Genomic DNA, 288,358 nt, shown 5'->3' with positions numbered 1-288,358 from the left:
GTTTCTTCTTTTCCTTCTTAGAGTAAAGTGCAATAACTGTTTCCTTATCTGAAATAAAACACACTGATGTATTTTTCACATCCTGCAAGGATCTTCACTTTTATGCTGTCTCCCATAATCGGTATGCCTGAGCCATAATCATGGGTGCACATTTTTCGAGCAGTACTGTTAACAATAATGTGCCTACCCATTCATCGGCAACCTCGAACCTAATGTTCTTTAACCGATTCATTGTGGGTACTATCTTGTTGACGTACTCGTCCACATTCTTGCAGTTATCCAGTCGAGTGGTTATAAGTTCATGTTGTATTCTGACTTTTCTTGTAAGGTCACTGTCTTCAAATATGCTCTGTAAGTTGTCCCAAACGTCTTTTGCCGTCACAGCTTTCGCTATGTGTACATAGTTCACTGAATCAACCAATAATATCAGCTCTGATATTGCCTTCTGGTCCTTATTTGCGTAATACTCCTCAGCGGGCTTCAATGTACCACTCACTACATCCCTATAAATCTTCCAAATGTAAATATGCTTCCACAGCAAATTTCCATGTAGCATAGTTCTCATGACCTACAAGTCTCTGTGTCTGCGGTATTTGTGCTGCACTCGTTTTCCAAAGTCCTTTTGCTGGTACTAATGACAGTATTAAACTGTGCCGCAATTGGCCATTGTGAACATCACATCAAAAACCCCCAGATGTTCATTGAGAAAAGCAAACACATTAGAGTTGGTTCAAGCAACATTTTAGTCAGCCTGGATGTGATACCACTGCTCACAAAAGTTCCTGTGGAGAACACTTTGGAAATGCTGGCGGATCTTTCTCCTCTTGAAACTATAAAGTTGTTCCCATATGTGATGATGACCATCTACTTCTTATGTAGTAGTAAATTTTATCAAATGATGGACGGTATGGCGATACACTCTCCGTTGTCTCCATCACGGCTAACTTTTTTATGGAGAATTTTGAGGAACGTGCATTAAATTCGGCTCCCCTTCCGTCAATCCTTATTTCATCGTTGTGTTGAAGTTACATTTATGGTCCAGCCACACGGCGCAGAAGCTCTCGAACAATTCTTGGAGCACGTGAACAGCATATATCCGAACATTCAGTTCACTGTCGATATGGAAAAGGAAGGAAGGTTGCCATTCTTAGACGTTTTAGTAGGACGACAGGCGGACGTGCTTTTCGGCCATGACGTGCACCGAAAGCCGACACGTACCGATTTATACCTTATTGCACAGTGTTTCCATCATCTTGTTCAGAAGAGAGCCGTTTTGAACATGTTGGTGTATAGAGAAAAAACTGTTTCTGACGAGGACCACTTGAAGTACGAAATTAACCATCTGAAGTACGTGTTCGAAAGAATGGCTATGATGCATGCGATACAAAACAGTGGTCTCCAAGGTTATTAAAAAGTCCAGAAGCATGGGCGTCATGTCTGAGATTAATACCTCTGATAACAAAATCAAAACAATCTGGAATATTGTACAAGGGAGACAGTGCAACCAAGAGTACAGGATGACAGCATTACCATCAAAGCGGATGGAAACTTGACAAACAACAAGCCGGAAGTCGAAAACATTTTGAATAATAATTTTTAAATGTTGTAGAGAAAATAGGATCGAAACGTTCATTAGAAGAAGCAAGGCAGTTAATGGAAGAGGCCTTACCCACACAATTTGATACAACTGAAATTCCACCCACCTCTGCTTCTGAATTTAGGAAGATAATAAACTCTCTCAAGAATAAAAGCCAGTGTGCGATTTGCAGGGGGGGGGGGGGAAGGGGGGAATTTCCCCCCTCTCCATCAGACCATCCCCTCCTCTGGTTTTAGTTTATGCATCCCAACCTGGGATGTTTATTTCCCACGCACTGTAGTAAAACTTTACATAATATTTAAATTTGTGGAGCCGAACACTGAACGTTTTTAATAACTCTTACTATTAATACTATTAATGTGTTTCAGTTTTCTATCATCAGAATAAGTACAGCTTTTCACAAATGTGCCTCTACTTTCTGAATTCCCCTTGTACACCTGTATGTAGATGATTTTGTAAATAAGCTTTACCTATAATGTACTTTTAAAGATATAACAAAGGATGGCTTTTCTGATAGTGCATACGCGTGAATAGTGAGTTTCGGCATTAACATCTATTTATAAATAGCTGTTTAACCATGTGTAACGCCACAGTCCAAGCTAGTAACATATATAATTCTACTAACCCTCTAAGACATCCCCCCCACTGGTAAAAGCACAAATCGCACCCTGATAAAAGCAGACATGCAATTGATGGCATTTCCAGTAGGATAATAAAAGCTTGTTCCCAAGAGATAAGTGGGATTCTTAGCTACATATGTAATAGCTTTCAGAAGCAGGGTATTTTCTCAGATAGAGTGAAGCATGCCACTGTTAAACCACTGCATAAAAAAGGGGAAGCGTCTGATGTCAACAACTACTGCCCAATCTCTCTTCTGACTGCCTTGGCCAAAATTCTTGAAAAAGTAATGTATCGTACAGTAGCTTCAGCCTTTGTAAAAATAAAGTTTTCACAAAATGTCAGTTTGGTTTCCAGAAAGGTTTTTCAACGCAAAATGCTGCATATACTTTCACTAATGAAATATTAAATGCTCTGAGTAACCGGAAGTCATCTGTTGGGATTTTTTGTGATCTCTCAAAGGATTTTGATTGTGTAAATCATGGAATACTTCTAGATAAGCTCAAGTTGTGTGGTATGAATAGCACAGTGCTCAAATGGTTTAAATCATATCTAACGGGAAGAGAGCAGAAAGTTGAAATAAGCAGTTCACATAATATGCAAAAAACTGGTGATTTCTCAAACTGGGGAGCAATCAAGAATGGGGTGCCACAAGGTTCGGTCTTGGGTCCTCTGCTGTTCTTAATATATATTAATGACTTGCCATTCTATATTCACGAAGATGCAAAGCTGGTACTTCTTGCCGATGATACAAGTATAGCTATCACACCCAACAGTTAGGAATTAACCAGTGAAATTGTAAATGATGTTTTTTAGAAATCATTAAGTGGTTCTCTGCAAATGGGCTCTCATTAAACTTTGACAAAACACAGTATATACAGTTCCACACAGTACATGGAATGACACCATTAATAAATATAGACTTCGATCAGAATTCGGTAGGTAAGGTAGAATATTCAAAATTTCTAGGTGTATACATTGATGAGGGGTTGAACTGGAAAAAACACACTGAAGATCTGCTGAAACGTTTGAGTTCAGCTACTTATGCTATTAGGGTCATTGCAAATTTTGGCGATATACATCTCAGTAAATTAGCTTACCATGCTTATTTTCATTCTCTGCTTTCATATGGCATCATATTCTGGGGTAAATCATCATTGAGTAAAAGAGTGTTCATTGCACAACAGAGCGTAATCAGAATAATTTCTGGAGCTCATCCAAGATCATCCTGCAGACACTTATTCAAAGAGCTAGGGATCTTCACTGTAGCCTCACAATATACAGGGTGGTTCATTGATGGGGACTGGGCCAAATATCTCACGAAATAAGCGTCAGACGAAAGAACTACAAAGAACGAAACTTGTCTAGCTTGAAGGGGGAAACCAGATGGTGCTGTGGTTGGCCCACTAGATGGCGCTGCCATAGGTCAAACGGATATCAATTGCGTTTTTTTTTAACTAGGAACCCCCATTTTTATTACATATTCGTGTAGTACATTAAGAAATATGAATGTTTTAGTTTAATCACTTTTTTCGCTTTGTGATAGATGTGATTTGCACAGGGAAAGGGGCTGAAGTCTTTATTTCAAGCAGTAGGGTCATCACTTGTTCTCCAACACAATCAGTACACATCTTCGAGACCGCAGCAACACCCGGTGCAGTCACCACCACGACCACGCTCCAACTGAATTAGTTCAAATCGTCGCCACCCCCTGGCCCCGCCGGCCAGCGTGCCTGCCGTTGCCGATGGCGGTCACTTGAGGTGGCTGCTCACACGCTGGACTGGGGCTGCGCTGGGGCTGGCCAGCCCTAACCGCTGGACCAGCGATCGCTCCCACGTCGTAAATATGTTTTCACTGGACCACACGTTGGAACTTGCCGATGTTGACGTCACAATGATCCGTTGTCTGTTCGCTACGTGTATTCGTAGCATCCGCATGTTTCCCGCCAAAATTGATTGCCTGGGAGCGGAATCACACAACGGTCGACCGTTCGGCTCAACACGCAGTCGGCAAAGAACGCCCTGCCACGCTTTTGGCGCCAAAGTTGTTTTCCTGGATACGTTCAAACCTGCCGATGCTGACCGTTCGCCATCCACCACGTGTCTTTGTGCAAGTGAGAACGCCGTGCTACACTTTTGGCGCCAAAGTTTGCTCAACAGTTGAATCCGCCATGACTGTACAAGAGCACGTTTGGTCACCACGAGACGCCTTGCCAAGTTAGTTGACCCTCTCTCGTGCGCGCGTTATAACTGGACACGCTCCGCAACTCCGCCCTGCGGACGTCCGACTGCTTATGTCACTCACTCTAAATCGCCCCCTCTATATACGTGACGGACATAGTCTTCTGTAAATATGCTAACACCCACATCACCCATCTAACCTATCAATTACCTAAGTACTTAATTCCATTTCAGTTTTAATCATATTAAATAATTCAATTTACAATTTCATATTCGCATGCAAAGGTGTTCAACTACCTACTTTCAACTACTTTTTGAGGATCAGACTGCCACCTCCTCCTAGGAACCCACGACGAGTTTGAATTCTGTCAGTAAAGAATGACCACTTGCGCTTTTGCTACCAATCTAAGAAAATTGCGCGCTAAGAAATGACACTTGTACTAACGTCTTCCACCCGACCACCACTTCCTCCTAGGATCAGATGCCAAGTGTGAAATCTGCCAGTAAACAAACCTCAGTTGCGTCTTTCTACCAACGTCAGAAAATTGCTGAAAATGAAGTGTGCCACCACCATCACTTCCTAGGGGGTGGTTGGTAAAAGGACTCAGCCGGCACTAGACTGATGGAAGGAGGAAGGAGTGTACTTTCTTTATTTGGGAGCAATTTATTTAGGGATGGAGTATATGTATCACAGAACACACGCTCTGACATGTCCCCACAGCATAAAGACCTGCAAACTACTCCTACATAACTCATGTATAAGGCTCTACACACACGCTTGCTAAATGTAAACCGTCAAAAAAGTCACTGCACAGCCTACAGACATGTGGAGCACACCTAAATAATTCAAAACATTCACGCCCATAGAAGCGAACAACTCTTAATTTCTCTAAATAATAATCCATCTAAAATACCCTGCTCGCTAATCATCAACTTTTCAAAATCATACACCTGTCTTTATTTAAACAACTAGAGATAGATAGCACCACCACCCTCTGTATTCGCCACTCGGTCCACGGTCCAGCTGACTTAGTACACAGAACCATCGACACAGGACATGCCCCCTGATATCAGATCATTACCCAAGCACAGTTATCCATGACGTCGGCAAACAGTGTGTTCTCCACTAGGTCTCAGTCCCACCACCACACTACTCTTTCATCCTTTTCTTGACGTAAACCAAGATCCTCTACTTTAAAATTGCGCAAAAATCACTCAGACTGCGCTGTGCTGCTCGGGGAAGTAAGGAGGACTGCATTCTATTTATTTCAAGCCCTTTTATTTAGGCATGCAGTATATTTGTCACAAAACACCAGCACAGATCTGCCTGTGGTCATGTGACACAGCCCACAAACACGTAAACAACTCCTAATTTCACCACACAATAGCAAACTGCTATTAAATAATGCAGTACACAACACCCGCAGCCGAGCTCTGTACTCTTAAACTCTCCAAATAACGCACAGCACAGTGGACAGACATGCTCGCAAAATAGTGCAACGGACGCGCCTAAACACCCTCACCCAATACCCTGCCCCCAGCTGCCAAACCGACCAAAAGTCTCTGCTCAGCCTCCCTCAAACATGACCTCCTCACAGTCGCATTCGCACCTAACACCGGAGAAGTTCATTTCACCTATGCGCCTTAGATTACGCTCCAAGGCAGGCCACGCGCGCGTGCGGTCGGCGGGAGGGGGTTCCAGAGTCGACAGCCAAGTTTAGCTTCCGCGCGCTCGTGACAGCCGACCAAAAAGGGCACCCTCCTCTGACACATGTGAAAGGTGCATTGTTCTTCTCATGTATACCGCCGGCATCTCAGGTCTGGACCTGCCTTCACACACGATTAACGCCGCTGCGAAAACAGTTACGACTCGCCTGCAACCGAGATGGTGACGGAAAACCAATCACTCTGATCTGCGCTGCAGGGCGTGTAATGATTGACAGCAAGCACTCTATTTATGTTTTCAGTGAACTTACTTAACCATACAGTATATCTATCACACTATCACAAAACACCCACCCAGATGTGCCCTGGGCCATGTTGTACAGCCCACAAACAAGCACCCAACTGATAATTTCAGCACCCACACAATAGCAATCTGCTACTAAATAATTCTTTACACTGATGTGTAGATATGCTCAGTACTCCTAAACTATCCAAATAACGCATAGCAGAGCCTGCAGATCCGCTCGCAAAATAACTCAGCAGACGTGAGCAGGTACCCCACTCCGCACCCTGTCCACAGGATCGTGAAGTCACGCATCCGTCTGATTTCAGACCGCGCACAGCTACTGCTCGGTTTCCGCAAGCGTGAGCTGGCGCGGTCGACGCGCTCGTCAGCTGTCAAAGCATACACAGACGTCCGTCCAGGACCGCGATCCGTCACAACCCTGAGCCGCGACCACCGAACGCGGGTGAAGGTCAACTTTATATCAACGTAGCATAATTCCAAAGCGCAGCCTCCATACGCTAGACACATCACAGCAGCACATGTCTTTACGTCCTATGACACAATAGCACACTGCGCATTGCTCCTGACACGAAATTACACGGCCATTTAACTAAACATAACTACACATACCTGCTCTCGCATCGTCGCGTGACCAGCCATCTAAAACCTTCTCAATATTATTCTTACTTTACAACATTTTTTTTTTAAAATAACATCTAATTTACTCCTCCAACCACACCTAACCTCACACCCATCCCACCATCAACATACACAAACGTCCTCAACCCTATCTTGACGCTCATATATCACCCCACAAACCATGTCCACTATCAATTTACCATTCTCATCCCCTCTTTTCGAATTACAAACGTAACCTCTATCTAAACACAATTCAGCTCATCTTTCTCGCACTTTCAACAGTAATATTAATTTTACACACACCCCGAAATACCAAACGCAATTAAAGAGTCAAACTTTTATACAGACCATCAAGCACATACCACACTCACACCAATATACAAAGCCTGATCCATGTTTACCACCTCCAACTTGAATTAAATATTATTACCATTGCCGCAACATTCTAACAGCGCTCGATTTGGACCTATTTTTCCGCTGTTAACTGTTGTCACTAGCGGTCGAATATCACTATCTAAAGTTTTCATAAATTTCCACATAAAAAAAATCTCGTCCAATTATCTATGTCCTCAAGCTGCACCCACTAACGATAGCATACAAACTCACCTTCTCTAGTCATTATACAACTTTTATCAGCGACACGCCTCCGTCACTATCCCCGATAATGAATACCTGACCAGCGTGCGTTAGGCCTTTGAAGACACCGCCGACGCGGGTTTGTGTACTGTATTCATCATCATATTTCATTGAACAACAAGGAAAGACGCGAATACGCTCTTCTTCGATGTCCTAATGTCTCACTCCTTCCATCATGCATTACACTTCATCCATACAGCATACACATTCATTCGCGCCGCCGTTTAGAGACTCCTATATCTGAACACATAGCATCATTCAAAAACTATCACTTGCTCTTATCTAAAAACTCATCCATCAGGTCTGGGGGCAAGGTCACCCCTTTCTTTCTTTTTTTCTTTCTTTCCTTCAGCAGCAGACAGCTATTTTTTTACAGTGGTAGCTAAATTGCGCCGTCAACTTAACATCACCAATCTTGAAACATATCTTCAAATACCTAAACACTCGTACTCAATTACACAGCGTTCCCACTGAGGACATTACCTTCAATATTAAAGTTCTTAATCCAATAACCACCAAAACAAGTACTAAATGCTTAAACTAAGCCCATTGCACTTTACAAAGCTAGCGCCCGAACGCCACTGGTGGCATGTCAAAGCCTCAAATCTGTCCATCTAAACAGCCGTCCACTCAGCCCCAGGACCAGCATGCTGAAGTGGGCTCTCCCTATACCTGCTCTCCAGCTATTGTCTAACGACATACAGTGCACAAATGGATTCCTGAATAGCGCAGATCTCTATTCTCCCCTGCATCTGCAACTGGACATGTAAACAGTGTCTCCCCCAGCAAGCGAACCCAACATCATTCACGCTTCGCTGACAATTTCCACTCACAAATCTTAAAGACTCGCATATATAAAAGCCTATTCACTCTTGCCAAAACTCACTTAATAATAAAAAAGCATTTTCCCTTTCTAAGCACAGAGGAGTATGCACATGGAACATATCGACAAACATAATTCGAAGCAGAAGTCATACATATGATTTTAAAAAAATCCCTCAATTTAGGTTATCCAACATTTATGTAGATGTCCAAATGATACAGTCATAGATGATTCGCGTCATCCACTCGCTCATTCCTTAACACACGCTTTCACAGAGCTTGTTCTACTTATTTGCCACCCACCCTGTTATAACAATTTTGTAGAAGCATTTACGCTCCCACACACAACCCAGCTCAATAGAACATAATAATTCCTTTTTCCACAGTTAGTGATATTCGGTGAACAATTCAACGTTCTAAATTACAAATACATGTAGTCAAATAAGCAAATACTTTTGCCGACACAAACACGCCTCTCATTGAGGATAGGGCATTTAATATTATATACTTTAACGCAGACCAATGATAACGCCTCTCATTGAGGATAGGGCATTTAATATTATATACTTACACACAGACCAATGATAACAACATTGTCCTTGTAGTAAAGATACAATTCATTTTCCTCTACGGTACAAAATGACCATTTTACATCAGAGCACCCTCAGCCTCGCGTGCATGTACACATACACAGACATACAGAAAACAGAGCAAGCGCTCTCTGAATGTGGAGGTGACTGGATACGCCTGCGTTACATTTACAGGCAATTTTAGAACACAGAACAATAGGTTATGTCGCGGTCGCATGGATGGATCTGACATAAAATCGAAAGAAATGGGAAAACTGATTAGGGCATAGGTATAAACTAATGTAATATACACCGAAATGCGGTGAAAATGAGGATGTACTTGCTTATCTTCTGGTTCGCACGGAGCAATTTGTACATGGAGTCAAGTATCCGGCAACAAGAGGAATGTAGGAAAGCGATGACATCGAAGCGAGCGGAATCAGGAAGGTAGTCAATTTTTTCTCGTTAAGTTCGTATTATAGTGTATGTCTACTGAGGTAGCAGTGATACACGCGAGTTGAATACTGTATTTGATGCCTTTCAGGAGGACAGAGAATCATTCACGTCTAAACTTAATCACTTCTGTGTTAAATGATAACAGAGAGTGTACGGGATGATCGACGGAGATAGAGCTGTAACTAGGTACGATTCAAACGTTGACTGATTTGTTCTAGAGAAGGACAAGTTGCTGAAGGTAATTTTTTTCCAGTGTTCTATCTGGATGCTTTAGTCACGTGATATAGCCTGCGTTCTAGTCGTATGCAGCTATGTGTTCCGTATGTGGTTTAAAGCACTGTGTAGTTGCGATCGTTAACGGTGAACCCGTCGGTCATCAGAGGACTTCCATCTCATGTGTGATGAAAGTTGACACATTCCTTTAAATGCACTTTGATTTACGCGATCCCCACCCTGTCGCATCCTTGGTGTAAAATCGAGACTTCTGCGTCCTATCTAAGTTAGCTGTGGGTACTTGTTAGGCACTGTAATCATTGTGTACACATTTACCCGACAGATGGGCTGTTTATTGAGTTGGTGACGGAATGACTTATAATTTTCACATGTTGGATGCTGCTGTTATGCGCAATTGTTTCCTTGTAGGATGTACCGCCCGCTACTATCATTTTTATTTAGACCTGACGGAGTAATAGTATAATTTCTGACTCGTGATCGGATGTGATCAGTCGGCACTGGACGTGTCCGCAGGGCTATATTGCGCTCGTATCATACAAAGGAAATATTTTACGATTGGGGGAAAGATAGCTCAGCCTAGGGGAACCGGGGAGAGGGATGTACGTCTGACAGGACGGAAAAGTAGGCGATCTAAGGTTATCGCCCGTTTTTAAGTGCTGAACGTTCTAGTCTTAGGAGTGCGTGTGTTTATGTTCTCTCTCTCTCTTACCAGAACCTTCAATGCACTGATCCTAGGCTCTAGAACAATACTTAACACGTGGTAGATTGGATACTTTACGTAAAAATGTGTCGAACTGCGTTGCGTATAAATATCACTCGGTTCTTGTTCTTCTTAACTGAATGCTATTAAATTAAGGCACTTTGAGATCTGTTACTATATATCGATATGGTGTGCTAAGCTCCAAGACTTGGTTACATCTCGAGAAATGTTGTGCACTTGGAGGGGTTAGGACTAGGAAAGCTCTATTCAGTCAAGGGAGGTGGAGTGTAGCTGTATTCGTCTGCTCGGTTGAGGATTAATTGGGTAGCGATGTTTCGGGGGAGATTGGTTAATGCCGAGGTGAGGATGGTCTTTTAATGTAAGAGTGCGAGATTGCTCTGTGACCGCCATAGGCAGAGAGATTGATCGAGTACTATGCGTGAGGTCTTAGAAATATGTATAGCGTTGCCTGGTATACTTTGATCGTTTTTATGTGTTCGAGAATTAAGTGTGAATGAACGTACTGAGCAGTCACCTATCAATGCTCACAATGATACTTGCAAAGTAGAGGAGGTATGGTTTAGCTATGATACTGAAATTAGGAAAACATGCAGTCACATGATTGGCCAGTGTTGGACTTACTGTAAAATTTTTCGCGATATCAGCTGTGATGGATAATATTACAGTAGATCGGTGGTGTCTTATCCATCCCATCCGTGCACTGGGTACCACATAATGGTTGAGTGACAATGCTTGTTTGAGTCGGGGAACAAATTTTGGTTGATGGACCGCAACTTCTGGGGTTCCTAGCACCGAAAACGGTGATCCCGTACTTGTGTGCAAAATGAACAATCACTAGAAATGGAACGCAGAGTTATCAACTATTTGGTCATTGCGACATATGAGATTAAATGTAGAGGCCGTCATTCACTTTCGGAGGGTAGTTTGGAAAGTCGCCACATCGCCACCAGGCTCTTCTAGTTTCCTTGTGTTGTGGCTGTCCTTTATTTAAAATTATTCAATGTTGTGCTATCGACTGTAAGTATACGATTTACAAGGTGCAAGGTGAGGCCTCCTGTGAGAGGCCATGCATCAGTCCGTGTTAATGTCTGTGCAGGGCAGGAATTCTAGTTAGTCAGAGGTCTATGGCACGCTAAAGTACTAGGACTGTGCTTAATACCGACGAGTACAAGGTGAATTTTATAATATTATATTAAAATTATTTTTGCTCTTCTAATACACTAGTTTGGAGATGTCTGTAGAAAAGGGAGGAGGCTCTGATCAGAAAGACTGACGTGTTTCCGCTAGTGGAAAAAGGCTCTCGAATTAGCTGAACTGTTCTGAGAGCGACTTGGGTCGACTGAGGATGCTCTGATGTAAAATGGTCATTTTGTACTGTATAGGAAAATGAATTGTATCTTTACTACAAGGACAAGGTGCACGTCGGAATGTTGTTATCATTGATCTGTGTGTAAGTATATAATATTAAATGCCCTATCCTCAGTAAGAGGGGTTTTTATGTCGGTAAAAGTATTTGCTTATTTGACTACATGTATGCATAATTTAGTACGTTTAATTGTTCACCGAATATGACTAACTGTGGAAAAAGGAATTATTATGTTCTATTGAGCTGGGTTGTGTATGGGGGCGTAAATGCTTCTACAAAATTATTATAACAGGGTGGGTGGCAAATAAGTAGAACAAGCTCTGTGAAAGCGTGTGTTAAGGAATGAGCGAGTGGATGACGCGAATCATCTATGACTGTATCATTTGGACATCTACATAAATGTTGGACAACCTAAATTGAGGGATTTTTTTTTAAGCATATGTATGACTTCTGCTTCGAATTATGTTTGTCGATATGTTCCATATGCATACTCATCTATGCTTAGGAAGGGAGAATGCTTTTTTATTATTAAATGAGTTTTGGCAAGAGTGAATAGGCTCTTATATATGCGAGTCTTTAAGATTTGTGAGTGGAAATTGTCAGCGAAGCGTGAATGACGTTGGGTTCGCTGGCTGGGGGAGACACTGTTTACATGTCCAGTTGGAGATGCAGGGGAGAATAGAGATCTGCGCTATTCAGGAATCCATTTGTGACTGTATGTCGTTAGACAATAGCTGGAGAGCAGGTATGGAGAGAGCCCACTTCAGCTTGCTGATCCTGGGGCTGAGTGTACGGCTGTTTAGATGAACAGATTTGAGGCTTTGACATGCCGCCGACGGCGCTCGGACGCTCGCTTTGTAAAGTGCAAGGGTTGAGGACTTTTGCGTATGTTGATGGTGGAACGGGTGTGAGGTTAGGTGTGGTGGGAGGAGTAAATTAGATGTTATTAAAAAAAATGATGTAAAGAAAGAATAATATTGAGAAGGTTTTAGATGGCTAGTCACGCGACGACGTGAGAGCAGGGATGTGTAGTTATGTTTAGTTAAAGGGCCGTGTAATGTCATGTCAGGAGCAATGCGCAGTGTGCTATTGTGCCAAAGGAGGTAAAGACATGTGCTGCTATGATGTGTCTACATCTACATCTACATCTACATCTACATGATTACTCTGCAATTCACATGTAAGTGCTTGGCAGAGGGTTCATCGAACCACAATCATACTATCTCTCTACCATTCCACTCCCGAACAGCGCGCGGGAAAAACGAACACCTAAACCTTTCTGTTCGAGCTCTGATTTCTCTTATTTTATTTTGATTATCATTCCTACCTATGTATGTTGGGATCAACAAAATATTTTCGCATTCGGAAGAGAAAGTTGGTGACTGATACGAAAATTGTCTTTGCTTTAATGACTTCCATACCAACTCCCGTATCATATCTGCCACACTCCCTCCCCTATTACGTGATAATGCAAAACGAGCTGCCATTTTTTGCACCCTTTCGATGTCCTCCGTCAACCCCACCTGGTAAGGATCCCACACCGCGCAGCAATATTCTAACAGAGGACGAACGAGTGTTGTGTAAGCTGTCTCTTTAGTGGACTTGTTGCATCTTCTAAGTGTCCTGCCAATGAAACGCAACCTTTGGCTCGCCTTCCCCACAATATTATCTATGTGGTCTTTCCAAATGAAGTTGTTCGTATTTTAACACCCAGGTACTTAGTTGAATTTACAGCCTTGAGAATTGTACTATTTATCGAGTAATCGAATTCCAAAGGATTTCTTTTGGAACTCATGTGGAACACCTCACACTTTTCGTTATTTAACGTCAACTGCCACCTGTCACACCATACAGCAATCTTTTCTAAATCGCTTTGCAACTGATACTGGTCTTCGGATGACCTTACTAGACGGTAAATTACAGCATCATCTGCGAACAACCTAAGAGAACTGCTCAGATTGTCACCCAGGTCATTTATATAGATCAGGAACAGCAGAGGTCCCAGGACGCTTCCCTGGGGAACACCTGATATCACTTCAGTTTTACTCTATGATTTGCCGTCTATTACTACGAACTGCGACCTTCCAGACAGGAAATCACGAATCCAGTCGCAGTACTGAGACGATACCCCATAGGCCCGCAGCTTGATTAGAAGTCACTTGTGAGGAACGGTGTCAAAAGCTTTTCGGAAATCTAGAAATACGGAATCAACTTGAGATCCCCTGTCGATAGCGGCCATTACTTCGTGCGAATAAAGAGCTAGCTGCGTTGCGCAAGAACAATGTTTTCTGAAACCATGCTGATTACGTATCAATAGATCCTTCCCTTCGAGGTGATTCATAATGTTTGAATACAGTATATGCTCCAAAACCCTACTGCAAACCGACGTCAATGATATAGGTCTGTAGTTCGATGGATTACTCCTACTACCCTTCTTAAACACTGGTGCGGCCTGCTCAATTTTCCAATCTGTAGGTACAGATCTATCGGTGAGCGAGCGGTTGTATATGATTGCTAAGTAGGGAGCTATTGTATCAGCGTAATCTGAAAGGAACCTAATCAGTATACAATCTGGACCTGAAGACTTGCCCGTATCAAGCGATTTGAGTTGCTTCGCAACCCCTAGCAGCTGTTCGTGTTTCAAATTCTGGAATACTCCATTCGTCTTCCCTGGTGAAGGAATTTCGGAAAACTGCGTTCAATAACTCCGCTTTAGGGAGTCGTCGGTAACAGTACCATCGGCACTGCGCAGCGAAGGTATTGACTGCGTCTTGCCGCTTGTGTACTTTACATACGACCAGAATTTCTTTGGATTTTCTACCAAATTTCGAGACGATGTTTCATTGTGGAACCTATTAAAGGCATCTCGCATTGAAGCCCGTGGCAAATTTCGCGCGTCTGTAAATTTTAGCCAATCTTCGGGATTTCGCGTTCTTCTGAATTTCGCATGCTTTTTCCGTTGCCTCTGCAACAGCGTTCGGACCTGTTTTGTGTACCATGGGGGATCAGTTCCATCTCTTACCAATTTTGAGGTATGAATCTCTCAATTGCTGTTGCTACAATATCTTTGAATTTGAGCCACATCTCGTCTACATTTGCATAGTCAGTTCGGAAGGAATGGAGATTGTCTCTTAGGAAGGCTTCTAGTGACACTTTATCCGATTTTTTAAATAAAATTATTTTGCGTTTGTATCAGTCATGACGCTCTCTATTAGCTCTGGATCTGGATTGTTTGTGGCTAAGAGGTCAAGTGTGTTTTCGCAACCATTTACAATTCGCGTGGGTTCGCGGACTAACTGCTCGAAATAATTTTCGGAGAAAGCATTTAGGACAATCTCGGAAGATGTTTTCTGCCTACCATCGGTTTTGAACAAGTATTTTTGCCAACATATCGAGGGAAGGTTGAAGTCCCCACCAACTACAACCGTATGAGTAGGGTATTTATTTGTTACGTGACTCAAGTTTCTCTGAACTGTTCAGCAACTATACCATCGGAGTCTGGGGGTCGGTAGAAGGAGCCAATTATTAACTTAGTTCGGCTGTTAAGTATAACCTCCACCCATACCAATTCGCTTGGAGTATCTACTTCGACTTCACTACAAGATAAACCACTACTGACGGACACAAACATTCCACCACCAATTCTGCCTAATCTATCTTTCCTGAACACCGTCTGAGACTTCGTAAAAATTTCTGCAGAACTTATTTCAGGCTTTAGCCAGCTTTCTGTACCTATAACGATTTCAGCTTCTGTGCTTTCTATTAGCGCTTGAAGCTCAGGGACTTTCCCAGCACAACTACAACAATTTACAACTACAATTACGACTGTTCCTTGATCCAAACACGTCCTGTATTTGCCATGCACCCTTTGAGATTGCAGCCCACCCCGTACTTTCCCGAGGCCTTCTAACCTAAAAAACCGCCCAGTCCACGCCACACAGCCTCCGCTACTCGTGTAGCCGACAGCTGAGTGTAGTGAACTCCTGACCTATTCAGCGGAACCCGAAACCCCACCGCCCTATGGCGCAAGTCAAGGAATCTGCAGCCAACACGGTCGCAAAACCGTCTGAGCCTCTGATTCAGACCCTCCACCCGGCTCTGCACCAAAGGTCCGCAGTCGGTTCTGTCAACGATGCTGCAGATGGTGAGCTCTGCCTTCATCTCGTAAGCAAGACCGGCAGCCTTCACCAAATCAGATAGCCGCTGGAATCCAGAGAGAATTTCCTCAGATCCAAAGCGACACACGTCATTAGTGCCAACTTGTGCCACCACATGCAGCTTGCTGCACCCTGTGCTCTTCATGGCATCCGGAAGGACCCTTTCCACATCAGGAATGACTCCACCCAGAATGCACACTGAGTGCACACTGGATTTCTGCCCCTCCTTAGCCGCCATATCCCTAAGGGGCCCCATTATGCGCCTAACATTGGAGCTCCCAACTACCAATAAGCCCACCCTCTGTGATTGCCCGGACCTTGAAGGCTCAGAGTCATCCTCTGAAACAGGGCAGGCAGCTGCATCTGGCTCAGCCAGAGACAGTACCTGAAACTTGTCTAGCGTATGGAGGCTGCGCTTTGGAATTATGCTACGTTGACTTTCACCCGCGTTCGGTGGTCGCGGCTCGGGGTTGTAATGGATCGCGGTCCTGGACGGACGTCTGCGTGTGCTTTGACAGCTGACGAGCGCGTCGACCGCACCAACTCACGCTTGCAGAAGCCGAGCAGGGGCTGTGCGCGGTCTGAAATCAGACGGATGCGTGACTTCACGATCCTGTGGACAGGGTGTGGTGGGGGGTATCTGCGCACGTCTGCTGAGTTATTTTGCGAGCGGATCTGCAAGCCCTTCTATGCGTTATTTGGATAGTTTAGGAGTACTGAGCGTATCTACACATCAGTGTAAAGAATTATTTAGTAGCAGATTGCTATTGTGTGGGTGCTGAAATTATCAGTTGGGTGCTTGTTTGTGGGCTGTACAACATGGCCCAGGGCACATCTGGGTGGGCGTTTTGTGATAGTGTGATAGATATACTGTATGGTTAAGTAAGTTCACTGAAAACATAAATAGAGTGCTTGCTGTCAATCATTACACGCCCTGCAGCGCAGATCAGAGTGATTGGTTTTCCGTCACCATCTCGGTTGCAGGCGAGTCGTAACTGTTTTCGCAGCGGCGTTAATCGTGTGTGAAGGCAGGTCCAGACCTGAGATGCCGGCGGTATACATGAGAAGAACAATGCACCTTTCACATGTGTCAGAGGAGGGTGCCCTTTTTGGTCGGCTGTCACGAGCGCGCGGAAGCTAAACTTGGCTGTCGACTCTGGAACCCCCTCCCGCCGACCGCACGCGCGCGTGGCCTGCCTTGGAGCGTAATCTAAGGCGCATAGGTGAAATGAACTTCTCCGGTGTTAGGTGCGAATGCGACTGTGAGGAGGTCATGTTTGAGGGAGGCTGAGCAGAGACTTTTGGTCGGTTTGGCAGCTGGGGGCAGGGTATTGGGTGAGGGTGTTTAGGCGCGTCCGTTGCACTATTTTGCGAGCATGTCTGTCCACTGTGCTGTGCGTTATTTGGAGAGTTTAAGAGTACAGAGCTCGGCTGCGGGTGTTGTGTACTGCATTATTTAATAGCAGTTTGCTATCGTGTGGTGAAATTAGGAGTTGTTTACGTGTTTGTGGGCTGTGTCACATGACCACAGGCAGATCTGTGCGAGTGTTTTGTGACAAATATACTCCATACTTAAATAAAAGGGCTTGAAATAAATAGAGTGCAGTCCTCCTTACTTCCCCGAGCAGCACAGCGCAGTCTGAATGGTTTTTGCGCAATTTTAAAGCAGAGGATTTTGGATTACGTCAGGAAAAGGATGAAAGAGTAGTGTGGTGGTGGGACTGAGATCTAGTGGAGAACACACTGCCGACATCATGGATAACTGTGCTTGGGTAATGATCTGATACCAGGGGGAATGTCCTGTGTCGATGGTTAGCAAGCATGTGTGTAGAGCCACATACATGAGTTATGTAGGAGTAGTTTGCAGGTCTGTTTGCTGTGGGGACATGTCAGAGCATGTGTTCTGTGATGTATATACTGCATCCCTAAATAAATTGTTCCCAAATAAATAAAGTACACTCCTTCCTCCTTCCATCAGCCTAGTGCAGGCTGAGTCCTTTTACCACCCACCCCCTAGGAAGTGATGGTGGTGGTATGGTTCGTTTTCAGCAATTTTCTTACGTTGGTAGAAAGACGCAAGTGAGATTTGTTTACAGGCAGATTTCACACTTGGTGCCTGATCCTAGGAGGAAGTGGTGGACGGGTGGATGAGGTTAGTACAAGTGTCATTTCTTAACGCGCAATTTTCTTAGGTTGGTAGCAAAAGCACAAGTGACGATTCAAACTCGTCGTGGGTTCCTAGGAGGAGGTGGCCGTCTGGTCCTCGAAAAGTAGTTGAAAGTAGGTAGTAGAAAACCTTTGCATACGAATATGAAATTGTAAATTGAATTATTTAATATGATTAAAACTCAAATGGAATTAAGTAATTAGGTAATTGATAGGTTGTATGGGTGATGTGGGTGTTAGCATATTTACAGAAGACTATGTCCGTCACGTGTATAGAGGGGGCGATTGAGGGTGTGGGACGTAAGCGGTCGGATGTCCCCGGGGCGGAGTTGTGGTGCGTGTCCGGTTATAACGCGCGCACGAAAGAGAATCAACTAACTTAGCAAGGGGTCTCGTGGCGACCAAATGTGCTCTTGTACAGCCATGGCGGATTCAACTTTTAAGAGGTCCCGGCAGATGTAATTTCGATGTATTGCTCATGCGCTGCCTGCGATATGTAGGGTATAAGAGAATCTCAGACCAGAGAGCAGTGTTGACTGCAGTAGGAACTGTGTAGCAGTAGGAGTAAGTTGTTGCTAGCGAGCAGTCTAGTCGTGTGTATGGAGTTGGCTGGGCCGGTCCTGGGGAGCGATGGCGGAGCCTGAGCGTTATAATGTAAGGTAAAAGCAGCCTCGCGCATATGTAGTATTGTTATATCAAGTCCCAAGTAAATGTTTAAAAAAAAATCTCTTAATAATAATCTTTTTCATAAAAAGTAATTTTTGACAATAATTCATTTCAATTTAAAGAATTTACCAATTTCTCCAATCCTTGGTCATCCCGATTATTGCAAAGAAAAACCAGTTGTTCCTTTTATACATGACAAATCTATCGGCCAGCATTGCACTCGGCTGTGCCACAAAAATTTATTGCAAGAGCAGATATATATATATATATATATATATATATATATATATATATATATATATATGCGTTATCCGGCGACCTTATTGAGGTAAGAATTTTTTATGTATTCAGAATGATCTTTCAGGGCCATGACGCAGCACTGCTGACGTCCAAAATTTACCAGGTTAAATTCACAGTCAATTATTGAAAAGTTGTAAGTGAGCGACAATTTAATTGAGAGGTTAGTTACATCGTATTATTACCAGGTTACCGAATTTATTTTTTGTTGGGACGTTATACTGAATGTGAACGACATAATTATAATTTTTTACTATTGAGAACTTTAGGAATAATATTTATATTATTATTTAGGATAATATTTATATTATTATTTTATTTTGTGGGAGGGTTACACTTGTCGACAACCGGCCAGGATCGTATTTTCTTTGCAAATTTCTGAGAGGTAGTCAGTTATATATCTGCTCTTATTTACTTAAATGTAGTTTGCATTTGGCGCAACGCATTTACTAATTTGTCACTCTTTCTTTCACAGATCATCGGCAATTTATTGCTCTTTGTTGTAATTGTATTTGTTCCATTTTTGCTTTGTCTTTGTTTCATTTTGTGCTTAACTTTGATTTGTGAAAATGCCGCGCAAATCTGCTAACAGTACATCGCGATGTGCAATGAGTGAAAAAGCTGACGCGAATAATTTGACCGATAATACTAGCGACAGACAGTGTAATAGTGATAATCATCTAATTACAGATAATCAGTGCGTGCCAATTACTATTAATGATTTTATTCCAGATGATGAACAAACACATTCAGTTGTGTCCACACCTAATTTAACGGCAATTGATGACGCGGCACGATCCGTTACAATGAACGCTGTCCAGTTTGACACACATGGTTGGCAAAATTAACACAGTGAACAGACAAATGTTTCTATCGAAGGTGAACAATGTACTCTTAATATGTCAGATTTATTTGATTCCGGTGTAGTGACGAACAGTGCACATCCAATTGGCAAACCTTTTCAAGAATCAGAGAATGACCAAATGGTTACACAAAACGTGACAAATGCAGATACATCATCACACAGCACAGAGAATAGAGTAGGTAATATTGGCATGGATCAACTTATGGCATTATTGCTACAACTTCATGAATCGAACAAACAACTTAACGAAAATCTCAAACAACAAATTATTGAAAATAATGAAAATCTCAAACTACAACTTAATGAAAAACTAGACAACAATTCCAAACAGTCGAATGAAAAACAAGACAACAATTAGAAACAACTTAATGAAAAAAACTAGACAACAATTCCAAACAGTCGAATGAAAAACAAGACAACAATTTCAAACAGCTTAGTGAACAGATTACAGCCATTGCCGTGCAATGTCATGATACTAAAGAACAATTACGTGAGGAAATTAAGGCTTGTGCTAGGGACAGTAGTGAAGAAATTAAAACTGTGGCACAAGAATTAAGTAATACACATGCAGCCACAACTAAATTAGTTAGAGATGAAATTGGTGCAGTCGCTAAACAATTTTCTGAAAACGCAACACAGTTACGCGACGAGTTTAAATTAATGTCATCAGAACTTTCACGCACACTGGATGCGAAAGTAGACACGAAATTTGACCAACAGAACAGACAAATTGACGAACGTTTTGATCACCACCTACAAAACAGTGAAACACGTTACCGTAGATTTATACAGGAACAGAACAAAGTGAAGAAACAAGTTATGGAAACAATTACTGCACAGAGACAGGACGATAAGTGTCAAATGTTTACCAAGGCAAAAACATACGTAGACAACAATATTGCTACAGTATCAGATGAACACCGAATTGCATGATGAAATCTCCGATCTTAAAACAAAAACAGACACACACACAGTATACTTTCAAACAGTGACCAACAGACTTGAACAATTAGAATTAATACAGGACCCCAATGCCATCAAAGCAGACGTTAAGAAATTAAACAAAACCACACGTAAAATCAAAAAACAAATCAATGCTTGTGACACTAAAAATGATAATCAGGTTAAGGCACTGACTGAAAAATTTGATGAATTGGCCAGTCGTATTGATGTTATCGAAAATAACAACGATACTAAATCACACGATACATCACCAATTTCGTTCAATCAAACACCCGAATTCCAAAACTTACAGCAGACAGTCAGTGAGATAGGTTCGTCCAACAATACATTGCGTAGAAAATTGTCATCTTTACAGCACGAATTGACGGAGATGAAAAATATTTTAGCCTTTAACACATCACAGCATACGCCACTTTCCGAACATTTGTCAGACTCACACAGCCAGTGTAACTTAGGTAATTTACAGAGAGTATGTGACTTAGATTCCGAACAGTCACAGACAAACAGATTATCATACAATCCTGAACCTGCTCAGACATACAGAGACGATAATTTTGATTATAAGCAGTTTCTATCCGTTAGGAAATTTAAGGTATTTAAAAATGACAGAACACAGATTCACACTTTGAACTGTGTACAACAATTTGCTTTTGAATTTTTACCAGCATTGCCTGTAATGCAGAAACTAAAATTTATTTCCACCGCGTAAGAGACCTCAGGGGATTCATTACACTTCGATGAGTATGTGCCGTAGCGTGCACAGGGCCCCGAGCCGTAGTAGTGCTATTTCATCTTTAGTTTTCTGCACTGCTGCCTTCTCTTTTACTATCCTTTATATCTTCAAAACAGCTCTTCAACTATCGATCTATGTGTAAAGAAAACCTGATATGACAAGTTTTACCGAAAGTGACAATTTTCATTAGACACTCAAGAACTACCAGCGTAATTTTAATAACAGACAAAATTTTACTTATCAGTATCGTCAAAATTATCAGCAACAGCATTTTGGTAACAACAGAGGCTTTTCCCTGCAACAGCAACAAAACCAGTCGGTTAGCATACCTAACCAACAATATAGTCTGCAAGGTCAACCAAGTCTTAATGTTTCACCACCTACACATATAGCGTCGGCTCCACCAAATAGTGACGCACAGCAACAAGGAAATTACTATGTACAGAAGACACATCATTTCAATTCCTAACGCAACGCGCCGTATAGCAATGACTATCATGACAGACGTAAAAGTAATGAGCACAATTTTCAGCGTACATTTAATAACTGCAGGTCCCATTAGCAGCAGAATCGTCCGCAACAACAGATTATTATGAATGAACCAGACAGTCGGTATCATGCCGAACGTAATACGTCAGGAAGAAATAACAGAGCAGTTCAAATAGTTGAAATGCCACAGCATCCTCCCGCAAATAACAGCACGTCAGAAAGAATTTGACTAGATACAGCACGGGTTGCATCTTCCAACAACGTAAGCAATACTTTTGACACACAGAGTCTTGTTCACGAAAATGTTATTACTTTTGACGACATCCGAGACACTCTTTTGCAGGAAAAACCAGTTATTCAAAAAGCCATTTCCCACCCTGTCATTGAAGTAAAGATTGGATCATCCACATTTTCAGCAGTAATCGATTCTGGATCACCTATGTGAGTTATAAATGAGGAAACTTTCAACGAATGTAACAAAGAGAATACCTATCCTACGGTACCATTAGGCAAAACTAAAGTAAAAGGAGCAGTATCTAATAAAGGAGTAGATGTAAAATTACAGACACACTTACCATTTTGTATTGCAGGTCATACGTTCCACTCAAATTTTTAGATTGTTCCGTTATTGACAACAGACATTATTTTAGGTACGAGTTTTTTGGTACAACACGACGCATTTATTGACTTCCTGTTTAATGTTAAAGGATGAGAATGTACAACTGGCTTTAGAATTTCAGCACTCTTTATCTGTAGAAGAACAAACATTTAATCGAACAGAGGTCATTTCTACATCGCGTTATATAGACTGTCATTCCACATTGTTCATAGATACGTACATACGCAACTACATTACACCAGACGAAGCCGACTATGACGTTGTACAAATGATTTCTGATAAAGTAAAACAAAGCAGTGCAAATACAGACGACGAACGTACTCAACTGTGCAATATTTTTTTACAGAGAGCTCCAGTTTTTGACAACATCCCTGGTACTATGTCCGGTTTTATGTATGTATTTCAAGTTAAACAGCACGACACGTTTAAAACTAAACATTATCCTATTCCGTATATCCGTACACAAAATATTGTAGCAGACGCATTGTCCCGTTCTCTCAGCAACAATCAGCAAGACATCGCAATCAACTTCTGCCAAGCAAATTTCAGCGTCATGTATATTCAACAAATTGCATTTGAAAATTTTATTTCATTGTCATTACGAGACATGGCACAAGTGCAGGAAAAGACAACGTGTGGAAAGAAATTAAACGCCTTTGGCAAGATAAGAATAATGTTACCATTAGAAACCATTATACTGTACGCAATAATATTGTTTCGCCGCTCTCACCCTGACAGCAACAACTGGTTATTATGTATTCCTGACGAGCTTGTTAACAAATTAATTTGGTATACTCATTTAAGTTACGCACATTATGGGGCCAGAAAATGTTTTCTTATACTGAGACAGAACTGTTATTTTGCGAACATGGAGAAACGTATTCGACGAGGTTTAGCGTCATGTAAAATCTGCCAGAAAGCTAAATCAGACACGACTTCACATATTCCTCCGTTACATCCTATTGTACCCGTTAAATTGAGACACATGGCCGCTGTAGACATTTTTGGTCCGATCCCCAGAACTAATAGAGGTTTTTGCTACATCTTTGTCACTGTTGAACTCACTTCGAAATTTGTTATCTTCACTCCGTTACGCAAAGCTACTGCTAAATCTATTTCGAACGCATTTGTAAAACATTTTTATTTCATGTAGGACATGTATTGAAAGTAATTTCTGACAATGGACCACGATTTCGATCTTCTTGTATGTTACGAGCTAGAAACATTTCTCCGATCTATATATCCAGGTATCACGCTTCTTCGAACCCTTGTGAACGACTGATGAAAGAAATTGGTAAACTATGTAGAATATACTGGCATAAAAGACATATTGATTGGGATACACACATACTCTCATTCCAGGATGCAATTAACTCCATACCAAATGAATCTACTATGCTATCTCCGACTGTTGTATTGAAAAATGTTGTACCACCTAACGAAATTAAAGAATTAGTATCCTTTCCTACATCTCGTCGACTACACCACCATGAAATAATTGACATTGCACTCAATAACATCAAACGTGCCATAGAGCGCCGGAGACGACAGCAGAAACAGGTTTGTACACGCCGTGACTTTCACATTGGACAGAAGATATTAGTACGTACACACTATTTATCCAACAAAGGAAAAGGTAGGTACAGTAAATTTGAGCTTCTATACGCAGGTCCATATCGAATTCGCAGCATTCCTCACCCCAATGTAGTACACGTCGAAACTTTGAGAACCAGAAAAAGCAAAGGCAATCACCATGTCTCCAATGTTAAACCCTTTATTGAATGAATATACTTTATGATTTATCACACTGTAATACCATTTCCTGAATTTTATATGACCACTTATGCAATTATATTTATATGAACACTTACTGATGATTATCATATTTTTTTCTGGCAAGTGCCCGGCAAGGTAAGGTTAGCAGGTCGCTTTTCTTGTCGTTACACATCAGACCGTGCACATTTTTCCAGATAAACTTACATATTTTATGACCACTTATGCAATTCTATCTATGTGACTACTTACTGTTGATTATCATATTTTTTTCTTGGCAAGTGCCCGTTAAGGTAAGGTTAGCAGGTCGCTTTTCTTGTCGTTATATATCAGACCGTGCACATTTTTCATTTTTTGTGTATGTATGATTGTTTTCCTATCGAAAGTAGAATTTTTGTCTGCATGCACTATGTAATCTTTAAGATATAACAAACACCAGTTGACTTTGACATTTTTTCTTATGATATCTCAATATCTTGACTATTCTACATTTTTTGCTACTGCATTATGATACTGTGTATACATTTTTTGCACTTGAAAACTGTCTATATTTTTGACATAATACGTTTCCTGTCATGCTATGCTGTATGCTTAGTTGTATCACTAGAAACAAGTTTTTATCTAATGGGTATATGATTTAAATGCAAGAAATTAATCCTTATTCATCATTTTCAGAAAGCAATAACGTGTGAAAGAAATAAATTATACAAACCACAGTGGATTACTATGAAATGGGAATTTCACCTTCGGAATGAACGAAAGAAAATGCAATATCTTGTCATGAAGAGTAAATGGATCAGAATTAACAAGCATTAACCATAATATACTATACACATCGTATGGTAGCAGTTTGACTAATTATTTTTCTTTCAGAATACGAGGTGATTCAGCAAGATGTCAGACAGAACTACACGTCTTAGTTTTAGTGATGAAATATGCTAGAAATAAGAAACTCTATAGTATGAATAGTCGTATAAAGTAAATGGAAAAATGAATAATGAATAATGAAGTGTCCTTTTTTGCAGATGATAATAAATGATGATGAATAGTTATATGAAGTTATGGTAGTATGAATAATGAAGTTTTTCTTTGCAGATGAGAATAATGATGAAGTTCATATATTTACTATTAGTTAAGAAATGCTATGTAGTTATTTAAGTATTTGTTGCAGTTCCTTTTGACAGTATGTCTTATGTCGCATGGTATAATGACTGAATGTTTTGGAAAAGACAGCTAGAGTACATACATATTGAGTACACGTTTCATTACTTGTTAATTCGAAGTTCACTACTTTTCAGCATAATATGCGTTTCTTCTTTCAGCTCAATAATCCATTTTGTATTTTTTTCAGGAGAAACTATAAGCAGTTAGTCATTAAACCTGTTCTAGTACTTGCATTTTTTTTTACCCATGTGTGTGTATCATTCATGAATGTGATCACATATACTCTACTTGTTTCATAACCTTGCTACAGCTGACTCATGAAGAATGACATTATTAATCCTTATTTCCAGCAATAAGTCAAAAGCATATATTTTCATGCCCCAGCAATTATTGATCCCAATGCAATGCATTGCTAACACAAAAAAATAATAAAAAAATTTATTAGTAGTCCCTACCATTACCAGTATACAACCAAATAATGCTACCAGTTTAGGATATATTTCTAGTCCTAAATATAATGCAAATTTCTCAGGTGTATTGAATCCATTATATCTATGTATTATTGGACCACAGACCTTGAGTAATAGTTACAGTGTGTTACATTTTAAATATGTCCTATGTCACTTGAATGATGAGTTCTGAGTAATACTGAATGATGTTTTGTAATAACGCATAAATGCTATGCCAATAATTTCTGTAAATAATATTTGTGTTATTCTCTATAAATGCTATGCCAATAATTAACTCTTGTTTTGAATAATGACTTCTGAATAATACTGAATAATGTTTTGTAAAACTATATGAATAGTTTGTAACTGGCCAATGAGTGCCAATAATTACCGCAATCAGATGAGCTATGAATAGTGTTTTGTAATATTCAATACTTGCTACATGTTTAGTAACTGGCCAATGAATGCCAATGATTACTATAATTAGATGAATTATGTATAAATTCTATGCCAATAATTAACTCATTTTGAATGATGACTTCTGAATAATGCATAAAACAATGCTTTGTAACTGGCCAATGAGTGCCAATAATTACTATATTGAGATGACTTATGAATAATTTTCTGTAATACTCCATACATACTACTTAAATGCTGTGTGAATAGCCAATGAATGCCAATAATTACTCAAATCGGTTGATAGACTAGTGTAATTCTCAATGATACTCCATACACACTACTTAAATGCTGTGTGAATAGTCAATGAATGCCAATTATTACTCAAATCGGTTGATAGACTAGTGTAATTCTCAACGATGACTAGCATAAGACTTAATGTCCTTCACCTTCTGACTTAATTACCAGAAATTACTGCAATATCCGTTTGTCCTGTCCATCCTCATGATCATGGAGCACTATATTTGATTTTTGCACTAATTCTACGTTGATGTGAGAGTATGGATCCTACAAGAATGTGGTGTTGACATATCAAGCTGTCCACCACCTTGAACGATGGAGATGTCATTATGGTCCTACTGTTTGGTGTACCTAATGTACTACCAAAATAATAACATAAATATTAATACAACATTTCAGTGTTTCGACTACACTGATACTTCAGGGAAGAGAACTTCAGATTGTCTCACTTGGTGTTGTGCTTTTGTAGAAAGATATGGACTTTCGGTGCAACTACGTGCAACCTACTGTGCTACAACCATGATGCAATCCTTCCCATTCCTTTCCTAGTTCCTAAATATGCTGAAGACTTTTACAGTGCATGTGCACTTCCTTTCAATTGTTAATATGATCAGTCGTTCTAAATATGCTAAAGAATTCTACAGTGTGTGTGCACTTTATGTCATTGGTTAATATATTTTGTACTCAGTGCGTGTGCACTTTATTTCACTCCATGATATGTTGTAAAAATGCTAAAGACTTCTACAGTGCATGTGCACTTTATGTAATTTGGTAATATATTTTGTATTCAGTGTGTGTGCACTTTATTTCACTTCATGATATGTTATTAAAAATGCTAAAGACTTATACAGTGCATGTGCACTTTGTCATTTGTTAATATCTTTTGTACTCATTGTATATACATTTTGTCATTTCTTGATATATTCTGTACTCAGTGCGTGTGCACTCTATTTCATTACTTAATATGTTCTGCATTTATCAATATGTGACTGTAGACTTAGTAACTAAATAGATTTTAGAAAAATTTGTTGCTCGTGGCAAGTCCAATTGGCTCACCATCGATGCCAAATTTTTGCCCCCCCCCCCCCCTCCCCCCAGTGGAGGATTATGTAAGAGGTCCGAGCAGATGTAATTTCGATGTATTGCTCATGCGCTGCCTGCAATATGTAAGGTATAAGAGAATCTCAGACCAGAGAGCAGTGTTGACTGCAGTAGGAACTGTGTAGCAGTAGGAGTAAGTTGTTGCTAGCGAGCAGTCTAGTCGTGTGTATGGAGTTGGCTGGGCCGGTCGTGGGGAGTGATGGCGGAGCCTGAGTGTTATAATGTAAGGTAAAAGCAGCCTCGCACATATGTAGTATTGTTATATCAAGTCCCAAGTAAATGTTAAAAAAATCTCTTAATAATAATCTTTTTCATAAAAAGTACTTTTTGACAATCATTCATTTCAATTTAAAGAATTTACTAATTTCTCCAATCCTTGGTCATCCCGATTATTGCAAAGAAAAACCAGTTGTTCCTTTTATACATGACAAATCTATCGGCCAGCATTGCACTCGGCTGTGCCACAAAAATTTATTGTGAGAGCAGATATATATATGCGTTATCCAGCGACCTTATTGAGGTAAGAAGTTTCTATGTATTCCGAATTATCTTTCAGAGCCATGACATAGCACTGCTGATGTCCAAAATTTACCAGGTTAAATTGACAGTGAATTATTCAAAGGTTGTAACTGAGGCACATTTATTATTGAGAGATTAGTCACATTGTATTATTGCAAGATTACGGAATTTATCTGAGGGAGGTTACGCTGAATGTGAATGAAATAAATAATTATATTGTTTACTACTGTTGGAAGGTTACTGAATTTATTTTTTGGGAGGATACATTAAATGAGAATATTATTCATATTATTTTATTTTGTGGGAAGGTTACAAACTGTTGAGCAAACTTTAGCGCCAAAAGTGTAGCACTGCAAACTCCGTTGCACAAAGACACGTGGTGGATGGCGAATGTTCAGCATCGGCATGTTTGAACGCGTCCAGGAAAACAACTTTTGCGCCACAAGTGTGGCAGGGTGTTCTTTGCTGACCGTGTGTTGAGCCGAACAGCCGACCGCTGTGTGATTCCACTCCCAGGCAATCAATTTTGGCGGGAAACATGTGGAGGCGACGAATACCTGTGATGAACGGACAACGGACAGTTGTGACGTCAATATCGGCAAGTTCCAGTGCGTCCAGTGAAAACATGGTTACGATGTGGGAGAGATCTCTGGTCCAGTGACTAGCGCGGGCCAGCCTCAGTGCACGAGCAGCCACCTCAAGTGACCGCCATCGGCAATGGCAGGCACGCTGGCCGGCGGGGCCAGGGGGTGGCGACGATTTGAACTAATTCAGTTGGAGCATGGTCGTCGTGGTGACTGCACCGGATGTTGCTGCGGTCTCGAAGATGTGTACTGACTGTGTTGGAGAACAAGTGATGACCCTACTGCTTGAAATAAAGACTTCAGCCCCTTTCCCTGTGCAAAATCAGAGGACGTGACTTACTATAAGTGCATTTTATTATTTGACGCGATTTTGATAGCTTAGCAGTGACAAAAAGATAAGGGAGCGCGAAAGTTCGTAGGATGTGGACTACCCTGTACGTGTGATCGATTATGTTGTTGGGGTTTGAACTTGTGATAGATTTTTGTTATGGATGTAACGCAAATGGCTTTCTCACCGCGAAAATCGGACATCTTGAATAAATAATAATAATAAATGATAATAAATAATAAAAAATAGAAATACTGTTTTCGAGACATTATCGTGTTGGAATTTGAATTTGAGGCCATTTTCTATTGGAGGTAGACCAATAATAATAATGAATGATGAATGATAATGATTAATAATCAATAATAATAATAATGAGAAGTATGGTTTTGCAGCCATTATTGTGCTGGAATTTGAATTTGGCACGAATTTTCTGGTGGAGGTAGGCCAATAATAATAAATAATAGTAAATGATAATGAATAATAATAATAAATGATAATGAATAATAATGAATAATAAAAAGGAAAATTAAGGATTTTCTGGCATTATCTTGTTGGAATTTGAATTTGGCGGCAATTTTTTCTCGATGGTTAGGTTAGTGGACGTTGCCCAATTGATCTATTTTCCCACCAAAATTCAAACTTCCTGCCATTTTTTCTGGAGGGTTAGGTTAGTGGACCTAGCACAATTCGCCTATTTTCCCGCCAATAGCCGCCATCTTGGATGACATCATGAGCTGTTGCCAAGTCTACTTAGCGCCATCTTGGATGACGTCAGCGTCGCCATCTTTAATAAATTTGGCAACAATGGAAAGTGGGGTGGTACATAGGTTGCCCCATTACTAGCATACATAGCACACTCCCGTTGGGCATTTTGATCAGAATAGCCATACGTTAACACGATATTGACCTTTTCTGCAATTGGTAAACAGTCCATTTTAACACGGGTAATGTATCACAAAGCAAATACTGTTCACACTGGCGGAATGTTACGTGATACCACATACTTATACGTTTGTGACCATTACAGCAAAAAACTATAAAGGGAAAAAAGGAGTCCAACTAAAACTTCCATATTTCTTTACGTACTACACGAATATGTAATAAAAAATTGGGATTCCTATTTTAAAAAACGCAGTTGATATCCTTTTGACCTATGTCAGCGCCATCTAGCGGCCCAACCATAGCACCACCTGGTTTCCCCCTTCAAGTTAGACGAGTTTCGTTCTTTGCAGTTTTTTTTGTTTGCTTATTTCGTGAGGTATGTGGCCCGGTCACTATCAATGGACCACCCTGTATATATTCACTTATGAAATTTGTTATCAACAATCTGAACGAATTCAAAAGTAATAGCAGTGTACATGGCTACAACACTAGGAGAAAGGGTGATCGTCACTACTCAAGGTTAAATCTAACTTTGGCTCAGAAGGGTGTAAGTTATGCTGCCGCAAAAGTCTTTGGTCAATTACCTAAAAGCGTCAAAAGTATGACAGATAGCCATATAGCATTTAAAAGGAAATTAAAAGAATTTCTGAATGGCAACTCCTTCTACTCATTAGATGAATCTTTGGATATAGCAAGTGGGTAATTTCCCCACCCTCCACGCAAAAAAAAAAAAAAAAAAAAAAAAAAAAAAAAAAAAAAATATTAAGTGTCTGTAATATTTTTTGTGATGTAATATCTTGGATAGACACCTTTTATTAACCTGTGACGTTCCACATCATTACGAAGTGTCGTATTCATGATCTATGAAACAAGTACTGATCTAATTTAATCAAGAAAAGGAAACAAAAATGCTGCACACTCACAGGGTGAACCACCCATTGCGGTTTTTCCTTTTTGTGGCGCATTTTCGAGTACAGTAGGAATAGTCCTGGGTAGATGATGAGCTCTGTTAAGGACAGTCTCGGCCTTCGGGTCCCCGGGATTTACAATATCCCCTGTGAGTGTGGAAGCAATTATATAGGTCAGAACATTCGTACCGTTTCCGACCGCTGTGCAGAACTCCAATGGCATATTAAAAATAGAGAACTAGAGAACTCAACTCTTAAGGAGCACAGCCTCACTAAAAAACATAAAATACTGCTTGATGAAACAAAAATTTAGTCCCATGCATCCACATACTGGGATTCTGTTGTTAAGGAGACTGTTGAAATAAGTGTGAGCGATACTAACTAAAACCGTGATAGCAGATATTATATGAGTGGGGCATGGAAACTAGCGCTCGTTGCATAGAAGCAGCAGAAACAATCCCTGCGGTGTTTACGTTCCCACGGAAGTGGTGGCCCCACCATCGCAGATATTGACACCGTCTGCGACAGCAGTACGTAGTTGCCTACCAGTCACAAGCCGACCAATCAGAAGCGGTCCACAAGCTATATAAGGCCACCACAGCAACAGTGAAGTCAGTCAGTTGCTCCTGACGAAAGCTTGAGATTTTATCCCGAATTGACGTGGCAAGTGGCAAGAAAATCGAGAATGTTTTACGTGAGGTAAGCTATATTTTAATATCCATTATATAGAAAATCGCGTCTACAGTCGGTAGTTAAGGTAACGCCACAGAGTATACAAGGCAGTCATAGAGGTCTAATGAAGAGTGGGATACAACCTTTTGGCTTTGATCAGTGATGTCAGACGTTACCAGAGATGATGTACTGCACAGATACAATAGCGAAGACAAATGTTGAGAAACAAAGGAATGCAAGACAGAGAAAACAGATGGTAGACATATATCAAATACATCCATATTTCAAACATAATGTTAAGTATATCGCTTCTTTGAGCCCTCATATCCCATTCTTCAGTTGACCTATATAACTCAACTGAAGAATGGGATATTAGTGCAAAAAAGAAATAAAAGAAAGGGTCAGAAGGAACTTTAGCATGGAATACCTCAATTAACGTATATGAGTTTTATCCCGAACTTCAGTTGACCTGTGTAGGTCAACTGCAGTATGGGATACAAATTTAACGTATGTCGACTCTTTCGCCTTTGCTAGCATTAGTATCCTATTCTTCACTTGACCTACGCAGGTCAGCTGAAGTATGGGATACAAATTTTGAAGGTGTTGCTTTAGTTCACCTTCGCTACTACTGTCACCTTGTTATTCAGTTGATACTTGTTCTGGTGAAGGCTAAAAGACCTATGTACGTAAAATTTGTATCCCATACCTCAGCTGACATATATAGGTCAAATGATGAATACGATCCTAACGTTAGATTATAGAGCCCTGAACAACCGGACAATACCCAATCGTTGTAATGTACCCTTGTTGCGTAATTACAATTATGCACTGAGTGGTTCAGTAGTGTTCAATGTGTTAGACTGTGCAAAGGCCTACGCACAGATACCTGTAGCCAAACGTGACATTCCAAAGACAGCCATCATCACTCCGTTTGGTTTATTCAAGAGCATGATCATGAATTTTGGATTGAGGAATGTCACACAGACATGGCAGCGCTTCATTGATTCTGTGCTACAGGGTTTACGTTTTGCGTTTGCATATCTGGACGACATTTTGGTTCTTTAGTTGTCGCCTGAGGAACTTCGCCACCATCTAACCGAAGTATTCAAGCGATTGAAACACTACAGAATCGTGGTCAATACCTCAAAATGTGTCTTTGGTCAATCTGAAGTAGACTTTCTCTGTCATAGAATTTCTGCAGCAGGATCGCTACCACTACCTGAGAAGATCGAAGCCATTTCGCGCATTCCGAGGTCCGCTACAGACAAGGAACTACGGCGTTTCCTCGGGATGTTAAATTTTTTCCGCCACCATTTGCCACACTCTGCTGAGCTACAGGAACCTTTAGTCGCAGCGTTAACTGGTCCGAAAGCCAAGGGTAACGCGCCCCTAACTTGGACTCACGAAATGACTGTCGTATTTGAAGAGGCCAAGAAAAGCATCGCCAACGCAGCCCTGCTGGGACATCCAGATCCTACCGCCACGTTAGCACTGTTAGTCGACACTTGCCAGACCGCAGTCATTGTTGCAGCAACAATGTAGCGACACGTGGCAGCCACTCGCATTTTCTTCACCCAAGTTGACATCCCCACAAAGATTTTGGAGCGCATACGACAGAGAAATTATGGCCATTTACGAATCTGTCAAGTACTTCAGACCGCAACTAGCAGCACGTGACCTTGTTATCTTTACAGATCACAAGCCACCAACATACATATTCTGTCAGAAGAACATGAACTGTTCCCCCAGACAACACAACCAGCTCTTGTTTATTTCTCAGTTTACCACTGATATACATCATGAGTCTGGGATCGACAATGTATTGGCTGATTGTTTGTCCAGAGTCAGCAGCATTGATGGCTGCCGCACAACGTACACACATACCGACACTCGTTACAAAACTGTGTCACCTACATAACGGACAGGCCAGCCTTCGTCCGCCGTCTGCCGTGAGGCTGGCGCATCGCGCACTGAAACACACTAAATCACAATTTCGCACCATATTTCCTAAAAATAGCCCCTTGTCCTCTACACTATATTGTGACATGTCCACACCGAAGCTGAGACCCTTCGTACCTCTGGAATTTCTGAAGGACGTTTTCCATTTGTTGCACAACTTACGTCACCCAGGCATACGAGCTACGACACACCTAGTACAACGCATTACGTGTGGCCTGGCATGCAAACAGACTGCCGCGAATGGGCGAGATGCTGCTTGAAATGCCAGCATAGCAAGATAAATTGCGCGTCCACCCACTGGTAGGAAGCTTCCCAATCACGACAGCATGATTCGTGATGTCCACCTTGACATTGTTGGCCCACTGTCATCATCCGATGGTCACCATTACGTACTTACAATGATTGATCGGTACACTCGATGTACGGAAGCTGCACCAGTGGACAATGTTACTGCAGAAACTATCGCTTTCACCTTCGTCACGCACTGGGTGTCACGTTTTGGTTGCCTGCTGCACATTACGACGGTCAGGGGACGTGATTTCGAGTCCGATTTGTTTCGAGAGATGACAAAATTTTGTGGCACACTTCACCACTGGACAATGAGCTATCACCCTGCCAGCAATTGTTAAATAGAGCGATGGTACCGTACCCTAAATGCTGCCCTAATGTGTCATGACACCGAATGGACCAAAGCACTTGCTGTGGTATTACTTGGACTCCGAAGCACATTCAAGCCAGACCTGGATGCTTCTTCAGCCAGATTGGTTTATGGCGAAGCATTAATACTGCCGGGAGAATTTATGGCAACCGACGCTCTGCCGAACCCTACGGGCGACCATCCAGAATTTCTCCGCCAACTGCGACAACATGTGGCTCGCCTTCGTCCGCAGCGACCTCACCAACGTGGGACTCCTGCCATATTTGTCCATCGTGACCTATCCTCCTGCACAAGCGTCATGTTATGAACGGCAGGTATTAAACCCTCGCTCCAACCACCATATTCCGGCCCACACTGTGTCGTAACTGTAGACATCTTGATCAATGGGGAACTGACTACAGTCTCCATTGACCGCGTGAAACCGGTGTACGTCTTTCCGGAAGCAACGACGCCTGTCCTACCACGACTTCCGCCTCATTCAGCAATCACTTCGTCAACGTCATCGCCGACACAGACGCAGCCGGGGGCCGCAGTTGACTCACCACCACGCATCTCAAGATAAGGGTGGCATGTCAATTTTCCAGCACGCTATTTGGAATGACGCTCCGCTTCCACCATGGGAGCTGATGTATACCTATATAGGTAAATTCCAGTCACCGATTCCAACCTTTCCATGATACATTTGTAAATTATTTTTGCAAGAGTTGTATGCACTGCAACATAATAGCATTCCTACGTTCGTAAATGCTCTCTAAAACTACTGCAGTGAAATAACAAAAATTGTAATCGATAACTATAACTGACCTTCTATAGAGGCCAACCAATTACAGTGTTAGTAACTTTTTTGCAGTTACTTACAAGTTCAGAAATCCTATTAGCCAACATTTTAGCGCACACATCCGTTGAAATGAACGATCTAATTAATAAACCATCGAACAGTTGGAATCATTAACTAGAACTGACATATATAAGAGGTCAATTCTAGTTACCGTTTGAAACTCTACGCTGCTTCATAATTTTGGACATTTTTTGCAGTAAATCTGCGGAATATGTTTCTGTAAGATGTCTAGATTTCTTATCGATCTCAGAACTACCGCGAAAAAGTACTAAATATTGCAGGGTAGAGCTTCCAAATTTTTCTCTTTTTCATAGTAGTGAAGAAAGTAACACCAATTGTAGAAATTTTGTAACACCCTAGTACACACACTTGTTAAAACGGTCTAAATATTGAACAGTCGACTGATTGGAATCGGTAACTAGAATTAACCTATACGGGTTCCAACGTTAGTCATTTTTCTGTAGAGGTTCAGAGAGCAATTACAAATGCAGAAACCCTATTAAGTTTCAGTGGATACAACTCCTGGAAAAGCGACCTAAATTATGTACCATGGAATGGTTGCAATCGGTAACTAGGATTGACCTATATAGCTTAATTCTAGTTACCGATTCCTGTATCATTCAGACCCTCCTTTTTGTGAATTTTCTTTACTTATATACTAGACTCCGTTCATCATAAGAATAAGCCTCGTGTAATCATTACATTAAGTATTCTTCCGCGTTTGCTGGAACCTCGTTGGATTTCGTATCACGTGGAGCAGAAGCTAAGGTATCTGGAATACAGTTAAGTACGATAATGAGAATACGTTTTATGCTTTGCGTTACGCGTGCATGGACTCAGCGATAATACGGGACAACGGCTTTACCGGCGCATCTTAATTCGGAAAGCACTGGTCGGCACCTGGTCCAACTAACCTGCACTGATGTGAACAGTTGCAGTAAGGACGCAAAAAGAGACGAGCAGAGGACAATGTAGCCTTGAATGTCATTTAATTTTTGAACAGAAGGAAATAATGGTAAAACTCAGGCGACACGCTTCTTAGGTGATCTGCTGGAAAACATAACATCATGCTGATTTTAGCTAACGTAGTACTGTAATTGAAAACGACAGTGATGAAAATTCCTGACTTTAACAAGGGCAATTTTTCTGCTTGAGCTGTGTGCGGCGTAAAAGCGCACTGCCGGGATTTCACCATATAGTTAAATATTGAAGCCACAATTATTCTCGTGATCAGCCAGCCACGATCATCTACTCTCTTGTTTCAATTGTTTCTACCTGTTTCTTGCGTCTCTCTGTGGTTTTTGTTGTCTTATTTTGTCCGATGTAGTGTTTGCTGCCCGTCTGTGTGTTTTCTTTTCTCCATGTTTAGTGAAGTAAGTCTTGTTTGTTTTATTCTTTCCCTCGTGCATTTATTTTGTAGGAACAAGGGACCAATGACCAAGCAGTTTGGTTTCCCCCCTCCCTTCCCCTTAAACCAACCAACCACTGTAGGTATTACAGCCAGTCCTCTAGTAACCCCCGAACTTCTTCCGTATCAGACTCCGAGAAATTTCAGTGCTGCTGCGTTGATAACGAGGCGATCTTTTTGGTGATTTTCATTGTCAGCTTCTCTGAGGGCTCTGTCTTTCACTACAGTTTTTACCCTCTACAGCTCCCTCAAGTACCAAATAAACTGTTCTCTGATATCTTAACACAAGTTCTACCATCCTGTCTTCTTCTTGTAAATGTTTTCTACATGTTCCTTCCTCTGCTGATTCCCCAGAGAACCTTATGATTAACCACCTCCACAACCTAATTATAAAAATGAGTTCCAAGATTTACTCAAAAGCTTTGACATACTACTACCTCTCCCTCCACTTTCTTTCTCCCTTTCCAAAAGCTTGGTTCAGTGTCCTCCTAAAATTTCCACCCTACATCATTTCCACAATTCTCTTCTTCAAATAATACTCTTCACCTGTCTTGTATCTGTAATACAGTCCAGAAAGTTATGTCCTTTGGTCGTATGGATGTTATAAATTTTCTATACCTTAAAATACAGTAATTATATATATAAGAACATGTCTAATAATTTAAAAATGTGTATCCTTAATATTTTTTAGGCAAACTATGCTTGTACATTATATGCATCCTCGCAACTGAGGAATAGCACTGTCAATCAAGGAAATTAAATCGGATTTTTATGGTCATGTGTTCCATAATAACACCTTTTACGTCAGCTAGTGGAATTTGTGTTCAATTTAGTCACTACTTTTCACTATATAGTAATTGGTCTATTCCAACTGAAAAATTATTTTACAGAAGTTTTTTCTCTTTTTTGAACAGGCTACTTGAAAATGGCTGAAATCCAAAACTATATATTTCACAGTTACAGTCAGCCTGGGGCAAAATTTTGGTGGTCGAAACACTGAATACGGGAGAATCAATAAATGCTTCCAAAGAGTAATAATGCAAAAGAAATAATATATCTATTTATAATGGACTTACTCAGACAATGTATGCTCTGCTTTTTTCCCTTTTTTCTATGCCTTTTTAGTAAATATGTCACGATTTAGAATTTGCAGCCACATCCGTATGTTGACACAGCCACATAGTCACCTTCACACATCTTCAATGTCAAATTTCTGTAGAGCCAAAGTACTTCTTTTTTAAGATTTCCATGTGTATTCAATCCATCCACATAAATTAGATTGTGGTAACCATTCATTGAAAATAAGAAAACTCTGGTGTCCAAATTCTTGTTGCATGTCTAAAATCAACTTCTTAAAGCTTAATTTTATGTGATACATGTTTCACTTATAGTTATTTTGCATACTTCAGGTGTAAAATGAATACTAAAATATCTGCAATGTGGAATGCACATTATTTTTTGTGCAGTACCTTGTACCTTTAACAGACTCCAATGCAAAATATCTGAGTGTCCGAATATTACGTACACTAAATGTATGTAAAGACATAACACCGGTAAAGTAGGCAGAAAACTAAGGAAGTAATTGCATACGGCTACTAAAAGAAACGAATCAGATAGATACTGTAATACATGTGGTGACACAATCAAATGATTTTATGCCAAATTTTCATATAAAATTACCCTGTCGCTCTCTGAAAATGAGTGACACACTGTCTTCAAATGTCTCTTCTTAGCTTGGTGCACTGAATGTTCCACTTATTCATTTATGAAATTGGGTTCAATTGGAACTACCTCTTCAAAACAGGCAAATTGCTACAGAAGAAAATTGTACACAGCTATTGAACCAGAGGGAAAATCACATATACACCAAACGCATTCCAGAACAGTAGCCTATCACAGGAACATAATTAACATGTTGTCTGCTGTGTTGCCCATCACAACAGGTGGCTCCTCTGTGCTGCCAGCAGCCTCATATGGCAGTAAATGTAAAACATTGGTGGCATAATCCACTATAGGATACCCGAGGAAACAACAATTGCTATGTGCCCAATATTTAAAATGAAACTACAGGTATTTCCAATAAAGCACTGTTTCTATCCTGTAAAAGAATTTCTGAATATGTAAATAATTTTACTTAAAAATTTAACTGTAAGAATAGTTATTAAATTTTTAATTTGTCCAGTATTTTGCTGATACTAGTTACTATGATAACTTTATTTTGGCTTGTCCTTATACAGTTAGTGATAAATTTAGGTTATGAGAATATGTACTTCTTATCTTCACTTCTTTTGCCGATATTAAATATAAGTGTACCTCACTTTTACCTGTCCAATAGCAATTGCACGATTTATGATATATGATGAAACTGGATCAACAAAAAATCAATCAATCAGTTAATCATTACCCGTATGTGCACTAGCAATCTGCAAAGGACTACTTGCTGATGCCTGACTGTCTTGACATATTCCCTGAATTGTCAAATGGTAAATTATACACATCTCATTTTGGCTGTCAAACTAATGCAGGGTGGTCCATTGATCATGACCGAGCCAAATATCTCACGAAATAAGCGTCAAACTAAAAAACAACAAAGAACGAAACTTGTCTAGCTTGAAGGTGGAAACCAGCTGACACTATGGTTGACCCACTAGACGGCGCTGCCATAGGTCGAACGGATATCAACTGCGTTTTTTAAAATAGGAATTCCCATTTTGTATTACATATTCGTGTAGTACGTAAAGAAATATGAATGTTTTAGTTGGGTCACTTTTTTCGCTTTGTGATGGATGGCGCTGTAATAGTCACAAACATATGTCTCGCAATTTTAGACGAACAGTTGGTAACAAGTAGGTTTTTTAAATTAAAATACAGAACATAGGTACGTTTCAACACCTTATTTCGACTGTTCCAATGTGATACATGTTCTTTTGTGAACTTATCATTTCTGAGAACTCATGCTGTTACAGCGTGATTACCTGTAAATACCACATTAATGCAATAAATGCTCAAAATGATGTCCGTCAACCTCAGTTCATTTGGCAATACGTGTAATGACATTCCTCTCAACAGCGAGTAGTTCCCCTTCCATAATGTTCGCACATCCACTGACAATGGGCTGACACATGTTGTCGGTGGATCACGATAGCAAATATCCTCCAACTTTCCCCACAGAAAGATATCCGGGGACGTCAGATCCGGTGAACCTGCAGGCCATGGTATGGTGCATCGACGACCAATCCACCTGCCATGAAATATGCTACTCAATACCGCTTCAACCGCACGCGAGCTAAGTGCCGGACATCCATCATGTTGGAAGTACATCGCCGTTCTGTCAAGCAGTGAAACATCTTGTAGTAACATCGGTAGAACATTACGGAGGAAATCAGCATACATTGCACCACTTAAATTGCTATCAATAAAATGGGGGCCAAAGATCCTTCCTCCCATAATGCCGCACCATACATTACCCTGCCAAGGTCGCTGATGTTCCACTTGTCGCAGCTATCGTGGATTTTCCGTTGCCCAATAGTGCATATTATGCCGGTTTTATGTTACCGCTGTTGGTGAATGACGCTTATTTGCTAAATAGAACCCGTGCAAAAAATCTGTCATCGTCCCGTATTTTTCTTGTGCCCAGTGGCAGAACTGTACACGACGTTCAAAGTCGTCGCCTGGTGCATAGAAATATGGTACGGGTGCAATCGATGTTGATGTAGCATTCTCAACACCGATGTTTTTCAGATTCCCGATTCTCGCGCAATTTGTCTGCTACTGATATGCGGATTAGCAGCGACAGCAGCTAAAACACCTACTTGGGCATCATCATTTGTTGCAGGTTGTGGTTGACGTTTCACATGTGGCTGAACACTTCCTGCCGGCCGATGTGGCCATGCGGTTCTAGGCGCTTCAGTCTGGAACCGCGTGACCGCTACGGTCGCAGGTTCGAATCCTGCCTCGGGCATGGATGTGTGTGATGTCCTTAGGTTAGTTAGGTTTAATCAGTTCTAAGTTCTAGGCGACTGATGACCTCAGAAGTTAAGTCGCATAGTGATCAGAGCCATTTGAACCATTTTTTTAACACTTCCTGTTTCCTTAAATAACGTAACTATCCTGCGAACGGTCTGGACACTTTGATGTCGTCCAGGATACTGAGCAGCATACATATCACACGCCCGTTGGGCATTTTGATCACAATAGCCATACATCAACACGATATCGGTCTTTTCCGCAATTGGGTAATGGTCCATTTTAACACGGTTAATGTGTCACGAAGCAAATATCGTCCGTACTGGCGGAATGTTACGTGATATCACATACTTATACGTTTGTGACTATTACAGCGCCATCTATCAAAAAGCGAAAAAAGTGTTCCAACTAAAACATTCATACTTCTTTACGCACTACACGAATATGTAATAAAAAATAGAGGTTCCTATTTTAAAAAATGCAGTTGATATCCGTTTGACCAATGGCAGCATCATCTAGCGGGCCAATCATAGCGCCATATGGTTTCCCCCTTCAAGCTAGACGAGTTTCATTCTTTGTAGTTTTTTCGTCTGATGCTTATTTCGTCAGATATTTGGCCCGATCACTATCAATGGACCACCCTGTATATCTGGAACAGATATCACATTATGCTTTATTTTCTGTGACATTCTGTTGAGAATCTCACATACTCCCCCATTCTGCTCCAGTCCGGAATCCCTGAACCATTACACCAACAACCTGACAACAGCTTTCGCATCCCGCAACTACCCTCCCGACCTGATACAGAAGCAAATAACCAGAGCCACTTCCTCATCCTCTCAAACCCAGAACCTCCCACAGAAGAACCACAAAAGTGCCCCACTTGTGACAGGATACTTTCCAGGACTGGATCAGACTCTGAATGTGGCTCTCCAGCAGGGATACGAGATACGACTTCCTCAAATCCTGCCCTGAAATGAGATCCATCCTTCATGAAATCCTCCCCACTCCACCAAGAGTGTCTTTCCGCCGTCCACCTAACCTTCGTAACCTCTTAGTTCATCCCTATGAAATCCCCAAACCACCTTCCCTACCCTCTGGCTCCTACCCTTGTAACCGCCCCCGGTGTAAAACCTGTCCCATGCATCCTCCCACCACCACCTACTCCAGTCCTGTAACCCGGAAGGTGTACACGATCAAAGGCAGAGCCACATGTGAAAGCACCCACGTGATTTACCAACTGACCTGCCTACACTGTGACGCATTCTATGTGGTAATGACCAGCAACAAACTGTCCATTCGCATGAATGGACACAGGCAGACAGTGTTTGTTGGTAATGAGGATCACCCTGTGGCTAAACATGCCTTGGTGCACGGCCAGCACATCTTGGCACAGTGTTACACCGTCCAGGTTATCTGGATACTTCCCACTAACACCAACCTATCCGAACTCCGGAGATGGGAACTTGCTCTTCAATATATCCTCTCTTCCCGTTATCCACCAGGCCTCAATCTCCGCTAATTTCAAGTTGCTGCCACTCATACCTCACCTGTCATACAACAACATCTTTGCCTCTGCACTTCCACCTCGACTGACATCTCTGCCCCAACTCTTTGCCTTTGAATATGTCTGCTTGTGTCTGTATATGTGTGGATGGATATGTGTGTGTGTGCGTGAGTGTATACCCATCCTTTTTTTCCCCCTAAGGTAAGTCTTTCCGCTCCCGGGATTGGAATGACTCCTTACCCTCTCCCTTAAAACCCACATCCTTTCATCTTTCCCTCTCCTTCCCTCTTTCCTGACGAAGCAACCGTTGGTTGCGAAAGCTAGAATTTTGTGTGTACGTTTGTGTTTGTTTGCGTGTCTATCGATGTGCCAGCGCTTTCGTTTAGTAAGTCACATCATCTTTGTTTTTAGATATATTTTTCCCACGTGGAATGTTTCCCTCTATTATATACTATTTGGAATGCGTCATTTCCTTCTAGTATACTAATTTTGTGCACAAACGGACCTCAATTATGTTGCACTTGCAAAATACAGAATATCTGGTTTCTATCTGCAGCTGACCCATGTGAAAGAGGTAAAATGTAATGTGTACAATAGGCAAATATGATGTGGGTAATATAGTATTTGGTGGCAGAAAACTGATACATAACTGCAACAAAAAACAGTGCATACAGTTTCGGATAAAGAACAGTACGATAGTAGCGAAATTTCATTGTCACAAAATGATCAAATAATCAGTTAAGTGAAATAATTGAAGTTCTTAGGACTGATAGACGAAAAGTACTGAAGTATCACATTCCAGATCTTGTGCAGAACTAAATTATGCTGTCTTAAGTATAAGAAAATCCTCACTGTCTCCAACGGTGAAAGGCAAGAGATTATTAACTTTTCATAGTGTCAGTCAGTATAACGAGTTGACAAAAATCATGGGATAGCAATATGGACATACATAGATGGCATTAGTATTGCATACACAAAGCACAACAGGGCAGTGTGTTGGCAGAGCTGTCATTTGTACTCAGCTGGTTCTTGTGAAAAGATTTCTGAAGTAATTACAGCTGCACATCAGGAATTAACAGACTTTGAATGCGGAATGGTACATGAAGCTAGACACACAGAATTTTCCATTTCGGAAATCATTAAGGAATTCAATATTCTGAGATCACAGTGTCAAGAGTGTGCCAATAATACCATATTTCAGGCATTACCTCTCACCACGGACAATGCAGTGGGTGACAGCCTTCACTTAACAATCGAGACTAGCAGAGTTTGCATAGCACTGTCAGTGCTAAGAGACGAGAAATGCTGCATACAATAACTGCAGAGATCAATGTGGGATGTACGACAAATGTATCCATTAAAACAGTGCGGCGAATTCTGATGACCACCAATAGTGTCTTTGCTAACTGCAGAACATTGTCTGCAATGCCTCTCCTGGGCTCGTGACCATATCGGTTGGATGATAGACAACTTGAAAACAGTAGCCTGGTCAGATGAGACATGATTTCGGTTGGTAAGAGCTGATGGCAGGATTCGAGTATGGCACAGACCCCACAAAGCTGTGGACCCCAGCTGTCGACGAGGCACTATGCAAGCTGGTTGTGGCTCCATAATGGAGTGGCCTGTGTTTACATAGTCTGGACTGGGTCTTCTGGTCTGTTCAACTACCCGGTGACCATTTGCAGCCATTCATGGGCTTCATGTTCCCAATTTGGAATTGGATTTTTACGGATGACAATGTGCCACAACTGTTCGCAACTGGTTTTAAGAAAATTTTGCACAGTTCAAGAGAATGATCTGGCCGCCCAGATCATCTGAAAAGAATCCCATCAAACATTTATGGGACATAATCGAGAGGTCAGTTAGTGCACAAAATCCTGCACCAGCAACACTTTCGCAATTATGGATGGTTACAGAAGTAGCATGGTTTAGTATTTCTGCAGGAGACTACCAACAACTTGTTGAGTCCATGCCGTGCTGAGTTGCTGTACTATGCTTGGCAAAAGGAAGTTCAACATAATATTACGAGAGATCCTATGACTTTTACCACCTAGGTGTAATATAATACAGTAGCTTATGCTGGGGCAGTTCTGTACATTCACAAAGAATTTTCCTACCCCAGAAAAATGTAATCAGGATGATCTGCAGTGTCTATGAATTGTGGTGCAAGCAACTGTTTAAGTGCCTCAAAATTTTAAATCTGCCATGCCTGTAATATATCCCCCCCCCAGATTTGTGGTTAATAATATAGAATTGTTTAAAAGGAACAATAACTAGAAAAAGATTTTCATTTGGATAATGCTTCTTAACCAAAGTACAGAAAGGTATTCACTACTCTGCAGGTTCCATTTCCAATGGGGATCCTGCATTAATGAAAATTGGCATACCTCAGTGTGGGTGGCGGACTGTGCCGAGGTCTCGAGCATCAAGGCGAAGGCTCCCAATCACTTTGTTAATAGATTCAGTGTGCTATCTGATGCTGGGGTGGGGGTGGGGGGCTGAGCTGGATTAGAATGCACCTTCTGCCAGGATAGTGGCCGCTCCTTCTGCATGGTCCGGATAGGCACGTGGAGATAGGGGATTGTTAGTTTTTGGGAGCTCCAATGTTAGGCAGGTCATGGAGTCCCTCAGGAGCATAGTGGCTAGGGCAGGGAAGAAGTCCAACATTCACTCGGTGTAGTTGCTGAGGGGCCTTGTCTGGGATGTGGAAGAGGCTCTTCCGGCTGCTATCGAGTGTGTGGGGTGCAGCCAGCTGCAGATTGTTGCACATGTCGGCACGAACGATGGCAGTTGTTGGGGTTCCGAGGAAATGCTTGGGTCCTTTCGACGGCTGGCTAAATTGGTGAAGGCGGCCTCCATCTCTTGAGGAGTAGAAGCCAAGCTGATGATCTGCAGCATCGTACCCAGGGTAGACCAGGGTCCTCTGGTTTGCAGTCGAGTGGAGAATCTAAACCAGAGGCTACGTCGACTCTGTGACGAAAATGGTTGTAGATTCCTCAACCTACGCTATGGGGTAGAAGGTTGTAGAATGCCCCTTGATAGATCAGGGGTGCATGACACACAGGAAGCAGCTACATGGGTAGCACAGTACTTGTGGTGTGCACATGAGTTTTTTTTTAGATTAGGTTCCTCCCCATGAGAAACAAACCATTGGCCTGAAAAATTACCAGTTCGTGACACTGATGTGGGTTTGCCAACTGTAAAAATTGTTAGTTCACCTAAACAGGTCATTCCAAAGGATTTGAATATGCTAAATCTCATGTTGGTAAATTGTCAAAGTGTCTGTAGCAAAATCCCCGAGTTACTCTCCAAAATAAACAGTAGTAATGCCAATATTGTATTAGGTACCAAAAGCTGGTTGAAACCAGACATAAATAGCAGTGAAATTTTGAACTCAGATTGGACAATGTTTAGGAAGGACACGACTGATGCTATGGGAGGTAGTGTGTTCATTGCAGTTAAAAGCTGTTTAAACACAGTTGAGATCGATACTGGGTGAGACTGTGAAATCGTCTGGATAAAGTTGTCAATCAGACAAGGAGTGACCATTGTATTAAGATGTTTTCATAGACAACCAGCATCTGCAACAAATGCCGCTGAACATTTCAGGGAAAGTCTTGAGTACATAGGAAATAAATATCCAAATTATCCATTAGTTATACATGGAGACTTTAATCTGGTGTCCATTGACTGGGAAAATTACACGTTTATCACAGGGGGCAGAAGCAAAGACTCGTCTGAAGTTATTCTAGGGGCACTCTCAACATACAACCTTGAGCAATTGGTTGGAAAACCAACTTGAGATGGGAACATTTTAGATATCTTGGGGACAAACAGACCTGATCTTTTTGAGGAAGTTAATCTAGAAGAAGGTATTAGCGACCATAATGTTGTTGTGGCTTCTATGACACTGGAAGTTGCAAAACAACCCAAAAAACAGCATAGAGTTTTCTTGTTTGGGAAGGCAAATAAAAGTGACATTAATGAATATCTTCATAGTCAGCTCCAAGCATTCACCACGGGACACAAAGATATTGAGCATCTTTGGTCGGGATTTAAAGGTGTTGTCAACCATGTGCTAGAGAAATATGTGCCTAGCAAAAATATAGGGGAGGGAAAGGACCCACTTTGGTTCAACAAACATATTAGGCAGTTGATAGCCACTGCCCCGCTGACAAACAGAAATTATGCGAAATGAAAGCAGCTGCCAAAAGGTCAATTTTGGTCGTACGTAAAATCTATGAAGGTCCAACTAATTCAATACCTTCTCTTGCTGACAGTATGGGTAATGTGATGGATGATGATAAACAGAAGGCCGAAATTCTAAACCTAGCTTTCCAAAACTCATTTATGGTAGAGGACTGCAGCACCATTCCCCCTTTCAATTATTGAACAAATGCAAGGATGGCTGACTTAGTGTTTTGTGTATGCCAGGAAGGCACCTGGCCCAGATGGTATCCCTGTTAAGATTTTATGCTGACTGTGCTACAAATATAGCACCATTCTTATCCATCATCTATCAGAGATCATTGGAACAGCAGAAAGTTCCGTGGGACTGGAAGAAGGCCCAGGTCATAGCAATCTATAGAAAGGGTAGAAAATCAGAACAACATAATTACCGGCCAATTTCACTGACATCGATTTGTTGTAGAATCATGGAACATATTTTGTGTTCAGACATAATGATGTTTCTAGACTCTGAGAAGCTCATTTGCAGAAACCAGCATGGTTTTAGGAAACAGCAATCATGTGAGAGACAGCTGGACCTATTTGTGCATGATATACACAGGCTCAAAGTACTGGTCCCCAGGTTGATGCCATATTCCTCGACTTTCAAAAGGTGTTTGACTCATGCGGTTGAATAGAAAGTTTTCTAACAGACAGAGAGCAGTTGTCATCCTGAATGGGGAGACTTCAACAGAAACAAGCATAACATCAGGTGTGCCCCGGGGCAGCGTAATAGGTCCGCTGCTTTTTACGATTTACATAAACAATCTGGTTGATGGTATAGACAGTGGCATTAGACTGTTTGCCGATGATGCTGCAGTCTACAGGAAAGTAGCATCACACGAGAGCTGTGAACAAATCAATGAGGATTTGCAGAAAATAAATGCGTGGTGTAATGACTGGCAGTTATCTCTCAATATTATTAAGTGTAATCTACTGTGTACAACAAAGTGAAAATTCCCATTAATGTACAAGTACAAAATAAATGCCCAGTCTTTGGAAGCAGTAACATCCATCAACTATCTGGGAGTGATTATTCGAAACGATCTCAAATGGAACAATCAGATTACACAAGTATTGGGTAAGGTGAAATCTAGATTGCAGTTTATTGGTAGAATCCTGAAGCGACGCTATCCTCCAACAAAGGAAATTGCTTACAATACTTTAGTTCATCCTGTCTTAGAGTATTGAGTCTGATTCAAGAGATAGAGAAGGTCCAAAGAAGAGCGACAAGATTCGTGACTGGTACATTTAGCCATCGCGAGAGTATTACAAATATCATAGAAAGTTTGAAGTGGGACACACTTGCAGATAGACAATGCACTAAACTGAAGGGGCTGCTCACTAAATTCCAAAATCCGATCTCTGCCAAGGATGTAGTGCTTATATTATTACCACCAACTTTCAAATCACACAATGGTCACCATTCAAATATAAGGGAAATTAGAGCTCTTACTGAGGCATTCAGATATGAAAGTTGGTGCTAATAATATATGCTCTACATCCTGAGCGAAGATAAAATTTTGGAATTTAGTGAGCAGCCCCTTCCGTTTAGCGCGTCGTCTATCTGCAAGTGTGTCCCACACACTGCTTGGTGGCTAGCGGAATATATATGTAGATGTAGAAAACTTATCAGCCATTTGAATTGTTAAGGTTTTATACACGTGTAAAACCTATCAAACGCTTGAAAGGTTAAAAACACATTTTTGAAAGATCTCTGATATACAGCAACAGGTACACTACATATTTTCGTATTACTAAATGCTGCATGTTTTAGTATCACGGAAGTATAAATTTGAATTTCACCAAAAACAGCACTTTTGTTTCCAAAGCATTGAAATCAAGATTGCGATGTGATTTTGTAAACCAATTATGGTTATGTCACATGATCTCGCCAGCCGATGACAGCATATATGCAGAGCATAAGGCATGTGATGTAGTCAGCCAATAACAACATCACTGTTAAGTTATGCGAACACACAAATAGAAAAAGTTAATGGTTTAAGGTAATATACATGGTGAAGCTACAAGAAAAGCTAAGCTTTCTCATGTAATATTCGTCTCAAAGATTAATAAGCTACAAGAAAAGGTAAGCTTTCACTTATAACATTGGTCTTTACTGTGCGTGTTACAGTTACATCACACAAATGTGTCAGTAAAATTTTAATAATGGCATAAATGTCTGGTTCTATGGGCTCTAAATTATTCTAAGTGGCTGGTCCCTAAAGTGTTACGATTTCAAAGAGAGTTAAACGCTCTGTGATTTAGGACATTCATCGCACATTCTTACATGTAACATAATTCACTTTGCGTAAAGGTAAATTTACTTTGAAAGTAACACTTTTCAAACCACCATTCGCAATATTTTCCTACTACCCGTTAGAAATAGGTTCATTTCAGCAGTTGCCAGAAAGCGCCAGAAAACAGGCGTTATTGCACGTGCGCAGCTACGATGATGTATGGAGCCTTTATGTTAGTACGTATAAAGTATTAAAAGCTATTACATTATGTCACAAAAGAAACAGGACATCAGAGGATACTCCAAGAGCATCAGAATTTCATAAACCATACTAAAATGCATAATTCTGCTTAAAGTGCACTTTTGTATGTCCAGATTCACAATGAAGTAGGCCCCAACCTGATTTAAGCTTTTCAGTCTGGTTTTTGTGATGCAGATTTTCTTGGAATACCACTACTGCATTACATCATGCTGCATTCTTCATTATTGCATAATGCCGTTATGTGCCAGCAGATTAAAACATGCTCTTGAATTTCGGCTGGCAGTTGAAACTAGCCGACAGTGTGGAATAGAACACTTCGTTTCAAATAAATTGACTGTGTCTGCGGGAAGGATTAATAAAAGCCAAATTTCTTTAGCAAGCTGACAAAAATAACTTGATTGTTCTGCGAGCCAATTAATACTTGACTGCCAAAAACACAGAAATACGAAAACTGAAACTCATAACATATTTTAGTCTTTCCTTATTATGTGAATGTATATTAATTCACTTGATAGGTCCCAGCATAATATAATGAAAAATATACAATAAATGTTTAGATATATGGAAATAATGAGATTAATTTTTCGGCACTTGGAGAAGCACAATTAAGCTGGGCTGTGCCTGTAAATGGGTTCATATTAGTTTTGCATGAACGAAATAGTCTTTCTCTTGTTGTAGATTTATGCTTACCAATTAATAATACTACGTCCGATTGCCGTATCTGCCTACAAAATCTTGACCATGTCCATAATTCCTTTTGGGATCGTATCTTCGTAGTAGCTTCGAAGTACACAGGTGGGCTTCTTGGATTTTTAGTACTACTTGGAATAATAACTCAATTTTTCAGTGATGAAATATGAATGTATTACTTCTACACACATCAAAAATACAGACTTTTTTACTTATATTCTTTCAACCCAAAATGGCTACCACTTGTGGCATCTTCTGTCATCGTCCAGTGCCGTGATTTGCGCGGGTGTTTGCAAGTACAGTGCCGCAAAACTTTCCCACTGGATGTCAGAGACACTATACACAAGTGACATTTGTTCTGTGATTTACTCTTTGTTTGTTGATTTCTGCTCCACGTCCTACTCCTTGACAAGAGGAGTGAATCCAAGTGTTGGATATGGAATAATTTACCATACTGAACTTTTCTCACATCTTTGCACGAGTTATTGATTGCAGTTTATTATTGTCTGTTCTAGTGGATGGTGAGTATGCAGAGCCGCTTCAAGGATTTCCAGCCCTGATGCGACCGTCCAGGGCACCTAAGGAGGTAATACATGATACTGTCCATTATATTGAGAGTACTGATGGACCCCCTACCTCTAGTCGGCTGCGACGTTTAGCCCCAGATCGCCTCAAAATAGCAAAGGCAGAATTTGACTGTATGTTGCGTGAAGGTGTAATCTGGCCTTCCAACAGCCCTTGATCCTCACCATTACATCTAGTGCCAAAGCAGGAAGGTGCACCGAGGCCGTGCGGCGATTATAGAGCCCTGAACACCCAGACAATACCCAATCGTTATCCCATACCTTTGTTGCATGATTACAATTATGCTCTGAGTGGTTCAGTAGTGTTCACTGTGTTAGACTGTGCAAAGGCCTACGCACAGATACCTGTAGCCGGACGTGACATTCCAAAGACAGCCATCATCACTCCTTTTGGTTTATTCGAGAGCATGTTCATGACTTTCAGAATGCCTCACAGACATGGCAGCACTTCATAGATTCCATGCTACAGGGTTTACCTTTTGTGTATGCATACCTGGACGACATTTTGATTTTTTTGTCGTCACCTGAGGAACATCGCTACCATCTAACCAAAGTATTGAAGCGATTGGAACACTACAGAATAGTGCTCAATACTTCAAAATGTGTATTTGGCCAGCCTGAAGTAGACTTTTTCGGACATAGAATTTCTGTGGCAGGATCGCTACCACTACCTGAGAAGGTGGTAGCCATTTCACGCATTCTGAGGCCCGCTACAACGTTTCCTCGGGATTTTAAACTTTTTCTGCTGCCATTTGCCACACACACTGCAGAGTTGCAGGAACCTTTAGTCGCAGCGCTACCTGGTCTAAAAGCCAAGGGTAATGTGCCCATAACTTGGACTCACGAAATGACTGTCCCATTTCAAGTGCCCAAGAAAAGCATCATCAACGTAGTCACAGAAATCCAGATCCTACCACCACATTAGCACTGGTAATCGATGCTAGCCAGACCACAATTGGCACTGTGTTGCAACAACGGTGTAGTGACATGTGGCAGCTACTTGCATTTTTTTCATGCAAGTTGACAACCTCACAAAGACTTTGGAGCACGCACGACAGAGTATTTTGGCCATTTACGAATCTATCAAGTACTTCAGACCGCAACTAGAAGCACATGACTTTGTTATCTTTATATATCACAAGCCACTAACATAGGCATTCTGTCAGAGAAGCATGAATTGTTCCCCCAGTCAACACAACCAGCTCGTTTATTTCTTAGTTTACCACTGATATACATTATGTGTCTGGGAGCGACAGTGTAGTGGCCAATTGTTTGTCCATAGTCAGCAGCATCGCCAATATGATCGATTACGCCAACCTCGCTGTAGCACAGCAAGCTGATGCAGAATTACAAGCGATTCTGTTAAATGATGAATCAGCGCTGGACCTGCGGCTTGTAGACATTCCTGGAAGAGACATAAAGCTATATTATGACATGTCCACATCGAAGCTGAGACTCTTCCTGCCTCTGCAATTTCTGAAGCACGTTTTCCATTTGCTGCACAACTCATGTCACCGAGGCATACGAGTTACGACACACCTAGTAATAATGCATTACGTATGGCCTGGGATGCAAATGGACTGCTGCGAATGGGCGAGATGCTGCTTGAAACGCCAGCATGGCATGATAAATTACCGCATGCACTCACCGGTAAGAAGCTTCCCAATCACGACAGCATGATACACACATGTCCACCTTGACATTGTTGGCCCACTGTCATCATCGGATGGTCACCATTACGTGCTTACAATGATTGATCGGTACACTCGATGGCCGGAAGCTGCACCAGTGGACAATGTTATGGCAGAAACTATCGCTTTCACCTTCGTCACACACTGGGTGTCACGTTTTGGTTGCCTGCTGCACATTATGATGGGCAGGGGACATCAATTCGAGTCTGATTTATTTCAAGAGTTGACAAAATTTTGTGGCACACTTCACCACTGGACAACGAGCTATCACTCCACCAGCAATGGTTTAATAGAGCGATGGAAGCATACCCTAAAAGCTACCCCAATGTGTCATGACACCGGAATAGACGAAAGCACTTACTTGGACTCCGAAGAACATTCAAGCCAGATCTGGATGCTTCTTCAGCCAAATTGGTTTACGGTGAAGCATTATGCTTGCTGGGAGAATTCGTGGCTACCGATGGTCTGCCGAATCCTACGGGCGACCAGCTCGAATTTCTCCGCCAACTGCGACAACATGTGGCTCGCCTCCATCTGCAGCAACCTCCCAACATGGGACTCCCGCCATGTTTGTCCATCGTGACCTATCCTCCTGCACACATCATGTTATAAAAGGAAGGTATTAAACCCTTGCTCCAATCACCATATTCCAGCCCACATCATGTCGTACCCCCCTATGAACCATGGACCTTGCCGTTGGTGGGGAGGCTTGCGTGCCTCAATGATACAGATAACCGTACCGTAGGTGCAACCACAACGGAGGGATATATGTTGAGAGGCCAGACAAACGTGTGGTTCCTGAAGAGGGGCAGCAGCCTTTTCAGTAGTTGCAGGGGCAACAGTCTGGATGATTGACTGATCTGGCCTTGTAACACTAATAAAAATGGCCTTGCTGTTCTGGTACTGTGAATGGCTGAAAGCAAGGGGAAACTACAGCCGTAATTTTTCCCGAGGGCATGCAGCTTTACTGTATGATTAAATGATGATGGCGTCCTCTTGGGTAAAATATTCCGGAGGTAAAATAGTCCCCCATTCGGATCTCCGGGCAGGGACTACTCAGGAGGATGTTGTTATCAGGAGAAAGAAAACTGGCGTTCTATGGATCGGAGCGTGGAATGTCAGATCCCTTAATCGGGTAGGTAGGTTAGAAAATTTAAAAAGGCAAATGGATAGGTTAAAGTTAGATATAATGGGAATTAGTGAAGTTCGGTGCCAGGGGGAACAAGACTTCTGGTCAAGTGGATACAGGGTTATAAATACAAAATCAAATAGGGGTAATGCAGGAGTAGGTTTAATAAAGAATAAAAAATAGGTGTATGGCTAAGCTACTATAAACATTATAGTGAACGCATTATTGTGGCCAAGATAGACACGAAGCCCACGCCTACTACAGTAGTACAAGTTTATATGCCAACTAGCTCTGCAGATGACGAAGAAATTGATGAAATGTATGATGAGATAAAAGAAATTATTCAGGTAATGAAGGGAGACGAAAATTTAATAGTCATGGGTGACTGGAATTCATCAGTAGGAAAAGGGAGAGAAGGAAAATAGTAGGTGAATATGGATTGGGACTAAGAAATGAAATAGGAAGCCGCCTGGTAGAATTTTGCGCAGAGCATAACTTAATCATAGCTAATACTTGGTTTAAGAATCATGAAAGAAGGTTGTATATGTGGAAGAACCCTGGAGATACTAAAAGGAATCAGACAGATTATATAATGGTAAGACAGAGATTTAGGAACCAGGTTGTAAACTGTAAGACATTTCCAGGGGCAGATGTGGACTCTGACCACAATCTATTGGTTATGAACTGTAGATTAAAACTGAAGAAACTGCAGAAAGGTGGGAATTTAAGGAGATGGGACCTAGATAAAGTGAAAGAACCAGAGATTGTACAGAGTTTCCGGGAGAGAATAAGGGAACAATTGACAGGAATGGGGGAAAGAAATAAGTAGAAGAAGAATGGGTAGCTTTGAGGGATGATATAGTGAAGGCAGCAGAGGATCAAATAGGTAAAAAGACGAGGGCTAGTAGAAATCCTTGGGTAACAGAAGAAATATTGACTTTAATTGATGAAAGGAGAAAATATAAAAATGCAGTAAATGAAGCAAGCAAAAAGGAATACAAACGTCTCAAAAATGATATCGACAGGAAGTGCAAAATGGCTAAGCAGGGATGGCTAGAGGACAAATGTAAGGATGTAGAGGCTTATCTCACTAGGGGTAAGATAGATACTGCCTACAGGAACATTAAAGAGACCTTTGGAGAAAGGAGAACAACTTGCATGAATATCAAGAGCTTTGATGGAAACCCAGTTCTAAGCAAAGAAGGGAAAGCAGAAAGGTGGAAGGAGTATATAGAGGGTCTATACAAGGGCAATGTACTTGAAGACAATATTATGGAAATGGAAGAGAATGTAGATGAACATGAAATGGGAGATATGATATTGCGTGAAGAGTTTGACAGAGCACTGAAAGGCCTGAGTCGAAACAAGGCCCCAGGAGTAGACAACATTCCATTAGAACTACTGACAACCTTGGGAGAGCCAGTCCTGACAAAACTCTACCATCTGGTGAGCAAGATGTATGAGACAGGCGAAATACCCTCAGACTTCAAGAAGAATATAATAATCCCAATCCCAAAGAAAGCAGGTGTTGACAGATGTGAAAATTACCGAACTATCAGTTTAATAAGTCACAGCTGCAAAATACTAACGCGAATTCTTTACAGACGAATGGAAAAACTGATAGAAGCCGACCTCGGGGAAGATCAGTTTGGATTCCGTAGAAATGTTGGAACATGTGAGGCAATATTGACCCTACGACTTATCTTAGAAGAAAGCTTAAGGAAAGGCAAACCTACGTTTCTAGCATTTGTAGACTTAGAGAAAGCTTTTGACAATGTTGAGTGGAATACTCTCTTTCAAATTCTTAAGGTGGCAGGGGTAAAATACAGAGAGCGAAAGGCTATTTACAAATTGTACAGAAACCAGATGGCAGTTATAAGAGTCGAGGAGTATGAAAGGGAAGCAGTGGCTGGGAACGGAGTGAGACAGGGTTGTAGCCTATCCCCGATGTTATTCAATCTGTATGTTGAGCAAGCAATAAAGGAAACAAAAGAAAAGTTCGGAGTAGGTATTAAAATCCACGGAGAAGAAATAAAAACTTTGAGGTTCGCCGATGACATTGTAATTCTGTCAGAGACAGCAAAGGACTTGGAAGAGCAGTTGAACGGAATGGACAGTGTCTTGAAAGGAGGGTATAAGATGAACATCAACAAAAGCAAAACGAGGATAATGGAATGTAGTCGAATTAAGTCGGGTGATGCTGAGGGAATTAGATTAGGAAATGAGACACTTAAAGTAGTAAAGGAGTTTAGCTATTTGGGGAGCAAAATAACTGATGATGGTCGAAGTAGAGAGGATATAAAATGTAGACTGGCAATGGGAAGGAAAGCATTTCTGAAGAAGAGAAATTTGTTAACATCGAGTATAGATTTAAATGTCAGGAAGTCGTTTCTGAAAGTATTTGTATGGAGTGTAGCCATGTATGAAAGTGAAACGTGGACGATAAATAGCTTAGACAAGAAGAGAAAAGAAGCTTTCGAAATGTGGTGCTACAGAAGAATGCTGAAGATTAGATGGGTTGATCACATAACTAATGAGGAGGTATTGAATAGAATTGGGGAGAAGAGGAGCTTGTGGCCCAACTTGACTAGAAGAAGGGATCGGTTGGTAGGACATTTTCTGAGACATCGAGGGCAGCGTGGAGGGTAAAAATTGTAGAGGGAGACCAAGAGATGAATACACTAAGCAGATTCAGAAGGTTGTAGGCTGCAGTAGGTACTGGGAGATGAAGAAGCTTGCACAGGATAGAGTAGCATGGAGAGCTGCATCAAACCAGTCTCAGGACTGAAGACCACAACAACAACAACACCATGTCGTAACCAGAGGAAGCAAAACTGTAGACATCTTGATCAATGGGAAACTGACTACAGTCTCCATTGACCACATGAAACTGGCATACGTCTTTCTGGAAGAAATGACGCCTGACTTACCATGACTTCTGTCTCACTCAGCAATCACTCCAATAACATCATCGCCAACACAGACACAGATACAGCCGGGAACCACAGTTGACCCACCACCACACACCTCAAGATATGGGCAACATGTCAATTTTCCAGCACGCTATTTGGAATGACGCTCCGCTTCCATCATGGGGGCTGATGTGGCGTCTTCTATCATCATCCAGTGCCTTGACATGCGCAGGTTGTCTGCAATTACAGTTCTGTGAAACTTTCCCGCTGGACGCCAGAGACGCTATACACAGGCGACATTTCTTCTGTGATTTACTCTTCGATTGTTGATTTCTGTTCCACGTCCTACTCCTTGACTAGTAGCGTGACTCCAAGTGTTAGATATGGAATAATTTACCGTGCTGAACTTTTCTCACGGCTTCGTTAATAAATAGTTACATCAAGCTGAGTCAAGCCTACTTTCCTTATTCAGCCTACAAGCGCATGCAGATGTTTAACTGTCCATTGTGGTAATTCCACCAGTACCAACACTGCTGATTATGCTCTAAAGTAAGATGCATCGACCTTTGTTCATTAACAGAGAGAGAGTCCTTCCTCTTACCGAGGAACAGGAAAAACATCTTGTGTTTTTTAACACTTGAAAATAAAAATACATGACGGTAGGTGCAGGCTCTGTGCTGGGCAACCGCTTCACCTTTTCCGGTTGGTTGGTTGGTTGGGTGGAGAAGGGACCAAACTACTCGGTCATCAGTCCCTCCAACCTTAGATTAAATAAAACCAATAAAATCCCACATTAAAAGAGGGAACTACAATATCCATAAAATGATAAATTATTGACAGGGGAGGAAGAAAAAGGACAGAAGAAGAGGTGAGGGAAAGAAAGTGACTAATGACAGGGGCGTGAAGGAAGAAGCACAGGAGACAAGAGAGATGCTTAAGACATAACAGACCCTATAAGGAAAGGAGTGGGAAGGCAGAGGGCTGGGGTGAACCACAACGCCCCGTCGAAGCCAATACAGTCGGGGCAAAGGGGGGAGCAAGAGGGCCTGCCAGCCCCTCCACTCAACGATAAGGTGGCAGGTCCCTCCCTTAAATAAAGCGGTAAAAGACGGTAAAAGCCCCCATCATGAATAAAATGTAAAACATCATCCGCCGTTGAGGCATTATCAGCCAACACCAGGGGCAGTGAGTCTGGAAAGCTAAAAGTCTGTCGCAGGATGGCTAGGTTGGGGCAGTCCTAAAAGATGTGAGCCACAGTCAACATCGTTCCACAACGACAAAGAGGGTGGTCTTCACTACGGAGGAGATAAATGTGAGTCAACCAAGTATAGTCGATGCGGAGTCGGCATAGGATGTCAGAGGCCTTACGAGAGGCCCAGGAGGAGGACTGCCACGGAGTTGTAGAATCCTCAATCGCCCTGAGCTTGTTCGGTGAAGAAAGAGTGTGCCATTTTGCATAATGCTGATTGAAGGTCTATTTCCGAAATGCCAATAGCAAGAGATGGCCTGGTAGCAGCTAACTTAGCCAGTCAATCGGCTAGTTCATTGCCAAGAATCCCAACAAGGCCTGGGGGTCCAAATGAAAACGAGGAGCATCCATGTTGAGGAAGGAAAGAAAGGGAGTCCTGGACAGCGATGACCAATGGGTGGCGATAGCGTGCAAACTGCTCAATGGGTCACTACAGATAGTGAAGAATAGTCCTGAGCAGGAGCGGATATGGTCCAGTGCATGCAAGATGGCTACCAATTCTGCAGTTAAAACACTACAGCCATCAGGCAAGGAACAAAGTTCTGTGCGTCGCGCATAGGTGTAAGCAAAACCAGTGTGGCCAGAAACCATGTGAGCTTCCAGTTTAAGAGGGGGAGGTTGAGCCCTGTATCGACTCGTGCTACGCCTTGTGTTTGGATCGCATTGGTTTTCTTTTTCTTCCCGACATGTTTGTTTGATATGTTGTCTGTCATTAAGTGGCTGCTTGGTTGTCTTTTCCCTCTGCTATCGATATCTGCATTTTTGCTTCCGGGAAACTGCTATGGAGGAAGTGAGATCTTTGACCGGTTGTAGCCTCGTGTGGTGGCGTGGAAGTAGGGGCATTACGAGCAGAGTGTGTGGTGGACACGGGAGCGCAGTGTGGCGCTCCAGTATGAAGGAGGTGTGGTCGTTTGTACCGAGTCGCCACGTGATGTATGTCGGTTGTGTGTAACGAGCGGGTTGAGTTGACAGAAGAGCTCCCAGCATGTAGGTTATATACAGAATCGCCCCATGAGTAGTTGCTGTTCATTTCACCTTGGTGGGACGTTAACAAGCTTCTTTAAATCCTCCATTTCAACACTGGAGGTAAAAAGGAGACACCTAACATGAAGGAGCGGTCACTACCTGTCAACGTTGCAGAGAAGACGTGGACTCCGGTGACAGAGCGTGTTGTCGCGTGACTGTGGCGTGTTGGGTACGCTGGCGACGCGTGCATGGTCGGATGTGTGGATCCTTGCCATTGGAGGTCGTGTACTGCCTGTTCGAGCATAATTGCAAGTTACGTTCGTAGAAGGTTTAATCATTAAGTAATAATTTTGTGTAACCAGCGTCTCTTCTGCCTTGTGGCCTCCGGCAACCGGGTTTCCTGTCCCTGGCACCGGTGTAGTTTAAGACAGTAATCTTTCCTCCTCCTCTCATTACTGTCCGATGGGAGGTGTAGTTTTGGCAGTTTAATTGTTTCACTATTCTGTTGTGGGTTATGAGTAAATTCATGCTTCTTGTTGGTTGATCATGTGGTCGCTCCATTCAGGACTGTGTGGTGTAATGTTTCCTTGCACGAGGTTAGCTCTAATTCTGTCAGCAAGTTAAGCCATCTTATAAAAAGTTTTCGCTGGCTAAAAGTCGGTGCAGTGGCCAACCTGAGTGGCAATTGCGTTTACGGGCGTATTTAAATTGGTCAGTATTCTGTCTAGCCTGAGCATCCCTGAGTGGGTGATTTGTGGCCGCCTTACACGGGTCCGTCATATCTGTTATGTTCTAATGATATTCCAGGACACTTTTGTTTAAATTTTTTTAAACTCCTCCAAGTTTGTAAATTCCTTTTATTGCCATTAATCGTGTGTTTGCTGAGACACGTTTAATTCTTTTAATGGTGGTGTTGGTAGCTTCACTACCTCACCGTACTTTATTAACATAGTTCTGTCTTTACTTTAGTAGCCTGTTTACTAATGTTCTTTAAATTTTTTGAAATTGTTGTATTGCTATGAATTACTTTGATTGCTGTTAGTGGCGTGTTTTAAAAGGTAGTTTATTGCCATACTGATAGCTTCTGTGTTTTAAAATTTTTTTTTTAAACTGTTGTATCTATATAAATTACCTGATAGCCGTTAGCGGCATGTTTTAAAAGGTTGTTTATTGCCGTACTGCTAGCTTCTGTGGTTTTTTTTTCCTTTTAAATTTGTTGTATTGCTATAAATTACTTGATTGCCGTTAGCGGCGTGTTTAAAAGGCTGTTTATTGCCGTACTGCTAGTTTCTGTAAGATACGAACAAAACATTTGTGAAAATCTGAACTTGACAGTAAACTACTAGAAATTTGGCCCCATTTCCCAGCTTGTGGTGTGGCTTGTAGTAACTGTAACTGCTGTGTGTGTGTCAGCTCTGGTACCAGAGGGTGGTTACAGTCTCTTGGTCAGTTGCTTACTGTCGAGTTCGAGAAATTGTTTCGTTGTCTGATATCTTTGTGTGGTGCAAAAGCTGATTAGTTTGTTCTGTTTCAGCATTCTAGTAATTATGGAACCACGAAAGTGCCCTGGAATAAACTTGCTGAAGAGGGAACATTTGTTTTATGAATTGGCCATCCGCCAGCAGCCCACGGAAGGAAGTGTGTCGGAGCTGGCAGTGCGTTGACGGTCTGCACTTTCGTCTCCGATGGTCATCACGCTGGAAGTGATTGGCGAGTGTAAGGTGGCAGCAAAATTCTTGGGTGAGGTGGTTGATTGTCTCAGAGATACTATATCCTTCTTAGAGGATGCTCAGCCTAGTGGTAGGCAATTAGATAGGGTGCGGGCGCAGTTAGCTCACCTCAGTAATCGGGCACGTGATTTAGGGTCAGTTGAATTAAGTGGCTCTGATAAGCAGTCGTGGGTGGGGTTGCAGGAGAGAATAAGTGCATTGCAACTTGATCTTGCTTGTTTGGAACTAAGAAAGGGACTCCCTGATGGAAGAGAGGAATTAAGAGTTCCGCGATGGGATGAGTTGTGAGGGTGGTTGTGACTCTGTGAGTGCCTGACAGGCGGCGTGTTCCAAGTTACCTAATCTGATCATGTATTTGTTTAAGGATATCAGGGAGTTACGTATAGATCATCTTGAACAAGTAGGAGATTTCTTGTGGTTGTTGGTTCGGCTCGAACAGCATGGACAAGCATTTAGAGTTTCTCAACAGCTGATCTTGGGGCTCTTGTATCCGTTAGCGGGAGATGAATTAAGGCAATTTATCTCACAAGCAATGGAAGGTGGTTTGTCTTTAACTCAGTTAAGGCAGTGGGTCATTGATAAAAAATTAACCAGAGGACTCAAGCAACAGCTGGACTGTAATTATATTTGGCGTATGCAACGGAAGGACGAGGGGTTGCGACAGTATGTTGATAGAGACAGGTTAGCGTCATCGGCGTTGTTAGTAGGGCTTATGGAGGAAGAACTGGTTTCGATAGTTTTAAGAGGCATGCGAGTGGTGGATAAATCTGATTTCGTCTTCAGGCAGCGTCCTGTCAATTGGCAGGAGGTGGATGAGGCAGTGGGTAAAATCTCAGCAATGTCTCTTGAGAACCAACTGCCCGATGAGTGTAGGAAGCAGTTATCTCAAACTGATCTACAGGTTAAGGAGAGACGGGGAAAATCCAGCGATGTGAATAAGCAGGTGGATTGACGACATTTCAGATGTGGAAGCGTAGGGCATTTTGTTAGGGAATGCAGTGCTCCTCGAACGCCGAGAGCTAACAGATGACACCAGGTTGCTGGTAAAAGAGGAACTCAGAGTTATCGAGCCAGGTGTGCCCGAGTGATTGCTGCCCCGATCTCCTCGTTGCCATATATTTGCTGTAGTGTGGGAGGTGAACCTGTCTGTGGGATGTTGGATTCTGGAAGTTCTATTTCCTTGTTGAATTTAGATTGGTGCTTGGAGTTTGCACATATTACTCACCTTAGATCGATTCCATCCATAGTTCAGAGATGTCGTTTGGCTGATGGGTAGCTGTTACCTCTACAAGGATGGGTTCGGGGGGGTTTGTCTGTGGGAGAATTTTCTTGGCCCATATGTTTTGCCTTGGTGAAAGGATTGTTGGCTAACTTGGATCTTGGGTGTGACTTTATTAATAAAACTCGTTTGGTTTTGGATTGTGCGGGGCATACCTTTTTCTTTAAGTTTAAGACTGAACTGAAGTTTGGTTTTTGTGAATGTAAGCAGCAGGTACAATGTGCGGTTCCTAAGGCCTTGGCGGTCAAAGCAGGCAAGTTTGATCTGGGGCATCTCTCGGTGGAGCAGGCTTCTCGTCTTGGTAGGTTGTTAGCTGATTTTCCCCAGCTTCTCTGTGATCGACTAGGAGTTACCAAAGTTCTTCAGTATTAGATTCGCCTTAGTGACCCGATTCCTGTTAGTCTGTCTCCTTATCGTATGTCACCACCATAGGTCAAGGTTTTGAGGTCTAAAATATCTAAAACGCTCAAAGAGGGAGTCATTAGACCCTCGACTTCATCCTACGCGTCTCCGGTGTTCCTCGTGCCAAGGATCAAGGGCGGGACTTCAGAGTAGTTGTTGATTATCGTCACCTGAATAACAAGGTGGCGTTGGAATCGGTTTCTCTTCCCGACCTTCATAATTCGTTCACTTCGTTTGCGGATGCAAATTGGTTCACGGTCCTTGATCTTAATCAGGTGTATTACCAAATTCCTCCAACGGAGGACTGCAAGGATGTTACCGCCTTTTGCACAGATTGGAATCTGTTCGAATTTAATAGGGTTCTTTTGGTCTCGCTACTGGGGCAGCTGTATTGACGCGATTGTTGGACAATGTCTTAGGTGATTTGAAGTTGGTTTGTGCGTATAACTATTTAGACGACTTGGTCATCTATAGTAAGTCATTTGAAGAACATCTTGAGCACATCCGGCAGGTATTCATTAGGCTGCAGAGTGCCGGTTTGACAGTCAAACCCGAAAAGGTCACCTTCACTCGTCCACAGGTCTCATTTTGGGGCACCTGGTATCGAGCTGATGTATACGTTTGACCAGGACCGTACAAAGGTCTTAAGAACACTCCTGCCCCCTAGAAATAAAAGGGGAATTGCCAAATTTATTGGCATGGCTAATTATTTGAGGCACTTTACCCCCACTTCGCTCAATTGGGGGCACCCCTTAATGAACTTCGTCCGAAGGGAGTTAAGTTTGAATGGGGAACCACACAGCAGGCGGCCTTCGACCAGATCAAAGAAGCGATTGCCAGTCTTCCGGTATTGGGCATTCCTGATTTTAGTAAGACGTTTATTGTGCAAACTGACACTTCTAACTCTGGGGTTTCTGTGGTTCTTCTTCAAGAAGAGGGTGCGCAGAGGCAGCCGCTAGCATATGCGTCGCGCCGGTTAACGAATGCCGAACTCAAGTATTCAGTGTATGAGTGCGAGGCGTTGGCAGTCCTCTTTGCTTTAGAAAAGTATCGATTCTATTTGGAGCATCGACCATTTGATCTTGAAACTGATAATCAGGACCTGAGTTGGGTTTTGGCTCGCCCACATAAAACAGGGAGAATCGCGAGGTGGTCTGTGCGAATTTCCGCCTTTCAATTTACTGTTAAAAATATCAGGGGAACTGACAATGTCATGGCCGATGTGCTAAGTCAGATGTTTGATAGTTCACCCAGTGCTGATCACAATCAGGAGAGTGGGGAAAAGGATTTTAGTTGTATGGTGTTGGGAGAGATTCCCAGCTTTTCGTCGATCTATGTACACAACAGGAACAGGACCCTAAGCTCGGTGACATTAGGAGAAGGCTGAAAGCGGGCGAGGAGGTAGTCCCCTATGTTGTGAACAAAGGGGTTCTGTGTAAAAAAGAGGGAGACGGTCGGAAACTTAGGATTTGTTTACCAGCAACCTTAGTACGACCAGTGTTTCAGTATTTTCATCAATCTGTTCTCGGGGGACATTTAGGCACATATAAGACATTACAGAAGGAATTTCTCACTTGGCCTTGTATGGAGTGAGATATAAGAGATACGGTAGCACAGTATCGGGAATGCTGTATTGCTAAGGCTAGTAATGCATTGGGGCAAGGGTTGCTCAGTTCGGAGTGCGAAGCTTACCTTATGGACAAATTGTACATCAATTATGTGGGTCCGTTACCCCGGACTAAGCAGAGTAATCAATATATTCTGGTAATGATCGATGCCTTTTATAGGTTTACTTGGCTTATACTGAGTCAAAATGTAAATGCTGTCATTACCATTGCTCATTTACTCAACATCTTCAGTGTATTCGGACCACCTAAACAATTGGTTAGCAATAACGCTCCCTCTTTTCGTTCGGCTCAGTTTAGAACATTTACCTTCAAGAACGGAATAAAGCATATTACCACAACTCCATATTATCCTCAGGGATCTATTGCGGAAAGGGTGAACAACAATTTGAAATCCACTCTTATTATTTACCATCAGGATTCTCCTAGGAAGTGGGATTCAAATCTCCGGTGGATTAGTTTCGCCTTTAACACCGCGTGTCATGAATCCATCAAGGCAACCCCTGCTTCTCTGATGTTTATCTTTCCTGTTAATTCTCCCCTTACTGATTTGTGGAAGATTCAAGACCTAATTCCGGCAGTTATTACTCCCCAGCTTATTAAAGAAAACTGGGGTAGGGCCAGGCGTAATATTCTCGCTGCTCATAACAGACAAGCCATTCGTTATAACAGGGGTCGGTGCCAGTTTCAGGGCAAGCCTGGTGATCAAGTTTATATTCGTAATTACCCGGGGAGAGACGCACGAGTCGACAGACTGTGAAAATTGACTCCTCATTTTATTGGGCCGTGTCCCACCAAGAGACAGTTGGGTCCAGTGAATCTCTTAGTTCGGAACAATCAAGTGGGAAAGCAGTATCGAGTTCATCTGAGTCAGGTTAAGTTGAGGTGAACATTTCTCTTGTAGGGTTTGGGAAGGTATGCTTCCAGTTTAAGAGGGGGAGGTTGAGCCCTGTATTGACTCGTGCTACAACTTATGTTTAGATTGCATTGGTTTTCCTTTTCTTCCTGATATGTTTGATATATTGTATGTCATTAAGTGGCTGCTTGGTTGTCTTTTCCCTCTGCTAGATTCAAGACCTAATACCAGCAGTTATTACTCCCCAGCTTATTAAAGAAAACTGGGGTAGGGCCAGGTGTAATATTCTCGCTGCTCATAACAGACAAGCCATTCATTTTTGCTTCCGGGAAACTGCTATGGAGGAAGTGAGATCTTTGACCGGTTGTAACATCGTGTGGTGGCGCGGAAGTAGGGGCACTGCGTGCAGAGAGTGTGTTGGACAAGGGAGGGCAGTGTGGCTCTCCAGCGCGAAGGAGGCGTGGTCGGTTGTGCCGAGTCACTACGTGATGTATGTCGGTTGTGTGTAATGAGCGGGTCGAGTTGACACAAGAGCTCCCCGCGTGTTGGTTGTATACAGAATTGCCCCACGAGTAGTTGCTGTTCATTTCACCTAGGTGGGACGTTAACAAGCTCCTTTAAATCCTCTGTTTCAACACTGGAGGTAAAAAGGAGACACCTAAAATGAAGGAGCAGTCACTACCCATCAACGTTGCAGAGAAGACGTGAACTCCGGTGACAGAGCGTGTTGTCACGTGACCGTGGCGTGTTGGGTACGCTGGTGGCACGTGCATGGTCGGATGTGTGGATCCTTGCCATTGGAGGTCGTGTACTGCCTGTTCGAGCATAATTGCAAGTTACGTTCATGGAAGGTTTAATCATTAAGTAATAATTTTGTGTAACCAGCGTCTCTTCTGCCTTGTGGGGCCTCCGGCGACTGGGTTTCCTGTCCCTGGCGCCAGTGTAATTAAAGACAGTGATCTTTCCTCCTCCTCTCATTACTATCCGATGGGAGGTGTAGTTTTGGCAGTTTAATTGTTTCACTATTCTGTTGTGGGTTATGAGTAAATTCATGCTTCTTGTTGGTTGATCATGTGGTCGCTCAATTCAGGACTGTGTGGTGTAATGTTTCCTAGCACGAGGTTAGCTCTAATTCTGTCAGCAAGTTAAGCCACCTTATAAAAAGTTTTCGCTGGCTAAAAGTCGGTGCAGTGACCAACCTGAGTGGCAATTGCGTTTACGGGCGTATTTAAATTGGTCAGTATTCTGTCTAGCCTGAGCATCCCTGAGTGGGTGATTTGTGGCCGCCTTACACAGGTCCGTCATATCTGTTATGTTCTAATGATATTCCAGGACACTTTTGTTTAAATTTTTTTAAAAATTCCTCCAAGTTTGTAAATACCTTTTATTGCCATTAATCATGTGTTTGCTGAGACCTGTTTAATTTTTTTAATGGCGGTGTTGGTAGCTTCATTACCTCACCGTACTTTATTAACAAGTTCTGTATTTACTTTAGTAGCCTGTTTACTAATGTTCTTTAAATTTTTTGAAATTGTTGTATTGCTATAAATTACTTTGACTGCCATTAGCAGCATGTTTTAAAAGGTAGTTTATTGCCGTACTGATAGCTTCCGTGTTTTTTGATTTTTTTTTTAACCGTTGTATTGCTATAAATTACTCGATTGCCGTTAGCAGCGTGTTTAAAAGGTTGTTTATTGCCGTACTGCTAGTTTCTGTAAGATATGAATAAAACATTTGTGAAAATCTCAACCCGACAGTAAACTACTAGAAATTTGGCCCCATTTCCTAACTTGTGGTGTGGCTTGTAGTAACCATAACCACTGTGTGTGTCACCATGGTGCCATCAGTATAAATCACTTCTGAAGCCTGAAGCCTGGAATGAAGTGAGGAGACAGTAGAATTGGTGGCAAAGATCCATCGGAGGGACAGAATTCTTTGAATCGACTGAGAGGATGAAGACAGAGCTGTGGCCGAGAGATGCACTAAGGAGGGGTACATGCGTGAGCAGAGAAGAGAAGGGGTAAAGGGAATTGCTGGAGTTCAGAAAAGAGCGACTGAATGCAGACAGCCATGGTAAGCCCATATCGTGGCCGCCGCTGCGGCACGGTTACCTCCGTGTCCGGATAAAGGAGACCATAATTAGGGTGCTTTGGGGTGCAGCGAATGCATAAGGTATCAGCTGTTGTTGTCGCAAAACACGCAGTGGTGGAATCCCTGCCTCTGCGAGAAGGCTAAGTACGAGGGTAGTCCAGAAGGCACCAGTCACAAGTCGGACCGCACAGTGGTGGATGGGGTCTAGGATCTGTAGCGTTGAAGGCAACGCAAAACCATAGACAAGACTTCCATAGTCTAAACGAGACTGGTCCAACACTTGATACAATCGCAGGAGAACAGAGCAGTCTGCATCGTAGGTGGTATTGCACAGACACCTAAGAACACTGAAATGGTACCAGCACATCCTCTTCAGCTAGCGAAGACGAGGGAGCCATGTCAACTGGGCATCAAAGAGCAGACGCAGGAAGCGATGGGTGTCCAGTACCTCGAGGGACTGGCCATCGAGGAACACTTCCGGATGGGGATTGACTGTACGGCAATGTCAGAAATGCATGACACATCTTGGCCACTGAAAACCATGAGTGCACCCGGCAAATTGCCCCCTGTAGGTGGCGTTCTGCAGCATCCATTATGGAGGAAGTGAGGTAGATACAAAAATCGTCAGCATAGAAAGAGGGGGACTCTGTCGGCCCAACAGTTGTCACCATACAAAAATCATCAGCATAGAAAGAGGGGGACTCTGTCAGCCCAACAGTTGTCACCAGACCATTAATGGCAATGAGTAAGAGAGGGACGCTCAGCACGGAACCCAGTGGAACCCCATTTTGTTGCCAATGGGGAGTGCTGTAGGAGGAGCCAACTTGGACCCGAAAAGAGCAACATGAAAGGAAGTTATGGATAAAAATGACCAGAACGTCACAAAGGCCCCATTCGTGAAGGGTGGTGAGGATGTTGTGGTGCCAGGTGGTGTCATAGGCTCTATGCAGATCAAAGAAGGCTGCAAGGTGGTGTTGCCAATGGGCAAAAGCCGACTGGATACAGACTCCAGGTGCACCAAGTTATCCACCGTACAGTGGCCACAGCGAAAACCGCTTTGAGCTGATGACAAAAGGTCATGGGATTCAAGGATCCAAAACAGCTGCCGACTCGGCATGCATTCAAGAAGATTGCAGAGGGTGTTAGTAAGGCTAATTGGATGGTATCTATCCAACTGAAGAGGTGGCTTACTTGGCTTCAACACTGGAACAACAATGCTTTCCTGCCGCTGGGTAGGAAATACTCCCTCATTCCACAGACGGTTGAAGAGGGTCAGTACACAATGGTGGCCAGCCACCGATAAGTGTTGGAGCATTTGGTTATGTATCTGATCTGGTCCAGGAGCCATGTCAGGACAAAGGGTGAGGGTGCTGGCAAATTCCCACTTGCTGAATGGAGCATTATACGGCGCCGAGCAGCGAGAAACAAAAGACAAAGGCAGTTGTTTTGAGCACTCTTTCAGGAGAAGGAATTTGGGCAGATACTGAGCTGATGCCGAAGTTTGAGCTAAGTATTGAGCGAAAGTTTCTGCTACAAAGTCCTGATTGGTAAGGACGACACCATGTACAGAAATTATTGCAACACCAGTGGGAGGACGGTAGCCAGAAATTCGCCTGAGTTTCGCCCAGACTTGTGAAGAGGGGGTGTGAATTACAATGGCAGCTACATATCGTTCCCAGCAAATCTGTTTCTGAATTTTGATTAGGTAGCGGGCCCATGTGCGGAGTCATTTAAAGACCAGAAGAAGAGCAGTAGAAGGGTGCCGCTTTAAGGGTTGAAGAGCATGGCAGCGGTATTTTATGGCTGCAGCAATTTCTGGAGTCGTCCAAGGGACCATCTTCTGGCATGAGGAACCTGAGGAAGAAGGGATTGCTAAAACAGCTGCTGAAAGGATGGCAGGAGTCAAAGTCTGAGTAGATTCATGAACACTGTCGTGCGGCAATACAGGACGGATGGGAGCAGAGGAGAAGGCACCCCACTCACCTTAGACACGGCTCACCTGGGAGGGTGATGGAGCGAGAGACACTGAAGTAAGGTCAAAACAATCGGATAATGGTCGCTGTCACATAAGTCATCAGGGACTCCCCACTGAATGGAAGGAAGAAGGCCGGGTCTGCTGATGGAGAGGTCAATGGTAGAGAAAGTGCGGTGCGCCACACTAAAGTGTGTGGGAGCGCCTGTGTTTAGTAAACAGAGGTCAAGCCCTTCCCGGAATAGCTTCAACTGTCCTGCCCAGGGCACTAGTCGTATGACTACCCCAAAGAGGGTTGTGGGCATTAAAGTCCCCAAATAGCAGGAAAGGAGAAGGGAGTTGTTGAAGAAGGGTAGTGAGGGGATGGGATTTGGGCAGCCTGTCAGGTGGGAGGTAGAGATTACAGATTGTGACTGGAGTGGCCAGATGGACCCTGACTGCAATGGCTTCCAGAGTGGTATGGAGAGGAACCCATTTACTAACAATGTCCTTGCGGAACAAGGTGCAAACACCACCAGAAGCCCGGAAAGGGCCAATTTGGTTCCGACAGAAAGCGCGGAACCCACAAAGGGCTGGTGAGTAAGAACTGAAAAAATGGGTCTCCTGGAGTGCAATACAAGTGGTAGAGTAGAAGGAAAGAAGGGGCTGCAACTCTGGAAGGTGATACAAATACCCGTTACAATTCCACTGGAGTATTTTCAAGCCAGAGTCCAAAGGAGAAGCGAAGGGATCGGAGTCAGTCACACCGCGGAGTCTCCATCCTTCACTGATAAGGATGGGGTAATATCCATATAGGTGGGGTCAGACTCTTGTTGGTTCATTGACTGGAGGAGGGGAAGGCTGCACCTCAGGGGGTACTGGAGGGGCCTGGCCCTTGTTCTTGCATTTCTGCTTCTTCTCTTGGGAAGGAAGAGAAGGGCAGACTTCAGCGAGGGCAGGCACGGAATTACACCGGGCAATCTTGGCGCCCACCGGTCGCGGATCGCACTTCCGATGTGGAGTCGTAGATCGTTTTTCAAGGGGGTGCTGGGAAGAGAAATCCCAGGAGGGAGCTGCAGTACCGGCGGCCGCCAAAAGAGGGGAGCACTTCTCCGGTGGGGGAGGGGGAGCAGCACCCGAAGGGGTGGGTATGGGTACTGACGGGGAGGGTAAGTGGGAGAGGGAGGAGGAGGCTGAAGGCATGGAGCGAATGGGGTGGGGCTGGGAAGAGGAGGGGGTAGGAAGGGGAACGGATGTAATGGAAGCAAAAGTAGAAGACATAGACACGGGATGGAGCCAGTCATAATTTTGACGAGCCTCAGTGTAGGTGAGCCGATCTAAGGTTTTGTTCTTGAATCCTCCTTTCTTTCACAAACACCGGCCATACAGGCGAGCGTGTAGAATACTGTCTATGACAATTTACACACACTGGTGGGGAAGCACAGACACTCCCCTCATGGAGGGGGCACCCATAGTCACTGCAGAGGGGATCAGTGGTGCAGCAGGAAGACGTGTCCAAACTGCAAGCATTTAAAGCATCTCATCAGTGGTGGAATATAAGGTTTTACATCACACAGATACACCATTACCTTGACCTTCTCAAGGAGGACATCCCCCTCAAAGGCCAGGATAAAGGCGCCCATAGCGGTGCGATTGTTTGGAGGGTCTCACTGCACACGGTGGTTAAAACGAATCCCTCACCGCTCGAGGTTAGCACGGAGCTCCTAGTCATTTTGGAGAAGAAGATCTCTGTGGAAAATAATGCCCTGTACCGAGTTCAAAGTTTGGTGGGGCATGACAGAGTCTGGGACATCACTGAGACAGTCACAAGCACGCAGGGCGTCAGATTGGGCAGCAGAAGATGTCTTTATGAGCAAAGCACCGGACCACATTTTACTCATCGATTCCACTTCACCATACTTATCTTCAATCGTCTCCACAAAGGCTTGGTCATGGTAAAACTTCCGCCATCCGTCCTGGTACAAACCAGGTACCGAGGGAAAGGTTTCAACTCAAGCCAGTGAGCTTGACCCTCCTCCCAGGGGGTGGCCAGGAAGGGGAAGGCCAAAGGATCAGAAAGAGGAGTGTCACATCTGCTACCACTCTTAGAAACAGCCACAGAATGGCCAGGATGGTGAAGCTTTCGTCACTTCATGTGCAAGGCGTCTGCCCTAGTACCACCCACTCCAATCGGGCTCTCCCCGTTGGCGCCACCCAGCCACAGCAAGGGCATCTGGCATGGCAGCCATTGCCGGGAGTTCTGGTGCCCTAAAGTTATGAGCATTGACTCCTGGGCATACACGGGGCATTAACAGCTCATGTACTAGCAGTGCGATCCCTGTGGTTTCAGGGGGCTCAGCCAAGTGGGTACTTAACAGTCCCACCACATGGACTGGCTACCATGCTGGTTAGCAGGAGGGGGCCAGGGTGCAAAGAGAAAGGGGAGGAAAGGGGGATAGGAACCTGCACCATGGAAGCTAGGTACGGAGTTCATCCCCAAATGGCTCACACTGAATGGAAAATTTTGGAAATGGAGGTCAAACCCCAAGGGGACCAAAAAATGCTGAAATGGAGATGGAAACAGCAAACTAAACAATAACACAGACCAAAACAAAGCCAGGAGGACAGCCAGGCCGACATAAAAAAGTCCACTAAGAGGGACAAGAGGGGGCAGGGACAAAGGAGTAAGGATAGGGAGGGAGAGGAACAGGGATGGTATTGCAGCCTTGAAAGGAAAGGAGACTGCAATTGCTCGGGGCCCCGTGTGCGCCACACACGTACCCACAAAAGGACAGTCAGCCCCCTGGGGGTTCATAATTTTGTGTTTGCCTTTGAAGAAGTCTGAAACATAAAAACAAGAAATGCAAAAGGTACATGACACCGGCCACAGAAATCCGTTTTGTGTGCATTGACACAATACACTGCAAATGAAGAGGAAACAGCAATATCACTTAACTTTAATACGGATCATGTGGAGACCCCCCCCGTACAACGTGGACTGCTCTGCCTATGCACCAATCTGGCAGCTAAGGAGCGCCAGAAAAATTTTTCCTGTTGGCATATGATGGCCTGTTGCTACAGCTGATATAGCTTACAGCCACACTTTTAAGTAGCCAGAAGCAGAAGATACCGCTCATACGGTACTCAACTGCACATGCACATCAGTCAGCTGGGAACTGCTCAAACGAAACTAATGTAAACAGTTGTGATGTCACACTCATCAGGTGCAGTTTGTTGTTACGAAGTATTGCATGATCTTCATCCTAAAGCCTTTGACATATTTTGCTGTTTGCAGATGTTTGTGTGTGCACCGTGTTTTGTTGTTGTAAATGGCGCATTTTCTTTGCAACTTAAGTTTTATTTTGATTTTTCTCTCATTTATGATTTACTGCTGCAGTACTATCCTGCAGTAGGGGGTACAATAATATTCTTGGTCCACAAAATTTCAGGTGAACTGCCGGATGTTTGGAACTTCCTGCCACAATATTTCAGTGCACAGTCTTCTGGCCATCTTCAGGTGATACTGGTGAAAACTACCTGAGCTCTGGTATTTAAGGCCTCTCTGGCACATGTGTGGTGGATTCACTTGGTGTTGTGAGTGCACTACTCGCTGCATCGATATCAGTTCAATTGCCTTCCCGCGGTTCAGTCACAGAACTATGCCGGCTACGGAGGACACGAAGTTTTTCGATGACTGGATTCCATGCCGAATTCAACTGGTAACTGCCGTAACAATTAATAAGAGACTCATTGTCAGACAGCTGTATTTCCATGGATTCATTAATAATAGAACTCCAAAAGTTAGATGTATGGGCCACAATTTTTCTCTCATTGTAATTCATGGCTTGACCAGTGGAAATACAGTGTTCGGCGATGGCAGACTTATAAGGCTGAAGGAGGCGAGTATGCCGCTGATGTTCTACAATGTGATCCGGCACAGTATGCATCGTTTGCCCTACATAAGGTTTGCCACACTCACATGGAACCCTGTAAACACCTGCCTTGCGCAGCTCTAGGTCGTATTTGACAGATCCCAACAGCGACGAAATTTTTGCAGGAGGGCAAAAGATTGCTTTCACTTTATATTTTCTGGTCGTATTTGACAGATCCCAACAGCGACGAAATTTTTGCAGGAGGGCAAAAGATTGCTTTCACTTTATATTTTCTTAGTATTCTGCCTATTTGCGCTGAAATATTACCAATATTTAGTAAATAGGCAGTCGTTTCAAAGGCCTCTTCCTCTTCTTTGCTCTGTCATTTACAGTTCTGCAGCACTCTCTCCACTTGCTGGGACAAATACCCATTCTTCAGAAATACAGTCTGCAGGTGCTCCAGTTCTGTTTGCAAACTATCGGTGTCAGATATGAAGTGGGCTTGCTGAATCAATGTCTTCAAAACACCCATCGTTTGTGCCGGATGGTGGCAACTAGCGACTTTTAAGTAAAGGTCTGTGAGAGTGGGCTTTCTATATACCGAATGACCAAGTGTGCCATCACTCTTACGTCGCACCAATACGTCTAAGAATGGCAAGCAACCCTCCTTCTCCAACTCAATAGTAAATTTTATGTTTTCGTGTATGGACGTTGTAGGAACTCTCGCAGACGATCCAAACCATGAGGCCAAACTATAAAAGTATCATCAACATATCGCCAAAATACTGTTGGTTTAAAAGTGGCTGAGGCGAGTGCTCGCTCCTCAAAATCTTCCATAAAATGATTGGCTAACGGGACAGACAAAGGACTCCCCATGGCGACACCGTCTGATTGCTCATAAAACTCATTGTTAAATAAAAAATATGTACAGGAGAGAGTATGTGCTCTAACAGTGCTGTAAAGTCTGCTCCAAACCTATTGCCAATAAGGTGTAGTGAGTCCCCAAGAGGTACATTTGTAAAAAGTGAAACTACGTCAAAACTGACCAACAAGTCATAACTTTGCATCTGCAATAACTTAAGTCCGCACTAGAATTCTTTATGTGATGTGGACACTTTCCTACCATTGGTTTCAGCAAAGACGCCAAATACTTTGCTAAGTCATAAGTGGCTGCTCCAATATTACTCACAATTGGACATAGTGGCACATTATCCTCGTGGATCTTCGGCAATCCGTATAGCCTAGGTGGAACTGAACTATTTGGTTTTAGTTTCTTAATTACCTCCTTTGGTAAGGAAATGTGATTCAGAAGTTCTGCTGTTTACCTCACCACTCGGGTAGTTGGATCCTTACATATTTTGCGATATGTTGAGTTGCTTAATAAAACATTAATCTTATTAATGTAGTCCTCCCGTAACATTAAAACACTAGCATTACCTTTGTCCGATTTAAGTACCACAGTAATATTCTTTGTTAGAGTGTCAGTTCTTACAGGTAAAAAAAATAAAATAAAATAAAAATAAAAAAAATTAACTGAAAACTGAAACAATGAAAAATTCCCAGAATTCTTAAAAATTCCTGGGTTTTTCCCCAGTTGTACTGGGGAGTATACACCTGATACAGGAATTCCTTGTAGTAGTTTAGAGTTTTATTGTAAATTTTCTTAGTGGACTATTAATTTTTATAGTCTTCACTTTTGGTTTTAAATTTTTCTGTCACATTCCTGTGAACTATATAGTGACTCAATCCGCAGTCACATAGTTTAGGCTCATACTGTCCCATCAAACCTAATGAGTTAAATCAGAAAAAGTGCAATGCAGGGTGCAAAAATGTTGGTGAAACAAAAATATTTTATTTTGCAGAACTATAAAATCTTTTTACAATAAATAACAACACTTTACATATTTCTTACATGTTATGGCAACAATAATATCACAGTCTCATTCAGATTTAGTGTACTGAAGTTTTACTGCTCATTTTAAAAACGAATTTCTTAAAGGTACATAATCCTGCATATATTTTGTATACTGACCGTAGCTGCAATTAGGTGATTACACAGCTCAGTTTGCAAGGAAACTACAGACACCATTAAAAGCAGTTCCCACAATTTATGGTTTACAATTATAAAAAGGTACGAATGATGACTCTCTCACACTCTCACTCTCTCTCCACACACACACACACACACACACACACACACACACACACACACACACACACACACACGTATATATGTAACATGGGTTATACAAAGACAGACAAATGTAGTAGCACCATGTGTAAAATAAACACCAGTGGTTACAAGGGCTCTTTACACACGATATACAGTTTCCATAAAGCGATGAATATTCAATTAATTTTTTTCATAACTCAGAAATGATCCACTATCTCAGTTAACTGATATTTTTAGCTGAAAATGTAACACATGTTGAAGATGGAAGAACTTAACCTAAATTGCATCATCTACAAATTGTTCACAGATAATTAAAATACAGCTTTTAAAATTTAAGTCGTCCTCTCATCAGAGGGCATTAAGGGAGGGGAAAAACCCTTAAAAGTGTGATTGTAGCTATCACTGCCAAATCATTCATAATTTAGTTACTTAGTAACAAAAGTATATTTGTAGCATGGACTCCATTGTGAGAGGAGCGATGGACTCATAATACGAAATAAAATCTGGTGCTGAAAGTGAACCAGTACTATGCAGTTACTTAATTACAAGCACAAATGTTGTCACTATGCTACGTCCATCAATTAACAATAACAATGCTTTGAAAAAAGTTTGATGATAATGCTTCTTCTAATGGACCACAGAAACTGATGGCGGCATAAATGGTAATATTAAGGAAAATGTTATGAGTGTGCATCTAAAATTTAAAAAAAAATTCTCTTTCAATAGTGAGAACAATAAAAGCAGCTTCAAGCAAACATTCATTTTTGCCTCCCCACCTACTGATAATATATTTAGAATATTTAGCTTTTTTACACTAATTATAGGCCATATATTAAGTTAAATACATTTTCACTTTTAAAAATTATCTTGCTTCCATGAGGCATTGTCAGATCACTACCAAACATCATCACATAAGTTTTATATGACTAAAGAAATAAGTAAATTAACACATTAATATCTACATTTTTCACTTTACCCCTACATGAAAATGCATTATTCCCAAGAAATACTCCAAACACATAACACCTTGCTTGTCAAGGTTACTACAAAAGCTATAAATTAGTTATGGATGTTATATAAAATACTTTGTTTGTAGCCCACAACAGTGATTGTGGCTGTAAAGTGATTTTTTTAACCATAGTGTGAAACACTAAGTTTTTTTCCGAACATGAGCCACATTTTAAACAAATCTTCAGTAGCTTATCAACTTAATAATATATCATTCACGTGATCTATGAGAATGCAACAGCTCCTTGATAGAAAATATTCATGCTCACAAGGAACAGCAGACCCTGCAAAGACCACAAAAGTGGAAGTAGTTTGTGTGTGAACTTTTAATTTCATGCAGAACCTACAAAAGCTTGACATCTTTGTAACATCACGGGGGTAGGAGAAGTGGTACAGGGAAGAAATATGTTGATAATACAGAATCTGAGAGAATAATACAAGAATATTTCTAGGAGCATGCAGCTCTGCTAAGCACCTGCTGCAATGCACTTGGGAAGTGCCCTTGTTACATACGCATCAACCCTTACTGAACAACAATTCTCACACCACAACATCGTGTGTCCTGCTGTTACCACTTGCAGGGCTGTGGACTTGGCCATCACCATTTATGGAATGTTCTCCTGAAACTGCTGGCACTGCAGTTGGTCCTGCAACACACAAGTAAGTATATGGAAGGTAAAAGTAACAAAAAGATAATTGCAAAGACAATGGACAGAATTATAATGTGGGTACTGTACTTCAAAATAAAATGATTAGTAAATAGGAAGAGTGCAAAAAAGTAGATGTTTTGCTGGTGGTTAGTAGGTTTGATATCGACAGAGATGGAGGTCAACATCTTGGAAAATGGCTTGATGGGTTGAGTATGACCAGGTGAGGAGTGTAACAGTTATATGAGAAGTACACTTTGTCTCATACTAACATATATACGGAGGTGTAGATGCAGATTAAGAAATCTCGTAGCTTTGTCCTTCATCCAGAGGTAGAGGATTGAAAGCAGAGGAAAAGAATCTGTATGTTAAGTTTGGAGGGAGAATCTCTTTCTCTCTGGAGCAGCTCTCTCTGAGAAATTTATTTCCCTGTTAAAAAGAAACTTCCTATTTTTCTCTTGCTCTCATCCAACTCCTGATTTTACTCTCAATGAAACTTCTTTACATTGTGTTTAATCTTGTGAATTTTCACTGACTGTGTTCAAGTAACTTACGGGAACATTGCTGGGGGCCATCTTTGACATCAGCCAATATTTCAAGGCACAAATGCAATGTGTGAGTGTTGCACAAGGAAATTTAAACCCTTGGTAGGTGGGGCTCTGCTGGCCAAGGACCATAATGTGGCATGTGCAGAAAGACAAAACTCAAAAAATGATCATATGGCATTGCTGGATGGGAGACTCCATCTGGAGCTGTTCAGTTGCTAGGTGCAGGTCCTCTACTTGACACCATTTTGATGACTTGTGGGCCAATGAAGATGGGATAAAACGATTAGGACAACATAAACTTCTAGTGCCTGATTGAAGAAAATGTTCAACCCAGTCAGGAATGCTAACCAGCTAACCACTAGAACACAAGCTGCAGAGCCCCCCCCCCCCCCCCCCACACACACACACACACACAAAACTAGGGTAACCACACAGCCATCGGGAGCCCTTTGTCCCCTATTACTGCCAATTTGTTTACGGAAGAGTTCAAGATGTGTGATGGAATAGATGGCACTGAAACGTGTATGCTTTTTTAGATATAGGGATAAAATTTTTGTTGTTTGGCCTCATGGCAACAAGAATTTAAATGGCTTTTTAGTATTTATGGTTTCAATCTACCCAAATATCACTTCACTAAGGAGGTGGAAGGGGGTGAGTGCCTTCCTTTCCTGACGTGTTGGTCAAGATTGAGGTTGGTGATATATTAGTGCATGCCATTTATAGAAAGCCAACTCAAGCAGATTTGCAAGTTGACTGTTAGTTTTAACTATCTGGCTCAACACGATACATTGGTTTACAGAACATAAGTCATTTCAAACCTAGGAAATCTGCCTACTGAGTTAGCCCACCTCACAGTCACCTTTGCCAGAATGGTTATACTGAAAGACAAATCAGACATGTTGTGCTATAGAACAACTGTCGATCAGGTGAGTGATGAAAATAATGAGGTGGCACTTAAGTCTACAGCCATTTTACAGTTGGTTTTATTCTGTGGAAACCTGATGTGAAGTGTGTTTTTTTTTACCATTACCTAACATTAGGCTCCATTTAGGGTCTGTAGAGGATGATCTTGGTTTGCATAAGGTGGGCACCTACCACACCCCTTGTAGTTGTGGCATGTCGTACATTGGTCAAACTATCAGGATCAAGGAGGGTTGGTGTAAAACGCATACGCACCACATGCACAGCTGAAAAAAAATCTGCTGTTGAAGAACATTACCTTGGTACCAATAATCCTATGGAATGTAACAACAAAGAGATTCTGGAAGACACTTCCAGCACTTGGGATTATGTTATTCACAATGCAATTGAGAATAAACTAGCAAGTGACCTAATAAATAGAGGTAGAGGTTGTCATGTAAATTTTGCTCTCTCCCTGATCAAACAACAGGGGGATCAGTACTACTTCCTTTGGTTGTGTGGTAGCATTAGTTATTTATGGTGTGTGTGTGTGTGTGTGTGTGTGTGTGTGTGTGTGTGTGTGTGTGTGTACACGTGCACGTTGGTGGGCACGTGCGGGCGTTTTGTATTTTTTTTGCATATGCCATATTATGATTTTTTGTTGGCGTAGTACCACCTACTGAGAGTTTAAGTTTCCCTGCAACGTGTTCTGGTTGCATCTGGGCCTCAACTGTTTGAACATTTCATACGTGTGGAGGGAACTCAAGTTTCACTGGCTATGCTTTCAAATTCTGATTTTTATTGTATTTACTGGCTGAAGACAATTTGCTGACTAATCGTACTCTAATCATTCAAAAGAATATGCTCAGCTTTTAGATACAAAAAGTTCAGTCAAGAAACCACTGACTTTGTCCAGTTCTTTTTGCTCAGTGTCCAAGATGATATATATGTACTGTAGAACTAAGAAGTCTTCACTCTCTTCATGTTGTGCTTTATGACAGACAACATGGGCATCTTAATCTAAACATACCTTACTTGTGGGCAAGTAGTTGGTGTAAAGCAAAAAAATATGTGAAGTGGTAGTGAATTACATTAGGCTGAATACTTAGCAGGCTGACTGAGCCATGCCTACAATTTTGCTCATTTGGTTTACTGCTACCTATTTGTAATGCAAAATTCTCCTTCTGCAAGGGGGAAGGTTATTATCTGGGCTAGCCTAGATTTACATACTGTCCTCCCCTTCCAGTTGGGGATGTCATGTGCCTGAAACTGGTTGTTTGATACATACAGGCTCTTACTATACATACATTGTCCTCCTGCATTTATTAGCCATCTTGAAATTGTTATTAATGACCTTGTGTTTAATATGGATGTTTTTTCCCTCGAAACTCAAAATGGAGATTGCTCTATTCGTTTGTGAGTAATAACTGCTTTCTCTGGTGGAAGCAACTGAGAGTAAATTAGCTAGTGACCTCATAAACTTGATCGAGCAACAGAGCCAACACTTGCAGAAAAAGTATTTGGATTTATATCCAAATTTACAAAGATTTTTCATTTTATATATTACTAAAGTGGTAGAATAATATCTCTTATGTCATTATGAGGTCATGTGAATAATACTCTGTGACTGGTTCTATCACATGTAATTTCAAATATCACCTATTGCTAGTGTATATTCATATTTAGCAAATTCTTTTTTTTAATATAAGAGACAAACTACAATCAAAATGAAAAACACAGTGTTATACAGTAGGGGAAACTGCAGATGAGGATTATGTTGAACATTATTGTTAGGAACATCACATTAGGTCAGTCTATCTGACAATGACTGCATCATAGCTTCCTCCTGGAGACAACTTCCACAGTTTCTTCTTCACTTCAACATGTAAACAAAATGTATGTTCTGGCTTCATCCAGAAGGTGCTCCCATTCTTCCCAATGTCTTGTGGTGCTTAAGAGATCTGTACTCCTGTTTCACTGTGTGAGGTCCTCTCATCAATTCTGCTGGTATGATCTTTCAATTTTCTTTTATTTTTGTTCCAGTTTTAAGAATTAATTCTGTACTTATGATTAGTCATTCATCAAATCAAGAGCATCCTTTGAAGTTTCTTAGCAAAGTTATTCTCACTGTCTGGGTAGTTTACATGTCCTGTAACACTCCCATGTCAGAATCAGTACCACAATAGTGTTCTGATGATGATCCCACATACACATTCAAAGACCAGTACTTTTATTTCTCCACCTCTGACCTAGTCGTAACTGCTGTCAGTCCCTCACTAACAAGAGTGAGACATCTGTTCAAAGATAGTGTTGTGGGTAATAATAACTGATCAAGTAGAGTATTTAGCTGCGAAAGCTGTCATATTATACCTGGGATCTAATATTTCTAGGTTGTACTCTTTTTTGATCTGTTCTAATTTTTAAACATACCACTGAAAGGCACTTTCTCTTTTTTGTATAACAGAAATATTATCAGTGTATAAAAAGATGTTTATAACTATATCCTCCCTTATTTTTATTCTAATCTGACAGTACAGTTTATGTACGGACATCACTCTCATCATACTCCAAGCAATATTCTCAATTTTTATCACGAATTTCTTCTGGGTGAAGAACAATGTATGCAGTTCCATATATTCTTTTAAGAATGTCACTGCATGTACTGCATGCATACAGTACTGTGGTCAGACTGTAAAGCATCAAATTCTAGACACATTCTTTGACCATTGCCTGTTACTGTGTTTTTATCATGACTGCATTTACGCCTGCAGAGGTGAACGGAACTTTATATGCTGTTTAAATAAGAACTCAGAAGTCTTTGACAATAGCAGTTAGGTTCTTTGGAATATTACAAAACATGTTCCTGAATGCCGTATGTGATGTGGCTAGACTACAATCACTAACTTTCACCAAGTCTCTGTTCCCACACGCACTTCACTAACACAACAGTTAGCAGTATAAAAACAATTGCAGTATACAGAGTGTAACCACGTTAGACAGGTGTTTTACACTTTTACTGTAATGTGGTAAGACACAGCCGGTGCCAAGACACAGCACCAGGAATCTGGCCATCACCGCCAGTAGAAATCCTTGCCAGTTCAGCGACTAAGCAGAAGCAGCCACTTCCATACTACTGATTCTGCATGCCAACTATCTGGGGCATCAAACATCAACCAGCCTTCAGACAGCTTTTGCAGTATGACACACTGCCACATGACAACAGACAGACATCAGTCACTGACCCTGTTCCATACCTTTCCACCATGAAATGCAATTCTTCCTGCCCCCCCCCCCCCCCCCCCTCTCTCTCTCTCTCTCTCTCTCTCTCTCTCTCTCTCTCTCTCTCTCTGTGTGTGTGTGTGTGTGTGTGTGTGTGTGTGTGTGTGTGTGTGTGTGTGTGTGTAAAAGGGCTAAAAATTTTTAAACATTGTGAGGAGTAAACCTCACTCACCCCCATCTCACTCGTGCTTACATACACAATCACTCCATCTCTCACATCATAAGACAATGGAGAAAGGGTAACAAAGCTAAACTTGGGATTAAAACATAATGTAAATGACAGAGGAGCTAAAATAAACAGCACAGGGAAATATGACTGTCTAACCAGTTTTTAAAAAAAGCGTGACCTAGTCACACTGTTAATACATTCAGAACATCACCCTAGAATTTTACAGAACAAATTGGACATATTACAAATCTTAAAGTTCTAACAACATTTGGATGAATGTCAAAGTAGAGGGCAGAAGTGTCAGCAAATCTGCCACAACCCTCTGGTCTCAAAAGAGAATACAGTCTAGTAAAATGTGGTGCACAGTAATCCATACATTATAAGCGCCACAACTGGAGAGTCCTCTTGCCGGAGCAAGAAGTGTGTGTCACAGGACTGTGGCTTATTCGAAGATGAGTAAGGAGGACCTAATCCTGCCTGCGTGCCTGGAAGTAGGTACACACTTTACTAGACACAATTTATTGTCTGTCACTTCCAGAAACTCTTCTTCCTACTGACGCATGACACTGTACTTTAACAGTGAGGCAATACTGTGCAGGGGGATGGCACACTCAACTAACTGAAAGTCACAAAACATCTCCTTGGCTGCTACATATGGCCTTTCATTCCCCACAATATCCGTATGCCCAGCCCACCCAGCAGAAACATACCTCTTTTCCCTTGCCTCTGTAAGTACAGAGGGGCATTCTGAATATCGTTACTACTTTATCGGCTGGATACACGCATTGCAGAAAGTGAAGGGCACTCACGGAGTTAGAACACATGAGGAATCTAGCAGGCACGGCACATCTCATCTGCTACAGCACCCTCAGGATCGTAGATAATTCAGACTCTCGGGATCGCAGATAATTCAGCATCGAAGACACTGAAATCTGGAGGCAACTGAATCTTAAGAACACAGTCAGGGAAAACAACAGAGCAGCCAATGGAATCCATCTGTTTAGACCCATCCGTGAATACAGCTACAAAGTTGTGGCGCTCATTTAAAATGTCAGAAAATATTGAATTAAAAACATAAAGAGGAGATCAATCACCCTATACTGCACTAAATCTAAAACCTCCCTGGGTCTCTGTAGTAACCAGATATGAGCCCGTACGTGCCACACACCAAGGGACCACATACACTCTGCACAGATCCCAAACAGCCTCATTGCCTGTGGACGATCAGTAGAGAGGCACTCCATAGCTGGCCAAGCAATGGTATGGTATGCTGGGGAAGTTGGAATAGCTTGGAACTTAATGCCTGAAGCAAAATCATGAGTTGCCGATGGATGGTAAGCGGCCATTCACCAGTCTTAGCACAGAGACTAGGTATGGGGCTGGTCTTGTAAGTGCCTGCGGCCAGCCTGATCCCCTCATGGTGTGCAGCATCAACGATCTTCAGGTGAGAAGGCCTCACTGACCCACACACTGTGCACCACAGTCAGCCACAACTGCACAAAGGTCCTATAAACTGCAGCAGATGTGCCCTGTCCATTCCCCAGGACCTGTGGCTTAGACACTTCAAGATGTTCAGTGCCTTCTGGGCACTTGGCCTCAGGTCTTTTAGGTGTAGTAACCACAACAGTCTAGAGTAAAAAATGTGGCCCAGAAACCTCACAGTTTTTAAAAGCGTCAATGGTGTTCCACATATGCAAGTCAGGTGAATTAAAACAACAATGACAAGATTAAAATGAACATACTTCTTGCAGAAAATATAAAACCGGTGTTTGTAGTCAATTCCTCCAACCTATTCACCGTAAGTTGCAGCTAATGACTTGCTGCTGCAGTATTGGAGGAAAAGCAGAAGAATGCAAAATCATCCACAAATAAGGAATATTGGACAGGGCTCCATATTGTGGACGTTACACAGCTAATGGCTATAGAAAAAAGTGTGGCACTTAAAACACTGCTCTGGATTAACACCATTTTCCTGGACAAAACTATCTTATCGCATATCATAGACTCTGTATCTAAAAGATGTTTTCAGAGGAGGGATCAAATGAAGATGGGGAGTTGACCAAGAAAGCCCCATTTGTGTAGCTGACTGAGAATATTGTGCCTCAAAGTAGTGTTGTACACCATACTGATGTCAAAAAATACCCCCAGACAATGCTTTTTATGCAGGAAAGCCTGGTGATTTCCACCTCTAGCAGAGTCAGGTTGTCAACAGTTGACCAATATTTCCTGAATCCACACTGTGAGTGGCTAAGTAGCTGCCTGTCCTTTAATATCCAGACAGGACGACAACTGACAATACACTGAAGTCTTTCCTATACAGCTCATTTAGGTGACGCTCCGGTAACTGCTGGGAAACATTTGGTCCTTTCTTGATTTGACGAGAGGTACCAAGATTGCCTCTCACCATGACTCAGGAAATTGGCCTGTCAGCCATATCAAATTAAAACTTTGTAAGAGAATTTCCTTTGACACTCTTTGCAAGTTCTACAGCATGACGTAACACATTTGGTCATGACTGGGTACTGTAAAATGAGTGGAAGACAGTGCCAAATCCAGAGTCCACATGGAGAATGGGCAGTTCCAGGACTCTGAATTGGTGGAACAGAAGTTCAACTCAACCCTCTCCTCAGTGGTATGGTAACAACGGAGCACTGGATCTTGCTAGCAGTGGCAGTAGTCAGTGCCAAATGTTCTGTCATTGTCTGTGCCATTTCTCCAGGTGTCGTTTGGAGACAAGAGGTAATCAACTGCCTTTACGGGGAATCACTCAGGTGTAGAACAAGTTGACAGGACCCAGGAACACTTGCCATAACCTTTTCTTGCTCACCTTGATGGTGAGCCTTGTCCCTCGCCAACTGAAAGGCCGCAAGGTTTTCTGACATTGTATGGCACTTGAACAATTGCAGAGCCACATGCCTGACGCAGATTACTGAATGGCACTTATCAGTCCACCAAGGGACAGCTTGCCTTTGAAAATGACGGGAGGGCTTCAGGATGGAGATGTCAGTGGTATAGTGGATCATTCATGTGATGTGGTCCACCTACTTCTGGATGCTGTTGTGACATTTTAACACTGCCAGCTGGCTGAAAAAGAACCAGCTTGCTCTGCTGATCATCCATCCATGGCTGCATATTTTTAGGGAGAGCTTCACCAGTAGGTGAATCCAGAGTGGGAAGTGGTCTTCAGAATGAAGGTTATCAGCGACTTTCCCCTGAACAGAGCAGGAAAAGAGCTCAATGGCTGAGGATATTCCAGTAGTGGCACAAAGACATGTGAACACTCGTGCTGGGGATACACAGCTCGAGAGACATCATGTGCTCTCCAAAATCTAACCCCAAGGGCAAGCAGAGGTTGAACACTACAATACATGATGATAATTGAAGTCTCCAAGTAAGAGAAATGGTTGGGGAGCTGTCCTATAACATCTGTGAGAGCCTCAGAATCTGTCGCAACTTATGGAAGTAAATAAAGTGAGCAAACAGTGATCCTCTGACACACAAGAATTTCAACTGAAACTGCTTGCATCTCAGTACCTACAGGGACAGCATAGGAGTGGTGTGTATTATTGAAAAACAAAGTGACCCCTCTCTTCGCCCTGTCCCCAGACAGATCATGCTTGCAATGGAGGACATAGCCTCTTAGCACAGAGGCCTCAGATGCTTTAAAAACACATTTCCTGCAAACACAGGCAGAGAGGAAGCTCCTGTGCTAGGAGTTTCAATTCTTCCATGTGTGTCCTGAACCCATTGATGATTAATGTTCCACTGTAGTGTGGGAGCCATTTATTACAAGGGTAACACTTTCACCCTATCTTTCCACCCCGTAATGGATCCTGAAATGGATGAAGAGATAGCCTTGGGGTGAGATGAGTGCCCAGGTTGACATCAAGGTCCATCAGCTGTGAAGATGAATCAAGAGAGACCTCACAGACAGGGACATTGACATCATAAGACTGTTTTCTGTCTCCACCAGCAGCTGACACTTGGTCTTTGATTTTTTGGCCTGAGGAGTCTTCAGAGCCACAACCATGGCAGTGGTAGTAGCAGTATTTGACAGTGGAACAGACTGAATCAATTGAAGGGTAGGGAACCCTGCAGTACCAGCAGCCACAGACTTTTGTGATGTTTTGGGGAGGCGGGAGGAGAGGTACAAGCTTTTAAATAAATGCAGCAGCAGAAGTGTGTTGACAAATACAAGTAGTAGTGCTGACACCAGCAACCTCCATTTGTGTATCAAGCATCGACTTTCAGAACAGGCTTTTTAAGAGCTGGAGCAAAGGAGGTAGTTAATGTGGGGAGCTGCATGGCCTAATACGTCTTTTTGGCCTCACCACATGGGATGTGCTTCATAGTTTTAAGTACTCATATCTTCCGTTCTTTAAGGTACATGCTGAGATTCAACTACAGACAGGGTGATGCCCAGAGCAATTCACGCACTTCAAAGGAGATGAACAAACGACCCATTCACGGGTGGTCTTATCACATTTACTGCAAGTGGCTTCTCCCTTAGATCCTAAACTGCTGTGCTCAAAGTGCTGGCATTTAAAACAGTTCAGTTGGGGATGTAGGGCCACACACTTAAATGAGGTAAACCTGCCTTGATATGCTCTGGGAGTTCCATACTATTTAATGCGAGGATAAAGGATTCAGATTTTACTAATCCCCATCCACCATTTTTGTGATATTCTGTGCACCAACAACGCCTTCTTGAGCTCACTTAACCATCAGTTGTTCTTTGAGGATGTTCACCAGATCTCTGTATGTCCCAACACCTCTGCTGAAGTTTAAAGTGCTGTGTAGCTCAGTTACAATTGCATATTCTCTGAGGGACTGAACTTTCTGGAGGTTGCTTACCAGCAGCATCTTTACCAACAACATTCCACTGTGCAATTGCTTGACAGATTTTAAATTGCCAGCAATTTGCTGTAAATTTTTCTGAATATAGAAAGGTCAATTAAAAACCACGGCTACAGCTTGGTATTTCTGCAGAAAATTGTTCATAATATGGGTTGACAGAGTGATGAGATGATCAACTGGAGAGTGGTGCTTACGAAATCCACATTGTACATTTGATAGCAAATTCTGAGACTCAAGCCACCATATCAGTTGATCATTTATCATGTGTTTGATCACCTTGCAGACACAGCTATTGAGGGAAATTGGGTACTAGCTGGATGGAAGATGTCTGACCTTAACGGGCTTGGATACAGGGATTACAGTGGCCTCAAGCCAATGTCTGGGAAACATGCCATCCGTCCAAATGCAATTATATGTATGAAGGAGAAAGTGCTTCCTGTCAAGTGCTGCAATATCTCAATGTGAATATCGTTCAGCACTGGAGAGAAGGACTATGACAGGGTGAGAGCATGTTTGAGCTCTCTCACTGTAAAAATGGTTTTGTAGCATTTGCAATTCTTGGAGATTTCTCCGGAGCCGCCTCCTCTCGTTTATGAAGGAGGAAGGCAAGATGGTAATGGGTGGTGGGGTTCGCTATCTCTGCAAAGTATCGACCCAAGGTGCTGGAAATATCGATAGGGTGCATGATGACACCATTTGTTATAGTCAATCCAGGAATCAGAAGAAATACTTTGCTTCCAGAAAGAAATAGTAGAGTACCTCCAACAACAGAAGAGGGAGTAAAACTGTTAAAAGAATTAGTAAGAGAGATCCCGCTAGATTTTTTGCTATCTCTGATAAAGCAACAACATTGAGAGCAACTGTTTATAACACAAATACAGTTCTCCTTCGTGGGATGGCATTCAAAGACAGAGTGCAAGTCTCCACGAGCGAGCCTGCATCGAGGCATTCGTCAGTCCATCAGGGGACTGGGCCATGTCACAGTACTAAGAAGTTCAAGGGATGGGACATTCTACACCAGTAGGAATAACATTTGTAAGGTACTCTATCTGATCATCACTGCTGCAGTAATGTTGTTCGTCAAAGGTTGCCAATGAAGAGTGGAGCCTCCATTTGGCTTTAGAAAGCTGCCAATTGATTTTGCAAACAGATGGGGCATACAGATGAATTGTATTCTTCATGTTATGCTGTGATATTTGTTGAAGCAAAAATGTTATCTTCATTTTTCAAATTTTTCCAAAGACACCCATGTCCTCATCGTAAGATCACCTGTGATCTTTAACCTGGAGTTTATTATTCTAGTATATGCAGAAATTTATAAAATTTTACCCCATTCATTTTCAAATTATTAGTCTGTCCTCTTTTTTTAAAAGGGGCTATAAAACAGTTTTGACAGGAACAAATAGAGCATCAGATTAGAATCCAATGTTTACTTACCTCTCTCACAAAACATCACATTACCTTGCTGTTGTGCCTCATCTGGAGCTTCGGCTGACGCATACAAACTGTCCCAGTAATCAGATGAGGTTTCTGTTGAAGCAGAAGAGGACTCTGAGGTTACAGATTCTGAATCTTGCTGTGGCTGGAGCCGCTGATGTGCCACTTCAGGCTGCACTGAGTGAAAGAGTCTGCGTCGTCTACCAATGTGACGTGCAATTCCTCGGGGTAAAGAAGCTGCTGGTGCAGACCGTGACAGATCTGCAGCCGAATCATTCTGTTCAACACGATTTGTACTTCCACCTGTGATGCTGCTCCCCTGAAATTAATAAAATTATCATATAAATACATTCATGTTTGACATCATTCCATCATTAATTGCTCTGTCTTGCTCCCCCTCCCCTCCCCCAAAGTGTGTGTGTGTGTGTGTGTGTGTGTGTGTGTGTGCGTGTGTGCGTGTGTGTGTCTCAGGAGGGAGGAGGGGGGGAAGGGGGTAAGCAAAACAGCAAAAATGTTACCAATAGTCTCTGTACATCCTCTGTTTATTCCAGAGACAACAGTAATGTAATTGTGTGTGGGATTTCTTTTGCTACTACTATAATGCTTAGTCAGACAGAAATTAAGATGACCCTCATTCAGGTCATGTGTAGAATGTAGTTTATTCGTCTCATAACATAAGTTACAAATCAAAGATTTTTGTACTAGAGACACATCAAATTACTTAAAAAATAAAAGGTTATAATAATTAACTATTTAAGCAGGCATTTCTGAATTTTTAGAGATGTTTCCTTTCTTTTCAAATTGCCAAACTGTCCTGCATAAATTCTTCAACTGAATAACATTTTTTCCACTAGTGTATTAAATAACAATCTTTTTAGTGGGTCAAACCCCACATTTAAAAGATTTGTGTGATTGTAAATTTTTAATCCCATGTACAATGACGTTTGAGCATAAAGTTTCAAATTATGACAAGGAAGTTTGAAACTGTGTCTGTGATGAGTACTGAATTGTAGTTGAAATGAAAATTGTCGAGTGAGTTTTGATTTTTATAAATGAAAATAAAAAATTTATAGATGTACAGAGAAGGAATGGTTAGTACTTTTAATTTTTTAAATAATCGGCGACATGATGTTCTTTTTTCGACTAAACACATTTCTTATGATTCTCTTTTGAAGTGTAAGTGATCTTGCGCTGTTCATAGAGTTTCCACAGAAAATTATTCTGTATCAAATTATAGTCTCAAAGTATCAGTGGTAGACTATCTTCCTGGTTTCCATGAGTGTGGAACCAGATAAGACATTCATCGCACAAACTAGGCTATTTAGTTTGTTTGCTAAGAAGTCTACATGTGCCTTCCAATTGAAATCTTTGTCAAGATTTAGACCTAAAAATTTTACATAACTTGCTTCAGTCATTTCGTGATTGCCACGCACTATTTTTATGGGAGATTCTGATGATGTTTCAACAATGAAATGCACTAACTGTGTTTTTGTGACATTGAGTTTTAATCAATTTTGCTGAAACCATAATTCTAGGTTTCCCATTATATTTTCCACAGTATCATGAATTTGCTCTAAATTGTCATTTTCAATTAAAACTGAGGTGTCATCTGCATATAAAACGCAGTGAACTTCAATGCTTAAAGGTAAATCATTTATGTACAGCAGAAAAAGATAAGGTCCTAAAATTGAGCCTTGTCGGACCCCTGTACAAACCTTTTACCAGTCCGAGAATGATTTTTTTCCATTTTAATTTAGAATAACTTCCTGTTTTCTTTCTGGCAAATAAGATTTTAACCACTGTAATGCCCTGTCCATGATCCATCTCTCTAACATGCGTAGAAGTAGTAAGTGATTGACAGAGTCAAAAGCTTTGGCCAAATCACAAAAAATACCTGTGAACTTTTTACCCTTGTCTAAAGCAGAGCTTATCTTTTCAGTGAATTCCACAGTAGCATTTATTATATTTTCTCCCTTTAGAAATCCAAATTGATTTTTAACTAAAATATCTTTTTCTATAAGAATGTTTTCAAGATGTTTTGCAACAATCATTCACCTTACCAAAAACTGGCAGCAGGGAAATAGGATGCTAATTTCCCATGTCATCTGGTGAGCCTTTCTAGAACAATGGTCTTATTTCAGTATATTTTAACACATCTGGTAAATATCCTTCCTCAAACGACTGATTAATACACTACTGGCCATTAAAATTGCTACACCATGAAGATGACATGCTACAGACGTGAAATTAAACCTACAGGAAGAAGATGCTGTGATATGCAAATAATTAGCTTTTCACAGCATTCACACAAGGTTGGCACCGGTGGCGACACCTACAACGTGCTGACATGAGGAAAGTTTCCAAGCGATTTGTCATACACAAACAGCAGCTGACCGGCGTAGCCTGGTGGAACATTGTTGTGATGCCTCATGTAAGGAGGAGAAATGCGTACCATCACGTTTCCGACTTTGATAAAGGTCGGATTGTAGCCTATCGCGATTGCGGTTTATTGTATCGCGACATTGCTGCTCGCGTTGGTCGAGACCCAATGACTGTTAGCAGAATATGGAATCGGTGAGTTCAGGGGGGGAATACGGAACGCCTTGCTGGATCCCAACGGCCTCGTATCACTAGCAGTCGAGATGACAGGCATCTTATCCGCATGGCTGTAACGGATCGTGCAGCCACGTCTCGATCGCTGAGTCAACAGATGGGGATGTCTGCAAGACAACAACCATCTGCATGAACAGTTCGACGACGTTTACAGCAGCAGAGACTATCAAGCTCGGAGACCATGGCTGCGGTTGCCCTTGATGCTGCATCACAGACAGGAGCACCTGCAATGGTGTACTCAATGACGAAACTGGGTGCACGAATGGCAAAACGTCATTTTTTCGGATGAATCTAGGTTCTGTTTACAGCATCATGATGGTCGCATCCGTGTTTGGCGACATCACAGTGAACGCACATTGGAAGTGTGTATTCATCATCGCCATACTGGCATATCACCCAGCGTGATGGTATGGGGTGCCATTAGTTACATGTCTCAGTCACTTCTTGTTCGCAATGACAGCACTTTAAACAGTGGACGTTACATTTCAGATGTGTTACGACCTGTGGCTCTATCCTTCATTCGATCCTTGCGAAACCCTACATTTCAACAGGGTAATGCACGACCGCATGTTGCAGATCCTGTACGGGCCTTTCTGCATACAGAAAATGTTCGACTGCTGCCCTCGCCAGCACATTCTCCAGAGCTCTCACCAATTGAAAACGTCTGGTCAATGGTGGCCGAGCAACTGGCTCATCATAATACGCCAGTCACTACTCTTGATAAACTGTGGTATCGTGTTAAAGCTGCATGGGCAGCTGTACCTGTACACGCCATCCAAGCTCTGTTTGACTCAATGCCCAGGTGTATCAAGGCTGAGGTGGTTGTTCTGGGTACTGATTTTTCAGGATCTATGCACCCAAATTGTGCGAAAATGTAATCACATGTCAGTTCTAGTATAATACCAATGAATACCCGTTTATCACCTGCATTTCTTCTTAGTGTAGCAATTTTAATGACCAGTAGTGTAATTTTAGCCAATGGATGAGAAATGATGTTATAAACAGCCTTGACTACAGTGGTTGGAATTCCATCCTACCCAGCTGATTTCTTGTGTTTTAAAGACACTATAGCATCTTTTACATCTTTTGGGATAATTCTTTTGAATGTTTCAAGTCTTGCATTTTGTTTTATATTTACAAAGTCGACATCTACCTTGTCCTGGTGAGCTGTGATATCTACTTCTGATTTTGCCACATTTATGAAAAAAAAATCATTGAAACAGTTCGACATTTGAAAAGGATCTATAATTATATCATTTTTAATTTTAATTTGGACAATTTCTTGGCACTTGTTCTTTACTCCCAACTCAGATTTGACAACATTCAAAATTGCCTTTGATTTATTTTCATGTTTACTAATATACAGGTTGTTAGCCTCCTTTTTACTGCCTGTACAACTTTTTTGAATGTCTTCTTATATCTCTTTACATACTCCACAAAGTCAGCACTCGTTTTTTTTTTTAAAAAAAGGTTTTAACTCATTTTGAAGCAGTATTTTCCTGGCACTAGAAAATTTTATTCCTGGTGTAATCCAATTTATTTTATTGGCCACTCTTTGTCGCCAGGCTCAAGGGGGGAAAGTTTCGTTGAAAACATCTAGGAATGTTTTGAATTTTTTTTTTCACTTGACACGCCATTATCTAGAGGCCAGTTTATAGTTCTCAGTTTGTTAGAAAACATATTTAAATTCTCTTTGCTAAAGTTCCTTTTAAAACATGTTTTCACATATTTTGGTTTCCCTCTGAGAGCAGTGCTGAACGATCTGATATGCCTAGATCCAAACAGAACTTACTTCCAGCCTCAAACTGATAATTTGTCAGAATATTGTCAATACGTGTTTCAGAGAAGCTACTTCTTCTCGTACGTTCAGTGAAATTTAAATTAGAAGCATATTTCTGAATTAAGTCTCAAAAATTTACAGTGTCATCATTATTCTTTAATACATTTATATTTAAAGTCTGCTGCAATTACAATTTTTTTATTTCTGTCTTTCTGAACGATGAAATTTGGATAAAAAGAATTTTGTTACAGCACTTCCAGGCATCCTGTACAGAGATACAATTACACCCTTCAATATCTACCGATGACACTCATGTCAGGAATGTCAACAAAACTGTGCATGCCAATCGAAAACTGATTGTTCAAGAGACCGCAGAAGAGTGTAAAATTTCAGTTGGATCACTTCGTGAAGTTCTGATACAGCACTGTGTTGATACCAAGTTCATCCTAGGGCTCATAAGTCAAGACCAGAAAGACCTTCGCCTCACAATCTTAGAAGAGCTTTAAGATTGTGCAAATGAGAACGAGATGTTCCTTACGAGAATCGTAACTGGTGAGACACATGGCTCTATGGATATGATGTTGACACCAAGGTTCAATCTTCACAATGGGTTGGAAAAGGTTCTCCAAGACCAAATCAAGCTCATGCGGTCAGGTCAAATGTCAAAGCCATGCTGATAGTTTTCTCCGACTTTGAGGGATTAGCTCAACATGAATCCGTGCCACAGGACACACTGTTAATAAATGGTACTATCAGAATGTGTTGCGACGCCTGTGAGAAAATGTTAGAAGAAAATGTCTTGAAATGAGGCAAGACAATTCATGGTTCTTGCATCACGGTAATGTACCCACACATTCATCAGTGTTGATGTGGAACTACTGCACAAAAAAAATATCACTGTGCTGCCCTTCCTCAGTACTCTTCAGAGCTGGCCCCGGTAAACTTATTTTTATTTCCAAAGTTGAAAAAAAGGACAAAGATTTGCAACAATAGACACGATAAGCAAAAATTCGCAAATGACACTTTGCGTGATCCACACTGTTTCCAGAAGTGAAACTGGCACTATGAGTGGTGAATCAATTGTGGGATCTTGTATTATAATGATATCTAAAATTTAACTTCAAGAAAAATTTTAGTACAAGTCTTCATTAAGATGGTGAAGGTATAATATGAAATTTGAATATGATTTTATTTATATGATTTCTTTTTGATAGTATATTTGAATGGTTTATGAACCATTTTCTCTTCAGAATTCAAATATATCAGTTTCTTTCAGTGTGCAAAATGAGATAAATCCATTAGGAAAAATGTCTCATATTCCATCTACATCACTTCAGTCATGTTTATTAAGTTTAATTTTGTATTGTTCTTAATCTTACATATAAAATTAATCTTATTTTCTTCATTTAAGAAGTTACATTTGATTTTTGTCATTTGAAGTTTGTTTATTTCTGATCCAAGAAAAGAGATGTAAAAAGGGATCTTGAGATCTGGTGCATGTGAGTGCATTCATTAACTGAAGTTATTTGCCCAACTATTACTGCACTTTACTTTGATTTCTTAAATAACAGCAGCGAGTTGCATGCAGCTTCCTACTAGACACATAGAATCTTTATTACTCGAGTGCATCTGTTTTATAAACAGCATTTACTGGGGGAGGGGGGGACAATATGCTCTGTGGAAATGGCGTCGTCCATATCAATTCTGACAGGCAAAGAAAAAAATCTTACTTTAATATCTAAGAAGTTATTGGGTTTAACATATGTTATAATTTATTTTGAGTAAGTTTCTAATATTCAGCAGCTTATTATGTTTTATGCCATATATCCTTGTCAAATCACATGGTAAAAATATTTCATTCACTGCCATTTGTTTAACTATATTATTATATGACAGTTACAGCACATACCCCAACATCAGATGATGCTGGTGTGAAGGTTCCACCTTGAGTGACATGAGAGGGCTGCCGAAGAAGAGGTGTGGTATCATCGGTGTCTGTGTCGCTTTCTGTCTCAGACAAATGCTCATCATGAGCAAATACACGTCTTTTACAAACTGGGCACACTCTTCTGTTCCGTGTTAACCAAGGGTCTATGCACTTGCTGTGGTATGCTGAAAAATATATAAGTTCTGTACAACATTTCTTACACCATCACATAGTAGCCAAGTTTAAAATAAACTGCAAAATCTACATCTATTTCTATAATCTGCAAATCATTGAAAAGTGAGTGGTAGAGTGTACTTCCGATTGTACCATGTTGTAGTCTCTTCCTGTCTTCTTGTTCAACTTGTGTATGGAGAACAGGAAGATTGATTAGTTTCTTAAAATGCCTCTTTCCACAACACAATTAGTGCAATCTAAGATATAAGGATTGCATATTCTAGATGTCTTACTCACAGTAAGTATCTCCCCCGCCCCCCAGACACCAAATTCTTGTGGTACCATAAACAAGTTGTTTAAAATTTAAAGACCTTTTCAGCATAACAGCAAAACTAAATATTTATATATAAAAACAAAGATGAGGTGACTTACCGAACGAAAGCGCTGGCAGGTCGATAGACACACAAACAAACACAAACATACACACAAAATTCAAGCTTTCGCAACAAACTGTTGCCTCATCAGGAAAGAGGGAAGGAGAGGGGAAGACGAAAGGAAGTGGGTTTTAAGGGAGAGGGTAAGGAGTCATTCCAATCCCGGGAGCGGAAAGACTTACCTTAGGGGGAAAAAAGGACAGGTATACACTCGCACATATCCATATATGTCTGCTTGTGTCTGTATGTGTGGATGGATATAAATAAATATAATGAAACACACACACACACACACACACACACACACACACACACACACACACACACGAAAGTCTGATTAAAATACCATCAGCAACACATGCCGCATCATGAAGAAAGTCATAAGTTGTGAAACAATAGTATGAACAGATTATGTGAAAATTGCATGTAGTCAGTGATTCCCAGAAAACCTACTGCTTCCAATCCCCTGCTTGGTGCCAGAAAACCTACTACTTCCAATCCCTTGCTTGGTGTGACACGTAAGTACGAGGGCAGTTCAATAAGTAATGCAACACATTTTTTTTCTCGGCCAATTTTGGTTGAAAAAACCGGAAATTTCTTGTGGGATGTTTTCAAACATTCCCGCTTCGTTTCGTATAGTTTCATTGACTTCCGACAGGTGGCAGCGCTGTACGGAGCTGTTAAAATGGCGTCTGTAACGGATGTGCGTTGCGAACAACGGGCAGTGATCGAGTTTCTTTTGGCGGAAAACCATGGCATCTCAGATATTCATAGGCGCTTGCAGAATGTCTACGGTAATCTGGCAGTGGGCAAAAGCACGGTGAGTCGTTGGCAAAGCGTGTGTCATCATCGCCGCAAGGTCAAGCAAGACTGTCTGATCTCCCGCGTGCGGGCCGGCCGTGCTCAGCTGTGACTCCTGCAATGGCGGAGCGTGCGAACACACTCGTTCGAGATGATCGACAGATCACCATCAAACAACTCAGTGCTCAATTTGACATCTCTGTTGGTAGTGCTGTCACAATTGTTCACCAGTTGGGATATTCAAAGGTTTGTTCCCGCTGGGTCCCTCGTTGTCTAACCGAACACCATAAAGAGCAAAGGAGAACCATCTGTGCGGAATTGCTTGCTCGTCATGTGGCTGAGGGTGACAATTTCTTGTCAAAGATTGTTACAGGCGATGAAACATGGGTTCATCACTTCGAACCTGAAACAAAACGGCAATCAATGGAGTGGCGCCACACCCACTCCCCTACCAAGAAAAAGTTTAAAGCCATACCCTCAGCCGGTAAAGTTATGGTTACAGTCTTCTGGGACGCTGAAGGGGTTATTCTGTTCGATGTCCTTCCCCATGGTCAAACGATCAACTCTGAAGTGTATTGTGCTACTCTTCAGAAATTGAAGAAACGACTTCAGCGTGTTCGTAGGCACAAAAATCTGAACGAACTTCTCCTTCTTCATGACAACGCAAGACCTCACACAAGTCTTCGCACCCGAGAGGAGCTCACAAAACTTCAGTGGACTGTTCTTCCTCATGCACCCTACAGCCCCGATCTCGCACCGTCGGATTTCCATATGTTTGGCCCAATGAACGACGCAATCCGTGGGAGGCAGTACGCGGATGATGAAGAAGTTATTGATGCAGTACGACGTTGGCTCCGACATCGACCAGTGGAATGGTACCGTGCAGGCATACAGGCCCTCATTTCAAGGTGGCGTAAGGCCGTAGCGTTGAATGGAGATTACGTTGAAAAATAGTGTTGTGTAGCTAAAAGATTGGGGAATAACCTGGTGTATTTCAATGCTGAATAAAACAACCCCTGTTTCAGAAAAAAAATGTGTTGCATTACTTATTGAACTGCCCTCGTATTCTGTCAAGTTTCTCATTTTCATTATTCATTTGACAATGGGCGAACAACTGACCAGCAAAACAATCAACAAACACAAGATGTCAAGATGTGAAGAGTTTGAACAGTTAGTATCTTCAATTTCAATACATTCTCAACACATTTTGGATTTTTTTATGGGAAAATGTAGAAAGTATAGGGTAAGGTAGACTAAGTGAAATGACTTTCTTTTCTGATGCATGGCTACAGGTGAAAACATTTCAATGTCCGTAGAAACAGCAATGACATTTACCACTTACTAATCAACATCTAAGTTAGCAGCTGTCACAACAAAAAATCTATTAACAACTATTTTATAACAGTATAACTTTGTGGAAGATTTGAAGGCAATGTACTGAACATACATCTTCGTAAAAATCAAACTGACAACATTTTGACAAAAGGTACATGGTAACTATCCATTTTCACATGAGGAAGCCTTAAGAAGACTGATTTCATTCACCACAGCTTATAGCTGTGAAAAGAGAAGAATATATGGATTTGGACCACAGCCTTTGATCTACACGTGCTGAATTGAATCCAATAAGTGTGATATCTAGTTTTATGCAGCTTTCCACACTAGCTCACTGTGTATAAGCCTCTCCACCTCTGTATATCTATAGCAAATCCACATCTATTTAAACCTGCTTACTCTAGTCAAGTCTTAATCCTTCCCTTAGTCATGTCATGCCACACACTTCTTTCTCTACAATTCAGTTCAGCACCCCTTCATTATATATCCAATCTACCCACATAATCTTCAGCATTCTTCTGTGGCACCAAAATTTAAAAGCTTTTGTTCTCTTCTTTCTGCAGTGTTCATCATCCATGTGTCACTTCTGTATCTTCTGCAAGTTTGCATTTTATATCCTTTCCTGCTTTGGCCATCAGCAGTTACTTTCCTGCCAAAAAAGCAAAGTTTATCTACCCCTAAAATCGCCTTATTTAATTCCGGTATGTTCCATTAACCCTATTTTTTGTCGATAATCATCTTATAATCTTTGGTGTCTCTGGAAGAATTGCAGTATCACCAGCAGATTAAATAGTTTTAACTTTAATTTACATCCCAAATTTCTCCAGTTTCCTTTACTGCTTGCTTACTGAACACATTGAATAACACTGGGGATGGGCTGCAACCCTGTCTCACTTCCTTCTGAATTACTGCTTCCCTTTCACATTCTGCAACTATTATAACTGCAGTCTACGTTTTGTATCAGGTGTATACAACATTTTGCTCACTGTGTTTTACCCCATGCTACCTTCAGAATTTCAAAGGGTGCAGTCCAGTCAACATTGTCAAAATCTTTCTCTAAATCTAAAAATGTTATAAATGTAAGATTGGATTTTATCTGTCTACCTTCCAAGGTAGGTCATAGGGTATTGTCTCCCATGTTCCTACATTTCTGCAGAACGCAAACTGATAAATCCCGAGATCAGTTTCTAACACTTTTTCCATTCTTCAGTGAATAATTCACATCAATATATTGCAACCATAACTTATTAAAGTCATTGTCTGTAATATTCACAGCTGTTCGTTTGGAATTGGGTTATTATAAGGTCCTAGAAGACTGAGGGTATTCCTTTTTGCCTGCTTCAATTATTGTATTTTTATGTTTTTTCATCAATTACATTCAATATCTACAATGCACAGAAGGTTTTGGTTGAGAATTATGAATTATTTAGGAATACGGGAGATGACTCACCGAAAGGCATAAGTGCTGCGTCATCTATAGGTACACACGCAGATGGTACAGAGCTTTGCTATCTATCTTCAAGGTTGTAGGGAAAACACACACACACACACACACACACACACACACACACACACACACCTGGCAGTCTATTGAGCACAAAGTAGGGACACAGGCATGTGCATTTGAGTGAGTATGTGTGAATGTTTTCCCTATAAGCTTGGAAACGGATAAGTATTCCGAAAGCTAGCAAAGCTCTGTACCTGCTATTTGTGTAGCTATCAATGATGCAGTGCTTCTGCCTTTTGGTGAGTCCCACATGCAATATCTGATTGGTTATTCAAAGTTTTCTCTCTTTGCCTGTTTCATCCTACACTGCCTCCACTTCATCATCTCTCAAATCTACCCACTTGCCTTCTATTGTGTTCACTTATCTTGTTTCAATCTACAGTTGCCTCACATCCCCTTTGAAACTCCCAAAACCACCATTTCTTTTCATAAATCCAGGTCCCATTTCATCATTCTACCTTTCTGCAGTTTTAATCTGCACTTTATATAACTTACGGCCGAAGTCCACTTCTGGCACCGGAAATTTTTGGTAGTTTAAAATCTGATTTCATGGTTAGTGTCTTTTCATTATATAATCTATCTGAAACTTCCAAATGTCTCCAGCTTTTCCCATGTAAAAAAAAAAAAAACATGGTTCTTAAACCAATGCAACGGCCTTGCTGCAGAGGGTACACCGGTTCCTATCAGATCACCGAAGTGAAGCACTGTTGGATGTGGGCGGCACTTGGATGGGTAACTGTCCGGGCCACCATGCGCTGGTGCCATTTTTCGGGGTGTTCTCAGCCTCATGATGCCAACTGAGGAGCTACTTCACTGACTAGTAGTGGCTCTGGTCAAAGAAAGCCATCATAACGACTGGGAGAGCCATGTGCTGACAACACGCTCCTCCTATCCACATCCTCAGCTAAGGATGACACGATGGTCGTATGGTCCCAATGGTCCACGTGATGCCGGTGAAGACAAGAGTGCTTTTTAAACCAATGATTACATTGTGCTCTGTGTAAATTAATGTCTTCTCATTATATAAGCTATCTGACACTTTCGCATGTCTCCAGATTTTTCCATGTAAAAAACCATGGTTCTTAAACCAATGATTACATAGTGTCCTGTGTAAAAAAATTACAAAGCCAGATCTGGCCATTTAGGATGTTCTCCTCTCTCAAAGAACCATATCAGCTACTCTGGCATCTATGCATGTACCCCTCTGATGTGTTTGCAATGATGGCATGATTGTATGTATTCGTTGAAGCATGCGACCCACCCCACTGTGGGAAGGTCCGTGGTTCACTGTGAAAGAAAAGCATTATTCCAGTACAAACACTTTTTTTTTTTTTTTTTTAAATTAGATGCTAAGCACTGTTGGAGATATAGGCCAATACCTCATCTCATTTTGTGGTAATGGCCTCAGAAAGATTGACACGATTCATTCCACAGATCTTGCTTCCTATATTATTTCACTCTTATCAAACTACACACTGGTTATCACCAGTACTTCTATGCTTTCTTGTTTGGCAGTGAAGATACCTACTTAGGGCTGTGAATGCACATGAATGATATGTTTTGATCCATTTGGCAGCTATCTACATTCTTCTTCTACTTCTGTACTTAATTTCTCCTTTCTGCAGGCTATTGCAACCACAAGTCAGGAAGCATCTTTGTAGCTACTTTTCTGCCACTACAGCAGACCACAGCAAATAATACTCTTACAAGCTTGATTATGTTATAAGAATGTGAAATACTATAATAAACCTTAAAAAATTTTCTATTATTTTCATGCAAGAAGCATTTCCTGCAGTTATGTTCTTTCATTCTACAGCTTGAGTTAGCATTCCATCATTCTAGCATAATGTATTTGATAGGGTCATTATCCTCACATATGTTATCCTGGAGGAGCACCAGATACATTAGAAATATCAAAGTAAAAGAATATACCAAATTACCATGTGAACAGGGCAGAATGCGAAGCTTATCACCCTCTATGTAATCCTCCAGGCAGATGGCACAGGTTTCATATGGATCACCTTTCTGAAACTTTGCAGTGGGTATTTTACGAAGAGATGATGCCGGTAGCCTGTGACGTCTCTCACGACGTCTGTTTCGTATACACCTAACAACCTGTAAAGAAAAGCAGAAACTACCACACTGTTACAGGGTTCAGGTAAAAGTGAAAACTATTTCTGTTCTCTTAAGAGATAGCAGCATATTAACATACACTATTATCTACAAATAACTAAGAAAAAAATTAAGGAAGTAAAATTACATTGGAAAATGTAGGATGGAATGTAACAATATTATGACAAGGAAAGTTGCTACTCACCATATAGCGGAGATGCTGTCACAGATAAGCGCAACAAAAAGACTTTCACACTTAAAGCTTTTGGACCATGGTCTTTGTCAACAATAGACACACATACGCACACACACACACACACACACACTCATGCAAACGCAACTCACGCACACGACTGCAGTCTCAGGCAACTGAAACCACACTGCAAGCAACAGCACCAGTGCATGATGGGAGTGGCAACTGGGTGGGGGTAAGGAGGAGACTGGGGCAGGGAGGGGGAGGGATAGTATGGTGGGGATGGTGGACAGTGAAGTGCTGCAAGTTAGGTGGAGGGCAGGGGAGAGGAGGGGAGGGGTGGGGAAAAGTAGCGGAAAAGGAGAGAAATAAATTAAAAATTATGCAAGATTGACAATTTATAAGTACAACAGTAATATAAAATATTTTATGGTATAGGATTAATGGTATGGAGAGATCAGACTAAGACTTCTAACAGTAGAGAGAAACCATTTGTCATACCATATCACTGTGTGATTGTATTGTAACCTTTAATTGTGCTCTTACACTGTGACAACTGTCAACTTATTTTACACCGCGACAAGTGTCCAACTTACTCAGTCAACTCAGCGGCATTGGTGAACAAGTTTTCTGGTATTACATTCATTAGGTGGAAGTTTAAAAGTGTGCTGAATGCTCAAAGAAGTTAAGGGACATAATATCAACATGGCCTCCAATATCTACTGCCATCTGGTAGTCATGAGCAAACAGAGGAAGCTGAGTTTCACAAAATAACTGTTTGCAAAATCCATCTTGATTCCTACAAAGAAAACTTTCATCTCATGAAAGATCATAAAAGATGAGCATAGGCATGTTCCACATTCTATAATAGTAAGTTAACTTACACTTCACACACCTGTCTGATGACCATTCTAGAAAGTTGGGATAATCTGTATTTTTTCCAATTTCTTGGAATGCTTCATTGCTCCAGTGATCTACGAGAAATTGCTGATAGAAGGAGAGAAAGTACTTTCACGGAACTACAATTGGGCTGAGCCACGGCAGTCAGACAGTTATAGTTGCACACAAGGATCTGAACAGAAAACCACTCAATGCCATTGGTATATATGGCAGGAGTGTTTGCAACAAAATAGTTCCATTGCCTCCAAAGTCAAAGGTAGTAAAAGAGAATAGTTTTGGCAGATAATTACCTAAATCAAATGATGCTGTTGAATTTAAGCAGTAGGATCACATAGTAAATAATGATAACCAATGAGCTGGCAAGTGAACAGCTTGTTGTTACCCTGAATCAATTATTTCAAGATTCCTATATTATTATTATTATTATTATTATTATTATTATTATTATTATTAGAGTGCTTGAACTTCAACACTTTCGGATAAGTGTAATTACAAGTATGCTTTGTATAAGTAATGAAATCAAATTGTTGCAAGTAATTAGCTTCTTGCCCCGATAATGTGCTAACTGAATAAAAATGTACTGCTGGAGGCCCATCTTTGCAAAACATAACTGCTTTTACTTTTTACACCACAAATATACACAGGGTGGACAAAAATATAGAAACACCAAAAACTCAACACACTATCACACTTAATACGGTGTCAGAACCACTTTGGTACTCAAATCAGCTTCCAGTCATCACAGAATGGATAAATACTGACCCTGTATGGTTTTTAAAGGAATCTTATACCATTCTTCCTGCAAAATAATGGCAAGTTAAGGTAACAATGATGGAGGTGGATAGCAATCATGCACTCTTCTCTCCAAAGTAGATCACAACGAGTCAATAATATTTTGACCTGGTGAGTGTGGTGGCCAGGGAAGAGTGACAACTCATCCTTGTCTCTCGAAACCAGTCCTGGATAATGTGAGCTGTGTGAATACTGGCTTTGTCATCTTGGAACACAGCATCACCTTTGAGGAACAAACACCATACCATGAGATGGATCTGATTGGCCAAAATACTCACATAATCTGGGGCAGTAATGGAAATTTGCAGAGTAACCATGGAGCCCATAGAATAACACAATATGCCTGCCCAAATAACCATCGAACCCTTGCTGTGTTTCACTCCTGGGATGTAAACTGAGCCAAAAGTTGGAAGTAGTGTGAAACAAGACTCATCCGACGGAATGACTTCCTTCCATTGCGCATAGTCCAGGCTTTACGGATTTGGCACCACACTTTCCCGTTACAGGCATTTGCCTCACTGATGTGTGGCTTTGGAATTCCAGCTTGGCCCATAATTCCACACTTATGGAGCTCCCTTCATGTTACTTTAGTGCTGGCAGAGTTCTCGAGCGCAATATTCAGTTCACCAGTGACTTTTGCAGCTGTTGTCCTGTTATTTATCATCACAATCCTCTTCAATGAAGATCTGTCATTATCACTCAACACGCACATTCGTCCACATTTTGACTTAGCAGATGATATTTTTCTGCTTTTCCTGTAAGTGGTATACATCTTCAATCATAACTGAAGAAAACTTCAAAAGCCAAGATTGTTGTTGTTGTTGTTGTTGTTGTGGTCTTCAGTCCTGAGACTGGTTTGATGCAGCTCTCCATGCTACTCTATCCTGTGCAAGCTTCTTCATCTCCCAGTACCTACTGCAACCTACATCCTTCTGAATCTGCTTAGTGTATTGATCTCTTGGTCTCCCTCTACGATTTTTACCCTCCACGCTGCCCTCCAATGCTAAATTTGTGATCCCTTGAAGCCTCAAAACATGTCCTACCAACCGATCCCTTCTTCTAGTCAAGTTGTGCCACAAACTTCTCTTCTCCCCAATCCTATTCAATACCTCCTCATTAGTTACGTGATCTACCCACCTTATCTTCAGCATTCTTATGTAGCACCACATTTCGAAAGCTTCTATTCTCTTCTTGTCCAAACTGGTTATCGTCCATGTTTCACTTCCATACATGGCTACACTCCATACAAATACTTTCAGAAACGACTTCCTGACACTTAAATCAATACTGGATGTTAACAAATTTCTCTTCTTCAGAAACGATTTCCTTGCCATTGCCAGTCTACATTTTATATCCTCTCTACTTCGACCATCATCAGTTATTTTACTCCCTAAATAGCAAAACTCCTTTACTACTTTAAGTGTCTCATTTCCTAATCTAATCCCCTCAGCATAACCCGATTTAATTTGACTACATTCCATTATCCTCGTTTTGCTTTTGTTGATGTTCATCTTATATCCTCCTTTCAAGACACTGTCCATTCCGTCCAACTGCTCTTCCAAGTCCTTTGCTGTCTCTGACAGAATTACAATGTCATCGGCGAACCTCAAAGTTTTTATTTCTTCTCCATGGATTTTAATACCTACTCCGAATTTTTCTTTTGTTTCCTTTACTGCTTGCTCAATATACAGATTGAATAACATCGGGGAGAGGCTACAACCCTGTCTCACTCCTTTCCCAATCACTGCTTCCCTTTCATGCCCCTCGACTCTTATAACTGCCATCTGGTTTCTGTACAAATTGTAAATAGCCTTTCGCTCCCTGTATTTTACCCCTACCACCTTCAGAATTTGAAAGAGAGTATTCCAGTTAACGTTGTCAAAAGCTTTCTCTAAGTCTACAAATGCTAGAAACGTAGGTTTGCCTTTTCTTAATCTTTCTTCTAAGATAAGTCGTAAGGTTAGTATTGCCTCACGTGTTCCAACATTTCTACGGAATCCAAACTGATCTTCCCCGAGGTCCGCTTCTACCAGTTTTTCCATTCGTCTGTAAAGAATTCGCGTTAGTATTTTGCAGCTGTGACTTATTAGGAATTATTATATTCTTCTTGAAGTCTGTGGGTATTTCACCTGTCTCATACATCTTGCTCACCAGATGGTAGAGTTTTGTCATGACTGGCTCTCCCAATGCCAGCAGTAGTTCTAATGGAATGTTGTCTACTCCCGGGGCCTTGTTTCGACTCAGGTCTTTCAGTGCTCTGTCAAACTCTTCACGCAGTATCTTATCTCCCATTTCATCTTCATCTACATCCTCTTCCATTTCCATAATATTGTCCTCAAGTACATCGCCCTTGTATAAACACTCTATATACTCCTTCCACCTTTCTGCCTTCCCTTCTTTGCTTAGAACTGGGTTGCCATCTGAGCTCTTGATATTCATACAAGTGGTTCTCTTCTCTCCAAAGGTCTCTTTAATTTTCCAGTAGGCAGTATCTTACCCCTAGTGAGACAAGCTTCTACATCCTTACATTTGTCCTCTAGCCATCCCTGCTTAGCCATTTTGCACTTCCTGTCGATATCATTTTTGAGACGTTTGTATTCCTTTTTGTCTGCTTCATTTACTGCATTTTTATATTTTCTCCTTTCATCAATTAAATTCAATATTTCTTCTGTTACCCAAGGATTTCTATTAGCCCTCGTCTTTTTACCTACTTGATCCTCTGCTGCCTTCACTACTTCATCCCTCAGAGCTACCCATTCTACTTCTACTGTATTTCTTTCCCCCATTCCTGTCAATTGTTCCCTTATGCTCTCCCTGAAACTCTGTACCACCTCTGGTTCTTTCAGTTTATCCAGGTCCCATCTCCTTAAATTCCCGCCTTTTTGCAGTTTCTTCAGTTTCAATCTGCAGTTCATAACCAATAGATTGTGGTCAGAATCCACATCTGCCCCTGGAAATGTCTTACAATTTAAAAACTGGTTCCTAAATCTCTGTCTTACCATTATGTAATCTATCTGATACCTTGAAGTATCTCCAGGATTCTTCCAGGTATACAACCTTCTTTCATGATTCTTGAACCAAGTGTTAGCTATGATTAAGTTATGCTCTGTGCAAAATTCTACAATGCGGCTTCCTCTTTCATTTCTTCCCCCCAATCCATATTCACCTACTATGTTTCCTTCTCTCCCTTTTCCTACTGACGAATTCCAGTCACCCATGACTATTAAATTTTCGTCTCCCTTCACTACCTGAATAATTTCTTTTATCTCGTCATACATTTCATCAATTTCTTCATCATCTGCAGAGCTAGTTGGCATATAAACTTGTACTACTGTAGTAGGCATGGGCTTTGTGTCTATCTTGGCCACAATAATGCGTTCACTATGCTGTTTGTAGTAGCTAACCCGCACTCCTATTTTTTTATTCATTATTAAACCTACTCCTGCATTACCCCTATTTGATTTTGTATTTATAACCCTGTAATTACCTGACCAAAAGTCTTGCTCCTCCTGCCAACGAACTTCACTAATTCCCACTATATCTAACTTTAACCTATCCATTTCCCTTTTTAAATTTTCTAACCTACCTACCCGATTAAGGGATCTGACATTCCACGCTCCGATCCGTAGAATGCCAGTTTTCTTTCTCCTGATAACGACGTCCTCTTGAGTAGTCCCCGCCCGGAGATCCGAATGGGGGACTATTTTACCTCTGGAATATTTTACCCAAGAGGACGCCATGACCATTTAATCATACAGTAAAGCTGCATGTCCTCAGGAAAAATTATGGCTGTAGTTTCACCTTGCTTTCAGCCGTTCGCAGTACCAGCACAGCAAGGCCGTTTTGGTTAATGTTACAAGGCCAGATCAGTCAGTCATCCAGACTGTTGCCCCTGCAACCACTGAAAAGGCTGCTGCCCCTCTTCAGGAAACACATGTTTGTCTGGCCTCTCAACAGATACCCCTCCGTTGTGGTTGCACCTACGGTACGGCCATCTGTATCGCTGAGGCACGCAAGCCTCCCCATCAACGGCAAGGTCCATGGTTCATGGGGGGGGAAGCCAAGATTGATAAATTGTATTTTATTGGATGACCTGTTTCATGCTGTCATCATAGGATCTGCAAGAGGATGAAGAGAAGTTGGATGGAAAATATTTTACGACCATGATATTACAGCCTGATACACTATCTAGTTACATAACTTATAGAATGATAACACACCTTACGCTATAAAATTTTTACAACATACTGTCCATCATTATTGCAAATGGCTTTACATTGCATATGACTTCCCACTATCACAAAGATCACTATACATCAGTATGCCAAATATAAAAGTACTACATACAAATGTAAACATTACTATATAATGCCAGTTACAAGTGGTCATATTCACAAACAGCTTGCAACTGACAGACCTGTGGAGTAAACACAATGATCACCAAGTACGTCCACCAGGTGGCACTATGGCGGTTGACTTGTTTATCATCTTATATGTAGCATAAAACATAGACATAATTTCATGTAATTGGTACGACATTTTTAAGGACTGTTTTTATTTACATTATTGTACAATCCAACTCACAGAAAAGCAGAAATTTTATGTATAAATAATGCATGTACCTTCGATAATTTTGTAGGATAAAATATGTATAACATACCTTTGAGAACAAGAAGTAGGCTCACAATATGTGAATAGTAGATAAGAATTTAAAACAGAATTCTCTAGGCAGGATGTCAGTATTTTTGTGTGTCATGTTTATAATTTACATCCAAATGTCCACAGTTGTATTTCAAATTTCTTACCATAATGGCTACACAATATTAAAAAAAAAAATAAAAATGCTATACTCAAACAGTTCACCGTTAAAAAAAGTAACGACTTTATATAATTTTAACCATGGAATTATGATGTTCATCTACGTTGAGTACATCATCCGGTTTCTAGGTACTCAATGGGGATATGGGCAGAACACTGATCATCATGATCTATCTCATCAAATGGAATTAAAATGATGTTGACTTGTACTTAAAATTTATGCAGGAAATAATATAAATCCAAGAAATACACCAAAATACAGAACAGTTTTTATTAATAATTTCTTGTTGAAAAAGGAGTATATTGTCCTTCCTGACAAGATCTCAAAAACTGTTTAATACATTTTATATATCGAAATCAATAACCAAGAATTACACATTATATTTTCAAAATTTATTGGGTCATTATAAGCATTCTTTGTCATTCAATGACATGATTTAAATCACGAGAAACATGATTATTCTCTTCACTTACATCTTATATACAAATAAAACAGCATGTACAAAAAAGGGTGTTAATGATTTATTTAGAACACCTGTGCTTATCATACTGCAGTACACTTATTATATGAACATGTCACTTGATGTTCAAGTGAAATTAACGGATAACAAGTATTGAAAAGCATAGGCATGTGTCATGTGTACGAGATCGAGAGAATGTATTACCGACTAGGTGGTGCATTATACATATAGGCAAAAAGTCCCTACTGTAAGACCTCAAAGTAGACATATCCAATTCGACCTCTTGTTGAAGCAAATCTTATGTAAACAGGTATCGGCCATGACGAACCCTCAGTGACAAACAATCACGGGAGAGCTAAGGAACAAACAATCCAGCACCTCTGCTCTATATGCAAACTGCCAGCTGATGCTTGTAATTGGTGCAATATAGTTAGCGTGTGTTTGTGCATAATAGTTCTCTATTTGACATGCAGATGTACAGTAATCTTCATGGTAGTGGGAATTGCATATGCAATGTGAAGGCACTTGCAACACTGATGGACAATACACTGTAAAGATTTTACAGTATAAGTTATGTTATAATTCCATAGGTTATGTAACATCACTGTCAAGCAAATTGTAATATCATGACTGTAAAATATCAACTTCTGTTCATCCTCTTGCAGATACGATGATGACAACATAGCTCTGTCAAAACCAGTTATCCAATAAAAATTCTCTTTCAGTGATCTTGGCTTGTGAAGTTTTCTTCAATTACCATACACTACAGATTGTCCCCAGACTGACAATGTCAGCTACCTTCATGATGGAAGCACCCACCATATTAGCATCACCAATTTGCATCTGTTCTCACTTAGCTCTGACATAACACACTCACAACAACACAACAACACTGTTCTGACGACGACTGACACTTGCAATGTGTTGAGGACAGCTGCCATTCATGGTCAAATACAACAGCACAACTAGTTGTCATAGCTAGTATCTGCAAATATGTTCAAGCACGCACTTCTTGCAGTGTTTCAATAGTTTTGTCCAACCTCAGTATTTCAGTCAAGTTGTGCCATTATTAAAGGGAGCTATTTAATTATCTGTGTAATGTATGTTCTGTTACGATTGTCCTTGGGTTTTATATATTGCAAAGCATCACCTGCAACAGTATATAACTGGCTGTTTGATAGATAATAACTTATCGTTAAATAACTATGTGGCCACGTTTGATTTTCATCCCGTTTATTTCTCCCGTTGTTTTGTTTCCCAGCACTGGAGAATGTTTGACACACTTTGCTTAAGGCCACAAATGTTAATTTAGAGGTGCTTTCTGACAACACACAAGTACTGAAAAGTATATGCATGTATCGTGTGTACAAGATCAAGAGACTGTTTTACTGACTACATGGTGCATTTACATAGGCAACAAGTCTCTACTGTAAAATCTCGATGGAGATGGATCCAGTCTCGCCTCAAGTCGAAGCAAATCTTTTGTAAACAAGTATTGACCATGAAGGCCCCTCAGTGATAAACTAGCTAAGATGGGTCTCCCTTTAAACCAAGGATTCCACTCCTGTTAGCATACAAATTAATTTTACAACTGAAAATGATACATCATACGCACCATACACACACAAGTTGTCTTCCAGGAACCCAAAGTGATATCAATGGCTGTAAATAAGACACCCAACTACCGAGTTATGAATAAACTCAATGTAAAAATTTATCATCGTGATATACAATCCCTGTGTAGTAAGATTGATGTAAATAACATATTCTTATCAGAGGAACTAAAGGATATCTCAGAATTATGCATTTATGACCAATGGATTAGACCTGAATTCATTCAACATACAAAAATAATTACATCTTTTTGTTTTCCTACTACTGCAAGCAGGGTGGGATAGCAATTTACATAACGAAGAGGACTATGAAATAAAAAGTTCAACTTCATTATTGTTGCAATTTACCAATCACCACCTGGATATTTTGAACTTTTATTAAATAAATTGGAGTCATTGCTAAACAAAAATTAAAACAGACAATGATTTCAAAATCTGTGGCGACTTCAACTTTGATTTTCTCACACAATGTAGAAAGAGAGAAGCCGTTTGAAATCTTACCACATCCCTCAATTTACAGGCTGAAATAAATGCTGCAATCTTTCTAGTCAAAGAGTTTATAGACAACTTAAAAAAAAAGTTCAATGCAGGCTTGAGTGATTGATCATCTTGACCAAATATTAGGATTGAAAATAAAGGGCAATATTGTTAACAACATGTCTTTAAGAGCCATGTGTAGAAACTACAGTCTGGATAATATAAACTACTTCAACAAATTATTAAACAAAGAAAAATGGTCATAGGTTTTTGAAATTAATGACCTAAACAAAAAATTTACCACCTTCCTCAATACTCTAACCCATTTCTTTCACATTGCATAGGGGCAATCCTGGAATAAACTACCGGATCACAAGGGGAATAAGAGCTTCATGCCAGTAGAAGAGGCTGCTCCACAAAATCTGTAACTTGAATAACTCCTCACATGAATTACAAGTGTACTAGAGTTCTGCATGACTCAGTAAGTGAGCACAGAATGCAAGACTGGGTGAGCGCCGCCTAACTGGATAGGCTGTGTGCAACAGTTTTTGTAGCCAAGAATAGAAGTCCTGACCAAGTCATAGCCAACGTTTGACTCCAAAAATATTAAATGATTCTATCCATGCACAACCATTCTGCTCAGGTTTTTAATTCACGGTATGTCTGTCTGTAACAATGCAGTGCAAGGTAGCTGATACAGTAAGAAGCAAGACTAAAACCAATGCATACCCACTGAAGAAAAGCAAGGGTCTAAAAAAACAAAATATAGAATAAATTTCCATCAACAATATTAGGAAAAGAACAGATTGCTACTCACTGTCAAGGTGACCCATTGAGCTGTGGACAGGCACACTGAAAAGACTGTTACACATTATAGCTTTTGGCCAAAGCTTCCTCCTTTTTCTTTGCTGAAGAAGGTTTTGGCCGAAAGCTATAACATGTAACTGTCTTTTTGTTGTGCCTGTCTGCAACTTAATGTGTCATCTTTACAGTGAGTAGCAATCTATCCTTTTCCTAACATTTTTGACATTCTGACCTGGAGTCTCCAATGTTTGATAAATTTCTGTCAGTTGCAGATGACAACAGCAAGTCTATTGGGTATGTACCATGCATAAACAGTCCTACACTGTACCATTTCCAGCTGGGAAAGAAAGATTCAAAGAAACACAATTATAAGAAACTGCAAACAAATGCAGTTCCTCCAGGAAATCCAGCAGTAATATAGAATGGCATAAGAGCAAAGTGAGTTGCAATGTGTTTCAAAGATGTGAGGCCTTTTAATGCTGATTCTGATGAAGATTCCAAAGAAATAGGCCAAGAATTAATAAACATGGAGAAATCATTGTTTCATGTGTTATGCCACATTCTTCTACAATAAGCAGACATGTCAAAGAACAGGCTAATGCAACTGAAAACTGCAAAATGCCTTATGTGATTACAGAAAATGTTAATAAAACTTGTGCTGTGACAGTTGATTTGTCAACTGATTCGCACAATTTGGTGCACTGCTTGACGCTAACAGGACATTACATAAACACAAATTAGTCTCTTATCAATAATATTTTATTTCCAGTTAAATTCTTGTGTGTCAGGAAGACAGGACTAAATGTTATGAAACAAACAGAAGAACGGACAGCCGAGTAGAGCATATCACCAGACATGTTGCATAATTTTGTTTTTGTTCCACACCAGTGCGCCAATATGATAAAAGCTTTGGAAAATCACAAACTACTTCCTTGTGCTGCTCATAGTGTATACAGAGCACTTATCTACACTTTTGGTGAAGATTGCTTATTGGTTAATTGTGATCCAAACATCACAGCAGCAATAAATACTGGAAAAAGGCACATCTCTAAAAAAAGAAGTCATCACATGCCAGAAAACTTTGTACACTATGTTACAGTCCTTACACAATCAGTATAATGAAACTGTTGCTCTACTGAAGGAAAAGAATTTCGCTTACAGATTACAGAGATACGATAATGAGAGTTGCAAAAAGAATTGTGGAGGTGTAAAAGAACCTTCAATTCCATTAGTTGTTCTTTGGTTTCGTTAAGTTCAACAAATATACAGTGTCAATGAGCATGTGATGAATTTAACTACTGTTGTTACAAGTAAAGTGCATGCAGTGAACATCAATCACAATAATTTCAGCCTAAAAACTATTTCTGAACACATATCAGATTATAAACTAATTATATATGGGGTACATCAAAGAACAGTAATGCGACCTTTTCTGTTCATCTGTACATCAATGATTTAAGCTTAAAGTGAATGCTCATAAAACAATCATATTTGAGGATGACACCACAATTTTATTAAAACAGGAAAGTAAGGAAGAACTACAGCAATCACTAAACTCTCTAACAACTATAAACGAGTTGGTAGCAGTACGGAAAACAAATTCTTAGGACTACATCTGCAAAGCAATGTAAAATGGAACAGACATGTAGAATACCTTAACACAAAATTGATCAAGCTCTACAATCTCCTTTGTTCACGAAACTCTTGTGATAGTGAGAAAAAGAGTATAGAGTGGATATCGTGCCTACTTTAATTCTTGTCTTAAATACTGTGTCACTTTTTAGGGAAACTTTATAGCACCTATCAGCACTTTCAAAACAGAGCCATCAGAATCATGTCTGGATGCAACCCTAGAGACTTATGATAACCTATACTTAGAATCTCTGGCATTCCTGCTCAACCATGTATCACTGTTATCCTATCCTCATTCCTTCACAACCTCAAGACCCTCTCTTCCATCTGCTTCACCTGGTCCTCACCAACCTTTGTGGATATGGACCCCCATCTCTTTGATGCTCCAACCACACTTCTGTCCACATTAAACCTACTAACTGCCAACAGTCCCTGCATTTTGACAGCTGCCATTCCTTCCACACCAAAAAATCCCTCCCCAAAACAGCCACCCGCGGATGGGTCATCTGCGGTGATAAGAACTCCATTGCCCACTATGCTGAAGGGCTCACAAAGGCCTTCAAGACAGACACTACCGTCCCTCATCCCCCAGACCTAGTCTACAAACAGATTTCCCATAGCATATCCTCACATCTGAATCCTCCCACCTCCCCCAAGAATCCTCATCACTCAATATCATCCTGGACTGGAACAACAGAACCATATCCTTCATCAGGGCTTTGATTATTTCTCACCATGCCTTAAACAAGATACAACCTACCCAAGGTCCTTCCCACCCCATCACACGCTTATCTTACCCATCTGAGGCCAGACCACCTGTGAAAGCAGCCATGTCAACTACAAATTCTGCTGCAAATACTGCAAAGCTTTTTATATTGTTGTGACTACTAACTGGCTGTCCAACACGATGAATGGCTATGACCAAACCGCTGCCAAGAACAAAGCTGACCACCCAGTGGTACAACATGTAGTTCAACATAACATGCTTGAATTCAATGGCTGCTTCACCATCCGAGCCCTCTGGATCCTACCCTCCACCACCAGCTTTTCTGAATTGCGCAGATTGGGGGGGATCCCTACAACATATCCTTTGGTCTCACAGTCGTCCTAGCCTCCATCTGCGGTAATGCCCTGTCCCCACACCCTCCACCAAAGTTTTCCCTTCCTTCATCCTGCCATCCCCTCCAGATTCACGTCCCCATGTCACTTTAAGCGTGTGACAGTCCCCTCCACCTCTACGATAACCGTGCGTCAAATACCTAGCCCAAGCACTTGCCTCCCCTCCCTCCTGTATTCCTTGCTGTCAAACTGGCTGACATCCTCCAAGCCCTCCCCTGCCCCCTCTCCCTCTACCCATACCAACCAACACAACTCCCACTCCAGCCTAATTCACCTGTCAAAATGCAACACAGGCATGTTGTGTCCCGCAAGTGCCATGTAGGCATACGTGTGTGTGTGTGTGTGTGTGTGTGTGTGTGTGTGTGTGTGTGTGTGTAGGGATGGGGGGGGTCATGTAGGCACGTGCACAGGTGAGCTAGTCAACTACTCAATGCCTCTACTTTGTCTCCTATGCTCTGAAGCATTTATGGAAACCATTGTTGTTGTTGTTGTTGTTGTTGTTGTTGTTGTGCTCTTCAGTCCAAAGTTTGGTTTGATGCAGCTCTCCATGCTACTCTACCCTATTCGAGCCTCTTCATCTCCGAATAACTACTGCAACCTACTTCCTTCTGATTCTGCTTACTGCATTCATCTCTCGGTCTCTCTCTATGATTTGTACCCCCTACTCTTCCCTCCAAAACTAAATTGGTGATCCCTTGATGTCTCAGAATGTGTCCTATCAACTGATCCCTTATTTTGGTCAAGTTGTGCCACAAATTTCTTGTCCCCCTCAATTCTATTCAATACTTCCTCATTAGTTACGCGAAACACCCAACTAATCTTCAGCATTCTTCTGAAGGACCACATTTCAGAAGCTTCAATTCTCTTTTTATCTAAATTGTTTATCGTCCATGTTTCACTTCGATACATGGCTACATGCCAGACAAATAACTTCAGAAAACACTTCCTAACACTCAAATCTATATTCAGCGTTACCAGATTTCTCTTCTTCAGAAATGCTTTTCTTGCCATTGCCAGCCTACATTTTATATCCTCTCTATTGTAGCCATCTTCAGTTATTTTGCTGCCCAAATAGCAAAACTTATCTACTACTTTTAGTGTCTCGTTCCCTAATCTGATTACCTTAGCATCACCCGATTTAATTCGACTACATTCCATTATCCTCGTTTTGCTTTTGCTGATGTTCATTTTATATCCTGCTTTTAAGACACTGCTCTTCCAAGTCATTTGCTGTATGTGACAGAATTACAATGTCATCAGCAAACCTCAACTTTTTCCCCCTTCTTTTCCCTGAACTTTAATTCCTATTCCAAATTTTTCTTTGGTTTCCTTTATTGGTTGCTTGTTATACAGATTGAATAATATGAGGGATAGGCTACAACCCTCCCTCACTCCCTTCTTAACCACTGTTTCCCTTTCACGCTCCTCGACTTATATTAACTGCCTTTGGTTTCAGAAGAAGTTGTAAATAACCCTTCGCTCTCCGTATTGTACCCCTGCTACCTTCACAATTTCAAAGACAGTATTCCAGTCGACATTGTCAAAAGCTTTCTCAAAGTCTGCAAATGCTATAAATGTACATTGGCTTGCCATTCTTCTGTGAAGAATTTGTGCTAGTATTTTGCAACCACGGCTTACTGAAAATGACAATTCAGTAATTTTCACACCCGACAGCAACTAATTTTTTGGAACTAGAATTACAACATTCTTCTTGAAGTCAGGGTATTTCTTTTGTCTCGTACATCTTGCACATCAGATGAAAACCCTTATATTCTTTAAAAAAAAATGTAATAGGTATGGGCAGTAGATTGCTAAAGACTGTGATATTCATAATCACTTTATCAGACAAAACAGAAACTTACTCATGAACCAAATCAGCACATCCCTGTAGCAAAACAGTACTTGCCACATGGGTGTCAAAATTTATAACAAACTTCCCAAAAGCATAAAAGCAATTACAGATGCCAAAATCTTTGAAGTCATATTTACAGCATCATTGCTTTTACTCCAGTGAAGAACATTTAAATTCATGAAATGTACTCTACAAATATTCAATGTATGAAATGTATTATTTATAATTTTAAATAAATGTGCATCAAAATCACTTTCACCTCTATACTTGAAAACTGACTTGTCCAATATCTTACACAGCTAAGCTGCTTTTGTAGGAAACAGGATCAATAAAATACAACGTAACACAAAAGTGTGACTCCTGTATGGAAGCAAGTCAAATGAACTTCACTCCATATTCTCAGTTGAAAGAAAGCAAAATGTGTTTTCATAGGCTACAGAACCTTAACCATTCATTGATTTTTGGTAACTTTTCTTAGGTCTTGACCACACTTTTATTTTTACAGCAATCCGTGTTTCAGCTTTACATAATTTTCAAAGTTTACAAAATATAACATAAAACTGTTATCAGAAGATATGAAAATATGATACAATTTAGCTACCATAGCACATTCACAATGCTCTCGTATTATTTTATTTCAGTTCTTATTTTACAATCTTTTGTAGTCACAGTATTACAAACAGTTTTACAGGATTTTTAATATGTCAAGACTAATATTGTGAACCCCTTTACCCCCTCCCCCTTCTTTACCTGCATCTTGGCGATCTACAATGTTTGTTATTCACAGAAAACAGTTTATTGTCATACAACCATACAGAAGTTCTTATGTAAGTTATCTTAAGTGTGCCAACTTTAACCAATTCCCTAACAATCCTCTAGAAATCCCTATAATTTTAGTGTTTATCAGATATTTATGAATTTTTACTGATGATAGGGATTTATGTGCTGTAAGTTGTGCGAAAAAACAAGAGACTTTTTAGTTAATAGACAGTTGGCCCCAGCACCAGTCAGTTTGTTCTTACAATGTATTAATTACAAAAAAAAAAAACTGTTACACATTGTTTTGTAAAGTAATGCCTTTTTGTAAGATACTGTAAAATGGTTTCCATGCTTTCTGATTAAAGCAAAATTGTGGTTGTAAACAGAAACAAATTGCAATGTGTACACGTACCCAGTGCTACCTAGCAGTTTAGTCCACTTGGCTTCCAAAATTTTCCCTTTATAGAAGTTTGCACTTATCTCGTAATCAAGAACGTTGATGTGATACAATGTATCTATGAACAATTTTGTATAACTGATGTAACACTGGTAACCTAGGAAGCCACATTCTTGTTGTTGTAATATGTCTCTTGTTAATGTTGAAATTGTATCATATTTTCATATCTTCTGATACCAGTTTTATGTTGTATTTTGTAGCCTTTGAAAACGATGTAAAGTCAAATACATAAGGTAGGTGGAAAAATAAAAGTGTGGTCAAGACATAAGAAAAATTATCAAATGTGCGTCCAAATGGCTGCCTTGTCTCATAGATTTTCATGCAAATTGCAGCATTCATTCATTGCCCTGAAAGATGTGTTAATCCACTAACACAGTCTAAACAAAAAAGTAATTCCATCCAAGTCTCACTGTGTCACAGTCTGCTCCACAATAGCCTGCTTCACCTGTGCATCACTCTCTTGCACTCTCACATGACCAGGTACCAGAATAATGGCCTGTCACTTCTTGTTGACATAATTAGAAAAGAATATCTAGAATTTTAGGGACTAAGCTGTCTCGCAGGTTTCAAGCATCGGATGAAATGCACAACATTAAAAGAATAAATATAGATGAGGAATTCCATCACTCAAGTACCCCCTTTCCTGCTTCAGCATCCTCAGGACTGTGTGAAGTTCAATGACTAAGTTAATAATTATATATGAAAGACAAATATTGAAGACAAAATTGGGGAGTATTGCAGTTGAGCTGAGCCTATTCTTAGGTCTTTCATTGCACACAATCTGAAAATTATGGTTTATTTCAAATGTAATAAGATTTGAAGCATAATTAAAACTGCAAAGACATATGTGTAACATGATTCAGAAAGCTTTATTCAGATTCCTAATAGCCTCATTGTTCTTGAGCAAATCAAGTATAAAGCACATCATGACTGGAAAACTGAATGATTCATGGACAGCAGCAAAGTAATTTTACATTGAAATAACAGATGTAATCCACGATATCACATTGCACACACTACAGACCAACATTATCAACAGCAGCTATTAACACAATAGGATGATGTTCACGTACAGACTTCAGTGCTGTTCCTATAGATTTTCCTGCGTTATCAACTCCTCTTCCATTAGGTTGTTAACTTTCCTTTCTCATGGAATCCAAAAAAGAACCTCTGTGGTTCACCAATCAACTATTTGTCCCACCCACTTCCACTGAATTATGTTCCCCAATTCTTTTGTTATTCTTCATTGTCTATCAAATTTCTACAATGTACCCCCCTTCACCCTTGCCCCTCCGTCACTTACTGTGTAACCCTCAGTTTCAAATTGCTTGCGTATAAAAATCCAAGTTTGACTGCTGTACGTCACAACTGCTAATACACACTAATAGTAAAATTTCCTTTTAAGACAATTTTAAGCTTGGTTTTGAAAATGTATACAAAAAGCACTTCAGTCCAACTCTACTCTTCTGTTTATTTCTTTTCCTATACATCTGGTAATTGTAGGGTGCAGTGGGTGTCGCAGAAGGAAGGGCAGCAGGAGAATAAGAGTGAGTGTGAGAGTGTGTGTGTGTGTGTGGGGGGGGGGGGGGGGGGAGGGGGGGAGGGAGAAAGGATGGGGAGTTACATGTGTAGGTAATCTGAAGAGAGATGCACTTTAGCAGTCATCGATGCTTTGTTTATGTGTTCATTTACTGTGGCAACACGACCTCTATATAATGAATGGTCGTCTTTTTCAAGCCATTATGATCTTTTACTCTCACTATAATTACTAATTTATGTGTTTTCACTTACCATGATGATAAGCATAATCAAGAAGCAGAGCCCCACAATAATGGCAAAAGGCAACAGCAGAGTGGCACTTATGTTGAAAGGAATGTCATCAGTAATGACAATATAGTAACCATATTTAAAAAGATATCTGTTTTTCAGTGATGTGCCAGTTGCATCACTAACAAAAATTGATGGAATGTGGATTCCCTGAGGATGATTTGCAGTCATTGTCTCTGAAAGCATTAAAAGAAATTTCAACACTTTGTCACAAACATCATATCACATTACCACACAGAATCTTAAATTATCACCTACTTAACAATTACATTGTGATATATAAAGTTTTGTAGCAAAAATATTATGATGCCTACATTTCCTAATTTACTGACCAGCCTGCCTTAAATGAAAAAGGCAGTATTATCAATAATTTCAATAAGTTAAAAAGCCACTCTAATTCTCTATAAATGGAAAGTCTAATATTAAAGGTATTACGAAAAAGCTAGATTCCTTCTCACCCTAAAGACGACACAATGAGTTGCAGACAGGCACAACAAAATTACAGAAACACATTTAGCTTTTAGCCGCAGCCTTCTTCGTAAATGAAAAGAGAACACACACACACACACACACACACACACACACACAAACACACACACACACACACACACACACACACACACACACACACGACCGCCATCTCCAGCAACTCGACTCGGTCCTGTATGTAACTGTCACACTAAATTGAAGCAGCAATCTCGAGCGGGGTGGCGAAGGGTAAGGAATAGCAGGTGCATTTGGGGGGGAGAGAAGAGCACTGTCTGGTGGAGTGTGCAGGGACTATAGGTGGCATGACAAGAGTGCCATGTACAGCATCCCTCCAACCAAACCCAAGCTATTTCCAACATTGAACCTTGCCTCTACCAGTTCAAATCACCATCAAACTGGGATCCTCCTCCCTCCCCTACCCACCTTACAGGAATTACTTACTTCCAACCTGGCCTCACAATCCCTCCACAGGTCCCTTCCTACAAACTCCAACTTTTCAGCAGAACAAAAGGGTGGCCATACACAGCCTCAGAACAAATCCTGACCAATTCATCCTATCTGCAGACAAAGATTCCACCACTGTTGTTAGGAATCACAGGGACTACCTGGCAAAAGTCCCCCTGGCAATTATCCAATTCCTTCACCAATACACTCTGCTACAGTGATCCCATCCCAGAAGTCCATCATAACCTCCAATCCTTGCTTAAAGCCTTAGGCCTTCACAGAACCTCTCCCCTGAACCCATTTCTCTTCTCACTCCTATGACACCCCCCCCCCCCCCCCACACACACACACACCTTCTACATATTCCCCCAAAATGACAAACCCAACAGTCCTGGATGTCCCACTGTAGCTGGTTATTGTGCTGCCATTGAATGAATTTTGGTCATCACTGACCAACACCCCCTAACCAACTGTACGAAATCTAGCCTCCCACATCAAAGATACCAACCACTTCCTTCACCGACTCTCCCCCATCTCCGCTCTTTTACTTTCAGGATCCCTATTCATCACTATTGACACCACTTACCTATATGCCAACAAAGCGGTCTTGTCACTTTTAAGCACTACCTTTCCAATGTCCTTCAGACTCCAAACTTATTACCTCACTCCTTATACACCTTACTAACTTTATTCTAACACACAACTAGTTCTCCTTTGAAGCGAAGTTATACAAACAAATCTGAGGCACTGCCAGGGGCAGCTGCATGGCATCCTCCTGCACCAACCTATTTAGGGGCCATCTAGAGCACACCTTCCAGTCTCCCAGAATCCAAAACGTGTGGTCTGGTTTTGGTTCACTGATGATATCTTCATGGTCTGAACTCAGGGTCAAGACATCTTATCCTCATTCCTCCACACAACCACATCATCATCTCTTCCATCTGCTTCACCTCGTCTTTCTCAAACAAGCATGCCACCTTCCTGGATGTTGACCACCTCCTCTCTGATAGCCTCATCCACACTTCTGTGCACATTAAACGCATCAATCACCAAAAGTACCTGCATTTCAACAGTTGACATTCCTGCAACACCAAAAAATCCCTCCCATGTAGCCTGTCCACCTGGGGATGGTGTATCTGCTACAACAGAAACTCCCTTGCCCAGAAGCTGAGAGTCTCACTAAGTCCTTCAAAGACAGGCACTATACCCCAAACTTAGTCCACGAACAGGTGTCCTGTGACACTTCCCCTCACACCCCCAACACTTGTACTGTTTCCAAGAATCAGCCACAAAGGAGTGCCCCCTTCGTCACCCAATACCACTCCTGACTGGAACAACTGACCCACATCCTTAACCAGGGTTAGATTAACTATCTTCATGCCCTGAAATGAGGGGCATCCTACCAGAGATCCTTGCCATCCCTCCTAAAACACCTAATCTCAACAGCATCCTAGTCCATCGCTTTGCCACTCCCAATCCCAGCACCTCGCCACAGGATAACATCCCTGTGGAAGACCCAGGTGCAAGACCTGTCCAATCCATACACCCAACACCTCTTATTCCAGTCCTCTCACAGGCTTATCCTACACCAACAGAGGCCAGGCCATCTGTCAAAGCAGCTATGTCATTTACCACCTCTGCTGCAATCAGCTTTTCATATTGGTATGAGTACCAACTAGCTATCCACCAGGATGTGCGACCACTGCCAAACCGTGGCCAAGAGCAAAGTAGACCACCCTGTGGCACATCATGCAGCTGAGCATAACAGGCTTGATTTCAATGGCTGCTTCACTAACCGAGCCATCCGGATCTTTCCCTCCACAACAACATTTTCTGAACTGCACAGATTGGAGTTATCCTTACAACACATTCTGCACTCCCATAATCATCCCAGCCTCAACCTCAACCTACAATAACATACTGTCCCCACACTCTCCATCCAACAGTTTCCAACCCCTCCTTCCTATTCTTTCTTCCTATTGTCCACCCTCTGTGTATGCCACCCCCTGCCAACACACCCACCGATCTTCCCTCACTCCTCTCATTTTTCACTCTGTCTTCCCCACCTCAGTGCCCCACAGCCTCCTGATGCTGCCCCTGACATCTAGTCCCTGCATGCTCTGCCCCCCCTCCCCTTTTATCACTTTCCCTTCCCCTCCCCTTTCCTGCCCCCTCCAGATTGCTATTCATGTGACAGCCACATTCCGGTCAGAACTGCCAGTGGTAACCGACATGTGTGCGTGAAGTGTGCTTGCTTTTGTGTGTGTGTGTGTGTGTGTGTGTGTGTGTGTGTGTGTGTGTGTGTGTACTTTTTTGCAAAAGCCTTTGGCCGAAAGCTAAATGTATAACAGTCATCATTGTGCCTGTCTGCAACTCAACACATCAGCTTTACATAAGCTGATCCTAATATTGTTGACATTGTAATTCTATTGTTCATATTCACCTAGCATGGTAATTCTGCTAATAAACCTAAAAACTATTACAAGTGAGAAATGAGCACAAATTTCAATGAACAGTACGATAAAAAATGCATTTTCTCATTTTAATGATTAAAAAAGTTGATACAGTTATCAGTGTAATAATGATAAATTATAATCAAGAGGTCAGATGTGTGACATCCACATTGTATAGTAAATGTAACAGAAGTGATAAATCTGAACTATAGCTACTGCAGAGAACAAGCTGCAAAAGATGTATTAGGATTACAAAGCAAAATGGTACATCACTATAGATGGACAGATGTTAGTAAAAGAAAACATGGTTGTGTCATGGGTGCCGTGAAAATGAACTGAGCCTCAAATTTGACAGAAATGAACTTACTTCTTAGTTACTGGACAAAGTACAGAACTCAAAACATAAACATTATACTACAATGAAGAATAACAGTTGTTTAGTTGAAGAAGTCGATAACTTACACAGAATATTGTTTGAGCTAAGAGAGAAAACATAAGTTTTGAGTTCATAAAATAAATTTTAGTCCTACAAAGAAAACGTATAACTGCAAAAACTCTGTGTTGAGACTCCAAAAACAAAAAGTGCACCAAGTCTAGACACAGAGGCAAAAGGAAGCTCACTAAAGAAGAACAAAGTATTTGTATACGTTGATAGCAATGGTAAACCAATATCTTGTCAAATCAATAGCAACAAGACAGTATTCATATCTTGAAAAATTCAACAACACTGCAGAAGCAACTTCCAGGAAAACAAGAAAACATAATCACAACATAGTTATATTGGCAAATAGCAACAGAAGTACTGCTGAAACTATGTGTTACGAGACAGTATGTTGAGGCAGTAAGTTTTGTGAAACAGAGAGACCTCAAGGTGAACTAGCATTGATCCTGGTATCCAGTGTATTCTTGTAACAGCTGAATCAAATGATACCTACTAAATGCACTAGATAAAGATGCTCACTGTTTATGTGAAATACTCTATGTTCTAGTTAAGCATCAATTAATTGTCCCCAAGACAGGGCTTTGCAAGGTTTTCTGTTTAAATGAAGAAATTAAGAAAGCACATAGATTCTATAGCAAATCGGCCCAGCCTTCCTACAAATAACACAGCCAGGCAACACTACACAAATCACTGCAAGCAATTAAATGGAAAGAGACAATCTCACACAACCCAAATATGTGCATATAATCAATAAAGAACACTCCATTTCTGTGTGTGCAGTTTCCAGGCCCTTAAGTCAAACTACTCACAAGACCTCAAAATGTTAAACAGTGGACTGCAGCCCCAACCGTCTGTCCTTTTATGCGTCTCACAACTTAAACAGAAGAGCAAATAGCCTGCTTGCTGATAATGAAAGTAAGTATGGATTGACATCTATAGCACCTATGAGAGAGAATACAGGTACTGCTAGTGTTGGTATCCTGAGACCAAAGAGACCTGGAGCTTTAAGTGAGAATTTTTAAGGCATCCTGTCAGTAAACAAAGACCCTGGAGCACCATACATATGCAAAAAGCACACAAGTATACTTCACTGGCAGGCAGAGCAACAGCAGAGATGCTAAGAGCACCCATCCTTGCACATAAATCCCGGACAGAGTGAGTCGGCAGTGGAAGGAGGAGGACATGAGATGCTGGACACACGCCCATGTCTGAGCACTGACTGATTAGAGAATGCTAGATCAGGAGGAGGGGGTGAAGGAGATGTAGTCCCTGCACCAGTGCCTTGGCAATCAGCTTCTGTGCATCTGATGATGGCAACATGGTCACTTGCTGAAATATTATGCCCACTGGAAAATGACATCCGGTTACTCATCCATGAACTCTTTGGTCACGAATTATGGCAGAAGACACTGAAGAATCACAGTATACTCCTAGTTACTGGTCCAAAGATCTTTCTGGTAATTCAAGTATACATCAAAAAGAAATGATCAGCTTTAGTGCTGCAGACAAATGATATTCATTACAGTGTAACAGAGTAATGGGAGAGCATTCAAGTTAAAGACTACAATTGGAATACTTTAACAGTACATTCAGTACATAAATAATAAAAAAAGATAAACTAGAGGTAATACTACATGAGTATAAGCCAAAAGTTTTAGTAGCAGATATGGAGTAAAAGAAAACCATATGGAGGTTTGTAACTGAAAATCACATAATTGTAAGTAAGTACCTATTGTACAATAATACACAAAGAAGGTGGTGCTACCATATCTTCTAGCTAAGTATCAACCGAAAAAATGCTATATGTATCACAAAATGTGCCAAAGCAATAAGTTTTAATACTACAGAAGGGGAAACAATATATGCACGCAAAAGTTGCTGTGCATTAGATTTGTAACTATGTAAAATAAAAATGTCCTCTAGCAGTTTAAACTTACAGGTCATGAACTTACAGATTGTTAGTTTAAATATTGTCGGGGATTTGACTACAGACACAAGGGACAACACAGCCAACAGTAGTACGACACTGAACTACAGCATACGTACCACCTAATAATACACATAGATAAACCCATCAAAGTGAAAGAGTATATGTAGTACCAAACATACCTTCTACTGTACGTCTGGGAAGTAAACTCCACACTGACAGATCAGTTTACTACTACTACTACTACTACTATGCATAGTAACAAAGGCTGGTGGATGCAAAAAGAAAATATGGGAGGACATTATACAAGCCAACTAGAGAAACAATTTTAATAACACAAATGATAAGGGGGAGGGAGAGAGGGAGGGAAGGAGGGGAGAGGGAGGGAAGGAGGGGGGAGGGAGGAATTGTGACCGGAGAGGTAATTCATGCAAGAAATAAATGAAGTGCAATATGATAACATAAAAAATGAATCACTGAACATTCTACATAAAATGTACTGCAGATTCTTCAGCAAAACAAAAGCATTTTTCATTAAGAAGGTTACAAATAAAGCAGAGAACTTCGTGATGCTGGAATGTTTGCAAAAGTTGGCTTAAAGGAGACAACCAGAACTATTTTCAAATGGTGCCACACTGTTGCAAAGCAACACACAACTCCATGCAGCCTTGGTTACTCTTAATTTGGTCCAGCAATTCCGACAGACTGTGCCACAGCACCTTGAATCAGCTGTGATCTCTCACTAGTGATTTTCACCTATTTCAACCGCTAAAAAATCACCTGGATGGCCACCACTTCAGGATTGGTGCTGATGTTCAGAAAGCTGTTAACTGGTTCCAGGAGGCATGAGACTAAACAGAGGAAGAAAAATGAGAGTGTAAATGAATGGAGTAAAGTGGGAGGCACGTGTGCAGGGTTAGCAGAGGTTGCAGCGATGGGAGTGGGGAATCGAAGGATGTCACGCAAGACAAGTACCCACTACATAATCTGATATTGGAAAAAAAAAAGATAGAGATGACACAGGCTGCGAAGCAACTATTGAATATATGCATGTTGTGCTCAGCAGCTAGTTCTGCTATTGGTGGTTACCTTTCCTCTTGCCCACAATTTTTGGTGATGGTCATTCATTTGAGTGTTGGTAATTGCGGCCATATAAATAGCTGTGCATGCAAAACATACAGGAAAGCCAGTTATAACACAGCTGATTTCTCAGATGACACTCTATAATAGGGTAGGATATATATGTGGCACAACTGGAATGTGATGTGCTAGGTGGGTGCAAAAGACAGATTTTGTACCTGGATGTTCTATGTGGCAAGGGTTTGGGGACACGTACAGTGTAATGATGGATAAAAATATTTTGTATACTGAATGGATGACAGAATACCATCTCATGGGAGGTGGGAAGGATTTACGGCATGATAAGAGGTAGCTGAAGCAGTGGAAATGTATGTTGTTAAACTGTTAGTGTACAGCAGGTAACTGGCGATGGTGGTGAGAGGAGGCAACCATTCCCAGCTGGTTGATGGGGGAAGTTGGAGAATTAGTGGCATGTGAGGATGTGGCATAGGAGATCAGCATGCAGACTGCTTTTCACCTGGTGATGATTGCCTATGGAAGGTATTAGTAAGGCAGCCACGATAGTGTAGGTGGACCAGTCATGGTTGGCCAGACTATATGAGAGAGACTTCTAGTGGCCAAGGATAACAGCTATCAACATGGAGGCACTGTTGACGTTTTATAAGGAGATTCCAGCCTTGTTGCTGTGTGATATTATTTTTTATTTCTTTCCCTTTCATTATAGATCTGGTTCGGCTAAATTGCCATTATCAAGTGACATGCAGTACTTACATATATATTGTCTAGGTGGACTGACATACACACAACATTGTTGGCAACTATATTTTGACTGTCACTCAATATTTGTTGAATTAAGGTGCTGATTAATTTGTTATGAAGTAATTTGATAGTTTTGCAGCTGCAATGTCATATGTTTACAAAGTATAAGCACTGTTGTACACATGTTATATACATTATTTGGTTGCACGTGTATCTATGGTTGCTGTATGTTCATAGTAGTTTATGTTTATAATGATTTTAAGTGCTACAAATTTATGGGTTTTTATTGGGTAGGCATTTTTTGTTTTAACGTGTATGCTTTTGTTAACTTTTCGGAAAAAAAAAATCCATAAATTACAAGTCTCATACATATTGTGTTGACTCTCTGACATACGCAAGTATTTCATAAAATTTCAATGGATCCTATCATGAATCAAAGGGTCCTCTCATGAACATTCTCGAGGAACTTTAAGTTTATACACACGTAAGAAACCAACTACAAGACATACTGAACAAACTGATGGATCTTAAACATCACTGCCATTTAAAAAATGTTACTGAGATACTCAAAAAAGAAAAGCTATAAATTCAAAACACTGTGTACTGCCAAAGCGGATACACATTACTGGAAAACCTTAACACTCCTGCTCATATACATACTCTGGAAACATTATGTAAGAGTGTCAACAAAATATGTACGGGAATGTTATAATGTACAAATTTTTTTTAAGCAGAAGAAACAAAAGCACTCACATGAAATAAAAAACATCTAGCCAATAAACACCTATAAATTAATAGCAGCTACGACTGCTATAAACATAGACTACTGCGACATATAGCAAATACAGATATACACTCAGCCAAATAATGTATATATAATCTGTATAATGGCTTGTAATTTGTTAACAAATGACACCATAGTTGCAAAACTGTCAAATTACTGTCACAATTTATTAATTAGCAACTTAATTCAGCAAATATAGAACAACAGTCAAAATACAGTTACCAACAATGTTATTTGTATGTCAGACTATCTAGATAATACAGAGTGTGGTGCGGGAACTTCCTTATTTAAAAAAACTCATAAATCAGAAAGTATAAGAGATATCAATTTAATTCTTTCTTCTTTACAAAAAGTAACATCTAAAGTTTTGTTCCATTAAGTTTTGAAAATGATATCAGAAAGGTGGCCTCCCTTCTGGTCAATGCTTTTGGAGAGTCGAAATCGGAAGTTTTGGTCCACTTTTTCCAACCTATCTCTGTCGATGTTGGCAATAGTAACACGAATATTGTTCCATAGCTCAGCCAGGGTCTGCAGACAATTGGTATACACCAAGGACTTGAGATAGTCCGATATGAAAGTGTCACATGGCGCTAAATATGGTGAGCTTGCTGGCCACTGGGGATTGCCCCTCAAAGAGATGAGACGATCGGGGAAGTGTTCGCGCAACATGGTTGTCGATGTTCATGCCATGTGAGCTGTGGTACCATCTTGTTGGAACCAGACATCACCCACACCCATTTCTTCAATTTCTGGAAGAAAAAACCATTCAATCATGTGAACATAATGCTCAAAAGTGACCGTCACAGCTTATCATTCTCTTTGAAAAACCATGGGCCAATAATGCAAACTTTAGATAGTGCACACCAAACAGTCACATGTTCTGTACACTGGGGCTGCTCAATAAGTATTCGGGATTTCGTGCCACTCCAATTCCACATATTTTGTTTATTCATGCAGCCTGAGAAATGAAAATGTGCCTCGTCGCTGAAGAACACTAAGGCATTATCAGGCAGCTCATCAATCAAGGCTTCACACGCATTTTTTCGGGAAACAAAATCATGGATAAAGTGTGTGCACCATGACAGTTTATACATATGAAATTTCAACTCTTCATGAAGAATTCGTCTCACTGTGCATTCATTCATAAATTGCAAGGGTAGCTGTATGTTTGGAGGAATTTAAAATCGACATCCTTATCCTCTCGATTTTTACAGGCATTCTGGTCGTTCTTGAAGATCCTGGTTTCTTTTTTTGCACACTTCTAGTATTCATAAAGGTGTTTACCAACATAACTGATTTCCCATCAGGAACATGACCTGCAGGCACGATGTTGAACTGTTTCCTGAATGCACGCTAGGTTCTGATGACATAACATCCATTCAAAAAGTAGGCTGCAATGGCGAATGCATGTTCCTCTGTTGCCCACTTCATGAATGCTACTACTAAACTAACCTTTTCTTAAAAAAAAAAAACATGTTAAGTCTCACACTTCTGACTGCACTCAAACCCATGCAACAATGAGTATCAGTCTCTGTGTGCTATGCGTTTCAAATGAGGAAGTTCCCACGCCACACCCTATATATACTTAAGTAGCAATCCATGCGCAATGTTCTTCTATAACCTAAAAATGTATAATGAAAATAACGTCACCTGCATTATACCACAGGTCACTTGATAATGCAAATTTAACCAAAACAGATCTGTAGTGAAAGGCAAATTAATAAAACTAAATATCACAAAGCAGTAAGTCTGGACATTCCTTATAAATATGTCACTTGCTGAGTTGTACTACACTGTTGGCCTACGGAACATAAGTTGCACTGTTGATGATTTGTGAGCTTCATTTGGACAAAGGTTTTTATGGAGCCACTGCAAAGGTGAAGGCCAGCCTCCAGGAAGATGGCGCACTGGGCTGAGGAAAACTGAAATGGGTCTCCACTTTGATAGGTGCAACACATTCCACACAAAATATTCTTTCAGTTGCGCCATCACCTTGACATGGCACATCTGCAGTGCAGATTCCCAATGTACTGAAGGTCATAATAAAATGTAAAGGGATAGATAAAAGATCTACTCACTAAGTAGCAGCAGGGGAATAAAGTTTTACAAGCTTTCAAAGCCAGTGAGTCGTCCTCCTGGCAGAAAATTTGAAGGGGAAGGAAGAGGGGTGAAGGAAAAGGGCTGGAGAGGTTTCGAGAAAGGGGTACTGTTCAGAAAAGTCACCCAGAACCCTGGGTCAGGGGAGACTTACTGGACGAGATGAGAAGGTAAAGTCATAATAAGGAATTCACAGAGAGGCGCTACCTTCCAACCTAGTCCACATACAGGTTTTCCATGCTATTTCAACACAACTCTGAATTTTCCAACTGCCCCATGGACACAGCTGTTAAGAAATCTTCTCCCCCTCCCCACATTAACTAATATCATCCAAGAATGCTAGGCCTTCATCTACTTTTCACCTCATCCTGAAATGAGCAACATGCTTCCAACAAGTCATTCCACCTTTCCCAAATTGGTATTCCACTGCCTACGCAATATATGAAACATTCTAGACAGTAGTTATTCCACAACAGTACAGTAAAAGAACCATGTGCAAGACACCCTAACCAACCACCTGTGGCAGTAGTCATATCATATACCAACTCCTCATCTACATACGCGATCCACAAGTCACTGTACTGTACATTGCATGGCAGATGACTCCTCATATCACTGCCCGTAATTCCCTTTCCTGTTCCACTCACAAATGGAGGCATGGAAACACATCTGTATGCATGCTTCTTCACAGGACCTGATTTATCTTATCTAATCTTCATGGTTAACAGCAGAAGCATTCTGCAGTCTGTCACATATGCCAGTTTTCTAACCTTTCTCAAAAGTGTTTAGTGAAAAGCAAATAATCTTTCCTCAGGGAATCCCACTGGAGTTGACATGGTATTTCTGTAACACATTTTGATGGAACCTACTGGTAACAAATCTAGCAACATGCTTCTGAAATGCTTCACATCTTCCTTTAATTCGATCTCATGAGGACAAAAAAGTACACAAGAATGGATCATAGAAGTATTCTGTATGCAGTCTCCTTTCTAGGTGATCTGCACTTTCCTAGAATCCTCCCAATAAATCAAAGATGACCATTTGCCTTCCCTACATCTGACCTCATGTGCTTGTTCCATACCATACTAGTTGTGAACGTTATGCGCAGATATTTAATCGATATGGCTGTGTGAGGCAGTATACCACCTATACCCTATTCAAACATAACACAATTTATTTTTACTACTCATCTGCACTTACATTTTTCCGTGCATAGAGCACGCCATCATCAGACTAAATACAAATTCTGTATAAGTCATCCTACATCCTCTTAGAGTTACTCAATGATGGCACTGTCCTGTCACTTGAAGACTGCTGCTCACCCGATACATCAGACTGTTTATGCATTTAGAGAACAAGAATGGTCCTATTACACTTTCCTGGGGTACTTTTGATGTAAATTTTGTGTCTAATGAACACTCACTGGATAACGCGCGAGGACAAAGTACTGGTATCTATTATTTAAAAGGTCTTCAAATAACCAACAAATGTCAGAAACCTGAGGACTTATTCGATACTTTTGGCCTTTTTTTTTTTAACATTTTGTGGTGGTAGGCTCTATGTCAAACACTTTCTGGAAATCTAAGAATATAGAATCTCTTCATTCATAGTTCACAATATTGTCGCAGAAGAAGCTGAGTAACGCCACGGAGGTCATGAGTACAAAACTCACCTGGACTGTACAATTTTAATTTCTATGTTCAGTTCGAGGACATTCTAGATGTATTGAAAAATGTGAAAAATCATTGTACTGGAATGTTCTGTAGCTGTATATATATACTGTATGTGTTCTGGGCGGAGGTAGTTTGCTCTGCACTCCTGTATGTGCAAGTGCTGCATAAACCTTTGTTAAGTCAAGTCAGTGTTCGTCATTCACTGCTTACACCTATTACTACGCGACATTATTCTGGTGGAGATGCTGGGTATTGGACCTAGTGAAAGCGCCCCTTATTGACAACACATTGGCTCCCATCAGGCCACGACAAAGCCACCGTTTATGTGGCGAGAAATGCGAGTTTGAGCCATATTCAACCGATCGCAAATGATCGGAGACAGAAGAAGAAGAGGACATTACGATGACAGCAACTGTGTGCCATCACATGAGACATCCTTCTGGGTTCTCTGGTGATGACGGCAAAGATCCAAACAAGTGACTGAAGGTATATGGGCGTATAGACAAATTTAACAAATGGGATGACACCGTGTGTTTGGCTAATGTATTTTTCTACTTGGAGGGCACTGCCAAGCAATGGTATGAGAACAATGACGAGAAGTTCACAAGCTGGGAAGTATTCCAGGTGGAACTGCGCAAGTATTTCGGCGACACACAACGACAGAAGTGCAAGCCTGAAGATAAATTAAAGTGCACGACACAGCGTCCAGGAGAAACTACAGCATCCTACATTCAAGACGTCCTGGAGCTGTGCAAAATAGTGGATCCTAGAATGAAGGAGGAAGATAAGGTCACACATCTCATGAAGGGTTTTGCTGAGGACATGTATCAAGCCCTACTACCGAAAGAGGTTTCGACAACAGAAAACTTCATAAAATGGTGCCAGTGTATCGAGACAATGCATCAAAAAAGAATTACACACAAGACGTTTGAGCAGCGTCCAAACATTGTATCGATGTCTGTGACAGAGGAAGAAACTGATTTCGCAAGTGTTCGTCAGATAGTGAGAGAGGAAGTTCAGAAGGCACTTGGATTACACAGCGAGAAAAAACTGACACACTTCAAGAGGTCATAAGGAAGGAGGTGGAACACACATTGAACCCAATCTCTCATCCTTCATTTCCCTTTAAAACGGAGAGAGAGTCAAGACCCAGGTGGAGTTACATTCCTACAATGCCGCATGAGGAACCTGTTTGGGCACCAAGCAAGACTGATATCTGGAGGACCCAGGATAACCAACCAGTACGTTTCCACTGTGGCCGACCGGGACATGTGGTGCACTATTGTCAAGAAAGGTGGCGGATATATGACGACGCCAGCACCAGAAGACAGCAGACCAATCTTAGCCGACGCCAACTCCGGGCCGATTAAGATGAACATGATGATGTGGGTGCAGGATGATGTAGGTCACCATCGCTGCAAGCTAGCCACTGGAGAGGATGCTCCCCAACACACTGATCAATGTCTCCATCGCCGTTTAGAAGCTCTGGCCGATCACCTAGCCGCCGCAATCTGGAAAACTAAAGGGTGTGACCTTCCTAGAGGTGAGGCGACCGAAGAAAAAAATCCCCGGCCGTCGATCACTACAAAAATGATAGGAAACTATGGATGGATGGCTGACCAGCCCAAGCTCTTGTGGACTCTGGAGCATCATATTAAGACATTTCGGAGAAGTACTGTCGCCAGTTGCAGAAAACCTTATTCGTCGACAGAAAAACATCTCTGCTGAAGGTGGCTAAGGTGTGAGAGTATAAGGGGTTATTACAGCCCTTAGAATTCATCTTCTTACAAGAGTGTAGTCATGACATCATTCTCGGATGGGACTTTTTGAAAGCTTCTCAGGCAGTTATAGATTGTGGTCACTTGAAAGATTATGCTAGATGAGATGAGATACTGTGGACAGGAAGATGCGCATCCGAGCGTGTAGAGACTGTGTGCTGGATGAAGTGATCATTCCTGCAGTCAGTGCTAGAAAGGTAACTGTCACGTGTCATTCCATGCATCAACCCATGGATCTTGTAGTGGAATGTAAGACAAGCATACCACTGAAGTAAAACTTGGTCATCCCAGCCTCTATCGTCTCATTTAAGAACAGATTCGGAGAATTGTGGGTAGTTAACTATCACCGAGAACCCCAGATCCTACCAAGATGCATGTGCACAGCAAACACTCAGCCATTAATTGCAGAACAGCTGAGCGTCTTAGAAACCTCCGATGCCAAGTCTGTGGGCAAAATTGGCACTACCACTATGAGACAAGATCTTCTGGCTCGACTATCACCAGATCTCACTAAGGAACAACAGGAGAAGGTACTTGCCATTCTTCAAGCGTTCTCTGAATGCTTCAATCCAAGGTGAAGAGCAAATCAGACAAATCGAGGGTGAAGCGCCAGATTAGCACTGGAGACCATCAACCAATAAGCCAGAGAGCATACCATGTGTCAGCAACGGAACGTCAAATAATTCATGACGAAGTAGAAAAAAATGATGAAGAATGACATCCTTCAGCCTTCGCAAAGACCATGGTCTTCACCAGTGGTTCTTGTCAGAAAGAATGATGGCAGTTGGCACTTTTGTGCTGATCACAGGAAGCTAAATAAGATAACTAAAAAGGATGTTTACCCTCTTCCACGAACTGACAATACACTAGATTGTCTGAAGGGGGCTAAGTTTTTCTCAACCATGGACATGTACTTGGGATACTGTCAAATCAAAGTTGATGAGGCTGATCGTGAGAAAACTGCATTCATCGCTCCTGAGGGCCTGTATGAGTTTAAGGTAATGCCGTTTGGTTTGTGTAATGCACCAGCAAGTTTTGAACGGATGATGGATAATCTTCTAAAGCACTTGAAGTGGACGATGTGTATTTGTTATTTAGATGACATTATAGCGTTCTCAGAGACATTTGATGTGCATATAATAAGACTGAGGGCCGTTCTTAAGTGTCTCCAACAAGGCGGACTGAAACTAAATCCAAGAAATTGTCTCTTTGGAGGAAAATAAATCACAATACTTGGACACCTTGTGTCAAACGAAGGTGTGTGGCCAGACCCAGAAAAGGTGAGATCTATAACGGAATTTCCTATCCCTAAAAGTATTAGGGATGTGAGAAGCTTCCTTGGATTATGTTCTTATTACCGTTGTTTCATCAAAGACTTGTATCAAAGCCAGGTCACTTCAAGAGTTGTTAAAATGTGATACTAAATTTATCTGGAGTGGTGCTCAACAAGATTCTTTTGATGTGCTGCAAAAAGCTCTGATGACTGACCCTGTACTTGGTCTGTATGATGAGAGAGCACCTACAGAACTACACACAGATGCCAGTGGGTATGGGATCAGTGCTGTTCTGGTGCAAATTTCAGATGGAAAAGAGAAGGTTATAGCCTATGCTTCCAGGACACTTACAAAAGTCGAGAGAAACTACGCAACTACAGAAAGAGAATGTCTTGCTGTGATCTGGGCCATGAGCAAATTTCGACAGCATCTCTACGGCAGGCCATTCACAGTTGTTACAGACCATCATTCACTTTGTTGGATGACAGGACTTAAGGTTCCAACAGGACGACTCACCAGGTGGGCACTACATCTATAAGAGTATGATATTACCATAGCGTACAAAAGTGGAATAAAACACCAAGATGCCAACTGTGTCTCAAGAAACCCTGTGCAAGACCATCAAGACTTTGATGAAGGTAGTGACTGTCTCGCTGCACTCCACAGGATCTCTCTGCTGAGCAGAAGAAGGATGCCAAGATATCTCAAATTATGCTTGCCAGTCAGAGGATGTGAAAGGACAATTTAAGGTAGTTAATGGATTACTTTGCAAGAAAAACTTTGATCTGTTTGGAAAGAGGTGGCTACCAGTGATTCCTAAACACATGCGCTTAGATGTTTTACAGAAATTCCGTGACACACCTGAGGCTGGACATTTAGGATTTATTTAGATATACGACAGAATCCGCAAGAGATTTTTCTGGCCATCACTATGTGTCACACTGTCGAGAGTGATAGAGGAGAAAGGAAGTTCCTCAGAAACCACCTGGCCGACTCATACCAATTCCGCCAGCAGAAACGCCTTCCCAGCACGTTGGGATTGACCTCCTTGGACGATTTCCAGTGTCTGCGAGTGGCAACAAATAGATTATTGTTTGCACTGTTTATCTGACATCTTATGCCATTACAAAAGCCGTGAAAACAGCCAAAGCATCCGAGATAGCCAAATTCATCATGGAAGACATTTTATTAAAACACAGTGCCCCAAGGTCATTAATTACAGATCCAGGGGAATTTTTTTTTCAATTGAATCTTGTGAAAGAGATAAACCATTGGTGCAACATTTCTCATCACATTATGACTGCCTACCATCCGCAAACAAACAGGCTTCCTGAACGCCTTAATAAGACCTTGCCCTACATACTATCAAGGTTCGCCAATGTTGAGCAGAGCAACAGTTTGCCTACAACACCGCCAAACAAGACACCACAGGATTTACGCCATTTTTCCTGGTGCATGGGCATGAGGCGACTACGATGATGGACACTGTGTTTACGTTACGTCCTGATGACGTAGACGATGACTACATCGGCCAGGTGTTGACCAGAGCTGAGGAAGCTCAACAGTTAGCTCGACTCTGCACGCTCAAGAAAACCATCACCGAAGATATGAGGCGAGCCACCGCCCTGTTGTCTACCAGCCTGGTGACCTCGTCTAGATCTTCACTCCTGTTCGGAAGGTTGGTCTCTCTGAGAAGCTACTCAGGCACTACTTTGGACCTTATAAGGTTGTAAGCCCCCCCCATGAACCATGGACCTTGCCGTTGGTGGGGAGGCTTGCGTGCCTCAGCGATACAGATAGCCGTACCGTAGGTGCAACCACAACGGAGGGGTATCTGTTGAGAGGCCAGACAAACGTGTGGTTCCTGAAGAGGGGCAGCAGCCTTTTCAGTAGTTGCAAGGGCAACAGTCTGGATGATTGACTGATCTGGCCTTGTAACAATAACCAAAACGGCCTTGCTGTGCTGGTACTGCGAACGGCTGAAAGCAAGGGGAAACTACAGCCGTAATTTTTCCCGAGGGCATGCAGCTTTACTGTATGATTACATGATGATGGCGTCCTCTTGGGTAAAATATTCCGGAGGTAAAATAGTCCCCCATTCGGATCTCCGGGCGGGGACTACTCAAGAGGATGTCGTTATCAGGAGAAAGAAAACTGGCGTTCTACGGATCGGAGCGTGGAATGTCAGATCCCTTAATCGGGTAGGTAGGTTAGAAAATTTAAAAAGGGAAATGGATAGGTTGAAGTTAGATTTAGTGGGAATTAGTGAAGTTCGGTGGCAGGAGGAACAAGACTTCTGGTCAGGTGACTACAGGGTTATAAACACAAAATCAAATAGGGGTAATGCAGGAGTAGGTTTAATAATGAATAGGAAAATAGGAATGCGGGTAAGCTACTACAAACAGCATAGTGAACGCATTATTGTGGCCAAGATAGATACGAAGCCCACACCTACTACAGTAGTACAAGTTTATATGCCAACTAGCTCTGCAGATGATGAAGAAATTGAAGAAATGTATGATGAAATAAAAGAAATTATTCAGATTGTGAAGGGAGACGAAAATTTAATAGTCATGGGTGACTGGAATTCGAGTGTGGGAAAAGGGAGAGAAGGAAACATAGTAGGTGAATATGGATTGGGGGACAGAAATGAAAGAGGAAGCCGCCTGGTAGAATTTTGCACAGAGCACAACATAATCATAACTAACACTTGGTTTAAGAATCATGATAGAAGGTTGTATACATGGAAGAACCCTGGAGATACTAAAAGGTATCAGATAGATTATATAATGGTAAGACAGAGATTTAGGAACCAGGTTTTAAATTGTAAGACATTTCCAGGGGCAGATGTGGACTCTGACCACAACCTATTGGTTATGACCTGTAGATTAAAACTGAAGAAACTGCAAAAAGGCGGGAATTTAAGGAGATGGGACCTGGATAAACTAAAAGAACCAGAGGTTGTACAGAGATTCAGGGAGAGCATAAGGGAGCAATTGACAGGAATGGGGGAAATAAATACAGTAGAAGAAGAATGGGTAGCTTTGAGGGATGAAGTAGTGAAGGCAGCAGAGGATCAAGTAGGTAAAAAGACGAGGGCTAGTAGAAATCCTTGGGTAACAGAAGAAATATTGAATTTAATTGATGAAAGGAGAAAATATAAAAATGCAGTAAGTGAAACAGGCAAAAAGGAATACAAACGTCTCAAAAATGAGATCGACAGGAAGTGCAAAATGGCTAAGCAGGGATGGCTAGAGGACAAATGTAAGGATGTAGAGGCCTATCTCACTAGGGGTAAGATAGATACCGCCTACAGGAAAATTAAAGAGACCTTTGGAGATAAGAGAACCACTTGTATGAATATCAAGAGCTCAGATGGAAACCCAGTTCTAAGCAAAGAAGGGAAAGCAGAAAGGTGGAAGGAGTATATAGAGGGTCTATACAAGGGCGATGTACTTGAGGACAATATTATGGAAATGGAAGAGGATGTAGATGAAGATGAAATGGGAGATACGATACTGCGTGAAGAGTTTGACAGAGCACTGAAAGACCTGAGTCGAAACAAGGCCCCCGGAGTAGACAACATTCCATTGGAACTACTGACGGCCGTGGGAGAGCCAGTCCTGACGAAACTCTACCATCTGGTGAGCAAGATGTATGAAACAGGCGAAATACCCTCAGACTTCAAGAAGAATATAATAATTCCAATCCCAAAGAAAGCAGGTGTTGACAGATGTGAAAATTACCGAACTATCAGCTTAATAAGTCACAGCTGCAAAATACTAACGCGAATTCTTTACAGACGAATGGAAAAACTAGTAGAAGCCAACCTCGGGGAAGATCAGTTTGGATTCCGTAGAAACACTGGAACACGTGAGGCAATACTGACCTTACGGCTTATCTTAGAGGAAAGATTAAGGAAAGGCAAACCTACGTTTCTAGCATTTGTAGACTTAGAGAAAGCTTTTGACAATGTTGACTGGAATACTCTCTTTCAAATTCTAAAGGTGGCAGGGGTAAAATATAGGGAGCGAAAGGCTATTTACAATTTGTACAGAAACCAGATGGCAGTTATAAGAGTCGAGGGACATGAAAGGGAAGCAGTGGTTAGGAAGGGAGTAAGACAGGGTTGTAGCCTGTCCCCGATGTTGTTCAATCTGTATATTGAGCAAGCAGTAAAGGAAACAAAAGAAAAATTCGGAGTAGGTATTAAAATTCATGGAGAAGAAATAAAAACTTTGAGGTTCGCCGATGACATTGTAATTCTGTCAGAGACAGCAAAGGACTTGGAAGAGCAGTTGAATGGAATGGACAGTGTCTTGAAAGGAGGATATAAGATGAACATCAACAAAAGCAAAACAAGGATAATGGAATGTAGTCTAATTAAGTCAGGTGATGCTGAGGGAATTAGATTAGGAAATGAGGCACTTAAAGTAGTAAAGGAGTTTTGCTATTTGGGGAGCAAAATAACTGATGATGGTCGAAGTAGAGAGGATATAAAATGTAGGCTGGCAATGGCAAGGAAAGCGTTTCTGAAGAAGAGAAATTTGTTAACATCCAGTATTGATTTAGGTGTCAGGAAGTCATTTCTGAAAGTATTCGTATGGAGTGTTGCCATGTATGGAAGTGAAACATGGACGATAAATAGTTTGGACAAGAAGAGAATAGAAGCTTTCGAAATGTGGTGCTACAGAAGAATGCTGAAGATTAGATGGGTAGATCGCATAACTAATGAGGAAGTATTGAATAGGATTGGGGAGAAGAGAAGTTTGTGGCACAACTTGACCAGAAGAAGGGATCGGTTGGTAGGACATGTTCTGAGGCATCAAGGGATCACCAATTTAGTATTGGAGGGCAGCGTGGAGGGTAAAAATCGTAGGGGGAGACCAAGAGATGAATACACTAAGCAGATTCAGAAGGATGTAGGTTGCAGTAGGTACTGGGAGATGAAAAAGCTTGCACAGGATAGAGTAGCATGGAGAGCTGCATCAAACCAGTCTCAGGACTGAAGACCACAACAACAACAACAAGGTTGTAAGACAGATGTCTGATGTTACTTATGAAATTGAAGATTTCGACCCCGACACAAGACGATGGAAGATCAGAGATACGGTCCATGTCCTTCGAATGAAGCTCTATAAGGATCCTTCAACCCAGGGTAAATTCAAAGCTCCAGTGACAGGCAACAATCTGAAAGGTGATGAAGAGCATAGCAGCAAAAGAAGTTCTAAGATGATCACTGCCAGGGCGAGAATCAGTCATCGGGAGTTGGAGTATGCAGGACCGATGACTCGTCCCCAGACTAGGACGATGTAACATCGAGATGCTGTTCTCTTAAGGAGGGAGCAATGTTGCAGAAGAAGCTGAGTAGCACCGTGGTGTAGTGGTGATGATACTAAACTGTTGCATGGAAGGTCGTGAGTTCAAAACTCACCTGGACTGTACAGTTTTAATTTCTATATTCGGTTCGAGTACATTCTAGAAGCATCCACAAACGTGAAGAATCATTGTACTGGAATGTTCTGTAGCTGTATATATACTGTAAGTGTTCTGGCCGGAGGCAGTTCGCTCTGCACTCTTGTATGTGCAAGTGCTGAATAAACCTTCGTCAAGTGAAGTTAGTGTTCATCATTCATCTACTTACACCTTCTTTTACGTGACAATATATCATGCTATAAAAGGGTAATCTAAGTTTTGCACAATACTTTCTAAATGTGTGCATTTTGTGGCCAGAAGCTTTTCTCTGTCAAGAAAATGTATCATATTTGAACCCAGAACACTCTTAAGAGTTCTACATGAAGAATATTGGTCTGTAATTTTGTGGGCCTGTTATTTTACCCTTCTTATACATGGGAGTCACCTGCACTTTTTCCCAGTCCCTAAGTAAGGGGATAATGCTCTGAAACCGAATTGGGAGTCCATTTGGAACTGGTGACCTGCTTGTTTCCAACTCTTTCAGATACTTGCCAAAGCTAGGGATGCCTATTTCTACAATCTCCATACAGGACTTTGTGTGACATAAGATGGTACATTTGTACAACCCCCTTGTGTGAATGGTTCTTTCAAGCATGGAATTTCAAACTTAAGCTTACCTTTCACTGTCTTCTATTGCTACACCACAATGGTCGATGAGTGACAAGACAGAAGTCTTCAAACCACTTACTGATTTTATGTAGCACTAGGATTTTCTAGGATTATGAGCAAGATCTTTGGCTACTGCATAGCAGTGGAAGTTGCTGTACACTTTGAGCACCAATGTTTTTATAGATGCAGATATTTCTACTAACTTTGACTGTCAACATTTCTGTGTTCTTTTGTGAACTGAGAGTGCAACAATCTCTGCCTCCTCAGCATTTTCTGAATTCTGATATTAACCTACAGTTTGTCTTTTTCATTATTAATCCCCTTCCTTGGCACATTCTTCTTCACAGAATGATTCACAGTCAGTTTAAACTCCGCCCATAATTCCTCTATGTACATCGTATTGGACTAAATTACATCCATTCATTGGCTAAGTAGGAATAACAACAATGTAGGAAAAGGCAGATTGCTACTTACCGTGAAGAAGCTACATTAAGCATCCAACAGGCAGACTTAAAAGACACTTAAGCAAATATTTCGGCCACAGCCTTCATCAGCAAAAGAGAAACAGAGAAGCACACACCATTGATACTCACAAGCAAGCAGTAACTCAGGTCAGAATGCAACTATAATGTGGGATGGCAGCAGCAGTCTGGAGTGGCCAGGGAAGGGTAAGCGATAGTAGTGCATCAGTGAGGGAACAAAGGAACACTGTCTGTCAGAGAGTGCAGGGACTAGAATGCCAACAGGCATGGTGTCAGGAGGTTGCAGGGCAGGGAAGTGGAGAAAAAAGGAATGAAAAGGAGACGAGCAGAGAAACATGGGTGAGTGCACTGGCAACAAAGAGACTAGGAGGTGAGAATGAAGAGGAGATGATATGACAGAGGGGGCAGAAACTATTGGATGGAGAGTGTGGGGACAGTATGTTGCCATTGGTTGGAGACAAGAATGTGTTTTAAGGAAAATCCTACTGGCGTGGTTCAGAAAATCTGATGGTGGAGGGAAGGATCAAGATAGCTCAGGTACTGAAATAGCCACTGAAATCAAACAAGTCATGTTCAGCTGCATGTTGTACCACAGGGTAGTCAACGTCGCTCTTGGCCATAGTTTGGCGGTGGCCCTCCATCTTGGTGGACAGCTGGTTGGTAGTCATACTAACATAAAAAGCTGTGCTAATGGTTGCAGCAGAGCTGGTAAACGACATGACAATTTCACAGGTAGGCTGGACATGATGGGGCAGAATAAAAACTGTGACAGGACTGTAGTACATAGTGCTGGGTAGTTGGATTGGTCAGGTCTTGCACCTGGGTCTTCCACAGGGGTATGATCCTTGTGACAAAGGGCTGGTAGTGGCATAGAGATGGGATACGATGTTGTGGAGGTTGGATGGACCATTTTAGGAGGGATGGAGAGGATCTCAAGTAGGATGCCCCTCATTTCAAAGCACAATGATAGGTAACCAAAGTTCTGGTGAACGATGTGGTTCAGTTGTTCCAGTAAGGGCCTGTACTGAGTGATGAAGACAGCATTCTTTTGTGGTCTGTTCTTGGGGGTGGTGGGAGGATTTGGTGATGTGAGGGGAAATTGCACAGGAGATCTGTTTGTGGACTAGGTCTGGGGGACAGTGCCTGTCTGTGAAGGACTTGGTGAGACCCTCAGCGTACCGACCAAGGCACTTCTTGTCACTGGAGATACATTGTCCCGGTGTGACCAGGCTGTATGGGAGGGATTTTTTGTTGTGCAGAGATGACAACTGTCAAAATGCAGGCACTGTTTGTGGTTGGTGGGTTTAATATGGATAGAGGTGTGGATGAAGCCATCAGAGAGAATGAGGCAAACACCTAGGAAGGTGGCACACTGGGTTGAGTTGGACCAAGTGAAACAGATGGGAGAAAATGTGTTGAGACTGTGAAGGAATTAAGATAGGTTGTCTTGAACCTGAGTCCCGATAATGAAGATATCCTCAATGAACCTGGTCCAGACTAAGGGTTTGACATTTTGAGAGGCTAGGGAGGCCGCCTCTAGATGGACCACATACAGGTGACATGCGGGTTTCCATGGATGAGCTGTAGATTTGTTTTTATACCTTCCATTCAAAGAAGAAGTAGTTGTGGGTTAGCATAAAGTTGGTAAGGTGTATGAGGAATGAGGTAGTGGGTCTGGAGTCTGAAGAATGTTGGGGAAAAATAGTGTTCAATAGCAGCAAGGTCATGGGCATCCAGATGTCAGTGTACAGGGAGCTGACATCAACAATGATGAATAGTGATCGAGAAAGAAAAGGGGCGGGGATGGTGGGGAGTTGGTGAAGGAATGGTTGGTATCATTGATGTGGGAGACTAGATTGTGGGCAACTGGTTGGAGGTGTTTGTCAATAAGGACCAAAATTCTTTCACAGGGCACAATAATCAGACACTGAGGAATCCAGGATGCTGGGTTTGTGGATTTTGGGGAGCATGTAGAAAGCAGGTGTGTGGTACGTTATAGGGGTGGGGACTAAAATGGATTCAGGAGAGAGGTTATGGGAAGGGCCTAGGGCTTTAAGCAGGGGACTGGAGGTTGTGTTGGACTTCTGGGTTGGGATCACTGTGGCAGAGTTTATATGTGGAGGAATCAGATAATTTGTGGAGGCCTTCTGCCACGTATTCACTGCAGTTCATAACAACCTTTGTCTTCAGGTAGGACGACTAGGTCAGGACTTGCTTTGAGGTTGTGCATGGTTATTCTTTCTTCTGCCAAAAGGTTGGTATTCTGAGGAAGAGACCTGGGGAAGGATAGTGAGGTTGAGCTAGAGGCACGGAATTCCTTGAAGGTGACCAGTGGGTGGTTAGGTTGGAGGGGGGGAAGGATCATGGTTGGATGGTGGTATGAACTGGGGGAAGGAGGTTTCAATGTAGGAATTAGGTAGGTTTTGTTTGGAGGGACTGGCAACAAAGAAGTGCTTCCATTGCAAGGATCAGGAGAAGGAGAGTAGTCTTTGACAAGTCCAGCATGGTTAAATTATGTGAACAGCTAAAGACAGTGCCTTCGCACAGGACTGAAGGCAACTTCGGATAGGACTTAAACTTTTTCTGTGGAGCTGAGGGTTTTGATGAAAACATTAACAACAGTGCTGTGGGAATGTTTTGGCTCTGGATTTGGTAGTGTGTTAGCAATCAGTTTTGGAGGATGTGGCAAGTTTAAAAGTTCAGATAGGCAGAGTTTAGGTGCTATGAGGGATGGACAAGGAGTAACACTGCGGGTAGAATAAGGGTTGGATAGTGGTGCCCCAAGAGGGCAGTAAGATGTTAGCAGGTTTAATAACTATTGGAGCTGGTGTCTGGAATGCTTCTCCAGGCACTGGAGAGCAAATGACTTAATTCCAAAGATGTGATGTAGGGAGCAGGGATTCCACAGAAGTATCCTCTTGCAGTGGAATGATAGATGGTTCTGGGGTACCTGAGTCATTGAGATGTGTTTTTGCAATTCCAGGCTTGTGAGGGCCAGGGATTGGTGGAATCTGAAAAGGTAAAGGTCATTTTGAAAGGCGGCATGGGACCCACAAAAAGAAATTTTTATGGTTAGGCTTTTTGGGAGGATTCCATGGTTTAGGCAGCATTTAAGAAATAGGATGTGGGACTGTGTTTTAGCCAGGGAAATGGATAGTTTTCTAAACTGGTACAGGAAGGTGGAGCAGGGGTCCACTGTGGAGCAAAATAGGTGTTGATGGTTGTGAGAGAAACTGGATAAGAGGAAAGACATGTAACAGATACATAAAGACATGTATAAACACGCACAGGTATGCAAAAGAATGCACAGATATGCAAAAATACACACAAATAGTAAAAAACTATGTGAAACTACATAAAAATATGCACAAATATGTTAAAAATGTACAGTAACGTGGTGGAAAAGGAACAGATGAAATATGTAAGTAAGTGTGTGTGTGTGTGTGTGTGTGTGTGTGTGTGTGTGTGTGTGTGTGTGTGGTGATAAGAGATGACAGGGGGGTGGGGAATGGGGTTAGCAAGAGGATCAAAAATTGGTGTAGCACAGGGAGGTGTGGAAAATAAGATGCTAAGGTATGTCAGGATGAGGGATGAAGTGGGAACAATAAGAATAAGTATATTTATAATTACTGGAGGAAAGAATCTGGGGCACCAGATGCTGCAACAACCTGTGCCACCATAAAGCCAGTGTTGTGCACAGACGATCACGTATTCAGTGTAGCTCGGAAGTATATACAGTTTGGAAGTCAGTGAATAAACAAAGGAAAGAAGAAAACAAATGGACTATGAGAAAATTAATGCTATAGAGAAGAGCAACGAAGGGAAACATCAAGTGGTATGGCAGCAACAATCTGGAGGAAGCACAGACAGGGAGGGAATAAGAGTGTATGGGTGGGGGCGGGAGGACAGAGGAACACCATCTGGCATAGTGTGCCAACAGATGCGGCATCAGGCAGTTGTGGGGCAGGGAGGTGGGGAGAAAAGGAGTGAAAAGGAGAGGACCAGGGAAAGATGAACGAGTGTGTTGTCAGAGGGTGGCAAGCAAGGAGGCTGAGAGACAAGAATGGGGAAGAGACAATAGAACAGAGGGGGGTGGAAACTATTGGGTGGAGGGTGTGGGGGCAGTATGTCATCAAAGGTTGAGGCCAGGATAAGTATGGGAGTAGAGAATGTGTTGAAAAGATAACGCCCATCTGCACATTTCAGAAAAGCTGTTTGTGGAGGGGAATATCCATATGGCCCGGGTAGTGAAGCAGACATGGAAATCAAGCAAGTTAAGCTCAGCTGCATGATGTGCCATAGGGTGGTCTACTTTGCTCTTGGCCACAGTTTGGCAGTGGCCATTCATCTTGGTAGACAACTGGTTGGTAGTATGACCAATATAAAAAGCTGTGCAACGGATGTAGCAGAGGTGGTAAATGACATAGCTCCTCTCACAGGTGGTCTGGTCCCTGATGGGGTAGGATGAACCTGTGACAGGACTGGAATAGGAAATGCTGGGCATGTGGATTTGGCAGTTCTTGCACCTGAGTCTTCCAGAGAGATATAATCCTAGTGGCAAGGGGTTGGGATTGGGAATGGCATAGGGATGGACTAGAATGTTGTAGAGGTCAGGTGAGTGATGGTACACCACTTTAGGAGGGGTGAAAAGGATCTTGGGTAGGATGACCCTCATTTCAGGGCATGGCGATAAGTAAGCAAAGCCCTGGTGAAGGGTGTAGTTCAGTTTTTCCAGTCTAGAATGGTACTGAGTGATGAAGGGAGCACTCCTTCACAGCTGGTTCTTGCGGATGGTGGAAGGATTGGGGGTATGAGGGGAAATGGCACAGGAAACCCAACCCCATTAGGGGCTGGGCCACCAACAAAAGGACCCATGTCATCTACCAACTCTGCTGCAACAACTATACAGCTTTTGATATTGTTATGACTAACAACCAGCTGTTCACCAGAATGAACAGGCAACGCCAAGAGCAAAAGTGACCGCCCTGTGATACAACATACTGTCCCCACACCCTCCATCCAACAGTTTCCAACCCCCTCCATCTTATCATCCCATTCTCATCTCCCAGCTTCTTTGTTTGCTACACTCTGACAATGCAGTCACAAACCTTTCCCCACTCCTCTCCTTTTCACTCCTTTTTTTCCTACCTCCCTGCCCCACAACCTCCTGATGCTGCACCTGTTTTCATTCTACTCCCTGCACATTCCACTGGACAGCATTCCTCTGTCCCCCACTCGTACACTACTGTCTCTTACCCTTCACCACCCCCTCCAAATTTGCATTCTGGCCTGAGCTGCTGGAGTTGGCAGTCATCTACGCGTGAGGTATGCTTGCGTGTGTGTTTCTCTGTTTCTCTTTTTCTGGTTATGTGTGTGGCCAAAAGCTTTTTGTAACTGTCTTTTAATTGTGCCTGTCTGCAACTTAACATGTCTTCTTTGTGGTAAGTAGCAATTTATGTTTTCCTACGTTGCGTATGTGTCTATGTGAAGTTTCCGTTATTTCATTGGCTAAGTAGGATACTAACATCTACTTACCTGCTCTTTTCAGATTCTCCTGGGCTTCTTGACATACTTATGAACTTCCATAAACATTGTTCCTGTGGTGACCTCACGATCATTAATCTCTGTCTACAAGCTAAGTAAGTGGCTTAAGCCGTAAAATTCAAATTAGGAGTCCTCTGGATCTTGTGGCTCATTTGTTTTCAACTCTTCTGGTGCTTATCAAAGCTAGGGATGCCTATATGACCTCCGTACAGAATTTTGTGTGACAGTCAAGTTAAGCTACTTAGCTACTAAGCAAGGAACTGACACTATTGCTGAGGTCAGTCCTGTCCACAGCTACAAGATCTAAACTATTTCCATTGTTTGTAGGTTGTCAAACTAACTGCTCAAAGTTTTTGGAAAATGTGTACAAAAATACTTCGCAAGATTGCCCAATCCACCTGCAATGAATCCACAGACATTCCAGTCTGCACACAGTAGGCTAAAGTTTCATTCAAATAATACTGCATGCTTGGGGTACTTCCACACTACTGGGTGTACACTTCCTTTGAACGATTCTACAACTGCTACAGTGGAATCAGATTATCAGTGAAAATATCCAACAATTAATTTGTGTTCACCTAAACCGGTTAATTACATACCAATAAATTTCACCACAGACTCAATTTCAACTTTGATAGACATAATATTTTTGCTGGTTTCAATGAGCACATCCCCTTCTATGATATCTAACATTTCTTTTCATATACATTCTAGATCTCTTTAAATATTTTGGAGCTTTCTACTTAAAATTGCATCGAGCTCTTGGTTCCACCGGTTCCTTGTATAATTTGAACACGGCTGCTTTCTTGGAGGATGGTAAATTCAAGGATTTTGTCATGAATGTTTCAGCAATTTGCAGTGACATTTTAAGTGTCTTTGTAGGCTATCTGATTTATCTCCATTCATATTGACTGCTGAGTGTGCATCAAAGGACACTAGACTTTTGCTTAGCCTAAAAATAAAAATAGTGCACTTCACATGCACCCTGCTTTTTGAGTAGCTGCTTCCACTGTGTAGTGCAACACTGAACTTGAGGCACTCCATTCAGTTCCAAACCAAAGTACCCCTATCAGTTCTAGGTATGATACTGCTTGGACTTCTTTTCAGACTTGGGCAGTATTTCACTAAAGGTTTTGAGAATGTGGCTAACACTGGCGGTCCTGACAACTAGTACCCCTCCCCCCCCCCCCCCCCCCTCTCCATGCCTGTTAGGACCCTGCTGAAGGAGCAGCTACTTGTCCACTTACAGCAGTTACTGTGTGGTGTGTATACTGGAAAGTACCCCCTCAGCACAGCTAATGGGCAAAACAAGTAACACTTTAAGTGTGTCATGTGAGACTCCAGTTTCTCTACTACCGCTACTGCTACAACCCCAGGCAGCAGCCAGCAGACTGCTGACTGTGTCTTCAGCTGTTTGTGAACTGCAGCTAGTTCCCTCTGCATCCACACACAGCAAGCATACTCCCTATCCACGCTAATACTAAAATTCAAATGAAAACAACTTGCACTACTAAACTTCTTAAACTCACAAATGGAAGCTACTGGACTGAGAGTGTCACTGACATCAGTTCACTGGGTGTTGGCAAACAAGGAAAATCTTTGCCACAACTGCTGCACAAAACTTTATGTAGGCACGAGCTCCAATTAGTTATTCACTCAAATGAATGGCCAATATCGACAGTGGGCAAGAGCAAAGTTGATCACTCAATAGCATAACTTGTTGCCAAGCGTACCTCAACAGGTCTGAATTCAATACCTGTTTCACAACTGCCTCCCTCCCAATACAAGCTTCTTTGAGTTATACAGATGGGAATTGTCCTTGCAATACATCCTATCATCTTTCAATCATCCTGACCTTACTCCCATGTAACCCAGCTCCACCTCTCTCTCTATGCCTTCTACTTTATTCTTTTAATCTATTTTCTGCACAATCCTCCTCTATTTCTTTTTACCCTACCTCCAACCCCCACCCCCCACCCCTCTTACAACAGATTCCTCCATCACGGGATGTGCCACAACTTTCCCTGCCTGAACTAGGGTGGTCTCATTGGTACCACATTCCTACCCACTTCCCTTGCTACTGTTTCTTCCCAGCTGTCTGCCTTGTTTCCCTCCACACTGTTCTTTCCCTCTACATTACCTTACTCGTCTCATTCCATCTGACACAATCCTCAACTCCTTGTTGGCTGTAGTGGTGAAAGTACAGCAAAAATACCACTCGGAAAATTAAGACATTGTATTATGACAATGTTTCGTAACATTACTGTCTAGGTGGTATTTTTGCTACACAACCTCACTGTTCTTTTCAGATTTGTGAATATGCTTTATAAATAGTGTCTTGAGAACTTTATCATTCACATCATTTGTTATTTTTCACATCAGGAAGAGCTGTGAGCTTATTTTTTTACTTACTCAATATATTAGCTCTTCCCATCATCAAACTTATTTTTTAATTGAGATAATATTTATTTAATATGTACATTATACATTTCACACTGGTTTGAAACACTACATGCATTGTTTTGGATAGATGATTCTGCAATTTCAGTATGCAATATTGCTTCATTTTCAAGTTTCTCCTCTACCTTAGTTATGCAGACAGCTGTCATGTCCTTGTTCATAATGGAGCACCTTCTTGACTGCTGCACATTTATTTTGCGGCCAAGTCCCCCCCAAAACTAGTAACAAACTGTAGACACTGGCTCTGGAAATTTAGTGCCTCTTTTCAATCGTACTGCATTAAAAATGGCTTTTGGTATAATACGCACACCACTTCACTATCCTAGGCTGGTACAGAGACAAATCAAAGATCAGTTTTCATGCTCAATCTGGATTCTCCAAGGTCCTAATACTGTTGTATCCACTGCCATGCCATGCACTGAGGAATATCACACTATGTTCCAGGCTGTGTTGCAAACAAAATTTCTTATTAAACAGAAAAGTCCTTAGTTCCACCTCTCAGTGAGCAAATTACTGAGAATCAGAGAACTGTTGAGAAGTATTTATAAAGAAGTGGATTGCAGGTAACCAAAGTTGGTCTATTATGAAAAATTTAGGAAGTTCTTTAGATGTCTCATTTTAAAAGCAAGTGATGCTCCTATCACTGAAGGAACATCTGTGCAATGAACACTTATGCAACATAATATTGTACAAATATTCAACAATAATTGGGATTTACTGTAGTGTAGAACAGGACTCAATGCCACAGATGGAGTGTGCGACAGGAGTAAAATTCTTCGTTTATTGCATTTAATATTCTTAAATGTTCGTGTTTCACTAAATAAAGAAATGTGTAAAACATTTTCTGCCAGTAGAATAATTCACCAAATTCTGTATTACTCACCTTCCACTTCTCTCATTTCTTATAGAATCCAAGTGAAATACTCACCGAGAATACTAGAATTTACATTGTGGACTATTGCAGCACTGTAGTTGGCATTCTGTGCATTCCTAACTTTGCTTTCAAAGGTGCAATCACCCCTTTTGATCAGCACCATCCATACAGCCAGGAGATCTCCATCGGAATCCTGTGGCGGTGGCTCAATGGGAGAGCATGCATTTAGTGGATTAGCAAGGACCAACATTCCCTGCATCAGAAAAAATTTTCACTTGCCACAGAGAAACTGATTTGTTGTTACATTTACTTTTCTTATCCAGAGATACTCTCCCAGTTTAAGTATTTTTAACACAGAACAGCTTCTGATACACAATAACACCAAGTGGTGCAATAAATTCAGTACTCTTGATCATGTTGAACCCACAGTTGACATTAATGTTACTGATTACTTAAAACCATCTCAGCTGTAATTTTACACATTTATTGTGATACGAGCTGTTTCATTTCTTTGAACACCTTCAGGTTTCCAAGTTGTGCTGAAGTCACAGCATAGCTGGTCTGGTTTGTCATATGTAATGTTGAAGCTTCACCACAACTCAACAACCTGAAGACATTCAAAGAAACAAAACCAGCTGAAACATAATAAATGTGTAAAATTTGAGCATGATGTGGTTTTCTTTAACCATTACCACCCAATACCAGTGATGCAAAACTACACATGCCAAACCAGAAAATAAAGGCTGATGACAGCATAACAGAAACCTCTGTACAGAAACACAGCTTAAAATAAAAAAGCAATGGAACAAAGAGAGTAAACTATATTCTTATAATTACATTACTATCCACAGCCTACACCAAACTCTCAGATATCTGACAAGAAACTCAAAGAAAAGCAGTTTTTCCATGAATATGAAACATTTGACAATTTCTAAGGAAAAACAACATTCACTGCAGCGTAGCAGCACAACATCTGTATGAAGTTAATGACAGAGAGAATAAAGATGTGAACTGTTATTGTGGTATAAGCAACAGTGCATTGGATCTCACTTATAAGGCATCATCTACTGCAGGCAATCTTTATGCTGTGACTCCAGAAATAGAAGGCAGAAACAGCTAATCATGTGACATTCGGAATACAGTGAATAATCCTGTTTGATGACTGCTACAACAACTGTGGAAGGCTTGAGGTGGGCCCACGTGTCCCACAGCTGAGTGTGCTACAAGAATTACAACAAATGTACTATTGCTGTGTATGTACATTGCACAAGGTGTGTTAAAAAAATAACAGGAATTTTTGTTTTTTTTGCAAAAATATTTATTCATTTATATCAATGTAACCCCTCTCAAACTACTGCTGATTAGATATTCTACATTTTTGCTGGTGTTTTTTCCAATCCTATAAAGGCTTCTAAAACCCAATCTTTCAGATACCTTTTCACTCTCAGAAACACATTTTTTAATCTCATCTATGGTTGTGAATCAAGGGCCCTTTAAGGTTTCTTTTTTCGTGGACAGAAAAGAGTACACAAGCAACAAAGTGTGACGCAGATGCATTATTATTCTGCAAAATCCGTGAATTCTTTTGTCACATATTTGGAACCTCCCCCCCCCCCCCCCCCCCCCCCCCGCCTCTCTCCACAGTTCTTCATGCAAACCACTTTGTACTTTTAAGTATTATTCCTTATTGACTGTTCAAGCCTTGTGGCAAGAACTCATGATGCACCATGCCTTTACAATCACAGAACACAGTGAGCATAACTTTCACATTTGACAGCACTCGTTAATGTTTTCCTCTGGTCTTAGTGATCCAGAATTCTTCTGTAGCAACAACTGAACAGTTTCAACATTGTATCCATAACCCCACATTTCGTCACCTGTTATTATACTTGTCAGGAGTTCTGCATCACTGTCGACTTCATCTAGTTCATAAAAAACACACACACACACACACACACACACACACACACACACATGGGGCTCCAGCATGTATATAAAAACACGTGCCTATTCGAAATGCATTGTGGTGTCAGAATTTCAAAGCAAACGGTGAAGAACTTTCAGAGATTTACAATTCTGTACAAATGAGCATTTATCATCTATATAAATAAAAATGTAAATGTTCATGCGTTCAAAAATCTTAAATCTCTGAAAGTTCTTCACCAATAGCTTTGACATCTTGACAACATTGCAATCTATTATACGTGTGATTTATGCACCTATTGGCATGCCTCATGCAATACATAAATATATATGTAATAAATGGAGGGGAACTGTATATAAATACGCAAATTTCGTCTGTTCAAAATCTTAGATCTCTGCATGTTCTTCATTGTTTGCTTCAAAATTATGACACAACAATGCATTCGAATATGCGCGTTTTTATATGCCTATTTTTTAATATATATATATAATTTTATAAAGATGGTATCTGTTCTTTCGGACATGTCCGAAAGAGCAGATACCATCGATGGCCAAGCAGCTCGTTAGAATGAAATTACAGTGAAATGAACACCCTTAGCTGCTTACAGGCGTTGACATACGTCAACGGGGACCGATGAAAATGTGTGCCCCGACCGGGACTCGAACCCGGGATCTCCCGCTTACATGGCAGACACTTTATCCATCTGAGCCACCGAGGACACAGAGGATAGCGCGACTGCAGGGATTTATCTCTGGCACGCCTCCCGCGAAAACCTGTGTCCTCGGTGGCTCAGATGGATAGAGCGTCTGCCATGTAAGCAGGAGATCCCGGGTTCGAGTCCCGGTTGGGGCACACATTTTCATCAGTCCCCGTTGACGTATGTCAACACTTGTAAGCAGCTAAGGATGTTCATTTCACTGTAATTTCATATATATAATTTGTATACAAATATGTAATATATAAAGGAGAAACATTATTACCAAATATCTCAAAAAGTATTTTTTACACAATACTCTAATTACATTTGAACATACATAGGCTTTATATTTTTAATATTTATAATATGTAAACATACATACATAAAAATATATAATAATGAAACATTAATAGCAAACAGGAAAGTTGTATTTATGGCTTATCTGCTTACAGTTAGAATACTACTACAGAATCTGAAAATGCAATAACAATAAATAAAGCTCAAGGTCAGAGAAAGGGGAAGAGGGGAGGGGGGGGGGGGGGGGGGGGGGGGGAGGTGGACAGAGGATAGGAGGAAATGGATATAGAAAGCAGATTGGAGGAAATGAACAGACAGATGAGGGCAGGAGGAGATGGAGAGGGAGGACGGAAGAGAAGACGGACAGAAAAAGGGAGGAGGAGGTGATGGACAAAGAGAGGGAGTGGAGGAGATGACAAGAGACAAGGGGGAGGGGGTGGAGATTAGGGTGTACTTCCACTTCCCATATATTTAAGAAAAGTGTGCTTTCTGTTTTCTTTCTCTTCTATTTAACCAGACTGAGCCACAGTAACGCGTGGCCAAGAACAGCTAGTAAAAAATGAATAATCACCTACACTGCCAAAACACACACAACCCTTGTTTACAATTGACAAAACACTATGAACTTTATATGGCTAACACTGTACAGATACTTTTCAGACATGTGATACTTTTCTGAGATGTTTACCAAAAACAACAACAAAACAACGTGCAAACTGCACTAGTACAACACACAAAATTACAAAATTCCGATTACTTTTTAACACACCTCGTGGATGTCACATATGGGACAACAGAGAGAGATCATCAAAGGTCCACAAGTTCTGTACAAACTGCTTCAAACCTTGCTACTGCATGAAGCACCCACATTTCCCAGAATCATTTTTTAGAGGGAGAGCTTAGAATTACACTGAGCGTGTTCCACTGATTCCCAAACCGTACACCACTGATTGACTGCAGCAGCAATTGGGAACAACAGTAGTGGACCAGTAATGTGTTCTCAAATGAAGCCAGTGTGGGGTAATGAGTAATTCTGAATACCAGTTACTGTGGGACGCAATACCATGCCCAAAAAAACCTTTAAAATGACAACGGTGTTGGATGTGAGGCTGTGATCTGGTGAGCATCACAATCATTGTAATAATGTCACTGAATATTTTACAGATGATCAAATGAGACAAAATGGTATAATCGTATGTGTGTGTGTGTGTGTGTGTGTGTGTGTGCGCGCGCGTATGCTTGTGCTTGCACATGCGCATGCCGCCAAAACTTTGCAAGTGAATTTCATAGCCTTCATAGAGGTTACCTGGTGTAGTAATCCATGAAGAAGGTTTTGTTTTGGAACTGCAGGGGTTAGTTATAGCTAGCTCTATGCCTAATCCTACACTGCATGGATTATACTACAAAAACGCGAGCAATTTAGGACCTTCAGCGGGCATTTCTCAGCTGTGTAAATGTGTTGCAATGTTTGTCTTCCATCTGTCATCTATATAAAGGTACTTTATTAAAAGACACAGATGGGAGCACCTAACACTCTTACTGGCAGGAATAGAATTCAGACAACATTATGTGTTACTTGCTTTGCAGCATTGACATTTCCCTTGCTGCTGCCTACCATGCCTCAAGGGATCACATGCACTGCAAAGGGTGTCAATTGTTGTCTGCCACATCCTTTGTATTTGTTTTCGAAACAACCTTAAAGAGTATAGTACTGAAAAAATTGGTAAGATCTAATTGCCCACAAGCTGGAAAAAAAACAACTTTTGTTTCGCAGATGAGACCATCTGCTGCTTGTTACATGAAAAAAACTCTAGGATTATATTTACTTTGACAGCAAGACAGAAAATGACTGTGTCCAAAGTAAATGCTAGAAAAAAAAAAAATGGGAAACGACAGAGAAGATGAAACATGCCTGTATACTGGATCGTAATGAAAAAATAAGGCTGGTGTGGATGATAGCAACCAGCTAATCGACTACTTCCCTCTTGAGAGGAAGCAAAGTGGTGGAAGAAAGTTTTTTTGAAAAAAACGTTTTCACAGTTACAACAGGGGTGCTTATTACTATGTCCACCATATAACAGCCTGTTTGAGGGTCAAGTGACAGTATGTTTGTACGATCCTCCTGCATCAATAATTTGTCAGATGACATTCAAAACCCCCAGCTTTCCTGTTTCTGTATTCTACTGCCACAGTGGAATGTTCAATGAGAGACAGGGATAGATGTCTTTGATATGCTTAGCCATTCTACATAGGACCAGACTTTTCTCAGGTTCTCAGTAAGATCTTTTGCTAAGGTATGATGGTTGTAGTTGTTGCATGCATTTTACAGATGCACTAATTTCTACTAACTTTTCTGTTGTCATCTGCACATTCTTTTTTTGAACTGAAAGTACAACTTCTCTGCCTCCACAGCAATTTTCTAATTTTGTTATTAAATCATAGTGGTTCTTTCCTGCCCTAAATCACTTACTTGGCATATACTTCACTAGAGTGTGATTTACAATTCATTTAAACTTTGCCCATAATTATTCTACATCCATGATACTAGTATTACACATGTCCAGGAATTTCCTAACTGGAATTCTCAAAACTGCTTATCTGTCCCATCTAGCAAAAATACTATTTGAAACAATACAAAAGGGTGCCTAGTTATGGGCTGTAACTAAGTTCTCACTTCTCGATTCACCTGTTACCTCAATGTTGTTCATGAGCACTAAAACCTTATTGAAGATTTATGGTCACATTCTAGTGTGTTGCTGATTGTGTGGAACTGCTATCAATTGCGCAGTGGGACTTTGTTTCCATCTTCAGAGAGTTGAGGGCTGTAGGAGAGCTCACATTTACACCAACTCACTACAAAATGATATAAATGCTTTTTAGAGAACCCTTTTGTGTTTGGTTGTTCTCATGTTCAATATTTACAATATTCGGTGACAAAACCCTCATTATGTAGAACAAAATAGCTAAAGTGAATTTCAGAACAGTGCTTAAGAGAATGACATTTCTCCACAGCTTCTACCGACTGTTTCTGGGAGTTTACGTTGTCAGCAGAAGCACTTCTTCCCACCTTCCAAAACACCATCAAGCCTCAACACCAAAATATAAATGCCATCTCCAGAGTGAGTAGTCTCTTGCTGATGTCCAGTGCTCGCACTTCTCGCATCATCTCTGCAGAAACATAAATTGAAGCAGGCACAGTGGATATTCGTTACATGATAACTCATGTAAAAAACCACTTGCAAATGATCAGCATGTAGCCATTATAAGATAATTTGTGATGTGAAAATGAAATGACTGACACCAAATCATCATTATTTATTAAGAAAATGATCCATGGAACATGAAACTGACTAACTACCAACAGTGATGCTCTCTGTACTAGAGAGTGCTTCACTAATACAGTTTAGATTTTTGTCATCTGTTGTACGTTGTTATTGTACGTTGTTACATGTGTTTAAGAAAAGAATGCTTTTTCCACTGTTTCTGCAGAACTAATATCATGTAAAATGAATGTCTCAAAAAAGACAGTATATTTCAGTATATCAGAAAAAGCTAGTCACTCAGAGATGTGTAACTATGAAAAGCAATTACTGCTACTCACCAAACAGAAGAGATGTAGTCATAGACAGACACACCTTCTCCACCCCTGCACTCCCAACCCCTTGCCTCGTGGCCCATATCCCTGCAATATGCCTAGAAGCAAGACCTGCTCTATATACACTCCCCCAACCCCCTAGTTCAGTCTGGTTACAAGCATCACCTATCCTATGAAAGGCAGGGTACATGTGAAAACAGTCACATGATCTACAAACTAAACTGCAACCACTGTGCTGCACTCTACGTTGGCATCATGCCAACAAAATGTCTGTCCACATGAATGGCTGCTGACAAACTGTGGCCAGGAGACAGCTGGACCACCGAGTCACTGAGCACGCAGCCCAACACAATGTTCCTCATTTTAATGACTGCTTCAGAGCCTGTGGCATCTGGATCCTTCCTATGAACACCAACTTTTTGGAATTGCATAGGTGGGAACTCTGCCTGCAAAATACCCTACATTCCCATAACCCCCCCACCCCAGATCTCAATCTTTGTTACTCCCTGCTCCTGCTCTAGTGCTACACAGCTTCTATTCCACCAATGCACCCATTAGTGTTTTATTTTTTCCCTCCTCTTCTTCTCTACTTTTCCACTCCCATCACCCCCCCCCCCTTTCCCCAACCCTCCTCAAACCTTCCAACCACACCTAGCAGCCCTACCCATCTCCATCATGTCCCTGCATGCTCACACAAGTTACCACAAACAGCACTTTGCCTTTTCCTATTCCTACCTATTTAAGGTCTTTAAATATGTCTGCTTGTGTCTGTATGTGTGGATGGATATGTGCGTGTGTGCGAGTGTATACCTGTCCTTTTCCCCCTAAGGTAAGTCTTTCCGCTCCCGGGATTGGAATGACTCCTTACCCTCTCCCTTAAAACCCACTTCCTTTCGTCTTCCCCTCTCCTTCCCTCTTTCCTGATGAGGCAACAGTTTGTTGCGAAAGCTTGAATTTTGTGTGTATGTTTGTGTTTGTTTGTGTGTCTATCGACCTGCCAGCGCTTTCGTTCGGTAAGTCACCTCATCTTTGTTTTTATATATAATTTTTCCCATGTGGAATGTTTACCTCTATTATATTGATATCTATAATTAGTATGATATTCAGTATTATTTAAAATCGTTTAGAAAATCATATTTGTTGAAGTTCGTATTAAAATATCAAGTTTTATCAAAATATTTATAAAATCAAGTATTTTGCGTCGTTCCGTAAAACAAAATAATGTACTCAGTTTCTCGTTCCATGATAAATTTTCATTTCAATTTAATTATGTATTAACTTAAGCTATGTTCTACATGGTCCAGTCACATTAATGTGACCACCACCTGTGTTCACTGGCAATGTGCATTATCCTCTCAGAGAAGACAGGTGGCAGTGGTAGCAGTGGAGAGATGCAGATAACAGTGCAGTCACTGTTGTCATGCAAAAATGGAGTGATTGTCTGATGTCCAAAAGGGCACAATCATTTGCTTTTGGGCAAAGGATGGAAGCATTTCTGAAACAGCAAGTCTGGTAGCTGTTCGTGTGCCACCATGGTTAAAGTATAGTGGGCATGGCAAAATGACACTATCCAAAACCGGCACCGAGGTGACTGTGGTGCGCCAGGGTTGAATGACAGCCACAGGGATGTGTATGGGCGAACAGACATGCTACCAACAGTGTCCCCTCAATGACTGTTCAGCAAACGTTGCTGCGCATGGGCCTCCACAGCAGTGGCCTGTTTCATGCACCCACAATGACTGTGGTTCGTTGATGATGAAGGTCGGAATTTACAGACCAATACCGCAACTGAATCTCCACTGAACTGTGACAGGTTACTTCACATTTTTCAGTTACTTCACATTTTATGCTACACTGGAAAGAAATGTCTGAAAGCAAACACCCTGCAGCATCTTTGGAAGGATCCACTCCAGAGGAGGGTGCATTATGGTCTGAGGAATATTTTTACGACATTTCATGGGTGATATCATCATTATGGAATGCACAAGTGGATCAACACAAGTACGCATTTATCCTTTGGAAACATGTCCACCCGTACATGCAGTTTGATTTCCTTGGCACGATGGCATCTACCAAAAGGGCAATGCAACGTGTCACAGAGTTTGTAGTGTACACGCGTGGTTTGAAGAGCATCAGAATGAGTTTATTGGTCTCCCCTGGCCACAAAACTCCTCAGATTTGAACCCAATCGACAGTCTGTGGGACCATATCGATCAGGCTGTTCGACCCACGGATCCTCAACTGAGAAACCTACCACACTGGCCTCGACAGCATGGCTCAACATTCCTACCAATACCTTCCAGAAACTCACTTGACTCTCTTCCTACATGTCTCACAGAGGTCTGCACTGTAAAAGGTGGTTATTCAGGCTTTTGACAGGTGGTCACATTAATGTGACTGGACAGTGCATAAAATATTTACTGTTATAAATATATCAATGCTGCTGTGGCACTGGTTGCCATAAGTTGAGTTCAGTTTTTGCTGTGTAGAGTTATGTTCAATGTAGTGTCCAATCTGTAAAAGATCATAATTTGTTCAATTAAACCAAAATGTTGATAAGAATGAAAAAAACGCATTAATTATTCACTGTTCAAGTCTGTTCAGTGGACATCCAAAATGGACATCTAAAATGCAATGGAATACAGCATCCCATCACATTTCTAAAAAAGCAGCCACCTTCAGTTAAATAAGCAGCAATATCAGTATTGTGACTATCCACTATAATATAGTTTTCAGCCTGTAGTATGTTTCAGAGGTATTTCAGAAGCAAAATATATGGTTAACAATTTTCATTACAATTTTATTGCCTTTTGTAGTAGATTGCTACGTTGATGTGTTATTTCATGTACTGTCATAGTGGTCTCTTTCACCAGAATTTCTTCATATTATTTACAAACTGCTGTTAGTTTGATACATATATTTACTACAATGGTTGCTTAAGCATTACATTGTGATAATTTTCCCCATCTTTTTGAGCAAGATGCTACATAAATGTGTTTATGATATGTATATGTTTGCGATACACGTGGGAAAATGTGACTGAAATCACAAAGGAGATCTTTCACATGTGCATATCAAGAAAGGATATGATCTTCAATATATGACTTGTTGGCCTGCCAGCAGAAGACACTTTGGTTAAAAAAAAATAAATAAATAAAGCAGTTATCAATCTGAAGATTGTTTTGAACACCATAGAACTTTACTAAACATGGTCCTACTGGACGTGGTGTGCAACTACCTTCTTCCAATCCTTGAACTGACTTTCCTGGCCACAGGGGATTCCAAACAATGGTGCAACTCAGCATTTTTCACATCAAAAAACATTGCCAGAGATAAAAGAAGTTGTACATGACAAGAGATCAAACCCAAGACCTTTGGATTTGCAGTTTGGTACTTAACCATTGAGTTACAGAGGCGTGCTTATCCAATAATATTTCTTTGAGATAAATGCTCAACATCACTGGGTGGTGGCTGCTTGTTGTGGCTGGCAATTAGCAACTGTGATGTAACAGGTTGTTCCACCCCTTCCTCACAATCAGATGAATGAAGTTTGTGTAAAAGCATTGTTTAGGTAGTTAGCATTGTGCACATTTTGATTTTGGTTTGATGAAACAATAGCAACTCCAGGTTGGAATATCGACAACTTAAGGAAAAGATGGATAGCTACTTACTGCCATCCAAGCAACCTTCACATCTTAGTCCATCCTATGCCACTCCTAATCCCAATTCCTTGTGACAAGGATCAGACCCAGGTGCAAGACCCGCCCAATCCATCCACTCAGCACTTCCTATTCCAGTCCTCTGACAGGCTTATCATATCTCATCAGAGGCCGGGCCACCTGTGAAAGTAGCCACATCGTTTACCAGCTCTGCTGCAATCCATCCTTTCCTTACACTGCTGATTCTGGTTTGTACAGAGGCAATGGGAAAACCATGAGCACAGGGTATCAGCAACATGTGCCATTGTCAAGAGGGTCAACCTGCTGTGAGGGTTGCGTTTGTACTTTGGCAACATCAATGTCAATCCAAATGCTGGAGGGCAGGGGAGGCCGGGGAGGGGGGGGGGGGGGGGGGGCGGCGGCAGTTGAAAGTAAAGAGGCTTAGGAGAAATGTCATTTTCTTATGTTCTGTTCTAAGATTCACTTCAGATATGTTGTTCTGGGGAATGTTGTTCTGGGGAATGTTGTTCTGGGGAATAATAGGTTTGTCACCTAATGTTACAAATGTCAAATATGAGTACAAGGAAGAGAAGAAGTAAATAAGATTAGCTGACCATAGCAACCAGGTCAAAACAAGAATTATTTACATGTTGAAATAACTGTTGACACGTTACTCAAGAAATATTACATCGGCAAATCAGAAGATTTCGGTGTGCTGATTCCAGGGCTACCTGTGAAGCAATAATCTCCAAGAATGACTCTGCGGCAGCTTACCAACATAACAGCTGCATGGCTTTGCTTCACACATGGCAGTTGGTCGAGCAACTATGTGATAACTGTACAACGGCTGATTGCGAGATTACTTTGTCCGTGCTCAATGTAGCAGCAGTGTGCAGTGGGCCTGATTAAGTGAGCTGTAACTGATTCCAAGCTAAATTGTTTTGTTGATGATTTGTTTGGGAAGTGTTGATGATATAAGTTCTACTGATTTTTTTGTGCTGGTATCAAAACAAAATCAGAAGATTTCAGTGTTCTTAAGTATCTGTAGTGTTATCACTGTACCACTATCACCATATGCAGAATGAATAGCAGTCTGTCAGACATTAAGAAACTAGAAGAATCATAATATAGTACGAAAACCCAAATGAAGGAAATAACAAGTAGTACTACAAATTTACAAACACAAGGTAGGCATTAGCTACAAAAGTAAAATTTCCAACATGGGCATGACCTTAGTTTACCTAAGGAGTTGCAGACAAATAGTAAAACAACGTGATTTAGTAAAAATGAAGCAAAAGAGCAGCTGAAAGAGGTAAATAACAGATTTAAGACATTAAATGATCAAATCTCATATACACAAGACCGGGTAGAAGCATTAGAATGTCGTGCAGAATTGGTTGATGTAAGTAGTGACGTAAATGCTTTGATTAGTTTGGAAGGACAACTACAGGAATTCTGTTAGTGTAACATCTAATTCTGTTGGTGATACAGTAGAAAACTGGAAGGTTTTTCAAAAGTGTAGTTTCAAAAATTATGGGAAGTGTTAGAAAACACAAAGCAGGAACTTAGAAAAGAGACCACTGGATTATAAAATGATCTGACAGAAGAATTGCACACGGGACATGGGATGAATTGGTCAAAGCAATATCCAAAATTTAAGCCACATGGTGAGGTATATCAGATATATTTCTTAAGAATATTCTCTCAATCTCTACCAAAGAAGTGAGAAGATTCCAAGAAAATAGATTTTACATTGAGTCACTGACACAGTGGAATGGGGTACTGCTCTTTCTGGAGAATTTAAATCTTGAGTTGATTTCCAGGGCAAATTTATAAAAACGTACTGGCCACTGGACACACATGAAAAATGAAAACTGGAATTACTAGATTATAAGTATTATAACAGTACATGGGATAGCTATAAGAGATATTGAGTGGCATTTGACTATCTAAATATTTGGACAACCCAGTAGAGGAAAAATATTTAGTACAGGTCCTGGTTACAAGATTTCATTAGTTTGTACAGAAAGAAAAATTGTATAGAGGATGGACTAATGTAGAGAATCTATTAACTTTATAGAAGGCCTAGGTACACTAAATAATGAAAGGGGAGATTTCACTCAAGGAGAAAATCAACATGTAGAAAACAGCAAAGGAAATCATTATCTGTCGAAGTTTTAAAAGAAAAAGGAAAGTAACTTTCGTCATATAGATAAGAGACAACAATGGAGGTAACAAAATGAGAAATATCCAAATAAATAATAATTCACAGGAATTTACAGCCAGTAACACAAATACCATTGACAATACAGTAAAACATCTTTTCTTAAACAAAGCACTGAAAGGATTAGTTATCCTTTCATAGTAACAGAAAATGGGTAACATCCTCAAACATGGGCCATAATCCAGGATATAACACCACAGTCATAGGCCCATATACTAAAAAATTATATGCTTTTACACAGACTCTTCCTACAAGGGAATGGGTGCTGGAAGAAGATAAGGTTGTAGAAGAAGAACAGACAAAACCTTCACTAGTAGGAAATTGTGGAAAAAATGAAGATATTAACATGGATTCATGAAATGATATTTGTTTGGTACCTCAAGATGTCATGGAAACAATTACAAATAAGAGTACTTGTCCCATGACAGGAGTCTATATTGCTGGAATAACAGGAAACACAGAAAAGCTAATTAAGGAAAAGACAAGGTTACTCTTAGATGTAAATAAGGTTACATATTGGTTATTAACATATAAAGTGAAATTAGACTTTGATGTACGGATATTATACTCAAACAATGAAGATTCCAGCTACGTAGTTTCATGTAAGACATTACACAAGCATATTATCAGATAAAATGAATTTTGTTGCTACTGCACAGGTAATGAGAAATGAGGATACAGCAATGGATTTTGATGAATTAAGTTAAAAAAATTAGTCAGATTAAGGCTTACATATCTAATCCACTCTACTGGCTGAAGGAAAAAGGTACAATTTGTATAATATCTTTCTGAAGTAGGCTGAAGGAAAAAGGTACAATTTGTATAATATCTTTCTGAAGTATTGGTAAGTTTTCCAACAAACCAGGAGTGATCAGTCTGTCAATTTTATATAAAAGAGAGTGAATTGTTCTTTTGCAATCAGTATCCTATTCCAATAAGTTTAAGACCTACTGTAAATGAGAAAATAAACAAAACGGCAGAAAATAGTGAAACAGAAAGAAGTTTGGGCATGCATAACAATTGCTTACTTGTGGTAAAGGAAGCTATAGATAGTGTGTTCTTGGTATTAGAAGCATAAACAAGGAGATAGATCTATATGTATAGATGAATTACTAGCTACGTTTGAGCAAGGGACATATTTTAGGTCAATGGATTTGACTGCCGATTACTGGCATGCAAAACTACATGAGAATTCATGGAAGTTTACAGAATTTTTGTTTGATAGTGAGTCATATCAATTTTGATTATTGCCCTTTTGATTGAATTTATTTATTTATTTATTTTCTGTCCATATAACAAAAAGCTTTTGGATATTGTCAGGAAGATTTAGCTCACATTACACATATACAGTAAAATATTTACATTCTTTCATGACATCATATGGATAAGATACATGTCTTTACACACTATTTTTCAAAAGGGCACTACAAGTAGATTCCTCTGTAGTGTAACACAATTTACCTAATATTTATAATAGTACAGTACACATAATACAGTGTATAATTACATTCTTTCATACCACTGATAGATCAGAGACATTGTCTATATACAATGTTTTCCAAGATGGTACTACAACTTAAAGTCCTCTATAGAGTAACAACACTTCTCTATTAATAATTGCTTCAGTCTACTCTTTAGCATATTTAGATTTGCTTTCTTGAGTACACAGGGTAGTGCATTGTAGAAAATTGCTCCCATTCTATGTGGGCTGTGGTTTCAGTCTAAGTATTTGTATGAGCACTAGAGGACGCTTTAGGTGAAGAGTTATTACAAAGAGTTAATTATTCACTTAGATGATATTTTATTAGTGTCCAAGACATGTGAAGAACACTGTATTTTGTTAACGAAAACTTAAAGTAAGTTTTATGAAAAAGGCATTACAATTAAGTTATCAAAATCACATTTTGGAAGTGAAGAACTCATATTTTTAAGACATTTATTGAGGATTCATGAAATAATACCAGATCCAGTGGGAGTAAGAATGATTTAAAGACTCTCCAGAACAAAAACTGTAAATTAATTGTGATCTTTCCTAGGGTTAGCCTGGTATTACCATCACTATGTATAGCCTATGAACAATCCCAGACTACTGTTTTTAAAACTTAAAGCCAAAAGAATATGGAATGAATGGACACTGCAGGCTTTTCAAAACATTAAGCATGCTCTAGCAGGAGCACCCATATTAAACCACCCTGTACTTAAAAAAGTATTTAAATTAGCAACAGATGCTTCCAAATATGGTGTTGCTTGTGAACTGTTCAATAGTGAATGGAATCCAGAGACAGGGGAACATAATACCATAGCCTTTGCTAGCAGAAGTTTAAATAAATATTTATATAGTTACAGACAAAGAGTTGTTAGCAATTCTATGGAGCATACAAAAGCTTCACATGCTAATCTGGGATGCTTAAGATCAACATACAGATCATCAGGTTACAGCTTTCATTATGGAAAGTAAGTTACTACGTAGCCAACTAATACAATGGGTATTATTCCCTACAGACATTAACTACATAAAAGGTTCAGAAGATAAGAACCAGATGCTTTGTCACGACTACCGTTAAGCATGAATGAGACAATGAGAACTGGAGGACCAGGAGTTATTTTTTCCATCAACTTCTTAGCTCTAAGTAATACTAATGATGAAGTAAGAAGGTTACCTGTTCAAATACAATAAGATGTAAAGATAGATCCATATTTTGAAGAAAAGCAACAAGAAGAAAAGTCTATGTGGGTGGTAGGTGAAGGTGCTTTATTTTGGAATTCACCAGTAACCGTTGCAAAAAATTTCTAGCATGGGAAGGCATCAAACATCTGACTATTTCAAAATATCATTCTCAGTTAAACCCCTGTGAATGGATAATGACAGAAATAGAACAACTGTATAGTAAATATTGTTCTGAGAAATATAACTTGGGCTCAAATGATTTCCAAGTTTCAAGTGGTCATCAACAAACAAACTACCACATGTGTCTACAGGACTATAGCCTGTTGAAGTTACAGATACGAATTTGTTGGAGATCTCATATTAAAATTATGCAAATGGCCACCTATAAAAAAGGTAGAATTAGACGAACTGCAGAAGATGGTAGATGGCAGTCTACTTAGACAGACAAAATTAGAGGTAAACAAATACAACAAAAGGTGAATATATCTTTATTTAATATAAATGAATTACTACTAGTTAAGAATTATCATCAAAGTATAAACATAAAGAAAGAGTCGAGTAAATTTTTCCAAGATATTGTGGACCAAATGAAAGAGTGGGTGTTCCACATCCTAAAGCAGTGTTTTTGATGGATCCCAGAACTGGGCAAAAAAGAGGATTTTATAATGTTGATGTGATAAAGAAATTTAAACCCTCAGGATAATCTGCTAGCTCGGCTGAATGGACAAGTTGATAACCATCAGGTTCTGAGTTAATTGCTTCATTATTTCACATTTAGTTTTCCATGGAGCAACATCTTCCTCTTCTACTACCCTAGGGTCTATAATGTACACCTCTCTTACTACACTATCTCATAGAATTAAAGCAACAGGAGAAGCCTGTTATTCAAGCATTAAGAATATACGTTATTAAATAATGAGTATGAGTTATATGTATGTGAAAAGTAATCTGCATGTTTTGTAATTAGGATTTTTTAGCTTTCATTTGTTGTTATATCTTTTATACGGGATGTTAGATAATCTGTTAGGTAGGTGCTGTAAGCTGTTATGTACAGAGTTACATATGCTCCAAAACATATGTTTCACAGTGACGAAGTGCTGTGAACAACCAGACTTACAGGCTGACAATTAAAAGACTAATTACTACTGATGACTGACATGTGGGAAGCCAATCTCTACTAGATACTCACAAGGATGTTGCTAGGATAAATTTTCAGGGCATGTACAGGTGAAACTGGGACAAGTCCGTTCTCTGGGGCATGCCAACCACACTTCATACTCCAACATTTTGGTGAAGAACTGATCAGGGAAGGGGTGGTTGGTGGTGTGAGAATCTGTCTTTGGGGATCTAATAGCCTTTATTTCTTTGGTCCTAACATACTTACTTTTATATTTTCTTTCTTTCTTCTCCAGCTGGAGTACAGATTCTATCTTGCCTCTTTCCAGATTCATATGCTTCTATCGCTAAAATCATTCTTTTATTTGTGCCAAATAGTGGTAATTACAAACAGTTTTCACAGGTAGAGCCAACAGATATAAGACATAACAACAAAGATAACATTTTTTTAAACGCAACATAAATGTGGGGATCATTTATATTATGATAACACACAACATTGTAAAAGAATGTTATCAAGGAGTCAGGAAATATCCATTTGCGATTTGAAATAGCTGGATAAAGTCATTAGGATGAGGTTGAAACTTCTTCACTGAAAGTTACAGAAGCAAGGGTCATAAGCTGTCCATACTATTTCAAATTTTTAAGATGAGGTAGGCTCAATTTTATGTATGTATGAGAGAGTAAAAGGATGTATGAACCCAGAGAAGGGATGGTCTAATTTATGCCTACGTGTCTCCATACAAGGAACAACCTGCACCTTGCTATGTATATATTGGAGAGTAAAGGATAGGCGGATCCGAAAAAGGGCTGGCCTATGCCTAGGTCAGGTGAGTACATAGAAGGAATGACCTGTACCATTTCTTTTGTGTATAGGGGTAAGGGAAAGGGACACCCACAGCACTAAGGTGATAATGTATGTACACAGTATCTGCCCAAAGGACAAGGTGAGAGTGCAGTTCTTGCAGAGGTAAAAAGCTGTAATGTGACTGTTAGTCACACTCATGATGTATTATCCAAAGCAATCAAAAGCAAACGGACTTACCTGGGCAATGAATGATTCTTTGAATTTTCATTCCCTTACACGCTGACTTGCAGCAAATGGAGATTTAAAGTTGTGGAAAGTAGCATAGAGTGAAATGTCAGTGAATAATTCCTTATGGCAAATAAATACTTAAAGATTTTAGATCTCAATAAATTTGAGAACCTGGTGCAGTTATATAAGATGGCTTAAAAACTGTGTAAAGCCAATGGGCTTTGAGCAAAAGTAGTGAACTAATGATTGAGCCTAGTTAGAACAAATCTCTTATGTGTGTACTTTCTGCTGTGAAAATCTAACAATGAAATTATGAAGTAGTTAGATGGCTACAGTAGTTTAAGAAAATGAGAGAGGGCAGAAAAATGAACTTCGTAAAAAGACACTTTAAGCATAGGTAAGTACTAAAGACATAATCAAAAGAGAGACGAATCTGTTGTTGGAACTAATAATCATAAACCTGACTGACTTAAGATGAATGATCATACGTGTTCTGCTATATGGAGAGATTACACTGAATTCAGCCTCACGAGACATTAATTTAGTAACTTAAACAATTTATCATTAGCTAAAGATTATAAATAGTCTCAAATTAGTCAAGTAAGTTATTTTGTCCAACGTTTGATCTTAGTGGTGGTGGAAGGGGGAGAGGGGCGTGGTGGAAGGGATCTGTGGTGCAACAGGGCTGTTCCACCTCTTCCTTGAAATCAGATGAAAGATGTTCATGAAAAACCATTGTTTCGATGCTTAGCATGTAGAAATTTCCCACCGAGCATGCTTTGATTTTGGTTTGTGCAGAGACAGTGGGAAAAGCTTGAGACAATGGGAAAAGCTTGAGCATAGGACATCGGCAAGGCACAATGCTGTCAAGAGTCTCCACCTGCTGTGGGGATTGCGTTTATAATTTGGCGTCACAGCTTGACGGTGTTTTGGAATACACAGAACGACCACCTCTCCTGTCAATGGAAAAGCTGGGGAATGGGAAAAATAAACACACACAGTTGAAAGAAGTTGAAGAGAGATGTCATTCTCTTAAGTTGTGTTCTGACACTCACTTCAAATACATTATTATGTATAATTAATGATTTGTCACCTAACATTGTAAATGTTATTCTCATATATAACTAAATACAGAAGAGTTCCCTAAGAAGGCAGTTATGTCATTTCATAGTGAGGTGGAGTAGATGTGAGCTTTCTTACAATGTTCAACCCTCTCCAGGCAGTGAAGAAGTCCCACAACACAATTAGTGCCATGCCATAGCAGGTTCACTGCACAAAGAAAACACAAGAAGGTGACTGTAAATCTTCAATAAGGTAAAAGTGCTCAAGAACAATACCAAGGTGAAAGATCATTAGTGATGTAGTTGGTTTAGTTACAACCCATAACTCGAGCCCCATAATACCTCACAAATGCTACTTGCCAGCAAGAAAAATATTAGTTTCCATCTCCTGTTCAACCTATGCTCCACAACTGACCTGTACCCATCATTCTTATCTTCTCACACAACCACAATTCCAGTGATTACAATGCAGATACTGTAATGAGTACAGATGTAAGCACTGCACAACCCAGATCACCAAACAACTACTTTGTGTTTAGTAAACATCTGAGAATCCCATGTAAACTCGCTCAACATAAACTAAATGAGCTAATCTGAGAACTGCAGTTATCAGACTCTAAGGAATAAATTCTCACCTCATGATTTCAACTTTGACATTTTCTTCATGATTCTGTCAAAATACCCATCTATTGTTCAGGACAATCAGCACTGAATACTTTCTCCACCAAACACGTGACTGTCACGTGTGCAGATGTTGTTGGTTTAATGAACAGAGATGACAAATGGACCAGGAACACTGATGACTGAAAAAGTGCAAACGATTTGTGCTACTGTGCTAAATTTATCATTTTTTGGGTAAAAGTCAAGTAAAATTTAAGTCACATGACCATTTTACATGGTCTATAGTCTTCATGAAAATAAATATGATGTGCAGAAATAATAAACCCAAATCTGTTACATCATAGATTTGTTAATAGGAATCATTATCCTCATCACAAAACATGAAGCAGCTACTTACAAAGAGATAGCAACTCACAATGAGGCGACCATAAAAGGACTTTGAGATCGAGCGCAATCTTTGGAGATATCTGATTCACAATTGCAGCATTAATACAGCGAGTGTGGTGGAAAAATGCAAATAAGCTAGTTTAAAATTCATCACTGACAATAAATAAACAGAACTGAACAGCAAAACACGGCTATAGTGAGAAGAAACATCAACACACGAATTTCAGTGTAATAAACTTGAATGAAACTGTTAGTAACACCACTGTCTTACTATTAGTGTATGGAAAATGGGATGATAACTGCTGCAATAAAAAAAATACTCAAGGTAATGGGATCAACAAAACTGCTCTAGTAGTTCAGAAAGTTCACCAAACCAGTAAGCAGCTGTGATCTGGAAATGGATAGTTCAAATAATGACTCATCATTTTAAATTCTCAGGCTAATTAATTAAAACACTAGAACAAAATAATTGAGAAATTAATCAGAAACGGATTGCAAACTACAAAAGTGAAAAGGAAAAAGACATGGAGTGCTTATACAAGAGTTTCACATTAGACATGGTAAGCTCGAAAATAAGATCTGAGACATGAGGGCACAAGTACCTAGGCATCAGGGGCTGGTAAAAAATTCAGCTGTTGCAGTATTTAAATATTTTGTAGGCAACAAATTAAACCCACATACAGCTTTTCACAAAATACTTTATTTTTCCAACTCAGAAAAGAAAATCTAACTCAACTAACAGTCGGGAGTAAATGAAGCACGCATCACAGCCCCCCCCTCCCCCTTAAAGCACAGAGCACCTGGGTGGGCTGTTGCATTGTCGTTTCATGTCCTCTTGCTATGGATTCTTCTGCCATATCATGCATAGTGAGTTCCAAACATTGGTCCTCCTCATCCTGTTGATTGTCATTATACTCCAGTTCTGGTAAGATCCACACTAGTTTTACTCTCTCTATGGACACTCTTAACGGCTTTGTCGTTCTGTGAACTGTCCATAGCATGGGTGTTGCGTTGTACTAATTGATAAGGTCCAGTATATGGAGGTTGTAGTGGCACTCTGAATCTATGCAGAGCATGACATGTATACATTCTGCCATTGCCTTATGCACAAAAACTGGTCGCTCACCATGTCTAGATACCGTAGGCCTTCTCATTGTTTCCTCACGCTCACGGATGTCACATATCATTGATGAGAGGTTTGTTGGCATTGGTGATGCGGCAGTCATTAGGTAATCTGCTGGGATTCTCAATGGTTCCCCATACACCAATTCCACCACTGAGGCACCGATGTCCATCTTGTATGCGTTCCGTAATCCAAGGAGAACCAATGGTAATGCTTCTGTCTAGCTTCTCTGATGGCACATGAGAGCTGCCGCCAATGTCCTGTGCCACCTCTCCACCATACCATTACTCGCTAGATGGTAGCTTGTTGTATTGGTGGTGCAGGAACACACACAAATTAGCAAGCTTGTTGAACAGACTAGACTCAAATTGGTGGCCTCGATCTGTTGTGATATAAAGGGTTCACCCAAAGCGAGCCAGCCATTGAGAGACAAAAGCCTCTGCAACCGTTTCTGCTGCTATGTCGGTGATCGTAATGGCCTCCGCCCATCTCGTGCATCTGCCTACCACTGATAGCAAGTATTTATAGCCACCCAAAACTGGGAGTGGACCCACTAAGTCCAGATGGAAATGGGCAAATCTTGGTGGTGATCCTGTGAAATTCCCAATTTCCGCATGAATGTGTTGTCCTACTTTGCAGTGCTGACATTGTAGGCATCCACGAGTCTATTCCCTGGCGTTCTTTTTAACTGATGGCCAGATGAAATGTGCTGTCAGAACTTGATCGTGGCATTTGCCCTTGGTTGTGCCAGGCCATGAACACTGTCACATGCCGCCTTACAAAACTGTTGTTAAATGTATGGACGCGGCTTCTGCCATGATATATTGCACCACAACTTAAGCCTTCTTCCTGGCATGAGTATCATCTGTAAGTGTAACCCTGTTGTGTGGTCCATCAATAACTTCTGTAGATCCAGATCCACTTGCTGTAATGTAACAAGTTCTTCATAGTTTACTGTGCTGGTCACACCACGAACACAAGAAAAGTAACCGGCAACCAGATTCTCCACACCTCTGATGTGCCTTACATCCATGGTGAACTGACTGACAAACTCTAAGTGCCAGAATTGCCTCAGTGAGCACTTATCGCTGACGTTGCTGAAAGCTGACACTATAGGTTTATGATCAGTGAAAATTGTTGCTGGCCTGGCTTCAACATACAGACGGAAATATCTGATGCTTTCATATATTGCCAACAACTCTGTCATATGCACTCCATTTTGTCTGTTGGAGTTGCAGCTTCTTTGAGAAGAAACTAACAGGTTACCAATGTCCATCGACATTTTGTTGCAAGGCTGCACCAATTGCAACCTGCCTGGCATCTACTACAATACTCAATGGTGCTGCAGGTATGGGGTACGCGAGTAACACTGCATCCTCTAAGCTTCTTTGTCAGTTGCCAAAAAGCTTTGGTCATTTCTGGTGTCTATTGCAGCTTTCGCTTTCCTGTGGTATTCTTGCCAGCCACTGCATCCGTAAGCAGTGCCTGCATCTCACTGGTAATTGGTACATGACCCTGGTAAAAATTTACCATACCAAGATAACGCCTAAGTTGTTTGTAGTCTGTAGGTTTGGGTAGGTTGCGCACCATGTCGATCTTCTTCGGTAATGGTTGTATACGTCGGCTGAGACTATATAGCCGAGAAAACTTTGCCCGTGATGCATTTGCGTTCATTTAACACTACTCCAGATGTATCAAGCCTCTGCCGTACCTCCTGAATATATTTATCATGTGACTGCATATCCTCTGAGAATACCAAAATATCATCCAGATATGCATAACAGAAAGGAGCACTTCATCAATGAATCTTTGCACGGATCGGGCCGCATTTTTGAGTCGAAATGGCATAAACAGAAATTTGAAAAGCCCAAAGGGTGTGATCACTGCCGTCTTTGCCACGTCAGCCGGTGCCACAGGAATCTGATTGTATGCCTTACAACAATCCAGTACTGAGGATACTTTTGCACCCGCTAGAACGTAGGTAAACTCTCGAGTGTTTGGTATGGGGTACTTGTCCAAGATTGTTCTCATATTCAATCGGCAGTAGTCACCACAGGAACACCATGCGCTGTCTTTCTTGTGAACTGGGTGGAGAGGGGACACCTAAGAACTGTCAAGACATCCTAATTACTCCAGCCTGGAGCATCTCCTCAAATATCGCTTTTGTCTCCAGTCTGGGATTAATCTGTGGATGCATCTTGATACTGGTGGACCTGGGATGGTGTTGTAATGCTTTGAGAATTTCAGGGTAAATTCTAGAAACAATTGGCTCTCCACTGTCTCGAACACCCGATATTTTAATGATGATGGTGAGAGAGCCTTTTACTGTGCCACACATATCCGTGTGTGCAGGAGGGACAGCTGTCATGAGAAGCCGGGAGCTACGTCGGACGAGCGGCCCAGACAAGTGGTCACCAGCAGTGCCTTGGAATTTATAACTAAAAGTCAAAGAGTGTTTGTATAATTTTCTGTGGCTTGTGGTGTCATGAGGATTGTTACAGAGCCAGACAGACAGATGAAGCATGTATTGCATAGAGATTCTTACTTCATGTCTTGGCTCTACATGAGGTAGAACGTATGTAATTGTATGAGTGTTTAGTCGATTCTGACATTTATCTTGGAACCAGTTGGCGTGCTGGAGTTTGTACAGAATAGTTGTTACTTTGGGATGAGAGTTGAAACCATATTGTTGTTTTACTGACAAAAGTCTACAAGTACACAATTTATTTCAAGAATAGAGAGTTGATTAATATTACTCTCTTTAACTTGACGCAGTCTTCGGAGAAGAATTAAAGAGTGAGAGTGATGTAGCTGATGACCCAAAGAAGAGAATTGGCTGCACGCACAACGTATGAGTCAACTGGAAGAGACATGCGAGTCATGCAACCCAACACAGCACTGTCTCGTTATCCAAGAAAGAATTAGAATGTGGCGACCAAGTGCCAGGACTCTAAGAAAAAGGGAAATTGTAAGCCAAAAACAGGAAGAAGATATTCGAGTTGCCACAGCAACCAGGCATAACAAGACAAAGAAACTGTTACGCAGAATTGGATTCTGCCTAAAAGGAAAAAAGGGTGAAAAGTTAATAAGCACCAAACAAAGGAAGGCACAGAGAATAGTTCGATTGTCCATTCACTGACACCATAACCAATGTTCAACACTGCCGGCGCCTGTGCTATTCACCGGTGTTGATTCTACACCTGCTCACTGACACAGCCTCGAATTCTAAGCCGGGTGAGTGTGAAATAAAAACTTTATTACTCTAGTAAGGAGTGTTACAAAATACTGTGGAGTGAACTTTCACTGTGTAATTGGTATAAATGAAATTTGTATTAGATGCTCACAAGGACTAAAGTCTATAGAAGTATGGACAGTATACAAGCAGTTGGAGAGATGTCAGAACCTGCCATGGCTATGAGAATTGCTAATGGAGGGCCTGATTTGTCTGAATTAGTAAATTTAATTAAAGCCCAGAGTGAAGCTCTAACTAGATTAGATGCTAAGTTAGAAGCACAGAGTGCTACTTCAATTGAAAAATTAGAAGCACAGAGTGTAACTTAAACTGCTTAAATTGCCTCTTTGAGAAATGAAATAAGTACTACTTTAAGTGAAAGATTAGAAGCACAGGGTGAAGCTTTAGATTCTAAGTTTGATGTATTAAATGATAAAGTGGAGAATTTGTGATTAGATTTAGAGGATGAATTAAGTAATTCCTTAATTGTCCAGACGAATCAAATGTTTAATGACCTGAGCCAAAATCAGGATGATCAATTTCAGAAGTTGACTCAGAAATTAGAATTTGACATTGAAGACAATTGTAACAATATAGAGTCTGAATTCAGTGAAAAATGTGGATCATTTCAGAGTGTGTGTAATGTTACATTTGACGCGGTAAAACAAAGGCTGCATACTTTAAAAGATAGGGTGGACAAACAGCTGATCCCTATTGTTCAGTCGCAAATTACAGGCATGAACACTCGAGCTGATGATGTGGAAAGAAATTTTAAGGGAAAACTAGCAACTTCATACACTATAAATATAAGCGGTCCGGAGGAGCAGGTAGAGGAGATAATAAAAAAGTTTCCGCGAAAGTAAACTCTGACAACGTGTGTAGAAAGCTATCCTGTGAACTTTATGACCCTAACAGAAATGTTGTTATGGAAAGAATTCAAATTTATGCAGGACCAAGTAGGGAACAGAAGGACTTCTACTAATGTAGTGTTAACCAGTGAAGTCACGACCGATCTACAATGGGGAGCAAATTCCTGGTTATCAAGGCAATTCCCTAAGTTTAAACCAGATGGGGAGGTACACCCAACTCACTTCCTGAAGCGATTTAACCAGGCATTACCCAAGTCTTGGGAAGAAACAAAAAAGATTGAATTTGCCATGGGGTATCTTTTGGGAGAACCCTCAGAGTGGGATACCGTAAACATTGAATACTTTTCGTCTTGGGCAGACTTTCAGAAGAAAGTTCAAAGAAAAGTATTGGTCAGCCACTGCCCAGGAGAAACTTCTATCGGATCTGTGGGACCCAAAATATTACAATAGTTCCTGGGGTGCAATGAGAAAATATTTTGATTGGCATTTGATGAGGGTGGAGTACTTAGATAAGTCCATGGAAGAAGAAGGGTTTGTTAGGATTCTTATAAGACGTTTACCAATTTATGCCAGAAAGGATATATTGTGTAGTGGATGGAAAACGGTAGAAGAATTATTATCCTTTGTAGATGCACTTGATGCCATAAATACGAACCGAAATGAGAGCATACATCAAAATGAAAGACAAAATTACCAAAGAAATAATTATAGTAGTGGTAATTTAAGAGATACAAGGCAAATTTAGCGAGAGTACGTGAGCATAGGAGGTATGATGGTAACGAAAATTTTCAAAAGAAACATCCATCTTCAACTATAGGCCCAGCTATGTCGCAGGATTGTACTGAGTAATAATAGAGTCCACAGTAGTAACATCATACCTCAATTTGGTAACCAACCTGTGCTTGCAAATAGTGAGGAAAAGGTAGTGCGATCTGGACCAGGCTCGGAGCCTAGGTAGTAGAAATACACTAGGGGTCCTAAATTATAATAAATATGTTACTTTTACGCATAAAGTACCTACCAAAGAATGGTTGTTACTGGAAGAACATACCGATAACAACATTAATCCATGACCAATTATAATTGGAAGAATAGAAGATCTTGAAGTTAACATCTTTATAGATTCGGGTAGTAAAGTGTCACTTATTTCTCAGGGTTTCTTTAACACATTAAAAACTAAGCATGACTTACCTATACTACAAGTAACAGGAGTATATATAGTTGGTATAACTGGAACTAAAAGTAAGGTTGTCAGATATGAAACCCAAGTAATTTGTAATATTGGCGGTATTACACTCCATCAAACACTTCTGGTAGTAGAAAATATTAACAGGGACGTGTTATTTGGCCTGGACTGGCTATCAGACTTTAACGCCATGTTAAATTTTGAGGAAAATTTGCTTTATTGTGAAAAAGTAGATTATTAGTGTTGTGTACCATTTGTGACAGACAACAATATGAGTAAACAAACGACAGAGGCTCAATATTTGAAATTAACAGCGACCACACAATTGTCACCAGAGGTTGAAAACTTAAGTCATACATTGCACCGGGTGGACATACAAAACAAAGTTTGCGAATCCCAAACATTAACAAATGACCAAAAGTCAGATTTACCCAGGATTCTACTAGAATATGAAATGGTGTTTTCCGATAGCCTAGGTAGTATTATTGATTATGTATGTAAATTTAAGATCAAAGATAATACTCCATTCTTTTGTAAACCTTACCCAATACCGATAAGCTTAAAGGAAGCAGTTAAGGAGGAGATAGATAAAATGATAGACAATAAAATAATAGAACGCAGTATGAGTGTAATACATAATCCTTTAGTAGTAGTGAAAAAGGCTACAGGAGGTGTGTGGTTATTACTGGACACACGCACCCTAAACAAACATATAAAAACTGAAAGAGATAGACCTATTAACATGATGAGTTATTGTCAAAATTTGAGAAAGCTCAGTATTTTAGCTCGATGGACCTGACTGCTGGGTACTGGCAAATCCAGTTACATCCAGATTCACAGAAATATACTGCATTTCTATTTGATGGGGAATCCTATCATTTTAATGTGTTACCATTTGGACTAAATATCTCGGTATCAGTATTTATACACCCACTGGACGAAGAGTTAGGAAGAGAATTATTAAAGGATTTCATCATATATGTAGATGATATACTGATAATCCCACCCACTTGGGATGAGCATTGCTTGACCTTGAGGAAGACCCTAATAAGAGTTAAAGAAAAAGGTATTACAATCAAACTGTCTACATCACACTTTGCGAGGCAAGAGCTAAAATTCTTGGGACATATCGTAGCTTTACAAGCAATTAAGCCTGAGCCAGAACATGTAGAGGCCCACCTAGAAACGTAAGACAATTGAAGGGATTTCTTGGAATTGCAGGGTATTATAAACGCTATATACAAAGCCAAGAGTTAAACGACCCTCGACTTTTGCGTTTATTACAGAAGGGAATACCATGGAGTTGGGATAAGAGGCACATAATGCATTTGAAAGTGTAAAGCGGGCACTATCAGAATCACCGATATTGCAGCATCCGGTGAAGAGTGAACCATTCAAGATTTCAACCAATGCATCAGACTATGGTATAGTCACAGAAATTTTCCAAGGCGAATGGGGTTTGGAAAGTATAGACCATAGGTCAATAGCTTCTGCTAGCCAGAGTCTCAACAAGCATGAATTGAATTACACATCCACAGAAAAAGAATTGTTGGCCATAGTATGGAGTATACAAAAATTCTATACAGATCACCAAGCTCTGTCATTTTTAATGAATAGTCTATTACTACATAGTAGATTCTTCCAGAATATGGCATTAAAATACAGTATATAAAGGGTTCCGAGAATATTATACCCGACACTTTGTCTCGACTACCAGTAGGCATGAAAGAACTAAAGCTTACAGAAGGACCTGGCGTAATTTTTGCGATTAATTTTTTAATGCTGGAATATCCACTTAACAAGGTGCAAGAATTGGCTCAGAAAATAACAAATAACATCCAACGTGATCCTTATTTTACAGATATGTTTGCTATGTGTGTTAGGAAGTCACTGCCTCCTAATCAAGATGGGAAGTGGAAGATTATAGGACATAATTTGTTTTGGAGAGACAGTAAGACAACCCAACATTGGTGTTTATGCATACCGAATTTAGTAGAAGACAAGTTAGTGTGGTACCTTCATATGGGGTATTGACACACTGGTATAAACAAATGTATTGGTAATATAAATACGTTCTATTACTTTAAAAAGCTAGGACATAGAATAGCATTTGTCATTAAAACTTGTGAAATTTGTCAAAAGGTGAAAGAGAGTATCAATCACATTAAATACAAAATGTATCCAATTATTCCCAAAAGCGTTACATGACCTAACAGCTACAAATTTCTTTGGACCAATTCCAAAAGGAAAAGGAGGATTTGCTTATATTTTTGTCCTCATGGAGTGTTGGTCTAAGTATGTTAAGTTATACCCTATTAAGAAAGCAAATACACCAACTGTAATTCACTGTACACAACAATATTTTGTGGAGGTAGGAAAACCAAGGCGGTTTCTCACTGATAATGGTCCTCAGTTTATTAGTAAAGAGTTTAAGGAATTTTTAGTTTGGGAAGATATTCATCAAATATTAATATCCAACTATAACCCACCTTCGAATCCGTGTGAGAGGGTTATGAAAGAAATGGGAAAACTTTGCCGCACCTACTGCCACGAAAAACATACGTCATGGACGATGAAAGTTAAAGACTTAGAACTTCTTTTAAATGAATTACCACATCTATCAACTGGACTAACACCTGTGGAAGTAATAGGTAAACCCTTTGTAGGAGAACCCCTTATTAGATGTTTCGTGTGGCCGGAGCAACCTGTACACAACTTTCAACTTAAACAGGAAATAGTCTGTAAGAACATACTTAGAGCACAACAATGAGTGAGCAAACATAACGAGAAGGCTATCAAACCACAATATAAAGTTGAGTATCTAGTTCTTGTAAAGCAGCATCTTCTAGCTCAGCCCTGAAGAAAGAGAGACACAAATTTTTTTCGGAAATATGACAGACCTTTCTGGGTATTAACAGTAATCCATCCCTAGACACTATTTTTAGTAAATCCTATAACTGGATCAGAAAAGAGATAATACAACATCAAGGACCTAAAGTTGTATATTCCTCAGGGACGTTAACGTTCTGTGTTAATGGGTGGAGTGACGACCATCAGTTCCCAAGTTATTTTCAGTGTTACTTCCACATTAGTTTTCCTACACCGAATCCCCTTCAAATCTTCAATTATTCTGTAATCTATTCATAACCTCTTAAACTATCCTATCATGTTAGTATTTAAGTGACCGAATATGACTACAAGATTGTGACTAATTTAAGAGAATCACAAATAAACAGTGATCTCTAAAAATAAAATGGAATGAACAGAATAATATTCTGGTAGAAGGTATAATATGATGGTATTATGTAAACAGAGTGAATTTAAGATGGAATGAACAGCATAGAATATTATATTTAAGAATAATATAATGTGAGGTGACTAATGAAATAATTACCTCATCGGAGCGTATAATTTTCTATTTTTGTAGAACGTTTATACCTTTTATGAGATGTGATGTAGATGGGAGGGTTTGTATTGATCTTTAAAGGGGTGGGTAGTGTAGATAAAGACATGACTAACACTGCACACACACACACACACACACACACACACACACACACACACACACACACACACACACACACACACACCCCCCTTTCAGACGACCCTTGCAAACAAGTGTGACTGATTCTTCACCATTTGCTGTTCCGTAGGAGTTGCTAAGATTTTTCTTCAGGGGATTCAGAAGTGAAGGTGAGAATGTCCATTCTGCAGGAGACACTTAACATCATACCTCCTCCAGCTTCTCATTCAAGTACCAGTGAAGTAGGGATCCTGGGGAAGGGGGATGGGAAGGGTTTTCCTGTCTTCTTTATCTCCTTCGATCTTAGCAACCATCTCTATTTTTTCCTTTCTTACTTCTCATCGGAGTACCGGTCTATCTTTCCCTCTTTCCATATGCATATACTTCTATCGCTGATGTCCTTCTCATTCTCCGTGGTTTCCTATAACCTTCAACTTATTTCAAATAAGTAGGCTGAAGAATCAGGCTGCATAAACATACAGCAACATACACACAAAATTACACTTAGACACAAACATGAAAATTACATGCTAGAAACCTAAAGTAATGTCAGAACTGCCAAGGGATGAAGGGGAATAAAGACATATGTACATCTGGGTAGATGCACATATGTATGGTTGAAATGACAGTTCTGCATCGTCCCTTTTTTTCTTTTTTGTCACTTCTTATATATTCATACATAGGTGTAAGAACAGAGACTGTTCTCTATCACACAAGGAAATGCGAGAAATGATGGAGAGTAGAAACTAAGGAAGAATTAATGAGCATAAGCCAGGGAGGAACTAATGGTGATAATTATTTAGGAATATCAGTCGAATATTTGTTCTGATGATTTGTAGGATAGTGGGACAAGTATAGAATAAAGAAAGGTATGATATATTGACTTATATATAAATATGAGGTCTGCTGAAAGCATAGGAGTCTACTCACAAAGGATAGGGGGTGGAGGGAGGGGGGGGGGGTGCACCCAGCTTTTACTGAATGAAGAACAAGGCAGATAGGCAGACTGAAGAGAGGCTGATGTATACAGTGCGGGCAGGGGCACCAAGAAGGGGATTGACCTGTACCATACAATATAGGAATAAGGAAGGGGCGTGCCTACCAAAATGGAATGAGGTTGTGCATCCATAACATTAACCTGGAGGTAAAGTATAGGTACTGTGCGTAAAGGGAACGGCAGTATCGTGACAGAAGTCACACAATTTTAGAGAGATTATTCTGGTAAGTTTGGATTCTTTACATCGACAGTGTTATTAGGAGTTATGAGTGTCGGAAAGAACACATTCATTTTTTTTCTCCAGAGTCTCCTCCAGACTGCAAGTTACTGTAGGAAATGAGACAGTTAAGTACTAAAGAAAAGATAGTTTAGAAAGTTATACTAAAGAATGAGGCAATCAACAGTCTATGTCGCCTGGAGTTTGTGATTGGAAATCAAAAATGTTGTCCACATGATTCCTAGATGTAAAAGTACTAACTCCAACATCAGGTGAAATGCTCGTATAGTTATTGTCGAAATGAACAAAAACAAGAAAAGGAAAATCTAGGTATTAAGTACATGAGGACTAAAAGAAATATATTATATACTGATTGAAATATAAATTAGTGTTGTGATAGATATTAATGTACATGATGAATATGTGTAAAATATCGCGTGTTCGAGCTAAGTGGAGGAATATGTAGTGCTTTGAGAATTTCGGGGTAAATACTAGAAACACTTGGCTCTCCACCATCTCGAACAGCTGATATTTTAATGACGAGCATGAGAGAGCCTTTTTACTGCACCACACATATCTGTGTGTGCAGGAGGGACAGCTGTCATGAGAAGCCAGGAGCTGCGTCAGAAGAGCAGCCCCGACAAGTGGTTACCAGCAGCGCCTTGAAAGTTATATCAAAAAGTCAAAGAGTGTTGGTATAATGTTCTGTGGTTTGTGGTGTCATGAGGATTGTTACAGAGACAGATGAAGTGTGTATTGTATAGAGACTCTTACTTCATGTCTTAGCTCTACATGAGATAGATCGTATGTAATTGTATGAGTGTTTAGTCGATTCTGACATTTATCTTGGAACCAGTTGGCTTGCTGGAGTTTGTACAGAATAATTGTTATTTTGGGATGAGAGTTGAAAATATACCGTTGTTCAACTGACAAGATTCTCCGAGTACATTATTTCAAGAATAGAGAGTTGGTTAATATTACTCCCTTTAACTTTATACAGTCTTCGGAGAAGAATTAAACGGTGAGGGTGACGTAGCTGATGACCCAAAGAAGAGGATCAGCTGTACGCACGACGTACGAGTCAACTGGAAGAGACATGCGAGTCATGCAACCCAATATAGCACTGTCTCTTGTCGTCCAAGAAAGTGTTAGAGTGTGTATATAAAGCACTGCATTACGCTTAACTACTGGAGTCTTTATGGCTTGTTGTTGGGGAGACTGTATAGCTGAGCTACTGACTGCTCCGGAAACAGCCTCTTCCACACAGCACCGAAAAACCTTTTATCATGCCCCTTTTTGATCTGGTAGTAAGGGAGTTAAGTCCACAGCGAGTGCAAAATGTGACAAGAAATCTGTGCCTTAAGATCGGCTGTAACATATCTGCCACTATAAAATTCCACTTGTAACGGGTAGATAAACCAATATCTATTGTGCACTCTTTATAACCATACGTGTTTATACTTGAATTGTTGACTGCTATCAATTTCAAAGGCTCACACATGTCCTTCTTAACAAAACTTGGGGCCGGCTAGGTACTCACTTCCGAGCCAGTGTATCTCAGGAATTTGGGGCCTGAGAATCTATCATCCACTTGTAATCTGTGCAATGTTAGCTTACACTCCCAGGGTGTTGCAGAGTGGCATAAAGGTATATCATACAGGAAGCCTTCAAGTGCCTTATCTTGACTGTGTGTGTTGCAACTTGCAACTGTCACCTGGCTCCCGATTCGTATATGGCGCCGTTCATGAGAGCCACAGCCTGTGGTGCCTAGAGTGGGCTGCTCTCATCATTTGGGTACTCACAAGGTTTTGTGCATCTCGCAGCTTGTGGCCCAAATCGTCTGTGATACCAGCAAAAATTGACGGTGTGAGCTTGATCCTATTTGGAGTGTGATCTCTTCTTGTTACTGGTGGAACTGGTGGACACCTGCGGTTCCAAGTTACGTAGCCAAGTTGACACATTTTCCATCATGTTTTGCAGTTTTCTGGTCCCATCAGCGATAACTGGTTTTTGTCTGTAACCTGTGGCTGCACAGCTTAACTTCGATTCTTCTAACTATTCCAACGAGTCATCATTGGCTTCCATTGCAGAGGTGGCAGATGATGCTGCTACAGACACTATGAGCATTGACTGTAGAGTAGTGAAAGCACTGTCAGCTATTTGCAGTTGCTTGTCAAGAGACTGCCCTTCATATGCAATCAATGTCAGTTGAACTTGAAGAGGAAGCTGCTGTCACCAGACGCGCAGTAACAGTTCATTGGATATCATGCTTGCGTTGACTACAGTGGGTAAATGTCTACAAAATTCAGATGGACTTCTGTCCCCACGTATCTCCTGATACATCATCCAGGAATATCCCTGTCCAGGTAATTTCATGCAGCGAGTGATCAACGCTGTTTTAAGTGTGGTATACGATTTTTGGAGCGGCGGACGCATATCGTATGCTATCGCTGTTGCCCTCTGATCCAGGTTGCTAATTGCGAGAGTGAACTTTTCGCAGTCTTTGGTTATGCGTGGTAGCTCGAAGATGTTCTCCGTGATTGAAAACCGTATGTCTGGTTGCGTAGGTATGAAAAGAGGTGCTCTTAATTGTAATAGTGGCAGAGTTTATAAAAGTGCATTCATGCATGAAAAATCTTCAACATGTGAGTATGCTCGTGGATTGGCTGCTACTACCAGAGTTTGCAAATTCATGGATTCTCTGTTGCTATCATTCTTTGGCGTTACAAACTCCAAAAGCCCGATCTCTTGCTTTAGCCATCGTATCTTGTCATTTGATGCTTGCAGAATATTGTTAACCGCACAATATTAAGTTGCAAGAGCTTTTCTTGTTTTTTTTCTGGGGTCACAAATTATGTAGGCAACAAATTAAGCCCACATCCAGCTTTGCACAAAATACTTTATTTTTCCAACTCAGAAAAGAAAAACTAACTCAACTAACAGTCAAAGAGTAAAAATCTTATATCCAACGTTTACCGCCATTGCATGGAATAAATGGAGCATGCATCACTGGCTACTCCCACAGTCCCACAAATTCAACTACAGCTAAAAGTGTAACAAAAATAAATAACTTTTTGTTATGGTACCTAGCACAACAACAGGCATCAGTATGAACTGTGGCCATTTCAAGACTACGAACTCATCAACGGTATTCCAACCAGATGAATTTGTTAAGAAATTTACAAATGTTTTCTCACATACAGGAATGGACACACACAAATGCACATGGATAAGTCACACGAAAGAAGGTGCGTGTACTGGGGTATCACCATGTCAAAATATTACAGAACAGACAAAAGATTTCTGAAGTGAACAGACATTGGTCCAGGGCGGAAAAAAAACCAACAGTTTACTGTTGAATCTACTTTATTAATCCCAGTTAACTGCATATAGAATGTTGGTATTATCACAGAATTTATTCAGAAGCTCTGAGACAAATTCTAATGCTGATGATCTGCTTAAGGAGGAGGAATTAATTGATATGCTAATTCAAAAGTTGCTATTTGCTGCACATTAAAAGTTAATTCTAGTACTTTGCAGGCATACTGAAGATGTGTACTTGGTACTTGAACTTAAGCTACTGACAAAGAGAGAAGATAATGTGAGGAGAAAACAGAAAACAATAAAAGTGCTGTAACACTAGACCACTGATGGATGAGACCAAAGTGAAAAGTGTGCCATGAAGAATTAATTTATTTTTTTTAATTTTTACAGCATTGTTTCACTTTGTATGTTTTTATCTTGGTCTTCAAGGAATACGTCAATGATCATTACTCCACATTTATACTTACTACTTTGTGTAGGGTCAGTAAAATTCCTTCAGTAAATAGTAAATATTCTTGCAATTCTCTCCTGCAAATTTCACATATTTCATTGCTTTGTTTCCTTAGTTCTGTATGGATTGCACAAATGAAGTAAAAACGCATTTTTATGACTTTTAGTCTTTGCTCACATTAGAAAAGTCTTATTAATAAACTGTATTTTGTTTGTTTTTATTCATGAAATGCATTTATATGCCAATGTTAGCGTTGTAGTATTTTACCTATTACTTATTTATACATTAATTTATTATCAAACTTTACATTTTTAAAGATTTTAATTCTAACGTAATATTTCTCATGCTAAAATCCAAACTTTAAAATTTTACGGGACGGGGGGATTCCGATGCTTTATTTCCCACTGACCACATACAGTAGAACAGACTTTCTCAGTAATAGCAAGTTACAGCTGCAATCAAAGTATTAAAATTGATATTCACATCACATGAATAATCTTAAATATTAAAATCAACATTGTCCATATCATAGAATATGGATTTTTTTGTTAGCCGCGCATATAATTTTATTTTGGTTTTTTAAATGGCAAGGATTGAACAGTGAGAGAAAACTTTCTAAAATTTTGAGAGCACTCACTTTCCTGTATTTGCAAGCTTGTGCCATGGGATGTCAATGTTTGTTATTTCTAGTGCCAAGTACGCAAATTGTTTCCCTGATATTTTACTTTTAAATTGTTTCTGATTTGAGAAGAATATCCCCATAAGAGCAAGCCATATCACATATTATATACTTTTTCTAGTGCATTTAACAGATGGTAGATCTAATGAAAAGTATACAATTATGTCTTCCAAGAATACCTTGTACACAATACTTAACAATCGACTTTCCATAAGCGACTTTTCTCATGCAGAATTGTGTAAATGCTTGCACTTGCTTTACAATTTACCTGTTAAAATAAGTCCTTGTAAAAGTGGTTATCTTATATTGTCATGTCCCTTAAACATCAAGGACAGTGAAATGACAAACACAAGCAACTGCTACTCAAATGAGAGAGAAACACTTTAAAGAAGAAATAAATTTACAGACTAACAATACAACCAAATATTACATCAAAAGGAACAAGCTAAGATTTATGTATCAAAAAGGAATCTACTCTAATACAGTACCTTCAGACCATCAGAAGGAATTCCGTCTCCAAACCGCGCAGGTAGATCCCGGAATTCAGCAATCGGAGGGGGCAAATCCACTGAGTAAACAATGACATCTGCATATGTACTATTCAGAGCAATTATCAGAGCCACCACCAGTGGAGAAATGAATAATCGCATGGCGACATAAACAGTCAGATGGCTGGTAACACAGTCATAAGTTTCAACAGAAATGCTTATCTTCCAATCAGTTATACGTATTATCTTCCTTTCTGCTGGTGCAGTGATTTATACATGGGTCGCAATTAACTCAACAGAGTTGTAAGATATCTGAAACCAGATGAAAAATTACATGATTATTTTAGGACATTTATAAATGTCACTTGAAACAGACATTACGCGAAATAAGCACATAAGATTTCCCGTCATTTGTTAACCTTTGTCCCACATAATTAATTTCAAGTGTGTTTAAAGACTTCATTACTTCACGTCAGCTTCTATACTGGGTAAGGTGAGATGTTTACTTTGGTGGCATGAATGTCCGTTGCACATAAAACAAATTGTTAATGAATAGTAAGCACAAGTTTCCCAGTTGGATGTAATGATGACATGCAATCAACGATCATGATTTCATAAACAATACTGACAAAATTTAAGAATCAAAATAAATTATAAACTGGAGGACTGAAACAAATCAAGATTTTCCAAAATATTAAAATCAATTTATGGATGGGCAGTTTAAAATAGACTGGCGGATAACAGTGTCAGATGACAAGGCACATTTACATGGCTCAGTTGACATTGCATTGCTCACAACAGGCAAATATTACATGAGAGCCAACATGGTATGAAAATTTTATTTATTTACCATATAGCTTTTTTTACACATTAATAATATACGTATACGAAAGTTGCAACATAACGTCAAATATATGTATCTCCAAAAGTTCTTGACCGACTACTTTGCAATTTTGACACAATGTTGAATTCTGTTTTCTGTAACTTACCAAACGAAAGTGTTAGTATGTTGATAGGAGACAATAAAAAACACACAAACACACACAAATTTCAAGCTTTCGCAACCCAAGGTTGCTTCATCAGGAAAGAGGAAAGGAGAGGGAAAGACGAAAAGATGTGGGTTTTAAGGGAGAGGGTAAGGAGTCATTCCAATCCCGGGAGTGGAAAGACTTACCTTAGGGGGAAAAAAGGACAGGCACACGCGCACACACACACACACACACACACACACACACACACACACACACACACACACACACACACACACACACACACACTCCCGGCACTGGAATGACTCCTTACCCTCTCCCTTAAAACCCACATCCTTTCGTCTTTCCCTCTCCTTCCCTCTTTCCTGATGAAGCAACCTTGGGTTGCGAAAGCTTGAAATTTGTGTGGTTTTTTATTGTCTCCTATCAACATACCAATGCTTTCGTTTGGTAAGTTACAGAATCTTTGTTTTTAGATATATTTTTCCCATGTGGAATGTTTCCCTCTAATATATATCTGTGTGTGTGTGGCTTTGAGATTTTTTTGTATCAACATGTTCCCACTGTTAAATTCATAAAAAATAGGTATATAAAAAATATGTGTATTCCAATGCAACACTGTGTCAAAATATCACAGCATTCAGTCAAAAACTTTTGGAGATTTGCAATTAGTAACATTTACAGTTTGTAAAAACACAAACGTAAATGTTCGTTTCTTCAAAATCTCAAATATCCGAAAGTTCTTCATGGATGGCTTTGAAATTTTGATGCAACATTGCATTTGAATACTCATATGGTTTTATATACCTACTGGAATGTAATCTGGTATATATGTAATAAAAGGGGTAACAAATTTGTAACAACAGTAAAAAAAGAATCAAGGTCGGAGGGAGGAGGAAGCAGAGATGGTCAGTGGGGTGGGAGGAAACGGACATAGAAAATGGGAAGGAGGAGAGGGGGAGAGAGGAGGGAGGAGAATACAGACAAAGGGGGAAATGGTGGTCGAGTGAGAGGGTGGTCAAGAGGAAATGGAAATATATATATATTAGGACTTATATCCAATTCCTATACGTATTAGAAATGTGTGCTTTCTCTTTCTTTCTTTCTTTTCCACTGATGCAGACTGAGCCACAGCAATGCATGGTCAGGTACAGTTAGCACACAATAAAATATTATAAACTAACATCTAAGGTATTCATATACGTAATCTACCAACTTCGGGTTCACAAACAGGAACTCTCCTGATCTACCATCATACAATCTTGTGGAGCATTGTTCTGGGATTTGTGGTTCTCCAAACATAGTCGGAATCGTTGCTGATCTCATTTGTATAACAAAAACACATGCACAGATGCCATGTTGGTTTCTAACACATCAAATGCAGGTCAAAACCTGGTGGTTCTTGGGTTATACATGGCATTTGTTATTTTACAATACAGTCCATGAGGTGGTATGGTTGAACACATCATCTACAGCAACTCTTGCTGGTTTTGCTGAAGGTCGTCTAGAGCACTGTAGGTTGAGAATGGCAGGATTGATATCTCAATAGATTGGTAGATTTCTATTATCCATGATGTTTTTGTGCTTGTTCACAAGAGAAAATACATGTTGTTGAGAAGGTAAAATGTGGCTTTGTAATAGTAGCCATTGTATGAAGGACAATTTGATAAACCCAGCAATCATTCTTGCGGCGTTATTTAGCTGGACACCTATTTCCATGGATGTAGGCGAATTATCCAAACTGGGGCACAATGTTCAGTGTTTGAGGAGACAAGACCTAGCATAGAAAAGCACAGCGTGGAAGCCTATACTTCACATGTTCTCTCATGGCTTTTTGCTGCTGTTTCTTATTTTCCATTCTCTGGCTCTTCCTATTAGTTGCTCTCTGAAAGATAAGAGTTCTATCACGAGACTTTGGTGTTTTATTATGAATAAGTATACTGATTGTTGATTTTCTTCTGCAAGTTTATTTTTCAAGCAGAAACAGGACACCTCCATTTTAGTTGGATTTGTTTGGTGTCTCCATTTGCGAAAGTACTTTTTCACTATGTTGACGCCTGTCATTAGAATTTCTTCTGACTGTTTGATTAAACTACACCGCGCTGCATGTTGATGCAGTCATAGGCATCACCCAACTTTCCTGATGTTTTTAGCATGCCTGCTATGTACAAGCTGAAGAGAAATAGAGAAATAGCTGATCCCTGTGGTAGACTGTTCCTTAGTTTTCTTGGTGAGCTGATGTCTGATCCCATTACTCCTCAGAACACTCAGTCATATAATATATTAGTCAAGCGGTTGGTTTGCAAGGACATACACACATATGCTTGTACATCATGTATTTCTTCACACTGTATTGTAGGCTGCTGTTTTACACCACGAGGAAGATCCACTACAACGCATACATTTCAGATATGATTTACTACAGGAAAAGTAATTTAGAAATGAAATGAAACTATCCTCTTATGAAATTTGTTGAGTTTATTTATATCAAGACAGTGAATATACTGCTTTTACTTGTGTTTTTATACAAGAAAGTTTCTGTTGATTTTGTTTCTCTTCCTTTTTTTGTATTAAATTCTATAAGCAGCAACTATTTAAAGCAGATGTATGTAATTTGTTTACGATGTAAGTTATTCATAGTCTTTTAGATATATGTGTGGTATATATTGTTATTACTATATGCAAACAAAATAAAGAATGAGGTAGCATATTGGTCCAGGTATTGGACTGTCATTCAGGAGAAGCTGGGTCAATGCCTGTCCCACAAGTGTCTAATCTGCACAAAATATCACTGAATACATATGACACTTCTCTCAAGCTTGTCTTTTGGAAAAATGCAGGACTGTCTCACATTTACAGGTGGAGTAATAGTAGTTAAAGCCACAGGTTTTAAGTTGTGTTATAGCTTATACAGAACATTAAAATAGTCACTGTTGTTTTAAATTTGGCTGTATTTTTCATTATTGACCTGCAACCATTTCAATTTTGTAACGATAGTGTTCTTAAAATCGATAACAGCATTCAGTAAGGTTTCAATGTGAAAGAAGGAAGGATTGTAAGCTGTAATAATTGATAACGAACACAAATCATGGTAATGACTGTTGAGACCTGTGGGTCTATAATTTCACCATTCATAACTGGTTCACTCACACTTACAACACTAAGTTAATGGCCTTTAATGAAGTAGGGGCCATAAATTAGTGTATGACAGAAAGAAAATTTGTTGCCACAGTTTTCATGAATTGGAGCAGTGAAGAAAGGAAGTAGGCAATTTTACAGGAATAGTAATATCATCAGTTTGGAGAAAAAATTGTCTCTGATAGTTGTTATTGAAGCTGTCAGGGTCTCAGAATGGAGCCACTGATACCTCTGATAACAAAAAACGACTAACAAGGCAAATATTCTAATCTGAAATCATATCTTCTGGACATCTTCCACTCCATACATAAATAATAATTAAACACTAGCACAATACAGAAAGAAGTTTAATTTGTTGTTAAATTTGGGTTTTGTTTGTGATCTGGGTAAAAATAGAAATGGGTTAATTTTTAAAGTTTGCACCAGTATGATGTTTTAGAATATGCAAATGCCTGGTATACAGCCTTACACACAAACAAATCGTGTATACATAGGCTGTAAATTGACCCATTTCACAACATTTTGATAGAAATTGTGCTACTGATTTACAGTACATGTAACTAACTGAGCAGGATTTCGCACTCTGGTCCTGTCAACTTCATGGTCAACAGTGGTGGAGCAAAAGTTTTGATTGGCCAAGGATGATGGGGAAATAAACCAGTCATATCCTTTGCTTTAAAAAATATATCTGGCAGTCACCTTAATTTGGGTATTTTAAGGATAACCTACATAAGTTTGGAGTGGTGAGATGTGCAGTATGCACAATAGAAATGCATCAGAGACTTCCCCATTACTTGCAAAGTTCTCAGAATGATGGGGGATGGTGCTTGGATATAATGGATAATATAATCAACTGCACGTGATGCAAAATAAAAAGCAAGTAAGGACTCATGCAAGAAGATAATGACAAGGGCACAACTTGCCAATGAGGAACATGATATCAGTGTTGATTACAATAATGATAGTAATATGAAGAAAATAATAATACCGAAACTAGCTTTATGACTTACTTCACTGCAAAGAAGGAACAATTGTACAGCACAACACACCAATACAAAGACAATGTCGCTGATGCTGTGCACAGAATTATTCGTTCACCGAGATTGGAAGGGATCAAAGTCAAATCACTTGAGGCCCAAAGTTTCCACATTTCTACAAATTCAGTACACCAATACTACTATTACTAATTTGAATGCTAAAACTCATGAAGATAAGAGAGCACTAAATCAAAAAGAAGAGAGACAGACCGTTACACTAAGCTACAAGAGAAAGTCCACAAGTGATAATCTCCATTGTAAAGTGCAGAAAATGAGAAGTTTTTAAAAGACCACACCCTCTCCAATGAGAATGATTCATAGCAGGCAAAGCCTCCAGAATGCAGTATCCATTTTCAGAAAGGGGTTGTGGTTTTTCAAATCCAGGTAAGGAAAGTTTCACTACTAGATACTGAATAATATCAAATCCATTGATAATGAAAGTTCAATTTTGACAGGTAACCATGTTCGGTGTGACAATTGCTGAAGATTATGGTGTTTACTTGTCAACTTTTAGCAAGTCCTGTGTTTGCTTCCAACATTTTTGTAACTGATCGCTGCAGTTCCCTGTTGAATGGGGTATTATTCCATAGTCTCTCACAAGCCTGGTTAATTTGAAATAGCAGGAAAATCTCTTCTGTAACAAACAAAATAGAAAGCAAAAAGGTGTTCTTCAGTGTTAAGAAGCACAAGACTAACTTCAACTGCATGGTGATAGTGTAAAGTGAAAGGCAGCACATAATTCCATTCTTGGTTTGCTATTTTTCATGATTGCACACAGTCCAGTCATATTAATGTGATCGCCGCCTATTTATAGGGTATATATCATGGCAACAACTTATCAGAAAAGTAGTTTCCTCACACCTTCTGCTTCATTTTCTCATACTACCCTGCTACCTCAGCTGTTAGTTAGCACAGTTGGCTGCAATCAAATACAGAGTAATTACTTTAACTGTCAGGTTACCTTTGAACCTATGTCATATGTTTATTTTACTCAACAATGACTAAAGAGCAAAAAAAACATTGAAAAGTGATAAAGCTATTACAGTCCCGTAAAGCAAACATGTTAATATACATTAAATGGGAATGTTGGAGTATATTCAGTGAGCGTGTATTCAATACGGAATCTTATAGCTATTGTTGTAACAAGACTGCCTGTGAAGGCAGGAAATGCCATTGCCTCATTTCATTTTTCAGTATCCTGGACTATCTGTTACTTCTTTTTATTCTATAGTCAACAGCTTCCATGTGTTGCGTAATATTTTGCCTTATGCAATGACAGTTGATAAATGCATACCAAATACACATCACAACAGATAAGCACATATTAAAATTATTTTGAACTTACAAATATGGCTCAGAGAGAATTCATGTAGTCATTTTGAATGAGTTCTACTTGAAGTTCACCTTCACTGAATTAATAAGTCACAAAATGTTTCAAGGCCTTCTGAAAAATGTAATAACTGTTGTAGATGAACATTCCAATTGAGTTTCAACATGTCAGCAAAAAATTTAGGCAGCTGACTTATGATCGATGTTATGCACTAAAAGATATTTTTGGCTTGATTTATCAAGACTCAGAGGCTGACAAAGAGGAAAAATACTGCTAATAAAGATGCTACTAATACTGTATTACACAAGACACACATGATAACCCTAAAGACACAATATTGAGATAATATACCGTCTTTCCATGGGGATATGTCAATGGAAATTATCTGTGACTGTTTTCCAAGGTATGAATTGTACATTAAAGAGAACTTTTAAAGAAAGGAAGGATAACTTGAGTTATTTTTCTGTCAACAACAGGGGCACTTGATGGAGTACAAGGTCACATTGCACGAATTTGGGGACAGGAATCAGTCCCGTCCAATTCAAAGGAACCATAGCTGCTTTAGGAAAACCACACAAAACCTAAATTTGGATGACCAGATGGGGAGTTGAACCTGGCTCTCCTTGTATGCGAGTCTAGCAGAATTAATCACTGCCACCTTTCTTGGTAACAACATACAATTTGAATGAAAGTAATGCAAGTTTTTGAACGATATTTCATAGTGCTACAGATGAATATGAAAATCAGTCAAAATGGAATGATAAACCTATTACCTATCATCTCAACATGGGCTATCAAAATTCAAGATCCACATCACAAAAATGGAATGCTATTTCTTCAGAGAACGCTATAGGGTACCGAAACAAACTCAGCCAAATACATAGAGCATAATGTGTGCACTGCCCTAATCGCCCTTACTAGATAGTTCATATATTGAAATTTCTTCTGGCTGTAAATTCTGAACCAGTACGTCCAGGGGCATTGCAGTTCACTGTGATTTATCCACCTTGCCTGTGTCGGTAATTTCTTCTTACTTAATGCTAACAATAAGTTACTTGACCAAACTCAAGAAAACAAATACTTCCCGAAAGTATTAAAAGTGAATCATAGTGTAGCCATACATTTCAACTATCCATTCCTGCGACTCTGTAACGTATTATTTTCCTGACAAAGTAAAATTTTGACAGTGCCTTAGCTAATAGCAATAGTAACAGTAATTAGTTTGTTCATTTATGTGTAGATTATCTTTAAATTGTTATCTGTATACCACGGTATGTATAGACTTTCGGTACAAGGCTGCCTTGCTGCAAAATAACACTTTCATTATCGCTACAGTACCTTATTACGGTACGGAAGACGTCTGATGACTGTTCCCACAGTAAGGTTTAAATGAAAAGTGTAGGTAAAGGTAAACGGTACATTCCTTGTAGGAGACTTTTTTTTAATTCGTTCGTCATCTATACGAAGTAACTGCAACATTATTGCACATCGCATTTTACAAAACAATTACACGCAGCTTCCTCAAGTTAACAAAATGCCTAAAGGTTAAAGCTGTTTCAAACACGATAAAAGACCGAAAGCAATATTGGCGACACAGAGGCACAATTTATTTACGAATATCATTAAATAAGTATCCGAAAACCTTTATTGGCATATTACTTGACGTTTTTAACAAATCGTAATTTCAAATCCGTAGCTACCTTGGATCACGAAATAAAGACTGTCTTTGGCTGACATACAGTACTAGTTCTAGTCACATAGCCTAATAAAAACCATAATTTCCGCAAACAAATACCACTCACTCGCTTCCTCGTCGATTATATCATATGAACTTCACAGCAACTATTCGCCTGTCACCTGTCAAAACAGACAACACAGCAGGCAGTGCATGTCTGCGTAGTTTGCGGACGGTTATTTAATTATGGACGCCTGGATACTCAGCAGTATGATTAATCGAGCTTGTTAATTTCAAGCTATCTTGTGAAATACATAAAAGATTTAAATTCTAAACAAAGAAAGACTGACTGACCGTAGCCAGTGCTTATACGGCTGAAATCATACATTGCAGATCTATATTTGACACAATACCTCAACCATCCCTTAGATGCAAATCGTCTGCAATCGAATCAGACTTGTACTACAAATACATTGTCAGAAGTCTCGTTCTGAAATTACTCACGAAATGTAAATGTATTCTTACCATGGCAAAATAGTGTGAATACGTCACTGAAATGTCATTTGTCATACGTATTTTAAGAAAATATCAACGAAGTAATCGAATTGAGCTGTTTCGGGCGTTTTGTTTGAGCTAACGCGGAAGCCCGAGAGTTGCTTCTCACAAAAAATGATTAAATTATATTACATTACTCGTAATTCTTGAAACCAACGGAGAGTGCTCTCTGGGATATGGAAACAATTCAGGGATGAACATTTAATTTAATTGGGCAATCCGGTGATATTACATTATATTACTGAATTACAATGGTACACGTTAACCAGCAACATTAAATTTAAGTTTCTGTGAGGGTACTCCTCATTGGAGTGGAAGAAGTTACTCAAAAGCAAGTTCTTTAATCCAGTCTTAAACTCCACTACATTATCTACTTGACTTTGAATGTACTCTGGAAGCGTGATGACTGGGTTTGTGTGATGTCCTTAGGTTAGTTAGGTTTAAGTAGTTCTAAATTTTAGGGGACTGATGACCATAGATGTTAAGTCCCATAGTGCTCAGAGCCATTTGAACCATTTTTTGTACTCTGGAAGGTTGCTGAGTAATGTGTACCCACGTATCTTACGCCGTAATACACCTCCAGTTGACAGGACCGTGATATTCTAAGCAGTACGTAACTGACTCCCCATTCTTACTGGGCAATTAGCCAAGTCAGCGGCAATCACTGCAAAATTATGCAGACCGTTTATTGGGATATACTGGTAACTGCCATACCAAGAAGATAACTATCAATATTTGAGGACTGGAGGAAGATTCGTATGGATTAAGACCCGTCCACACGCAAAGCTCTGTCTGCACACGTCAACATTTACGCGTGAGCAGGAGATTTACGCAGATGAGAGATGTGGGTTCAAATCACATACGCGCAGACATGTTGGAACGTATGGACAGGAGATCACAGCGGATCTGACATTACAATATGTTTGAGTCAGTTGTTTGTCCAGTCAGGTGTTCATCGTCTGTGTGAAGAGTGAATTTTACAGTGGCAGATACAAGTCAGCGTTCAAGATGGTTCACCGCCGGGTTTATCGAAATATATAGGGCTCATACATGTTTGAGGAAAATTAAATACAGGGATTACAGCATTAGGGATAAGAATGCTGCTGCTTGTAAGTCTTTAACAGAGAAATTAGGATCGGTTGACAAAGTGGCAAATGGTACATTAAAAAAAGTCATTGTGGACAAAAAAAGCAAAGCAATGAAATCTATTCGATTTGGTGCCAGAGAACACTTGGCACACTTTCACTCAGTACTCTCCTGAGCCGTAATCTAATGTGAGTTGTGACATCGTAGCCAAAAAAGGTAGGCCCTATTTGTTCTAAAGAAAGTGCAGTCAGAATATTGTGTTGAGCTGATAATGGAAGATTTTGGAACAGTGCCTTCAGAAACATAGTTATTTCTACATTTCTTTTACTTCCTACTATAACGAGTAGTCAATATTAAGGCTCGATTCACACGATGGGCAACGTCACTTTAACGTCAACGCGGGTCACGTGACGTCAAAATATTCATCCAATGCTTTCAAATGGCGAGGTTCACACAGTGGGCAACGTCACGTCAACGCCAGTTTGCCTGCCGGCCGGTATTCTTCGAAAGAATAGTTTGACGTTGACGGTGGGGGTCACGTGGTTGGCGAACTGCTTACGATTGGCTGTTACTTTTCTGTCTGTTCTGCGGCTGCTCGCATGGCACGAGTTTGATTCTGCTGGCAGTGTTCTCCACATCGAAAATATCTACTGAGATTTTAGTTATAGTGTTTTTATATAAACATGAACGACGAGAAGTTAATCGAAGTTGTTCGCCAAAATGTGGAATTGTATGAGATGAGCTGCAAAAAATACAGCGACACTTTGTTTAAAGAAGAAATATGGAAGAAAATTGGATTGGTTATCGGTCGCCCAGGTAAATAACTTTATGAATATTGTAGGCCTACTGCAGATTATATTTATTTTGTATGTAATGTATTTAGATGTATAACATCGCACCTGCATCTATTTATCTATGTATGCACTCACAATTAGGAGGTGAAAACACTTAGCAGAGATTAGAGCCTTCCTGCTTTCCAATTTCACAATTATTCGCGAGTTGTGAAAGTTTATTTCGACCATGTTTATATGTAATACTTACCATTCCGAAGCAAATATGAGTATTCTACACCACATATTCATTTTGGCTAGTAGTTTACTTATGTATAGTATTTATTTACATACTTTCTGCTACTGAGTCTCACTCAACATTTCGATCGATACAGCTTATTTAAGTACAACTGCAGTAAAAGTTCGATGTTCCACATTCATATACAGTGTGCAGTTGGTTCTCTGAAGTGCCAAAGTTTATGCAGGACGAACTGTAGCAGATTTAGATCTACATAACAAGGGGCAATAAATTGTGAATGTTTAGCCTATAGATCAATTTGTTGATGGTGTACAGTATTACAATAAATATTCTGTTCTATAAAATACGTAAAGGTACAGAATAGGAACCCTCAAAGGAATTGGTAAAGTTGAAGCATCAGACTCATTTCAAACAAAGCATTAGTTTTTCTCGTGGAGAAATTGCATGGCGCATGTTTGTGTCTGCTTTCTTGATGCTGCTGCTTATCAAAGGCAGCAAATTAAAAAATTACTCTCTCGACATTCGTAAATATTTATAAAATGACGTCTCCTCTTCTTTCAGATCTCTACACAATGTGTGATATTCGCCTTCACACATTCTCTTCAAAATAATTTTCTTCACCCACGTTCGTTTTGATTGCCTTGCCAGTTTCCGCTCTCTTTCCTCCTCATCTAAAGCAATTGCAATCGTAGCAAGTTCATCAAGACTAAATATAATGTTCGCCATCCTCTCTCATGAACACTTCTGCAAGTTTCCAATAACGCGCCAAAACGTGGTTGAAGTTTTGCCGTCGCTTGACGTTCCGTCCATTGTGAATGCAAGTGGATTTTTGACGGTGTGAGACGTCACTGACGTTGACGTGACGTTGCCCACCGTGAGAATCGAGTCTAAGAGTGATTTTGAGATGAACTGTAGAATTCATTACCACAATACTACGAGTAAAACATTCCAGATACGTTATGAATCCCCATCGAGAGTTCTGGTAAATGTCAGGCAGGAAATTGGGAACCTTGACTTAGAAACAAACTGAATTGTAGCTCATTGGCTACGTATATAACTTTTAACATTATTCAGTCTCAAACTCGTCTAAAATTGTAAAAATATGATATGTACCTTAAATGAATTGAGATACACTACTTTACTTGCCTTCTTGAAATCAACCCTTAGGACAACATGAACAGCTCACGTGTGATCGGTACGATTTCATTCCATGCTAGTTTCGAAACTGCAGCAGAAAATTCCAAATCATTGTAGCTCTTATCGCCAGGAATCTTAACGTCACTCTTAGCAGCTCATGTGGAGAAATTGCTCTCCGAGTACAAGTTTTTTTCCGTATTATATTAGGAGCTATGAGAGTAAAAATATAATTATATGTTTCTAAATTCATCCTCAAATAATTACACCAGTCGTCGAGTTCGCCAAACAGCTCATGACGTAAATTAAAGTTCGAAATTTACCTTTGCTTAAGCAGCCATTATGTAGACCATTTTGATCTGTCTCCCTGTTGCGGGCGTTTTGTTTGGTTTTTGTTTTTTGCGCCACAAGTTGCGAAAACAGGCCGTAATAGAATTTCCCCCAATTCTGAATAATGAAATAAACATTGAGGTTATTGTACGAGGGGTAGTCGTTTTCCATTGAAACTTTTTTTCTGTATCGACCGATGGTGAGTGAGCAGTAGATTGGAACTTGTATCGTGTGAACCTAGCACATTTGAAGCTGTCTACTGCATACACTAAAAGTTGCACAGAAAGATTGCTGCATACGGATAGACCTTTAAGTTCGGTTCATATACGCAACAAATGTGTCACCACAAGTTATGGTATAATGCAGTCGCATATATGAACTCTCAAATTCAGTGGCGCAACTTTTGTCATGCCACAAAATGTTCAACTTGGTTTTAGTTTGTTACTTTCTTTCCATCACTGCTCCCTGGTGGCTATACTTCGAAGCATGAACACTGTGTTGCAGTTACTGTGCAGTAGTTGGTGCTGTGCTCTATTCAATGTCAGACACTACGCCTACATGCGACATCTCTTCCAATGGAGAAAACCGAATTTCGTAAACAGCTTTTTGCTGCAGTGCTTACATATTAAGGTCTAAAGCTGATTTTCTAGTCCCGTTAAATATGGCGCCTAGAAAACAGTTGATCCAGTTTAGTTAACAGAATCGTCATCCCTTAAATGTTATAAGTAGTCGGCTTGACTCTCAGTTTAATATTTCCGCATCTCCTTCACTGCACGATAAGTCCATAGTAACCGAAAATTCTGAAAACAAGGCAATACAAATAGGCTTCAAAACCGGTTGCGTTGATACGGGAGCGAAAATCGATTGAGGAACTAGATAACAAGCAACTAGAAGCGAATATCCAGAATCGATTTTGTAGTGTTAACGTTCCCACCAAGAAGCGGTACTGAGAAATCGGTTTACGAAATCCGGTCTCGGGAGCCAAATTTAAACAGGTTGAGTTTCAAAATGAAACCACATAGTGTGTAGCCAGCACAAAATTTTTGGGCATGTATGTTGAACAACAATTTAAATGGGATGAACATATTAGGATGCTTGGGAAAAAAATTAACACAGCATGCTATGCCTTACGAATATTAGTCACTGTGTACAATAGTTCATGCCAGAGAATGACATACTTTGCACACATACATTCTATAATAAGTTATGGCATAATATTCTGGGGTGCAAATGCCCAAAATGTGAAATATGTGTTGAGACTGCAAAAACGAGCTATCAGAATAATGAGCAAGATTTACAAAAGAGCACACTGCAGTGAGCTGTTTCAAAAATGGGGTATTCTGACAATCCAAAGTGAATATATCTTGCAAACTACAGTTTTTGTTCACAAAAATATTGAGCAATGTCTAGCAAACAGCTGCATACATGATCACCAAACCAGTAATTGCTTGTACCTAGACAGAATGAATAAAATTAAAACCCAAACCACTATGTTTTACCAAGGTGTCAAGATGTACAGTAAATTGCCAAAAGAAATCAAAAACATAAAGGAACTCTGTAAATTTAAAGCATTCCTTAAAGAATATTTATTAAAAAATAGTTTTTACTCGATTAGAGAATTCATGCAGCATAAAATTGGCATAAATAAATAATCAGGTTAATCAGGTTACCCATTCAAGTATTAGAGGAGTCTTGTGATCTATTTCTTTTGATTCAAGCAGGTTCTTCTGCATTACGTAAGTCAATCATAAATTGTGTGTGTAATATATCAAGTGATCAGAAAGTTAGTATAAATTTGAAAACTAAATAAATCACGGAATAATGTAGATAGAGAGGTACAAATTGACACACATGCTTGGAATGACATGGGGTTTTATTAGAACCAAAAATTTACAAAAGTGCAAAAGATGCCCGACAGATGGCGCTTCATCTGATCAGAATAGCAATAATTAGCATAACAAAGAAAGGCAAAGCAAAGATGATGTTCTTTACAGGATATGCTCAATATGTCCAGCATCATTCCTCAACAATAGCTGTAGTCGAGGAATAATGTTGTGAACAGCACTGTAAAGCATGTCTGGAGTTATGGTGAGGCATTGACGTCGGATGTTGTCTTTCAGCATCCCTAGAGATGGCGGTCGATCACGATACACTTGCGACTTCAGGTAACCTCAAAGCCAATAATCGCATGGACTGAGGTCTGGGGACCTGGGAGGCCAAGCATGACGAAAGTGGCGGCTGAGCACATGATCATCAGCAAACGACGCGTGTAAGAGATCTGGGCTGGAGTGCTATCTTGCATAAAAACCGTATGTTCCAGCAGGTGATTTTCAGCCAGGCTGGGGATGATGCGATTCTGTAACATATCGGCATACGTCTCACCCGTCACGGTAGCAGTTACAAAACTATAATCACGCATTTCCTCGAAGAAAAAAGGCCCGATACTGGTAGATGTGCTAAATCCAACCCATACCATGACTTTCTCGTCGTGCAATGGAGTTTCCACGACAGTTCTAAGATTTTCGGTAGCCCAAATTCTGCAGCTGTGGGCGTTGACAGACCCTCGGAGCGTGAAATGAGCTTCGTCGGTCCACAACACGCTACTCAACCGGTCGCCATCTTCCGCCATCTTTTGAAACGCCCACACCGCAAATGCCCTCCGCTTCACTAAATCGCGAGGTAAGAGTTCATGATGCCGATGGATTTTGTACCTTATAGCATTGGAGGGTACACCTAAGTACCAACCAAACAGTAGTGTATAGAATGCCGGTGGGACGTGCGACTGCACGAGTGCTGACTTCCCCGTGCATAGACGAACCCACTACAGTCTCCATTTCTCCCTGAACTGTCTCAGCAGCATTACGCCTTGTGCTCCGTCGGCCGCTACGGGGTCTATCGTCTAAACAACCCGTGCCTTCGAACTTCGAAATCATTCTCGCCACAGCTGCATTTGTCAACGGACCTTTACCCCTTTGAATCCCCTTCCTATGGCGATAGGATCGTAACACTGAACTAACAGATTCCCCATTCTGATATTACACCTTCACTAAAAGCGCCTTTTCAGATAATGTTAACATGCTGCGACTGCTGGCGCATCTGATTCTCTCTCTCATTACAGCTCCTTTTATACACGATTGTCATGCACAGTCACTGACGTTTTGCTGTCCAGCGCCATCTGACGGACATTTTGTGAACTTTGTTTTTTTTTCGTTCTAATAAAACCCCATGTCATTCCAAGCATGTGAGTCAATTTTTACCTCTCTATCTACATTATTCCATGGCTTATTAAATTTTGAAATTTATACTGTCTTGTTGAACAGCTGCTACATATATATACACTCCTGGAAATGGAAAAAAGAACACATTGACACCGGTGAGTCAGACCCACCATACTTGCTCCGGACACTGCGAGAGGGCTGTACAAGCAATGATCACACGCACGGCACAGCGGACACACCAGGAACCGCGGTGTTGGCCGTCGAATGGCGCTAGCTGCGCAGCATTTGTGCACCGCCGCCGTCAGTGTCAGCCAGTCTGCCGTGGCATACGGAGCTCCATTGCAGTCTTTAACACTGGTAGCATGCCGCGACAGTGTGGACGTGAACCGTATGTGCAGTTGACAGACTTTGAGCGAGGGCGTATAGTGGGCATGCGGGACGCCGGGTGGACGTACCGCCGAATTGCTCAACACGTGGGGCGTGAGGTCTCCACAGTACATCGATGTTGTCGCCAGTGGTCGGCGGAAGGTGCATGTGCCCGTCGACCTGGGACCGGACAGCAGCGACGCACGGATGCACACCAAGACCGTAGGATCCTACGCAGTGCCGTAGGGGACTGCACCGCCACTTCCCAGCAAATTAGGGACACTGTTGCTCCTGGGGTATCGGCGAGGACCATTCGCAACCGTCTCCATGAAGCTGGGCTACGGTCCCGCACACCGTTAGGCCGTCTTCCGCTCACGCCCCAACATCGTGCAGCCCGCCTCCAGTGGTGTCGCGACAGGCGTGAATGGAGGGACGAATGGAGACGTGTCGTCTTCAGCGATTAGAGTCGCTTCTACCTTGGTGCCAATGATGGTCGTATGCGTGTTTGGCGCCGTGCAGGTGAGCGCCACAATCAGGACTGCATACGACCGAGGCACACAGGGCCAACACCCGGCATCATGGTGTGGGGAGCGATCTCCTACACTGGCCGTACACCACTGGTGATCGTCGAGGGGACACTGAACAGTGCACGGTACATCCAAACCGTCATCGAACCCATCGTTCTACCATTCCTAGACCGGCAAGGGAACTTGCTGTTCCAACAGGACAATGCACGTCCGCATGTATCCCATGCCACCCAACGTGCTCTAGAAGGTATAAGTCAACTACCCTGGCCAGGAAGATCTCCGGATCTGTCCCCCATTGAGCATGTTTGAGACTGGATAAAGCGTCGTCTCATGCGGTCTGCACGTCCAGCACGAACGCTGGTCCAACTGAGGCGCCAGGTGGAAATGGCATGGCAAGCCATTCCACAGGACTACACCCAGCATCTCTACGATCGTCTCCATGGGAGAATAACAGGCTGCATTGCTGCGAAAGGTGGATATACACTGTACTAGTGCCGACATTGTGCATGCTCTGTTGCCTGTGTCTATGTGCCTGTGGTTCTGTCAGTGTGATAATGTGATGTATCTGACCCCAGGAATGTGTCAATAAAGTTTCCCCTTCCTGGGACAATGAATTCACGGTGTTCTTATTTCAATTTCCAGGAGTGTATATTATGAATTTATTATATATAGCTCGTATTTCATTATCTTATGTGACAAAATAAGGTATGTATGTATGTATAATGACGAAATCCATACAAAGAAATTTGTTTATGGATGAATAAATAAATAAATGTGTTTTTATTTGTTATCAAAAAAAGTCAAAACGCTGTTCTGCAGGCATACTTTCACAGCTTCTGCAACTACAAGAACAACAATCTGTTTCATTTGCTGTAGCAGTGTGTGTGTGTGTGTGTGTGTGTGTGTGTGTGTGTGTGTAATATTTGGGAATCCTACATCTTTCCCACAATGTTCGTAGATGACTACGTCAATGATCTTCATATGTAATGCAAAAAGCAAGCGACATAAACTTTATGACTTAAAGAGACAATGTACTGTACAAATTGCGAATTATTTGCAGAAAATAACTCCAGAGTGTGAAAAATTACTTTTTTGAAATTCCTAGATCAAAGTATACAATCACGTTCTAAAATCTTGGGAGTGTGGTGTGTCTATAGATCATATATGTACTGTACAGGGTGATTCACAAAGATATGCAAATATTTTAATATGTTATTCTACGAGTAAAACTAAAGAAAAAAGTTCATATAAACATAGGACCGCAAATGTTTAGTTACAGAGTTATAGCTTATAAAAATTTTGCCTGAGATTTAGCAACTTTGTAATATGAAGCCATCACAAAACTGTATGAGGTTAAAGTGAAGCACAATTTATTTTATTGTTATTGATCTGGTGAATCTAATAAAACATGCCCCAGACGTATATCTCCAATAGTCATCCAGAACAACCAGAGAAGCAAAGTTGTAATTTCGCAAAATTTTTAATTTATTAACTACTTGGCCCAATTTGTTTTTTAAATTCCACACAATTGCACAAAGTTTTCAACAGAAGTTGTAGAGAATATAAATTTGGAAAAGTGGTGGTAATAAAGTTAAATGAAACTGTATGAATATGAAAGATAGTCTACTTTTATTAATACCATAGCAAACGTGAATTCATGTTAAACTGGAAAAAACAAAGCTCATTGTTAAGGAAGTTGTACAGTGTACGTACAATTTGACAATACATTCACAATAAATATTCAAAAATGTCTCCACCGAGTTCAATGCATTTATCTGCTCATTACAGTTTCACAGGATTGTTCTCAATTTCGTCTATTCCACTCATAATACGAACGAATATGTTCCTTCACTGAACAATACAGAAAACTAACTCGTTGGAAGGTAATAAAGAGACTGAAACAAGTCACTAACGGTTGCCAACAATGATATAACGTTTCTACATTCTTAATGGAAAGTAAACAAATTTACTTGTATAATAATCTTTGCTTCTCTTGATGTTCTGGAAAACTACTGCAGATACACATCTGGGACATGTTTTATTAGATTGACCAGACCAATAACAACAGAATAAATGGAAATCGTGTTTTACTTTAACCCTGTCCAGTTTTGCGATGGCTTCATATTAGCGAAGTTACTAAATTTCAGGCCAAATTTTTATTAAATGTAGCTCCATAACTAAAAATTTGCGGACCTATGTTTATATGAGATTTCTTCTTTAGTTTTGCTTGTAGAATAATATATTAAAATATATGCATGTTGTTGTTGCTGTGGTCTTCAGTCCATAGACTGCCTTGACGCAGCTCTCCATACTATTCTATGCTGTGCAAGTTTCTTCATCTCCCAGTAACTACTGCAACCTACATCCTTCTGAATCTGTTTAGTGTATTCATCTCTTGGTCTCCCTCTATGATTTTTACCTTCACACTGCCCTCCAATACTAAATCGGTGATCCCTTGATGTCTCAGACTATATCATACCAAGAGCGATACCTTCTTCTAGTCGAGTTGTGCTACAAATTTCTCTTTTCCCCAATTCTATTCAATACCTCCTCATTAGTTGTGTGATCAACCCATCTAATCTTCAGAATTCTTCTGTAGCACCACATTTCGAAAGCAACTGTTCTCCTCTTATCTACGGTATTTATCGTCCACACTTCACTTTCATACATGTCTACACCCCACACAAATACTTTCAGAAACGACTTCCTGACACTTAAATCTAATCCCGATGTTAACTAATTTCTCTTCTTCAGAAACGCTTTCCTTCCCATTGCCAGTCTACATTTTATATCCTCTCTACTTCGACCATCATCAGTTATTCTACTCCCCAAACAGCAAAACTCAATTACTACTTTAAGCATCTCACTTCATAATCTAATTCCCTCAGCATCACCCGATTTAATTCGGCTACATTCCATTATCCTCGTTTTGCTTTTGTTGATACTCAACTTATATCCTCCTTTCAAGACACTGTCCATTCCGTTCAGCTGCTTTTCCAGGTCCTTTGCTGTCTCTGACAGAATTACAATGTCATCGGCGAACCTCAAAGTTTTTATTTCTTCTCCATGGATTTTAATTCCTACTCCGAATTTTTCTTTTGTTTCCTTTACTGCTTGCTCAATATACAGATTGAATAACATTGGGGATAGGCTACAACCCTGTCTCACTCCTTTCCCAACCACTGCTTGACTTTCATGCCCCTCGACTCTTATAACTGCCATTTGGTTTCTGTAAAAATTGTAAATAGCCTTTCGCTCCCTGTATTTTACCCCTGCCACCTTCAAAATTTGAAAGAGAGTATTCCAGTCAACGTTATCAAAAGTTTTCTCTAAATCTACAAATGCTAGAAATGTAGATTTGCCTTTCCTTAATCTATTTTGTAAGATGAGTCGTGGGGTCAGTATTGCCTCACGTGTTCCAATATTTCTATGGAATCCAAACTGATCTTTCCCAAGATCGGCTTCTATCAGTTTCTCCATTCATCTGTAAGGAATTCGTGTTAGTATTTTGCACCCATGGCTTATTAAACTGATAGTTCGGTAATTTTCACATCTGTCAACATCTGCTTTCTTTGGGATTGAAATTATTATATTCTTCTTGAAATCTGAGGGTATTTCACCTGTCTCATACATCTTGCTCACCAGATGGTAGAGTTTTGTCAGGGCTGGCTCTCCCAAGGCTATCAGTAGTTCTAATGGAATGTTGTGTACTCCCGGGACAAAGAACACAAAGGTAAGCTTTTTACAACTGTTAACATTAAAAATGTTGTACATACTAGTTGCAAGCTGAAAGTGTAACAGTCAAGAAGCAGTACCAGTAAGCAAACAAATATTGGTTTTGGAGTTCCAGCTTCATTCACTATCGATAAAAATACAGTAGATGTGGAATTAAATGGATTACGAAAGCATGCCTTTCACTTCACGTCCTTCTCAAGAACAACAAGTTACATTAATGAGGCCAAATGTGTTGTGTTAATAGAGCAAATACGCATTCAGGAACAGAAAAATATTCAACTTTGCCTTCCTTACAGTATGTTATTCATGTAAGCACTGTAATTTTTGATATTTAAAACAGCTGTTGTGTGCACATGACTGAAATAATGAACAAAAAGCAATTGGAAGCAGTAATCTGGCAATGTTTTTAGCTATTTAAGATGGCGGCAGGCCCCATCCACTCTGGCTTAAAAAAAGCTTACAGCGTAAGTCTATAGTGCCATCTCCTTCCTTTTTTTACTTCCACACATTTTTTGGGAGACATGAATAAAGCGGGTTTTCAAAACAGTGCTGCTGGTCCTTGTATGTTTTATCATATGTACTATGGAAACGGACTTTATGTAGCAATTTACATTGATGATGGTCTAACTGTTGGCAATAACAAAGAAGAAGTTAAAGCTTTCTGTAACTTCATAACATAAATTTGATATAACACGGGGAACTTATGAGAATTCCCTTGGCATAAAAATAAAGCAAAATCCAGATAGAGCGATTGAGATAAGTCAAGAAAAGTACACAAAGCAAATATTGGAATGATTTTGAATGGCAGAATCCAAAATGATTTAAACTCCCATTGGATATGAAGAAAATGATCAAGATAAAGTAGTTTCTCCCTCTGTTCCCTATCACGAGGCATTTAGACCTCTTATGCACTCTCAATAACAACTTGTCCAGAGATAGCTTTCACAGTGAATAAGATGGCTCACGGTATGTAAAAACCAACCACTGAGGACTGGAATCGAGTAATTCTGAAAGGTACATTTCATTATGGTATTGTCTATGATAGACAAGAAAATTTGAGAATTTACTGTGATGCTGATTTCGCTGGGGACAAGCGGACAAGACATTCAACAACTGGCTGTATGCTCTGGTGGGGCAATATCATGCACAAGTTAGTTGCCAAAGATTGTGTTCACATCTACAACTGAAGCAGAAATTATTGTAGCAAGTGATGGAGCAAAAGAATTAATTTGGTCATGTATGTTATTATGAGAATTAGTTGAAATGCTGTGACAACCTCCATCACTTTATAATGACAATATCAGTAAATCAAAACTAGCAAAAAATCCTGAATATCATCATCAATCAAAACATATAGAGATCCACCACTTTTATGTTCGTGAAAAATTGCTGACTGGTGAAATTATATTGGAATGTATAGATGGCAAAAACCATTTGGCTAATCTCCTAACAAAGCCACCTGAGCGAGTTCGCTTTATTTGCTTCATGTAGAGACAGGTGTGCAGGAAGTCAAGTAGTAACTCGTTATTTATTTATCTAGCTGATTTTTTATTTTTCCTTTGGGAGGAAGTGTTGTGATAAAAGCAAAAATGCTTTAGCGTTCACTGTAAATAGTTATTCTTTAGTATTTATGAAATATTGTTGTTTATATATACAATTTCTCCGAACTTCATTTCAAGTTATGAAGTAGTACTGTATCTTGAGAAAATATATCGTTCATAAGTAAAACTGTGTTGTTCAGACTTCATAATTTACAGGAGGTATGAACATTGACAGACTGTAATACCCTTCTACAGACTGCATCTGAGAATTGTATCTTTTGGTCTGGTCAAAGCACAACTATACACAGTTATGTAAACCGAATGTCTCCTGTAAACATTTATGAAATTCCTCTATCATTTATTAATAGTGTCTATTTATTTATGTATTCAATTAGCTATGTCTGTCAATTATTAATAGTGTCTGTTTATATATTCATTTAGTTTATACTCAAAGCTTCGTTTGCATATCACTAGTATTGTTATGATGGTAAATAATGGTGAAATACAGCATGCCCCATTGCCTGAAATCAGATGTTATACATCTTTCTGTGTCTATGGAATCATAGCACCAACACAAATGCATAGATTTCAATGCAGATTGTTTTATTTATTTCAAGTTTACTTTAATCAGAGTTGTCATGACATGGGTTTCATGAAAGGTTGAGTCTTTTGAAGGTATTTTGTTATATAAAGTAATGAGTTTGCCTACAGCAACAAACAGCCTCATCAGTATGTAATACATAATTTGATGTCATATTGTAACATAGGTCTCAAAACTCTCTACACACTGCACCAGCTCCAATTAAAAGTCGAAAATTATTATGCGTGAACCGTAAAAGTTAAGCATTTCCTCTCATGGACTTTTGTGCAGATCTGTTTGAGATCTACAGTTTTGTACTTTCCAGTCTGACATAGCTCTTATTGCGAAAAAAGATTTTTTCTGTCTTGATTCACTATCATCAACTATTATCACCTCTGCCGACTAATTTAATTTGTTTGAGTAGCCTATTTTCTTTCTTTGGAATCAAGCTATCCCTATACCAAACCTCATAAAATACGAATCAATGGTTCTGCAATGAAAAAGGGCAGGCATACTGAGTTATTTTCATGTTTATAATAATGGCACCTTGTGGATTACTCACTGTGTCTTTCAACAAGAAGTGAAGGTCTATATCACGACTGAAATACGCTTGTTCCTAACAAAAACGCCAAAGTGCACAGAAGGTACTATTCACAAAAAATGGATTTTGGTGAAATGTCAAGGAGCATAGAACAACAAATGTACTGATTGTAAGAAGAATGACAATGATGTTAAAACGAAACCTATAGTTTCAAATAAAGATGTTTGTAGTAGTAACTTGTGGCACTACTATATCTTACTAGCTAGGAAAAGAATAAAGAGAGATCAAATATTTACCGGAAATATCTGAGTGTGTGAGCCTGAATGCAGCCTCAGAAATTTAAAATTTTTGCACAAAGTAGAAGATTTAACTTAAGTTGCATAGTGAGCATAACGTACACAACATTTATCTGTTATAGAATGACGAAACGATGAACAATGTCGTGTTGTATCGTACTTTTATTGTAAATTGTGACAAAAAAGGAAAAAAGAAGGCATAACACTACAAGTCACACTTCTGTTCCATTAATTCCCGAATTTCCGAATTTTTAAAACTCATAATCACATGTTCCCTGTAAATAGATGCTGTGCAAAGATTCACTGCCTATCTCTTGCCTCTCTCTCTCTCTCTCTTCTCTTCTCTTTCTGTATCTTTCTCTCTTTTTTCTCTTTTTTAGCTCTTTGTTGCTCTCTCTCTCTCTCAGACTGCATGGGTAGGTGGGGGGAGGACGGGGGAGACACATGAACTCGTGAAGGATGACAACTTCATCCTAGTCGATGACGGTAGAAGACTGTGGCGTCACCGCCAGACACCACACTTGCTAGGTGGTAGCCTTTAAATCGGGCGCAGTCCGGTAGTATATGTCGGACCTGCGTGTCGCCACTATCAGTGGATTGCAGACTGAGCGCCGCCACAAGGCAGGTCTAGAGAGACTTCCTAGCACTCGCCCCAGTTGTACAACCGACTTGGCTAGCGATGGTTCACTGCCTACTTACGTTCTCATTTGCCGAGATGATAGTTTAGCATAGCCTTCAGCTACATCATTTGCTACGACCTAGCAGGCACCATTATCAGTTACTATTGATATTGTGAATCATGTACCGTCAAGACCAACATTCATCATTAATGGATTAAAGTTAAGTATTCGACCAGCTACGTCCGTTTTTCTAAATTCTAATTTCCTTGTCATGTTCCAGACATCACGCCAGCCTGCGTGAGCTAAAACGCATACATTTCGGCCTCCTTTAGTAAAACGGTGTTGGCTCTCTTGCCAACCACAACATTGGCGACGAGGCAAAACCGCGTTCTTCTCTAAACTGCCCTGATTTACTTGTGTAATGGCTTCGACACAGTCTCCAGATGTACTGTCCGAATTTTATCGCTTACAGAATCAGCAGACACAGGCATTACTGGATGCCCTTGGACAGCTCGTCCAGGGTCAACGTGCAACGCAAAACGATGCGGCAGCCGCCGCTGCACCGCTAACGCAGCCACAACACGCTGTTGCACCGACTTTTAGACCTTTTGATGCTGCGTTGCAAAGCTGGACGGAATGGTCACGCCAATTTTGATTCCATCTCACTGCCTACAGAATTCAAGGTAACGAGCGGCAGCCTTTTTTGTTATCATCAGTCGGGGTGAACACGTACTGTTTGATAGTCAAATTATTTCCCCGACACGACGTAGCAACTCTGTCCTACGAAGAAATGTTGTCTGCATTAGATGCATATTTCAAAGAATCAGTCAATGTAGTTGCGGAACAGTATACCTTCTTTCGTACAAAATGTACGGCAGGTCAGTCTGATAGGGAGTGGGTCGCAACCTTGCAAGGCCTTACTAGGGTTGTGCTTTTGAGTGTCAATGTGGACTCCCTTATTCAGATACTATGGTACATGATGCAATTGCACAGAACGTTTCTGATGTTCATATAAGGGAACAGATTTTGAAACTAGTCAATCCCTCCCTTCAACAAGTGATGGACATATTGGATCAGTAGGACACACTTGACTTTGCTCAGGAATCATTTGAAACTTCACCAGCCGTGTGTCAGGTTAACCGGACCGCCAGGCGAGCTGCACAGAGCAGTAAACAGCCCACGCGCCCGGCCGCGCCGCTGCCGCCAGGCTATCAGCCACATGTGCCGCGCCAGCAAGCAAATGCAGTGCTCAAATCCTGCCCGTGGTGTGCTACTAGACATTCGCGTGAGAATTGCCCGTCACCCCAAGCTATTTGCTTTTATTGTAATAAAACAGGACATGTTCAGAGTGTTTGCCAGAAAAAGCTCAGATCGGAAGCTCAAAATCATTCCAGGCCCTTTGCTTCACGCCAGGTTCGAACCAAGGATACTCAGGCTCGTGAAACTTCAACAATAGAAATTCAAGTAGTTCATTCCACTCCGCTCAGTGTCACTCTCTCTAACAGTGACTGTGTTCGTCCCACAAATAGTGTGCGTCGACATCGCCGGAACTTCCGTCAAGTTGCAAGTGATTTTTTACCAGAGTCAGTTCATGTTGCACGAGACAGTCGCTCTTGTCGTCAGCAGGACAATAAACTTTTTGTGGACTTGGACATTAACAGCAAAGTGATACATTCCAGCTCGATACTGGGGCTGCTGTTTCACTGATCAATCAAGACACTTACAAACTGTTGGGCACACCTCCATTGTGTGCCGCAAATGTTAAGTTAACTAGCTATTCAGGTCAAGACATCCCTGTGTTAGGACAGTGCAGCCTTCTTGCAACATACAAAGGACAAACAAAACTTGTGTCATTTTACGTCCTTCGTTCTTCTTCTGCAGTGAACTTGTTTGGTTTCGATTTATTTCAGTTGTTTAACTTGTCTATAGTAAATCAGGTCCTATCAGTGAACCAGACTGTGCCTTCCAACAGTGTTTCTCGTCTGTGTGAAGAATTTGGAGACATTTTTGCACCGGATCGTGGTTGCGCTAAGTACTATAAAGCACATTTGGAACTGAAAGTAAACGCGCAACCAAAATTTTTCAGAGCGCGCAATGTTCCCCACACATTGTGTGATGAGGCCGCAAAATCATTACACGATTTGGAATCACAAGGTGTAATTGAATGTGAGTAGGCTTCTCTCTGGGCATCACCCTTAGTAATTTTGCCAAAACCTTCAGGAAAATTGAGACTTTGTGTGGACTTCAAGGCAACAGTGAATCCACAACTAGTGATTGCAACTTTTCCTTTACCCCGCCCGGAAGATCTTTTTGACAAACTGTGCCCGGGTAAATATTTTTCAAAGTTGGACCTAGCAGATGAGTACTTGCAAATACCGTTGGACGATGAATCCCAGCGCGTTTTGGTGGTTAACACACATCTTGGGTTGTATCAATTCAAACGACTGCCATTCGGGTGTGCATCCGCCCCTGCATTGTTTCAGCAATATCTACAAACTGTTTGTGCGTCGGTCCCTACTGCAGCAAATTATCTGGACGATATTGTGATCTCCGGAAAGACAGAAGAAGAACATTTGGCCAATCTCAGAACATTATTTCAGGTCTTGCGACAAAATGGTCTTCGCTTGCGGAAGGACAAATGTGTGTTTTTTGCTCGTGATTTGCCGTACCTGGGACATGTACTCAATGCCCAAGGCATACATCCCAGTCCCACGCACCTTCGTGCCATACAAGACTTGCCTTCGCCGCAGAATTTGAAGCAGCGACAGAGTGTGCTGGGAAAAATAAATTACTATAACAGATATGTGCCACATGCCTCTTCCATTTCAGCTCTGCTTCATCGTTTACGTCGTAAAGGTGTTCCGTTCGTCTGGACGACGGAATGCGAACGCACCTTTCGCCAGTTGAAATCGGCGTTGCTTTCCAATAATTGCCTTACGTCATTCGATCCCCAGAAGCCCCTTTTGTTGATGGTGGATGTATTGGATTTCGGGATCGGTGCTGTGCTTGCGCACAAAGATGGATCGCACGATCGCCCTATTGCCTTTGCGTCCAAATTGCTCTTGTCTGTGCAAAGAAATTATTCACAGATCGAGAAAGAAGCATTGGCTCTCGTATTTGGTGTTAAAAAGTTTCATGATTTCTTGTATGGTCGTCACTTTACCATCATCACAGACCACAAACCTTTGACATCTCTTTTTCATCCGAACAAGCCTGTACCTCCACGTACAACGCAGAAATTCATTCGCTGGTCTAATTTCCTCTCGCAGTACCGCTACGATATGTTGTATCGGTCCACTGCTAAGCACGGAAACGCCGATGCGTTGTCCCGTTTGCCTGTTGCTGAGGATAGAGCGTTCGATTCCTCCGAACTTGCTTGCATGTTCATTGATTCAGAAACCGATGACGTGGTCGAATCGTTTCCGATTGATTTTGGTCGTGTAGCTACAGCCACAGCTGCCGACCCTGTCCTTGCTACTGTTCTGCGTTTTGTTGCTATGCAATGGCCCTTGTCAAAGTCACGGATCAGGGACCCGTTGGTTCGCCGATTTTTTGCTCACAAGGAGGGCCTTTTTGTTCGACATGGTGTTTTGCTGTTGCGTTCTGATAATGATCAGTCCAGGGTCGTGGTTCCACATTCGTTACAGTACTCTGTCTTACAGCTTCTCCACCAAGGACATTGGGGTATAGTGAGAACGAAACAACTTGCTCGTCAGCACTGTACTTGGTTCGGAATCGATGCCGCGATTACGAATATGTGCTCTTCTTGCATGGTGTGTGCCGAACAACAATCAGCACCACCGCGGAAATTCTTTGCATGGCCAAAAGCCACTTCCCCTTGGCAACGCTTACACATCGATTTTGCTGGTCCATTCTGGAATGCTCGATGGTTGGTTGTGGTAGGTTCATTCAGTAATTTTCCTTTCATTGTCTGGATGTCTTCCACGACGTCATCTGCCACCATCCAAGCGTTATCTGCTATCTTTTGCATTGAAGGTCTTCCACAGACTATTGTTTCCGACAATGGCCAACAATTCATGTCCGCAGAATTTCAGTCATTCTGCAAGGCCAATGCTATTCAACATCTGACGTCCGCGCCGTTTTCGCCACAGTCAAACGGTGCCGCTGAACGATTGGTCAGGACTTTCAAGTCTCAGATGTTGAAGTTGCAAGAGTCGCATTCTCGGGAGGACGTGTTATTGCTCTTTTTGTCCTCGTATCGCTCTCAGCCCCGAGATGGTAGCTCGCCGGCTGAGTTGCTCCACGGCCGCCCTTATCGAACCTTGATGTCTTTGCTACATCTGCCGCATCAGGTTCCTGTGCAGCGGCAGCACCTGCTTTTGCCCCAGGCGATGTTGTCTACTATCGCCACTATCGAGGCTCACAGCGTTGTCTCGAAGGGCGCATTCTTCGCTGCCTCGGCCGCGCTATGTATCTGGTTTTGGGGGCCTCTGGTGAGGTGCGTCGGCATCTCAATCAGCTGCGCCTCTGTCGTCGCACGGGATCTGCCGTTCCCCGTCTGCTTTCACCGACGGTGCCATCTGGTCAGCGCCCTGGGGACCCATCTACTGGCTCGCCTCAGCCCCAGGTGTTACCGACACTGCCTTCCATTTTGCCCCATGGCTAAGCGCCGCCGCCGCCGCCTGTTCTCCCGCCGGCGACGCCCGCAGTGGACGTTTCGCTGCAGCCGCCTGGCGCCTCCCTGGGTCACGCGCCGCCGATCGCTTTCCGGGACCATTTGTCCTCCGACATGGAACTCTTGCCCGCTCCGGACCATGTGTCGTCTTCGCCCGTCGGGTGCCCCAGCCCGATGGAGGTCGACCCTTCGGCCCCTCATGTTTCTTTACGGGCGCATACACCGCATGTTGGCGTGCACCCTGGAGCAGGTTTTCAGGCGTTGCCTAGCTCCCCGCGGTCCGAATGGCAGGGTGCAGGTGGCACAGCCTCGCCTATTGTTAGGCTCCCCACCTCATCGCATACGTCAACATGGGGTCCTCCCCACGCCGAGCGGAAGCCTTATACCACAACCGTACGCCGATTTGCGTGGGAGGAAAGTGGTGTCACCGCCAGACACCACACTTGCTAGGTGGTAGCCTTTAAATCGGCCGCAGTCCGGTAGTATACGTCGGACCCACGTGTCGCCACTATCAGTGGATTGCAGACCGAGCGCCGCCACACGGCAGGTCTAGAGAGACTTCCTAGCACTCGCCCCAGTTGTACAACCGACTTGGCTAGCGATGGTTCACTGCCTACTTACATTCTCATTTGTCGAGACGATAGTTTAGCATAGCCTACAGCTACGTCATTTGCTACGACCTAGCAAGGCGCCATTATCAGTTACTATTGATATTGTGAATCATGTACTGTCAAGACTGACGTTTATTATTAATGGATTAAAGTATTCCACCAGCTACGTCCGTTTTTCTAAATTCTAATTTCCTTGTCATGTTCCAGACCTCACGCCAGCCTAAGTGAGCTAAAACGCGTTCATATCGGCCTCCTTTAGTAAAATGGTGTTGCCTCTCTTGCCAACCACAACAAAGACCATATGGAACTCTACCAGTGTCTCGGTATCTTCAAAGATGCAACATCAACTGAATGCGTTCGCCAGCACAGTGCCCAGACATGAACACAATTGAGCACATATGGGACCTGTTGAAGGTTGCTGTTGCACAGTGACTAAATCCACCCGACAGTCTTCAGGACCTTACTGGAGCTGCCATTGGATCTCATACCTCAAGATAAACCTGATGGTCTCGTCTAAGTATGCCTTGCAGAGTGAATAAACCCATCCATGTGCAGGAAATACATACTCACTACTAAAGACTGATAATGATCATCATGAGATGAAGACTTTCACTGTTTTTTTTCCAAGATGTACACTTAGGAGAGGGCCTACTTTGTTTTGTAACCATTTTTGTAACTGTACAAAATTATTCTTGTTTTCAGAAGTAATTACGTTTACTTTGTTAATAAGGCATTGTACACACCTCAGTGATGGTACTATAAGGAGTCATTGTAGTAAACTCTATGAGATTCTAAACTTTTGTTGAAGTGTGTATGTTTGTTTCCTAGACTAGCAATAATATGAAGAACAAGAGTAGTTTAACTTAATTGCTCTTTGTTTCTTCTTTTTTTCAAAATTTAGGGAGAGTTCATTTTCAGAGAACCAATTAACAATTCTGTGAAAAATATCATATACCAATTCTTCTATTGCTTTCTACCAAATGAGATATACTATAACACTAACATCGCCAGAAACAGCATTAATTATGCTTGTTGAATGTTAAGTGGGAGGTCACTGACATATACTGGGTGGGGCAAATAAAAGTGACCTGGAGAACAGAGTTCCAGGCTACAAAGAAACACAGCACAGGAGAGGCAATACAGGACTAGCTCGACAATATCAGATGTTGAAAGTGACCACCATTCACCTCTTGGCACTTCTGGGTCCTGGTCAGCAAGGTGCTGAAAGTGGATTGAAGCTGGATTGCTGTTCTTGCTGCAATTTCGAAACTTTCAGCTGCAGTTCTTGAAGACTATGAGCGTTGTTGCGATGCACCTTAGACTTAAGGACTCCTCACAAAAATTGCACACTGACAGATTAGGTGACCTGGGTAGCCAGCTATGATTGCAACCAACCTGAACTCTGCTAACGACTCCATCAGGTGTGAAGATTGTGTAAATGTGCTCCAAGGTTCAGCTGGCTGTATGGGCAGTTGCTCCATTCTGTTGGTAGTAACTGTGAATCTTTCCCTTCTCCAATCATATCCATTCACACAGACCACTTTTACTTGCCCTGCCCTGCATAAGGAATAAAAGTGGATCCAAAATTGAACCCTGTCGAACACTCTTTGTGATTTTTTTCCCTAGTCGCTAGAAGTTTATACCTTTCCAAGATTGTCTGAATTACTCAGGACAATCTTTTGTATTCTGTTTCTTAGTATGATTCAAATCAGCTATGTGTGATGCAAACAGTTCCATAAAACTTGAAAGAGAGTAACACGATCTGCACAGTCAAACAACTTGGAAAGATCACAAAAAGTAACTACTGGCGAGATATTCGTATTTGAGGCCAGTAATATTTGACGAGTGAACGAACAAATAGCGTTCTCAGTCAAGCAATCCTTCTGGAAACCAAACTGTACCATGTTTTACGGACTGAAAGATGCTACAGACGATAAGATACATCTTAATTTCCAAGCAATTTTTTTAAACCGAATAACATTTTTACCCTTTTTATTATTAGATTGCAAAGCCAGAGTAAAAAAATTCTTAGTTTATAAAATCGAAGTGACCTTTAAATTCCCTCAAAATCGTCATGTGAACTTTCTACTTCTTCTTCCTCCTAGTCATCATCTTTGTCCTCTTCATATATAAAATGGTCTTCACTGCTACACTTCTAGAAATATTTAACAATAATGTCTTCTCTCACTCTAGACCACGATTTTCTTACCCACTGACAAACATGTTTGAATATAGGTCTTTTTAAAATTCCTTTCGGCCTAAATTCATGTTGGAGTTCATCCGAGATCCATTTGTTCCAGCTCTCTCTCACATTCATTTTAAATACTTTATTTATCGACTCATCAAGAGGTCTGAGCTGTGAAATCAGTACTCCTGGGAAAGCAGCAAGTTCTGTATCATCCTGTGTCAATTTCTGTTTCACATTATTTTTCAAATGGCTACTAAAATGATCTAATACAAGAGGAGAACACTTCTTCAATAAATCACGTTTTCTTCTCTCTGATCCCTGTTAATCCATGATTTCATATTAGCCTTGTCCATCCAACCCTTTTCATGTGCATGAACAACAATGCTTGGAGGTATTTCATAATGTCTTGGCATTGTTTTGTGCTTGAAAATGATCATTGGATTAAGTTTATTACTGTCAGCACAAGTTGAAAAGACAGCAGTGTAGTGTTTTTTTCATGTCCACTTGTTTTTATAGTTACAGTTTTAGCACTTTACATGGTAATAGTTCTGTTTCTGATAACATCAAATGTCAGAGGAGTTCCATTCATATTCACTATTTGGCATAGTCCCACACTGGTTTTCTTTCAGTATTGAACAATAAAGCCATGGAAAAATAATATTTTCTCTTCATACTACTGTGGCATTTTCTGAGATGTTCTGGTATTGATTCACATGCTAAGTGCATGACGCTTAAAAAATCTGTAGCACCAACCAACTCCACCCTTAAAGTCTGTTAAGTTCCACTGTAGCACTAGTTTATGACGTGTATTTGAATCGTTTTTGTATTAATATCAGTGCCATTGTGACGTTGTCCTTGAATACATTTCAATACATAATCTTCAAGTTTTGGCCATTTTGCATTCAGTCCGCTTTTCACACATTTAGTCTTCCTCATTTTTTTCAGCTCTTCTTTATGAGCCCATCAATCTGGAATGGTTTTTCTCTGTTGGTGGATGGCTGAAATACTGCTCAGCTGTGGCATCGGATATGTGGCTATTTTTAAGACTGGTGGAGATTTTAAATGAAACACTGTACATTTTTATATTAGTTCCGAGCATAAGATGCACCTGAATTTTAGAGGCACTTTTTTGAAGAAAAAAGTACATCTTATAGTTTGTAAAATACTAAGAAAATTGTTTCCACTTTAAGTATAGACTATTTTTGAGTAGAATACTTTTCTGAATATTTTGGAAAAAGATGCCAACAAGGAAATTGGACAAGAATTGTTCAATTCTGTCTTGTCGTCTTTCTTATAAAATGTTTTAATATTTTTATATTTTGATCTGTTTGGAAAAATTCCTTGTGGCAGTAATGCATTGCGTATATCACTAAGGAAATTAGTTATTAAGTTGGAACAACTTTCCAAGCTTCTGTATGAAATTCCATCAACCCAACAAGAACTTCCGTTTTTTAGACTTTTTTATAGTTGTATTACTTTCAGTGAATACTGCAGTATACCTTTTAGTGTGAAAGTAATGGATATTGACTTTCTCAGGCCCGTGCATAAATTTTCCACTTCCTCTTACTTGAGTTTTTTATTCCTATAGTTATACACAGCACACTTTGTCTTAAATGGATCTTCTGGATAAATTTCTAGGAAAGCAACTTTCAAATATTCACATGCCATATACATATAAGTCTTAATTCACTATCCTTGCATCTGTGTGCTGGTAAAAGAAACACAAGAGATCTAACCAAAATTATTTAAAGCTGCTTTAAATTTAACACATGGTCCTTAAAGCACAGAAAGTCTGACACATTATCATGAACGTTTTGGAAATATTTTCACTTTTCTCTCTTGAGCTGCTTTTTTCCTGATTGCTGTCACATCGCAATTTAATTTACGAGGGCCGTTCAGAAAGTAACCTCCAGTTGATTTAAAAAAATACACCAAGTTAAATAAAAATATTTTAATATATACATCTTACAACTACATCTTTGCACTATTTTTCTACATAGTATCCATAGCGATTGAGGCACTTATCGTATCTCTTCACAAGCTTTGAAATTCCTTCTGCATAAAAATCACCCGCTTGTGCCTGGAGCCAGCCTGTGACCGCATCTTTGAGCTCTTCGTCGTCATCAAACCGCTGTGACCCAAGCCATTTCTTCAAATGCATGAAGAGGTGATAATCACTTGGCGCCAGGTCTGGGCTGTAAGGTGGATGGTTGATAACGTCCCACTTGAAGGACTCAAGAAGGGCCATTGTTCTGCGAGCAGAGTGAGGACGGGCGTTATCATGCAAAAAAACGATACCGGAAGTCAGCATACCACGGCGTTTGTTCTGTATAGCCCGTCGTAACTTTTTTATTGTTTCACAGTACACGTCTTGATTAATGGTCGTACCACGTTCCATGAATTCAACCAACAACACCCCTTTGGCAACCCAAAACACCGTTGCCATCAGTTTTCTGGCAGAAAAATCTTGCGAGGCTTTTCTTGGTTTGGTAGGCGAATTTGAATGTGCCCACATCTTTGATTGTTCTTTTGTCTCAGGGTTCACGTACTTAATCCAGGTTTCGTCACCGGTCACGATTCCGTTTAACAATGGTTCTCCTTCGTCCTCATAACGTGACAGAAAGTCTAATGCAGAGGCCATTCTTTGAGTTTTGTGGTGGTCGGTAAGAATTTTGGGCACCCATCGTGCACAGAACTTACGGTAACCCAATCTTGCTGTCACTATCTCGTACAAGAGAGCCTTAGAAATCTGTGGAAAACCAGTAGACAACTCCGACATTGAGAAACGTCGATTTTCACGAACTTTTGCATCAACTGTCTGAACGAGTTCGTCAGTCACCAATGATGGTCTACCACTCCTCTCTTCATCATGAACGTTTTCTCATCCACTTTTAAATAAACGTACTCATTCATGGACAACTCCTTGACTCATAACTCTTGGTCCGTACACGGCACAAAGCTCACGATGAATAGCTGCTGCAGAATATCCTTTGGCTGTAAAAAACCTTATGACAGCACGCACTTCACATTTGGCGGGGTTTTCTATTGCAGCACACATTTCAAACTGCCACAAAAACTAAACTAGCGCAGGTACGACGTTCACTCGACCACGGCTTGATGCCGACTGACCTGTTGAGTGCGTGAAAGCACAGATGGCGTCGCTACTCCCCCCACAACCCGCACTGTGACCAATCGGAGGTTACTTTCTGAACCGCCCTTGTATTTTCTCCACACTCACTCATGTCGTAGGAGCAGATTATCTGCTTTTGCATCATCTTGGTCTTTATTATCATGTTTTGATTTTATGACACATTTTAAATGTTCCATGAAGACTTAGGTATTTTTTGCAATGTATATTCTTCCACAAGAGATGCCACATATCTAACAGCGAATAATTGTTTATGCTTTACCATACCTGCACAGAGTTGATAGTTACATTGTCTATAAATTAGAACATAAACCAATGAAGCAGATTTCAGTATATTATCTTTTATTAAGTGTGAAATTCAGCTCAATTGACGGAGAAAAATATAGTTGTTTCTTACATTATTTGTTCCATAGGACACATACCACAATGGATGAGGTAAACGGGTTCTATGTATTCACTCATAAATATTATTCAGTTTTCATGTATGTATAAATTTTCACTAGCAAATGAATATTGACATTTTGAATTGCTGTTTCAATTGATAGGAGTTTACAATACAAAACCGATCAGGAACATACATTATGAAGCTTTCTTCAGCCATAAATTAGCTTTATTACAGTTTCTTAATTAATTTTCACACAATACTGCGACCTTTTTTTGCCATAGATGGTATACACTAACGTCACTCTCACCATTCTGTACTGGGCTAAGCAAACTGATGTACTGTTGACATTCCACCTAGTGAGAGAATTCCACTAATTGATGGTGACGTTGCCTGGCATTGCAGTCTTTCTGTAGAGAACAAGTGTGGAGCGACTGTAATTTATGTATAAAGTGTTATGTTAAAAAGTGCTACATTTTAAGTTCATATAGTAACGCTTAAAATTAAACACAGTTCTTGAAGTAATACACACTTTCATAGATGAAGTTGCTTCTTCACATACATCTACATAACGTAAAAGAGCTAAAAACGTAATAAATCAATAAATAATATAGCTACAGATTTGTGTCTTTTAGTGATGATAACTGTAGTGCATTGCTAGCATCTGAAATATCGTTTGTTGAAATCGCATTAAGTGTTTAAATGTTGTTACCACTAAGGTTCATGGTGAAAATGTTTAGTCACTGTAAAATATTAATTCGGTAGTTGTTTAGATATTGAAAAGATTATTGTTTCATTGAATGAACCTCATTTTTCTGAGCTCACAGGTTTTTCTTTATTATAGAATTTTGCCATTGCTGGTGCATCGCCTCTCCTGCTAAATGAGCGGACATCGTCCAAATTGCCCACACTATGTTTAACCCTTTTCCTACTAAGTGCTGTTTACCTTTGTAACTCGACGCACAGTGTCACATTGGTCGCTTTGCTGGACAGGCTATAAGGCACCCTTGACCTCATAGTTAGCGCTCAGCCATACAAAACAAGTTTTCCAAGCGTCCTACCAATTTTAGGCAGCTGAATAACTCGCCCACATATGCTCAAAAATTTCATACCTTCACTTAATTTGACTCAGGGGTAACCAAGTTTTCTGCTCACAGGCCATGCTCAGGCAGCACTCCACCTCACTTTACATTTCCTACACTGCCACACCGCTCTGTATGGGTGTGAGGAGAGGGAAGATGGCAAAACTTGAACGCACAGCATTTAAATTGCAGTGAAGTCCCACTGCATACTAATTGGCTTTAGAGTTTCACATTTCTTAACAACGTAGGTCACAAAGAGAACAAATTTTCAGTATTATTTAATTATTTTTGGTGTTCTGAAGACAGTATATAATTTTTATCTGATGCAAACACGGCAGAGTGACAGATACAGACAATTTAACAATGTTTCACACTCAAGTTGCTACGTAATCGCGACTTGTTTAGTTTGGTCTTTCACACAAACATGTCGATCTAAATGGTGTAGCGCTTTTTAAATCTCATTATGGAGACATAGAAACTCTACCTGAGTAAAGCAATTTAGGCACCCTAGACAGTTTTAACCCGAAAACGTTTGTCGTTAAAACTGCAATTAGTTGCAGGTCAGTCAGTTACATGTGTGCATGCACTGAGGTACTTTCACCTGAAACAGTAAATGGTCTCGAAAACAGCACAGAAACAAACGTAACATTGACAATGTCATCAAAACATTTATAAAACTATTCTTCTAATTCTTTCAATGCCTCAACGAATTCTTCAGCCCTCGAATTTTCTTTAACGCCAGTGAGCATAGGGAACTAGATTCTCTTCGTCAAAATGTGTCCCTTCTACAACTCGATTTTCTTTTTAACTGCATCCCCATCAAATCAGAGAGAAGTTACCAAGCAATATCTCAATGAGGACAATATGCAGTTAAGTGTACTTAAAATACGAAGTCTCTAATCCATTCTGAATGTTCTAAATTTCGTGCCTGCACTCCTTTTTCTTTCATAAAATCAACAACAGAGAGTTTTAAATCGAAAGATCGTTCCAAGTTTGACTGTTGACTTAATCAACATATCCTGTAGTAATATATGAAGTCTCCAAATTCTTCATTCAGGTCCAATGAAAACTGTTGCAACTGCCAATGGAATAATGCGTACGACTTCAGAGATTTTACTATTCATACCCCCAATTTGTTCACGTGTTCCAGGACTGTAAATTTAGCACAAAGTGCTTTTTGACATGCAGAACAATAAATTCCATCTGTCGATCGTTATAATATTTTGCTCTTTCATTATCAAGTAAATCTTTAGATTCTTCTGCGTGGTATTGTAATGTCGTTACATAGCAAATATGCAGTACCCATTGCTTATACGAATTGAGAATTCTCATCCCTCGCTTCTGTCATTTCCATTCATTTTAAAGGACTGCGACGGTAGATCGCTAGACTTCCTCTTTTTGTGCAAACAGTCACTGGACCTGTGAACATCCTTCATACCATGACCAAATAGCAAAGGTCAAACAGCACTGACAAGACGAGAGAGTTGTTCCGACCGAAAAATGGCGCACCGCAATGCGAAATGAAATATCGCGCTGTTTCGGGTGCTATCAGAAAGGACTGAACAAAGCTGACTGAGAGGCCAGGCCAGTGTGCGATTTGTGCTTTTACCAGTGTGGGGGGAGGGGGGGGGGATGTCTTAGGGGGTTAGTATAGTTACATATGTTACTAGCTTGGACCGTGGCGTTACCCATGATTAAACAATTATTTATAAATAGATGTTAATGCCAAAACTCACTATTCACGCGTATGCACTATCAGAAAAGCCATCCCTTGTTATATTTTTAAAAGTACATTATGGGTAAAGCTTATTTACAAAATCATCTACATACAGGTCATTCAAAAGGTAAAGGCATATTTGTGAAAAGCTGTACTTATTCTGATGATAGAAAACTGAAACATACGTTATTTTTCTACGTAACTTCCCTGGACTTCAACGCAGTTATCCCGACGTTTTACGAGTTTTTTTTAATTTTTTTATTTCATCAGAAAATACGTTTTTCGGTTGCATCTGTAACCACTTTTGCACTGCAGCAATGACGTCTTCATCACTTTCGAATCTTCTTCCCTGTAGTGCTTCCGTCAAGGGTCCAAACATGCGAAGTCCACTTGGAGCCAGGTCTGTACTGTATGGCGGATGTTCCAGCACCTCGAATCTCAACTCATTTATTGCATCGGCTGTCCGTTTGGCAGAATGTGGGCGAGCGTTATCTTGCTGCAGGATGACACCCCTTCAAAGTTTTCCACGACGTTTCAATCTGATTGCAGGTTTTAGTTTCGTACGCAACACATCACATCCACCATACAATACAGACCAGGCTCTAAAGCCTCGTATACGCTGGGGCGACGCCTTGCAACATTGTGGTATGCTATGGAAATGTGGCGTGCGTCTTCTTGTAGCATGCTGCAACAGGCAACATCTTTCGGCGTATGTTGCATGCGGCAGGTTAATTTATACCAAAGCAACAGAATTTGTGCAACACGTGTGTCAGTCTTGCAGTATAAAGGATGATAAAGTATCTCAGCGGCGGCCTACTTGGAACTTGCACATACAGCTAACAACGGAAATGAAAACCAAAGAAAAAGAAAACGATGGTGGAAGAGAAGAGTATTTAAAGAAAGTCCACGAAATACGTAGTATCCTAGGAACTAGAAGTAGACGATGATGCGTTATTTAGTAATGTGTGCTTTCGTCCCAGTTTCTCTGCCTCGTGATTAATAATAAGACAGTATTAAAAACTTTCAGTGTTTGGCTCCACAAATTTAAATTACATGTAAAGTTTTACTCCAGTGTGTGGGAAATAAACATCCTAGGTTGGGATGCATAAACTAAAGCCAGAGGAGGGGATGGTCTGATGCAGAGGAGCGGAAATCCCCCCCATCCCCCCCCCCCCTGCAAATCGCACACTGGGGCAGGCACACTGCATGCGTGAAGTTTGGCATGCCATGGCCAGCTCTGATGTGACACATTATCTTGCTGACTTTGCCCTTTAAGTCACATTTTCTGACACCTTCTGGAAAAATCGACTGTAAGGGCGCAGTCCAAGAGACTGTGGACCATCTTAAAGGATCTGGATTGTGCAGAATAAGTCAGATGCACATAGCCTCTACTATGGTCAGTGAGGGGAAGAGGATCATCACTAAAACGCAAAACGAAAATTCATGTGGTTTTGATACCATTTCTACTAAGGTACTTAAACATTCTCATGACGTAATTTATGTAACAGTTTATCATATATTTAGTGAACTCTTCAACAAGGTATGACAATATATTTTCATTTACCAATAGTGTTTTAGAAGCACTGAGCAATAGACTGGCTTCAGTTGGTGTATTTTGCTATTTAACCAACCATGAAATCATTTTGAATGCAATCTATCACAGTTTAAGTGACACAATGGGATTGTGGCTTAGATCATACCTGATTGATAGAAAGCAGAGGATATCGGTGAATCATGGAGGTGGCACACAATAGCTTCATCTAACTGGGGAACAGTAAGTACGAGAGTGCCTGGAGGTTCTCTGCTGGGCCTCTTGTTTTTTTTTATTTTTATTAATGACCTTCCACTTTGTACAAAAGCTACTAGTAAAATTTACTCTCTTTGCAGACCATACATCTCTTTCAGTGGAAAAAACCTGACAATGACATTAAAACATCTGCCAACCTTGTGTTCCATGATCTCCACAAGTGGCACAGTCGCATTTGCGAGACTTTAAATCTAACAGAAAAACCCAGTACATTCATTTCCATGGTATCAGAAAGTTCAGGAGAATGTAAGTCCAAGCTATAATGATCATGATATACAGCAAGCTTATTCTTCAAAATTTTAGCTCGTCACATCGACAATAAAATAAATTGGTCTTGCCATACTTTGGACTTGAGAAAAAAGCTTGTTTCAGAAACTTCTGCTCTATGTATTATAGCAGCAACTGCTAATACTGACGCACATAAGGCTGCTTATTTTCGCTATTTTCATTCATTGTTGCCTTATGGCATAATATTTTGGGGTAGCCAACCAATGGTGAATTATGTATTTGTCACTTACAAAAAGAGCAATCTGAATTCTAAGAAAGCTTTTTAAAATACATAAAATATTAACAATGGCCTTCAAATACATACTGTTCCGTATTTACTTTTAAATTAGGAACCTCTCCATGCATAAAACTAATAGTGTCATTCATGACCATGGCATAAGGTGAAAACACGAGTTGCATGTTGATAGAGCTTGAGTTTAGTCAAAAGGGGGTACACTGCTCAAGAATGAAGGTGTTTAATGCAGTCACATCAGACATAACAAATCTTACCAGTGCAATACCGTAGTCTAAAAGTAAATAAAGAGATTATCTTCTGGAAAGCTCTTCTCAGTCTCTTAATGAATTCTATAATATAAATATTGCTACATTGTAGCTTAGATATGGCACATTGTGCCTGTAATATTTATTATTACCACTTTATAACTGAACATTATAACCTACGTTAGCACAGTAATTTTCACTCAGGCTAATGATGTACTTCAGTTCTATCAAATTTGTAGTTTGCAATGTGGAACAATTTAAATTTATTTTTTAACTGTTTTATATCTTTGTTCACTATTGGAAAAGCCTAAGATTGTAATTATTAGCATATTTTGTTCCTATCCACTTACTACAATTTGTATCTATTAGTATCAACACTGATAAGTCAAAATATTGTGTTCATTGCCCATCGCGACATTGGATGGCGTCTGGCGATGTTGTGAGCACATGACACGGTAACAAAAGTATGTGAGCGGAGCAGACACGGGCGGGGTATCACCCTGACGAAGATATAGGTTACAAATGGGGAAATCAATTCAGATAAACGACTTTGACAAAGGGCAGACTATTTTTATGCAGATCCTGTGAACGAGTATCTCGAAAACGACGAAGCTGGGTGAGTGTTCATGTGCTCCTGTCACAAGAACCTACAGAAATAAGTAGAAAGACAGTGAAACTCCTAATAGGCGCTAAATGGTTGGACGTCAATGACTCTTCACAGAACATTGGTTTGGAGACTTGTCTGCTCTATAAAGTAGGATAGATGGTGATCTGTGGCATCTCTGTCGAAAGGGCACAATGCTGGAGCAAGCACAAGTGTTTAGAGCACACCTTTCATCGTACATTGTTGAACATGGAAGTCCATAGCAGACTACCCCAACACGTTCACTTGATGATACATCGAAATCGTCAATTACGGTTGCAGTGGGCACAGGATCATCGGAATTTGACAGTTGATCAATGGAAAAGTGTCGGCCCTTCTGATGAACCACATTTTTGCTAGACTAGATCGATGTTCGTCTCCACAATCACTGTCATCGACGTGAATTTCGGCTTGAAACGTACAGCGCGCCATGGATGAAGGCTGGCAGGAGCATTATTATGCTGTGGGAGACACTCTCTTGCACTTGCATGGGACCTATGGTAGTAATCGAAGACATGCTGACAGCTGCAAACCATCTGCATCCCTTCATGCTTGATGTCTTCCACGACGGCGATGTCATATTTCAGCAGTACAAATGTCCATGTCTCGGAGCCAGAACCGTGTAACAGTGGTTTGAAGAGCATTATGATGAACTCACGTTGATCTCTCAAAGACCAAGTTCACCTGGTGTAAATCTTTAGGTAGCTCCCTGGGAACCTCCCAGGCGCCATCATCGCATCTGCAAATCAATGATTCATTATCTACACGAATTACACGATCTGTGCATAGACATCTATTCCACATACCTACACAAACCTATCAACAAACTGTCGGATTCCTACTATGCAGAGTCAGTAATGCATTTCGTTCCAAATACAAACAAAGAAGTGATTAAGCGGTGGTGATAATATTTTGTCTTCAGTGTATAACTCCTGTCCTCATGTATGACTATGGCTCGTTCCATATCCATGCAATTCTCTTGAATGGAAAATGAATAAATTTGTATGTGAAGATAATAACTGTTCTCAAAAGAACAGATACCATTGATGACCGTGCAGCTTCTCTAGAATAAATGATAATTAATTAATTGAAACCTTTAGCTGCCGACAGGTGTTGTTGATATACCTCGATGGGGACAGCTGAAAATGTGAGCGCCGACCGGGACTCGAACCTGGGATCTCCTGCTTACATGGCAGATGCTCTATCCATCTGAGCCACCGAGGACAGTTGAATAGTGCGACTGCAGGGACTATCCCTTGCACGCTTCCTGTGAGACCCGCATTTGTTGTGCTTAAATAATACAATAAATAAAATACATAAGGAAATAGAATATCTTACTCATGCGTCAGAAAAGAAGAAATTATATAATTATGGCATATTAAATAGATTCTCAATTAAATACAAAACATATACATTTAAAGAACTCTTTTGAATAAAGCCGACTTTAACAAAAGATTTTAGGGCTGTTGCACTCATTTGATAGCCTTTTTTCACTGAGCGTTTCATCATAGCATTTCACTGTCAGAAACATAGCACACAGTCTGTGCTCTGGTGTTGAAGTTTAGAGCATTTATAGTCCAGTCACCTCTGCAGAAATTGATCACACCCTTGGCCATGTACTATGCTGGAACTTGTGAATCCTCAGTCACTGCCACTGTTGAAGGACGATAGCTGCCGAAATAAGACTGCGGTCATACGGGTTCCAGAAACTTCATAAGAACTGTATTTCCTTCCCAGTAGATCGATACATTCAAAAATAGGATAGCAAAGTGAAAACCGATTTACGATTTTGGCAAAATTCATTTCACTCAGTATTTCGAATACTCTGCCCATGTTCTCAAGAGAAAAGATGTCTTTTGTGCCATGAGACTTGCTTGGCACCACAAGAAACTAGCATCTATGACTTCTTTACAACTTTATCACAGCTAATCAATAATTTTTTTAAAAAATAATACTACACTGTGCAGATCACTCCCATTTAGCTCTTCCTTTCTCAGCAGATAAACTGCACTATAAATTCACATGTATCCTGTTTGTATAATAGAACACTAATCTGTAGAACTATTCTTATGAACTTCGTATTAAGTTATCTCCAACATTCCCTTATACAATTATTTACAAAACCTTTCCAAAAGAACACCTATTATAGAATTAACTCAACAAAATTTACACCAAAAATGTAGCTTATGTTGTGCATGTAACCACATTTTCTACTTCTGAAACAATTAAAATTTTAGTGAAATCTACATATATCACCTAAGAAAGCAATCCAAAATAATAAGAGGGATCTTGTTCCATAAAAAAACGGGAGAACTGCCGGATGTCAGTAACGTCCTGCCACGATATTTCGGCGCAGAGTCTTCTGGCCATCTTCAGGTGAGTGCCACTGCAGTACTACTGGCGAGTACGCACTGAGCTCCGCTATTTAGAGACATACTGAGGTGACATTGCGCATGCGCTGCTCAGCTTGAGCGTTCATAACAGCTCCGTGCGCTGCGCCTCACGCCCTCCACGGTGAAAGCTTGGCGTATTGATATCAGGTCGATTTTCATCTTTATGCAGATAACTATGTTGACTACGAAGTTTCTCTATAACAGGATTCCAAGCAGAGTTTAACTGATAACTGCTATCTCGATTGATGAGAGTCTCGTTGTCAGACAATCTTATTTCCACAGATTCATTGATAATCGAGCTCCAAAAGTTTGATGTATGGGCCAAAATTTTTGTGTCGTTGTAATTCATGGAATGGTCTGTGGAAATACAATGTTCGGCGATTGCGGACTTGGTGGGTTGGAGAAGGCGAGTATGCCGTTGGTGTTCCACAATGCGTTCCTGCACAGTTCGTGTTGTTTGCCCTATATATCATTTGCCGCATTCACACGGAATTTTGTAAACACCAGATTTACGCTGGCCGAGGTCGTCTTTTACGGATCCCACCAGTGATTAAATTTTGGAAGGAGGGCGAAAGATGACTCTCGCTTGATACTTTCTCAATATTCTGCCTATCTGTGAAGAAATATTCCCAATAAATGGTAGATAAACAGTCGACCTGAAGGCCTCTTCCTCTTCCTTGTTCCATCGTTTGTAGGTCTTCATCACTCTGTTCACTTGCCTAGGTGAAAAGTCATTCTTCAAAAATACTTTTTGCAGATGTTACAGTTCCACTTGAAGGCTGTCGGCGTCAGAGATGGTATGGGCACGGTGGATCAAGGTTTTGAGAACGCCTATTGTTTGTGCTGGATGGTGGCAAATAGTAGCTTGTAGATACAGGTCTGTATGAGTGGGCTTCCTGTACACCAAGTGTCCAAGTGTGCCATCACTCCTCCATCGCACCAAGACGTCTAAAAATGGCAGACAACCAACATACTCCCCAGTACTACTACAGTGGCACTCACCTGAAGATGGCCAGAAGACTCTGCGCCGAAATATCGTGGCAGGACGTTAATGATATCCAGCAGTTGTCCCGTGTTTTTATCGAACAATCAGTATGCCGGAAAAGCTTTTAACATCACAAGAGGGATCTTGTTGAATTAACCTCTTAAAATTTACTCCAAATCTTGCATATAGTATAATAAATTCTTCATTTTCATAAGTAACTACTGTCTAATGACCTCTCTGCTCCAAAATTTATGTGGCCAATGTCACCACTCTCCTTGCACTAAGCTGTACCTCTATACGTTTTACATACAAATACGTCTGAATTTCATTAAATTTATGTTTTACATAAACAGTTTAACCCTAAAATTCTTACATTCTGGATGTGAAATTAGACATATATACACAATAATTGCATTTAAATTGTCTGTATAAATGTATTTATAGTTATTCCCAATGTGCCAGTAACATATGGTAACGTCTTCTTGTATTAATTTTGTGAGAAAAGCTTCAGTACAATAATACATTTCTCAATATTTAATGCACAATGATAATTAACCTGATCACATGTGTTACAACAAATGTTGACTACTTACTTGACTTAACACTGAGTCTACTTCTATAATGAGGTTACACATGTGCAATCACACACTCTCTTTCTATCAGGAGAAATGTAATTAGCACCATATTTTTCCTGTTGAGATCATTCAGCCATTTTAGTATACCTGCTAAATTGTTTAGTGCATAGAGATGACTGACAGATAAAAATGAGGAAAAGTACACCAATTTTGTAGCTATGAATATATAGTCATAGCCACTCAAGTTTAGAGTTCAGCATCCACTGTTCATCTGTAGTTGCAGCCAGGCATGAACAGCAGTTAGTCACATGTTGCCAGTCTCCTGTCCGAAATGTTAGCACAGCCATGCATTTTACTGGTGCGAGACACTCTTTGCAATCATCTATATTACTTTCACCTACATAACTATGATCGTTGCTACTGACTAGTGCTTTATCAGAATTTATCACACATGCCACCTACCTCAAATTTAGATCCACCTCACAACACAATAAATATAAATAAGATTTCTTCATTGGTAAATAAGCTAGCATTCAAGCACAAGTGTGCTCACGTTAGATGAAACACATTATTGTTAAATATAGTTTAAACAGCTATTTATGTTTGCTTGATAAAAACATTTTTTGCACTCTTCTCAATGGTGGTGTCAGCTTACACTTGTGACTGACCACTTCTTAAATTATATTGACTTTATAACATCAGTTTTAGTCATTTTTAAATTAGGTTACTGGCAAGGTATTCATTAAATAACTACAGTTATGTATGACCAGATATGAGGTATTCATACTTCATTCATCTGCTGTTTTATTGTGGAAAATACGATGTTCTGACTTATATTTACCTACTGAAGAAGAAGGACAAAAAACATAATAAATCAATAAATAAAATAGTTGTAGATATGTGCCTTTTAGGGATGACATCTATCATGCAATGCTATGATCTGAGATATCGTTTGTTGAAATTGTGTGAAGTATTTAAAAGTTGTTGCCTCTAAGGGTCATACTGAAAATGTTTACCCACTGTAAAATATTAACTTATGTAATTGTTAAAATGTTGGAAATATTATTGTCTCATAAGATGCTCCTCATTTTTCTGAGCTTGTGGGTACTGCTTTATTAAGAGATAGAATTAGATGATGACAAGATTTTGCCAGATTTATTGTTAGAATGATCAAATAGGAGAAAGTGAGATGTCAATTCTGTTACTTTGAAGAATATGATGATTCTGAATTTATATCTAAATTTCGTACTATGTAGGGAGATGTAATTCGTCTTTTCGATCTTGTTCATAAGAAACTGGAATATATGACTAATATTTAAGACTATTTCTATATTTCCTAGCATATAGGGTTACTGTTTATTTGTAGTAATGTGGATTTGATATCATTACTTTGCAAATGATATATCATGGTGTTATTTATATAAAATATGTGCATAAAAATCATATTTCATGGCAAAATAATTTCTTTTATCTGATGTGTGTTACAACTGCTTTAGTATTACGAACAACTAATTCGTTTTATTTAGCAAACAGTGCCAAAATAGATGTTATCAAATCGAAAAACTGCACCAGTCTGCGGTGCTATTTGTATTAACACTTTTTTCAGTGTTAGCCAGCAACATTATGATCTTTAATGTGACAAAATGTTTGATAATATACTAATATTCCAGCTTCACTCAGCCGACCGAATTTGTCCTGTGTCAAAATGCATAGGTTTCGTTCGCCATTACAATTGATGAGCAGCTGAAAAAATAAATGAGTAATAACACCTGGTGGTTACTATAAATATAAGGGTGCGATGTATTAAGGGCGATAAAACATGTTATAGAAGATCCAAGATTGTCGACGAAAAAAATAGGTGGTGAGCGCGCGCAACTTCAGCGATGCAGCAAACATGGAGGTAAAAATTCTACCTCCATGGCAGCAACTCGCCATCGCTGGGTCCAGAGATGCTGCCTGAGTGACACTCAGCAGCCGGCCGCTGTCGTAGAGAACCGACAGCATCAACGAATAATTAATTAATTGTCAAAAGTTGGCGTGGCGCTGCTTGTTTGTTTGTGTGAATGGTTCCTAATGTATGACGTAAGAAGATAGTTAGTTCCCGAGTAGACCTCTTACCGATATATCGGGGTATTGACGCACCGCAGTTGGTGTTTAAGGCTTGGGAGAGGGAAAGAAGTTTCGCTGGTAGAACCAGTATCTTATTTTGGTGCAGTTCAAGGAGGCAGCGTGGATACTTTGTCTTTTAGGCCCCTATTCATATATGTGGCTGTGATGGTAGTTTCCTCCCAAAGCTGAGCTACGGAATATACGTAGGCTCTGTGTGATTTTTTAATGAGACACTGGTTTTGGAGAATTTATGTGCTAGGGCGATCGATTTATTGTCGTCCTATGGACAGTTCGGAAGTAAGGAATAGTTTGCTGTGATAGATACAGCGTGAGCCATGTTAGAGAGAAGATTTGCAGTTGATGAGTTTTTGGGAATCGTTGGAACCAATATCCTGTTCGTGGTGAACGATTAGTGGTCATGGCTCGCCCAGAGGTAACTGGGTTATTAACTGCTTTGTTGGAGTGGTTTGGTAGTGATTCGTGTGTGTCGAGAAGGGAAAGCCTCGAACACATTTTTTTGTTATTCAAATACCACGATCATACAGCAGACCTAGAATTAGCATGAAGTTTCGAACTGTTTCACTGTAACATGATAGATTGCACCAGTCATTGAGTTGATAAGCGACGAGAATAAAAGGAACCATATACAAGCAACACACAACCAAATGAAGACTTTGTTAGTCAAAGTGACGAGTGGTATTTCAATTTAGAGAACTTAGCGGGTCGCGTTTTGCTAAAGCCTGAAGAGGATCAAAATTGTGTTAAATTGTTACTTAAGGTTAGGGTTAAACAGGCGGTGGCGTATAGGACTTTTTTATTATTATTATTGAATTTCCGTTTTTATGGAGTACGTTAGTTTTTGCTGGCACTCGCCCACTTACCTGAACTAAATTGTATTGAGATACCAAGACCCAATACCAGTTTTCTTGTGTTAAAAGAAACCTTTACGTGTGTTGAATTATTAGGTCTTGTGTGTAGCTGTATTTTGTGAGAAAAGGAAAAGTTTAGTTTCAGAGATATTAATAACGCTTTGCATGACACAAGTTAACGATGGTATTTGTAAGTTTTGCCTGATCAAAAAGTTCATTAATTGAACTGATCCACGCTAAATATACAAAGGGTAGATATGCTAAACAGTTAAATCGATTTCATTTATGGAAAGAGTGTCCTAAGTAACTTCAATTAGAATTGAAGTTGTAGAAAGTTATCACGGAAAAGTCAGCGATTATACTCAATAACAAAGATTGGTAAATCTGTGGAATACACACGTCGTATTATTTACATATTAACGTTGGGGTAAACAGGAAGAAATTTAAGGGTAGCGTCAGTTATCTTAATCCTTATAGATACCGGTGAAAGAAACTTAATGTGAATTTGGATATAAATATTGTAAGTAATTAAAAGATTCCGAGACTTTTCCAGAGATAGTGTGCTGCGTTGTGAGAATTTTGTGGTATGGAAGAACAATTGAAAGCTAAAGGTAACATTTAGCTTGGCATAATATAAACAGGTATTGTATTTAAAGTGGTTTGGTGTTTTATTTTGTGCGATAGTACGATAACGGGAGTCGTTATCGAAATCTGCCTGTCTCGTAATTGCTATTCGATATTGTTTTTCAGCGTCATAGGAATCTTTTTGCGTGTCTATTCGTTGTGTAATAGTATCACTGTTCGATTACGACATTGTGTATAAGGTTCGTTTGAGCAGTTACCAGACAGCGCCAGACAACAGGTTGTACTGCGCATGCGCAGCTACGATGACGTAGGCAGCACGTGCGAGTCGCTTGCTCTGCTCATACGCTTTTCGTCGCATTTCCGGTGGAATTTCGTTCGTGGTGAGGAATCATGTGACCATGTGCAGCACTGCAGCATGTTGTTGAGAGGACATACAGAGTTGTACTTAGAGCAATTGTTTTATCATATCCCACCCTGATAAAGGATGCAAATAAGGAAGCAGTTCTTAGCAAAACATCATTTCAAAATTAGACTCTCCATCTCGAAGTACCATAACATTTTGCTATGGGGTGACTTTGATAGATTTTTTAATTCGTAATCTGCAATATTGTTATGTAGCATTTACAACAGGTTTACATCGACGCAGCACTGCAAAAACAAATTTCTTGCAAAAAAAGAAAAAGAAACACTTTCTTGTGTAGCTTACACCGGAATAAGGGACGATAAATTTCATGGCTATTTCAAAATGTGTAAAAAATTAAGAAGGTTGTCTGTGAGGCAAAGAAACTGTACAACTGGCGGTTTATATTCTACTCAAGGAATAAATATGAAGCCATGTGGGGAGTTAAAACGGTAAAACACGGTATGCTGCCTGTCTACATTTTAGCATAGAATGGCATTCTATAAATTTAAGACGTAAACACAAATTAAAAAATAACTTCAGGCCTAGAGGAAGTACTAGACAAGTACCTTGTGGTCGAAAAACACTTTCACAGAAGGCAGATTTGTAAAATTCAGCTACATCTGTCATTATATTTGAAACAAAATAGTTAGTTCAAAACTACTGACCAAATTTGCCTACCTAGTCAGCTTGAAGTAAATGTTTACGTACGTTCGTACGTATATAGCATTAAGAGATCTTACAGTGCCATAAAAGGAACAGGTTATCAGAGACTACTTCATTCCGCTCTAATTACACATTTCTATGTCCAAATGCAATCGGAAGTACCTGATGTTCAGCTTTTCTATGCGGTTTTCGTGATACCAATTTTCTTGGTGGTACGGTACTGTATTCTCATGTTTGGTTCTTTATTATGGTACAAAGTTATTCGTCCCAGAGAATTAAAATTTACACTTGAAATTGAACAAAACTGAAAGTAGACAATAGTGCGGAATAGAACACTTCGTTTCAAATAAACTAACTGTCTCAGCAGAAAAAATTAATAGAAGCAAATTTCTCTGCAAAACTGACAAAAATAGGTGCATTAAGACATTAATGGTTGATAATAACGTGGAGATAATGTGGAGATAATATAAAATCAGAAAATTGAAACTACTAACTTATTTTGGTCTTTCATGGTTATGAGAACGTATATTAATTCACTTGATGGCTCCCGGCCACAGAAATCTGTTTTGTTTTCATTTGACGTGGGAGCTGTAAACGAAGAGACCAGCAACATCACGAAACATATACACGGGTCACGTGGAGAAGGACTCCCCTACTATATAACTCAGCTTGCTCTGCGCATGCGCGAATCTGGCAGCTTGGGCGCGACGGAAAATTTTTCCGGGTAGATCTGGCTACTTGCTGCTACTGCTCATATAGCAAACAGCCACGCTTCAAGTAGCCAGAAGTGGGAGGAAGGCACTGCTCACACGTGAATTCAGCTCTGCACATGCGCATGAGACCGCTGGCAACTGCACATACGAACCTTAGTAAAGGTGCTGTTTATTATTATTCGTCATTTGAGTCTGCTGCCTCGTCAATGTTTATGATTGCTCCAGTATTAATTATCCGAGGGTTCATCTGTCTTCAATTTGTCTTTTAAGAGTGCAACTACAGTACGAGCTACGACTGGAATCTTCTGAAAACTAATAGCGATCCGCAGTCATAACATTGACTGTAAAATTATAACAACCAAATTCATATCTTCTGGTAATATGACCATCATACTATGACCAAATTCATGCTGTAGAAGTCGATTGGTTCGCACAAGCAATTTTGCGTGACAGGAAGCCATATATCAGCGGCATAGCGACGTTGGTACAGTATGATCCGTTGTCGTTGTGAGTTCGATCTTGTGTACCGCCAGTCGACTGCTATTTGTATTAACACTTTTTTCAGTGTTAGGCAGCAACATTGCGATCTTTAATGTGACAAAAAGTTTGACAATATACTAATATTCCGACTTCACTCAGCCGAATCACGCCTATAGCAGAAAGTACTGTTCACTATCCCACTGGAATAACAACTTTCCATCTCTAAATTTAAGTATTAGTACCACAGGGCCATTAACGTATCATAACAACAAAATTGTCTCTCGCCTAGCATTATTCACACAAAACGTTAACTATACGTGTTTACTCAAGCTAGATTTAACACCAGTATTATTAGCAGGAAACTCAGTGCCCCTATAGAATATAACTTTTGTGTTTCTCAGTTAAAAGTATTACCCATATATGCACATCCCTATTTATTATAAAATGATAATTATCTGTATGTTATACGAGAATATGTACTTGTCAGCCAGCTAAAGTAGTCTTTATTTATTGAATCTACATAATAATAACGTTTGAAGGAATGGCTGACAAGTTATGATTTCGAATTTGTCTTGAATTGAAACAGAAATTGTCTCGTGTAACTCGCTTCTTTCTTTCAGAAATGATTCTGCTCCTCCATCAAACCCTCAGATAGTTTGTCTGTCGTGGTTTCCTTCTGTCCATTGGAGGCTTCATTTGTATTGACAAGATAACAGCCAGTAGGAGTATTAAAAGGATGTTATGACAATGAACAGCTTGCACAAAAGGCAGTTTTGTTAATTATTTCAGTTCTCTATTGTAATTAAATGAATATAAAATAAACAAATTTATATGGATTCATATATTTTTTATTCTGAATTCACTTGTTTTCAGTTCTATTTTCTAATCCTAATTTTAAGCTCTACACTCTTTTTTTTTTTTAACTGATACAGTTCTTCCTCCCTTCATTGGTTCTTGTCATGCTAGTTTTGAAGCACCACTGTCTGCAATTCTGCTAATTCTTTCACATTTGAGAATAGGAAGTTTGAAGCTGAGATTTTATAATAAGGAAGAACATAGCGAGAGTGTCATGTTTCTAATTACTACTCCATCCCCACAGATCACATACAACTGCTAGAGATGATTGCACAAGCCAAAATGATGTATGAAGCAGTTACTGTTCCACAAACATTTAAGGTGAAATATGATAACAACAGCCTGCAGTTTGGATATGTGATATAGGTACATTGCTACTGTAATAAAAAAATAAATTAATTAATAAAGACACATTTTTGTAGAATATAATACAATGAACCATGGACCTTGCTGTTGGTGGAGAGGCTTGCGTGCCTCAGCGATACAGATGGCCGTACCACAGGTGCAACCACAACGGAGGGGTATCTGTTGAGAGGCCAGACAAACATGTGGTTCCTGAAGAGGGGCAGCAGCCTTTTCAGTAGTTGCAGGGGCAACAGTCTGGATGATTGACTGATCTGGCCTTGTAACATTAACCAAAACGGCCTTGCTGTGCTGGTACTGCGAACGGCTGAAAGCAAGAGGAAACTACAGCCATAATTTTTCCCGAGGACATGCAGCTTTACTGTATGATTAAATAGTGATGGCGTCCTCTTGGGCAAAATATTCCAGAGGTAAAATAGTCCCCCATTCGGATCTCTGGGCGGGGACTACTCAAGAGGATGTCATTATCAGGAGAAAGAAAACTGGCGTTCTACGGATCGGAGCATGGAATGTCAGATCCCTTAATCGGGCAGGTAGGTTAGAAAATTTGAAAAGGGAAATGGATAAGTTAAAGTTAGATATAGTGGGAATAAGTGAAGTTCGGTGGCAGGAGGAACAAGACTTTTGGTTAGGTGATTAAAGGGTTATAAATACAAAATCAAATAGGGGTAATGCAGGAGTAGGTTTAATAATGAATAAAAAATAGGAGTGTGGGTTAGCTACTACAAACAGCATAGTGAACGCATTATTGTGGCCAAGATAGACACAAAGCCCATGCCTACTACAGTAGTACAAGTTTATATGCCAACTAGCTCTGCAGATGATGAAGAAATAGATGAAATGTATGACGAGATAAAAGAAATTATTCAGGTAGTGAAGGGAGACGAAAATTTAATAGTCATGGGTGACTGGAATTCGTCAGTAGGAAAAGGGAGAGAAGGAAAATAGTAGGTGAATATGGATTGGGACTAAGAAATGAAAGAGGAAGCCGCCTGGTAGAATTTTGCGCAGAGCATAACTTAATCATAGCTAATACTTGGTTTAAGAATCATGAAAGAAGGTTGTATATGTGGAAGAACCCTGGAGATACTAAAATGTATCAGACAGATTATATAATGGTAAGACAGAGATTTAGGAACCAGGTTTTAAATTGTAAGACATTTTGAAGGGGCAGATGTTGATTCAGACCACAATCTACTGGTTATGAACTGCAGATTGAAACTGAAGAAACTGCAAAAAGGTGGGAATCTAAGGAGATGGGACCTGGATAAACTGAAAGAACCAGAGGTTGTAGAGAGTTTCAGGGAGAGGATAAGGGAACAATTGACAGGATGGGGGAAAGAAATACAGTAGAAGAAGAATGGGTAGCTCTGAGAGATGAAGTAGTGAAGGCAGCAGACGATCAAGTAGGTAAAAAGGCGAGGGTAATAGAAATCCTTGGGTAACAGACGAAATATTGAATTTAATTGATGAAAGGAGAAAATAGAAAAATGCAGTAAATGAAGCAGGCAAAAAGGAATACAAACGTCTCAAAAATGAGATCGACAGGAAGTGCAAAATGGTTAAGCAGGGATGGCTAGAGGACAAATGTAAGGATGTAGAGGCTTGTCTCACTAGGGGTAAGATAGATACTGCCTACAGGAAAATTAAAGAGACCTTTGGAGAGAAGAGAACCACTTGTATGAATATCAAGAGCTCAGATGGCAACCCAGTTCTAAGCAAAGAAGGGAAGGCAGAAAGGTGGAAGGAGTATATAGAGTGTTTATACAAGGGCGATGTACTTTAGGACAATATTATGGAAATGGAAGAGGATGTAGATGAAGACGAAATGGGAGATAAGATACTGCGTGAAGAGTTTGAGAGAGCACTGAAAGACCTGAGTCGAAACAAGGCCCCGGGAGTAGACAACATTTCATTAGAACTACTGATGGCCTTGGGAGAGCCAGTCATGACAAAACTCTACCATCTGGTGAGCAAGATGTATGAGACAGGCGAAATACCCTCAGACTTCAAGAACAATATAATAATTCCAATCCCAAAGAAAGCAGGTGTCGACAGATGTGAAAATTACCGAACGATCAGTTTAATAAGTCACAGCTGCAAAATACTAATGCGAATTCCTTACAGACGAATGGAAAAACTGGTAGAAGCTGACCTCGGGGAAGGTCAGTTTGGATTCTGTAGAAATGTTGGAACACATGAGGCAATACTGACCCTACGACTTATCTTAGAAGAAAGATTAAGGAAAGGCAAACCTACGTTTCTAGCATTTGTAGACTTAGAGAAAGCTAACGACGATGTTGACTGGAATACTCTCTTTCAAATTCTGAAGGTGGCAGGGGTAAAATACAGAGAGCGAAATGCTATTTACAATTTGTACAGAAAGCAGATGGCAGTTATAAGAGTCGAGGGGTATGAAAGGGAAGCAGTGGTTGGGAAGGGAGTGAGACAGGGTTGTAGCCCGTCCCCAATGTTATTCAATCTGTATATTGAGCAAGCAATAAAGGAAACAAAAGAAGAGTTCGGAGTAGGTATTAAAATCCATGGAGAAGAAATAAAAACTTTGAGGTTCGCCGATGACATTGTAATTCTGTCAGAGACAGCAATGGACTTGGAAGAGCAGTTGAACGGAGTGGACAGTGTCTTGAAAGGAGGGTATAAGATGAACATCAACAAAAGCAAAACGAGGATAATGGAATGTAGTCAAATTAAATCGGGTGATGCTGAGGGAATTAGATTAGGAAATGAGACACTTAAAGTAGTAAAGGAGTTTTGCTATTTAGGGAGTAAAATAACTGATGATGATCGAAGTAGAGAGGATATAAAATGTAGACTGGCAATGGCAAGGAAAGTGTTTCTGAAGAAGAGAAATTTGTTAACATCGTGTATAGATTTAAGTGTGAGGAAGTCATTTCTGAAAGTATTTGTATGGAGTGTAGCCATGTATGGAAGTGAAACATGGACGATAACTAGTTTGGACAAGAAGAGAATAGAAGCTTTCGAAATGTGGTGCTACAGAAGAATGCTGAAGATAAGGTGGGTAGATCACGTAACTAATGAGGAGGTATTGAATAGGATTGGGCAGAAGAGAAATTTGTTGCACAACTTGACTAGAAGAAGGAATCGGTTGGTAGGACATGTTTTGAGGCATCAAGGGATCACATATTTAGCATTGGAGGGCAGCATGGAGGGTAAAAATCGTAGAGGGAGATGAAGAGATGAATACACTAAGCAGATTCAGAAGGATGTAGGTTGCAGTAGGTACTGGGAGATGAAGAAGCTTGCACAGGATAGAGTAGCATGGAGAGCTGCATCAAACCAGTCTCAGGACTGAAGACCACAACAACAACAACAATACAATTGCATTATTAAAATGTTCTGAGTTACTTTGTGTCTTTTGGTATTGGACTTCCCTTACATTTTAATTGTAGCTGCAGACAGCGGACTCTGAGAACACCGGTGCTTGTCGTAGCCTAGAAAATCCTCCTTGTATGTTCTTATCTTCACTTCAATAAATAAAAAAATACTTGATACTGTTGTTCAATATTATCTAAAATCACACATATTCATCGTCCTTTTACATACGAGTGAGTGTAAGAGTGAAAAACAAAAAAACTGTGCGAAAGTTGAGTGTTTTTTTCTTTTATTTGTGTGCACCTTACCGCGGCATTCATAATTAACGTCCTTGCCAACTCTTCGGGTCGATCGGAGTTTCAGTTTTTGGTTTTTTAATAAATATTAACTTTACGATATCCTGTGGGTCTCTCATCATGTACTTACACAGTTGCCCCCACACTGTACGTTGACATGGTATGGAGACATACAGTGTTTTCTTTTTGTTTGTTTATATTTACATTTGCTGATGGGGATCAATGTCCTTTATTGTCAGCTTCTTTTTTATTTAATGTAATGGATACGCCAGTTTATCCCATGTATGTTACTATTCTACAAGAAATTAAAAGATTATATATATATATATATATATATATATATATAATATGATAGTCTATTACATATTTGAGTTTAGCATGCTAACAATAATGTTCCATTTGCTTCATTCTCGCTGCCGGGTTTTGTACTGGCGCACTGGCCGATTTTGGCGACTAGCTAGATGCTTACGGACAACATGCTAGATGTTACTGTCGCACATGCGTGCATTCATTTTCTTAGTGTTCATTTCAGCATTGAGCGTCACACTTTCACCTGAGTGTCACATGTTGAAGAACTGCCTTGTATTAATTCTAGGTGCAGTGGGTGTGTGCTTATTGTTGAGAATCCGACGCTGTCGCTGAAGATCTCCATTTTAACGGTCTGGGCGTCATGATTACCCGCCATACTCGCATTTTCAGCGGGGAGAACCCTGACCAACGGCATCCATTGATAAGGTAAGTACCGGCTCAAACAATTATAGTTCACTTGTCAATGTATCAAGCATTGTGAGCCACGATACTTCATTGTACACACATGTTCATGTCACCACATTTGACTGTACACATATAGCCATCCACAACATTGTATAAATTGCTTGTCTTTAAGGTTTATTTCTTCATATAAAGTTCGGTTTCCAATGAAAATTCAAACAAGTTTTGAGTTACTACTATATACATAACATGATAGCTTATGCCTATGGCTGACATTCCATCCATTGCTTATATTACGAACATAAATTTCGTAAGTTTTAAAACGTCAAAAAATTTTCATTAACTGGGTTCTGTTACTACAGTTTGTTTGTTAGTTTCAGCTTCTCTTCATTCAGATCACACCTACAAATTAGTTACATATCATATTATTATGACACAATACAAGCATGTGATATATTTATACTTCATTTTATTTATAGGCTTTTATCACTTATGGGAGCTCATTTCTTCCTTAGGCAGAAGAGGAGAAAAATAGTGGAAATAGGACTAAAACATTACCCATTGCTGGCCTTACTACACTTGGCGCCGCCTCCTTTGTTTGGGAGGGAAGAATGGAAATACTCATCTGCTGGTTCAAGGATTTATAAGGAAAATGTTAGTCGTACAATCATGGACTAGTTGCTAAGGAACTTTTGTTTCATTGAAAGAAAGTGTACTGACTAATCACCCATGTAGTATCATGTTGTTTCTTCATGTATTAGTGCTGTATACTTCAGTTCACCTGTAGCTTAGTGTGAATCATGACTTTTTAACCATCATGGACTTATTTTTCTCAAATACCTGGGAATGTCATTATTCAAGCTTTCATGACACATCATAAAAATTAATTGTTTTTTGTAAAATCTCATACTTATGTGTACTCTTGTGTTTATGTGTACTCTGCAGCGAATAGGACCTGATAATTGTCATGGATACACAATGCAACTATGCACATTTAATTTTTCATTTGCCTTATGACCTTTGTATAAATATCCTTACAACTAAATTGTTTACTCGAGGTGTGGCACACATCTTCATTTGGTACCTGCTATTCTCAACCTAATTCTCTTCTTCTATGCCATGGCGATGCACTGGTCACTGAAAGAAAATACTTAAAACTAACTTAAAACTAGTTGTATTACATAGCTTGGTGGCCACTGCTACTTTTGTCATTACGTACATCTGCAATATTCCCATACTTTGTTTAAATTCATAGACATTCGTTTATTCTGTTACACATTATGATCATTTACTCTGCAAAGAAAATTATTTGACGCCTCTCATGGCAATTTTTTGTTAGTCTTTAGCTTACACGTCTCTTATGGTTTTTCATAATGCTTCCTTCTGCCTGTGATATATATAGCTTAGTATTTAATTAAATCTCTGTGTACATATATCAATAGGTTCCTTAGTTCTTAGGTAGTAGATGTATTTGCGTATTGTTTCTGTTTACTAAGTACTTGTATATAGTGCATTCCTATTTGGTTGCACCTTCTGCAGTCTGTTGTGCATGCACACAGGTCAAGGCCTCCTCTCCTGCTACTGACATCAGTGCGTATTGTTGAGCATACGACAGCTGAACCATAAGCTGATTTCGTGTATATTTTGTCTTCGCATGAATCGGTGTATTACTCCTCATTGTTGTTAATTTTTGTGCCTATGTATACCAAATTAAAGATTTATTTATGAATATACACATTACTTTATCTCAAAACACACTCCAGAAGAAAAATTACATTATGTACAATTATCTTGTGATTTAAAAAAATTTTACCACGCTTCGTCATTCTACAAAGGCTTTTATATCTTTGTGAGTGTGGAGACCCTTGTCTCTTCCTGTTTTCTGAAAAACATACCTGTACGTCCCAGGATATGGTATTTTGGAAATTACATATGATCCTGAGTAGAGTAATTGCCATTTCTTATGCAGTTTGCCAAATTTTGTCGATCTATGGTGCGTCTGTAAGAGGACACATTGCCCTTCAAGAAATTGTGTACCATGTTTCACTTTCTTGTTATAAATTTTCCTTCTATATATGGCACTGTTTTCTAGTGTAACTATACCTTGTTTGATATTGTTGTAATGTCTTTTCTGTAGTGGTTACCTTTCATATGGGCGACTACCACTCATTGATTTGTTTTTCCAGAACATCAATTCGTGAGGTGCAAAACATGCTGAAGAATGTGGAAGTTTATTGACAACTTGCATGAAAGGAGTTATGTATTTTACCCATCAGGTGTGTTTGTGAGGAGTGTATGTCCTAATAATTTGGTTAAATTCTATAAAGACTTGTTCTACTGGGCTTGCTTTGGGTGCTTTATGCCCTGTGAGGTCATAAATTGTTTCCACTTTTTTCCCATGAAATATGAAGAGTTGTCAGTTAGTAGTACCTTTGGTTCACCTACACTTCTCAAATAGTCTCCCCCAATTCTTTTTCTGATATTTGTGGCTGTTGCATTTTTAATGGCATACATTTTGATATGTTTCGAGAAAATATCATGTAGTGTTACTATGTATCTTACTCCTCCTTTACTTCTTAGATATGGACCATCTATGTCCAGATACTATATCTAGAGTGTGTTTTGTGAGTATTGGGTGTGGCTCAGTATATTTTGACACATTGGACTGTTTTGATTTTTGACATATTACACACTTTCTTAATACCTGTAGGACTCACCTTCTCAGATTAGGAAGATAAGAAAGTGTTGAAATTTTTTCAGTTCATTTGTCTACTCCATAACGTCCCCATACTTCACGTGTGTGTCTTAAAAATTCGTCAATATAATCTTCAGTAATAAACACTCGCCACTGATCAGATTTTTCATGTTTCCAATGAAACATAACACCCTTGTACTCTTAATGCCATTTACTTACCTATCCATCTTCTTCTTGTTTAAGGTTTTCCATAGCTTTACTCCATCTGACATCTTGCTGTGGTATAATTTTCATTTGCTTACAAACCTATGTTAATCAGACTGTTGCGCTGTACCTTGCATATATAACGTTCTGCTTTCTGCATCCTCCTCTGTTAATTATCCTAATTCCTCTAAACCTTGTGGCAATCTGGACAAGGCATCCGCAATAACATTCTGACTTCCTTTAATACAAATGATCTCGAAATTGAATTCTTGTGAATATAGACACCACCTCATTAATCGATGGTGTAATAGTTTACATGTTCAAAGAAATGTCAGTGACTGATGGTTACACTAAACTTAGCTCTTATTGCAGGACAAAAAATATTCGAACTTTTTAAATGCCCATACTACAGGTAAACTTTCCAATTCTGACACAGAGTAAGATCTTTCTGCTTCTGATTATGTGTGACTAGCAGAACTGATGACGTTGTGTACTTCCTTACCTTCTTCGTCTCGCATCCGGAAAAAGCATGCCCCCAGCCCTTGAGATGAGGCACCTGTGCATAGACAAAAATCCTTGGACATGTCAGGGTGGATAAGAATGTTTGCATTGACTAACGCCTGCTTAATGTTATTAAAGTCCTCTTGACACTTATCAGCCCATAACCAAAGCCTATTTTTTGGTAGCAAGTTGAACAATGCGTTACTGTTCATCAGTTATTGTGGTATGAACCTACGAAAAAACGAAACTAGTTCTAAAAAGCCTTAAGTTGTTTTTTATTCTATGGAGCTGGACAGCTGCTTATAGCATCACGTTTCTTCAGATCAGCTAATACACCTTGTTCTAACACAACATGTCCTAGAAGTTCCACTTGCTCCTTACCAAAACTAGACTTTTTTAAATTGGCCATTACTTCGTAATCGCAAATCATTGAAGCATCTGTTCAATGAGCCTGATGTGTTCTAACCAAGTGGGTGTGGCTATTAGCATGTCGTCTACATAAACAGTGACGTTGCTAAGCTATTCTGGTCCTAAAACTTTGTGCAATGGAGATATAAAGACTCCTGTGCTAATGTTCAGTCCAAAAGGTAAAACATGGAAATCGTAATTTCTGCCACCACAAATAAATGCTGTACATTTTCGACTTTCTCATTGAGCTTTTTTTGCTAGTAAGACATCTTGAGATCGAGTATACTGAATTACTTTGTATTGTAAAATTTTAAAATCTGTATGTCCAAGTTGTCTGATCTTAAGCATACTAGTATTAAAATCTTATTGATACCTCTAGCATCGAGAACTGATATTACGGAACATCTGCCTTGCTTACTGGTAATATAGCACTGCAATAGGGTAAAAATGAAGGTTGTATAATTCCCCACTTAATCATATGATTTATCTCTTCTTTTACTACCTCTCGTTTTGCACATGGAGTAGGATTTGACGTTACACAAAATGTTTCCTATGGATAGACTTCAAAATTTATATTCATAGTCTTTGATTACTCCTGGTTCCTTACTGAAAACTTTGGCAATCTTAAACAACACATCAGAAAGTTCTTGCAATTGTATCTTATTTAGTACCTGTGATTAACTTTGTTTCAGCTCTACAATTTCGTAACTAACCTCAGTGTTTGCTTCTTGTTCAGTGTCAAGTTTGTTTGTGAAAAATACAGCTGGAAAGAATTATTGTACTAGTACATTTGACTCTGTTTTGATTTTGATACTTTCATCAGATGTTTTGACTAAATCAATAGAAAAGATTGTAATTTTTCCTCCAATCTTTTCTACGTAATTCTGTAGATCTCAATTCGTTCAAGCAATCAATCATTCATGATAGGAAATACAGTCATAGCTCAGTCACTCAAAATGATTCTGAAATTTTACTTGTTAGAATGAAATCAGGCGATGATTCTTCTTCTCTGCAGGCTCGTGCTTTGCGGCAGTCTGGTAATCTGCACAAATAAAATGCCTCGTAATTTTGGGAGCGTTGTATAATCAGTCGGGAAACCTCAGATCAAGCGGATATTTGGCTTTGATGAAGTTTAACCTTCCGAAGAAGCAATGGAGCTCTTGGATTATTAAGTGCAGGTTCGTATCCAGTCTTTCGGAAGTCCCTTCTGATTAACAACTACGCAATATATCGATAAATATCATTAATTCTCAAATTTAAAATACACACCTTTTATTTGAAGAAGCCATCTATATATATTTCCTTTTAATCGTACAGTTCGTATCAGTTATCTTCTGTGATAAATCTCAATAATCAGATTACAGTTCTTCTAAACCAAGCTCTGGCTAATCGGCACGAAGACAATCTCGGAAGCCCCCTTTCTTTTTTTTCTAACAACCACCAGAGAGAGTACTACAAAGAATACTTATGCGCTCATGGCATAGCTATTGTATGAGCTACTTTTCGCATGGATTCCGCGAGTATGAAGATAGAAAATTAGTAAACGGCATTCAAGGGTAGAATTGTATCTGAATAATTCATCGAATATAAAGAGATATTACAATTGCCCCTCGCAGCGAGCAAAGTTAATGATAATACACTTTGCGAGCTAACAGAAAAAATTTATTGGGTTGTTTATTCAAAAGAGGAATATTTTGAATTAGTAGAATTTTACTATAGAGAGTATGGGTAACATGTTAAGACAATAAGTTACGAGAATACCTAAGCTGTAGCTTTTACATGTACCGGGGTATACCCGCTTCCCGAGTACATAACCAGGGAAGATGTAGATTGGTATAATTACGAAAAAGGTCTACCCATTTGGGAACTGGCCTTCACAGGGAAACCCTGGAAAACCCCGAAGAATAGACCCCAGCTCAGGTATTAAAGAAGATAGGAAAGCCTAAATCCAGTAATTTTGAAATATATAGAAGCTCTATAGATTAGATCGAAGGAAAAGTGCCTCATAGCCAAAAAAAAATTTTACAATATTGCTAAAAAAAAAATTTTCAAAATTCTTCTTTCGACGATGTAGCCGGCGATCTCGTTGTGAAGTCGATGGAACAGGAACACTGGGTACGGACACCGGGTAGGCGACGTACAGCGTCTGGTGGAGGCGGCAGGAGGCGGCACGGAGGACAGGCGATGGCTTATGGTACAGGACAGAAGCTGGTAACGTGCCGTAGAAACAGGAAGATGATCTCAGGAACAGATGGTCATGGACGTGAACATGAAACAGGTTTAAAGTGGAATAAGAAAAGGTTCTGACTGAATAAATCCCTGGAAGAGAGTGGATTAAGGCAACGAAGTCCATATTTCATCGTTGAACTCAAAATCGGAGTGGATTCTTATATTCTTCCATCTGTACTATAGTGGAACATCCATCAGTCCTGACAATTGCGAATTTTTTGTAGTCCTCAATACCAATTACAACTGCTGATTGTCCAAAACATTGCCAAATAGACTGTGGGCATTTAAATTTTGTTGTAGCTCATATCGAATGTATTCCTCACAATTTTTTAAAATCTAATCTTTGTTTTGTTATACTGCAGGTGGAAGTAGAGCATTGGATCTGTCCGAGGTTTGCTTTCAATTACAAAATTATGGATAAAATTTAAGTTTACACCTGATGAAAAATTTTAAACATAGGCATATGACACTGACTCCACAAAAGGAATAATTTGAAAAATTTTCGTAATTCTTATAATTAATTGATTTATAGATCCACTTGCAAATAAATATCATTAATGATGACGTATGTTCATTTAACAAATCATCCACTCGCAGAATCTTCTTCATCCTCTCATGAACATTTATGGAAATATATTTCAACAATTATGTCCATAATATGAAACACACAAACCGCTATTCTTAAAATGTTAGTTAAAATTCTTAAATTAATTCTCCTGGTAGAGGAGGCATAATGAAAAAATCTAAAAATTATAATAATTTTCTCTCGCGCAACCAGAGAGTTTCTTCAATTGTTTGCAACAGTGACATTATTGACTGTTGCTTCATTTCACAGTTCATTTGGTTTCTTGCGCGAACAGCGCACATCATACACACAGCGTATTTACCTACATATCCCACACTGTTGAAGTTTCACACGCAATTCTCACATAAGTGCCGTGTCTTGAGGAAATGTAGATGCACTTTCATTGTATATCACTGTGGCTTCTGCTCATAGTCCACACTTACAAACACTAGTAATTAACAAATTCTTCTACCTATCTTAAAAATTTTGTGCTAAACTATCACAGGAGTAATCTCACTGTCTCTTAACCTATCACAGGAGTAATCTCACTGTCTCTTAACCTATCACAGGAGTAATCTCACTGTCTCTTAACCTAGCACAGGAGTAGTCTCGCTGTCTCTTAACCTCTAGACAACATGAACTTCTTGATATTTATATACACATTCGACTCATAGTCAAATTCCACACTAAATTCTTCTCCATATTTGGTATCACAGATCTACGATCCTTCACTAAATCTCTTAATATCATTATGCGGGAATAATCCCTTTATCCTTCTCGATTCGGGATATGCCAACAAGTATGATCCAGGATTTGGTATATTTACAATAACATATGGTCCAGTATAAATAAGATTCCATTTCTTTATGTTCTTCATCAGTGTCGAGGAATGGATGTGTCGCCGCAATAAAACCTTTTCTCCAAGATGAAACGTCTGAATCCGGTGAATCCGTTTTTCATATATCAATTTCCATTGTACTGCCATTTTAGTTAAATTGACAAGTGCGAGTCAAATCTTTTCTTCCCATTTTAAATTCTGGTCTTCATACTTTTCGTCCGTTGCCTCCAGGTTTTGGAACGACTAAGAGCGGAGAACAATATGGACTAGTTGATGGCTCAATCAAGTTCCATTCTAACATTCTATTTATCTCCCTTTAAACAGATTGTTTTAAACGCCAGGGGATCGGATAGTGCGTGTAACAGTAAGTCTGATGTGGCTTCACTTGTAGGTGACAAATACATCCTTTAATAATTCCTGGTTTCTCATCAAAAATCTCTTCATATGCCTCTAACAAATAATGAAGCTGCTGCCTTTGTTCTCCGGTAAGCTGATTTGATTCACTAGCTTTTATCATTGTTGTTTGGTTAAAGTCCTCCTGTTGTATCAAATCCTTTGAAAGCTCCTTCCAACGACCGTTTGTAGTGTCAATTAATTGAATTATGGCACCGCGACAATATTTCTCATGCACCGTTTCCTTTCTATTTAAATCCAGTGCTATCTCTTCTCCATTTAATCTAAATTTAACTATTCCTTCCAAAAAATCTATCTGACAATCGTACTCCTGCATACTCCCAATACCAAGAATACAGTCCACTAATAACTTCTCCATTACAAGGAACGTGCATTTTATTGCTACATTTCCCATTTTCATCTCTAATTGTGTTTGTATTTTGACATTGGGAGAGCGTGCTCCAACAGCTCCGATGATTTTGAAGTTCTGTACTGGCAAAATTGGTACCTTCTTCTTCCTAATAATTCTCCGAAAAAGAGCGCCTGAGATGATATTGGCGGAAGCGGCGGTGTCCAATATCACATTCGTTGGAACTTCCTCTATTTCAACACATACTTCCGATACCGGAACACTCGATCTGTCATTATGACACGTTATTAAATCCTTTGTTAACTCTTCAGTCAACAGCTCACCATCATTATATCTTAACAATTGTAATTTTACTGTTTCGCCCCTAACAGATCCCCTGACCGCTCCTCCGGGGCACGATGCGGTCATGTTTAGTTTGACTGATTGTTGGTCCGATTGGTATTTGTCTCTTCAGCTACTTCAGTGATTATCGGTTGTTGTGGTGAATTCTGACTATGTTGTCTTGGTTGATTCGTGTAATTATTGTTGTTGTTTTGCTGGTGTTGGTAGAACTGTCCTGTGTTGCCATACATTGGATTATATCGATTAAAATTCCTATTGTTCCTAAAATAGCCCCTCGCTGCACCATTACTAAAGTTTTCATTATGGTAATAATTATTGTTTGCATTTTGTCCATTTCTAAGTCTCCTCGGAGAGTGTAGTTTGTTATGATTATTGTTACTGCTACCATTACTGCCATTCCCATTCGAGTTGCAGCTCGGATTCGCTTCTATTGCTCTTCTTTGATATGACATTTCTCTTGCCCTTTTATTGTCCTCCTCAATTATATCAATACGATCAAGCGTAGTCATAAATGAGTCTATATCCTTATCATTTGTATATAACAGCTGATTCCTTATACTGGTGGGTAGTCTGGACTTGAGTAGTCTAAGTATATCCGGCAAAGGAATCGGTACATCCCAATACAAAGATTTATTAATGTATTTCTCAAAATATCTCTTTAGAGATCCTCTAGAAAATGAGAAAGGCTCAGGATATAATACTTCCTGCCTAAGTCTTTCTTGTACTCCAGCAGACCAATATTTTGCTAGAAAAGCCTGTTCAAATTCTTTGTAACATTTACAAGAAGATGTTTGTTCGGATGCCCACAATGCTCCTGTTCCTTGTATATATCCAGATACAAAACTAATCTTTTGCCATTCTGTCCAAGATCGTGGAAATAGACCACTGAAACTTCGAATAAAGACTACAGGATGAACATTCCTTTTGTCAGGGTTAAAGATTTGAAATTGTCTCTGTTTAATCATCTTCTCCTCAACGCTACTACGATTCCAAAAATCATCCTGTTCGTACTTTTCCCTGTGGCTATCCGTTATATCGAATCTTACTTGTGACGTTCCAGTTCTGTCTACATCGGATCTTGACGTGGACGGAATGTCACGCACAGATTGAGAGTTTTGTTTCCTACTTCTCGGTGTTTCTAAATCCTCCTGCGAGAGATTTAGTGATCTTTCGATATTTTCTTTCCAACGCGAGAAATCTTCGCCAAGTTGTTCTCGAACTTCCTTTAACCCTTTGTTAAAAAAATTATCCTCGGAACTCTCTGAAATGGACTGTAAAGCTACTTTCACAGTTTCTTCTATGGTTTCCGAAGGAGAATTTTGCCGCTCTAATGTCATTTCTGAAAACTTTCCAGCAAGTACATTCATTCTATGTTCCACTGTCTCCTGTTTTTCCTTCACTTCGTCAAACTGCTTCTTTAGATTATCTTGGGATTCTGTTATTTCTGGTATCATAGCTACGGAACACTGTATGTCCTCTTGGGCTTGTATTACTTGAGGAAACAGTCCTACTTGTTTTTGTATCATATCAATTTTGACGGATACATATTCGGTTAGTTCCGCTTTTAATTTAGTATTGTTTTCTTGGCATTGTTGGCGGACCTGCTCAATTCGAGCAATAAGATTCTGTTCGGTCCTTTCTGCCTGTTCCTTTATTTCCTGTGTCTGGGTATTTAATCTCTGATCTAATTCGGTAAAGGTTGCTCTTAACTGATTTTGTAATTCTGTTTGATTTTCGGCTAGTTGATTTTTGAATTCATTTTGTATAACGGATAAGTCTCGTTTCACCTCCGCTTGGCCTTCGGCTAATAGAGACAACTGTTGCATAATAACAACTAATGTGTCAACAACAGTCTGATCAGCTGTTGTATGAATGTTTTCTGAACCAGCGGGATTATTTATATTGCTACCGCTAGCCACAACAGTCTCAGAATTACTATCCGTGCCCTCTGCTTCTGTGCAAACAGCTGAAGGCTGTTGCACGTCTCGTTGCTGATTCAATGACATTTTAAATGCCGCTCTGGTCAATACCATTAAATAACTGTCAATATCAGGTTCAAATCACTAAATACAGTTTCAAATTTACTGTCGTAGACACACTTAATTTTCTAATTACTTCACAGATGGTATAAAGTTCACTGCTCAGATACGAAAATCACACAATATACAGTTCTACAATCTAACTACTATCTGGAAAAAAGTTCTTTCTAAATTGATTTCAAACTATTTTAACTACAGGATGAAAAAAAATTAGATTTCTCTGGCCTTGTTCTGTAGTCTCGGTGTTGTCCAATAGTTGAAATCGTTTCTTGGTATCAGCAATCTTTTACTATGGGCACCGAATCTCTCTTCAGATTAGTTACCTCTCGTTCTCGTTGGTTTTCATGAAACAAAAAAAAATACATATATTATATAACAATCCAAGAGAGTCCTGTCACACTGGCGCCACTGTAATTTTTCCTCCTTCTATCTTCGTGATTATGTAGCTCTCAATTCGTTCGAGCAATCAATCATTCATGATAGGAAATACAGTCATAGCTCAGTCACTCAAAATGATTCTGAAATTTTACTTGTTAGAATGAAATCAGGCGATGATTCTTCTTCTCTGCAGGCTCGTGCTTTGCGGCAGTCTGGTAATCTGCACAAATAAAATGCCTCGTAATTTTGGGAGCGTTGTATAATCAGTCGGGAAACCTCAGATCAAGCGGATATTTGGCTTTGATGAAGTTTAACCTTCCGAAGAAGCAATGGAGCTCTTGGATTATTAAGTGCAGGTTCGTATCCAGTCTTTCGGAAGTCCCTTCTGATTAACAACTACGCAATATATCGATAAATATCATTAATTCTCAAATTTAAAATACACACCTTTTATTTGAAGAAGCCATCTATATATATTTCCTTTTAATCGTACAGTTCGTATCAGTTATCTTCTGTGATAAATCTCAATAATCAGATTACAGTTCTTCTAAACCAAGCTCTGGCTAATCGGCACGAAGACAATCTCGGAAGCCCCCTTTCTTTTTTTTCTAACAACCACCAGAGATAGTACTACAAAGAATACTTATGCGCTCATGGCATAGCTATTGTATGAGCTACTTTTCGCATGGATTCCGCGAGTATGAAGATAGAAAATTAGTAAACGGCATTCAAGGGTAGAATTGTATCTGAATAATTCATCGAATATAAAGAGATATTACAATTTATCAAAATCAAAACAGAGTCAAATGTACTAGTACAATAATTCTTTCCAGCTGTATGTATGTCCAAGTTGTCTGATCTTAAGCATACTAGTATTAAAATCTTATTGATACCTCTAGCATCGAGAACTGATATTACGGAACATCTGGCTTGCTTACTGGTAATATAGCACTGCAATAGGGTAAAAATGAAGGTTGTATAATTCCCCACTTAATCATATGATTTATCTCTTCTTTTACTACCTCTCGTTTTGCACATGGAGTAGGATTTGACGTTACACAAAATGTTTCCTATGGATAGACTTCAAAATTTATATTCATAGTCTTTGATTACTCCTGGTTCCTTACTGAAAACTTTGGCAATCTTAAACAACACATCAGAAAGTTCTTGCAATTGTATCTTATTTAGTACCTGTGATTAACTTTGTTTCAGCTCTACCATTTCGTAACTAACCTCAGTGTTTGCTTCTTGTTCAGTGTCAAGTTTGTTTGTGAAAAATACAGCTGGAAAGAATTATTATACTAGTACATTTGACTCTGTTTTGATTTTGATACTTTCATCAGATGTTTTGACTAAATCAATAGAAAAGATCTTATTCTTTACAAAAAAAGTGGCAGCAGAGGATCAAGTAGGTAAAACGATGAGGGCTAGTAGAAACTCTTGGGTAATAGAAGAAATATTGAATTTAGTTGATGAAAGGAGAAAATAGAAAAATGCAGTAAATGAAGCAGGCAAAAAGGAATACAAACGTCTCAAAAATGATATCGACAGGAAGTGCAAAATGGTTAAGCAGGGATGGCTAGAGGACAAATGTAAGGATGTAGAGGCTTATCTCACTAGGGGTAAGATAGATACTGTCTACAGGAAAATTAAAGAGACCTTTGGAGAAAGGAGAACCACTTGCATGAATATCAAGAGCTTTGATGGAAACCCAGTTCTAAGCAAAGAAGGTAAAGCAGAAAGGTGGAAGGAGTATATAAAGGGTCTATACAAGGGCGATGTAGTTGAGGACAATAATATAGAAATGGAAGAGGATGTAGATGAAGAAGAAATGGGAGATACGATACTGCGTGAAGAGTTTGACAGAGCACTGAAAGACCTAAGTCGAAACAAGGCTCCGGGAGTAGACAATATTCCATTACAACTACTGACAGCCTTGGGAGAGCCAGTCATGACAAAACTCTACCATCAGGTGAGCAAGATGTACGAGACAGGCGAAATTCCCTCAGACTTCAAGAACAATATAATAATTCCAATCCCAAAGAAAGCAGGTGTCGACAGATGTGAAAATTACCGAACGATCAGTTTAATAAGTCACAGATGCAAAATACTAATGCGAATTCTTTACAGACGAATGGAAAAACTGGTAGAAGCTGACCTCGGGGAAGGTCAGTTTGGATTCCGTAGAAATGTTGGAACACATGAGGCAATACTGACCCTACGACTTATCTTAGAAGAAAGATTAAGGAAAGGCAAACCTACGTTTCTAGCATTTGTAGACTTAGAGAAAGCTAACGACGATGTTGACTGGAATACTCTCTTTCAAATTCTGAAGGTGGCAGGGGTAAAATACAGAGAGCGAAATGCTATTTACAATTTGTACAGAAAGCAGATGGCAGTTATAAGAGTCGAGGGGTATGAAAGGGAAGCAGTGGTTGGGAAGGGAGTGAGACAGGGTTGTAGCCCGTCCCCAATGTTATTCAATCTGTATATTGAGCAAGCAATAAAGGAAACAAAAGAAGAGTTCGGAGTAGGTATTAAAATCCATGGAGAAGAAATAAAAACTTTGAGGTTCGCCGATGACATTGTAATTCTGTCAGAGACAGCAATGGACTTGGAAGAGCAGTTGAACGGAGTGGACAGTGTCTTGAAAGGAGGGTATAAGATGAACATCAACAAAAGCAAAACGAGGATAATGGAATGTAGTCAAATTAAATCGGGTGATGCTGAGGGAATTAGATTAGGAAATGAGACACTTAAAGTAGTAAAGGAGTTTTGCTATTTGGGGAGCAAAATAACTGATGATGGTCGAAGTAGAGAGGATATAAAATGTAGACTGGCAATGGCAAGGAAAGCGTTTCTGAAGAAGAAAAATTTGTTAACATCGAGTACAGATTTAAATGTCAGGAAGTCGTTTCTGAAAGTATTTGTATAGAGTGTAGCCATGTATGGAAGTGAAACATGGACGATAAATAGCTTAGACAAGAAGAGAATAGAAGCTTTCGAAATGTGGTGCTACAGAAGAATGCTGAAGATTAGATGGGTAGATCACATAACTAATGAGGAGGTATTGAATAGAATTGGGGAGAAGAGGAGCTTGTGGCACAACTTGACTAGAAGACGGGATCGGTTGGTATGCCATGTTCTGAGACATCGAGGGATCACCAATTTAGTATTGGAGGGCAGCGTGGAGGGTAAAAATCATAGAGGGAGACCAAGAGATGAATACACTAAGCAGATTCAGAAAGATGTAGGCTGCAGTAGGTACTGGGAGATGAAGAGGCCTGCACAGGATAGAGTAGCATGGAGAGCTGCATCAAACCAGTCTCAGAACTGAAGACCACAACAACAACAACATACCCTTACCTATGTCAATCTGTGTTTTGCATGTTCTAAAAGGGGCCATGCCAATAAGACCATTAACTATAAGTTTGTCAATTATAAGAAAGTTGCACTTCTCTGAAAAATGTTCAATTTGTAATGTAATAAGTGCCTGATGCTTAACAATTTAGTCTTACTGCCTGTAGCAGTTTTCACCTTGCAATTCTGTACAGTAAATGTTGGGAATTTGCCTATCTTCTTCAATTCACAGAAAAATGAATTTTAGATTAGGTCAGTAGTTGAACCGCTACCTTAAATTAGCTGTGTGTCGATGTTAAATATTTTCACCTTAATGATTGCTTGGATTTGTTCTTCCTTGACTTTGTCGACTATATCTAACTCATGCTGATACAAATCGTCCTTGTGCCACCTTTTTTGTCAAACCTTATAAAACATGTGTGGCTTAACTACGCCCAGTTGGTGTTTTCCAATGGCATAGTGTGACTTAATTAGTCACCTGGAGAAATTTCAGTTAGTTGCACTGAGTGGGTGCTTCACCAACTTGTGTCGTCAGCTGCTGTGTAGTTATTTTGCTGCCCAAAGGTCGGCTTCGGTACCGTGTAAGGCATGGCATAACTGGCGCGTGTCGGCCACTGCTGCAGCTCACTGTTTCTATTCTCGTACAGCATAGGGCCTTGTGATAGTGAACTGTAATTCGCTCGTACTTTTAAATTACCTATGTTGTATTGTAATTTTTTTTAAATCGTTTTTTTTCTGTTCCTGTTACCATACTCATTACCTCCGGGTATGTAATTTTACTGTCGTATGTATCATCCTTGTTGTGTGTTTAGACCACGTTTTACTATCTGATTTACATAACTATGTTGTTGGTGTGCCTGATTTAATGTTGCCCTATTAGGTGCAGGTCTTTCCTCATAGATTAAGTCGATAGAATCAAGCACTGACAGAAAATATTCAGTGTCGTGCTCTGGTGTTGTGACAATTTTTCTCTAATGTGCGATGGTAAACTGTTAACACGTCTACCTGTGATATTTGGTTCGTCCAGCAGCATGTCTTGTTCAGGTATTTTTCAAAGTATCGACGTAGACTACCGTATTTGCCTCTGAATGGTGCAGGGTTGAAAACCTCGCGTGTGAGTCTTTCTTGCACTACCTCAGACCAGTATTTGTCGAGGAAAGCTCGTTCTAATTGGATATAAGTTGGTTCAAATGGCTCTGAGCACTATGGGACTCAACATCGGAGGTCATCCGTCCCCCAAAACTTAGAACTACTTAAACCTAACCTACCTAAGGACATCATCCATGCCCAGCAGGATTCGAGCCTGAGACCATAGCAGTCATGCGGTTGCGGACTGAAGCGCCTAGAAAGGTACGGCTACCTCGGCCACCTGGATATAAGTGTTGCATCGTTAGGCCACTTCAGCTGCCCATAAAAGCACATCACCTTCCGTATATCCTACGACAAATCTTATTTATTGTGCTTCAGTTTCGTGGAAATACATGACGAAAAGCATTGATAAATACTACAGGATTCATTCTTTTATCTTCAGTAATGAATGTAGGAAACTGTCGATGTCTCAGCAAACCTTCATCTGCAAAAATAGTTTATAGACAGAGTGCATTTTCGGTAATATTTAGGTGGTTATTGTAGTTACTTGTAATTCCGGCTGGTAATTGTTCAAGTACTGGAATTATAGGTATGTTTACATTTTGTACTCTACACTGTCACTGGTATCTGCTGTGGGAATCGTGACAATTTTTGAATAAATACTGACAGGTTGTGGTTTGTTAAGTATAGCCTGTATATTTCGAGATTCGGTAATAATTTCTTCTAAAAATTGCAGTTTCTATTTTCCGCAGCTTGTAGATTATTTCTTACCTTGTTCACTATTTCATTTTCTTTTTCTGCATAGCCTTTTCTACTAAATCTATGTACAACTTACAGTCTGTTAATAACTTCTCTGCAATGGTATTACCTTTGTCTAACGTACCTGCCACAGCTTGACTAATGATATCACTCAAATTTTCATTGATCTTCTCTCTCTCTCCTTCTTAGCACATGCTGAGTCAACTTTTGATGTTGCTACCCTTAAATTAAGCTCTTCTGCAGCTAGAGGTACACCATCATATTCTTTATTCAGTTTGTTAACGACAGTGGTTACCTTTTCTGCTGTCAAACACAACTTGTTTTGTGTGGCTTCAATGTTTGTGTTTGCATCTGTTGTTCTACTAGATCATTATGGTTGTTAAAAGAATCTGCCTTCTTTTTTAACTCCGTAATGTTACTGTTAACTTCAGAAAGCACTTCATTGTGTCGTCAAGGCTGTTCTGCTGTGGAGCGTTGCTATCATTTGTCACACCTGCGACACTCATCTGTGATCTACTTAAACTTCCTGCAGTAGGCTTTGATCTTTAAATTCTACGCCATCTTGTCTGACTGCGTTTTCTCTATTTTTATCAACAATGGGCATATATTTTTCTGCCATGGTGTATGAATATGCAAAAAATAAAATTCTCACAAAAATGTTAAAACTTCATATGCTAACCATTACACTTGACAAATGCAATTCACATGATGTCAAAGCCTGTTTTACGTTTATTATGATGCACAAACTATTGTGTCACATTTCTTTATGTTTCACTGACAATATGTATCACACTGAAAAATTTTGTAGATTTTTAGCAAATAAAGATTAACGACGGGAATAATGAGGAAAAGATTTCTATCTACATCAAAAGAGGTGCTACCAAGTGTAAGCACGCAAGCAACTTGCATAGCCATCCTACCTTTGCTGAGCCGAACTAAACAGCTTACTATGGAAAATTTTATGTGACCTAGGTCCAATTCTTATTCCTTTCAATATTTTCTCCTCGATTTTTGCCTTTATGTAATACTTGTACCCTGTCGTGATTACACAAAAAGAAAATACAGGCAATTAGTTTTTATGATTCATAACAATGTCATAGAAATTTCTTACTATAACAGTAGTAAACAAACACTACTCACTACAGGCGCCCTGATGTCCTGGTACACAGGTCGACAGTTGTAATAAAACGGAATAAATAAATTAAATTGACTATGCATATGAAGACACATTTTTATAGAATGTAATACAATTGCATTATTAAAATGTTCTGTGCTTATTTGCATCTTTTGGCCATCTTACTTTGCTCACATTTTAACTGTAGCTGCAGGCACTGGACTCCAAGAACACCGCCGCTTGTCGTAATCAAGGAAATCCTCCTTGTATGTTTTTCGCTTCACTTCAACAAATAAGAAAAAAACCTGATACTGTTGTTCAATATAATATTATTCACACACACATCTGATACCTATAGCTTACAATATTTCAATCTAAAATCGCAGATCTTCATAGTCCTTCTACATAAGAGAGAGTGTAAGAATAAAAAACAAAAAAATATACAAAAATTGAATGTTTTTTCTTTAATTTGTCTGCGCCTTGAAGAGCATTCATAACTAATGTCTTTGCCAACTCTCTGGTCGCTCAGTTTTTCTTTTTATGTTTTTTAATAAATTTTAATTTTACAGTATCCTGGGAGTCTTTCATCACATACCTACACTCTACCCCAGCACAAAAAACAGATTATGGTAGTTCATGATAAATATTGGCATCTTATTTTTCACCCATCCCCCCAAATAATTATTAATAATCATCACATTATAGGATATGTACATGCCCCAGAACAGCAAAAGTGGATGTGCAAATTGTGTTCAATAGTTCAGAACACTTACTGCTGCTGTAATGAATTAATCATTCTAAAATGTAAATACAACAGCAAGATAGCCAGTAACACCTATAATACCTGTCAGTCATTTTCAGTCTCCACAATGTCTGGGTTTTCACTGTTTGAAACTTTGAAAAGACAAACCATTTCACAAAGCAAACCACATTTTACAGTTGTTACTGTATTAGGTGTCTACTTACAGTTCATCATCTACCATTTGACGAAAAATTATCTTGTCTAGAAATGTGGCATCCTTCTGTTGGCAACTTTATCAAATCTTGTATTTTATTGGGCATAACTTGCAACTAACACCGCTGGTATGAACCACCATCAATCTCAGGCCTCTGGTACCTTTTCTGGGCATTATGTTAGATGTTTCTTTCTTAAACAAAAAGTATGTAAGTTTGATGTGCTGTAGCTGTTTTTCGATCTGTGTTAATTTGTTTGTGAGCTGAAACGCACATATTTTTTCTCCTTTCTTGTTCAGAAATTAGATAGATCTTTTACTGGTCAAAAATTAGACACCTGATCCCTTAACTAATTTCAAGACAGGATGTAATGTTATACCCATAACTACCACACAAGCTTAGTTAAACATTTTGTACTAACATTTTCGTTACAATACTTTTTTTGCATATGATGAATAAATACATATGAAATGACGAATGCGAAAATACCCAGAGCGCTCATCAGTTGTTGCAAACTTAACTGGATGGGAACGATGTTACAGGAATAACTATCCTAGGTATTAAATGACGTCTCACAAAGAACCACAGACATGTATTACGATCTGTGCAACACACACATCACTGACCAAGGTGGTTTCTAACCTCCTTACCACAGACCACAAACATACATTGTATCACAGACATACATACGTGCTTCTCACAGCCTCTGAGAAATTGCTTCATGACATCATCAGAAAGGCCAAAAGCGTGACAGGGCTATCTGGTGGCTAGACGTGTAAGCAGCTCTATTGACATAAGTGACGTCAGTCATCTGCTGGCTACAGCCTTTATACAAACCTGCTCTCAGCTATCAAAGTTTCGAATTCGTCAAGTCAATACAGATTGTTTGAAAGAAACTTCTGTTATCTGAATTTAATGTAGAAACAAGGTTCGAATGCGAATAATCCCGATTATGGTGACATACTATCAGTAGCATAGTCAGAGTTACAGAATAGTAGTAGTAGTAGTAGTAGCTTTATTCATCTGTAGATCTCTTTTTGCAAGGATATAGAACATATCAAAGTATTTATAAGTTTAGAAGAATTTAAAATTAACTGATTCATATACAGATGTATTTACAGACTTCTAGTTAGACATAATCATTAGATTTACTCCTGGTATACAACACTTTTTTACAAATAACTTATTAAATAATGTAATGCCACACTGTTCACTCATATCTCACTATTAGTCACTGTACACACTAAACACACATTGTTTCATATACACTTCAGTCACTACACACACACACTGGTGATCTCTGGGTCATTTTCTGTAACGCAGCTTCCCATTTTTTATCCTGAGAAACCAAATCAGCATCCCTCCATAATGAGTGAGATGTTGAGTTCAGAAAGAGGAAGAGGTGTTAGTATTGTGCTATACATACCTTGGGGGTAAGTATTTCTAGAAATGAAAAAAGAAGGAAAAAAACATGAATTGAAGGTGTTATGTAGAATGTTGGATGTTTTATAATCATTATTATTATTATTTATTTGTACAATTTTTTTTATCAAACCCCTACTCTGTTTTATCTAAGTAACCCTTCAATGTATAAAATGTATTGCATAACAGGTACTTTTTAGCTGCGTTTTTAAATAACTGCATTTTTGCAATTTCTTTAATCTTTTTTGGTAATTTATTGTACAGTTTTATCCCTATGGAGAAATGCTGTTTTGAGTTTTATGTTTATTTTTTGTTGGTAAATGTAAGTTGAGTCTATCTCTTGTTGCATGGTCATGGACTGAGCTGTTTGTACAGTAATTACCAATGTTATTGTTGATGTGTATAACTGACTGGTAAATGTATTCACATGGAGCAATTAAAATCCCCAGTGTTTTGAACAGATCTTTTCAATGACTAGTATTTTTGGTTATTATTCTTATGGCTCTTTTCTGGAGTTTGAAAACTGTGTTCATATTTTGTGCTTTGGTCCCCAAAAAAGAATGCCATAACTAAGAATTGAATGTACATATGAATAATATGTAACTAAAACACACTGCATGTTACACACTGATGATAGGATTCTAAGGGCATAACATGCTGATGACATTCTGTTTGCAAGTACCTTTGTGTGTTCACAGCACTTCAACTGAGAATCAATATTCATTCCAAGAAATCTTGCATTTGTTACACAGTCTATAGAGTTTCCATCTACATTTAATTTAACATTGTCATTTTTTCTCTTCAAACTAAAATTCATGGCATGAGTTTTCTTTATGTCTTCAGCGTCTTATGCGATTGATTGTAGCCAACTGATTACGAATTAATAGATGAGTGCAATGGCGGATACAGAAAAACCTCAAGGAGGGTGCACTGAAGATATCTTGAGCTACTTTTACTTTTACTGTGATAAAAAATAATCAAGACAATGCAAGTTGAAGGAAGTTTTATTTGAACTGATTATACACATATACAAGGCAATGCCATTTTATGAAATAAAAAAAGTTACAGCTTCTGTTCTCTTTCTTAAATGATGAATTCTATTTGCCCATTCTTTCTGGCCAATTGGATAATTACATCAACAATAGGACAATCAATGTCAGAGTGAGTGCTCAACAGAGCTAAGCCATTAAGTCGATCCTCCTTCATTGACGATATGAGCCATGTTTTTCTATGCCGCAATGTTGGGAAATTTATTTCACTGTAGCAATAGATGCAGGTAGACAAGCAAATATTTTGCATAGTGTGTGCAAAGGAGGATAGTCAGATCCACGACAAACAGACATAACTTGCATAACAGAATCACAATCATTACAGGCGTTAATGATCGTTTGCTTGGTTGAAGTATCTTTCCCATTAGTCTCTTGTTAATCAGAAAGAGTGATTCTTCTTCAAAGAACGGTAGTTTGGTTAAGCACTGATTCAACTTAGATGCCAGATCATTACCATCATGTTTCAGTAGTTGTGAGGACAAAAGTATGTTGAATTTTAAGTTATAAATATTTTCTTCAGCAAAACAGTTCTTTTCCAATATGTCATAGCATCATCATGATGGTCGCAGTTTTCCCTGTGTCTTTGTCTGCCTGTAAGACAATGAACACTCATCTCCATGTGTAACTCTTCCATACCTGCCTTCTCTTTTTTAACAATACGAGCACAGCGGCTATCAGCATTAGCTCTCACTCCGTCGTACACATTGAGCATCAAATCTAATTTGGTTTTTGCCATCGTGACGTCCAAGCTACGGTTTTGTAAGATTTTGCTGACTCATTGTGTTATGCTCATAATGTCACTGAGTGTTAACAGAGTGATAATAAACTCGCAATTAGAGAGAGCTCGAAGGAGATTATTGGCTTTGGCAGCAGTTGTTCTATCCCTTCAACACCATATTTCTTTAAGAACTTTGCAAACTGTTCCGAGATCAGCTGCGAACTGAATAGCGGCATCATGCCACTCAACCCATCTCGGTCGACAATGTGACTGCAGCGAGTGTTTCAGGTGACTCTTCAATGTTACGAACCGCTTGCTAGACACTGTAAAGAACGATACTACTTCTTCAATAGTGCCAAGTGAGTTTCTCGCACTTGTAACTTTGTAACTGTGGGAGACAGAGAGGTGCTACTTGTGCATTGATTGATTGATTCTGTGGTACGACACTCGACCATCCACTTGCTGAAAGACACATATAGCCATCCTAAACATTGTATAAATTGCTTGTCTTTAAAGTTCATTTCTTCATATAGAGTTTGGTTTCCAATGAAAATACGTATGAGTATTGAGTTACAATAATATACATAACATGATAGCTTATACCTATGGCTGACACTCCGTCTTCCATTTATATTACGAAAATAAATTTCTTAAGTTTTAAAACTTCTGTTAGCTTCAACTTACCTTCACTCACATAACATATACAAATGAATTATATATCACATTATCACGACACAATACAAGCATATGATACATTTATACTTCATTTTATATATAGGCTTTTATCACTTATGGGACCTCATTTCTTCCTTAGGTAGAAGAGGCTCATTGCTGGCCTAATACACTTGGCACCATTTCCTTTGTTTGTGAAGGAAGAAGGGAAATACTCATCTACTGGTTCAAGGATTTATGAGGAAAATCTTAGTTGTACAATCATTGACTAGTTGCTAAGGAACGTTTGCTTCATTGAAATAATGTGTAACGACTAATCACCATTGTAGTATCATGTTGTTTCTTCATGTGTAAGTTCTGTTGACTTAGATTAGATTACATAAGATTTACCTTCATTCCAATTGATCCGTAGTGAGGAGGTCCTCCAGGATGTAGAACATGTCATGAAAACAACAATATAAAACAAATATTTACAACTCAAACAACTAAAACAAGCTAATGTACCATTCCACAGGTCCCAAGTGGAATGCTCGTCATTTTTTAATGAACGCTATATGAAAGAATCATTTTACAAATACTAATGCACTGAATTTAAAATAAAAAAGTTTTTTGAATTTATTTATAAGGTAATAAACGTATGATACAACTACTATAATACTTATTTACAATGAACACAGTACTGTTCTGAAATGGTGCAGGAGTTAGATTGTACTTACACACACAGACAAACATACACATTTATTTACAATCAACATATTACTGCACTGAAATTGTGGAGAAGTTACATTGTACTTACATATATACACACACAAATCAGTTGGTTCTACTGAGAAATTCATCAATGGAGTAGAAGGAGTTGGCCACCAATAAATCATTTAGGCTTCTCTTAAACTGAATTTCATTGGTTGTTAAGCTTTTTATGGCTGCTGGCAAGTTATTGAAAATGTGTGTTTGTGAATAATGCATACCTTTTTGTACAAGACTAATTGACTTTAAATCCTTGTGAAGATTACTCTTATTTCTAGTATTGATTCCATGAATTGAGCTGTTGCTTTGAAAAAGTGATATATTTTTAAGGACAAATTTCATTAAAGAATAAATATATTGGGAAGCAGTAGCTAGTTTCCCTAGTTCCCTAAACGGGCTTCTGCAGGATGTTCTTGAGTTCACACCACATGTAACTCTTACTGCACGTTTTTGTGCCCAGAAAACTTTAGCTTGGCCTGATGAATTAGCCCAAAAAATAATCCCATATGACATTACTGAATGAAAGTAAGCGTGGTATGCCAGCTTTTTCATTTTTATATCACCTATATCTGACACAATTCGCATTGCAAATAGAGATTTGTGAAGACGCTTCAGCAGTTTGTGGTGTGCTTTTCCCAGTTGAATTTATTATCAAGCTGTAATCCCAAGAATTTAACACTGTCCACCTCTTCTATCTGCTTGTCATAATATGTTAGGCATATACTCGTGGGACACCCCTTAGAAGTTCTGAACTGCATGTAGTGTGTTTTTTCAAAGTTTAGTGACAAGGAATTGGCTAGGAACCAGTGATTAATGTCCACAAATATTTTATTAGCTGATCTTTCTAAGACTACTCTTGATTTGCTATTTATTGCAATGTTTGTATTATCAGCAAACAAAACGAATTTGGCAACTGGTAATGTTAGTGATGAAAGGTCATTGATATACACAAGAAAAAGTAAGGGCCCTAAAATGGAACCTTGTGGGACCCCACATGTAATTAGTTCCCAGTTGGATGATGCCTGATAGCTTGATACATGTCTCTTTCCTAATAACACCCTTTGTTTACTGCCAGAGATATAAGATTTGAACCATTTTGCAGCATTTGCTGTTACACTATATATTCTAATTTACTTAAAAGGATATTGTGATTTACACGGTCAAATGCCTTTGACAGATCACAAAATATACCAGTTGCCTGCAATATTTTATCTAATGAATTAAGCACATATTCACTGTAAGTGTTGGTAGCGTTCTCAATATCAGAACCCTTTAGAAATCTGAACTGTGACTTTGACAGTATGTTATTTGAGATAAAATGGTTGTAAAGCCGATTATACATTAATTTTTCTAAAATTTTTGAGAATGCTGGCAAAAGTGAAATTGGACGGAAATTTGATGCTATTTCTTCATCTCCCTTCTTAAACAGTGTCTTAACTTCAGCATATTTTAACCATTGAGGAAATGTTCCACTGACAAACGACTGGTTACACAGATAGCTTAACATGTTACTTAACTCAGAATCATATTCTTTAATTAACTTTGTTGATATTTCATCATACCCACTAGAAGTTTTTGATTTTAAAGATTTTATGATGGACATTATTTCTGCTGGGGTAGTGAGCTTGAAATTCATATTATTGAGGTTACTTGAAATGTCTGGCCTGAGGTATTCCATAGCAGCAGCTACAGAACCTGACAACCATAACTTTTCAGTAACAGTTATGAAACATTTGTTAAAAAGTTATCCAACACTATACACACCTGTTACTCTTAATGCTAATTGTCACTCTTCATATCTTGTTTCACCAGTCTCCTCCTTCACTATATCCCACATTGTCTTTATTTTGTTATCTAATATGACTATCTTTTCCTTGTAATATATTTGCTTTGATGTCCGTATTATAGTCTTTAATATTTTGCAGTATTTCTTATAATGTGCTATAACATCAACATTCGAAATGTTTCGGATTGACAGATTCAGTTTTCTTTTTGTTTTACAAGATACCCCTACTCCTTGAGTAATCCATGACTTCTTTGTAGACTTTGTTCTAACCTTGGTAAGTTTTCAGGGAAAACAGTGTTCGAATAAGGTAATCACTTTATTAGCAAAAGTGTTATATTTTTCATACATGCCATGAGCACTGTAAACATCAGTCCAGTGAATGTCTCTGAGGAGTATCCTAAAATAATCAATTTTTGGCTTATTGATTACCCTCTTGAGCTCAGATTTAATAGATTTTATATCCTGTTCAGTGTTAACATTTAACAGATGGAACTGCTTGTCATGATCTGAGAGGTCATTGACTATTGGTTTTGTAATATAATTTTGTTGATTGGACTTTTCTGTAAAGATATTATCAATGGCTGTTTGTGAACAATTGGCTACCCTAGTGGGGAACTTTACAGTGGGAATTAAGTTGAATGATAGTGTTACTAACTCAAATAAGTTCTTATTGGGAGAGTCTTTAAGGAAATCTACATTGAAATCACCAGCAACCACTATTTCTTTGTTTTTGGTTGTTAAATGGGCCAGTACAACTTCAAGGTGATTTATGAACAGATTAAAGTTACCTACAGGTGCTTGGTATACACTTAATATTATGAAGGATTTTTTGTGAAATTCTACTTCTGTTGCACATACTTTCATATGCTGTTCTAGGCAAAATTTATGAATATCTATGTTCTTAAATTTATGACAGTTCCTGATGAATGTGGCAACTCCTCCATTCTCCATTTCTGATCTACAAAAGTGAGATGCTAACCTAAGCCCTGTAACATGTAGCTTTGTGTGAAATCTGACTTTTTAACCATTGTAGACTTATCTTCTTCAAATACCTGGTAATATGATTATTTAAGCTGTCATGTGACATGATAAAAATTAATTGGTTTTTGTAAAATCCCATGCTTAAATGTTTATGTGTACTCTGCAGACAATAGGTATCGATAATTGTCGCAGAGACACAATGCGACTATGGATATTTCATTTTTCATTTGCCTTATGACATATGTATAAATATCCTTATAACTAAATTGTTTACGCGAGGTGCAGCATGCTTGTCCATTTGGTACCTGCTACTCTCGACGTAATTCTCTTCTTCTGTGCCGGGGTGATGCAGTGGTCACTGAAAGAAAAAACTTAAAACTAGTTGCATTAGATAGCTCATTAATGACCATACATTTGGTCATTGTACAAGTGCACAGATATTTCCATACTTTGTTTAAATTCATAGACATTCGTTTATTCTGTTACTCTGCAAAGAAAATTATTTGACATCTCTCACGACATGTTGTTTTAGTCCTTAGCTTACATTTCTCGTATAGTTTTTCATGATGGTTCCTTTTGTCTGTGAATACATTGTGTATGCCCTAACATTTAATTAAATCTCTGTGAACATATATCAATAGGTTCCTTAGTTCTTAGATAGTAGATGAATTTGCGTATTGTTTCCATTTACTAAGTACTTGCATATTGCGCATTCCTATTTGGTTGCGCCTTCTGCAGTCTGTCATGCATGCGCACAGATCAAGGCCTCCTCTCCTGCTACTGACATCAGCGCCTATTGTTGAGTGCACAACAGCTGAGCCATAAGCTAAATCCGTCTACATTTTCTCTTCGCATGAAGCGGTCTGTTAGTTCTCAATGTTGTTAATTTTTATGCCTATGTATACCAATTTAAAGATTTATTTATGCATATACACATTACTTTATCTTAAAACACCCTCCAGAAGAAAAATTACTTTTAGAATTATGTACACTATGTATCTTGTGATAAAAAAAAAGATTTTACCGTGTTTTGTCATTCTACAAAGGCTTTTATATTTTTGTGAGTGTGGAGACCTTTGTTATAATTTAATTCCACTTTTTCCCAACGAAATATGAAGAATTGTCAGTTAGTAGTGCCTTTGGTTCACCTACTCTTCTCAAATAGTCTCCCACAATTTTTTTTCTGATGTTTGTGGCTGTTGCATTTTTAATGGCATACATTTTGATGTGTTTTGAGAAAATATCATATACTGCTACTATATATCTTACTCCTCCTTTACTTCTTAGATATGGACCATCTATGTCCAGATGCTATATCTAGAGGGGTTTTTGTGTATTGAGTGTAGCTCAGTATATTTTGACACATTGGACTGTTTTGATTTTTGACATATTAAACACTTTCTTAATACTTGTAGGACTCACCTTCTCAAATTTGGAAGGTAAGAAAGTGTTGCAATTTTCTCAGTACATTTGCCTACTCCATAATGTCCCCATACTTCATGTGTGTGTCTTATAAATTCGTCGATATAATCGCCAGGAATACACACTCACCATTAATCAGATTTTCCAATGAAACATAACACCCTTCTACTCCTGATACCATTTAGTTACCTGTCCACCTTCATCTTGTCTAAAGCTTTGCATAACTTTACTACATCTGAGATCTTGCTGTTGTATAATTTTCATTTGCTTACAAACCTACATTAATCAGACTGTTGCGCTGTACCTTGCATTTATAACGTTCTGATTTCTGCATCCTCCTCTGTTAATTCTCAAAATTCCTCTAAACCTTGTGGTAATCTGGACAAGGCATCTGCAATAACATTCTAACTTCCTTTGATACAAATGATCTCGAAATTGAATTCTTGTAAATATAGACACCACCTCGTTAATCGACAGTGCAAAAGTTTACATGTTAAAAGAAATGTCAGTGACTGATGGTCGCAGTAAACTTAGGTATTATTGCAGGACAAAAAATATTCGAACTTTTTAAATGCCCATACCACAGGTAAACTTTCCAATTCTGACACAGAGTAAGATCTTTCTTCTTCTGATAATGTGCGACTAGCAGAACTGATGACGTTGTGTACTTCCTTACCTTCTTCATCTCGCATCTGGAACAAGCATGTCCCCAGCCCTTGAGATGAGGCAGCTGTGCATAGACAAAAATCCTTGGACATGTCAGGGCGGCTAAGAATGTTCGCATTGACTAACGCCTGCTTAATGTTATTAAAGTCCTCTTGACACTTATCAGCCCATAACCAAAGCCTATTTTTTTGTAACAAGTTGAGCAATGCATCACTGTTCATCAATTATTGTGATACGAACCTATGAAAAAACGAAACTAGTTCTAAAAAGCCTTAAGTTGTTTTTTATTCCGTGGAGCTGAACAACTGCTTATGGCATCACGTTTCTTCAGATCAGCTAATATACCTTGTTCTGACAGAACATGTCCTAGAAGTTCCACTTGCTCCTTACCAAAACTAGACTTTTTAAAATTGGCCATTACTCCGTAATCGCAAATCATTGAAGCACCTGTTCAATAAGCCTGATGTGTTCTAATCAAGTGGGTGTGGCAATTAGCATGTCATCTACATAAACAGTGACTTTGCTGGCTATTCTGGTCCCAGAACCTTGTCCAATGGAGATATAAAGACTCCTGTGCTAATGTTCAGTCCATCAGGTAGAACATGGAATTCGTAAATAAATAAATAAATGTGTTGTTAAACTAGCTATAAAATGTAAGGCATTGGTCTTATATAGATATAAAAATTTGTTACATTTTGTTGCCCCTCTTTGCGCTAGATGCGAGCGTCCTCTATAAGACAGTCTTAATTTTTCAAAAGCCTAAAATATGACAAATTTACTATTAATATTTAGGTCAAATGTATATAAAATTTAGAATAACAGAGCAGATCGTTAAATCAGTGAAATAACATTTCAGAACAAAAAGAAAACATTGCTATAGATGAAAATAGTTGTAACACTTGTAGGGTGTATTTCTGACGTCCGATGGCGTTGTATTTCCGGCTATTGCCTGTTTATGCCGTTGTCCATTAATACGGTAGGGACGACGCGGGCAGGACGACGAGTGTAGTGGTCTGCTGCAGGTAGCTGGCACGTTCCTCCACCTCAAAGGTTGTTGACATCTGCTGCAGCCCGCACTAGACAGTGCAATACTCGACTGCCGGAAAAAATGTTGTAAAAACGATTCCTCAGGTGAACAGATCGTCGTAAATGTTGAAGTATGCGTCTGTTGCAAATAAATTCTGTTCATTGAGGAGTTTGTCAGGTTCTCTGCACCTTGTAACATAAATCTCCAGTTATTCTAAGTTGTCTAATCGTTTACTTTATGTAACATCATGTAGAATTTGAAGCTGTTCGTCGATGTTACCAATATTATGACCCTCCTCTTGCATATGCAAGCCTACGGCTGCCTTATTACAGGGATACATGTGCTCTTTAAACATTACATCAAAGATCCTGCCTGTCTGTCCGATTTAGCTTTTTTTGCATTCATGGCATGATATTTTGTAGACTCTGATTTTCTATGTTTACTACTTTTCCGTGGCAAGTTATGACTCACTAGTCTTTTTAAATTATCAGAAGTCCTAAATGCAATTTTAACACCGTTTCTTCGGAATATAAGTTCGATTTTATCTGATGTTTTGCCTATATATTTCACAGTGGCGTACTTATCTTTTTCGGATGTCTGTTTTACCTGCCGTTTCTCACTCCTTTTTATCTTCTTTTCAATTTTGCTATGTATGGATTTAACTATATGTGGGTCATAATCATTTGCAAGGACGACCTGTCTTGACATGTCAAGTTCTTTTTTCACTTCAATTTGACATAATGGAAGTCTTACTGTTCTGTGTAACATTGAATTAAAATATGCATGGTTCTGACATGGTGGGTGACTGGATTGGGAATTGATAATCACGTCAGTACATGTTGGTTTCCTAAATATTTGGAATGCGTGTGTGCCATTTTTGCTATGAATCGTCAGATGTAGGAAATTTATCCTTTTCGCTACTTCAATTTCTGTCGTTAATTTTATCTTGGAATGCATACTGCTTAACTTCTGTGCCACATCTTCTATTTGCGTTTTACTACCTCTATAAAGTATCATTGAGTCATCGACATATCTTTTGTAATATACTATATTCATCAGAATCTCTGGATTTGTCTCAAAGAAAGTCTTTTCTAGCTGGTTAATAAAAATGTCTGCTATTGTTCCTGCTACGCAGTTTCCCATAGTGAGTCCATTGCCTTGTCTGTAACATTTATTATCAAATAGGAAGTAGTTATATGGCAGAACAAACTGCAACATTTCAATCAGTTCTACAACTTCAGCTTGGCCCAGATGCCCATTACATAATAGATTAGTTTTTATTATCTCTAAGGCTTCATCGATGGAAATATTTGTATATAAGTTCTCGATAGCCATTGATGCGAATGTGGCAACTTCCGGTACCTTGATATCTTTTACTTCCTGCAAAAAGGCCACACTGCTTTTAACATTGAATGATTCATATTAAACAAGGAACAAGCTAGTTTGACAACACATCAACCTGTGTTCAGTGTATGCTGCCTTTAGGTATGAACTATAAGTATTTCGCATAAATTCAGTTAGATTACTAATAAGCCTGGTTAAATATTGCACTTATTTTTAGGTTTTAATATAAATTTTCTTTTGTATTGTTATAGAATCTGAAGATGATCATTGTACAGGGTGTTTCAAAAATGACCGGTATATTTGAAACGGCAATAAAAACTAAACGAGCAGCGATAGAAATACACCGTTTGTTGCAATATGTTTGGGACAACAGTACATTTTCAGGCAGACAAACTTTCGAAATTACAGTAGTTACAATTTTCAACAACAGATGGCGCTCCGGTCTGGGAAACTCTATAATACGATATTTTCCACATATCCACCATGTGTAGCAATAATATGGCGTAGTCTCGGAATGAAATTACTCGAAACCTTTGACAACGTGCCTGGCGGAATGGCTTCACATGCAGATGAGATGTACTGCTTCAGCTGTTCAATTGTTTCTGGATTCTGGCGGTACACCTAGTCTTTCAAGTGTCCCCACAGAAAGAAGTCACAGGGGTTCATGTCTGGCGAATAGGGAGGCCAATCCACGCCGCCTCCTGTATGTTTCGGATAGCCCAAAGCAATCACACGATCATCGAAATATTCATTCAGGAAATTAAAGACGTTGGCCGTGCGATGTGGCCGGGCACCATCTTGCATAAACCACGAGGTGTTCGCAGTGTCGTCTAAGGCAGTTTGTACCGCCACAAATTCACGAAGAATGTCCAGATAGCGTGATGCAGTAATCGTTTCGGATCTGAAAAATGGGCCAATGATTCCTTTGGAAGAAATGGCGGCCCAGACCAGTACTTTTTGAGGATGCAGGGATGATGGGACTACAACATGGGGCTTTTCGGTTCCCCATATGCGCCAGTTCTGTTTATTGACGAAGCCGCCCAGGTAAAAATAAGCTTCGTCAGTAAACCAAATGGTGCCCACATGCATATCGCCGTCATCAATCCTGTGCACTATATCGTTAGTGAATGTCTCTCGTGCAGCAATGGTAGCGGCGCTGAGGGATTGCCGCATTTGAATTTTGTATGGATAGAGGTGTAAACTCTGGCGCATGAGACGATACGTGGATGTTGGCGTCATTTGGACCGCAGCTGCAACACGGCGAACGGAAACCCAAGGCCGCTGTTGGATCACCTGCTGCACTAGCTGCGCGTTGCCCTCTGTGGTTGCCGTACGCGGTCGCCCTACCTTTCCAGCACGTTCATCCGTCACGTTCCCAGTCCGTTGAAATTTTTCAAACAGATCCTTTATTGTATCGCTTTTCAGTCCTTTGGTTACATTAAACCTCCGTTGAAAACTTCGTCTTGTTGCAACAACACTGTGTTCTAGGTGGTGGAATTCCAACACCAGAAAAATCCTCTGTTCTAAGGAATAAACCATGTTGTCTACAGCACACTTGCACGTTGTGAACAGCTCACGCTTACAGCAGAAAGACGACGTACAGAATGGCGCACCCACAGACTGAGTTGTCTTCTATATCTTTCACATCACTTGCAGCGCCATCTGTTGTTGAAAATTGTAACTACTGTAATTTCGAAAGTTTGTCTGCCTGAAAATGTACTGTTGTCCCAAGCATATTGCAACAAACGGTGTATTTCTATCGCTGCTCTTTTAGTTTTTATTGCCATTTCAAATATACCGGTCATTTTTGAAACACCCTGTATGACCAAAATCAGTTATGACTGCGTCATAAGAATGTGATTGCAGCTATAAATAAACAAAATAATTTTTACTTCATGCTTTACCTGTGTCTCCACATGATTCAATTAGTCATCGATTTCAGTGCGAAATTTTTGGCTAAGTCATCGAATTTGTGTGAGACCGTATCTTGCCACTCCTTGAATACTTGTTTTCGTTCTTGCTTCATTGCACTTAGATCTTGTGTAACAATGGTTTGTTGCTGTTTTACCATGTTCATATGTTGTGTCAAATTACTGAAATTGGTACTCCTGTACGAATACATTCGTGAAATCTGCTGCTGAGATTTGTCATTGACCACTGCAACATCTCAGCTGGGATACTGTGAATTGCATCATGAATTCTCTGCTTCAAATCATCCAGGGTTCTTGGTCGAGTCATGCAGAGTGTTGTATTATTAAAAAATAAATAAATATTATTAAATATTCATATGAAAACACGTTTTTGTAGGATAAAATACAATTGCGTTAATGTTCTGTGCTTATTTGAATTTTTCTTGGCTATTCAGACTTCGCTTACATTTCAACTGTAGTTGCAGGCAGCGGACTGCGAGGACGTCGGCGCTTGTCATAATCACGAAAATCGACCTTATATGGTTTTCACTTCACCTCAACAAATAGAAAAATACTTGATACTGTTGTTCAATCTAGTATTATTCATACGCACATATGATACATAAAACTCACAATACTTCATATTTAAAATGGCACATCTTCATCATTGTTCTACATACGAGAGAGAATGAGTGAAAACAAAAAACTGTGCAAATTATTGAATGAATGTATTTTCGTTTGTCTGCGTCTTACCGCGCATTCATAATTAACGTCTTTGACAACTCTTCTGGTCGATCGGTGTTTCATTTTTTGTTTTTTAATAAATATTATCTTTACGATATCTTGGCGGTCTTTCATCATGTACCTACACGATAGACTGCTCTTGAGATAGCCCCACAAGAAAAAATCACAACCTGATAAATCTGGCGATCTTGGGGACCAGGGAATGTTACCGAATCGTGAGATCACACGGTTGCCAAACAATTCTCCCATGTATGCCATTGGCTGGCACGCAGAGTGTGATGTCACTCCTTCCTGTTGAAACCAGGCTTCTTGAACGTCTGAAAAGTTGTTCAATGCAGGTGTAATGGAAGTTTGTAACATTTCCACGTAACGATCGGCATTGACAGTTATTATGTTTCCCTGTGCATTTGCGAAAAAATACGGTCCGATAATCCCATGTGATGAAACATCACACCATACTGTCACTTTACTAGTGTGTAAAGGGCGCTCATGAATGTCATTAGGATTTGTGTATGCCCAGTAACGGTAGTTCTGTTTATTCACATAACCTGTGAGATGGAAATGTGCCTCATATGACATCCACAACTTGCTTAGAAATTCATCATCATTGTTTATTTTTGTTACCATTTGTTGACAGAATCCTAATCGTAACTGTTACCCATTGACCTTCAATTGTTTCACCATCTGTAGTTTCTATGGATGAAATTTTAAATCAAGATGAAGGTTTCTGCGAACACTCTCCCAGAACATTCAACCACTGCTGCTTGCTGATGAACTGAACACTGGTCTCTGTAAGACAGACTCGCATACAACATCAACGTTCACCAGGGAACGCAAACTTCTTAGTCGTCCTGTTGGTTCTTCTTGAAGGAAATGATGCATTCTCTTCAAAGTTATTAATACAACATTTTATCACGTGTTTTGACGTAACGGCATCATGACGTCCTAAATTATAAAAAACGTCGAAGCTCCCTCTGCGCCGCTACAAAACTATCACTGATTTTATAAAACATTTTTACAGCTAATGCACCCTGTTGTCCGTTCCACTGATGCATGATTACTGAAATGACGGACTGTTTACTCGCTAACTATCACGAACCCAGAGTGCTGCCACCTGCCTATGGCTGCCACTACTCATTTCAAACAATCCCGTTATTCTATGTCATCCTGTACTTGAAGCTATCAACTCTTTCAAATGTCTATCCATTCACTCTGAAAGTTGAGGGCATATTGGGTTGATATGCTTTTCTGCAGGCAATATATTTACTTCTATCTTCATTTATCATAAGACCCATCTTCTTACTTGCTTGACTTAAGGCTGTAAAAGCTTCTTTCAGTGCCGGTACTTTCCACGCTATGATGTCTACATCTGCACTGACTTCTGGAAGATGGGGCCCCTGGTCTGTAGACCTACTTCCCTAATCATCTTCGTGAGTGCTAATTAAATAATAAGCATGATAATGCATCTCCTTGATGTAGCCCATTTTTTATTACCAGAGGATCTGAGTAATTTCCTCGAACTCAAATGCAGCTTCTTATGTCAGACATCATCGTTTTAACCATTCTCATGAGCTTTCCATGCATCCTCATCTCTTGTAAGGCATCAAACAACTAGTTTCTATAGATGCTGTCGTATGCAGCCTTAAATTCAATAAAGAGGTGATGTGTTCCAATACAATATTCAACAGTTTTCTCTGAAATTTGGCGCAGGTTGGAAACCTGGTCTATTGTTGACCTTCCTCATCAACATCTGCTTTGGTATATTCCAATTTCTTTATCCACTTGTGGGAGTAGCCGATCAAAAATAATATTAGATAACACCTTGTACACTAGGTTCAAGAGGGTGATTCCATGGTGGTTTCTACACTCCATTCAGTTGCCCTTTTTATGTATGGGACATAATATTCCTTCACTCCATTCATCTGGTATCCTTTCCTGTTCCCATATGAGAGTGATAAGTTCAAACAGAGGCTGCTCTAATGTTGCTCCTCCACACTTCAGTAATTCTGCAGGAAAACTATCAACGCTGGGGGCATTGTTGTTCTTCAGTTTCCTTAAAGCTTTTTTAATGTCCTCTAAACATAGGCCATCCAATGGCTGTTCATCATTAGAGATATCTTCCGCTTGCTCTATCTCTCGAGGCAGCAGATCATGAAAATATCTTCGTCATCTTTCCAGAGTCTGTTTATTCTCACTTATTATGTTTCCTTCTTCATCTCTAATCAAGCTGGTGATTGGAACAAATTGTCTTCTGGCACTGTTTACTTTTATAAAGAACTTCCTTGTTTCATTCTTCTTCTTGGACATTTCCATACATTCTATTTCAGCCTTAGTCCATTCCCTTTTCTTTCAGCAATGTGTCGTCTTTTCGATCCTTTTTTCTCTCGATAATCCTCCAACAAGTTTCTTGTGCAGTTCGCCTGTAATGTCTTTAGGTATGCAGTGTTCTTTACTTCAGTCACTCTCTTGCACTCTTCATCAAACCATGTGGGCCTTATTGATTTTCTCTCCATCCCTAATGTTTCCTTAGCTGACATGTCTATAGCTCTTTTTATAGTCAGCCATATTTGTTCTGTGTCATTACTGTCTCGCATTGTTCCTTGTTCTTGTTCTAAGGCCTGAGAAAATTTCTGACAGTACGATTCGTAAGTTTCTGTTAATTGCAGTGCTGCACTATTGTACCGTTCTTTCCTAGTATGTCTTTCCTTCTAAGCATTCGATATCCTTGCTCTTATCTTGGCCATGACAAGAAAATGATCTACAACTACATTAGGGCCACGAAAGGTTTGAACACCCAAAAAGTTAGATTTATGCTTCTGGTCTATCAGTACATGATCAATTTGAATAATGGTTCCACCATCAGTGACTTCCACAAGCCCAGGGGTATCTCCTTACGGGAAAACCTGGTAGATCCCACTATCACATTCTGGGAGGCTGCAAATACGGCCATTCTTATTCCAATATCATTACTGGATCCATGTTTACTATGAGATCCAACTACAGGCTGGCACATGTCTTCTCTTACAAGTTGTGCATTAAAATCGCCCAGCACGATCTTGATGTCATTACTTGGACACTCATCATAAGCTTTTTCAAGGGCATCATAAAAATCATCTTTTAGGTTGGCTCTGAGCACTATGGGACTCAACTGCTGAGGTCATTAGTCCCCTAGAACTTAGAACTAGTTAAACCTAACTAACCTAAGGACATCACAAACATCCATGCCTGAGGCAGGATTCGAGCCTGCGACCGTAGCGGTCTTGCGGTTCCAGACTGCAGCGCCTTTAACCCCATGGCCACTTTGGCTGGCTCATCTTTTAGGTCTTCAATAGATTTTTCTGCTGGTGCAAGTCCATTAGTTATGGTATAATTAAGGAATCTTCCTTTAATTCTAATTACTAATAGCCTTGAATTAATGGGTGTAAAATTCATCACCAAATGTTTCAGATCTTTATGAACAAGGAAACCTGCACCAAACTCATGTCATCACCACAGCCACAGAATGTAGTACCCTCTTTCTTTTCCAAAACCCCACTTCCTGTCTGTCGAATTTCTTGGATGGCAATAATGCTCTCCTTGGGCTTCCCCTACTGGTCTAATAATTTCTTTACAGAGCATGGACTATTTAAAGATCAAACATTCCAGGTACCAATTCGAAGATCAGTTTTCAACTTTTTAACCATTCGTTGTCCAAGATCCGTGCCATGTCATCATCTATTAATCCATCCAGTTTCTGCGCTTTGGGTTTTCGTGAATTTACTCTTTTTTTTTTTACAGGAAGAGTATGTTAGCTTCAAGCCCAACCCCCAACCTGGAGGACCAGGATTTGTATTAAGTTTACTCCCCTAGGGAAGCTGGCTTCATTACGCCTCTAGAGCCCTTCCTGCACTATGTTGTGGGACACACTTTGTCTGGCTCCTCAGTAGAGACCAATCCGGCTTGAGTGACCCTGCCAGTAGCTACGCTACCGCCAGCACAGCTCTTGACTTCATGGAAGCACACAAGCCCTCCCGTCCGGCACTAAAGGTGCCTACTACAAGGCAGTGTCCCCTGGGAGATCTTGCGCATTGATAGCTTTCTTTTTTATTGTAGCCACACTCCTTTCAGTTCTGACAAATTAACTGAGAAACCATCACAGCCTATACCCACACAATTCTCCAGTGACAGAGAAAGGCTTTCCATTCCCTTCATCTTGCCTCTCTTGAGGTTCATCGTCAATGCTTCCACTACAATCGTTGTCTTCAAGGATGTCAACGATAAACAAAAATCTTTCGTTTAATTTGCTATCACCACCAACATACGAGGGCTATCCACAAAGTACATTACGTTTTGGAATTAAAAATAAATAAAGCATTGGAATTTTTTTTATTATATACAGATGAAAGCCACACTTAAATACTACTTTTCTACATAGTTGCCATTTAAATTAAGGCACTTATCATAGTGATGGACGAGCTTGGAAATTCCTTCATCGTAAAATTCGGCCGCCTGCGCCTTCAACCACGTGGTTACCTCTTCTTGAAGCTGTGCGTCATCATCAAAATGCTGCATAGCCAACCACTTCTTTATTGCTGGGAATAAGAGGAAGTCGCTCGGTGCCAGGTCGGGACTGTACGGCGGATGAGGAAACAACTCCCACTTAAAAGATTCGAGAACTTCACGAGTGGCATTTGCCGTGTGGGCCCGGGCGTTGTCGTGAATCAGCAAGATCTTTGAGCCCAACTTTCCCCTGCGCTTGTTTTGTATTGCTCTTCTGAGGTTGCGCAGAGTTTGGCAATACCTTTGAGAGTTTATTGTAGTGCCTCTTTCCAGAAAATCCACAAAAATCACACCTTTTCTGTCCCAAAAGACAGTCACCATCACCTTCCTTGCCGACATTGTCTGCATGCATTTCTTGGGTTTTTGGGCGGAATTTGTGTGCCCCCACTGCATTGACTGCAATTTTGTCTCGCAGTTCACATGCTTAACCCATGTTTCGTCTCCAGTAACGATGCGATCGAGTAATGAGTCGCCATCTTTCTCGTAAGCGTGCAAAAACGTTAACGCTGCAGCCATTCGCTGATTTTTGTGAATCTCTGTCAAGATTTTTGGTATCCATCTTGCACAAAACTTGTGGTAACCAAGCTTTCCAGTAATGATTTCGTACAACAAACTTCGTGAAATTTGTGGAAAACTCATAGAGAGTTCCGTTATTGTGAAATTACGGTTTTTACGGACCACGGCGTCGACTTTTTCGACAAGTTCGGCAGTGACTACGCTGGGTCTTCCACTTCGCTCTTCGTCGTGAACTTTAGTTCGGCCATTTTTAAATTTTATGACCCATTGACGCACTCCACCTTCAGTGAATATGTTGTCCCCATACACTTCACAAAGCTGCCGATAGAATTCTATCGGTGTACATTTTTTTGCAGTCAGAAACCTTATTACAGCACGCACTTCACACTTCGCGGCATTTTCAATTAATGCTGACATTTCAAACTGTCACAGTAACTCAACGGAGTACAGCACGAACCTCTCACTAGCACGGCAGGATGCCGACTGAGCGGCGGAATGCCATGACACCAAGATGGCCGCGCTAGCCCCGCCCATAACGGACACAAACGAAAACGTAATGTACTTTGTGGATAGCCCTCGTATCTTGCAGCTAAACTCAGTTGGGCGATGTGTGCTGTGCTTGTAGTCTCATCGAGGATTATTCTGTATTAACAAGAATCTTTGATTTTCTCCAGTATTCTCGATAACATCACTATTTTACAGCATGAAATAAGTTTGTTACATGTTGTTCTACTTATGTAAGTGGCGTTCGCTTTAGTGGTCTCAAGATGATGTTTTAGTTGCAAGTCTCCAGCGTCAATTCTAAGTCTTAGAACAGCTCTAAAGTTTCCCTTGTTGCTCACTATACTTTCACGATCGTTTTCGTTTTCCAATAGACTCCCATCATGCCTATGCCCCAAAGAGGAATATTTTGCTTTCTATTAAATATGACTGTTTTTATTATAGTTTCAATACAGTCTCTGTTTTCCCTAATGCTTTCCATTCTCTATCTTGAGAATTGATATGTGACCTCAAGTTCACAGTTGCCTCGAGTCTCCAAAACTAATTTTGCATCTGTTGATGCTTCAATGTGGTATTTGAGCTGAGAGTGGGTCTCAAGGTGATCATCTTTTCCATTGAGTTTGGAAAACTTCGTTAGTGGTTCAGTCACAAGTTTCTTGGAGATAATGGACTTCACCATTTTATTATTCACAAAAATTGAACAGTTAATGCAAAGAAGTCCCTTTTTAACTTGTGAGAACACCAGCCGTGGATACTATTCAAAATGATTATCGAGAACTTGTCTGTGTTCAACTAGTCTCCTCTTGTTGTGTTCGGAAGTAGGCAAGATATAACCTTTTTCAGGTTTTACATCATCACTAATATTTCCTGACGCTAATATGTCCAATTAATTGCCAATATCCGTGGGATCAAAGGAATCAGTCGATGAACTTTGTTGTGGAAGTTTCAATGAAGTGCTGGGCTCTGCCTGTACAACTGGTGGTGTTTTAGTGGCTGAATGGAGACTGGAATCTTCTGATGTCCCTTCTTTTCTTATTACATACCGATCCATTTTATTATATTGTTACGACATAGGTAAATTAGATGCCACTTATTCTCGAATTAACACTTTAGTTGCATTGAAAAATGCAACACTAGTACACTTAGCACTAAAACACACACGGTCCACTCCACATATTTCTAATATCACTTAGCACAACACTGACTATGGTTATAGCCAATAATCGCAGTTGTTCATTTTTTATCACTTCCAAGTTATTGCGACGACTGTAACTTTCAAACTGACTACCTGGCAGTGACTCCGCTTCCCTTATATATGTAGCATGGTTGTGTCGAGAACATTCACTGCCAGAATGTACGCTTCCAGACTTTTATGGAGTGTGAACAAATAGCTACTGTGACTGTGACAAGCCAATATGTACCTTATGACATATAATATAAGGGCGAGTTTCCAATGATGATGTCAGCCTGCAATTTATGTGTGTGGAAGTTTTATTGTCGATTCCGTTCCTTTTTAGTGCATTCGACACAGGGCCCTTATAGTAACAATTCATTTTTTGCAGTCTTCTCGAAAGTCACAATTACCGGAGATATACGAATCAATACTCGTAGTAAGAGTTAGGTTTGGGAAAACTATTGTTAGGTTATTAGTGAAAGTATTGTGTTGTGTCTCGTAACAATATTTTTACAGAGAAATTACCCACAATCAACTGATCACTCTCACTCTTGACTAATCTTCACACTTGCACTTGCTACAACTAGGACTTTTTACTTATTCATTCTTCAGTCTTAATATTTCTGCTTCTGAATGTAAACTAGCTTCCTATTCGGCGAATAGTCGTATTTATAACGCTACGTATCGAAGGTTCTCTGTACTAGAAAACAGAAGAATATTCGCGACTTTTCTCGAACAAATGTCAGACAGAATAACGTATCGAGAGCACTAGAATGACCGCGACTTTTCTCGTAGGTATGTGTTAGCTATCTATGTACCAGACAGAAACGTATAAAATACGATGACGCGGACACGCTTGCTACATAGGAAAGTACAAATACTCGATTCAGTCGAGTCGACTGATGAAAGAAACGAACGAATAGTGTGGGGGCTGACTGGCGGGGCGACGCGGACGCCAATGCGGTCTGCCCTGCAGGCCGGTCCGGGGTGGACAAGCGGTTCTAGGCGCTACAATCTGGAACCGCGCGACCACTACGGTCGCAGGTTCGAATCCTGCCTCAGGCATGGATGTTTGTGATGTCCTTAGGTTAGTTAGCTTTAAGTAGTTCTAAGTTCTAGGGGACTTACAACCTCAGCAGTTGAGTCTCATAGTGCTCAGAGCCATTTGAACCATCCTGCCCTGCAAGTGGGTTGGCGTGGGCGACCCTTCCCCGGGGGCGACCACACCTCCCCCCCGTCGCCATATGAAGCCGTCGCTGGTTGAGTGGTAGAGTGAATTATAACGTAACACATATTACGTCTTCAGCACAGTATCTCTAAACGTTTTTTTAACATTTTAAGTGTGGTTTAATAATGTAACTACCATACTTTATTACGAATTTGACTTTTCATCCATACCAACAGTAGCAAATGCAGAAAAACGGCTCAAATGTGGTAAAAGATATGCAGTGGAATGCCCTTTGCTACTTTTGTACGATATATGTACATAATATGCATCCAAACACAGGTCGGATACTTGTTCATTGGCCAATACGTTTCCGGGCATAACGTTGTAGTTTTATTTGTTATTATGAAAAATGCATTAAATGTAGGAAAGGGCATTTAAATATGGCACAAGCAAGATATTAGGCAATGTCTCTCGTGTGTATGTTACCACGACCTAGAGAGGGGGGCGGGGGGGGGGGGGGGGCAAATACAATATAGTACATTAGCCTAGATATGTGATGTTGCCTGATCTGTGTTACACTTACATTTGAAATAAATCACGAAGCTTTAGCTTAGATTCAACTAAAAATTTTTAATGTAGTAGCCAGTCACCGTTATGTTCCGTATTTTAATATACTGTATGTATATATTACACAAGCAACCAGATGGTACATGGCCGAGGATGCCTTGTACTGCTACAAATCATCTCCTTTCCTGTTCCACTGCAAAATAGAGTGAGGGAAGAAAAGTTATATATATGCCTCCTATGAGTCCTAATTTCTCTTATCTTCTACATTTTCTCTATAGTTTTTCACAAAAAGAACATTGTCTTCTCTCCAGGGATTCTCATATGAGTTTTCCAAGCATAATACTCACATGTTGTTTGAACCTACTGGTTACCTACCTAGCAGCCCACCTCTGAGTTGCTTCAGTGTGTTTGTTTAATCTGACCGAGTGGTGATCTCAAACACTTGAGCAGTACTCATGAATGAGTCACACTAGTGTTCTACACAGATGGTCTAATTGGTCTTTCCCTCATTCCCAATCTTCCAAAACATACCCATCTTCCAAGTGGAAGGAAGTAAATGTTCTGAAAGCTAGAAAAAGTTATTTATTCAAGTGCTGTTTGTCTCTCATGTTGTTGTTGTTGTTGTTGTTGTTGTTGTTGTTGTTGTCTCTCATATGTTATACAAATCATTTCACAATTTTACAAAGAGTACTGTCAGCTGTACCTACAATAGTAACATTAAAATTGTTTAAAATAAACCTTAGTGTTAACCAGCAGAGGCATCCTTTAGTAGAAACATTATGATTAATTATTGGAGGAGAGGCTAATAAAATAATTTTTTATTATGTATCTTTTTAATATCCTAGGGTTTTATGCCTGATGTCTAGCAGCAGCTTGATAAAGACTTTTGTATCAGAACATAAAATTCCTTTCTGAATCACACGCAGTGATACATAGTCTACATGGACATTGTTTTTACTTCTGATATTTTGCAACTTCATTTCATGGAACATAGTAAAACGAAACCTGTTATTAACTACAAATACTATTAGGGAGTAAATATATTGACACGTAAGTGTAAGACTCCCAAGGACCCTGAAGAGATTTTTGTAAGATGCTGAGCTATCGGTTTTACACAATAATTTTACTCATATTCTGAAAAAAACGTTCTGTTAACATGCCACATTAAATGAGTATAAAATCCAAGGCTTTACATAACAGCTTCCATCACCATCAGCAGGAAATAAGTCTGACAGTCATAAAACTGGTGAGGCTCACACTTTTATGCCCAGTGGATGACACCTTATTGAGTAAATTACATCCTAATGACATCATGGCGATGGTGTATCCTAAGGTGACATCTCTGCATTCATAGCCTACATTTGTGTTGCTTTCCAGCGTAGCTTGTAGCAGCATTACTCATATCAGATGATGAATACCATACAGAATAGGTACCCAGATATGTGAGTGGTTCGAAGACCTCTTAAATAATAGAACCCATTACATTGTCCATAATGGCGAGTATTCATTAGAGAGAGGGATATCAATAGGAGTGCACCATGGAAGTATGATAGGACTGCGATTGGTTTCTGTATTTCCAAATAATCTGGACGACAGGGTGAGCAGAAATCAGTAACTGTTTGTTGACGTTGCTGCAGTGTATGGGAAGGTGTCTTCGATGAGTGACCTTAGGAGAATACAAGATGACTTGGATAAGGTTTCTAGTTGGTGTGATGAATGGCAGCTAGCTCTAATGTAGAAAAATGTATGTAGTGCAGATGAGTAGGAAAAACAGTTGTGTAACATTCGAAATACAACATTACAGTTATGTTGTTTAAATATTTAGGCATAACTCAGCAAAGCAATATGAAATGGAACAGGTGTGTAAGGATTGTAGTACATAAGGTATTAATGGTCAACTTTCAAACAACGGAAAATCCAGGATGGAATGTAAAATATTGTGAAAAAGAAAGTTCCCACTCAAAAATAGCAGAGATGCTGAGACGTGATAGGTACAACAAAAAGGCTGTCACAAATAAAGCATTCGGCTGGTAAGGCCTTTGTCAAAAATAGAGCACAAACACACACACACACACACACACACACACACACAAATGCAAACGCAACTCACACATGCATGACTGCTGTCTCAGGCAACTGTGGCCACACTGTGAGCAGCGGCACCATGCACATTGGAATTGGCGACTGGGTGGGGGTAAAGAGGAGTTTGAGGTGGGGAGGGGGAAGGATAATAGGGTAGGCGTGGCAGACAGTGCAATGCTACTGGATAGTGTGCAGGGACGAGGTGGAGAAAGGATATGGCAGCTATGGCAGTCGGGAGGTTAGGTTGTGGGCAGGGGAGAGGTGGGGAGGAAGGGGGCAGTGGAGAAGGACAGAAGTAAAAAGAATGGGTGCAATGGTGTAATGAGGGCCATATAGTGCTGGAATGGGAACAGGAAGGCTGGATGAGTGAGGATAGTGACAAACGAAGGTTGAGGCCAGAAGGGTTATGGGAATGTAAGATATATTGCAGGGAAAGCTCCCACCTGCGCAGTTCAGAAAAGCCTGTGTTGGTGGGAAGGATCTGTATGGCACAGGCTGTGAAGCAGTCATTGAAATGAAGGATGCCATGTTTGGCAATGTGCTCAGCAACCGGGTGGTCCACTTGTTTCTTGGACACAATTTGTCGGTGGCCATTCATGAGGACAGACAGCTTGTTGCTTGTCATGCCCACATAGAATGCAACACAGTGGATGCAACTTAGCTTGTAAATCACATGACTGGTTTCACAGGTAGCCCTGTCTTTGATAGGATAAGTGATGTTTCTGACCAGAATGGAGTACGTGGTGGTGGGAGGATGTACGGGACAGGTCTATGAAGTAATGTGTTGGGAGCAGGGGTTGTGCAGTATATTGTATAGGTTTAGTGGATGGCAGAATACCACTGTGGGAGGGGTTTTAGGATAGTGGGCAGGTCATTTCTCATTTTGGGGCATGATGAGAGGTAGTCGAAACCCTGGCAGAGAATATAAGTCAGTTGCTCCAGTCCTTGGTGATACTGAGTTGTGAGGGGGATTCTCGTCTGTAACCGGACGTTGGGACTTTGGGAGCTGGTGGGACACTGGAAAGATAGGGTACGGGAGATTTGTTTTTTTTACAAGGTTGTGAGGATAATTATAGTCTGTGAAGTCTTCAGTGAGTCTAGAGGGGCCGCTCATTGCTGCAGATGAGACGACCATGGGTGGCTAGGCTGTATGGAAGGGACTTCTTGGTATGGAGTGGATGCAACTCTCGAAGTGGAGGTATTGCTGTTGGTTAGTAAATTTGATATGGATGGAGGTACTGATGTAGTCTTCTTTGAGGTGGAGATCAGCATCTTGGAAGGTGGCGTGATCGGTTGAGTAGCACCAGGTGAAGCAAATCAGGGAGAAGTTGTTGAGGTTCTGGAGGAATATGGATAGTGTGTCCTCACCCTTGATCCAGATCACAAAGATGTCATCAATGAATCTGAACCAAGTGAGCAGTTTAGGATTCTGGGTGTATAGCAAGGATTTCTCTAGATGGTCCACGAATATGTGGGTATAGGATGGTGCCATGCAGGTGCCTATAGCCATACTTCAGATTTGTTTGTAGGTAATGCCTTCAAACAAGAAATAATTATGGGTTAGGATATAGTTGGACATGACAACTAGGAAGAAGATTGTTGGTTTGGAACCTGTTGGGCATTGGGAAAGGTAGTGTTCAATGCGGTAAGACTATGGGCATGAGAGGTGGCATCAATAGTTATGAGCAGGGCCCCATGTGGTAAAAGGACAGGAACAATAGAGTAGCAGTGGAGGAAATGGTTGGTATATTTTATATAGGATGATAGGTTCCATGTAGTAGGTTGAAGGTGTAGGTACACACATGTAGTAGGTTGAAGGTGTAGGTACACAAGAGCCGAGATTCCTTCAATGGGGCACAGTAATTGGCCACAATGGGGCATCCTGGGTGGTTGGGTTTAAGGACTTTAGGAAGCATGTACAAGGTGGGAGTGTGGGGAGTTTGTAGGGGTGAGCAGAGAGATGGACTCTGGGGAGAGATTCTGGCATGTGCCAAAGGATTTGAGAAGTGACTGGAGATCCTGCTAGATTTCTGGTATGGGGGTCACTGTGTGGCAAGCATCTCTGCTATATGGTGAGTGGCAACTTACCTTTTGATAATAATGGTCACCTTTGGATTATTGCGAGAGTTTTGGATTAGTGTGGTTCATCTGTAAAGGACTCGGCACTTATGGCACTAGTGTGACATGTACTTGAGTACTACTAGAGTGTTTGGGATCCCCGCCAGGATTAAAGGAAAACATCGAAAAAATTCAGAGATGGGCTGCTAGATCTGTTACTAGTAATTTTGAACAACGTGCAAGTATTATGGAGATACTTTGGGAACTCAAATGGGAATCGCTGGAGGGTAAGCGATGTTCTTTTCGAGGAACACTATTGAGAAAATTTAGACAACCAGCATTTGAGGCTGACTGCAGAACGATTTTACTGACTAATGGACATTTCACGTAAGGACCACAAAGATAGGATGAGAGTAATTAGGATTCATACAGAGGCACATAGACAGTCATTTTCTCCTTTCTCTATTTGTCAGCGGAACAGGAAAGGAAATGAATAAAATATTCTCGGTGTTCAAGCCACATCAATTTGAAAACTCCAAGGAAAGAAAGTGACTAGTAGTGGCACAGGATGTCCTTTGTCACACATCATATGGTGGCTTATGGAGTATGTCTGTAGATGTAAAACTATGTAAAGTTTTCCTCTGCAATTTTTCTTTCTCAAGTGCATGTTTCCATACATTGCTTTAGTTATACTACCTAATTTGAAACTGTTTTAAAATGTTATGTTTTATATTCATATAAATTAATTTATGTGTGACATTTGATCTGTTCTTGTATCTAGCAAAGACTAAAAACAGTAACAAATAAACAAATAAATTGCTAAGTGTATTACCAGTGTCTCTTGAAGTTGCGGCCATACTACTGCTTCTGTAATCACAGACACCCAACAGCTGGAATCATGGGCCTGAATCATCATCTGTACAAACAATCTTGTGGTTATACATTAGACTGTTCTTGGAAAACTCTGTTTTTAGTGTTTCTGTACTTAAGGTTGTAACCTCCCCCTCACTTATCGTCCTTAATGACAGTGAAAAATTAAACCACATGTACCTAATGGAAATTTGGGAAAAGCAGTCATCACCGAAGTTAATCTGTCGGTAAAGAGGGAGGAAGGGTTACATCTAAATGAAAGGAAAAATGCAAATGAAATTGGTGTAAATTAATTTTGAAAAAGGGTAAAGTTAATAAAGAAAATAAATGTGCAGCCGTTACGTTAACAATTAACTGGCGTTAATTAGATTTTTGAGATTTGGGGAAAATTATGGTCGCCAGTCCTATGGACAACTACTGTAATAACTGAAAAGGAAAGGTTAATGCACATATAAATAGCACTAAAAGCGTGGCAACTGAAGGGTGACATGTGTTGTGTGAAAACTGAATGTTCGTCCGAAGTAATAAATTTTGCTACTCTCTGACTTAATTTAGCATAAGAATTAATAAAACCGGAAAACTGAAAGTTAATTTAGTGACTGAAATTAATAGTGAACTTTGTTTCTGAAGCACTACGAAATGAAATAAAATAAGGTTAGTCTTGGGCTATCTCAACAATCATCTCAATAGCAACTTGAATCTATGCAATTTAGAAATAAGAAATTTGACTTTGAACTTGAATTAAATGATTGTGAACAATTAACAATAGTAAAATTTAGTACGTACCAAGCTGAGCTGCAGTCACAGGTAAGCTAAAATATGGGAACAAAACTCACACCCTTCATTTGTGCTTGTGTAATCTAAATATAACTCTGTTTCGTTATGTAGCCAGGTATGAATACTTTAACTGAACTTTGAAATTAAAGCAGTGAAATGGAATGATATTACTTTAATGTTGGTGTCTGAATTTCAACGACACTCGGGTTCATTTCGGAAAAGGAAGGGACCCTGCTTGGTAATGCAATTGGGACATTGAGCAACAAAGGTTCATGCTAATTTGCTGTATTTTAGTGATGCAAATGGAACAGTATGAAAGGCTGAGGTCTGCCATACAGTTCTAAAACTTGACGTGCTTTCAGTCTTCCTTGTTGGTTGATTGAAGTTTTGAAGTCGTCGATCGAGGAGGTGGCGACAAACACTTATTGTTAGCCGTCGCTGTTGCAGAAGCTGGATGTTGGCGCGCCTTCTTCTCGACACGGTGTCCGCAGCTCGTGGACGTGCGGTAGCATTCTCGCTTCCCATGCCCGGGTTCCCAGGTTCGATTCCCGGCGGGGTCAGGGATTTTCTGTGCCTCATGATGATTGGGTGTTGTGTGATGTCCTTAGGTTAGTTAGGTTTAAGTAGTTCTAAGTTCTAGGGGACTGATGACCTCAGATGTTAAGTCCCATAGTGCTCAGAGCCATTTGAGCCATTTCTCGACACAGTCACCAGGCGAAACGGGCTCTTGATGTGTGCCAGCTAATATTTCCCATCCGCGACACCGTGCCACAAACTATCACAGCAAGTCGAGCGCAATTACATGCTGCAAAACCCCGAAAGCGCGGCAACTCGCGGGAGCATCACTCAACACACCTCCTCCACTGCCATACTCCAGCCAGACTCTGCTCTGCCCGCGCACCACGCGGCAGCGTTAACTAACACTACCCAAGATCTTAAACACTTTGGTTCTTCACACGACCTATCGATGTAATCGTTCGATAGCATAGTTTTCCCTAGGCAAGACCCAGCATAAAAATACAAACTATATATATATATATATAAACAAAGATGATGTGACTTACCAAACGAAAGTGCTGGCAAGTCGATAGACACACAAACATACACACAAAATTCAAGCTTTCGCAACCAACGGTTGCTTCGTCAGCTTGCCAGCACTTTCGTTTGGTAAGTCACATCATCTTTAAATTGTAAAACAATTACAATATATAAAGACACAGAAATGTCATATCTTCAGGTAACAAAATAAGGAAAAAATTTATTGTTCAATAGATGGAAATTGGAGGATATGCATTTCCGGCATTAGAAGGTGACAATATTCAACACAGCAATTAGCAAGAGTCTGTACAGAGTTCCCTTCATAACAGATGCTGCACACAGATCATGTTTCTATAATTTTCCTGGTTGGCCAGAAGACCGGTCTGATTCTGTGGCCAGTTTGGACTCTACTTATCTAACTAATTGTTACACCACAGAATGGGAAGCGTTTTACATGTTGGAACACATGGCTCAGTTGAATGGTGTTGTCTTGGTTTCCTTGACAGATTTGGCCTGATTACATAGGCATTAGGGTGGGAGTAGAGGTTGGTTAGATTTTGCATGAGTAATGGAAAGGTGAGCATGCATGGGCAAGGGAAGAATTACGTGAAATAGGAAATAAAGGGGTGAGGGTGAGGACTTGGATGATGAGGTGTTCGAAGCCATAGGAAATTATATCACAAGATTAAGATAACACTGTGGACCACACATTCTAATGCATAACTGCAATTTTTTATAACACTGTACTATACGAATTAATAGCAACCCCACTTTCATCTGGTAATTTGTTAGAGAGCCAATACCTATATTACATAATGTTTCAATGAATGCAGACACCATATTACTGCACCCAGCACCTAATGGCTGTCAATACTAGTCATTATAAGTTGACATCTACACTCACGATTTAGTGTTGGCATTCGCAGTCACCAATACCAGGAACA

The 288,358-nt window shown here is 40.1% G+C and overlaps 1 protein-coding gene, 1 long non-coding RNA gene and 1 other non-coding gene across 7 annotated transcripts; 2 read left to right on the top strand and 1 right to left on the bottom strand.

Moving 5' to 3' along the window:
• The first annotated feature begins 49,997 nt into the window (after positions 1-49,997).
• On the top strand, positions 49,998-73,473 carry LOC126457874 (uncharacterized). The gene is made up of 3 exons (XR_007585539.1): positions 49,998-50,161; positions 59,641-59,846; positions 71,490-73,473. It is a non-coding gene; the product is annotated as an uncharacterized LOC126457874 (long non-coding RNA).
• Positions 73,474-73,744: 271 nt separating this feature from the next.
• LOC126457873 (E3 ubiquitin-protein ligase RNF13) lies at positions 73,745-192,048 on the bottom strand. Of its 5 annotated transcripts, XM_050094538.1 has the most exons (9): positions 191,530-191,884; positions 191,168-191,299; positions 183,336-183,647; positions 148,016-148,214; positions 117,282-117,493; positions 99,442-99,616; positions 93,233-93,435; positions 86,955-87,249; positions 73,745-75,740 (listed from the first exon to the last, which is right to left on the bottom strand). In XM_050094538.1, the coding sequence occupies exons 3-9, from the start codon at positions 183,495-183,497 to the stop codon at positions 75,634-75,636; spliced, it is 1,353 nt and encodes a 450-aa protein (XP_049950495.1). In that variant the 5' UTR covers positions 183,498-183,647; positions 191,168-191,299; positions 191,530-191,884; the 3' UTR covers positions 73,745-75,633. The 5 variants fall into 5 exon arrangements, with proteins under 5 accessions (XP_049950495.1, XP_049950497.1, XP_049950496.1 ...); XM_050094540.1 differs by lacking the exons at positions 191,168-191,299; positions 191,530-191,884 and adding an exon at positions 192,030-192,048; XM_050094539.1 differs by lacking the exons at positions 191,168-191,299; positions 191,530-191,884 and adding an exon at positions 191,918-191,965.
• Trnat-ugu (transfer RNA threonine (anticodon UGU)) lies at positions 150,664-150,737 on the top strand. The gene has a single exon. It is a non-coding gene; the product is annotated as a tRNA-Thr (tRNA).
• Positions 192,049-288,358: the final 96,310 nt, after the last annotated feature.

The sequence above is a fragment of the Schistocerca serialis genome, chromosome 2 (genome assembly GCF_023864345.2).
Source record: "Schistocerca serialis cubense isolate TAMUIC-IGC-003099 chromosome 2, iqSchSeri2.2, whole genome shotgun sequence".
Lineage (NCBI taxonomy): Eukaryota > Metazoa > Arthropoda > Insecta > Orthoptera > Acrididae > Schistocerca > Schistocerca serialis.
This window is presented reverse-complemented; position numbering and strand designations above follow the sequence as displayed.

What these genes read in the sequence shown, in the direction of transcription:
- LOC126457873 (XM_050094540.1), bottom strand. Translation starts at nt 183,497, where the DNA reads ATGCGATTATTCATTTCTCCACTGGTGGTGGCTCTGATAATTGCTCTG. An exon ending in TGTAAATTCTAGTATTCTCG is followed by an intron (nt 117,494 to 148,015) that starts GTGAGTATTTCA and finishes TAATGCTTTCAG; the next exon opens with AGACAATGACTGCAAATCAT. An exon ending in CAGCATCATCTGATGTTGGG is followed by an intron (nt 87,250 to 93,232) that starts GTATGTGCTGTA and finishes TATTAATTTCAG; the next exon opens with GGGAGCAGCATCACAGGTGG.